Raw genomic sequence first — 261,544 nt, forward strand, 5'->3', positions numbered from 1 at the left:
TAGTTCTTTTTTGGACCCTGTTATAGTCTTGGCCTTCACAACATCCTGTGGCAAAGAGTTCCACAGGTTGACTGTGAGTTGTGTGAAAAAATACTTCCTTTTGTTTGTTTTAAACCTGCTGCCTATTAATTCCATTGGGTGATCCCTAGTTCTTGTGTTATGGATCCCTAGTTCTTGTGTTATTTCACATTTGCAAAACTCAAGCCAAAACCACAGGGCATTTTCCACTGAACAGGAGGAGTCTGCTCCTTGAACAATACTGGATGTAAACACCTTGGTTGTTTACATGGACCTCTTGTCTTGTTTTGCATGAGCAGGGCTACATATGATATAAAACATCTAAATATATAAGCTGCATGTCTCAAATGGATTATTCCCAGGCTATGCTGATTTATAGCAGCTAGGAATCTGGCCCCAAGTCTCTGTTGTTAATGAACATTGGAAAAAAACAGCCCTCTATATATAGGAGACAAATTGTCTATAAATTGTACGAGGCACAGAGGTTGTTACAGTTACTAAATGATTAAAGCATCTAATCTCTAGAGCGGCACGGAAGAACATGGTAAAAGGGATTTTTGATGTGGGGGTGGGGGAAGGGCATTTCTCTGGGGACTGTGCCATAGAAAGCCCTATAAAAGAGGCACAGATAAGTAAGACATCATTAATAAATCAATGACAGGAAAATGAAAATGGAAGTAGACGAATCAGCTAGCTGATCGGGTCACAGATAAAAAATAGCACATCTGCTGCTGCTTTCAGTGTATTAACAAATAGGCCTCTGGATCAGGCACTCTAATGCTTGGAATAATGAAGCTTCGAGACCGATTAAAGCATAAAATAATTTTTAAAATGCATCTGGTCCCACCCAAAACATGAGGAGACATATTTGCTTTATTCCGCATCCTCGCCAGCAGCTGCAGTGGGTAAAACCGTCTTTTTTTTTTTGCTCTAACGAAAAGTACACAAACACAGCTAATTTAGTGTTTAGCCCAGTGCTTTGATTCCTACCAGCTAAATGCACTGAACTGTACTTAATCGATATGTTAATCCAAGCCAATGAATGTCTGCCTGAGCTGTACCAACCAGCTCCCCTGCTGGAGAGAATCCAAGTCTTTCCCCATTTCCCTCTAATATTCAAATTGCTGTTGCCGTTTTGTTTTGATTGAAGAGTGCCGCAGAGTTAACAGTTGCAAAAATGCTCTGTTTCCCCAGAGTCCTGTTTGTTTGTTTGGCTACAAAAGATTAGATGTTGGCTAGTGTTAGAGGTTTAGCTGCCTGTCAGGCAAACGGAAGAGTAGCCTCCAAAAAGCTTGCTCCCTGTGGGTCTCCCAAGCTCTCTGCAATACGAGACAGAAGCCCAGATAACCTCTGGCCCTGGAAAGCGGGCATCTGCTCATATTCTGTAGCTACAGATGCTGTTCTCCACTCCCATCCAAAAACCAAAATGAAGCATGAGTTTATTATAGCAAGCCCCATATAAGTTCCTTGTCTGGCAGGCTTTTCTGCATGAGCCTATCTTCTTAGGGACTTATGTTGTTATTATTTGAATGACAGGAAAATTTAGAGGCCCCAAATGAGAACAGCCTGATTTCACTGGGTGCTGTACATATATATAGTGAGAGACAGTCCTGGGCCTGGAGATCTTACAGGGAAAACAGTCAAGACAGAAAAAGGGTGCGAGAGAAAACAGAGGCACCGAAAGGGGAAGCAACTTACCTGAGGGCACACACACAGAACCTAGGTTTCTTGCCTCCCTGGCTGAAATCCCAGCACTGACAAAGTCAGCCAGTGAGAGTTCTGCCCTGGGTTTCAATGAGGCTGAAATCCTCGTCCCAGTCCAGTAATCCAGGCTGCCTCCCAGGGCTTTGCAAGAAGCTTGCGGAGTGGCAGGTTTCAGAGTAGCAGCCGGGTTAGTCTGTATTCGCAAAAAGAAACTGAGTACTTGTGGCACCTTAGAGACTAACAAATTTATTTGAGCATAAGCTTTCATGAGCTACATTGGAATGCATCCGATGAAGTGAGCTGTTGCTCACGAAAGCTTATGCTCAAATAAATTTGTTAGTCTCTAAGGTGCCACAAGTACTCCTTTTCTTTTTTAGGAAGAGGGAAGTGCTTCTAAAGACTTGCCTTCTTCTCAACATTCCCTTTCTGAGGGCACGTGCCATCCGAGGGCTAGGCTGGTCTGCAGCCATCAGAGACTGGGGGATAGGTGGTCATGTCCAATGGTTGGAGCAGGAGTCAGACCCGAGGGTCAGAACCAGAGTCAGCGGCCAGATGCCAGAGCAAAGGTCAGAGCTAAAGTCAGGAATTAGAGCCAAGATTCAGAGCTGGATTGCCTGGAGTGAAGCAAGGCAGAACCAGGGCAGGAGCAAGTCTGGGAACAAGCAGGCACAGGAGCTATCACAGCCAGGGGTAAATGCTTTGAGCAGCCCCCTGGCCTGCTGCTGGGCTGAAGGGCTGGCCTGCTGACCCTTCCCACCAACCAGGCAGCTGCTCCAGGCCAGCTATGCTCGTTAGGTTGCTAGAGCATTGTCTCTGCTGCAGACCCTGCTTCCTGACAGCCATCTCGGGGCACCATTCGAGTGCTATTGGATGCCCAAATACCCATTGATGAACTCCAGGCTGATTGGACAGATGGTGGCCTCCTCTCCCCAGGCCACGGTGAGTCACACACATCAATGATCTTGGCTCGATGAGCGACACTCAGAACATATCGCAATGGAGCCGCACGCCCTGCTAAAACACCGGTCGGTACAAAGCACAGCTGCCCCTCTGCTTAGCTCCCCAGGCCACTGTGAACACATCCCGCTGGCGATTCTGTGCTCTGCACTGGCTTCCCATTGGGCAAAGCATCCAATTCAAGGTCTCTGCCCTGATACGCAAAGCCCTCCATTGAACTGGTCCTTGCCACTTCTCCCTTCCTGAGCAGGACAGCTATCTTCCACTGGGAAAAGGAAGCTGTCAGCCAGCAGGGGATGCTTGTGAGCATGGAAAGAACTTTCACATGAGCCGGATCTATGGAATCCCCTGCCACAAGAAAGAAGGATGGCCTCAGGCCTCTTTTGCTTCAGCTTGGCTTTTCCTCAGTAACTTCTTCATAGATGCAACACAGCCTCCCACCCCTCCACATACTACACAGCCACTCACACACAAACAAGATCCATAAACTAATCAAACTATTTCCCTTCCAGGCTAGGGAGAGAGAGAGAGACACACACACACACACACACTGTTATTATTTCTATTTTTAAATACTTGGGAAGCATTCAGACAGCATGGTGATGGGGCCCTGCATGTACCTCGCTCGATAGAACACCATGCAATGACAAGATCATTTCTGTGGTGAGTAAAAAATGTGCAATATATGGTATAAAAATTCAGCCTACTAAAGATATTCATACGAAGAGACTGATTTTTGGTAAATGCATGTGCATGATTAAGTCATCAAATATGTATGCACAAGGGTGCACCTGATTTGTATATGCAATCACCATGATTGCACATGTAAGTTGGGTATTTGTATATAGATAATTATAAGTCTGCTTGCCCTTATAAATATCTGATTTGCAAACACACTTGTGGTAAGTGCACAGGCAAGTTAGGTACTCAACTGCTCTGCACTGGTGTTTTTCACTTTGAAAAACAGGTCCTACTTGTCCCATGTTTAGAAATACCCAAGAGTCAGAGTTCTGTCAACCTCTGGAACTCCTTGCCAGAAGGTGTTATGAAGACCAGTACTATAACGGGGTTCAAAAGCGAGCTAGATAGATTCATGGAAGATAGGTCCATCAATGGCTATTAGCCAGGATGGGCAGGAATGGTATCCCTAGCCTCTGTTTGCCAGAAGCTGGGATTGGGTGACAGGGCACGGATCACTTGATGATTACCTGTCTGTTCATTCCCTTTGGGGCACCTGCCTTTGGCCACTGTCAGAGGACAAGGCTTGATGGACCTTTGGTCTGACCCGGTATGGCCGTTCTTATGTTCTTGTAGGGCAAAGAAATGATACTTCATCAAATGAGATCCTTTTCCTCTGATCTCATTGTAACCAACTCCACAGGAACAGAAACAAATTGGATCATCCAGTCTGTGACGGACCAGTCCCCCTCCCCACAGTGTTATCTTTGGGAAGCTGAGGGCCGTGGGGGGGGGGGTTCATAGAGAAAGTATGTCCAGCTCAGGGACTGCAACTGTCCAGGGCCTACACAGAAGGGAAGGCCGATTGCACCCTCTGCTGCATCTGTGCAACAGAGACAATGGGCACTGACTGATGTAAACAGTGGTTCCCAAACTTGGGACACCCCTTGTTCCGGGAAAGCCCCTGGCGGGCCGGGCCGAGCCGGGCCGGTTTGTTTACCTGCCGCGTCCACAGGTTCGGGCGATGGTGGCTCCCACTGGCCGCGGTTCGCTGTGCCCGGCCAACGGGGGCTGCGGGAAGTGGCGGCCGGTACGTCCCTCAGCCCGCGTCGCTTCCCGCAACCCCCATTGGCCGGGCACAGCGAACCGCGGCCAGTGGAAGCCGCCATCGTCCGAACCTGCGGACGCGGCAGGTAAACAAACCGGCCCAGCCCGCCAGGGGCTTTCCCGGAGCAAGGGGTGTCCCAAGTTTGGGAAACAATGCCATAGGAGACAATGAAGGCCTGAACTACATCTCCCATAAGACAATGCTTCACAAAAGGGAAATGAGTATAATGGTGAACTGACTTGAAACAAAGCGTTTTGGGTTAGTTCAACAAACTAAAGTAATTTTTATTTGACCTGAAATGAAATATTTTGTTTCAATTTTCTGTAGACAAAACCCACAGAAAATTTTGATTTTGCAGAAATTGCGTTTTCCCTCAGAAGATCATTCCAAAGGAAAAATTCCTGATCAGCTCTACTCTTTACAACTTGAGCAACAGGAACAACTCCATCAGTTGGTAGGAGTAGTAGGTTATCATCATCTATTGCAGACTAGCCAGACAAGGGAACACGGATGGCAAATGTGTTACGGTGACAACAGGGCCAAAAGGATTCAGGGGGAAAAATGGTCCCTCATTGTTTGTTTAGACTTCAATAATGGACTGTTGTATCACAGTGAGTTGGAAAAGCTTTTCCCTGCTTGTTAGAGCCTGGAGCATCATTAGAGCTGTAGGAATAAGGCTCGGGCCCTCCAAAGATGAGAAGGCTCATTCAGCATCTCTCTTTTGATTAGACTCACCAGGCTCAAAATGCTTCTGGGCTAAGCAGGTTTTTCCAGGTTATCACAGCTCTGTATAAAATACTACGTAATTAGGCTACACGCAACCATGTTGAACATAATGAGCAAAGAGCAGCACGCAGGGCTGTATACACGCTGGAGATGCACAAGGCACAGCGTGTCCACCCATTGAAGCCAAACTATTAGTCTGCGCACTCAGTGCTTCATGAATATAGAAGCGCTAGATCTATTGATGTGTGTATGTATTGTGGCAGAGCTCAGACCTTGTCCCCGTAGGTCCCGCACTTCCAGGCGGTTTATGCTAGAGGCTCACTGCAACCCTCCACGTAGCCCTTCTCTCTCTCTAGGGCCAGGGATACAGTCAACTGAGCCCTTTTCATCATAAGCCAGCAAGGAGGTTGGTGAGAGATTTCCCACAGTCTCCTTTGCTCCTACGGCCTTATACCAAAACAGTTTAGCCTCCTGTCCTGACAGGAGCCTGTTTTTCCCTCCCAGGAGGCGTTTCTGTAGTGGCAGGTTGGTGGGGGGAACCCGGGCCCGCCCTCTACTTTGGGTTCCGGCCCAGGGACTCTAATGGTAGTAGCTGTTGGCAGCCAATCTTTCACCGCCAGAGTTGCTACATTTCCCTGGGCCACTTCCCCACAGCTCTCCTGCTTCTCCCTTACCAATGACTTGAGGGTGTCTTCATTAACCAGCTCTTCAGCTGTACTTCCTCTCCTCTAGCTCCCCTCTGCCTGGAGTGAGCCCTTTTATAGTATCAGAGGGGCCTCAATTAGAGTCAGGTGGTCACATTAGCTTAATGACCTCACCTGATTCTTTGCAGGTTAATTGGAGTCAGGTGTTCTTATTAGCCTGGAGCAGCCCCTGCTCTGGTCAGTAAGGGAACAGAAAACTGTTAATCCAGTGGCTAGTATATCTGCCTTCTGCTACTCTGCTGTACCCAACTGTCCTGGGTCCATCACAGTATGTATCTGTAATAATTAGGCATTCATAGCTACTGTAGCCTGAGCTGTAGATTAAGTATTTATTATATTGATTACCTAAGAATTCCCAGTTATCACTGTGAGGGTTGACAGGTTCTTGTCCCAAGATCAGGCCCCATATTATTACAATTACTATATAGTTGGGAACCCTGATGTGCACAATTGCAACACTCACACTATAAGAACTTTTCTATATTTCCAAATATAGTTTATTAATACATTTAGCACACTCACAAATACCTGAACTCAGTAAACTAGAGAGACTACAGCATGGACATCTGTACATCCGTATACTCACACCAGCCCTTGCAGGACAACCTGAAATGCTAACCATCATCTTCCTCATCACCACCACCTTCCCCCTCATCACCAATGGCCATCACTCTTGCCCCTTTCAAGGGCTACATCTCTCTGTCTTCTACTGCCCACAGGTTGGGATGTAACTTTTATATGATATTCTGGCACCACTATATCTAATGCATATTCAGTAGGTGATTTTCCCCTTTCCCGCTTTGTATTTTCTCATCTTACTAATGTTGAGGTGCCCTTCTCCTATTGGTTAGTATGTGGATACGTGTAACAACCAGTTCAGCTCACGATCATATCTGCCTGTCACCCCTTGCTTAAGCGGATTTGCGGTTATTACTTCCATGTTCCTTGCTGTTGCACTGCCTAGAACATTCTAACTCCTACCATTGAGCAAGCTCTCCTTCGTTCCTAAAATCGAAAGGTAACTGTTGATCTATGCCAAGACTTTTGGCCTACTTAACCACACGTATGCTAGCTTATGCTCCAGCTAATGTCTTACAGGATACTGTAGGTTTCTTGCATTACAACTGAATGTAATGAAAGCAGCTAAAGGTAATGAAGGCAAGGCAGTGAATATAGGAAAGGCAAGCCTATGGGCTGCACTACTTGAGTTAATAATTGCTCCCATTGCTAGGAAGTGCTGGTATCCCATTGTACAGATGGGGAATTGAGGCATCAAGGTCACACAGGGTGTCGGTCTTGAACTCAGATCACCTCGTGCACTTGCCCCGGGACCATACTTCCTCTTTAACAAGTGTTGCTCCTTCACTGTCACTACATGTCCTCTGTTCTGTCCTCCATCGTGACACTCTTTCCCCTTCTCTTCCCTCCTATTGTCTTTCCTCTCCTATCCAGCAATGACTACGCTCCCCTCCCCCACATCATCATCCCACCCGTCTCTAGCTACAGATCATTTATAAACCAAACAAATCATTTATGTATTTTAAAAGTGTGGCACTGACCTGACATTTGCCCCTCACCACTGTGACATACCAGGATCCAGTCCAGACTAAGGAGTAGCTGCATCACACCTGCCCTGCAATCCCAGGTGCCTTACAATGCCTTGCTGTGGTAGCTCCCACCTGGGTTGCTCCCAGACAGCCTTCCAGCCTGTAAGCCACACCGTGAGTGTCTGTGTGTAACTGCAGCCTGCCAGCCACATCTGGGTTACACGCTGGCTCTCACCAGCCTTGGTTATACTGCAGGGTGAAATGTGTGTCCTGCACTGCCACGCCCTCTCCTAGACAGTACAAACATTTTAAGTCCATTATTCCTTAAAGGAAATAACATGCCAGCTGATTACCTCAAATGGTTATTTCAGACATTTCAATTTACACACACTGGAGTAGATAAAACAGTAAAACAAGTTTATTAACTACAAAGAGAGAGATTTGGAGTGAGTACAAGTAATGAGGCATCAAAGTCAGAAATGGTTACAAGGTAATAAAGATAAAACATTTACTGATGCCTTATTTAACAAACTGTTAGATTCAAGCAAAGTGTCTCACCACATGCTCAAGCAGATTACGGACCAAACTCTCAGGTGTCTCCCCTCCTCCAGAGTCCAACACTTGCTCCCTTCTTCTCTTCAGGTGCAGTGAATGCAATAGGCAGAGGAGCAGGGGGAATCCATTTGGGGCGTTTGTCCCTCCTTTTTATAGTTTCAATTCCCCTCTTGAAAAACATTTCCAGATGGGTACTAGGGGACAAAGAGTCTATATGGAAGGATGTTCTCTGCTGGTTTTCTCACATGTTTGAACTTCCTTTGTCTTCTCTTCCTGATTGATGACTGTTTACTGCTTAAATGCTAATTAAGCAGAGCACCCATTCATTTGTCAGATCTGTTTGCCAACTTCTGTTTGGGCAGGGTTATGGAACTTGTGTTAACATCATGAAGAGAAATCTTAGAACTTCACATACATTGTTGCCACACATATTTTATCAGTACAATATCGATCAGCAAATTGAGTTTTCAAATGATACCTTACCAGGCATACTTCGTACAAAGATTATTACCATAGTGTGTAGGTGTGAATACAGGGGTGTATTCTGTCACAATCACCCTGATGGCTGCTTGAATGTTATATCTGTTTTCTCCAAACCGTTGGTCCACCTTGTCTATTTAGATTGTAAGACCTTTGGAGCAGGGATGGTTTTGTGTGGCTGTTCAGCACATGGTATAAGGGCTCCAATCTTGACTGGGTTCTTTAGGCATTACTAGACATTACACATAGCTCAATAATAATATTGAGGTTTAATGAAGTGAACAGAATTGTATCTCATTCACATACTGATATAAAAAATTTCCTAACTGTCAGGGTGGTTACGCACTGGAATAAATTGCCCAGGGAGGCTGTGAACTCTCCATCATTGGAGATTTTTAAGAACAGGTCAAACACCTGTTAGGGATGGTCTAGATAATATGTGGTTCTGCCATGAGTGCAGGGGACTGGTCTAGATGATCTCTCGAGGTCCCTTCCAGTCCTACGATTCTGTGAATCTATAACACAGTCCAACACACCTAATTCTCTCCTCCAGTGGTCTCACAGCTGTAGATCAAGAAGAATGACCAGATAGACCTCTGCAGGAGACAGATGTTGGAGAAGATCAGCAATCAGACAAACTGCTTCTTTGGGATCCTTCTGAGAGGAAGGACCAGACCCACTTAAATGCAATTTACACTATCCCTACTAGGGTCTGCAGTAAATCAACAAGGCCTTGTGCAGGCAGCATTAATGGCATTAAAAGCCAATTTAGAAAAGAAAAAAATATTTCATTATATGCAGCCTAGGTAGCACCACGTATAGGTTAAAGTTGCCCAGCACTTTCCATTATAAGACCTTGTTTTCAGTTGCTGATTATTTTGCCAAACTTTAATAGTTGGGGGTGAAGTTTTCCATGCCTGGTGTCTGCCAAAGGCTCAATTTTGGGGGGAATGGAAAGGGTGGGCATGAACTTTCATCTAAAATGGCTCATTCATTTCCAAGAATGAGATAAGGGGAAATACAAACTGTGGGAAAAATAATATGTGCTCATGTAATTAAATACAGCACCACCGTGTATATGTACAAGGGACTGAATTAAGGGGGCATGGGCAGCCTTAATTCTGGCATCGCCCAGCTTTTGAGCACTTAACTTTGGAACAGCAACGTTCTTTTAACATATTTCCTTTTGGGTAACAGCATATAAAATATGACTGCGTGACACTGCTCAGAATTGTCTGGTCATTACCTTCTGTTTCCCTCCCACACTGTGCGCTGCATCCCCCTGTTGTTCAATCTTGTCCTCAAATTGTAACCACTCCAGGGCAGGTACTGTCTTTGTGTCATGTATGTATGTACATCACCTTGCACAGTGACGCCCCTCTAGGCACTATCTCAATACAAATGAATAATCACCCGTTCTAAGGAAGCAAGGACATCATTTTCTCTTAAAAATGATACATGTGAGATGATGGCAAGGTTCTGTCTGGAATACAGGAACAGCAGCCGATCTCAAGCATGCCAAGGATTATTGTATGTCAAGATTATAGACCCATTAAGATTTCATATTCGAATGCGATCCGATTACTTAACTACAAACGTCTCTCTCGCTTGCCCTAGTGGATAGAAAGCCAATAAAATTCCTCAAGCTTATTGCCGAGTGCTGAAAGCAAATTGGACTGATCCGCTGGTGAAGAAAGCAAGAAGGGCAGGTATTGCCCCTGCGTGTCAGAGGGCTGACAGAGTTGGGCTGTATCTTTGTAAACATACTGGAATTACCAGGAGGAGGTTTAAGATCATGTAACATCCAACAGCTCCCAGCAGTAAAACAGCGTTTCAGCTTCCCAAACTGAGAGGCGTTCTTTCCACAGAAGGGGCCTCATTTATCCCAGAGGCAGCGGTGTACATTTATATTAATATTAAAAGGGAACGAGCAGCCTGCCACATTCATTCCTTAGACGTGCTGCAAAGAAGCCTGTTCTGTTTGTGAGTTACAGTAATCACTGAACCAAAAACTAATTATGTGGTTGACTTGCTGTGTCTTTCCCAGAGACAATTACACCCTGAAATCCAAGGAACCAATGTACGCAGAGAGAGAGAGGCTTGTTCCACTGCAGTGATAGTGTTAAATGCTTCTGAAGGGCCTACTGTTCTTTATAGCCAGCAGAGTAAAGGAGAACCTGAAGCCGCAAAAGCAGTGGCATGATATTGCTGCTGCAAATCCATTGTATTTGATGCAATAATGGAAGAGAGAAACTTGTGTGATAAATAATGGCAAGCCCTGAGTCCAATAAAGAAACATCGCTGTGCACAGTACGGGGGCGTAGGAGAACTGGAACAAGTTTTCATAAGCAGATGAAGAAAATTAGGCTCCTACATCCATATTCAGACACTGAGAGGAAGGATGATCCAGTGGTTAGGGCAATTGCCAATAACTTGAGAAAGCTGGGATCAAGTCCCTGCTCGACCACAGGCTTTCTGGGGTACTTTGGGCAAGTCATTTTGCCTCCTCTGATAATAGAACTGGAGGGGCGTTGTGAGGATAAATACATTGAAGCTTGTAAGGAGTTCAAGTACTACGGGAATGGGAACCAGAGAAGTATTGTAGAGAGATAAACGAGTGACCTGATTTTCAAAAGCTTTTTGCACCCCCTGGGGTGCTCTCAGCTTGTGTAAACCAACCAGCCTTACTTAGGATGAAATCCCAGAGTGAAAATGACAGTGGAAGTTACAAAGAGAGAGGTTTGTATGTGGTGCCTTCTGTGATCCCAGGGATGGAAGGCAAGCCATGTGAGCAAAGGCTGAAGGAACTGGGTATGTTTAGTTTGGAAAAGAGGAGATTAAGGGGGGGGGATATGATAGCGGTCTTCAAATACTTGAAAGGCTGCCATAAAAAGATTGAGAAAAGTTGTTCTCTTTTGCCACAGACAGCAGGACAAAAGGCAATGGGTTCAAACTACACCATAGCAGATTTAGATTAAATCTCAGGAAAAACTTCCTAGATGTAAGAACAATAGGACAATGGCACAGATGCCTCGGGAAGTTGTGGAATCTCCTTCACTGGAGGTTGTCAGAAGGAGGCTGGAGCCATCTGCCTTGGATGGTTTAGACACAACAAATTCTGCATTGTGGCAGGGGGTTAGACTAGATAACCCTTGCGGTCCCTTCTAGCCCTGCAGTTCTGTGATTCTAGAGAAGAATGTGGTGCAAATATGCCAGGCCCTCAGAACGAGAAACTAGTTGATCTGAACCAGCAGATTATTTGTCAAAGAAAATCAGAGGAAGAACAGGACATCTGAGCACGGTATCTCTGATATTATTACCGAGGCCGGAGAATACCGGCCAGGTTAGAGGCAGTATGAACCAGGGGCTAGGATAGTGGACTGAGATCCAGGAGACTTGGGCTCTGTTCCTGGCTCTGCCAATGACCTGTCTGACCTTGGAGTTCTGTTCTCTGCATCAGTTCATCCTCCCATCCTTAGTCTGTCTTGTGTATTTGGACTGCAAGCAGGAGCTTTGTTTGGTACAAGGGAGAGTTTTTTCATATGTCTAGATACTCCATTATGTCTTCCACTGTTGGCCCCCTCCAGGTTATGCAGGATATTATACAATCACATAAAATGGGTCTATCTGCCAACACAACTTTGCTCTCCCTTGCTCCCCAACTTTTCTGAATTCATGACCTTGATCATAAGCTCTTCAGTGCAAGAGGAGACTCTCACTTGGTGCCCAGGACAATGGGGTTCTAATGTCAGCTGGGTCCTCAGGGGGATAATAGAAAAAAATTTAAAAAAAAAAGTGGTTTCATAAAGAAAAAGTGGGGAAAAGGGGAAACGGACAGATGGAAGAGAAAAAAATAATCACAGCCAGCCGTCGGCTTGGCTCGAATGGATGCAACTGTACTGAGCTGGCAGAGCCAATCAAAACAAAAGCATCATTAGAGCAGCCAATAGCTGCAAAAACGTCTGCGAGGGGAAATTTCCCTGAGGCCGAAGAGCCTGGGAGGCCTGCCAGCGAGCTGGAGAAGGTGCTGCCAGTTTGGGAGCTGGAGTTTAAAAACCTCCGAGAGAGTTAAAGGCCCTGGGAGTCAGTAGGATGCTACGCAGCAAAGAGTCTCCACCAACAATTGGGGAAACTCACTTTTGGAGCAACGACCCCCATGGCAGTCAGTCAGTCAGTCCAGGCCATTGATTCTCATCATCATCCCATGTGTAAGATAAACACGGCTGACATTTGCAAGGGTTGTTAAAGAGGCATCAGTGCTCAAATGGGCGAGAAACATGGCGGAGAGTCCCGATGCTGCAATGCAGGGCTGTTTTGTGAAACAAAGTGCTCAGGGCAGTGGTGCAAAGTAAGTGTACATATTGTAAATTAGGGCTGCCCAGAACCATGAACTCCTCTTTGCTTCCTGCTCCTTGTTCACAAGCTCCTCTTCACTCAAGTTTCATTTTGTTTTTTAAATCAAGGTTTCAGTTTCCTGCTCTGGCATTTACATTGCCAGAATAAATGCTGCTGATGTTGTACGGTTATCGAGTTGACAGATCAAAAGGCTGAGGGACATTTTTCTACCCCAGCTTCACCCAGTAAGGGTCACATTAAACCAAGCCTGGTGATCACTTCTGGGATTACCAACCTAATAAAAGGGGAACAAGAGGTAAAGTCTATCAATCATAACTTGTGTTTGGCGTTGACCTTTGAACACCCTGCATCTGAACTAATGTGTCTGCCCCGACCCTCTGTTCTGAAAGGCAATTGCTTTTTTGAAATATGAACTGCCACTAATAAATGAATTCAGGTGATAAGATAAAATGAAACGAAAGGACCAGAATGAAAATAAAAGCAAGGAGACTGGCTGCCGATTTCTGGGCTGGTCAGTGAGGATAGCGTGTGCTGCTTTCAGGAAAGTTTGCTAGAATGTTAATGCTGGAATACGTCTACTGGATAAACAGACTTCCAGTTCTCCTGTGCTCACTTATTAGGCATTTTTCAGATCTAGCTATCATGGTATGATAGTTATTCGGTTTTAAACCTGCCTAGAAGTACCATTAACTATTGAACTGCTAATTTACTGTGGTGCACAACAAGACTTTGATGGACGCTTGCCCAGAAAGTCAATAATTTATCAGATAATGTGATCAATGAGACTAAAGTCTCATCATTTGCAAGTTCACATCCATTGCCTTTCAAATTCATGTCTGACTATACCCTCTGTGCACCTTTTATTAAGGGCAGTCAATTTCCGCTTCCAAATTATTTAGTTGATTATTTTCCCTCTTACTGTTGACTGCTTAGTTTTCAATGTTATCGAGATGTGCCAATAAAATGAAGAGGTGAATCATTGCCCAGTCGCCTGTTTCTGGGGTTAATTCAGAGGCTGCTTGCTTTGTTCAAACCCAGCATCAATGCCTCCTTCCTACTACCAGCTGTTAAATTGCACATTGCTTTGTTAAGGGAAAGCATGGAAACGTTCAGGCAAGCTGGAAAAGTCACAAGGTTTAAAACCCCTGACTCATCTGGACAGAGCCATGGAACAGAAGATAAAGTTTCCTCCAAGCTATTTTTGTAGTGCAGTTGTTAAAAGAAGAAAAGTGTTTTTCTGGGGGGGGGGGAGAGAACTATCCCCTTCCCCACCCTACCGCGTCCCAGATGATCAAGACATTTGAAGACACTCCCACAAAGATATTATCTTCTTAAGCTAGATTCCTAGGGGAAATGGCTGATATTCCTCCCTCTCAAAAGATATAGTATTATTCATCTGTATTACAGGGGCACAGTACGAGTGCAATGGGGTGCAAGGATTGCATTGATCCAACTGCAACACTTGGACCTATATTTGTTTGATGTAGCTGTTTTGGACAATCTACTTTATTTTTCCATGTCAGAGTAAAATTAGAGATGGTTGAATAGATTTGGCAAAGTTCAAGTAGCCAAAATCATGGCATCACTTGCCTGGCTATATGCTGGCATCTAGCCCGAGGGTTACTAAATACACATCAGCTAAGATATTGATCCTCCAAGTCTTACTTACATGCTTACCTCCCATTGGTTTCCAATGGGACTACTCACATAATCAAAGTTAAGCACATGCTTAAGTCTTTGCAGGATCAGGGCCTAAATCTATTTAAAGATTGCCAAAAGTGTCATTCTAGAGGACCATTTTGCGGAGAGGCAATCGTGCTTCTAAATACTTTTCACTTCCCCAGCTGAATTTCTTTTTACTTCCCCCTGATAAAGAGTTCATTATGGATATTTTGAATGTAAAAAGGGGCAGCGGTCAGATCTCTCAACTGCACTGTGTTCTCAAGGATGTCACTCATTCTAGTCCCAAAGTTACGTACAGTCCACACACATCTCTCCCTTCTCCCACTTTCAGTGGTGAAGACTATTTACAGCAGCAACCAACGTTTATAAAGGTACAGAAAGTTGTTGGCGCTGCAGGAATGAAGCCCACTGCTTTGGAGTTTCCTGCATGAATTATTTTTGGGTCTTTGTCACAGATACCATCATCATCATCATCATCATCATACTTAGCTCTTATATAACGCTTTTCATCTGAGGATCTCAAGGCACTGCACAAATTTTAATGTATGCATCTGCCTGAAAGGCACTAGGAAAGAGACCACAAAATCAAACAGCAGGAGAAATGGGTTTGGGAAATTTTATTTCTGAAATTTGAGTGAAAAGCCGTCTTTAACCTAAACATTTTCCTTGCACAGCTGGAAACAAGCCACGGCACGGCACAGCACTAGGGCATGCTGAACAAGGCACAGGAGTGAATGTGATCGAACTAGTCACTGTCTGAGCTGAGCGAAATGCAAGAAGCAAAAGGAGAGCATCAGTCATGAAGTGAATTCTGCTGGTTACAGTCACATTTGGAGGCCCCAGTCAAAGATCAGAATCCTATTCCACTAGGTAGTGGACGAACCCTGTAGTCCAGAAGCAGGCCCTCCCCTAGAGAATGTACACTCTAGGTTGAATTCAATTGTTCAATATTTAGTACTCTAAGGTGCTATTAGTGACACACTTAAGGTTTTCTTTTTGCTCCAGTCCATTATTTTGACATTGACGGCGATGTTTAAAAATAAGAAAGATATCCAGTGTTGCTGGGTTCTCAAACTCAGAACAACAATCTATCCTGTTAATATAGGAAATATGTTTCAAGAAAAAAGAAAAGGAGTACTTGTGGCACCTTAGAGACTAACAAATTTATTTGAGCATAAGCTTTCGTGAGCTACAGCTCACTTCATCGGAAAATGAAAGCTTATGCTCAAATAAATTTGTTAGTCTCTAAGGTGCCACAAGTACTCCTTTTCTTTTTGCGAATACAGACTAACACGGCTGCTACTCTGAAACCTACGTTTCAAGAGGCGCTGTTCAGCATTGTGCCACACAGCTGTGTTTTTACGGCTGCTCAGGACAAAACCCCAGAGTTTTCTTCATGCCTCAACTGCTTATTTGGAGTGTGGATTGATTTTTTTTCCCCCCAGATGCCAATAAGGAAATCCTGCTGAAGGTTTAATTGATATAACATAGGCCAACTTTACTTTGTTTCTTTTAACAGTTATGCTGATACATTACAAAGCAATTGGCAATAAGCTGTATTGTCCCATCCATTTTTAAGCAGAAGTTCCCATTAAATCCAAGGGGGCCGTCTGCTTTAAACCTAAAAATCAATGGCATGATAGGGCCTAATATTAGATGCCTTATTACTTACAGCATCATGGGAGCAGACTGATTGTCTGTGTGTGTTGCTACAGAATTGAGCCAGGGTCGGGGATTGAAATCGATAGTGGAGTCCTGCTGAGACACCATCTCTATTAGGATGTGTGTGTTACTGTTTAACTATTGGGATAACAAAAAGAAAAGGAGTACTTGTGGCACCTTAGAGACTAACAAATTTATTAGAGCATAAGCTTTCGTGAGCTACAGCTCACTTCATCGGATGCCGATTGACGATCCTGTGATCGTTGCCCAGTAATGAACAGAGGTCAGGACCCAGCAGCTGAAGTTCTGCTGGAGATGGTTATGATCTGTTGCCATGGCCGGGAAAACAAATGGGCCTTATTGACCCCCAGGGCTGTAAATTAGGGCTATTTCAGATCAGGACGGGGAGGGGAAGCACGATCCAAAGCCGAGGATCGCCTGTGGAGAAGGCCCTGCCAGCTGCTCTCTCCAGTCTCCGGTGGGGACCACACAGGTTTTATTGCAGCCCCCAAAGCAAAGTCATTACTCACCCTACACATCCTTGCAGGGGCGTGATGGGCTGCACCCTTACTCCCGACCTGCATCGCTGGCCTGGCAGCAGACTCCTTTCCCAGGGCAGGAATGGGAAATTAGCAGAGTCTTGTCTCCACCCCCGCAACACCCCACCCTGGGCAACTGAACCAGCGCCAGGGGGCCATCATCTGTTACTGGGGCAGGCCTACAGCAGGCTGGTTCTGCCCTTGCTCGGGGAGGGGAAGGCAGTGGCTTGAAATCTCTTCCCCTTGCTAGAAGGCCCGGTTCAGCTCCGGTGGAGGGAGATCCGTGACTAGCCCAGAGCGACTAATGCACCTCAGCAGGCTAGCAAGTTCCTGACAGACAGGCTGAAAGTGTTACTTTTTGGGGGTGGGGGATGGAGGACAACAATCTTGTGTGCTGGGCCTCCGGGAGCCAGGAAAATGGCACAGCCAAAGAGACCTGTTTTCCCTACCATGGCCCAACCCAGCGCCTGCTGAAGTCAGTGGCAGCTTAGCCGTCAACGTCGGTGGAAGAGGGGTCAGAGTCTTGGCTTCATTCTGGGGCGGGGGGGGGGGGGCTAAAAATTCTTATGCTTCGTCTCATCCCCAAAATGAGTTAATTTTGGAAAGTCCCGATGCAATCGGTTATGAGTTATTCTTAGTTTCACAGACGTGACAAACAGGCTGGCTGTGGGTCTGCTTTTCACCATGGCTTGCCTTTTTTTTTTTTTTTTTTTTTTTTACCACTTTTGCACTTAAATCACTCAAACCCAATTTGCTTGCTTTCAGACCAGGCACAGACTTTGAAGGAAGGCAAGTGCCTTTGCAACATCTAAAACAGTTTTTGCTTAGACATGAGAATTTGTTTGAATTAAAATCCCTTCATCTTTTTCCCAGCATCAGCACAGTGGAGTTCTCCCAAACTCCACGCTTGAGATAAGGAACGATTCCTGTGTGTTCAAATGCAGTGGCTTTGTTAAAACTCCCAATGTTAACGTTACTTCAACACAGGGTTTTGCAGGGGTGGAGATTAGTTATACTGTGGGAGAGCTGGAAACTCAGTATTTGCAGTTACCATAGTACTGCAGTCGAGCAAATATTGTACAAATGGTACATACAGCCAGCACAAGGCATCAGCATCAATTAAGTCCTCAAAAATCAGCTCTAAGTGGAACTGAGGCAGTGTGCAGGTATGATCAGGTGCCTGGATGGGTCATACAAAGAATGCAATACTCAGGGCAGACTTCAAGGAATTGGGCACATGACCCCCAAAACTGGTGGGTTATTTTATAATTAGATTCACCAAGCTGTAACAAACCAGCTTCTATAATACCACACTGGTTACCAAGGAGGCAAATACAGTCCCCTTTAAGCATTTCAGCTCTTGACTTCCATCTAGCCAGCCAAGTCTAATATAGTGAGGGATTACTGAAAACCAGATTCATCATATGTGAGGTTCGCCAAACACAAAGGGCCAGACACTGATCCCCAGTGTCTCGAATCTTACCAATAATCATGCAGATGCCAATCCTTTAGTAACTAAGAGACTAAAAGGATTCACAGTAAAAGGAAAAAGACAAAGACAGGTGCAATAGTTAAAAGATCAATATACATACCAAAATGTGTAAAGTCCTTAGGTCAGTTTCATAGCAGCCATGGTGAGGCTGCTGATTTGTAAGAGTCTGTCTGGAATCAGTTTAAAAGGTTATAGTCCAATAGGCAGTCCAGGTGTAGAGTGTGTTCAAGTTCTTCCCTGGGAATTCCACGGCACTCCAGGGCACACTTGGAGACCTCAGTATTATGGCTTAGACCTTCCTAGTCAAAGTTTAAGCAGATCTGAGATGAAAAGGATCAGGCCCGAAGCTTCCTTTATAGTTCTCTAGCAAGTCCTCACAGCAATCGTCACAGCAGGACCTTTCCCTGATGAAGAACTGGCACGGCAGATTTTTGCTTTGAAGCTAATCCTAGAATCTCAGGGTTGGAAGGGACCTCAGGAGGTGATCTTGTCCAACCCCCTGCTCAAAGCAGGACCAATCTCCAACTAAATCATCCCAGCCAGGGCTAATCTTCTCAAAGAGCTTGACTTGTTTAGCCTAACCAAAAGAAGGCTGAGGGGAGATAGGATTGCTCTCTATAAATACATCAGAGGGATAAATACCAGAGGGAGAAGAATTATTTAAGCTCAGTACCAATGTGGACACAAGAACAAAGGGATATAAACTGGCCATCATGAAGTTTAGACTTGGAATTAGATGAAGGTCTCTAACCATCAGAGGAGTGAAGTTCTGGAACAGCCTTCCAGAACTGGAACACAAGGGAAGCAGTGGGGGCAAAAGACATATCTGGCTTCAAGACTAAGCTTGATAAGTTTATGGAAGGGATGATATGATGGGATAGCCTAATTTTGGCAATTAATTGATTTTCAACTATTAGCAGTAGATCATAGAATCATAGAATATCAGGGTTGGAAGGGACCCCAGAAGGTCATCTAGTCCAACCCCCTGCTCAAAGCAGGACCAAGTCCCAGTTAAATCATCCCAGCCAGGGCTTTGTCAAGCCTGACCTTAAAAACCTCTAAGGAAGGAGATTCTACCACCTCCCTAGGTAACGCATTCCAGTGTTTCACCACCCTCTTAGTGAAAAAGTTTTTCCTAATATCCAATCTAAACCTCCCCCATTGCAACTTGAGACCATTACTCCTCGTTCTGTCATCTGCTACCATTGAGAACAGTCTAGAGCCATCCTCTTTGAAACCCCCTTTCAGGTAGTTGAAAGCAGCTATCAAATCCCCCCTCATTCTTCTCTTCTGCAGACTAAACAATCCCAGCTCCCTCAGCCTCTCCTCATAAGTCATGTGCTCTAGACCCCTAATCATTTTCGTTGCCCTTCGTTGTACTCTTTCCAATTTATCCACATCCTTCCTGTAGTGTGGGGCCCAAAACTGGACACAGTACTCCAGATGAGGCCTCACCAGTGTCGAATAGAGGGGAACGATCACGTCCCTCGATCTGCTCGCTATGCCCCTACTTATACATCCCAAAATGCCATTGGCCTTCTTGGCAACAAGGGCACACTGCTGACTCATATCCAGCTTCTCGTCCACTGTCACCCCTAGGTCCTTTTCCGCAGAACTGCTGCCGAGCCATTCGGTCCCTAGTCTGTAGCGGTGCATTGGATTCTTCCATCCTAAGTGCAGGACCCTGCACTTATCCTTATTGAACCTCATTAGATTTCTTTTGGCCCAATCCTCCAATTTGTCTAGGTCCTTCTGTATCCTATCCCTCCCCTCCAGCGTATCTACCACTCCTCCCAGTTTAGTATCATCCGCAAATTTGCTGAGAGTGCAATCCACACCATCCTCCAGATCATTTATGAAGATATTGAACAAAACGGGCCCCAGGACCGACCCCTGGGGCACTCCACTTGACACCGGCTGCCAACTAGACATGGAGCCATTGATCACTACCCGTTGAGCCCGACAATCTAGCCAGCTTTCTACCCACCTCATAGTGCATTCATCCAGCCCATACTTCCTTAACTTGCTGACAAGAATGCTGTGGGAGACCGTGTCAAAAGCTTTGCTAAAGTCAAGAAACAATACATCCACTGCTTTCCCTTCATCCACAGAACCAGTAATCTCATCATAAAAGGCGATTAGATTAGTCAGGCATGACCTTCCCTTGGTGAATCCATGCTGACTGTTCCTGATCACTTTCCTCTCCACTAAGTGCTTCAGGATTGATTCTTTGAGGACCTGCTCCATGATTTTTCCAGGGACTGAGGTGAGGCTGACCGGCCTGTAGTTCCCAGGATCCTCCTTCTTCCCTTTTTTAAAGATGGGCACTACATTAGCCTTTTTCCAGTCATCCGGGACTTCCCCCGTTCGCCACGAGTTTTCAAAGATAATGGCCAAGGGCTCTGCAATCACAGCCGCCAATTCCTTCAGCACTCTCGGATGCAATTCGTCCGGCCCCATGGACTTGTGCACGTCCAGCTTTTCTAAATAGTCCCTAACCACCTCTATCTCTACAGAGGGCTGGCCATCTCTTCCCCATTTTGTGTTGCCCAGCACAGCAGTCTGGGAGCTGACCTTGTTAGTGAAAACAGAAGCAAAAAAAGCATTGAGTACATTAGCTTTTTCCACATCCTCTGTCACTAGCTTGCCTCCCTCATTCAGTAAGGGGCCCACACTTTCCTTGGCTTTCTTCTTGTTGCCAACATACCTGAAGAAACCCTTCTTGTTACTCTTGACATCTCTTGCTAGCTGCAGCTCCAGGTGCGATTTGGCCCTCCTGATATCTTTCCTACATGCCCGAGCAATATTTTTATACTCTTCCCTGGTCATATGTCCAAGCTTCCACTTCTTGTAAGCTTCTTTTTTATGTTTAAGATCCGCTAGGATTTCACCATTAAGCCAAGCTGGTCGCCTGCCATATTTACTATTCTTTCGACTCATCGGGATGGTTTGTCCCTGTAACCTCAACAGGGATTCCTTGAAATACAGCCAGCACTCCTGGACTCCCTTCCCTTTCATGTTAGTCCCCCAGGGGATCCTGGCCATCTGTTCCCTGAGGGAGTCAAAGTCTGCTTTCCTGAAGTCCAGGGTCCGTATCCTGCTGCTTACCTTTCTTCCCTGCGTCAGGATCCTGAACTCAACCAACTCATGGTCACTGCCTCCCAGATTCCCATCCACTTTTGCTTCCCCCACTAATTCTACCCGGTTTGTGAGCAGCAGGTCAAGAAAAGCGCTCCCCCTAGTTGGCTCCCCTAGCACTTGCACCAGGAAATTGTCCCCTACGCTTTCCAAAAACTTCCTGGATTGTCTATGCACCGCTGTATTGCTCTCCCAGCAGATATCAGGAAAATTAAAGTCACCCATGAGAATCAGGGCATGCGATCTAGTAGCTTCCGTGAGTTGCCGGAAGAAAGCCTCATCCACCTCATCCCCCTGGTCCGGTGGTCTATAGCAGACTCCCACCATGACATCACTCTTGTTGCACACACTTCTAAACTTAATCCAGAGACACTCAGGTTTTTCCACAGTTTCGTACCGGAGCTCTGAGCAGTCATACTGCTCCCTTACATACAGTGCTACTCCCCCACCTTTTCTGCCCTGCCTGTCCTTCCTGAACAGTTTATAACCATCCATGACTGTACTCCAGTCATGTGAGTTATCCCACCAAGTCTCTGTTATTCCAATCACGTCATAATTCCTTGACATCACCAGGACCTCCAGTTCTCCCTGCTTGTTTCCAAGGCTTTGTGCATTTGTATATAAGCACTTGAGATAACCTGTTGATCGCCCCTCATTCCCAGTATGAGGCAGGAGCCCTCCCCTCTCAGACATTCCTGCCTGTGCTTCCTCCCGGTATCCCGCTTTCCCACTTACCTCAGGGCTTTGGTCTCCTTCCCCCGGTGAACCTAGTTTAAAGCCCTCCTCACTAGGTTAGCCAGCCTGCTGGCAAAGATGTTCTTCCCTCTCTTCGTAAGATGGAGCCCGTCTCTGCCCAGCACTCCTCCTTCATGGAACACCATCCCATGGTCAAAGAATCCAAAGCCTTCTCTCCGACACCACCTGCGTAGCCATTCGTTGACCTCCACGATTCGACGGTCCCTACCCAGGCCTTTTCCTTCCACGGGGAGGATGGACGAGAACACCACTTGCGCCTCCAACTCCTTTATCCTTCTTCCCAGAGCCACGTAGTCCGCAGTGATCCGCTCAAGGTCATTCTTGGCAGTATCATTGGTGCCCACGTGGAGAAGCAGGAAGGGGTAGCGATCCGAGGGCTTGATGAGTCTCGGCAGTCTCTCCGTCACATCACGAATCTTAGCCCCTGGCAAGCAGCAGACTTCTCGGTTTTCCCGGTCAGGGCGGCAGATAGATGACTCAGTCCCCCGGAGGAGAGAGTCCCCGACCACCACCACCCGCCTTCTCCTCTTGGGAGTGGTGGTCGTGGAACCCCCAACCTCAGGACATCGCATCTCATGCCTCCCAACCAGCGGGGTCTCCTTCTGCTTTCTCCCCCCAGACATATCATCTGGTCCACTCTCCGCAATGGTACCTGTGGAGAGAACATGAAAGCGGTTAGTTACCTGTGTCTGTGTTACTGGAACCCGGACATTCCGCTTACCTCTTCTGGAGGTCACATGTTGCCAAGCTTCTTCACTGGCCTCTTGGCTCCTCTGTGCAACCTGCTCTATATCTTTAGAGCTTTGTGCCCCTAGAAGGCTATCCTGAGTTTGGTCCAGAAAATCCTCAGTCTCTCGTATACAACGCAGGGTCGTTACCTGTTGCTCCAGACCTTCAATCTTCTCTTCCAATATGGAGACCAGCTTGCACTTTGTACAGACAAAGTCGCTTCTGTCCTGTGGAAGAAAGACAAACATGGCACATCCAGTGCAGGTCACAATAGCTGAACCCCCCCCTTCCATATCACCTACCTACTATGAGCTTCCTCAGAGACGTTGGCAAGATGTAAGCCTCACTGGGCTCACTCCAGGCGAACTCCCAGGCAAACTCCTGCTGTGAGCTGCTCTGCTGTCCCCGCTGCTCCGCTGCCGCTCAGCTGGTTCGCGAGGCTCTGGCTATTTTCAAACAGCCAGGCTTCCCTGACGCAAACACACAGACACCCTAATGCCCGCCCCCTGCAGGCTAGCAGCCAATCAGACACTCACTCAGGCTCTCTCCCTGCCCTCCCAGCAAACACACGCTCGGATACTTCCTCAGCAAGCAAACACACACACTCGGATACTTACCAGTCCCAGGCAAACTCCTGCTGTGAGCTGCTCTGCTGTCCCCGCTGCTCCGCTGGTTATGCCCAATATGATATGCCCAATGGCCCATGATGGGATGTTAGATGGGGTGGGATCTGAGTTACTACAGAGAATTATTTCCGGGTGGCTGGCTGGTGAGTCTTGCCCACGTGCTCAGGGTTTAGCTGATCGCCATATTTGGGGTCGGGAAGGAATTTTCCTCCAGGGCAGATTGGCAGAGGCCTTGGGGTTTTTTTGCCTTCCTCTGCATCGTGGGCTATGGGTCACTTGCTGGAGGATTCTCTGCACCTCGAAGTCTTTAAACCACGATTTGAGGACTTCAATAGCTCAGACATAGGTTAGAGGTTTGTTACAGGAAAGTGTGGGTAAGATTCTATGGCCTGCGTTGTGCAGGAGTTCAGACTAGACGATCATAATGGTCCCTTCTGACCTTAAAGTCTATGATTCAATAATTTCTGAAGCATACATAGGTAAACTAGCTGCTTTCATTCACATGAGGCAATTAGCCAGTAGTTTCACTCTAGCACAGATAGTTTAGCTGAAGATAACAGATAATATTCGCAAAAAGAAAAAAAAAGTACTTGTGGCACCTTAGAGACTAACAAATTTATTTGAGCATAAGCTTTCGTGAGCTACAGCTACAGCTAAATGCATCCGATGAAGTGAGCTGTAGCTCACGAAAGCTTATGCTCAAATAAATTTGTTAGTCTCTAAGGTGCCACAAGTACTCTTTTTCTTTTTGCGAGTACAGACTAACACGGCTGCTACTCTGAAACCTGTCATAGATAATTATTAATTTCCTGCATAACCTTAAGATCAAAGATGTAAGATAAACTGAACCATTCACCTGCATAATATAATTCAATCAAGACATGAAACGGGACTTAGTTTCTACAAGCTAACTAGAGCACATTGTTAAATTTCTAGCAAGATACAGGTAAACACAAACAAATACACTTAGCATCTACTCTTGATTTCTATTACTAGAAATAAGTGGGTTAATGATTGCTGGTCTAGTACATCTCTTGGAAATTCCCATACAAGTAGACTGTCTTGATTATATTTAAGTTGTTATGGGTCCCACACAAACTGGCCCATACGTCAGTGTCACTGCAGGCATGGCATGAATATCACCCAAGTAGCCTAGTTCAGACACTGGACTTCAGGCATCCAAATCCACCACCTAAACGAAGGTGTCTGAGCCATTTTGCATCCTTTGTCCCAATCTAGACTAAGCTGCCATCTCTTAGAACTAGTAGAAGATCCACCTTTGCAGTTGGACGGAACTGTGAGTCCCTGCACTGGGCTATTCCAGCAACGGTTCTGAGTAAAGCCAGAGGCAGCAGCTATCTACGAGCGAAGCCATTTGTCTTATTTGCCTTCCCGAGGGCTTCTTGTGAAATTTCTAGGGCCAGAGTCTCTCCTTTGTGCAGCGGGGAGGCAGTGTGCTGCCCCACTGCCCTCGAAGGAGCTCAGGGAGCTGCCTCCATAGACACTATCCCTCCCTTCCCAGCATGCATCCTTTTAGGTGGGGCAGCCTGCCCCCCACACACAGCTTAGCTCCTGCTCCCAGTGGGGCAAGTCCTACCTCAGGGAGCATGAAGGAGGAGCAGCCCCAGGCCTGCAAAGGAGCGCTCGCTGCCGTGCTCTTCACTATGGAAGTGACCACAAGAAGTGCTGTAGAACAAGAGGCCCGCTCCCAGGGAGGGAGGGGAAGGAAACTTTCCCCTCCAAGAAGATATACACAAGAGGGAAATGCACCCCCTTTGGTTGTAAGCTGCCATGGCACGCAGATCAGAAAAGTGGTGTAGACCTCCACCAGCCACAGCCTGAGCTAACCGGGTACGTACACCGGTGGCCTATCAGCTGACTGAGCACCTCACACTCATTAATAGATGGAGTATTATACCCATTCTGTGGAGGAGGAACTAAGGTGCCAGAGAGTTTAAGTGACGTGCCTGTGGTCTGTGGTCAGACCAGGAATTGAAGCCAGGACTCTCAAAATCCAGTGCAGTGTCCTCTCCCCTTGACCATCTTCACTATCCCGCACTGGGGCTTAACCATGTTTGCGGCCAGCCCAGCAGCCGCCCTGGTACCCAACAAGGGCCCATGTGTTTTATCACGGTTGCAAAAGCCCAGATATCCAGGCTTTTCATAGCAAATCAACCCCAGGTTGATCGAGTGCATGTTAGGTGCTACCTGCCCAGAAGAATGTACGTCTTGTTTTCATCCTTTTGATTTATAGAGATGATAGGCTAGGTCTCCTCTCTGGATTGAGGAAATACTGACAGCTCCACCGATCACACAGGCCGTCAGGAATCCAGTGCTTTAAATGAGCCATTCAACCAAGATCTAGCTGGTTAACAGTCAGAACAATTGAGAAACTCCTGCTGTACTGCTCTTGCGCGCCTTCTTAAAGGCCTCCAGCTGTATTGCGCCCGGTATGGTAGGTGGCACAGCGGTACTGGCCATTGACTGGGTTGATGCGCAGCACACTCCACTGCCTGATGCAGGGCAGTGTTTGTTTGTGAGGCCATTAGACTTTAACAGCAGCGACAAAGATGGATTCAGGCTGCAGCATGACTGCACATGGGTGATTATTTATAAAGGAACTTAGAACAGCTCCAGGATCAGAGTGATCTTTCATTTTGCTAGACAGTACTGATCTTTCCATCTACTTCCAACCCACTGAAGGGAAATTCATTTCACAGGGCTCCGAGGTTAGGAAATTCTGATTTTACCTAATTGGGATAGTGACGCAGTGGATGATTGTCCAGAAATTCATTTAAGGATTGGAAGGGACACCCACAAGGTCTGGCTGGACTGACATGCTCACAGATGGGATTTTTAGAGTGGTCAGATTTTATTCCTTGCTCCCACTAAGCCAGTATGTTCAGTCACTTTGCTTATAGTTTTCTGATGCTAACGCTGCACGTGCATCCCATCCTCCCTTCATCAGCTGGTTATGCACGTACCTCATTGTTGGGGCATACAATCCATCAATCACCTTCCAACTCTCCCCCTAGTCCAATACACTGGGCTCTTCTGCCTTCAATAGGTTTGCAATGAAGACGTTTCACTTTGTAAGTGATGTTATTTATTAAGGGCTTTACGCAGAGTTCAGTTACGTGAGACGCTCCAGCAATTAATCGTGTGATATTGGTGGCTGCATTTGCACAGTTGGTATAATTGACTTGTGTGCGGAGGATCAGCACAAATCCTACGGACCACTTATGTCTCATTTCATTGAAGACCTCAGAATGGGGTGCCGGCCTTGTCCCAGTGGGAAATTTCATCCAGTCAGAGCAGTCAATGAAAGAAACACACGCGTGGGCATTGTTCTCAATCCATAAGGCAATTTCAGCTCGTCAAGTATCCTGCATCGCTGCACTGCATCCTCACCCCATCCCGAGAAACCTCCATCATGTTTAAATGGTGACTGACACCGATGACAGCGAGGCGTGTTCTTCCACATTTAGTCCTGCTCTGAACTCCCCTGAGGAAGCCACAGCAGCATGTAACACGTCATGTCATTTACTCAGTTCGGTGTCCTTGTCATCTTTTCCCTTTCGATTTTCACTGCCCCGTTTTGCCCGTCCCAAGTGGGTCATCCATCTCGTCCACCCTTTTCTTTAATCCAATTTCACTTCTCAGGTCACATTTCATCTAGTCTGGTGTTGATTTCTTTCGAACAGCAGACATTGCGCGGTGGGCAGGTGAAATATATCTAGTTGCTTTTCCTACCTATCAAACATTAAGGATACCAAGAAATTGCTCAGAATTGATCTTGCAGCATGTCAATGGCACAATTTGTTTTTGTGGAGGGCCCCGATCTGTTCAGCTGAAATAGCCCCCTTTACCCTGTCATGGAATTCAATAAACTTGGGTGGGACTAAGAGCTTTGGTACTAATATATGGCATCAGGGCTCGTACAGAATCGTTTGCCTTATGGAGGTTGTTGAATGATATTTCACTGGGGCTCTGGACTAGTCTCATGAAACAAACCAGGCTCAGTGAAGAGGATAAAAATGGGTCAACAAATGGAGCTAGTGATCATAATTTAGACCAGGTCCTGTACTATGGGTATTACTAATTTGGAGGGTTGCCAACCCTCCTTATTTCACCAGGAGTCTCCTGGAATCGGGCTCTATCTCCCAGAGGCTACTGAAGCCAAACTGGGAGATTTTAGCCTGTTAAAAGGCACCTGCAGGCACCAACCCTGCAGTTCCCAGCAGAGTCGGTGCTCAGGGCGGGGCAGTATGTAGACACCCTCTGACCCTCCCGCCCAGGGACATGCCAGCCACTTCCAGGAGCAGTGCAAGGCAAGGGCAGGCAGAGAGCTTGCCTTAGCCCTGTTGCACCACAGACTGGGAGCCACCCAACGTAAGTGCTGCCTGGCCAGAGCCTGCACGCCTCACCCCAACCCCCTGCCCAAGCCCTAAGCCCCCTCCCGGAGCCAGCACCCCAAACCTTCTCCTGCACCTCAACCCCCCGCCCCAGTCCTGAGCCTTCTCCATCACGCAAACTCCCTCCCAGAGCTTGCACCCTGCACCCCCTCCTGTAGCCCAACCCCCTGCCCCAGGATCAGCCTGGAGCCCCCTCCCACACTCTGAACCCCTCGGCCCCAGCCCAGAACTCACACCCCCTCCTGCACCCCAACCCCAGCCTGATGAAAGTAAGTGAGGGTGGGGTGGAGCGAGTGATGGATGGGGGGATGGAGTGAGTGGGGATGGGTGCTCAGAGAAGGGGCGGGGCAAAGGTATTTGGGTTTGTATGATTAGACAGTTGGCAACCCTACTAATTTGTGCCTCTAGAGCACCTCTATCTCAGAATTATGACCACCTTGTGTAGAAAATACCAGAGGGGCTGCCAAGTGTCTGGAAAACAATTCTGTTTGGCAAGGTTTCAAACTCTGTTTGTGTTCTGATGTGTAATGGCAACAAGACATTTCAAAATCTGTCATGGAAAAGCACGCAAGAGAGACACCCTTGAATAGCCAGGTGGTCTAGGATAGGAGACCCCCATTCAGGTCCCTTCTCCACCTGATTCAGAGTAGGAACTTGAACCTGAATCTCCCAGGAGAGTGCCCTAATCCCCAGGCTACTGGGAGGGAGAGTCTCATTCTCCCATCACAAACCTTCCCAATGAAACGTTCATCAGAGCTGATGCATCTCTGAACAGCTTGTCCCATAGTAAGCACTATGCCAGTGAAGCAGACGGCTCCGATTCGCCACCTCCTTGCACCTTGTGTTGTCCATTCCAAGCTGGTACTAGTTTGCATGGGTGTAAGTGATTCATCAAGGTAGCGATGACTCAGACCCTGCATCACAAGTCATTGCAGTAGCACTTGTGAGTAGGGTCAACGGGAGGCTTTCTGGGGGCATGGATTAGCCAGGATAGAAGTGTTTGTAGGATCTATTGAGTTATTGGTACAGCCCCTGTGGCCAGAGTATCTGAGCATCTCACAGTCCAAAGTATCAGGGGGTAGCTGTGTTAGTCTGTATCCACAAAAACAACAAGGAGTCCGGTGGCATCTTAAAGATTGTCCATGCATCTGAAGAAGTGGGTTTTTTACCCACGAAAGCTTATGCCCAAATAAATCCGTTGGTCTTTAAGGTGCCACAGTCTGAAGTGTTGTCCATCCCCACAACAGGGAAGTACTATGACTGTTACTTTGGAGACAGGAAAGCAAGGCACAGAGCCGCTTGCTCCAAGTGGCAGAGGGAAGGCCGTGTGGTGGAGCAAGAATTCAAAACTGGATCTCCCACATCCCAGCACAGCCTCCTAACCATTGGACCATCCTTCCTCCCTTATAAAGACATGTCTGGGCTCTGAGAACATCACAAATATCTGGCTCATGATCCTCCAAACCCATAGCCCGCACCTTCTGGTAGGTATCCTGCATGGAAAGAAATGCTCTGCTCGCTTGCCCTTGGGGCTACATTTGAGGGAGGTAACCCTTCTCCTGATAGACCTCCCAAGCTGATTTAGTAGCTTCTGCACATCCCATGACTGTGGAAGCAGGGCACAGAACACAATTTATTATGCTCCAAAGAGGTTATTTTAGGAAACCTATTCCAAAGCTGCATTATCTCCCGGTCCCCACATTTGCATTGTCATTATGATGCATCCGCCCGCCTGCGGTTTTTCAATTTGCATACTCTGCTTAACGGGCTGGAACAACAAAGGGGCCATAACTGTGACACATCAGAACAGTGACAGGAAAAGCCAGGGCGTTTGAAACAATTCATAGAAGGCTGTGGTGACAGGGCTCTCTGCCTGCAGTGTTTGCCACTGCACTGTTTGAGGCAAGAAGGGCCAAATGGAATAAAATGATTAAAAACATGTGAAGCTTTTATAAACCCCACCTGTGAACTCCCTGTAATTCATAGCTCCAGTCTGGGGTGGGATTTCCAAATGTTGGCCTAACTCTGATAATAGTACCTAGCTCTTAGCACTTTTCATCAGTAGATCTCAAAGCACTTTACAAAGGGGATCATTTTACTCCCCCATCTGCTTGTATCTATCTTCTGTCTCTTGTCTCATACATGGATTGTAAGCTCCTTGGGATAGGGGCTGTCTGTTGGTTCTGTGTTTGTACAGCACCAAACGCAACAGGGTCCTGGTCCATGACTAGGGCTACGGTAATACAAATAATGATTTTATAGAACTGAGGCACAGAGAGATGAAGTAACTTTGTCCAAGGTCACCCATGAGGCCAGAGGCAGAACTAGGAACAGACACCAGCTCTCTTGAGTCTCACTCCCATGCTCTATCCATTAGTCCATACTGCCTTCCCTTTGGAAGTTTTACCATTGACTTCAGGGGGAGCACAATTAGTCCAGCTCTGAGCACTTTTAAAATTCCCATGCATAATGACATTCGCTATCTGACAGAGTAGTAGTTTACATTTTTAAGAAAAGAGTGATAAAATATAATCCCTTCTTGATGGTTTATGCAGCACGTAGCCAGGATCAGCCTAGGAGTTAGGGCCTCAGAAATCCCTGTCATATATACAAGGTGAAGTATGATAATCCACACAAAAAATACATTTTTAAAAAAGAAAGAGAAAGCCAGATTAAAGAGAACACTAAAGCTGTGCAGTGAAGAACATACATTAGGAAATGGCCACGCCAAGGTTGGCTGGATAACCTTAACTGTGCCCCTTTAACATGCATTCTGATACAAATCATATTGACACCAATGGAAAGATTGCCTCTGACTAAAATGTGCTTTGGATCAAGCTGTTAGTGTTTTATTAATCAGTCATGTTTCTCAAAATAAGACAAAGTAATATCATGCTTTAAAAAAACCAATCCCTTATATAACATATTTGGACATCTTGTAGTGATGGATAGCTTTGGATCCAAAAGCAAGCTAGTAAGTATGAGACCACATGCTACTCAAACTAGACAATTTAGTATCAGACTCTTTCATTTGCAAAGCCAGGCAGCCATTGTGTGTTAATTACAATGCAGGCTATTATGCGCTCCTCTGAGACTTTATTTTTGTTCCTTCTTGCTTTGCCATTTTCCAAAGCTAAAATAAAGGTGACAGAGCATATGGAAAAGCACTATCAGAAGTAGACAGAATGGCTAGCTACTGTAGCCAACCAGAGGAGAAGCTGGATTTGAAGATGATTAATGGGCAGTGCAAGAACAAGATAGTAATATATATTATCCTCAATCATTTATGACAGGAGAACATTAATAATACGAATCAATACTAATAATCAATATTTATTCATTGGAGATTTCATCCATTTTTAGCAATTTGCCAGAGCACAGTAGATTGGCTTCCTATGGGGTGTTTCTTGCCACTGTAGGCAAGATCTGATCAGATCTGAGCTGAGCTAAGCTCCTCTGTCTACCCTGCAATAGACTGGCACACCTTTATTGGACTTTCAGAAATCCAATTTTATGGTGTCCAATATGGTGAGCTGATTAAACCCGATTTGAATCAACAAGTGGTCAGGAAAAAAGTCTACTGCGGGGGAAAAAGAGCGAGGGTTTAATAAACAGACCTGAGAGATAAATATCTCCTCTCATTCCAATAAAATTCACATGTCAAAAAGCGGACAGTAGCGCTAAGGGTAAAAGAGAGAGAAATATCTCCAATGTAGTAACAGTCTCAAATAAAAAGGCCAAGCCACTAATTACAATAGAAAAGGAACCCTGAAGCCAGTGTCTGAGCACTGCTCATCTAAGCAATATTTTATTAAGTCTACGTGGAGAGCAGGACATTAATATTAAAGGAAAAGTGTGACCCTGTTAAAAAACCACAGCACACCATTGTGATGCTGCACAGCCAGGCGAGAGGAGCTCCTCCTGACCCCTGTTGCAATCACTGAACACCGGGCAAGTTTAACCCTTTGTTCTCTTTGAAAATCACATTTGACCATCTCCTTTTAGGGAACTTGTGATTTTCAGCTGTGCTGTAAAACCAGATGCATTGCGGTTTCACTTCCTGGGTCGCTGCACTCAGTACGCTGAGGCCAAAATGCAGGAGAGACAGACCACGGGATGAAATGCAAGTACCAGGAACCTGCATGGGACTCATTCCTTTTGGATCCATAGAGCCTAAGTGCTGCTATGAAGCCAGCAGCCGTCAGGAGCCAGTGGGAGGCACCCTGCCTGGTGAAGGCACTGACCGGGAGGCAAGTACCATGCTTCTGGCAGTGCAGCCGATGTTGTATCCTTTCAAAGGCTGCCCCACCCGGTGCCAGGTCTGCCAGCTGGTGCCAGGAGAAGGGGCCATGGTCCATCCATTCCCTGAGCAATGGACTCATGAGACCTATTGCCCTGAGGATGGGGGCTCTCTGGCCAATGGCATTTTCAATGGCCCTGTTCAGGTTTGTGGGAAATACCTGGGTGCATGTCGGGCGGATGCACAGCAAGGGCTGGGAGAGGTCTGCCCTCATTCCTGGACCATCATCCCCTGCACTCATGTGATGCTCCAGTCCTGCTTCTCCACTGCCCCACCCAGAGAACTACAGCTCAGCACCATTCTGCTCCTCTATGCAGACATCCCTCCTGGCTCCCTAGACAGTATCCCTGTCTCTATTCGCTCTCCCAGACGTCAATTCCCTGCCAGGCCCCTGGCTCAAACTCCCACCCTGCTGCTGCCCTTCTGGCCCCAGAGAACCATGATCTCCTCCACCCTGCTGTCGCGACCCTGCATAATCCCCTGGAGGATCAGATCCTGGCCTGGAAAAGCTTCCTCCCACCAATGCAGTTTCAGAGGAGCCAAGAAATCCTTCAGCTCTTGACAGGTTTCAGAGTAGCAGCCATGTTAGTCTGTATTCGCAAAAAGAAAAGGAGGACTTGTGGCACCTTAGAGACTAACAAATTTATTTGAGCATAAGCTTTCGTGAGCTACAGCTCACTTCATCGGATGCATTCCAATGTAGCTCACGAAAGCTTATGCTCAAATAAATTTGTTAGTCTCTAAGGTGCCACAAGTCCTCCTTTTCTTTCAGCTCTTGGTGTCTCTCTTGCATATTCATTGAGAACAGCATGAGAGCAGGCATGCACTATAAATTCCCTCCATCTTTCTCCTGCACAGCAGTTCTGCATTGTCAGAGCCATACATAAAACATTTCCCTATCTCCCATATTACCAGCCGCGAAGATTTATCCCCAGGCACCATGTTAAATACAAACAGAAGCACTCGGGAATATAGCCCACTTCAATCCCTGTCTGAAAGCTGGAGGGTCCACATACAAACCTTGGTCATTCATCAGGCACTTCTCGAACACTCCGCGCCTATCACGCACTATGATAAAACAAATACATAAAATAATAATAACAATAATAAAAGAATAACCTACCCAGAGAGGAATTTTCTTCCTATCCCCTGTCAGTTAGCAGTTGCTTAATAGCCTGAAGCATGAGGGTTTTATATCCCTTTAAAAATATCTCATCTAATGTACGAATGGATATCCTTATTATCCGATGTTACATCTGTGTTGATGACAATTCTTCCAAGTCAGATAAAGGTCATGACAGTCACAGGACAATTTCAGACAGAGGCTGGCTCCGCTTCTCCAGCTGGCCACATACGTGAGTTAGTATTTGGGTTGGAACTGGTGGTGGGGCACTTAGATATTTTACTCGTGTGTAATATTATTCTGTGTAAGTTGAGAAATGGTATGTGACTAAGTCTCGCCTATGTGCAGTAGTAGCCTTTGGTACAGGATGCCACAAATATCTGTCTAAGGCTCTATTGTTCGAAATGTCTGACTAACAGAGAGTATGTGACCATGTTATAATATTCAGCACTTCCCTGTGTCTGGGCTCTTCACTTTGCAATTTTAGCTTTCTTTTCATGTAAAGTGAATGGTGGCTGCTGAATGCCTTTGGACTCTACTTTAATTTATCTTATCCTGCTGATAAACGGAACTCTTATGTAATTGTTGTAATAGACAAACTGACTTTCAGGGCCCTAAGAGGTGCAAAGGGCCATAATGTCAAGGAGCTGATCTGTGTATGCACAAGTGCATGCTTACTTTGCATTTGCACAAACATGCATGCATGCAACTGTCCAGTTTGCATTTGCCCGTGAGTAAATAGACATGTATGCATGCCAGTTCAGGACGTGTGCACATGCTTACATTTTGCATACACAAAATAGATGTGGCCTTAGTAGGGCACTGAAAATTGGATCCTGGAAATGCTTAAGATGTACTGTATAGAACCACACACTAAACTCCTCAGGCTCGGCAATCCTGTGACATACACAGAACTCCCATGAATGATGCCAGGAGTTCTGTGGCAAGGGACCAGAAGCCAGCAGTGCTGACTAGAATTCATTAGAAGATGTCATCCTCAAAAATCATGCAGTCAGTACAAAGCAGTATATACAGGGCAGCTTAGACACATGCTGGTGCTGCGTAAGATATGGTGGCTAAGGATCACTGGCGAATGCAGTGTTTGACTGTAAGAAGCTGGGTACCTTCTGGAAAAAAGGGTTGTAATACGTCAGGCTGTCCTGTGCAACAATGGGGATTGTTTACACAAACAGAGCGGGGTAAGTCTCTCTTAACAATAGATGGAGTTTCATTGAAAATATTTGTATTTTCATTGAAAAACTGAAAACCCCCAAACAGAACATTTTTCAATTTAAAATCCAAAAGTTTTCAGTTGCCAAAAACAGGAAGTTTCTTGCAGAAAATTTTTGACGAAAACTTTTTGGTTCATTGGGAATTGGGGGGGAGAACCTGGAGGGGAGGGAAACAGGGCAATATAAAATGTCTTAGCTAGCTTTAATCCCAAGGTTTTTGTTATTCATTTTATTTTTTATGGCCACACATGGCCTTAGTTTTACATCTCATCTGAAAGACAGCACATCCCCAGACATGCAGATTTCTCCTGGGAAAAAACTGTATGTTGTTAAACATTGGAAAGTCAATCTCACAAGTTACAAACCCAAATCCCCAATGTCCCGTTTCACCCACACTCTCTCTTTAAATTAATCTACAATGCTACTAAAACCGACCATTTCTATTTATAATGTTCACTGCTGCATTATCACAGGACTGATAAGAAACGGTCTATACCCAAAAGAAAAAAAAAAAAAAAGGGAAACCACACAACTAATAAGTCATCAAGATATCCCAGACACCATAAACACAAATATTTAAGAAATGAAAACAGGGACTACGAAGCATCAACAGCTCAACAAATAAGCCAACCATGGCCCATAATAAATATTTAGTCTCTAAGGTGCCACAAGTACTCCTTTTCTTTTTGCATAATAAATATGTTCATATTTACGTAATATTGAATCAGCTATTTAGTCTCAGTCTGAACCATTCGAGATTTCACAGATCAGATTATCCAGTTCAGCTAGTGTGTAATTCCTTTGTCCCATTTTCCTATCCAAAAACCCCTTAGCATCTTCATATCCATTTTTTTAAAAAAAAAATCAGCATTAGCTACTCAAATCTCATCAGGGAAACCCACAGAAACAGTTATTCTCTCACAGACAGGAATTTCAGCTACGAATTTCCTCTTAGAATCATAGAATATCAGGGTTGGAAGGGACCTCAGGAGATCAAACTAGTCCAACCCCCTGCTCAAAGCAGGACCAATCCCCAACTAAATCATCCCAGCCAGGCTTTGTCAAGCCTGACCTTAAAAACTTCTAAGGAAGGAGATTCCACCACCTCCCTAGCTAACGCATTCCAGTGTTTCACCACCATCCGAGTGAAAAAGTTTTTCCTAATATCCAACCTAAACCTCCCCCACTGCAACTTGAGACCATTACTCCTTGTTCTGTCATCTGCTACCACTAAGAACAGTCTAGATCCATCCTCTTTGGAACCCCCTTTCAGGTAGTTGAAAGCAGCTATCAAATCCCCCCTCATTCTTCTCTTCTGCAGACTAAACAATCCCAGTTCCCTCAACCTCTCCTCAGAAGTCATGTGTTCCAGTCCCCTAATCATTTTTGTTCCCCTCTGCTGGACATTTTCCAATTTTTCCACATCCTTCTTGTAGTGTGGGGCCCAAAACTGGACACAGTACTCCAGATGAGGCCTCACCAATGTCGAATAGAGGGGAATGATCACATCCCTCGATCTGCTGGCAATGCCCCTACTTATACGTCCCAAAATGCCATTGGCCTTCTTGGCAACAACGGCACACGGTTGACTCATATCCAGCTTCTCGTCCACTGTAACCCCTAGGTCCTTTTCTGCAGAACTGCTGCCTAGACATTCGGTCCCTAGTCTGTAGCGGTGCATGGGATTCTTTCGTCCTAAGTGCAGGACTCTGCACTTGTCCTTGTTGAACCTCATCAGATTTCTTTTGGCCCAATCCTCTAATTTGTCTAGGGCCCTCTGTATCCTATCCCTACCTTCCAGTTAGACGAAGGTTTCTAACCATCAGAGGAGTGAAGTTTTCGAATAGCCTTCCAAGGGAAGCAGTGGGGGCAAAAGATCTATCTGGCTTTAAGATTCTACTCGATAAGTTTATGGAGGAGATGGTATGATGGGATAATGTGATTTTGGTAATTAATTGATCTTTAAATATTCAGGGTAAATAGGCCTTATCCCCTGAGATGGGATATTAGCTGGATGGGATCCGAGTTACCCAGGAAAGAATTTTCTGTAGTATCTGGCTGGTGAATCTTGCCCATATGCTCAGGATTTAGCAGATTGCCATATTTGGGGTCGGGAAGGAATTTTCCTCCAGGGCAGATTGGAAGAGGCCCTGGAGGTTTTTCACCTTTCTCTGTAGCATGGAGCAAGGGTCACTTGAGGGAGGATTCTCTGCTCCTTGAAGTCTTTAAACCACGATTTGAGGACTTCAATAGCTCAGACATGGGTGAGGTTTTTCGTAGGAGTGGGTGGGTGAGATCCTGTGGCCTGCATTGTGCAGGAGGTCGGACTAGATGATCAGAATGGTCCCTTCTGACCTTAGTATCTATGAATCTACCTGTCATCCCAGTTTAGTGTCATCTGCAAACTTGTTGAGGGTGCAATCCACACCATCCTCCAGATCAATTATGAAGATATTGAACAAAACCGGCCCGAGGACCGACCCTTGGGGCACTCCACTTGATACCGGCTGCCAACTAGACATGGAGCCATTGATCAATACCCGTTGAGCCCGACAATCTAGCCAACTTTCCATCCACCTTATAGTCCATTCATCCAGCCCATACTACTTTAACTTGCTGGCAAGAATACTGTGGGGACAGTGTCAAAAGCTTTGCTAAAGTCAAGGAACAACACGTCCACTGCTTTCCCCTCATCCACAGAGCCAGTTATCTCATCATAGAAGGCAATTAGATTAGTCAAGCATGTCTTGCCCTTGGTGAATCCATGCTGACTGTTCCTGATCACTTGCCTCTCCTGTAAGTGCTTCAGAATTGATTCCTTGAGGACCTGCTCCATGATTTTTCCAGGGACTGAGGTAAGGCTGACTGGCCTGTAGTTCCCCGGATCCTCCTTCTTCCCTTTTTTAAAGATGGGCACTACATTAGCCTTTTTCCAGTCGTCCGGGACCTCCTTCAATCGCCATGAGTTTTCAAAGATAATGGCCAATGGCTCTGCAATCACATCCGCCAACTCCTTTAGCGCTCTCAGATCATAGAATCATAGAATCATAGAATATCAGGGTTGGAAGGGACCCCAGAAGGTCATCTAGTCCAACCCCCTGCTCAAAGCAGGACCAAGTCCCAGTTAAATCATCCCAGCTAGGGCTTTGTCAAGCCTGACCTTAAAAACCTCTAAGGAAGGAGATTCTACCACCTCCCTAGGTAACGCATTCCAGTGTTTCACCACCCTCTTAGTGAAAAAGTTTTTCCTAATATCCAATCTAAACCTCCCCCATTGCAACTTGAGACCATTACTCCTCGTTCTGTCATCTGCTACCATTGAGAACAGTCTAGAGCCATCCTCTTTGAAACCCCCTTTCAGGTAGTTGAAAGCAGCTATCAAATCCCCCCTCATTCTTCTCTTCTGCAGACTAAACAATCCCAGCTCCCTCAGCCTCTCCTCATAAGTCATGTGCTCTAGACCCCTAATCATTTTCGTTGCCCTTCGTTGTACTCTTTCCAATTTATCCACATCCTTCCTGTAGTGTGGGGCCCAAAACTGGACACAGTACTCCAGATGAGGCCTCACCAGTGTCGAATAGAGGGGAACGATCACGTCCCTCGATCTGCTCGCTATGCCCCTACTTATACAACCCAAAATGCCATTGGCCTTCTTGGCAACAAGGGCACACTGCTGACTCATATCCAGCTTCTCGTCCACTGTCACCCCTAGGTCCTTTTCCGCAGAACTGCTGCCGAGCCATTCGGTCCCTAGTCTGTAGCGGTGCATTGGATTCTTCCATCCTAAGTGCAGGACCCTGCATTTATCCTTATTGAACCTCATTAGATTTCTTTTGGCCCAATCCTCCAATTTGTCTAGGTCCTTCTGTATCCTATCCCTCCCCTCCAGCGTATCTACCACTCCTCCCAGTTTAGTATCATCCGCAAATTTGCTGAGAGTGCAATCCACACCATCCTCCAGATCATTTATGAAGATATTGAACAAAACGGGCCCCAGGACCGACCCCTGGGGCACTCCACTTGACACCGGCTGCCAACTAGACATGGAGCCATTGATCACTACCCGTTGAGCCCGACAATCTAGCCAGCTTTCTACCCACCTTATAGTGCATTCATCCAGCCCATACTTCCTTAACTTGCTGACAAGAATGCTGTGGGAGACCGTGTCAAAAGCTTTGCTAAAGTCAAGAAACAATACATCCACTGCTTTCCCTTCATCCACAGAACCAGTAATCTCATCATAAAAGGCGATTAGATTAGTCAGGCATGACCTTCCCTTGGTGAATCCATGCTGACTGTTCCTGATCACTTTCCTCTCCTCTAAGTGCTTCAGGATTGCAGTGCATCCGGCCCCACAGACTTCTGCTCATCCAGCTTTTCTGAATAGTCCCAAACCACTTCTTTCTCCACAGAGGGCTGGTCACCTCCTCCCCATGCTGTACTGCCCAGTGCAGTAGTTTGGGAGCTGACCTTGTTTGTGAAGACAGGGGCAAAAAAAGCATTGAGTACATTAGCTTTTTCCACATCTTCTGTCACTAGGTTGCCTCCCTCATTCAGTAAGGGGCCCAAACTTTCCTTGACTTTCTTCTTGTTGCTAACATACCTGAAGAAACCCTTCTTGTTACTCTTAACATCTCTTGCTAGCTGCACCTCCAGGTGTGATTTGGCCTTCCTGATTTCACTCCTGCATGCCTGATCAATATTTTTATACTCTTCCCTGGTTATTTGTCCAATCTTCCACTTCTTGTAAGCTTCTTTTTTGTGTTTAAGATCAGCAAGGATTTCACTGTTAAGCCAAGCCGGTCGCCTGCCATAATTTACTATTCTTTCTACACATCGGGATGGTTTGTCCCTGTAACCTCAATAAGGCTTCTTTAAAATACAGCCAGCTCTCCTGGACTCCTTTCCCCCTCATGTTATTCTCCCAGGGGATCTTGCCCATCAGTTCCCTGAGGGAGTCAAAGTCTACTTTTCTGAAGTCCAGGGTGTCTATTCTGCTGCTCTCCTTTCTTCCCTGTGTCAGGATCCTGAACTCGACCACCTCATGGTCAGTGCCTCCCAGGTTCCCATACATTTTTGCTTCCCCTACTAATTCTTCCCAGTTTGTGAGCAGCAGGTCAAGAAGAGCTGTGCCCCTAGTTGGTTCCTCCACAAGTTGCACCAGGAAATTGTCCCCTACACATTCCAAAAACTTCCTGGATTGTCTGTGCACAGCTGTATTGCTCTCCCAGCAGATATCAGGGTGATTGAAGTCTCCTATGAGAACCAGGGCCTGCGATCTAGTAACTTCCGTGAGTTGCCGGAAGAAAGCCTCGTCCACCTCATCCCCCTGGTCCGGTGGTCTATAGCAGACTCCCACTACGACATCACCCTTGTTGCTTACACTTCTAACCTTAATCCAGAGACTCTCAGGTTTTTCTGCAGTTTCATACTTGAGAGCGGTATGACTGCTCAGAGCTCACATACAATGCAACTCCCCCACCTTTTCTGCCCTGCCTGTCCTTCCTGAACAGTTTATATCCATCCATGACAGTACTCCAGTCATGTGAGTTATCCCACCAAGCCTCTGTTATTCCAATCATATCATAATTCCTTGACTGTGCCAGGACTTCCAGTTCTTCCTGCTTGTTTCCCAGGCTTCTTGCATTTGTGTATAGGCTCTTGAGATAACTCGCAGATCATCCCTCTTTCTCAGCATGAGGCAGGAGCCCTTCCCTCTTGCGCGCTCCTGATCGTGTTTCCTCCCAGTATCCCACGTACCCACTTACCTCAGGGCTTTGGTCTCCTTCCCCCGGTAAACCTAGTTTAAAGTCCTCCTCCTAGGTTAGCCAGCCTGCTTGAGAAGATGCTCTTCCCTCTCTTCGTTAGATGGAGCCCATCTCTGCCTAGCACTCCTCCTCCTTGGAACACCATCCCATGGTCAAAGAATCCAAAGCCTTCTCTCCGACACCACCTGTGAGGCCATTCGTTGACTTCCACGATTCGACGGTCTCTACCCAGGCCTTTTCCTTCTACAGGGAGGATAGACAAGAACACCACTTGTCTCAAACTCCTTTATCCTTCTTCCCAGAGCCACGTAGTCTGCAGCGATCCGTTCAAGGTCATTCTTGGTAGTATCATTAGTGCCCACGTCGAGAAGTAGGAAGGGGTAGCAATCCAAGGACTTGATGAGTCTTGGCAGTCTCTCCGTCACATCGTGAATCCTAGCTCCTGGCAAGCAGCAGACTTCTTGGTTTTCCCGCTCAGGGCAGCAGATAGATAATTCAGTCCTCCTGAGGAGAGAGTCCCCGACCACCACCATCCGCCTCCTCCTCTTGGGAGCGGTGGTCATGGATCCCCCATCCCTAGGACAGTGCATCTCATGCCTTCCAAATCGGCAGAGTCTCCTTCTGTTCCCTTCCCTCAGATCTATCATCTAGTCCACTCTCTGCATTAGTACCTGTGGAGAGAACATGAAAACAGTTACTTACTTGTATCTGCGTTGCTGGTACATGGAAGCTCCCCTTTCTTCTTCTGGGGGTCACATGCTGCCAAATTTCTTCACTGTCCTCCTGTCCCCGCAGTGGAGTCTGCTCTGAATCTTCAGAATGTTGTGTCCGTAGAAGCATATCCTGACATCTGACAAGGAAATCTTCAGTTTCTCTATGCAATTCAGGGTCGATACCTGTTGCTCCAGACCTTGAACCTTCTCTTCCAATATGGAGACCAGCTTGCACTTTGTACAGACAAAGTCGCTTCTGTCCTGTGGAAGAAAGACAAACATGGCACATCCAGTGCAGGTCACAACAGCTGAACGCTCCCCATCCATATTACCTTCCTTTTATGAGCTTCCTCAGGAGTTGTAGTAAATATAACTCCCTCTGTTAGCCTCTCTGCTGTTGGTCGCTCAGCTGGTTCGCAGCTGACTAGCTTTTTATAACAGTCAGGCCCACTCAAGGCTCACCTGGAACAAAGCACTCCCGATTCACACTTTTCAAACAACCAATCAAGCACACAGTCAAACTGTCCCCACAGCAGACACTCAGATACTCACCAACACAGCCTCCTTAATGCAGACCTTAGCGTATCTCCTCTCAGGCAGATCCCTCTTGGCCCTCGAGTCCCAAATATGTCAGAAAAAATGTGCAAACACACACTTCCCTGAGAATTCCAAACGGACATAACCTTCTGTCAAGGTTCCTTCCCCACTCTGAACTCTCGGGTACAGATGTGGGGACCTGCATGAAAACCCCCTAAGCTTATTCTTACCAGCTTAGGTTAAAACTTCCAAGGTACAAACTATTTTCCTTTTTCCCTTGGACTTTATTGCTGCCACTACCAAGTGTCTAACCGGGAAAGAGCCTGCTTGGAAACGTCTTTTCCCCCAAAATCCTCCCCAAACCCTACACCCCCTTTCCTGGGGAAGGCTTGATAAAAATCCTCACCAATTTGCATAGGTGAACACAGACCCAAACCCTTGGATCTTAAGAACAATGAAAAAGCAATCAGGTTCTTAAAAGAAGAATTTTAATAGAAGAAAAAGTAAAAGAATTACCTCTGTAAAATCAGGATGGTAAATACCTTACAAGGTAATTAGATTAAAAACAGAGAATCCCTCTAGGCAAAACCTTAAGTTACAAAAAGACACAAAAACAGGAATATCCATTCCATTCAGCACAGATATTTTATCAGCCATTTAAACAAAACAGAATCTAACGCATATCTAACTAGATTACTTACTAAATTCTAAGACTCCATTCTTTGTCTGTTCCCGGCAAAAGCAACACACAGACAAAGAGCCTTTGTTTCTCCCCCGCTCCAGCTTTTGAAAGTATCTTGTCTCCTCATTGGTCATTTTGATCAGGTGCCAGCGAGGTTATCTTAGCTTCTTAACCCTTTACAGGTGAAAGGGTTTTTCCTCTGGCCAGGAGGGACTTTAACGGTGTTTACCCTTCCCTTTATATTTATGACACCCTCTCACAAACCCATGGAAACTCAAACACAATAAGACGTCTAGAACTCTTCAAGCTGTGCTGCGCTGTTTTAATTTCCAGGCTTCATCCACTGTCATGAAACTCGTGGAGATCAAACCTTCATTCTTCCCAAAAAGTCACAGGAAAAAAAACCCCTTCCCTCCAACTTGTTTTTACTGTATTGATTTGTAGGGGACAGCAGCAGCTTCCCCAGTACCAGCACTGGAATGTACTTCGTACCAGCAGAATAGCAGTTGAAAGCTCACCCATTCTGGCTTTGGTTCCCTCTTTCCAATTGCCTCTTGGCAGGAGCTTCGCACACAGAGAGCGGTAATCTTTGGGAGAGCAAAGCGGGTTTGGTTATAGAAGGAAAGCAGGACATATACAATGAAAATGCCTGACCCAGACTTGACACTTCTCAGCTGTCAGAGCTGACACTCATATCGTGATTCAAGCTGGCTTTATTGGGATCGCTGAGGTTTTTGCTTTTTGCCTTTCATCCTTTCAGGTGACTTCAGCACTTGTGAGACACCCCTGCCTGCCTGTGGGAACATCTATACTGAGATAAAAGGCCCACGGCACAGCCGTGGCTGGCCCGGGTCAGCTGACTCAGGCTCACAGAATACAGACTGTCTGGCTAAAAATTGCAGCATAGATGTTTCTGCTCATGCTGGAATCCAAGCTCTGAAACCTTGCAAGGGGGGAGGATCTCAGAGCTCCAGAGCCCAAACATCGACATTGCCAGTTTTAGCCCTGTGAGCCCAAGTCAGCTAGCCATAATTGCAGTGTAGATATACCCTTAGAGACTGGTCTTGCCTGTGCACAGAAATGCTGCCAGGACAGCAGCTATGCAAGCTTCCCATGGTGGTCCAGCGTGGCCAATGCTTCCCTGGGAGCACCACCTCCAGAGGCAAGGAGGTCGCTCACACTTGGTGGCAGATTACCACACAAGCCAACAGGGCCCATGCCAGGGGCCCCGGGCAATTTGGGGCCCCCGGAAAAATCTCTCCCAGCCGCAGTCACAGGGCTGGAGGAGCTTTCAATCCCTGCTTCAGCCCCAGGCCATGGCTGGGGCACAGAGCATCTCCAGTCTTGGTGCTGCAGTGGGCGGGGAGCCTAGAAAGGAGTGAGGGGCAGCGGGGCCACAGGGGAAGGGGCAGAACAGGGCAGGGCTGCAGGGGAAGGGGCAGAACAGGATGGGGCCTGGGTGGGGCCAGCGGCAGAAGGGGTGAGGCAGGGCCCACTCACTTGCACAAAGAGCAGTGCTCTATTCTGGCCTTGTCTACACATACAACCCGTTTAGTTAAAGCAGTACAATCTCCCCACCGCACAGCATGGACGCAACTGTATTGGAATAAATATGCTTTTGGCAATATAGTATACTCCTGTACAAGAAAGGGAATAAACTATACCAATATAAGGCACCTCCAGCCAAGTATAACTGCATCTACACTGGGTGAGTGGGGGGGTGGGGGAGGGGTTGTACTGCTCTAACTATTTCAGTTAAAAGTCGCACTCCAGACTGACCTGCTGCTATTGGGTACAAATCAGTAACGTCTTGGGGAAAGTCACCATTAATACAGAGCGGCGGTGCGGGCTAAGAGTGAGTGTATAGAATTGGATCCCAATAGGATTGGCGGCGTGTGACTCCTGCATTTGGGGAGGCTGGGCCCGAGCGCCAAAAGCTCCCTAGAAGTGGGGGTGCCACCAGCGCTGAGACCATGGTCCCACCCTCGGCTCGGCCTCCTCCCCCACTCGAGGGGCTTTACCAACGATCACAAGATTTGTGATACGATTGCAAGAGTTGGCAACACCTGCTCGTAGTGGTAGGTACCGTATCTCTGCCTGTGCCTGCCCCTAGGTGTAGGGGGTAACATCACTCCCTCAAACACACAAAGCCACTACGTACACACTTGCTTTCTGCTCGCTTTGCGTTGGTTTTCTTCTATGGTTTATGGCGTCACATCCTCTTTTCCCCGCTTCGCTTGTGACAAGCATTCCTTCGCCTTCTCATGCTGGGACTTGGCCAGCCACGCCATTTCCCCCTTATCTGAGATAAAGAATTGAATTTGTGTGCACACAACTGAAGAGGAGCTGGATCTGCACCAGACACCTGGCATAGCCAGCTTTTGTGCAACTGTGGCCCACTAGTGAGAGATGGAAACAGCAGAGCAGGAGGGGAATGAATTACCCCATCTAAACCTGTCTGAGCTCACCAGAGTTCACCAGTCAATAAGGGATTTAATCAGCTGAGGGCATCATGGATTCCTCTCTCTTAGCGATGGGCTGGCACTCAGCTCTTATTTCTTAGGAGCTGGCTCTTCTTATAGACAAATGGCCAGTGAGGCTATGTCTACACTGCAATTAAAAACCCACGGCTGCCCCATGCCAGCTGACTCAAGCTCACAGCATAGACATTCAGGCTGCAGCCTGAGTTCTGGGACTCTGACACTTGACAGGGTCCTAGAGTCTGGGCTCCAGCCCAAGCCCACCCCAAACGGCTAGACTGCAATTAAAGGGACCCTTAGGTCAAGCCCCATACAGGCCAGCTATGGGTTTTTAATCACAGTGTAGACATACACTGAATACTCCTCAGTGCTGTCCTACCCCTACTCCTATTGAAGTCAACAGTGAGCCCTCTTGCAAACCTTACCCCGGATATCTAAACCACTGTTTGTATAGTCAGGGAGGGAAGCTGAGCAACTAATCAGTGGCAAACCATCGTTCTGATGGATTTCATCTCTGTTCCGATTTGGTTTTAACTGAATTCATTCACCGGGTAATTTCTCCACGCAGTCCCTGCACTATAGATGGTTCTATCACAATTTCTTGTGAACCTTTCACACCCAAAACACTGAGTGAGGTGGGTGGGTTTGGGCTGTACACCCAGCTCATGCAGCATTGTCTCCATCCCAGGAATAGAAAACAATAACTTTTTGAATCAGGTTTCTGGTGACACTAAATTATCTGCTGGTCCCTTCTGGCCTTAAACTCTGAGTCTAGGAGAAACCTCAAGTTCAGACTTCACATTCCGTCACCATCTCTAATAACTCACAGGGTGTGGTGCATCCTCTGTAGCAACTGAGTCACACAAAGGTTCAGTCTGCTGCAGCCTTTGAGCTAACAGAGCAGGGTATTTTAGCTCAGGCAGTACAGTTTCAGAGATGTAGCTGCAGAGGTCCCATGTTTCCTCTCAGCTCCTGAAGGCCCAGTCGGGGCACGGCCTTACAGGGGCTTAAAAATGGGCTTCCATGACTATGGAAGTGAACTGGAATCAGTCAAGTATAGTGAAAGAATTCAGGCTTTTATTCAAATGAGTATTTATGGAATTATTGCTGAGGTATTTTCCCCAACTACAGTAGTTTCAACATATAGATTAGAGCTGGGCAGAAAATAAGGGGTTTTTCCCCCGAGTAAAATTTTGCTGATGAAAAAAATCAAAAAGTTTTCCATGAAAAATTTTGATGTTTCATCAAAAACAAAAAACCCGCCTCCCCCAAAAACACTACAATTTTATGGCCAAAATTTTTCGGTATCCAGGCAAAAAGTTTTCAGCTGAAACTTTTTTTTTTCCTGCAGAAAGCAAAACACTTTGTGAAAAATTTAGTTTTTGTTAAAAACAACTTTTTATCTGAAGATAGTTTGGATGGCAAATGTTTGAGCAGGTCAATTCTCAAATATGCTGTAGCTCAACCAGCAGTTGTTGGGCCTAAGGCATTTCTGAAAATGGGATTTAGGCACGGAAGTCTCTTAGGCACATCAGAAAAGTTTACCTGGTATGATCACAATGCAGTCTTCATGCCTTGAGGTCCTATACAGCCAGAACGTGTTCCCTGACTGACAAAGTTGTGTTAACCCTGAAACCTCCTTTTTAGCAGCTCTAAAAAGCAGTCCCCCCCATTTAGTTTGTTTCTTAAACTCATTTTGTAACATCTTGAAAAATACTGAGAAAGATTCCATCCAACTGCTGCTGCTTCAATCGCTCTTTGATGGGGCTTCTGAAATTAAAATGACTATGAAAATAATTATAGCATCGCTGGTCGATTTCTGTTTGACCTCTTTGTAGCATATTAAATGCCTTGCGTAATCTGATTAATAAAATTGATATGGAACTTGAAACAGCAAGAGGTCACTAGCATCAAAAAATCTAGGACTGGTATTTAAATCTCAACCCTCCATTGAGATTCATGGGGGCAATTCATACCTTTCAGAGCTGCAGCCATCTGAAGACTTGAGAACACCCCATTGTCACATTGTGTTTGGAAGAATATCTTTGCAAACACAAGGGCTGGGAACTGTTGTTTAAACCACTGTACAGTCTGCAGGAACTGGGGACTACCAGAGAAGTGTGGTAGTAGAAACACTGACCAGTACTGCCTCACTTGACCCAGGACTATGGCATCAATCCACTCTCTTCGTTTTCAACTCAATCTGTTTGCTTTAGAGTCGTGGTTCTAAAACGTATTTAGTTGCACGCCCGCACCCTGCTGTGTGTCTGTAGTAGGTTACGCCCCTCCCACCTGCCACACAAGTACAAATATGATATATGCGGTGGCAGTCCTTCACGTGAACCAGTTTTGGCTTCTTTGCTTTTCATTTGAGTTGGGTTTTTTTCCTGTTGCATGAATGAACCAATGATCCACTGTCCTAAAAGCAAAACCAAAACTGCAATTGTGGTCCATGCTTAAACCGTGTTGTAGCAAATGGATTAACATATAGATGGCAAGGACTTTGTATGGAAGATTACCAGAAATCCACCAAAATTCACAGCACTACTTAGAGTCAAATGTACAGCGCCATCATAGGACCTGACATGCCAGGAGGAATCTGCTTTGCTAGTTATTCATTGCTGTGGGTAAAATGTGCACAGTGTTTTTCCCCCCTAAAGCTTCTCATGCCCCGAAAAGACATTCGCACCCCCCCAGGAGGGCCCACCTCCCGTTTGCGAACCACTGCTTAGACACACATGCCTTTCAATAAAATTGTCATCGGGCAGGTACATAGTCTGAAATATAGAAGGGAAAGGGCCTATTTGTTGTGTGTATGAACAGTACCCAGGGCTGTCCATAGGGAGGTGCGGGGCCTTGGACATAGGTGCCAAGTTTCTATTTGCTGGGGGTGTTCCCCCTGGCCCCACCCCACCCCACCCCCATCTCTTCCCGGCGCAGTTCCACCCCCTCCCCAGAGCATGGTGCGCCCTCGCTCTTCCCCCTGCCCCCCAGACGAAACAGCTGATTGGTGGTAGGCACTGGGAGGGAGGGGGAGGCGCTGATCAGTGGGACCCATCGGCGTGCAGGAGGAGCTGAGGGGAAGGGCTTGGTAGGGGGGCTCAGCCTTGCCCCCCACACCTCGCCTCCCACCTCACCTCCCTGCCCGCCTCCTTCGGAAGCGTGGGGCCCGGGGCGGTTGCCCTGATTGGCCATACCCTAGGGACGGCTCTGACAACACCTAGCACAATAGGGTCCTAGTCCAGGACTGCCGCTCTTGGAGGTGCTACTGCAGTACAAATAATAACTAAACCACTAATTTCTCATTCTCTTCAGTCAGACTTCTAGGAGTTGTTTCTTAAAGCTAAACAGAGCTGGTGTAATAGCCCTGAATTCAATGAAGCTGCACTGATGTGCACCAGCTGAAAATCTGTCCCTTGAACTATTTCATGACGTGTATTCTTCATTTAATAATTGAAATGTTATATATTCTAGGTTTACAAAGGCATTCAAATGCACACACATCATCTATATTTAGTTCCTAGCTGGTTTCCATTTGGCATCATTAAGCTTTTGTCAATAACACGAGACCTTAGTAGAAATTCCCAGCGTGATTTGCTGGTGACAAATGCAGTATCTCCATAGCGTCATCAGTTTCAAAGAGCTTGAACTGACCTATCATGGAATCACGTTACCTGAACCTTTGACAATTCTACAGTTGGTTGGAAAACAGAAATTCTGATATCTTTCTCCCAGCTTGGGACAAAAATGTTGAAATATCCAAAGCGTTCATTGAATGGAAAATTCCAAACATTTTGGCTTTGGAAATGTCAAAACAAAAATGTCACTAAGTTGAAATGTTGATTCAAAAGAAAAACCGTTTTGAATTTTCCCATAGGAATTTATCAGATTTGGACATTTCCCACAAAAATGTTGAATTCCATGAAACTGTATTTTGTCAGGGGGGAAAAAAAAAAGGTGGCTCGAAAATTTCAACCAGCTCTACACTGTACGACAAGTGTGTAAGCAGCACAAATACAGCCTGTCTGCAGAGCTTGGATGTTTTACCCCTGCGACCTGCCTAAGCGCAATGACAAGTGTCCTCCTTAAGATTTCATCTTTTCGTCAATTCATGAATCTGTAAAGCTAGTGGCAAGACACCAAAATAAACAGGAAACAAATACAATGGAGGACTAAGTAGTTATGACAGTCTCAGGCCTGTATGCATCAAAGCACTGAAACACATGCTGAAGTTCCACTGAAGTCAACTAAGCTGCATTGGGAAATTGCCTAACTGCCATTGATTTTTTTTTTTTTTACAGTGCCAATATTTGTAATAAAAAATAAATATAAAGTTGAAGCACACAAGAAGATAAAAGCCATGCCTCTCACTCAGATATCATGGTGAGGGGCACAACATAAAATTCCAGGTAGAGAGAGATCCATCCATCCATGGTATTTCTAGAGCTCCAAACCCTGTAATATCGAGGTGCTGTCTCTTGGTAGCTAGAGGTGGACACACCAGAGACCTTCAGATAATGAAGGTCTCCAGGAGGGGTAGAGCCATTGCAAACAGGGATTTGTTAAATGAAGAGACCCTTCACTGGACATTTCTTTCCATAGGGTTTGTCTACACTGATGCTTCGTCGGCAAAACTTTTGTCATGCAAGGGTGTTAAAACACACACACACACACACACACACACACACACACACACACACACACACACACACACACACACCCTGAATAACAAAAACATTGCTGACGAAAAGCGCCATTGTGAACAGCGCTTTGTCGGCAGGAGCACTCACCTGCTGACAAAGCTGCTGCCGCTCGTGGAGGGTGGAAGTTTTTTTGTTGGCAGGGGAGCTCTCTCCTGCCGACAGACAGCAGCTACATGGTGTGCCTTTAGCGGCACATATGTAGTGGCACAGGTGTGTCGCTAAAAGCCTCATAGTATAGCCATTACCTTCCTGAATCCTGAAGTCCAACAGCAGCGACTGTTTTATCTCAGCTAATCCTTGGTCACACACTGCTCCACCTGCATGGTTGATGGAGAAGTGTGCAGGCAAGCTGTTGAGCAAGTAAAGTTTATTTCTCCCCTAGGTCTAATCATGCATCCAACATTTTTGATGTGGGTTTTGCCATTGGCTTCCCTGGACGCAGGATTTAATCCTGGAGATTAAAGGAAGAAGGTCTGCCAATTTGTCTGGCAAATGTGGTGTTTCCAACCTTGCTCCGAGATTGCTTCCCCCCATCCCAACTGGATCATGCAGAGAGGCACAGTCAGAATGAAGGCAGAGTTAGAACATCTGGATTACACTTGTCTGGGGGTGGAAGTACAGAAGGCAATTCCTGTAAATTTTGCAATCCTTGCCCTCCGGAGGCTCCTGGCTGTCTGGATCCCTTCAGATCCATGTACTCAAAACCCCAGCTGCTACTAATCCAACACCTAATACTCTTCCTCCCACTTCCCTCTCAATGGACAGCACAACCCCTATCCACTCCACAATGAGCTTCCTCAACCAAGGAACACTAGACCAGGAGTGATGCTCCTAACCTGGCCAAAGGACAGCACAAAGCATTGCCTCCTTCCACAGTGCTCTCAGTCTCTGCTGGCCTGACGAGTGAGAAATCAAACCCAAGTCACCACACAGAGTGTTAGCCTGCAGCCCGGCCTGTTAGCCATTGGTGAAAATTGGCAAAGCAAAGCAGCAATCAGAGCCAGATTACCGTGCATATGGAATAAACAAAACTACCAAACAATGAGGGGGCACTGGAGTTTAACCCTTCGTACTGCATATGATCCAAGCACCATGTTGTACAGTCATTGATTAATAAACCTCAAAACAATCCAGGGAGATACAGGTGTTAATATAGAGCTAGCTGGAAAATGGGAAACCCCTCGGAACATTGCAATGAAAATAGAAAAAAATAAGTTTTTTGTCCAAACATGGAAAGCTCACACTTGGTGTGAAAGTGTTAGTTGAAAAGCCAATTTTCCATCAAACAACAGTTTCAACAGAAAGTTTCTGCCAGCCATAGGGGAATATTATCCCCATTACACAGATGGGGAAACAGACAGAAAGGGGAAGTACTTGTCTATGTCTACGTCAGCAGCATTTGAACTCACATCCTCTTTTCTCTCATGCTTGTGGCACTTTCCTTCAGACTTCTCTCTCGTTTAGCTTTATGGCTTATATTGCACTTACATCATAGGGCAGCTGTATCATTTCAATACAAAGCCACCAGCTACATCACGTTCTTACTGTTACTCTTTTACGTACTGGGCTGCAAGTGCCAACGGAGATCAAGGTCCTATTGTGCTAGGCACCATAAGAGACAGTCCCTGCTCTGAAGAGTTTACAACCCAAATAGACAAGACAGACAAATGGTAAGAGGGGACAGAGGAGCGAGTTGCGCACGATCACACAGCAGGTCAGTGGGGGAGCAAGGAGCAGAACATGAGTCTGTATTTGTCAAGAGAGATGAGTTTCAGAAGCAGGTTGGGATCCTGGCAGGTTTAATTAAATAGTCGTCACTCACAAAGCACCAGCAGATTTCAGTTTGCCTTCGATTAACTCAGCCCAGCACCCCACCTTCTAGAATCTCTCATAAGAAAATGAATCCGATGAAGTGAGCTGTAGCTCACGAAAGCTTATGCTCAAATAAATTTGTTAGTCTCTAAGGTGCCACAAGTACTCCTTTTCTTTTTGCGAATACAGACTAACACGGCTGCTACTCTGAAACCTGTCATACGAAAAAAATGTAACCATTTAATCCTTTCCCTTTTTGCTTAGTGGAGGGGTGTGGCTGGAGGGGGGCATAAGGGAGAGGAGGGGCGGAAAATGAGCTACAGAGCTAGCTCAGAGGCGGCAGATGTTATTTGTAGCTTTGACCATCCAGCTGAGCTGGATCTGTAACTTTAGTTTTGTAATTTGGCCCAAATCCTTCTCCAGACTCAGAGCCTGAACCCTTCCCACTGCCCCACCAAGCACACACCTGGCTGGGCTGCTGCTCGGCAGCCCTTAAACCTCAGGAGCTAAGTAATCTCTCTGCTGCTCATGTCACACCGGGGCGGGATGATGATCATAAGAGGGAGCAGCATGAGGGCATCCCAGGGCCTGCAATTCCTCCTGCAATCCCGCTTGTGAGTCGCTATACAAGGAGCCTTGTTAGCAGAGCTGCACTCCTTGCCCAAACTCTGCAACAGGCTCTTCACATCCCCTCGCACAGACTTTCTTATTGGCACGAGGGACCTTCACAGCTCTGGAGCAGAGGGCTGGGTTTAGCCTTCAGTACCAAGTGCTCTGGTGAAAGGACAGCCATGGCCAGCCCACGTGCTCAGGTTTCCAGCTGCCTGCTCCTGTTGACCCGCTGCACCCCACGAGAAGAATAGAGACTAATACAAGGGGCACTTTAAACAACTTGCCTTCAGAACAAAGTTGGGTGCTGCCCCCCTCATTGCAAGAATAACTATTAGCCCTGGTGCCCTAGTGAAATTCCCATTGGATAATTGCATCTTACCTATCTCCCCCCGGACTTGCAATCCGACACAGCGTTTACTCTTAGCTCTTACACAGCTGCCAAGATATACCCGAGCGGCAGCTGCATGTCTCTAGAGGGCAATTTTTGCCTGGAGATTGCATATTCTCTCTCATTTGCTTCAGAGGAAAGGGGGATGGCCGGGGGGGGGGGGGGAAGAGGAAGATGCATGTGCTTTCAGAGGTATGAGGACATAATCTGGGTTGGTCTGTGGGCACTTTTCCCACAGTGAGGGATCCCAGTGCTATACCCATAACATGGAACACAGTGGTAAAAACAGATGGCAACATACTGTAGAGGTGACTTCCCCACCCCACTCTGAGTTCCAACCAGCACAGGGCTGCTGTCTAGATCACACTTTGGATGTGGCTGCACCCAGTGCTTTCCCCAGAGGAAGGTGCCGCTCCTGCCCCAAACATTTGTTCACCCCACCTCCACTTTTGAAGTTTCCTCCCTTCCCTTTAAAGGGCTGTAGATTCACAGCCACTGGGGGATTTCATACTGTGAAGCAAAGACAACTAGAAAAGTACCACTATCATAAGGGCAATTTCACACCAAATGAAGTGATCGTTGGTCAGCCAGAGGGCAGGGCTGGGGAACACCAACTGTTTGATGCACCATCATTGAACAGCTGCATTCCTGCTACTCTAAGAAAGAGTTGCTGTTAGTTTCACCCCATGAACTAAGGGCAATGTGCTTCTATAGATTAGCTTCCCTCAATGTTGAGCAGTACACAGTAGCAACCCCACCTAGCACTGGTGTCCAAGCCACCCATTAGTCAAACAGCACCCTGGGGAAGCCAGAATTTGCACTGTCCCAAAGTAAGGAGGTGGGAACACACACCTATGGCACACCGATAGCATGACTCACCTTCTTTGGAAGCTTGAAGAGTTGTCCAGGTTGCCCGCCTGTGTGCAAAATGCGTATTCTCAGCTTGACCAATGACACACATCACACATGGGTACCATAATGCTGTCACACCAGCACAGCCAGTGTCATCACTGCAGGTCTGTTTACTAGGCTTACTTCTGCTGTCTGCTTCCCCATCTTGGACCTGACCTTGCCATCGGGATATCTGGGGCGGGTGAGGAATGCAGCCTCATGTCACACTTATCTACCGTGGAAACCTCTTCATAATATCACTCTAAAATACTTAGCATGCAGAGGATAGTCTCTCCTCCTAAAGAACTTCAGCACTCTTCAAGATTACGATGCCACAAAAACATGACACAAAGTGCATATAAATAAGAGAGAACCGGATCTGTGGAGATTGAGAACAACAAAAGCAATGCGATTATACCTGCCAAATCAGCTTTCCTTCCACCAGAGCACCAGGGAGAGTTGTCGTTTAGTGCCACTCAACTCTGGAGAGAGGGGTTCAATGGTGGGACTTCAGTTTGAGAGGAAACAACATCTTATATTAGCATAGTGATACCCTTAGGGGATTTCAAGTAATTGTTGTTCTCAACACACTGTAGAAACTATGTGCAGAGAGAAATAATTTCATCACTGCTGAAATGCAGCCACATACCAGGTGAAATACTACAGCTGTATAACTCGATGACAGGAACGAGCGTTTACGACTGGAAGTGAAGAATACTATTTGCAAATCAAGATGGGGGATGTAAGGAACAGGAAGACTAACTGCCCACATTGAGATTTGGGCAGGACAATACTAAGCACTGAGCATAACAGTCTCTGTCCCTCTAAATGAGTTAGGTAGCAAGATGGAGGAGGCAATATCTTTTATTGGACCAACTTCTGTTGGTGCAATGAGCTTCTGAGCTCTACAGAGCTGTTCTTCAGATCAGTATTGTTAATCACATTCCATTATACAGCCAAGAGTGAATTCACATTGCATTTGCACACAAGCTCCTTTCCATCTGAAATTTCTCATGTACGATCTCTAGCCAGAAAGGAACTTTGCATAAGTGTGAGATTAATTGGAGGGGTTTTTTTTAAATATTCAATTTTGGAAAAAAGTGTGTTCTCTTAAGAAGTGTGACTTTTTGTAAAGTCCCTCTCAAAATGTTAAGTCTTGACTGGAAGACTTTTCAATACAGTAAGCAACACAGTGTATGCATCTTCCTGCACCTAAGTACATCAGTCTCCTCTATACTGCAAACAACAGCTGTGGTGCTTTTGTTTTATACCAAATGAAACTTGAACATAAAGCATTCACCTCTGCACCAGTACCTCTTCGATTTTAGAAAAAAATAAGATCAAACAACCCTACGATGCCTAAGAATTTGAATTAAGATCCATATAATTTGCACCCCCCCCCCCCAAAGTTACCCACATGGTGAAGTATGCTTTCATCAGAGGCCATCAGTGTGGTCCTAAAAATGCACAGCAGGATCTGCAAGACAACTAAGTATCCAATTCACATACAACTCTTCAGAGGCCTGCAGTAGCAGATGTTTTCCGTTCGTTTTATTTTGCTCTAGAGCTTTCCTTTTCTTCTTCCCCACCTCAGTCCTGGCTCCGAGCATCACCTCTCCCTGCTTTCTCCTCCACAGCACAGAACAAAAAAATTCCTCCTCACCCAGTACCAGGATTGAAACAGACTGACAACACCACTATTCCTTAATCAATCAGGCCCAGCACAGCTATTTTTCACTTCTAGTGGATTCCTTCCTCCTGCAGTTTTAAGGCAAGCAGTGCTACTATTGGTTTGAGCCACTGCCTGATCAGGCTTGGGTTGCTAATGTTTAATGTATGTTGCACAGTTATATTTTTCAAGACACTTTATAATTAGAGGTCCCAATTCAGGAAAGTATCATTATTTGGACCAGCAATTAAGCATGTACTTAACTTTAGGCCTGTGCTTAAATTCCACTCAAGTCAATCAGACTTACACACGTGTAACTTTAAACATATACCTACGTGTTATCCTGGAAACTACTAGAGCTAAGCATGTGCCTAAGTGCTTTCCTGAATCCTGGCCTAAGAAGCCCCAAACTTTTTGAAGGCCACAATCCTTTCTATTCTTATACACGTAAGAAACTTTAAGCACACAAGTATGTGACTATGCATGTACTTAAGGTCACTCACATGCAGAAATATCTGCAAGATCAGGGCTTAAGAAGAAAAGTCACAGGGCAGATCAGGCCTGGCTGTGGAGGAGAAAGATGCCTAGAAATGGTTTTTTAAGGAAGCATTTGAAAGAGGAAAGTACAAATGAAGCAGCTACCTCACATAACTAGTTTAAAGGCAGAAAACTGAGAAAGCTATTTTCCCACAGGTACTGGTGTTAGCCGTAATTTACAGATGGAGCCATTTATATACAGATAATCTAAATTTCTTGTTTTCCTAGAGGATCAGACTCCCTGGAAAATTATTTAAAATAATTCTCCATTAAAAAAGCCTAGTAGAAAACATCATACTGCCATGCTGAGAAAAAGCTGCAGGTTTTCTTACTTCCCCTTTCCATGCTTGTGCCAATATTGTCTTTAACACCCTCACTGCCCCTCAAACAAAAACAAAAAACAAACACACACAGACAACTATTCTTAGGACATTTTTTTTTTAAAATGAAGCTTATGTATTCTGTTTGTGCATACAAAAAAAAAGGGGACAAATACAGAGATGCTAACAAAACATCAAAGTTGCCATTAAGGGAATTAATTTTAAAAGTCACAAAGCATGTTATTACTGGAAATTCCTTTTATTTAGCAATGATGTTAACACCACAAGAAGGAAGCTGGCATTGAAAGCACAAGAAAAGTTCAATTTAAATAAGGGGGAAAAAGAAGATTAACAAATTTTAGAGCATTCACATGGAATACACCCCATTAACTTGTCTGCACAGAAGTTCTCAGCCAAGGTGTTTTGGTTTCTTACGTTGACTTTAGTAACTTTTTTTGCAACTAAAAGTTACAATCCACTGACAACTTGAGGAAAAAATAATTAAAGGACTCAAAGTCAATATTGAGATAACATTTTAATAGTTTTGAAGTTTTTCCTGTAAAATGGCTTGTACTTCCACAGGTACAACAGTGAAGAAATAATTTTTGAATCCATTTCACATGGCATATAAAAGATTGGTTTTACAAACATATTGTGAAAATTTAACAACTGGTAACACTGTATAAGGTAAACATAGCCACTACCCCTTGATACTGGGCTTGCTGTTCAAATGAGAGACACTTCTTCCTACAGCTGTGTTACAAGACAAGAGCCTGTGTAAGGATACCTATTTAGTAACGTGTCTGATGAAAGTGGAACACAATGAACATCTTTATCCATCAGTTACCCATGATGCAAAGGAACACAAGGTACTTGGTGAAGGTTAACTGCCCATCTGGAAAGTATAAATATGCCCCATTAAAAATAAAGTGATTTGAGAGCTATTGCTTTCTTTAAAGTAACTTCTGTTTGATGTCCCAGCAATTTATACTTTTGCTCTGCTGCTAGCAAAAACAAAGATGGCATGTCTTTCTCTAACTAGTGCTGAAAGTATACACCCCAGCCCGCATCTATAGGAACAAAAGGCCAGATACCGTGGTCTTTTCAAGAACAAAACTAATGCTGAAGTCAATGCGAATATGCTTGCATAAGGACTACAGAATCTGGGTAGGAGTTTTGTTTGTGTAAAGAAGACAGAAATTGATCCTGAATGAATAGGGTTACCCTTCACTTTTCCTAGCACCACCTTTGGGGACTACTTACAATGCAAACCATTATAAATTGGAATTAAAGATAATCACCAAAAGAGAGAAGTCCACGCCCCTCTTTGCTTCTTTGAGATCAAGCAATCCTGAAAGGGTTTGTTTTTTTAAAAACCACCACTCCACAAAACACACTTATTTTCTTGCACTGTCTACCCTATAACTATATAAATGGAGAACAAGAGCAATTAAAATACCACAAGCTGTAAACTGAGCATCAGAGAGAGGAAGAGATTTTTAGCCAGAATATTTCAAACTATTTGGCTTTTTTAACGTCTCTAACTCAAGTGGCTATCAACGACTTTCTTTCCCTTAAGTGTTTTAAGTTCAACACCTCTGTACTTCAATTAATGGGTGAGAGCTCCCACCTGGCATCTGAGTCAATCACAAAACTGGGGAAGACTTGACATTGCTCATATGGAGTAAATCCTCTCAATCTTTTGTAACTATCAGAGAGAATCAAAAAGGGGCACAAATCTTGTTTTAAAATGCCATTTGCAGCTCTCGCCTTTAATACAAGTCGGAGACACAGCAAAGCAGTTCTGAACCAGAGACAGCTTTGTTACCAAGCCGGAATGCATTTCAGTGTCTTTTGGCAATGATGATGGCCAGATGAAGAATTCTTTTTGGCTGCTCTTCTGCACTAGAATTTAATGTCAAGGCTTATCAACATCGGAGATAAAAATGGATTTCTCTTTTAGGGCTCTATTTTGAAGAAGTTTCATTTCCCATAGTACGCTTAAGGCTTTAAAAAATAGTGGGTAAGGAATTAACTTAGCCGCTGTGGCAGCCCCAAAGAGAGAGCTATCAAAAGCTCAAACCAGTAGTCATGTTTTGGCTGTGTCTGTAAATATATAAAATAATTCTATAAAGACACTATGTAGTCTCTCAAAAATAGTGAGTTATTTAAGTATGAAGATTAGGCAGCATCCCACTCCCATTCCCACCCCCTCTTGCTTTCTGGCCGTATTCTAAAACAGGATTCTCAAATTTCAGAGTCAGGAATAAAGAGTACAAAAAATCCCTCCCCCAACCCATAAAGAAGCAAAAAAAGTGGCAACGTTTTTTTCTTAATGAAGTGAAGTTAAACCTTTGTTGAACTTGTTTATAAAAAAGATTCTCTTCAGTTTTTGACTATGTAATAAGGTAAACAAGTTTGGAAAATCAACCAAGAGATGCATGAAAATCAAAATGGCTACGAACATGTTTATGTCCTGTTTTGCATCAGAATTGGTTTGTTGCTCTTAATAGAGCCAGTCTTTTCTTAATGGCTTTCTCCTTCTTTCCACCCATGTCCCAAAGCATTTCTTCTCTAACCATCTATGCCAGGCTACTCTGAGGCACAAAGGTACCATACTTCATAATTAAATACTGAGTCATGATTAATATGAATTACTGTACCAAAAGATTTTGCTTAATTTGGACCACAATTCAAGAACAGACAACTTAATACTGAGTCTTCAGTGTAGACTTTAAACCCTCCTTCCAAAAAACTGCCTGAAAAAAGGAGAATGTGAGAGCTGCAGCATACAAGAACTGACAAGCAGAGACTAAAAAAAAGACTAGAAAAATACTCTGAGTAGAGTTGTCCTTCAAACACAATTCATTTGAATGAGTCAAAAAGCTTTGACTCATTCAAATGAAACCGATGGAGTAACTGGTAAAAATATTACTTATGGAATACATTATTGCTGATTTTTGTTGAGGGATATGCAAAAGCACTGACAGGTCTGATGGGATGGTCATTTAAATCATGAAATAAAAGAATGTTTGTTTTCTGTCTAATGATGAACTTTTGGCAAATTCCTTTGTATGTATGTATGTATGTATGTATAAGAGACAGAACAAATTTCATTAATTCACAAAACCTGATTTTCCCCCAATTTCATTCCAGAGCAATGAAAGGGGAGAAAGACTCCCTCTGATTCTAACTACTGATCAGTGGGAGAGTACCTGGATTCATACAAATGAACTTCTAGAAGTTGGTTTCACTGGTAAGACATTATTTCCCTTCTTGCAGCATTTCTTGTGCTAATCCAAGTCTGATGGGAATAAAAGAGTTTGGACATAGTCTTTCAAGTGATACCTCTGCAACTGAAAAAAAATCACAGGCCTGAAACTCCACAGTCTTGCATTCTAAGTAGTCATTTACACCATGGCAAGGTGAGTGTGCAAAACTGTAGCATTTTACACTCACTTTGTACAGCTGTACGTGATTGGGCAAGATGGGGGGACATCAGCTCCCACATCTAGATTATAATGGCGAAGGAGGAACGTAAAGAGGCTTGGTATGGAGGTGCCTTGGAACTTTTATGACTACAGGCCATTAACTCTCATGGGGAGACTATACTTGCAGTTTGCCAAAATAGTTACTATATCAGGGATGTGAAGCATATTATAGTCCTGTGAGTGCAAAAGGTCTCAAAATCTAGGGCTCTGACTACCACTTTTAATGCCTACTGCCAAGCGTTAAATCTTGTGACCTTGAGACAACGTACATTTCCCGAAAGTTCGATTTCGTGGCCTCTCTCATGACAAAAGCTCTCTAGCTAACAGACACAGTTCAACAGAACAGGGTGGAGTCTGCCTCTCACAGATGAGGTATATGCTAAATAGAACAAATGCTGCAGAATGCATGTGGAACCTGAGGAATTTATACTGAAGACAGATAGAGAAGAGACAGGGACACCCTTATGTTTATGCCACAAACTCTGGCAGAGAAATGAAGGCTAACAGAATCTTTTTCTGTCTGGTTGGGTTGTCCTTCTTGGTGGAACAGTAACCACAAGGCTGCCTTGTGGAAGGACTTGGAATATGGAACCACAAAAGGATCTCACTGAAAAGGCACTAGGAAGAAGTGTATAGTTCTAGACTAACAAGATTTGTCCCCTTTCCAACCAGTGAGTGGGACAAGCAAACTGTACAATTTGGGATCTGTACAGGGAATGCTGCAGAATGAACGCTACCTTTTATGGCAAAACGAAAATAAAGTTTAAAAACAGAAGTAAAGCTATTTTCAAATTATTAAAATGCCAAACTTTTTTACACAGCAAAATTATATTAAACAGCAGCAGATGAAATACTATGTCCCGCCACCATAGGCAAGGGACATTTTAAATGTTTATAAGGTTAACTATAAAACAATTTGACAACCAAAATATGAACAGGCCAATTCAAGTATATACACAATATATTAAAATCATATAAATTATATATTTAAACAAAGGGCACAAATATAGCAAATTTCAAGTGATATAGTAATCACTTTAACAGAACTGAGTTTTGAATAATCAGTTTCACCTTTTGATGATTTTCTCCCAAAGTCTTTCAACCTGGATAGAATGATACTTCAGATACCTAGATTACAGAAAGCAAGGATCAAGAATTATTATTATTCTCAACCAAATGAAGCTGGCACAGCGCGATGGTAGATCTCTCATGAAATTCTGATTTATTTCCCTAGTAAACATCTATTTGTTCTCTTAAAACTCAGGAATTTCATTTTATCTACTGCAGATGAACAATATACTCTGTTGTGTGTATTTAATGATTACATTTGAATTCTGTTTGATTTGCAAACATTTTAAAGAAAAATAGATTCCAGCACTTCTCAAAAATGCAAGAAAAGATGGCAGTAAGCCTAACAAAAACTACAGTTAAATTATGGAAGGATGCTCTCCTCACAGCATTTTGGCTAGTATCAAATAAGTGATCTTAAAAAAACCCCAGTAGCTTATTTTTAATCATTTTTTGATTTTAAAAGAAGACAGCATGGCCCCAATCCAGTCAAGCACTTAAGCCCCACTGAAGTCAAAAGAGCTAATGATGTGCTTAAAAAGTTAAGCATGTGCTTAGAATGCCTTGCTGGATTTAGGTTTATGTGCATAAATTCTGCATAACAGCACCTAACCCTATTTTCTATTGCTGCAGTGCTATCCATTCATTAATGCAGTTCCTAAAAGGGTTGCTACATCTTAATTAACCCAGTAGTTCCAGGCATGCAAGGTGAGCAGCAAGGGAAAGCCACATTAAGCAGAAAGAAAGCAAAGGCAGGAGTACAAATATACAGAAATTCTCTCTTTAAAAAGGTATAAACAACTTTACATGTGTAAAAGTAATTCAATTTCACAAAATGCAGGTTAAAAAAAAAAATCAACCATATACTGTATTTCATGAACACTGGATATCCACTACACTGAAAGGAAATCAAAGCAAACAGGAACTCTCCAGTTTCAAGTAATCCTTGATGCCTTTTTGGCCAACTACATTATACCATGACAAGTGATTTAATAGCATTCATATGCTACAATTTATGCAGCTAACCTTTCACGTACGATCCAAATTGATAGTTGTGTCTAGTTAACATTCACCTATGTTTGCCCACACATTCCATATTAGCTCTTTGAGAAACTATTCAAGTTAATTATATTGCAAATTAAAGACAAATTACATTCTGTATGTTCCTTCTAGATTTGAAAAAAATAGGTTTTTAAAGGCTTGTCAAAGTTTAGAAGAAAAAAAATTTCCATTAAAAAATCCAAGATTAAAAAAAAAAATCATTGACTTTTTTCTGATCAAGGGTGCTAATAGAAAGATTATTACAAACATACTACAATTTGATCAAGAAGACTTCATGAATATGTTGCTGATGAGCATGCACCACCACTGGTACAAGTTCCAGGTATCACTGTATCCCCATTTCATCCCCCATCAGGCCCCTGCCCCCTCCTCCCCCCACCTCCCAGTAATAACAGTATTATAAAAAGGTAAAATCTAGAGTTAGTGGCAAAATCTTCACAGTAAATTGTTAAAGAAAATGTTATTGTGGTCATTTGCAAAATGGCATCAGTCAATTGGACCCTGAAAAATTAATTTGACGCAGTTGTGTTCCCCAGTCAGCTGTGCTGCACAAAAAGGGCAGGAAGCATGAAATGCATGAGTACCATGAGGCAGTGGAATTTGAGACCAGTATTTTGCAGATTTCTCAGAGCACACATGTCCACAAGGGGTGAAAGCATAAGTTGGAGGACCAGCATCCACATAAAACCCTGCCTCGCAACCAAGCCAAAGAGGCACATAGGGACCAACGGTTCTGCACATAGGACACTCGCGCTCATTGGCTTCTGTGTCACTGCGATGTCCCCAATTGTGATAGCCATGAACGTGACCACAGCTAAGGTAAGCCCAAGGTTGTTTCTCTTCTACCACATCTTTACGGTTAATGCTGGGAAACGCTAAAGTATTCAGCCCAACAGGACACTGTGGCCTAGCGGCATTTATCTCCTGTCGCAAAGCTTCAATGTGTTTCTGAGTCGGTGTGTGAAACAGACCATCTGCTGTTCTCCACAGAAGAGTGGCTCCACACAGGTCAATGAGAGAGCCATCTTGTAGGATGTTGGTCTCATTTTCTACCTAGAGGTAGAACACAAACAAATTTGAGATGGATCTTTTACAGACATTTTAGCTAATTCTGTGAATGACTCCTCTTCCTCAACACATACCACTCACTCCCATAATTCTCTGGTAAAATTCTCAGAATATTTACGAATAACCTCTCTGGAATTTATTCTCCCCTTCCTCCTCACCCCTTTGATGTGGGGGTCTCTCTCCTACCTACCATGTCTCTTTCTCTCTGATCTTCTAGTTTGGATCTTCCCTGGGTCTCTCTCGCCTTCCTAACATGGATTTTCTCTATGGTTGTCTGTTTTACTTACAGACAGTTCTGACAGGATTTAGAGAGTTCCCACTCCTTCATTCTGAGATGTGTACCAGATAGTGAGCTGTATCGCTCCTTTAGAGCTTTCTGTTGCATTTTGCTTCCTTTGTTTGGGCGGGTAAGTGACATGTTATATTGCAGATACCAATGCTAGCTAAATTCACAAATACTTTTGTAAGTTTAATACTAGAGCATAAAAGTAACTGACAGCTAAATCTTAGTCCCCAATTTTCAGAAGTGATGAGCACCTATTACTCATATTGACAGGTTTCAGAGGAGCAGCCGTGTTAGTCTGTAGTCGCAAAAAGAAAAGGAGGACTTGTGGCACCTTAGAGACTAACAAATTTATTTAAGCATAAGCTTTCGTGAGCTACAGCTCACTTCATCGGATGGAAGCTGAAGGGACTCAGCTCTTCTGAAAAATCAGGCTCTTAATGTATAAACAGGCATTGTGTACAAACTACAGCATAAGATTTACTATCTAAAAATTCTTTTTCTCTTCTGAATGAAAGCAGGTAATTATGCAACATTTTGAGAGAATATACTAAACAAAACAACAGTCCAGCTTTCTCTAATTTGTTTTAATGTCACAAACATATAGGCAACTTGCGCTGCTGGTACCACCCTTGAAATGATGAATGCACATTAAAATGTGTGTGGGACATTAACTGAAACAGACTTCTCAGGAGTGAGAAGTGTATAATTAACCAGCATCAGCTTTACACGTTGCTAAGGGGTGGAACATCCAGTATTGTCATATCAAATAAATATCCTGGATATTAAACAGAGCACCTCAATAAGTGTGGCTGGCAGGAGGAGCGACCACACTTGATATATTAATTTAGCCCAGATTTGTGGATTAAGAACAGTAAATCATCCCTATAAAAAAAACCTAGATAATGATACAATAATCTATTGATAAAAGGTAATTTACAGCAAGTGCTACAGGTACGAAGTTCAGTGATCAGAACAGAAGCTCATCAAATGAAGAGTCAGAATTCTTTACGAACAGAAAAGGGAAAGGTTTCTTGGTATCATGGACTGAACACATTGCAAACTTTGTGGATTCATTTTTATGAACCCACTCAAAGAACACTGCTCACAGCTGTACTAACCAGTATGCCATGTCATTTTATTTACAATAAGAAGGCAAGTTGTTTTGGCTGTGGGAGAGGAGACTTACTTATTCTAGAGCTGCTTTTCCTCAGCAGCACTAAAGGTGCTTTGCTAACAGTGTACAATTCTAGTCAGTTGTTGTATTTTTGAATATAGCAAAGGCACCTACAACTCAGGATATCGTGCGCTCCCTTTTTATATCAGTTACAAACCAAACTACAATTAAATAAGTCAAGAGGTGGGAATAGCTGGGGGAACAAGTGCCTACTGAGAAGGAAAGGACTCCTGCTTCTAAGAGCTGCAGTCCTAAGCAACCCAGACAGGGAGCATCAGCCCTCTCCCCCAGATATCAACAACAGTCAGGGATGGAAGGAAGGGAGTGAAAGGGTGCAGAAAAGGACTCTCTTGAGCCCCAGAGTTGGGAGGCGCAGGAGGAGTGTGGCCACAGAGTGGGAGGAGGGGAAGAATGGGTTGCCCAGTAAGAAAAAATGCGAGGCTGAAAATGGATGAATGGGGTCTGGAAAATTATTACCTACACTTCCCCCAATCCTCAGAGTCTAACAGCTTGATGGCTGAACAGTTACATCTCACCCCTCCTTAGAAAAAAAAGAAGGAAGAGACGGATGAGGAGCCGGGAAGGAAAGCATTGTAGCAAAAAAACCAGAATATAGAGGCTGAGATGTGCAACGCTCCTCCCCGCATAGGCCTGGTGGTAGTATGGGGACCCTGTTTTCTTTCCCTCTCCCTGCTAGCGGCAGATCAAAGGGCAGCCAGGCCTCTTGGAGGGTCTTTAGGCAGCTGCAGGAGTAGTGGAGCTCACTTCTCAGGACTGACTCAGTAACCTGCTCAGATCTCCCACAGGGGACCCTCCCCAGCTCTTTTATCTTTGAGTGGGGTGTTTGTGTGTGTTCTCTCCATGATCCCCTGCCCCAGTGCTAGGTGTGACTATGCTCAGACACAATACTGTACTTCCTGTACCCCACACCTCTAATATCACAGTTCTCAGTGCCAGGAAAAAGAGGTTTTCCTACGTTAGTAATACATTGGTTCTGAATAACTTGCACTTTCAACTTACTAGCTTCCCCCTTTGTTGAGCAGATCTGGTTTCTCGTAGAGTATATACATCACCACAAACTGAAATTTCCCGCCACACTCCAGGTTTAGACTCCTCGGTAAACCCTCCTTTTGGATGCATGACCAGAACTCCATTGGTTGTTAATCCGTCCATGTGCCCATCGGGATTTTTCCATTTTGCTGCTTTTTCCTAGATGTAACACCACAACAATGGGAAAGAAGGCAGTCTTACTTTCAAAGCCTCAAGCAGGATCAGCACTCAAGAATATTTCACCAGCACAGTTAGTGTTTATAAGGGTAAAGAACCCTGTTGGTGAATGCAAGGCTCGTGGGTGATATTTTCAAAGCAGCAAGAGATTTAGCTGCACATTTTTAACCAGTATTTAAACTTTTGCAGAAAATTGTTACTTCTAACTCAGTAAACCAAATGTCACACGAGATGCTTGTGCAATCCCTGTGTTGGCTTTACAGACATATTTGCTAACGCTTAAATCATGAAGATGCTGCTAACCATTGCAGTTTATATAAATTAGTCTTTACTGTGGGTTGTACTGGGTGGCGTTTCTATCTTTCCTTGGTAGCTAGCACTCGTACAGCTAAAACAATCCCACTGTAAGTTTAAATTAATGGTGAATGCCTAGTCAGAACTCATGTCGCACCCTGAAGAGCTGTTGCCAGTCTTTTCAACAACAACAAAGAGGCCACGTAATTTAGACTCTGATATTAAAGATAGGTAGAAGCCACTGTGAAGAGTTCACAAAATGGCAATAAATTTCACTAATAAATTTGAAGTTCCCATAAAATTTTCAAATAGAATTTCTGAGGTTTTAATAAACCTAGGCACTAAAGTCAATGGCAATATACATAATTTGTAATGAGCAAATTCTTATAACTGATTTTTTTTTAAAAAGCACATGGCATAGAGGCTATTTTTGCTTGTGCATAACATAGCTATCAATAGTACTTACTCCAAGAAATATGTTTTTAGAAGAGTCAAATCCTGCTGCAAAAATCCTTGCTGTATACGGTGCATTCCTATCGCAGACAATCCTGCATGCAAACCTGGATATGGTGCTTTGTGTGATCTGAGTTTCATCATTGTTTTGACTGCCAGAAATTGTATCTGTTACTACAAAGTCTATAGGGCTTTCTGTTGATCTCCCAACCTGCAAAAATTCAAAATGCACTTGATATACAGCTCTCTAAATATACCTCACAGAAACATCAATGCTACCATCTCGACAAAGTTAATTTTGATCACATCAATTATCTACACTCTGCCAACCACCTGTCTGGAAGGTGAAATTCCTGCTCTGGACTGTCATATTTTCACATATTTGCCCTTGGCAAAAATTCACCATTTTCATAGCAAGACAGCTTTTCATTTGATAAAACTGCTGTGGCTGTGTATGTAACGGCAAATCTGGAGCATATTAATTTTATTTAAAGGGGGGGGGATTTTGGCTAGAAGTGTGAAAATGTTGGTTACTGCTGTATTTCATACCCCCTTCTCTGCAAATAAATACTATACTCCTACATTCAGAGAAATAAAAGTTAAAGAACTTTCTACTGTCATTTTAAAATTGCCATGAAATTGAAACATGTTTTAGACCAAAACAGCAGTTTTAAAACCTATCTTAACAGAAAATGAGAGAGTCTAATTCATATTTTAGACATTATTGCATCTTGTAATTCTTATATATAAGATTCTTAGGACAGGATACTCATTTGGCCAGATGTTCTAGAGCCACCCATGCACTTATACAAGACATTTTAAACACTTTTTGTATTAAGCACTTACTCTGAGAAAAATAAAGCAGCTGAGATAAAGAAACACTCTCTCATAAAAAGTCCTAAGCTTTTAAACCTTTCCCCCCACATCTATAAAACAATTCTAAAACAAGGAACAACTGTCCATTTGGAATCACAAATTATAAAATGGACAAATGGATCTGATTATCTAACAAAAGTGCAGACACAACACCGAGCTGGAACTAGTACTTCTCTATGCAAGTAATGTTACATCATGCTGGACAGTAATCAGGCAGTTATAGGTTAGAAACAAAGAAAGTAATTTAAAGTACTTCTGAACAGATGCCTTCTGACCTGCTGCTAATCAAAAGGAAATTATAAATATTTTGTATGCCAATGTAGTTTAATTCCAAGAATCCTCATTTATATGTAAACTAATAACTTCTCAATGAAGAGTCTTAAAAAGTTTAGTGAAGAGGTTACAATCTGTGTAGCTTACTTGCACTTCAAAGGCCAGCAATGGGAACACACCTATGGATCCATCATGTGCAGAAACATCTCTGCAGGTAAACCAGAGCCAATCTCTAAAATATCCCCCCATAAATCCACTCTGTCTATACAAAGAAGAAAAAATCTCCAAGAAATAAGCAAATATATGACACTGTTAATATTCACCCTATCAAATGAATCTGTAGCAAGGATACAAAAAGCAATCCCATTTGTAAAACCCTGCTTACTGTAGAACAGGGGTGGCCAACCTGAGCCTGAGAAGGAGCCAGAATTTACCAATGTACATTGCCAAAGAGCCACGGTAATATGTCAGCAGCCCCCCATCAGCTCCACCCCCCCACTCCCAGCGCCTCCCACATACCAGCAGCCCTGCCGATCAGCAGCCCCCCCCCCCCATCAGCTGTTTTGTGGCGAGGAGCGAGGGCACTGCAGGCTTAGGGGAGGGGGTGGGAAGGGGTGGAGTGGGGGCAGGGCCTGTGGCAGAGCCAGGGTTTGAGCAGTGAGCACACCCCTGTACATTGGAAAGTTGGAGCCTGTAGCTCCAGCCCCAGAGTTGGTGCCTATACAAGCAGCCGCATATTAACTTCTGAAGAGCCGCATGTAGCTCCGAACCCACAGGTTAGCCACCCCTGCTCTAGAACATCAAACTATGCAGCAAACCAACAAATACATGCTGAACCTGACATTTTAACACACTAATATAAAAGCAAGCGAGGATTTTCGCTGCCCCCGTTCCAGATTGCTTTTAGAATTTAGTAAATTTGCTAAAGCAAAAACACATAGAAATAATGAAAGTACTAATCCGTCTAACCAAAACTATTCACTTCAACTTTTCAGAGAATGTAAGATTTTTTAATAGAATGCACAAAACAGATACAGTAAAAATTAGGTACACAAAGTTGGATGCGTCACGGATTTGTGCTGCTTAAAAAAACCCCGTCAAAGTAAAAATATTATAGAATGCTCCATTAACTGTACCTCCTTGAAATCCTATTTCCAATGGACTTGTATTTATCTCCCTATGGAATTCCTGTTAAAAAGGTACCATTGTTGCAGAGTAGCAACAGCTCAGTCAAATTCCTGCCCAACTTTAGAAAGTATTACACACAGCACTGTTTACCTTGTGGTTATTTGATTCTGTGGCAGGCTGATGTGATTTTTTTTATTGACATCAAAGCATTACTTATACACTGGTCAGAATACGCGATTGGCTTCCAGCTGTTGTACAGATTGCCTCTAATAGTAAAGGCGTGTTAGGGAATCCTTAACTGCTCTGTGTTTCAGAATCTGTTCCACCTTAATTCAAACCATAACAATGTGAGGGTCACCTCAGCCATGCTGAAGATAATTAGATTTATTTTGCTTTAATATGAAAAAACTCAGTCTCAGTAATCTGCATATAAAGGTTAAACTTGGTCCTGATTCGATGGTAGCCTTTGACAGATTTCCCAACAAACTTTTAGCACATGTTGAAGGCTCAGAAGTCTTAGATTGTGCCTTTTCTTATCAATGGCATGAGTATTGTAGTCATCACGACACTCTAGTCTATGATTTTGCACAATGATGCAGAGATCAGTCAAATGCTATACAATGTAACACACTTATAGATCTTCTTAAAGGGACATCAGACACTACTATCTAAGTTTCAGAGTAGCAGCCGTGTTAGTCTGTATTCGCAAAAAGAAAAGGAGTACTTGTGGCACCTTAGAGACTAACAAATTTATTTGAGCATAAGCTTTCGTGAGCTACAGCTCACTGCGTCGATGAAGTGAGCTATAGCTCACGAAAGCTTATGCTCAAATAAATTTGTTAGTCTCTAAGGTGCCACAAGTACTCCTTTTCTTTTTACTCTCTAAGTTGTGTGCTTACTACAAGTGTTTCCTACTGTGTTTCTTCTAGCTCTTAAACCTCTAACTCTAGATTGCTATTAGAACTTTTAAGGTAGTTACAACAACAAACAACAACAGAAGAATAGTCCTATTGGCCTTGAAAGCATGACATAAATCCAAGTGTTAACTCTTGGTTTTCTGCATAGCCATATCAAATGACCTGGCAACAGGGAATCTCAACTGTTTTAGACACTAGCATTAAGTTCTATAGGCTTGAAGCTTTTATTTCTTGTGCCTGTCGGGCTTAGACATTTCTCAAATGAGAGGAAATATTTAGGTTTTTTTTTAAAAAAAAAGTGGCACAGGATAAAGATAATCCTGAGATTAATAAATTTGCATTGATAAACATATTTGTACTAAATTTATATTTTGATATTTCATTCTCTTTGTAAAAAGACTTATGTAGAATTACTTCTGTGTAACATAATACCACATATTAAATGCAGTAAAGCCATTTAAAAAAAATCTCTCAACATTTAAAAAAGTAAATTTAGCATTTGCTAGAGACACTAAATTCACACAGGACTATGATAATTTAAAACAGCAGTATACTATCCTTATGGATGTGGCAGCAACTACCTTCACAAGAGAAAGCTATCCGGTCTCCATGCAAATCTTTTACCTTTGAGACTATCAAAAAAAAACCAAAAACGTTAATCAGAATCATTTGTAATGACTTTGGCCACATGGGCACTTATCCATTAGGAGGTAAATTGACCATTAAGTCATTTGACATTAGAGTCAGAGGACAATTACTCTGTACCTACACTAGATTTGAACTACCAATTTAGAGGTGAACGGTTCTGCATTCCATTACCATTTCTCTGAAAGATTTAGTTCCCCCACCCAGTATCTTTCTTTTGGAAGGTCATGCTACTAAGTATCAGTTTGCAGATCGTTGCTTAGATTTTGTTTTAATACTTTATGAGCCCTTATTTAGAGAGCTATAGGATGTAGTTTGGGACACATACATACATGAAATATGCTAGGGGCTACAAACATTGATGTACAGTAATGCTGAAGTACTCCTGAAAGTCAATCATAACTTTTCCAATCATAATCTGTTAGACAGCCTCACTGCCCACGACTTGTTATTAAAAGCTATAAGTAGTCACCCACTCATTGATCACTCATGTCTATTGTCAAAGAACACTACTTAAGATCACTCTTTGAAGATGGAGGGCCAAATTTTCTGATGATGTAAACAAGTGTAGACCTATTGACTTTAATGGAATTTCACTCAATGACAACGGAAGAGAATTTGACCCTACTACTTTAAATGGAACATCAGAAATATTGCTCTACTCTAAAAAATAAAGCCTTCATTGTCAATAAATACATTCAGGGTCATCATTCCTTTATAGTATGTGTGACGTTATTGACATGAACTGTGACCGTATAGATCATTGTTGCAACCACGGTCCTATGGTTGCACCAGGTCTTGTACAGAGGAGGTCAAGTGGGGTGTCTATGGAAAGGTTGTAATTTGCTGGGTTTGATTATGCTATCTGTATGTATGTATCATTTTTGTATTTGAAGTTATGAATATTGGCTACATACTTGTATCTTGATGTGTTTGATTCTAAGTAGCCTCAGTGAAGCATTTGGTCAGCTTCTTGAGAAAGGACTATTCTCAGCAAGTGCCCAATCAAGAAACACTTAACTGACAATGGACTCTGGGAGACGCCAATCCACATCTGAGCTTTCCTGGGGAAGTTCAAACTAACATGTGAACAATGGCGTCAGCCTGCAAAAAGCTTAATCATTCATGGACATGTGACTTGCCCAGGTGCCTACAAACTCCATCACGTTGCATGTTGTGCCACCCATAAGAGAGAATATAAAAGGCCCTGGAAGCCTCTCCATTTTGTCTTCAGCTGGCTCAAGAGATGGCTTCTCCACCCCCAAGAGATGCCTGAAAGAAACTGGAACAAAGGACAGTAACTACAGGGGTGTGAGTGATTGCTGGACCCAGACTAGGAGGGAGTCCAGTCTGTGAAAGAAGCTTATTGGAACATTTCTGGGGGTGAGATTTCATCTGTAAATCAGTTTCTTAATACATTAGGCTTAGACTTGCGTGTTTTGTTTTATTTTGCTTGGTAACTTACTTTGTTCGCAAAAAGAAAAGGAGTACTTGTGGCACCTTAGAGACTAGCAAATTTATTTGAGCATAAGCTTTCGTGAGCTACAGCTCACTTCATCGGATGCATCTTCCTTTTCTTTTTGCGAATACAGACTAACACGGCTGCTACTCTGAAACCTGACATTACTTTGTTCGGTCTGTTATTACTTGGAACCACTTACATCCTACTTTTTATACTTAATAAAATCACTTTTTGGTTATTAATTAACCCAGAGTAAGTAATTAATACCTGGGGGAGCAAACTGCTGTGCATCTCTCTCTATCAGTAAAAAGAAAAGGAGTACTTGTGGCACCTTAGAGACTAACAAATTTATTTGAGCATAAGCTTTCGTGAGCTACAGCTCACTTCATCGGATGCATTCGGTGGAAAAAACACTCTCTATCAGTGTTAGAGGGCAGATAATTTATGAGTTTATCCTGTATAAGCTTTATACAGAGTAAAACAGATTTATTTGGGGTTTGGATCCCATTGGGAGTTGGGTGTCTGGAGACAGAGCAGCACTTCTTAAGCTGTTTTCAGTTAAGTCTGCAGCTTTGGGGAGCATGTTTCAGACCGTGGGGCTGTGTTGGAGCAGACACGTGTCTGGCTCAACAAGGCAGGGTTCTGGAGGCCCAAACTGGCAGAGAAAACAGGCTCAGAGGTAGTCTCAGCACATCAGGTGATAGTCCCAAGGGAATCTCTATGACCAAACCCGTCACAGAGGGGACAGCAGGCTCTGCAAGGTTGCCACTGTGAGGCAAATCCTCAGCCAAAGTAGGGCTGTTCACTCAGCTGCCTCTCCAATGGATCCGGACCTCAACATTGGGTCCCTGACCCACGAGCCTCCCTAGCTGCACCCTCCACACCAGCTGAGTCAGCTGCGTGACCTGCAGCCAGCCTGTCTCTGAATTGTGCCTAGGAAATAGCTGTGCATGCTCATGCTCCATACTCTTCACTTCCTCATCCCCGTGTCCTGTCCCGACACCAAGTAGCAGCACCTTTTACCACCCATGGAGAGGGATAAAAAACACACCTATTCAGTGATGATTCCTCGTTTGGAGATGTTAGGATATAGATATTCAGGCCTGTCTGTAAAGGCCTGTACTCTAAGAATTTAGGTATATTCTTATCACTTGGCTAGTTTGGAGATGTTAGGATATAGATATTCAGGCCTGTCTGTAAAGGCCTGTACTCTAAGAATTTAGGTATATTCTTATCACTTGGCTAGTTATAGAGCTATAAAAGAATCAAAATCACTGTCTGCCAGCGTAGGGTCCTTCTCTTACTGTGACAGTCTGAGGCCCTGTGCTTAGGCTAAGGCCTTTGGCGAAGCAACAGAGGCAGCCCTAAGCTGGGAAGCGACCGGTCACCACCTCACATTCCAAACTAGTCACATTGAAATCGGGTGCTATTGGGCTGTTAGGATACAATCCTGTCCAGATAGTGCCTATCACCTCCAGAGAAAGGGAAGTGCCTAGAAAATGGAAAAGGAAACTTAGTTTGATAGCATCCCGTCTGGCAAGAACTCACTTATCAATAGCTGGGATGTGAAATCCTCATTTCTGTGTTTGTTCTATCACTGTAGTCCCCATTTCCCCATTGTTTGTCTGTATAATCTGTCTGGTTCTGTGATTGTTCCTATCTGCTGTATAATTAATTTTGCTGGGTGTAAACTAATTAAGGTGGTGGGATATAATTGGTTAAATCTCGTTACAATGTTAGGATTGGTTAGTTAAATTTCAGTAAAATGATTGGTTAAGGTATAGCTAAGCAGAGCTCAAGTTTTACTATATAGTCTGCAGTCAATCATGAAATGGGTGGGGGGAATGGGGAAATTGGAATCATGTTTGGCTAAGGGCAGGAATGGGAACAGAGACAGGTGTAAGGTTCTGTGGTTGCTGGGAAGGGGGACACTAACGAAGGAAACTGGAATCATGCTTGCTGGAAGTTTACCCCAATAAATATCGAATTGTTTGCATCTTTGGACTTCGGGTATTGTTGCTCTCTGTTCATGTGAGAAGGACCAGGGAAGTAAGTGGGTGAAGAAATAAGCCCCCTAACAGGAGACTGATCAGTTACCCAGCATTTAATCCATTTAATGAATTCCAGGTTAATTTTTTCTCTCTAGTTTTTTGATCAAAATGTTGTGTGGTACCAAGTCAAATGCTCTACAGAAGACGAAGTATATTATGTCAACACTATTACATTTATTAACCAAACTTGTAATCTCATCAAAAAAAGGTAACAGGTTCGTTTGACAGATTCCCCTGGGAGAACTTTACATGGAGCAAGAAAAGAAAATGATTGGAGCAGAGGGTATTTACATTTGGATAGTTAGGCCATTACCTCTTCTCTTCTGTCAACCGAAAGAAAACCAAGTGCTGAACGCTTTTAAGTGCTACAGACTGAACAAAGGTATTTAATAACTCAAAGTAGGATGATTTAATTACTGTTAAGATGAACGTGTGTGGCCTTGATAAGAAAAGATTGTGCAAGTTTTTTTCCTTAGCCTAGTGACCCTAACTACATACAGAAATTCTGTCAAGCAATTAAAAATAGTAATTAATCACACTGTTAATAATGGAATATTATTTACATAAATATTTTTGGATGTTTTCCACATTTTCAAATATGTTGATTTCAATTACAACAGCATACAAAGTGTACAGTGCTCACTGTACATTTATTTTTTATTATAAATATTTGCAATTATAAAATATTTGTAAAAAACAAAAGAAATAGTATTTTTCAATTCACCTCATACAAATATGGTAGTGCAATCTCTATCATGAAAGTTGAACTTACAAATATAGATGTAAAAAAAAAAAACTATATTCAAAAATAAAACAATGTAAAAGTTTAGAGCCTATAAGTCCACTCATTCCTACTTCTTGTTCAGCCAATCACTCAGATAAACAAGTTTGTTTACATTTGCAGGAGATAATGCTGCCTGCTTCTGGTTTATGTCACTTGAAAGCAACAACAGGCATCCACATGACACTGTTGTAGCTAGCATTGCAAGATATTTACGTGCCAGACGCACTAAAGAGTCATATGTCCCTTCATGCTTCAACCACCATTCTAGAGGATACGAGTCCATGCTGATGATGGGTTCTGATTGATAATGATCCAAAGCAGTGCAGACCAATGCCTGTTCATTTTCAACATTCGAGTCAGATGCCACCAGCAGAAGGCTGATTTTCTTTTTTGGTGGTTCGGGTTCCGTAGTTTCTGCATCTGAGTGTTGCTCTTTTAAGACTTCTGAAAGCATGCTCCACACCCTGTCCCTCTCAGATTTTGGAAGGCACTTCAGATGCTTAAGTCTTGGGTCGAGTGCTGTAGTTATCTTTAGAAATCTCACATTGGTATCTTCTTTGCGTTTTGTCAAATCTGCAGTGAAAGTGTTCTTAAAATGAACAATATGTGCTGGGTCATCATCCGAGACTACTATAACATGAAATACATGGCAAAATGCAGGTAAAACACAGAGCAGGAGATATACAATTCTCCCCCAAGGAGTTCAGTCACAAATTTATATTAACACATTTTTTTTTTAAACGATCATCATCAGCATGGAAACATATCCTCTGGAATGGTGACAAAAGCATGAAAGGGCATAGGAATGTTTAGCAGATCTGGCATGTAAATACCTGGCAATGCCGGTTACTAAAGTGCCGTGCGAACGTCTGTTCTCACTTTCAGGTGACATTGTAAATAAGAAGCGAGCAGCATTATATCCCATAAATGCAAACAAACTTGTTTCTCTTAGTAATTGGTTGAACGAGAAGTAGGACTGAGTGGACTTGTAGGCTCTAAAGTTTTACATTGTTTTGTTTTTGAGTGCAGTTATGTAACAAAAAAAAAAATCTACATTTGTAAATTGCATTTTCATGGAGATTGCACTATGATACTTGTGTGAGGTGAACTGAAAAATACTATTTCTTTTGTTTATCATTTTTACAGTGCAAATATTTGGAATAAAAGTAATACAAAGTGAGCAGTGTAAACTCTGTACTCTGTGTTGTAATTGAAATCAATATATTTGAAAATGTAGAAAAACATCCAAAATATTTAATACATTTCAATTGGAATTCTATTGTTTAACAGTGCGATTAAATCTGCGCTTAATCGTGATTAAAAAAATTAATCACGATTAATTTTTTTGAGTTAATCATGTCAGTTAACTGTTAATCAACAGCCCTTGACATAATGACATTAAAAAAAAAAAAAAAAAGACCTACGTTAAGAGAATGTTACTGTTGCAAAGTCAAGCACTCAAAAGTTAGACAATGCCAGAAATAAGGCTTCCTGTGCATCCGCAATTCAGTGTCCTTGTTTATATGCATTATGATGCAATCTTTAATTACAAGATCACGTATTATTTTTTTCCATAGGACCCCTGCCTCCTTGAAGGCATAGTTCTCATCCCAGGCTCCCATCCATGTTCCTATTCCTTCCCCCACAGTCTTCTGCCCCCTTTTGCTCCTGCCTCTCCCTTCCTTCTCCCATCTCCTGCTCCCAACTACTCCCTTTCTACTCCAACCCCTCTAACTCTAGTTGTATTCTTGGCCTTAGTGTTTCTTAATGCTCCCAAATACATTGCATGGGCCATTTTTACAGCTGCTATGATATCCATATTGAAAATAAACAGTGGTGGAAGGGTAAGGATGTTTAACTGATACTGGCTCTGGTTAAAAAAAAGATAGCCTGTTCAATAGGAAGAGCAACTCTAAATATGGTCATGAGAATTCTATAGCCTAAAGGTAACACTTTGTGCAAGAGTACAAGTGGGACTGGTTGCAGAGGCTGTATAACAAGTATACTATTTTAATAAGCAGAGTCTTACCTGAAACATGTCTGTATCTTTATCATGTGTATACTCCACTACAACTGTCTGGTTTCTGGATAACGTATAAGAGATACTGTGCTGACCTTTACAGCTGATGGCCTGTTGAATAAGAGAACAAAAAGATATTTCCATTTCACATAAGTTTACTGTTAAACATTATAATCAGACTCATTTCACTATATAAACACCTGACAATAATCCAGAAAAAAGAATGTTGTAGTACACTGTTCTATTACAAAGCTGAGTAAATCGACCCATAAACAAAACCCCTTAGTTCTTACAATGGCTTTTCTGATTCAAGAACTGTATCTGTTTGCTCCCTATGTATTTTAGGACTACAAGCGTAACTAATATTTGAGAAATTTAGATCCCCAGTCCACCGATTTGTTTTTGAAATTTCATCATGGGCCTAAAATTACTATCCCTCAGAATCCTGGCATCCATATACCTCATCTCCATCTTCCTTTGCAAAAAAGAACAAAGAAGAAAAGAAAAGACATCACACTTACACTAGACTTATTTTTTATTAAAACATTGATTTTATTCAATTTTCAGCAAGAGTTATCTAAAGCTTAAATAGCATCAGTGATTCACTGTTTTTATATATATATATATATAAAGTTTAAAGTAGTAACTCATTTGAAACAAAATGATTTTTAAGCTTTCTGAATTTACCAGAAATAGCATTCCATTGAATACAACGTAACCATTATAAAAAAAAATATGAAAAAAACAAGTCCGGCAGATAACGGGATAATACATTAACTGCATATAAGTTCATAATCATTTCTAAAGAATATCCAATGCAAATAATACTTGACTTTTTCATAACACTTTTCAGCCTCATATATCAAAGAACAAAGTACTAAGAAATTAATTTCTCCCAAATTTTCAGAAGGGGGTACTAAGGCAAGTGAAATACCAACTAACTTATCAGTGACACAAGACCATTAGAATCTAATAATTACATCTTCCAAAACAAAACAACCAGCCAACATTAACTCATTCCAGATGAATTCTAGTTTTTTAGTTTTTAAAGAATGAACAGTTTGGCTCAAGTTATTGAGATCCGCATAGTCTGCAGAATTAATTGTTATTCAGCACACAGATGCATCTATATAAATAGAATTTCTGCAGCATAGAGTACATGTAACAATAGAATGGAAATTTAAGTCTGTTAAAATGCCCAAGTTCAACACGGTCACAACTCTACAAGATGATGCCATAATTAATTAGATCAACTGATGTTTAAAGAGATAGACTATCACACTGGTGATTTATTCATATTTCTCTTGATCTACAAAATGACAAGTATCCAATACGGAAAGGGATAGTTAAATTGAGCAGCTTGGTATACTTTACTTTATTGCTTCAGACAGTGAAATAAAGTCCCTGAAAATTGTTTTGAGACTTTCTAACTGATCCCAAAGCAATAGAGTTCATTTCTTAAATGAACCACAAAAAGCTTTTTGGAGTACCATTAAAGGCCTGAGAAATCCACAGAAAACACGGAAACAGCGAAGTCTAACATTCCAGACTGACAAAAAAAAATTTTTTTTTTTTTAAATCACACTATTGTAAGAAAGAAGAAATATTTCCCATTGTTCCAGGTTAAGATGTTTAGCCATATTTCGGTTTCATGGAATACAATTTACAACATTAAAAGAGGTTACAAGATTTCACACTATGATGTTTTGTTTTATGAATGGACAAAAACTGGACCATTTTTAATTATGAATTTATACATGCACAGTAATCACTGATAAGCTAATTTCTCCACAGATTTATGCAATCTATCCCACATAATTATAACTGCTATAATGTATAAATAAATTACAGAAGTTCCATGCATTTATAACTTTACATTGATCATAACTGTCCCACCATTTGGTGTAGTCACCTGTTATCTATTTAGGTCCCATCTTGCCACTGAATGGGGCTCTATACAAGTCAGCACTCTGCCAGCATATCAAAAACTGCAGGATTTGGCCTTAGACTGTAAACTGTTTAGGCAGGGACAATCTTTTACATTTTGTACATACAACACTTAGCACAATAGGGTCTTGGGCCCTGACTATGGTCTGTGGATGCTATTGCAGTATAAATAATATAGTGAAAACATATGCAACAAAAATCATACAATTTTTACACACAGAAAGCAGCAAAGTTTAATATACATAATCACATTTACAAACGTTAAGACAAATGTAGTATATAAAAACACATGACAAACATTAATAGGGGTTGGAAAGATTAATGATCAACTCTGGAAACATAAGTCCTATCTGTCTCAGAGCTAATGGGCACTTTATATAGTGCTGTCTCTGACTGAAAGAGCAAATCAAGTGAACTTTTAGCCTAGACCGTTAAACTAGTCTGATTTTTTTTTTTTTTTTGCAGCATACCATTCTACTGCTATCAATGTAAAGAATGTTTTTTTTACTTCTGTAACATACTATGGACCTTCTCGGGTACTAATTATGTGGCATAGATTGCATAAATCTAATCAGAATTTTGGCTCCCTTAGCAGGTCTAATCATTATTAGACTGATCCTGACCAATACTTTCGCCGAAGAAAACTAGGCCAGGGCATGCCTACAAATTATTTTTATCTCCATTCCTCCAGCCATTAGATTAGAATCCAGCCCTCACTAGTCACAAAGCAGTCTATCGCAATCTGAAAAACAAATCCTTTTGATGTACGAGCTGTAATATTAGGCCCTTCATAAATGTCACCGTATTCCAATGAATCCTATACCATACACTCACTAATGCATTATGGCTTTAATTCCAGAACTCTCATTTGGTTCCCATTAACAATTTACTAGGTAACCTAAGCTGTAGATGCCTTATTTTAGACCCATATACTAGCTACTTTAGAAGCTGGTTTACCTGAAATAACTTTTAGACTAACTCATAACCTGGGCTTTAGAAAAATTCATTAATATTGCCAAAGGCTGGTCATTTTCTTAAGATTTGAGAAATGAAAATCACATTTGAAGTAATGTATCTAGCAATGGATGCACCTTTTCAATCTGTTATATCAGCAGGGTTTTTCTCCCCCTTCCATTGAAAAACTGGGTTTAAATAATATGGATTTAGCAGCGTATTTCCTGGTATTGTATAACTGCTTTTCAAAATGTTAAGAAATTGTTCGAGAAGACATACTTTCCACAGTGAATACAGCACAGGCAGTTGCTCCAGTTCACAGAAATTTCATATGTATTTTTATTACTTGCCTTAGAAAGCAATTGGCCCCTAAACTAAAACTGTAAAGTCAAAGAATTAAAAAATGTGTTTGTTTCTAGTAGTACCCAGTGCATCGGGCACTGTACAAGCAGAGAAAGGTACAGAACCTACCTAACAACTTGCACTAAGGGCCTTTGTGGTTTGTGCTTTTAAGCTTTCCACCACAACCACGAAGGATAGTTTATTTCATTTTAAAAAAATAAACACAGTTGAGATTGTGACATAATTGTACTGCTCCAGGAGCTGGCGTTTTGAGAAAACCACACTAAATATCACAAGATCTGTGATAGAATTGCGAAAGTTGGCATCTGATTTAATTCATTACCCAAAAACTTCATTAATGCAGTGCCTCAATACTTCCTAAAACATCAACCACACCTATAGCTAAACCTCTGAAAACCAGGAAATAGCAAGACTTAAAGGGGCACATGAGCCCTGCAACTTTAATTCTGCCCCTTGGAGCTGGCAAGAGTTACTTTGCGGGGGGGAGGGGGTGTAGGATAAAAGCTTGTTTCTGCCAGGGCTGCCCTATACTAAACAGACATCAGGAGTAATTAAGTAATGTGCCATTTTATGTTCTGTGGTGTGTCCCACAATTGTATACTCTCATTTGTCTGCATGCACTCCAACTGCCCTACATTGTGTTAAGGACAGCTATATTGATTGGTGGAGGGATTACTTGCAGCAGGTTGCCGTAGTGCATGCTGAAACATGAAGAAAGGTGCATCTGCCCCCCCCCCCCACATATGCCAGAGATCATGGACTGCTCATTTCTGTGGGGAGATGCATTAGTTGTGCAAGAACACAAAAGCCTGTTTGCCATGGAGATTTGCACTGTAGGTCAGAGGCAAGGGCACATGATGTTCTAGAGGGAATCCTTAGGACAAGGGGTGCTAACATTGGGCAACTCTGGTTTGTGAAGTGGTTGAGCACAGGCTCGGTGTAGCCCTTAGGGTATGTCTACACTGCAGTTGGAAGCAAATCTTCCCAACCTGAGCAGACAGACTTGTGTTAGCAGGCCTCACACAGGCGAACTAAAAATAGCTGTGTAGACATTACAGGTTGGGCTCTAAAACCACAACATCTACATATCTATTTTTAGCATGCTAGAGGGAGCCACGCATGCAAAAGTTTATCTATCCAGACTGTGAGACTTGCTCTCAGCTACAGTGTAAACATATCATGCAGTACTTGTGGCACCTTACAGACTAAAATTTATTTGAGCATAAGCTTTCGACGAAGTGAACTGTAGCTCAAGAAAGCTTATGCTCAAATAAACGTTAGTCTCTAAGGTGCCACAAGTCCTCCTTTTCTTTTGCAAATACAGACTAACACGGCTGGCACTCTGATACCCTGCAGCGTTTACAGAGCCTGCTCTAAATACAACCTTTGCTTTAGCGAGGACACAGTTTGACATGGTTTTCCTACACTATACGGTGTGCTGCATCCTGCAGCGCTCCATATCATCTGGAAGGACAGAGTGCTGTGTTGTCTGTCAGGGCAACATGGGACATCACTCAGAAGGAAGAATTCAGGTTGTGCGGTGGGGCTGATGTATACCTTCTGGAGAGGTACAAGGCAGTGCCGGTCAACCTTAACTTTAATACGGAGTTCTGAGGTAGTGAATTTCCTCTTTTTGATGAAATGGTGATAGTGCAGGAGGTACAACTGGCACATACCTTTGGGTACGGAGGCTAAAGGGACACATCACTGGTACTCAACTACCAACTCTGCTCTCTTTCTGGCCCCTCTGTGACTCCCGTACTGCTCGAGGAGGCAAGTGGAGGAAAGAAGGTGGAAACCAACAGGCTCTGAGGATCACATCTACCAAACAGATGCAGCAAGGGGGAGTGGAGTGGAGCCCCAGATGCTGTATTCCACTTTGAGGATTAGAGGGAAGCGGTTCTGCAAAACCATCTGGATCATAGGAGAACTGGAGATATGAACGGATCCAGTCATCCCTATAGGTTCTCTTCTGGAATCTTAGCCCCTATTATGGGATATCCATTTTCAAGACAATCTTGCGATGCATGTTTTTTAAAGCAATTTGACTATGAGCTGCTTGTACTGTATCTGAGAAATTCCTTGACCAAATGACCCCAAGTTTACACCCAAGTAGTATTCCTCTACCCCTACTCCTCCTGTGACATACTAATATTTGAGACTCACTATGCATGCATGTGGATTTTAGAATACTTTATTAAAATCAGCTTCTTATTAAGAGTGCATTAACTGAGTACCCCTTGACTAAATAACCCCACCGACACCATGGACTCTACCCTTGCCCCTCACGTTGGTAGAACAACCACTGGTATGGTTGCATCAGTATTTCCATTTTGAATACAGGTGAAAAAAAGATGTACAAAAATTCTGTTTTGGGTTAGAGTATTATTTTAAAATGTATATTACTCTCTGTATTAGTGCATGGGGGAGCAATATCAATTGAAGTTTGATATGACTTTTAAAGAGGGGCACAAGACTGAAGTTTTATTTCTTTCCAGACCCTTTTTCTATGAACCACACCAACCTGAAGGATGAAATTGGTAAGTGTGAATCCTTCGTTTGCATAGAGTTAAAGAGAAATAGGGAAAGGAGACCATTTTATACCAAAAAGTGTTTTTTTCACGCAACGCACTGTCAACCTCTGGAACTCCTTGCAAGAGGGTGTTGTGAAGGCCAGTACTGTAACAGAGTTCAAAAGGGAGCTAGATAGATTCATGGAGGATAGGTCTATCAATGGCTATTAGCCAGGATGGGCAGGAATGGTGTCCCTAGCCTCTGTTTGCCAGAAGCTGGGATTGGGTGACAGGGCATGGATCACTTGACGATAACTTGTCTGTTCATTCCCTTTGGGGCACCTGCCATTGACCTCTGTCAGAGGACAGAATACTGGGCTTGATGGACATTTGGTCTGGCCCAGTATGGCCATTCTTATGTTCCTACTTAAAACTAAGAATTTCTCAACCAATTATGACATGATTTGAAATAAAATTCCTTTCAATTAATATAATCATACTATTTGAACCTGAAGAGTCATGGTTTGCAGCTTTTTTATTCCATAGTAATGTAAAAACTAAACATCAATTACCCAGAATTATTGCTTCTATAGTACTAGACTACAATAAAGCTGGAAGTGTATACTGACTTATGATAGCTGACATAAAAAAATTATACTTAATAGTTGTAACCTTTGGCAAGAGAACATTGTCATGGAAACTTCATGGGCTTTGTATGCATAGAGAGGGAGGGGAAAAGTGCCCATATCAACCAGAATCTGAGTCATAGCTGTTTAAAAAAAGCCTCTCCATCTGCTTCCTATTCAGCCACATACCAGTTCTTCTTTTCATGTTATTGCTTTCCTTATAAACAGAACAAGTGAGCGTTTACATTAGGTCTTTAAGCTGAAGGAATTTCAGCCTACTGTGCACATGTTATCTGGGTATCCACACTAACACCTCCTGAACCTTTAACCTCTCAGCTGTCAACATTTTCCCACCAACAGCTAAATGAATATCTTGGAACATTCATAAGATTGCCCTCAGTAAAAGAGTTAGCAAATCCACACAGAAAAAAAAAAAAAAGGAAAGGAAAGGAGATGCCACTAACACGAATATGAACAAAAACCAGGTTTTTAAAACAGTTGCATTTATTGAACTTTTTCATCACAAGAAATATTTGCAGAACTAGGCAAATCTGTATTAAAATTAAATGGGCAAAAAACCCTGTGCACAAATTTGTTAACTCCAACATTTATTGAAGAGATTTCAATGTAGCTCATGGTCATTTTCTAAAACCAAATGATAATCAGCCTAATAGTTAAAATGATTCAATAAATCCCTAATTTGAAACACTGTAAAAGGAAGATATTTTTGCAGTTTCTGGGCCATGTACTGTCCAGGTGTAACTTGCACCAGGGCTAAATTTGACTCTGTCATCATGTTACAAACTATACATGGGACAAATGTGGCTAAAAGGGACTTTGAACTAGTTTTGTATGATTGTAATTCTGGCAACGTTGTATTTCCTTAAAGAATAGTATTCATATTGAATTTACAGATACTATTGTTATAGGGTACTACACAAAGCTGCTGAACTAAATATTCCTTTGGAGTCATCATCAGGTGATTTCTCATGTAACAGAATTCACTTAAGAGGAACAGCGATAAACCCCATACGATTCAATGGGGCAAGCTCACCACATCTGGAACCTGGCAATGTATTGCCATGATTAAGTAATGGATTCTCAGTTCCTTTAAATGTCATACGTGACATAGCTACTGTGACTGAGTTTGCAGGCAAATGGATTTATAGCCCTACAAATCACCTAAGTCTGGTGACTGAAAAACAATCCTTCAGTGAAACCTATGGTACGTGGAAGCAGTTGGTATTAGCCAGAATTAGGGTTGCTAGGCACCCAGTTTTCGACCGAACGGCCTGGTCAAAAAGGGACCCTAGCGGCTCTGGTCAGCACTGCTGACCGGGCCTCTAGAAGTCCAGTTGGTGGCACAGCGGGGCTAAGGCAGGCTCCCTGCCTGCCCTTGCTCCGCACGGTTCCCGGAAGAACTCAGACTGACTTTTCTTTAAATACACAGCTCTCTTCAGTGATTGGTGTGACATCACCAGCAGAATGAATGATAAGATATCACACCAAAGAGCATATGATCCACAACAGAACTAGTTGGAATGCCTCAAAGGGAGGAGAGAAATTGTTACAAACTGAAAAGGAGTACTTGTGGCACCTTAGAGACTAACAAATTTATTAGAGCATAGTCTCTAAGGTGCCACAAGTACTCCTTTTCTTTTTGCGAATACAGACTAACACGGCTGCTACTCTGAAACCTGTTACAAACTGAGTGTACAAGAGATCGGAGGAGATGTGGGTTTAAGAACTGCAGGAGTTTACAAAATCGTTTAATAAAAAGGAATGACCACCAGCATAACACACTAGGGTTTAACTGTGTCAGGAGATCTTTCTCTCCTTCCAAGTATATCAAATATAGAGAAAATTTTAAGGGCATTAGTCTTTTCCCCCTTTTCCCACTACCAAAACATTTTTTCCTCTCTTTCCATCTCCTACCAAATGACCGTCTCTCTCCTGTGATGCTGGCAGACCAACTGTCAGCTCATACCAAACCCCCTAGACCTCACTGAACACTGACAAATGCATAGCTGGAAACCAATCTGGTTCGCTGTGTGTTAGCATTGTTGAGAGATATTAGATTTATAAAAATGTGTCTAGTGTTTAAACTTTATGAAATGCTTGTAAGTGGCTGTATGAATTAATATCTGTATCCCATGTTATAAGATAATGTTTAAGTGTTTGCTCAGTATCTAAGGGCTTGGCTACACTTGCGAGTTATAGCGCAATAAAGCAGCCCCGGGCACACTAGCTCACTACCCGTCCGCACTGTCAAGGCACGTAGAGCGCTCTGACTCCGTGGCTACAGCACTGCTGGTACTCCACCTCGGCGAGTGGAATAATGTTTGCTGCGCCCCCGCTGGAGCACTGCGGCGCCAGTGTGAACTAGGTGTTGTATTACTGCGCTCTGAGCAGCCTCTGGAAACTTCCCATAATCCCCTTAAGTCAAGTGGCCACTCTTGTCATTGTTTTTGAATCACTGCAGGAATGCGGATATGCCCTTTGAAATCTCTGACAGCCAGCTGCTTATCTACTCTGAGACAAAGAAAGCCATTAGTGTGGAATGCTGTGTGTGTGTGTGTGTGTGTGTGTGTGTGTGTGTGTGTGTGAGAGAGGTGGGGGGAGAAGGGGGTCTGCTGCTGTCTGAACTTACAAGACAGCATGCTGACATGCTCTCGGCCCCCCAAAAACCCACTCTCTCCCCCCACACATACACACAACACATTCCACCCCACCCCACCTGAAAAGCACATTGCAGTCACTTGCATGCTGGGATAGCTGCCCACAATGCACCGCTCCCAATGCCACAACTGGAGCCTTTGGCCTAGCAGTACCTGTAGAAGTGCCTCATAACTAAGTAATTCATTGTCCTAAAGAGCATCTCCTAAATTAACATTTGTTTTCTCCCTTTTCTCCAAATAAGCAAAACGGCCACAAATAGCCACAGAATTTAAGAGGCAACAAAGCAGTTTTCCATAAAGAAACTTATTTTTTAAAAGTTATTTTTGAGAGTCATATTTTACAGAGTGATTCCCTAACATTACATGGTAAAGGTTTGCTGGACAAACTCTGCCTTATCTGTGGTTTCCTGAAGGGACAGTGTTATCCTTAGAATAATCCTGTTACTCATCCAGGAGGGGCAGGATCTTCTCCTTGAAGGATACACACCTACAAACTCAATACCATAGTATACAAAGCTATACTTTGACAATATGGCCCAAAACTTTGCACCACTACAAGAGTTACTACAATAACTGCAGTATAAGTAGGGTACACTAACCATCAGAAGTTTTTTTTTTTTTCAACTACCTGTAGAGAAGACAGAGAGCTATTAATTCATAGTATATATCAAGAACAAAGCAGTGAATACATCATGAGGGCATGACTGTCCTTGAGAAACATGGATGGTGTCCTCTCAGAGTGTACCAGGCACACACTTACATAAAGTCACCAGTCAGAATCCTCATAAAAAGGGAAGAAAAATGAAGTGACATTATAAGTTCCTCAGATGACTTCGACTGACAAAGTACATTGGAGGTTTCATACAAACTGTGCATGAGCAATGTGTGTTCCAGTGAATCAGCAGCATCTATGAGCACTGATAAACCCACCACTACTGGCACGCAGTCTTAGTATACTAATGAGATGAGAAGTTTCAGATCATTCTGCAATGTCCAGACTCTATATATTGAATCTGACAGAGTGATTTTATATTAAGACAGCCAAAGACTTTCTGGATAGTTACCTTAACACTGAGAAGTGTTAAGCAGCTGCCCAAAAATCTCTCATGAGAAATAAAAATAGATATGAAGCTACCCTTGCCAACAATATTGATTGTTTACCGAAATAGTTTAATAAAACAGAACTGTTATACACCAAGTGTGAAGGAACTTTTCCTCACACTCCCAGCAACTCAACTAGATTGTTAAGGCTTTTATCTTAGGAATAAGGAATTTTATGTTGCTACCTACTACTGAAGAAAATTCTCTTCATAAAACAAAGTCAGCTTCAACAGATTCATTCAATGAAACTTAAATTCTATTAAAAAGAAAAGGAGTACTTGTGGCACCTTAGAGACTAAAATTTATTAGAGCATAAGCTTTCGTGAGCTACAGCTCACTTCATCGGATGCATTTAATGCATCCGATGAAGTGAGCTGTAGCTCACGAAAGCTTATGCTCTAATAAATTTGTTAGTCTCTAAGGTGCCACAAGTACTCCTTTTTTTTTTGCGAATACAGACTAACACGGCTACTACTCTGAAACCTTAAATTCTATTGAAACTGGTCCTGTCATTAAATAACTTTGACAGTATTTCTTAGTTTATATTTAGACTTGCAAGGATTAATTCTTATTCGTAAAAGTCCATAAATGTTGATATCACCATACATACACAAATTGACAACTGAAATCTACAAATAGGCAAGATAAAAAACGCTGCTTGAGAACTTTTGATTTGAGTTTGTTTTAAGGATATTTATGTTGTATATTTTAACATGTGATGTTGACAATTTATATTTTAATCGTTATAAAGCTTTAACTTTTTGAATGTCAATACCTGTCATTAAAGACATTGTCTGCCCCAACAATTGTGAACACTTAAAACAAATCAAAAAGATTTAAAAATGTTTATTAACAAAGATCAATACTATCTGTCAAAATTAGAGAGGAAAAATAAATATCAAATTCTGCCAAGCCTACTCATATTACACACTGGGTTAAAAGAGAACTCTCTAAAGCAGACCAGACTGATACAACAGTTGTTGAATTAAATTGGCAGTGAAAAAGGTCAGAGATAATATAACATGCATCAATATAGCTAAGCAAGACTTGTGTGGGGCTTTTCAGTTTTCTTACAGAAAGAAGCAAAAAGGTTCTCTATTAATTTTAAGGTTTCAGAGTAGCAGCCGTGTTAGTCTGTATTCGCAAAAAGAAAAGGAGTACTTGTGGCACCTTAGAGACTAACAAATTTATTAGAGCATAAGCTTTCGTGAGCTACAGCTCACTTCATCGGATGCATCCGATGAAGTGAGCTGTAGCTCACGAAAGCTTATGCTCTAATAAATTTGTTAGTCTCTAAGGTGCCACAAGTACTCCTTTTCTTTTTATTAATTTTAAGGGGCAGAGATATTGAGACAATCAGAAAAAAACTGCTACTGTGTTATTTTTCTTTGGGGAAGAAGGGCATCCCCATCCATATTTTATCTGCCCTCCTTTAAAAAATCCAGTTTCTTAAAAACTCTAGCTTTAAAAAAAAAAAAAGTAACATTCAAACCACGCAGATTGCTGTAAACTAAAACTCTAGGTTTTCACTTTCTACCACACGACACTAGATGAAGCATATCCAGAAGCCACCATATTGCTTATCTCTACTATACAGTTAAGAGCTCTGAATAGTTTAAAAAAAATCAGTTCATCTTTAGACATCATTTAAAGTGGGATTTCCAAGCACTTTCCACTCAAAGTAACACAGATTAACAAACTACTATCAAAGTTATACATTTCACATAAATATATGAAATAAAATACAAATAGCAATAAGCTAGTCAATTTTTTTTTTTTACTATAAACTAGTCAGTTTAGCCCTTTCTTGGGTCAGCAGAAAGCACAAAGGGGAACCTGCTGCAGGAAAGTATTCTGATATTTTCTTCAAAATCTTCTTTTAACATAGAGCTCAAGTTCTTCTATATTCTAGAACAGTAAAATAAATTCCTGAACTTGGAAGCCCAGTTACAAAAAACCTTACAGCACAAGACAAAAATAATCCAAATGCAAAATGGTTTAGTGACTATTTTTGGATGTCTTCTAGTTTCTCCTAAAACCGTGTATCCATTAGGTTTTAGCTTTAATGTTGCACCAAACATCAGCAGTTAACAAAGAAGAATATTAACACGCCAAGTACAGAGTGTGCTTTTGCAGAACACAAAGAAACTGTTCTAAATAAGATCGTTTACAAGCACAGAGTACCTATTATATATAATTATGAAGTAAAGGCAATCTTGATCTTTGTAGGAGGAAGAATTACTGTTTAAAAAACTACTCAGCAAAATGTAATTTAAACAATAGACAATAAACAATACGTTTATTCAGAACTGTTGCTTCTATATGCAAGTCCCTTAGGCAAGCATTGGCCAGTAGAGTCTACAGAGTTTGTTCCCCAGGTTGAAGCGATTTAAATCACTGAATTAAATATGATTTAAGTCACTTGATATTTCTAAGGAATCAATCTAAATCAGGTTGAGGCTTTGTAATTTAAAAATTTGTGCTACTGCAACTTTACACCTTAATTTGTTATAAATTTTAAACTACTTTTTTAAAATGCCTCTAGTGGGTCTTTTGACTTTTTCAAAATTGCTATAGCTAATTACTCCCCACAAAGTATTGAATATCAAGACCCTGATCCTGCAAATACTCTAACAGGTACTTAACCTTATTCACACAAATAGCCCCACTGAAGTCAAGTACTCATGTGCTTAAAGTTAAACATGTGCATAAGTCTGACATTAAAAAAAAAATGTAAAACTTTGTTGCCAAACAAAATCTTTGCAATTGCAGAACAAAAATTGCTTCACTCACTGTTAACAATAGCTAATGTACTGAAAGTATAAACTTCAGAATTATTGTGAACTTTTTAATGCACAGACTAAAATTTTCAAGAAGAGCTGCCTACAGTAAATGCTCGGAAATCCATATTTAGGCACTAAAGGGTGGAATTCAAGAGCACCAAAGGCCCATCAATGTCAAACTGCAATGGTGGAGTATAGTCTGATGAAAGCATTTCAGCTTTCTTGACTTGTGCAAGTTAAATATTTATTAGATGGTGATGTTGGGCAACTAGAGCACAGGTTATTTGCATATCAATTATGCACTGGATTTATCTTTCAACATTGAAAAATATTTTCAGCAACAAACGTCCCAATAGGAAAAACATCTGTAAAAACAGAAGTTTTACTAACCATTAAAAAACTAGATTGTAAACGTTGGGGGCAGGAACTGTCTTTTGTCCTGTGTTCACACCGTGACTAGCACAGTTGCTCCCGGTCCAAGACTGGTGCTAATGCAATACAAATAACAGAACTACTAACCCATTCACTTTAGTAATTTAAAACTCTAGGATGGGAAGAATAGAAATGTCAGATTTTATTTGCATATTAAAAGGGATTTTAAGTTAAAAAGAAACCAAAACAAAAAAACGGATTGTCTACCCTGATGTCCCCACCTCCTTAATTCAATTTCATGGATTCAAAATGGACGATTCCACTTCATCGGAGCAAATGAAGTACAAATATTTGTACCAGTTTTCCATCACAGGCATGAGCAGCAGTATAGGGACTAATGTATACTGAGTGCAAGTATTTTCAGCACGATGTCATGCAGCCTAAAGTGTAATTAGCACTTACACCATTGCAAGCATCTCTGCTGCTGCACCAACAGATCTTAATGTAAGCAAAAGATGGGAGTTTCCATGTAGCAAAGCTGAGCCACAAGCTTCCCACCCACCCCACCCCAAATTAAAGCCAAGTCTCTAACTCAGGGGATGCACTATTGGTAACTCTGCTACTGATTCACTGACACACACTAGGCAAGTTATTTAGAGCTTGTCTACAGAACGAGTTAGCATGCAGCAAGTCATGGTGCAAGTCTATAGAGCACTATCCTGCCAAGCACTAGCTGGCCATGTGGATCCTGCTACCATGCACTAAAAATCAGGTAGTGAACCTTGAAGTACTTCCACTTCAAACGCTAAGATTCAGACCATGACTTGCCACACGCTAACCCTCCATATAGACAAGCGCTTAGTTGTTTATGCCAGTTTAACTGTACAATGAATTTACTACTTACCTATGTCTCAGGAGTGATACAGGTTATTATTTATATTATAAATAATAGTGCACAGGAGCCCCAAATCAATGCCCTCAGCAGGCAATGCTTAGGGATGACTGATTAAACAGATGGAGCAGCTAAAAAAGAAAGGATGATGCCAAGAATATATACAATTCATTGACCTCAAGTTACTTAGCCTGTTTAACATTGTTTACCTTCTGATTTCATTAAATTTACTCTAAAACTTAATTTAGGGTTGTCACCTTTCTAAATACTGGTAACCGGACCACCGAGGCCCACCCCTTCCGCCTCTTCCCTCGAAAGGCCTACCACTGCTCCACCTCTTCCCCCAGGCCCCACGCCCTTCTCCATCTCTTTCTCCCCAAGGCCCTGTCCCAACCACTTGCTCCTCTTCCTCCGCATCTCAAGGAGCCTGCCTGCAGGCACGGGGCAGCCCCAGTTGAGCAAGGGCTGGCATGGGTTAATGACCCGACACCACCTCCCACCCCACAGTAACTGGACTTTTGGTTCAGGTGCCATATAGAGTTGCCAGGTCCCAAAAAAACCCAAACACCTGACAACACTAAATGGCACGGACACAGAAGCCAAAAACCAAACTGTTTGGGTAAAACTGGATGGGTGGCAATCCTACCCTATTCCCTTCTCTTCCCCCTGCCCCATCCTCCATCCACTTCCATTCCCCACCCCATTCCCTTTCCTCTCCACACTGCCCCCAGCCCCTATCCCACTCCCCTGCCCTATCCTATCCCCCTTCATTCCCTACTGCCTCTTTCCCCCCCCTTACCTCCCCACGTTACAATGCTGGTTCTGGCGGGACCCAACTGAGAGTGCCAATTCAGGACAAATTGCTTAAAGAAGGGCAGTTACAGCCCAAGGCTGGGGTTTTTCCACCTCTAAGGCAAACCAAACCAGCCAAACAGAGCAGACTTTGGTCTCACCCCACTGGCTAGCCACAAATCACACAAGCAATTCCCTTAGACACTCCAGTTTCCCAGTATCTCCACCAGTGCCGTTCGTTATGGGGTCAAATGGTTATGAAAACCAATACCCCAGTTAAAAAAAAAAAAAGGTTCTCTCAATCCCAAAGGGTCAAACCCCAGACCCAGGTCAATATACAAATCAGATCTTACTCACAAATCACGTTGTTGCCAGTCCTTTAGAATCTAAAATCTAAAGGTTTATTCATAAAAGGAAAGAAATATAGATGAGAGCTAGAACTGGTTAAATGGAATCAATTACATATAGTAATGGCAAAGTTCTTGGTTCAGGCTTGCAGCAGTTCAAATCAAGTCTCTGGAGTACATCCACAGCTGGGTTGGGTCATCAGTCCTTCGTTCACAGCTTCAGTGTAGCAAAGCTCCTCCAGAAGCCTGAAGACAAGATCGAGGAGCTGCAGCAGCTTTTTAATATTCTCTTGCCATGTGGTCTCTGCTTTCTTTGTTCCAAAGACAAGCTGTCCATCACATGGCCTGGAAAAACCTCAGAGTTCTGTCCACAGGCCTGTCCCTGCATACCTGGCTGAGTCATAAGGCGTGTCTGCCTTCTCTCAATGGGTCAATTGTATAACTGATGGTCCTTAATGGGCCATCAAGCAGGCTAGGCAGAGCTGACACCAACTTGTCTGGCGTGTTCCCCAGAAGCATAGCACAGGTTTGAAATAAAGACAGTATAGAGCCAAGATTCATAACTTTAACTATAAAAATGATACACACAGACAGCATAATCATAACCAGCAAACCATAACCTTGTCTTAGACACCTCATTTGACCCCCTTTATACAAGATTTGGTGCCACTACAGGACTTTGATTGCAACAATCATCCATATGGTCCCAGCTTATGTCAATAACGTCACACCCCCCATACAGAACGGGACCCAGCACATACAGAAAATGACAGAGATGGGAACTAGGACTCAGGAGGCAGAGTCCTGAAGCTGCCACCCTCAGCTGGAAAGAGGGGCTGAGCGAGCTGGAGCAGCATGGGAAGGACAGAGCCCCCTCCCCCTGGACAGACTGAGCAGAGCAAGCCCTGCTCAGCACTCGCAGAAATCAATGGTGGTGGAGGCAGTGGGATGGCAATGCTCCCCCAAACTATGCTCATGGTTGGCACAGGTTGACAGCCTGATACTCCCCCTCCACCCAGAGTAAACTGACTTTTGGCGTCCGGTCAGCAATGCTGACCAGACACTGCCAGGTTGCCTTTTTGACTGGACTTTCCAGTTGAAAACTGGGCACCTGGCAACCTTAACCTAATCAGATACCTTGAAAATGGTATTTTAAAAGTTCTCTCTACAAGTAGGTAATTTACAACAGCTTTTATAAACAAAGGTTTCATCCTGATTGCTTTGCTTCTGTGTAAGACAATTGTTTTAAACTTTTTTCACTCAAGATGTCTCACAGTAATTGTTAAATTAGGTCTGCTAGTACAGATAACACAGAAATTTAAAGTGACGCCAGCTGGTATAACCACATTTAAATTAGGGTATTAGCCATAATTTTACACAAAATAAAAGATGGAAAGTTACTGTGTCTGCCTATGAAATTTTAAACTGCATCTGTCTTGGTTTTTTGATGGGGAATAGCTCAGGACTCTTAATTTTGCTTTGCTAAGGGGGAGCATTTAAATTAATTTCTCCAACCTCCTCACTGTCAAAAAGATAGACGAGAATTCAAAAGGGCCAGAAAAACGTGGCATCTTGTACTCTTACAGTCCAGTTGCAGTCATTTCAAACCCATAAACAGATAATTTTTTACTTTCTTGCTCTGAACATGATACCTCTATAAATGCAACCCAGAATGGTCAAACTGCATAGCAAATGTCTAACTTACCATCCTGCCTTGCTTAGGTCTGTCTTTTGGTACTACTGCATCCCAGATTTCTCATTTATACTTGGAACATATGCATGTTGGATTACTTTCTCCATCAGTTTCTCTGGTATGTATGGCACACATAACTCACCTTTAATATTCCTCCAAGAATATCCATTTTTCATTCTGTACTAGTGCTCTAGTTTCATTTCTTCCCAATCTCAAGTCTCACATGTACGCGCTAGATACTGTAATGGTGAAAATCAAGGCTTGCTTCAAGACGGTATTGAATTAGCATACTAATAAGGCTCCCCCTGCTGACCCCTCCACTCCAGCAACTTCTCAGCAGTAACAAGTTACCCAACTTTATTTCACCAAAAGTAGAATTAAGACAGGTAAAGATATTTGGTAAGTCTGAGAACTGAATTAGTGTATTAGAGTTTAAGGCCGGAAGGGACTATTGGATCATCTAGTACAGTGGTTTTTCAGAATTTTTCCTGGGGACCCAGTTTAAGAAAATCGTTGATGTCCCGACCCAATGGAGCTGGGGATGAGGGGGTTTGGGGTGTGGGAGGGGCTCAGGGCTGGGGTAGAGGGTTGCGGTGTGGGGGTCAGGGCTGAGGGGTGGGCTGGGAATGAGGGGTTCAGAGTGCAGGAAGAGGCTCTGGGCTGGGGCAGGGGTGCAGGAGGGGGTCAGGGCTCTTGGTTGGGGGTGCAGGTTCCGGGGTAGGGCCGGGACTGAGGTTTGGGGTGCAGGAAGGGGTTCCAGGTTTGGGGGGCTCAGGGCTGGGGCAGGGATTGGGGTGCTGGGTTACCTCCACTGGCTCCTAGTCAGTGGTGCAGCCGAAGTGCAGAGGCAGGCTTCCCGTCTATCCTGGCACTGTGGACCGCACTGTGCCTGAAGTGGCCAGCACCAAGTCCGGCTGCTAGGCAGAGGCATGCAAACGGCTCCATGTGGCTCTTGTCCGCAGGCACCCTCCCCCAGCAGTTCCTATTGGCTGGTAACCGGCCAATCGAAGTGCGGAGCCAGTGCTTGGGCAGTGCACGGAGCCCCATGGCTCCCTTGCCTAGAAGCCAGACCCATTGCTGGCTGCTTCTGGGGCGCAGCGCGGTGTCGGAACAGGTTGGCACTAGCCTGCCTTAGCTGGGCAGCACCGCCGACGGGACTTTTAACGTGCCTTACCTGCCATGACCCAGTACTGGGTCATGACTCGAACTTTGAAAAACACTGATCTAGTCTGACGTGCTGTATATCTCAGGCCATTAAATTACACCCAGTTACCCCTGTATTGAGCTCAATACTTGGGTCTCTGACTAAAGCATACCTTAAAGGCATCCAATCTAGATTTGGAGACAGAGATTGAGAATCCACCCCTTCCCCTTGACAGTTTGTTTCAATGGTTAAATCACCTTCACTGTTAAAAATTTTTGCCTAATTCCCAATTTGAATTTGTCTGGCTTCAGTTTTCAGCGATCAGTTCTTGTTATGTCTTTTGCTGCTGAACTGAAGAGCTCTTTAGTATCTGGTATTTTCTTCCTATGACATAGTTACACACAATAATCAACTTACTTCTCAGTCTTCTTTTTGATAAATTAAACAGATTAAACTTTCAGTCTCTCACTGCAAGGCATTTTCTCTAGCCCTCGAGTCATTTTGTGTCCCTTTTCTGCACCCCCTCCCATTTTTTTAACATCTTTTTCAAAATATTGACACAAGAATGATGTGTCATTTTCCAGTATTTTTTTCACCAATGCCATGCACAAAGGCAAAATAAATAAATAAATAAATCAACCAATCAATCGCCTGTCCGCTCTTATTCTGTGTATATAACCAAGGATTCCATCAGCACTTTTTGCCATAGCATTGCATTGGGAACTCATGGTATGATGTGGGTTCTTGTATGGTAGATACATACATACATACCTTCAATAAAGGTTTTGGGCTAATCACAACACACGTGTAGTACCAACTTGACAACTGGTGATTCAGTCAAACAAAGAAAATTAAATGGCCTTGATATGAAAAACAAAGTTCTAAAGCATTATGTGTGGCCTGAGAAGAATAGAATTCTACACACACAAAAATTATTTGTTAAAATGCTTTGAAGTATGAAAAAAATTCCTAGTTACCTTCAAGAGTAGTTGCAGATTAGGAAGTCTAAAAATGCAAAGAAACCTGCTTAAAAAGAGCACAGAAGAGTAATCCCATGAGCAGAATATACTTTCACTTTGTGTAAAATTGCAACATACTCTACAGTATTATTAATTGCCTTCAATAAAAGTATCAGCTAACTGATTGGGTAACAATAATAATAATAGTAATAAATAATAAATAATAATAATAGCAGCGTGTTGCTCAGTTAGAATATCAGTATGGTTTAGTTCAATGTTCTATATCTTTAAAGACTACAAAATTTAGTTCTGGTAAAAAAAAGACATTTGTCAATTGAATAAAAAGCCAGCTGTTTAAAACATAACGGTCGATTTCATCCAGTCTTAGCGATTCCGCTTGTAAGAATCAACCACTTATATGAATCAAATATCTGAGACGGATGTGATTCTTATAAAAGGAGTGCACTGTATTAAGTAACATGTTTTAAAAGCCCCAAGATGAGGAGTTGGGAACATTTGACCTTAAGAGCTTTTGTAGTACAGCTGATAAGAACTCCTCTTCTCTCCCCTACCCACAACAATAATGGCAGCACTGCAATCCCTTGACAGATCTCTACCTAAATGAGCCTTGTCTCTACATTACAAGCCTGATTTTTTTTTTTTTAATTCTCATAGTTGAAAACAATGGTTGGAACAGTGAAGCATTAGTGCAGCCAGGCAACTATCGTTTTAATCACCTTGCCATCCAGACTGGTTAAGAGCAATGTTAGACTACACTGTGGTTAACATGCCAGCAGACAGCCCACATTAATGCTCCTGTACACTATTCACCCCCATCCCCAAGCCCTCCCTTGCGGCTGGGAGCTTTTATGCCAGGGTTCCCATACCATTTCCCCACTCATGCTCCTAAAGATTCTACGACAGGCTCTCTTATCGCAATATCCCCACTCCTTCCTCCTTGAAGCCAGTTTTACAAAAACATAGTGCAAATAATCTAACAAAAGTTCAAAACATAGTCCATTTATCACACCTAGAGCATACAGTCCTTAAAATCCCACATTTAGTCCATTGACATTGTAGATATCACACTTCACATCTTCCACCACACCCAAGCTCTTCAGTCCTCTCCTGTCTTTTTGCCCAGACAGCCACCCCAGTCCTTCCAGCCAAAGTGCAACCCTGCTCTTCCCAGCAGAACCACCAGCACCCATCTCTGCCAGGGACTTATTTTCACCAGGGGATCATCCATCACTTCCCGTTACATTAATCTTACATCTTGTACAGGTCAGCAACTTCCTGTTCCCCTAGCCTCCAAATCTCCAGCACAGGAAGGTCACCAAGCTAGCTCCTCTGCTGGTCTCTTGCCTTCAACCTTTCCACAAGAGCCTCCTGCCTCTCCCCCCTTCTGTTTGATCTTTTATAGCCCCAAGTGCTGTCCTAATTGGCCGGACTGTGAACATCAGGAAGGTGGCCCCCGCTCATTTAAAAGGGGCCGGCCCCCCCGCTCATTTAAAAGGGGCCGGCCCCCCCGCTCATTTAAAAGGGGCCGGCCCCCCCCTCATTTAAAAGGGGCCGGCCCCCCCCTCATTTAAAAGGGGCCGGCCCCCCCCTCATTTAAAAGGGGCCGGCCCCCCCCTTGACAAATCCCCATTGTTGCTACCACCGATAGAGCAGCACCAGCAGGAACACAAGCGGGAAATTAAGAAATGTCTAGTACAGCTATATAATCACACTGACTATTAATGGTTATACTAGGATAGCACAAAGCTATCCAGAACAGCATTGATATTACTAAAGCACATTACTTGTACTATTTTCTAATTGTCCTATGCAATATCTTATGATGGCAAATTAGTCAGACTACCTGATCCCGTACTTTACTGTGTGGGGAAAGAGATACATCTGGGAGGAGCAACACTGACTTCAGTGGGGCTCTGAGAGTGCAGTGGCGGGCTCACATGCAATGCATTGCAGGACTGGGGCCAGCTATAACTGGTATTGAAGAAAAGTACAATTTTTCAATTCAATGCAACAGATTTCCTTTTATATACTCTATGCTTTCCAGTGAATGGTCACAGAGTGGCTTCTTATTTTTGTCTTCTAAAGACTTAGACTAAGAATAAAAAAAGCTCTAAGGGCATGTCTACACTGCAATTAAAATACAGAGGGCTGTCTCCTGTCAGCTGATTCGGGCTCACAAGGCTCAGGCTCCAGGGCTGTTTAACTGCAAAATATATGTTCAGGCTCAAACTGAAGCCCAAGTTCTGGAACCCTGGGAAGGAGGACGGTTCCAGAGCCCAGGCTCCAACCCAAGCCCAAACATCTACACTACAATTAAACTGCCCTGGAGCCTGAGACCAGCTCAACTGACATGGGCCAACCAATGGTGTTTAACTGACATACCCTCGAGGATCAGTTAGGCTGGAGTAGAGACACTGCAGAGTTCCAGTGCAAACAAAACATGCAACCAACATGAATAATAATTTAAATTCTGTCCAGCTCTATAAACAGATTAATGTTATTGGTGGCAGTGTGGATCAGCAATAGGGTATTCTGCCATTTGACGCACAGATGACTGACTATCTGGCTGGAGGCTAGTATCAGGAGAAATACGACAAATAAAATGATAGTTTTGAGAAATAGTAGCTATAAGGCACAGCATGCATCCTACACTTTTCTCCTTCATGGAAGAAAAGTCAAAGCCCCACAACCTGGAACATATAGAATAGTTCAAAAAATTTAAAGTCAGAAATCACCTCCTATATGTAATTTATATTTTGTTAGGAATGAACATATACACCCAGAGTGTGTAAACTGCCAATTTTCTTCATTTTACTGGTTCACAGATAGGCATTAAAAAAAAGTTTCAAATTTGTGAATTACAATTTGATCAGAAGTGTCTAAAAATGGTTAAAAAGCCAACATGTTCCCCAAAACAATGATGAAGACAGTTTTCTTTTAAAGAGATCTTTAACTCTACAACAACCCACTTGCAACTTGAACTGCACAGCATTTAAAAAAAATTCAAAAGTGAAGCCATCTAGGATTAAAACTAAAAACCAAATGGAGATTGTCATTTGTGCAAATACTGGCAATACTTTAAAGTGGTGATCCTGTCAGATATTTGAAAATGGATTGAGAAGTACCAAAAAAGCAAAATCTGTAGTTTAAAATAGATTTTTGTTTTGTGAAATAAAGTGTCATTGCTGTCCCAAAAATTTTAACTCATCCTTTTCATACCTGAATCATTGCTGTTCTATCCAGAGTGGTCCATACACTCATTGATCCAAATATCCCTAATAAAAAAAGACAACTTTCTGCTGCCAGTCATTCTGCATTAGGTTCTACATTAGCTTCTGCTAATGTAGAAACCAAAGTTAACTGGGCCTATAGCTCTGTCAACTACAGTGCACGGCAAACTTAATCAAACTGCAAGAATTCATAACACAAGTCTGGTCTACACTACACAGTGAGGTTGACATAAGCTGCCTTCTATCGACCTAGCAATGAGAGTGTCTTCACTTAAATTTGGCTCCCGCCAATGTAAGTGTCTCCATACTTTTGAAGTGATGAGGGATGGTCCAGGACTGGACTCTACGGAGCCTGCATATGAGGTGGAGTCAAGGGTCCTGCACTTGGAGCAGAGGCAAAGGAGTGGTCAAAATCAGGTCGTACTCCACCGCGCATCCCATGCTTGGCTCTCTTTAATGTCCTGTCTCAGCCAGCTGCTTCTTATAGGTTTTTTTCCCCAGTACCAGTAAAGGAGAACAGTGCTGAGAGACTCTCACAGTGGAAGGAGCCCTCTGCACCAACACGGAGGTACTGGGTGCTGAGTTAGACCAGCTTGGCTCCAATGAGGGACGGCGTGCCGCCTCTATCAGGAGGGACTTGAACCTGATCTCCCTGTCCTTCACATGGGACTTAAAGTCCCAACAGATTTGGCAGCAGTCCCTGATCCGAGTCTCTCCCAGGCACTTCAGACAACTGGAGTGCGAGTCACTCACAGGCATGGGCTTGCTGCAGGAGGCACAGGGCTTGAAACCCAGGACCGAGGCATGTCCCAGCATTGGAAGCAGATGAAACTTCTATAACAGAGTAAGAAGTGCCAACTAACTACATTCAACTAATCTACAACAGTCCAAGTTAAGAAAAATAAAGTACTGGGTATATAGAAACAAGGGAAAAGAACTAAGATTCCTGAATAGGACTATGCCAAAGCAAGAGGAGCTGTTCCAGTGACAGTCAGTCACAGGCAGCAAGAAGGAACCGAGAGGGTGCAGAGCTGGCTGGGGCCCTTATACTAGTGCATGAGTGCGCATGAGCGCATATGAGTGGACTGAAGGTATGCTGGCATTGCATACTCACAAGACTGGATTTCAGTTAAAAAAAACCCCAAACCCAAAAGGTTATAGCTGCCTGATATATCCTGCATAATATCTGTGAAGCGAACAGGGAAAAGTTGTCACCAGGGTGGAGGTGAAAGAGAAGCATCTGTGTGCCGAGTTTGAGCAGTAAGACACAAGGGCTATTAGAGGAGCTCAGCATGGAGCTATGCAGCTCAGGGAGGCTCTGAAACAGTAGTTTAACAGTGAGCCACAGTAAATGCATTGTGTACTGTACTCTACTCTACCTGATCCTGCTGTCTTGGGGCCTGTTAGGAATTGTGTGGTGCTTGGTGTACATCTATGAATATAGCACTGTCAATGAACCCATTAGTTTTGTGGTGCTTGTTGTAGATTTGATTATTACACTTTTTCCCCACTGATCCTATTAGTTGTGTCACTGTACAACAAGAATTGAGTGGGTACATTCAGCATTACTAGGTATTCTGCAGCAAATGTTGGGAATTAATAAATATGAATTATTTTCCAAAACAATAGAAATTTATTGAGTAACAAAATCTTTGCAGAAAAAATTCCATGCATGTTAAAAGCAAATACATCAACAGCTTAATAATTTTATGGCACAGAGTGTATGAAAGGGAAAGAACATTCATGTCCATTTTAGCTACACATAAAGCAACTGTGGCTCTCGCATATCAGTGTACTTGATGCTATGGCTGTCCTTAATGTCCTCCCGCATGGACTGGTAGGGGTAGGGATGCAGTCCCAGATGCCAGGTGGAATAGTTGGAGGAGAAGGAAAGGGAGGTGGAGGGAGATGTTATAATGGCATTTTCCATTAACTGCACAGGGAGGTGAGCTTTCGACTGTTGAACCTCTGGGTCCACAAGAGTCTGCAACATCTGTGTTTGCTACCAAAAGCCATTATGTTCTGGTGCATCTCCCTCTCCTTTTTCTGCTGGGATACCTGAGCCTGTCTGTGCTTTCATACAATTCAAACTTCTCCATATAGTTTGTAATATTCATCCTCCAGGCCCTCTGCTCATGGTGTGGCACAGCACCTGCTTGCAGGATCTTGCTAAACATGAGGATCTTCCTTATTTGGCTCAAATGTATGAAGGGGTGCAACAGCAGCAATGACAGATAAAATATACAATGGTATCATCAGTATAAAGAAAAGGAGTACTTGTGGCACCTTAGAGACTAACAAATTTGAGCATAAGCTCACGAAAGCTTATGCTCAAATAAATTTGTTAGTCTCTAAGGTGCCACAAAGTACTCCTTTTCTTTTTGCGAATACAGACTAATACGGCTGCTACTCTGAAACCTATCATCAGCATAGTCACATAGAAAGGGAAAGTTAAGATTCAGACACAGGCGATGGGTATTGAAAGCCAAGGCAGGCTAAGCCTCCCCTGAGCCAGGCCGTGGCCTCGCCCACTCTCCCCCGAGGCCCCACTCTCCCTTCCCCCCTACCATTAAGCCAGCAGTGGTGCTCAGCTCCAGCAGGTGGCATGTAGCTCCGGCCTGCCAGCAGCCAAGGGTGGCCTGGGGCAGCAACCTGGCGCTGGGGGGTGGGAGGGCTTATTGACACTTCTGCTTTACAGTGTTGGTCCACAGTTCCACTCACAGCACCAGGGAAATTAACATGAAATTATGAACACAGGGCGATGGCACTGAATACTCGCACCATTTTCCACAGGCAGTGGTGATTTTAGCAGGTATTTCACTCTTGAGGATGACAAAGACACAGAGAGCACAGCAGCTGTTGGCTTCCTAAAGCCATCTAGGTCTGTATGCCACTACCCTTTTATTGCAGTGATGCCTGCTGAAGTCACCACTGACTGGCGTGGGAAAGTATCCTATCACAAAGGAAGGAATAAGGCTCTTGCCATCCCTAGGAACCTTCTGGAGAGGACTGTGGAGCATCTCTGTGAAAGTTTAATCAAGATCGCTCAGAAGGATTCAAGTGACATCCCGCATACATAAACAAATTGCTTCACATGCCTCTCACACACACACACACACACACACACCCCAACTCTACAGGGGTACAATAAATAAATTAATAAATCTACCTCTCTGTTATGCAACTACCTCTTCTACTTCAAGTAAATTAATTAAAAGTCAATAGCTGTGCCCTTTTAAATTGGGGGTGTTATCAGTACACCATTGTAAAGGGAAATACATTTACATACTTACCCATAGTTCCTTCCCCTGCTTCAGGCTCATCCATCGTCGACTGCCAGGACTGACTGGACTATGATGGAGTCTCAAACAGGTCCTAGCTCGTGACATAGCTGGACACCTCAGTTGCATGTCCTCCATCCTCCTTTTCCTTGTTCTCACTGTTCATGGGCCTGTGACTCTGGCTCCTCAGGAGGTATCAACAGTAGCATGGGGGGGGGTTAGTCTCTGCCAAGTATTGAGTGAAGCTCATTTTAAAAGCAGTAGGTCTGCAACTCAGCACCAGATCGACTGTTGACCTCCTTAGCCTTCTGATATACCCAACACTGTTCCTTTGCTTTCATGCCGCACTGCTACAGATCCCAGTCATACGCCTTCTCTTGCATCCTGCATGCAATCGGCTTACAAAGGTCCACATTTCTACAGCTGGTTCATAGCTGTGCCTGCACAGCCTCTTCTCTCCACAGGCCTGGGAGATCCAATATTCTCCTGTCTACTCCAGGCCAGAGCGTGTCTGGAGAGTGGAATCAGCATAGTCAGCTGGGCAGTTGCACACAACAATCAAGAGCTGCTAGGTTTGCTCACCAAGCTGGACCATCAGGAAAAGGCATATAAAAAAATGTGTAGGGTTATAAAGTGTGTGGAGGGCTTTCTGTAAACCCGTGGGCAGTGGAGTTCACAATTGTGACCAGAGCATCAACATCAGGCTTTGTGGGACACATGCTGAAGGACTGTTAGGGTCAACAAAGACAATGCAGTGCCTGTACTCGCACTTCATCAACCTCAATATATCAACCATGGTTCAATGCCGCTTGGAGAGGTAGTGTTAAAGGAAGCACTTACATTGGTGGGAGACAAATTTAAGTGTACACACAGGCACAGCTAAATTGACACAGGCAGCTTACATTGTTTAGACCACGCCTAAGTACAAACACTGAAAACAGAATGGAAAGATCAGGGTAATTTAAATATAGGTGGTGCTACTAGTTTAGCTGTAATTTTAGAGGCACAATACAGTAGGGGGCCAAACTGATTCAGAAGACTTGGGTTCTATTCCCAACCCTGCCACTGACCTACTCTACGACACTGAGAAATTCAGTTCACCCTGTGGTGGTTCTTTCCTCTCCCACCTTTGTCTATTTAGATTGTCAACAGGGCAGAAAGGGTCTCTTACTATGTATTTGTACAGTGCTTGGTTGATGTCTCTAGGCACTCCTATAAGACTTTTTTTTTAAAAAAAGTCAAATCAATTGCTGAATTTGGTTTAGCTAAACAATTAGCAGCGTACAGAATTGTGTTCACGTAAAGTTCCCATTTCTATTTTTAGAAGTATGTTATAGTTAAGCCTGTTCATTTTACGTACACCTTTACATCCCTTCCAAGCAGCCTTTTCTTAAAGACATGCAACATGAAACAAGTCAGATCCCTCTCAATATTGCAAAAACATTCGACAACAATCTGTTTTTCTCATCTGATCTCATTATCTATATTACAAAGAAAGGCTACTGCATAGAAACAATCTGTGAGTAATTCAATCCAAGTGTAAATTATATTAATATTTTGAAGCCAAGGACAGAAGACCAAGAAAATCCATTTGTGATGCTGGCAGCAGATTCTTGTTTTGCTTACCCTATTAATAAAGCCAAACATTCAGAAACATAGTAAGTTAATAGTGTAGCAGTTAGCAACACACCATTCAATTTGACCAAATTTCAAGCAAATAAATTAGCTGTTTGAGGACTTTAAAGCCTTAAGGAAAAAAGCAGAATAATAATGTGTTTATAGAACTATAAAAGTTGTATATAATCATGACTGGGGAATAAGGAAGTGTTATTTATCCCTTCTCATAATACAAAAACTAGGGGTCATCAAATAAAATGAACAGGCAGCAGGTTTAAAACTAACAAAGGGCAGTATTTCTTCACACAATGCACAATCAACATGTGGAACTCTTTGCCAGAGGATGTTGTGAAGACAAAGACCAACGGGGTTAAAAAAAGAACTAGATCAATTCATGGAGGATCGGCCCATCAATGGCTATTAGCCAGAATGGGCAGGGAAGGTGTCCCTCGCCTTTGTTTGCCAGAAGCTGGGAATGGGTGACAAGATGGATCACTTGACGATTACCTATCCTGTTCATTCCCTCTGAAGCACTTGGCATTGGCCACTGTTGGAAGACAGGATACTGGGCTAGATGGACCTTTGGTCTGACCTAGTATGGCCATTCTTATGTTACATTTTATGTTGTTCTCAACTGTGCAAAAAGTGACACTCACTTTGGATACCACTGTTTCACCTCACCTACAAGATTACAGCACCACACTATACATCATTTAAACATACATAAAACAAGCTTTCTAATCATATACTATATGGGTGTGTATAGGGTGGCTATATTAAACTAAAAAAAATATGGCTGTTTTTGGAGAACTGTTGCACACTAACGTGACCCAAGAGCCGTTCAATGACAACTGGTGGAAGCCCATTATACTGCAACTCTTACCAGGCTTGACACATTCATGACCACTAACACATTGTTGTCATTGTATTTATCTGTAAAGCGTGTGATGTGAAGTATCAAATGAAAGCTGGTGACACCAGTCATTATTGTGTAAAGACTTATGTATGTCCGCTGGAAATATGTTTGGGGGGGAAGGTGGAAAATACGATAAACAAGTTTGTCCTAGACAAAGGAATGTCTATTCACCTGAGTCTCTAATGTAAGAAACAATGGGCAGTTCATTTACAACTGAGGTAAACACCAGTTATCAAGAGGATGATGAGAAAGCATAGTGTCAGCACTAGGGACACACCACAGTCTGAACTCCAGGAGGTCATTCTGACTCTTGAGGCAAAGAGAGACTCTTGAGGCAAAGACAATGAACTTTGGGAAATATAAGAACCAAAAGGGCATCTTGTCCTTTAGTAATGGATAACAAAGAGGTCTGTGCTCTTTGCATTCCATTAACAGCGGAGCCTCAACCATGTGGGGTTGGTGACACTAAGTGGCTGTAGGTGAGAAAACTGCTGTAGACAAGGATTGTAACTGTTCAGTTTTACTAGAAAGTATGATTATATTTTTGTTTTATTTGTAATTATTTTCTGTTCCTATTATCTCTGCTTGGTATTACTTTAATCTCAGTTCTTTACTAATAAAATTCTTCTTGTTTTATTATAAATTAATCCCAGTGCTGTTATATTAAAGTGAGGTGTGCATCCTCAACTGAGCCAACAGGTTGGTGTGTATTCGGTCTCTTTAGAGACAACATACTTGGTATTTCTGTGGGCATCCAGTGACATGGGCTGCATGCTGCAAGGAGATGCTACTGGAGAGCTCGGGAACTAAAGTACACCAAGAGTTACCCTGCAAGGCAAAGTTGGGAAGAATTTGTTGGGCTGGCTAACAGACAGGCATGTCATGGAGCTGACACATAATTTAGTAGCAGAAAATCTCTCTCCCCCTGAGGCAAAGGGGTATTATGGCGCGTCTCAGTTCTGGCCACACCAAGAAGGCATCACAGCCTATACTGTGAAGGTTTCAGAAAAAAGACCTGGAGATTAACAGTCTAGCCCAAGTAAAACTCAGACACTGCTCTTAATAGAAAATGTGGATAACAGTGCAGGATAACTTTAACTGCTGATTCTCCTATCACCTCATTCCACAGGAATGAAGTCTGCAACTCACCTTTTCTTGAAGATATAGCAAAGATTATGAATGGTGTTAGCAATAGGTAGAAGGCATTGTGCTCCCCAGAACTTCATTCATTAACTTTGTTAGCACTAAGCAGAGACCCCATGTCAAGACAGTTAGAAAGACACCGTCCAGCCCTTTGAGGAATCTTGTGACATTGGCACAACTGAAGCTTTTGCCCTTATCAGTACAACAGTTGCCTCTAGAGAGGAGCATCTTGACTCATGGACTAGGCAAGAGGCTGAGACACTTTAGATATAATAAAAATAGCCAAAAATATATTAAACGGGGTAGAACAGAGTTTGTCATCTACTGCCTATAGCAAAAAAAACTTTCATATTTCTGGCATTGCAATGTGGAAAGTTTCTTGGACTTCAGCAAAATACTTCACACGCTTGCCAAAAGTCAGACATTAGTGTCATGGGAGATGAGGTAATTAAAAGTTCTGAAGCAGAACAAGTGTGTTCCTGAGACAGGAGAGCTGGAAACACTGGATTACATGGGGGCACCCTTGAGAGATCCAGGAGAGCCATCTGTCCATACTGATTGGCCCCAAGTTGGAGTCATCTCAGGGACCATATCCCATGTGATCTTCCCGATTGCCAGCAGAAATAATGGAATTCCTGGAAATGCAGAGAGATCTCTGCACCAATCCAACAAGAACACATCTGTTACTGCATTTGTGTTCTAGGACAGGGAAGCTCAACTGAGGACATTTTGCATTGCTGCTTAAGGCAGAGACCTAGAGAAGATCAGCACCATCTTCTGAGGAGCAGTCTACTTCTGACTGCTTCAGAGACCATTCATGCTCATCTTATGATCCGCAACTCAAAATTCCTTTGCCATCAACACTGTTTGCCAGATATAGTCTATTAACCAGACACTCATTCAAAGAGGGCCATCGCTTCCTCAAAGTGGCTAGAAGAGAGTGACCTCTGCTTGCAGAGATAAAACATTGTCATGAGGTGTCTCGGAACAGGCACAGTGCAGCTATTTTTGTGGAGATAAAAAGGTGCATGTGTTATATTCTAATACCATGTGTTCTTTAAGAGTGCTTAAAAAGCAGTCCAACCTTTTTGCTGGGGGAAAGGCTTTGTACACTTTTGCTTTTAGGATTAGTCTAAATAGCAAAGGGGGAGGTGCACAATTTGTTACACGTTTTATTCACATGCACCTGGATGCAAAAGTAGAAAATCACGGATCTAAAATGGTAGCCACATTCATGTGGATTTGATACAATTTTTGATATTAATTTATGCCATTTTTATATTTATTTCTACTAGTACTCAACTACCATAGATTCTATGGGCACTTAACACAGAATTCCACAACAAATTCTCAATTCAAGAGCCACACAGTAAGAGAAAACCAGAGACACTAATTTTATAGCTTGTTAAGCACATCTTGATTCAGAACAGGCAAGGTGATTTCAGGAAGGGGAAATCCTTACTTAAAATGATGGAATCCTCGGATGACATCAATGCCAGTTACAGCATCCACTGTTATGCAATCTTAGATCTTACAAAGCATTTTGAAAAGTTCCACATCAAAGGTTAACGTCTAGGGTGCAGAACCATGAAATGAGAGGAAAACTGGAATGAGACTGATAACAGGCAAACAGCAGGAAACAGATATAAATGGAAAATCTTCAAAAAGAGAGAGATAAATTAGGGATTAGCAATGTATTCCATCTCTCTTTTTTATAATAAATTTGAGAGGGTAGCCTTCTCTAAATTTGCAAAGAAACGTGAATCAAGAGCTACAGTGAACAGGAACAAAGGCAATCTGATATAAAACATTTTCTATCAAAGGAACTGTACTACTAGATGGCAATGGGGAAATTCTTGACCGTTTCCTTCAGCAAATTTTCTATGCCAGTTTTGGTATATTTTTGCTCAGGTCAGACTGGCTAGCTGCTGCTAGTGCACTCTTTATACTACAAAGGACTCTGTAGCCAAGCTCTACAAGCGCAATTTTTGATCTGTGCATTAAAATTCTCTCTCAAAGTGCCAACAATAACTGTTTTTAGATCCCATTTTGCCCAAAACTCAAGAGAATTACCAGGGTAAGTACAAAAATATACTTTACTTAACATTTTTGTTTATCTGAAGACATTCATTTTGATCACTTGATATGCAAGTCAAACAAGCACTTGCTGAGATACAGTATGCATCTGGAAGGATGGTATTATAGTTAAAGTACTGGAGTAGGGTTTGGGATATATGGGTTCAATTCTCAGCTCTGCCACAGACTACCTGAGGGCCTGGTCTACACGACAAACTTAGGTCGATATAAGCCACGTTAAGTCAATCTAATAATGTACGTGTCTACACTACCAAGTCCCTTCCACCGACCTAAGTGGCCTGTGAAGTTGACTTCTGTACTCCTCGAGAGGCGTGGTGCTTGATTCGACATCCATGGGTTGACACGGGGACAGTGTAGACACTGCGTTGTGTAATTTGAATGAATTCGCCTGCGTGGAGTACCCAGAATAAGGATCCTACTGCAGTATGGAGAGAAGATTCTGTGCAGGCAGAGCTCCGATCCAGCAGAACAAACCTGACATCTATGACAAGATCGCACGGAGCATGGAGGGAGAAGGGCTAAACCAGGGACACATAGCAGTGCCGCATGAAAATAAAGGAGCTTTGGCAAGCATACCAGAAGTCAGGGGACAGGAACGGTCGTTCTGCTTCTGCCCCACAGACATGTTGCTTTTATGAGGAGCTGCATGACATTCTCGGTGGTGATCCCATCACTACCCCAAAATGCTCCATGGATCGCACCCAGGAGCCCTGGGCAACCTCGAGTAACATTGAAGAGGACATTGTTGAGGAGGAGGAAAATGTGAGGCAGGAAAGCAGAGGATCCGTTCTCCCTGACATCCAAGAACTGTTTTTAACCCTAGAGCCCATTCCGTGACAGAACTAGTTGGCAGCGGAGCATGATGCTGGGGAAGGTTTCTCTGGTGAGTACACATTTCCAATCAAACTGTAAGGATTACATGCTATTTTTTTTGTTTAATCTGAACAAAAAACTAGGTGTAGTGGGTATCAATGGCCATCTCCAGCTACGCAGAAGGTGCTCTCCGAAAAAGAGACTGTTTACGTGCATGGGGATGGCCTGGAAATCCTCCATGAAGATCTCTAGAAAACTTTCATGGAAGTACTCTGCAATCCTTTGCAGAAGGTTTCTGGGAAGGGCTGCCTTATTTCATCCACCACAGGAGGACACTTTACCGTGCCACTCTAGTATTAATGCTGCTGGCATCACTGCAGCACATAGTATTGTAGCATAAGAACCAGATTTGTACCCAGATGCTTGCAGCATCATCTGCTCCCTTGCTGCCTCTGTTACCCTCAGGATAGTGATATTGCATAGGGTCACCTAGGGGAAACAGGGGGAGTTTTCAATGCTAATCCTTAAACTGCAAACAATTCAACAAGTAATGCACCTCCTGTTTGGTGAAATCTGAATCACACAACCATGCTTTCCCAAATGTGCTCTGGTTTTGGTTGGAAGGGATCACTGTGTGTTGCAACCAGCACTGAAAAACAAGGGGGTGGCAGCTTCCTATTTGTCTCCCCTCCCCCCCACAAAAGTGCCACTTTTGTAAAAAACAAACTATTTGGAGGGCTTTACAGTGGTGCCTGTCCTCAAGCACCATCCAGGTTGCTAAGGGAAAAGTGGCTTTTCTCAAGTTCCAACCTATGATCCCAAGAATGTCTTCACAAAAGCATCAGCACAAGATCTCATGCCTCATGGTCTTACTCACCATTTTTGTTTGCTGAAGCAACAAACTGACTCTTGCATTTGCCAACAGTTGTGATTACGTTGTGGTTTGCAGTGAAGTGTATTGAGAGGTAGGGTTTTTTTATTTTAAAAAATTAACCTTTCACCAGAAACAATGTATGCACGGTCAATGTTACCCTAGTGCTTTGCATTCCCTGTAGCTGAAACCTTGTTGGTCAGCGCATCCTCCACACCGGGACAGAGACTTTCCCAGATTAGAAGGCAGAAAAAGACTACTTGGGAGGATAATGTTCAATGAGTTAATGCACGCCTCAGAGAGTGACAAGATGGAACTCGGAGCATGGAGGATTACACTGTCCGAGAACCTGGACATGGACAGGGAGGACAGGAGAGCATGCCATGCAGAAAGAGATGCTGTGGATTATGAAAGAGCAATCTAGCATGTTGAGGTGTCTGAGGTTCAAGAAAAGCAGCTGGATGCTAGAGTCCCTCTGCAGCTTAAACTGAACCTGCTGCCATCATCGCCCAGTTCTACATCCTGCTCCCTATGAGGTGGGGGGGAAGGGGTTCAGTATCCCTTGCACTGAACACCATGGGAAGGTACAAGGAACAGAAGCTGCCCATTCCCACATTTGATTGTTATTGCGGTGCATCTGTAAAAGCAAGCTTTCCTGGTTTTTCCCCCCCACGGTGTTATCTTACTTTTCTTTGCTGTCTCTGTGTGTTTCTGTAAAACTTACAACATAAAACTTAATGGATTGAGGAGAAAAGGCTCTTTATTCATTCAACACGGTGGTTGCTGGGGGTGGAGTTTACAGAGGAGAAAATGCAATAGAGGAGACAGTTTGGTAAGGAACACCACGGATAAGTGTCACATTACTCTGGATCTGGTTTTCAAAGCCTCACAGAGATGCAGACCCCCTCAATGTGCTTTTATTGCCCTGGTGTCTGGCTGCTCAAAATTGGCTGCCAGACAATCTGCCTCAACCTCCCATCCCGGCGGAAACTTTTCTCTCTGTTTTGGAGCACACAGCAGGCAGCAATAACAATGAAGATATTGCTTTAACTGCCATCTACCCTAGTAAGCCAACACCACCAGCAACCTTTTAAACATCCAAAGGCACATTCCACCACCATTCTGCACTTGCTCAGCCTATAGTTGAACCAGTTTTTACTGCTGTCCAGTCTGCCGGTTTATGGCTCCATGACTCATGAGAGCAAGGGGTAGGCTGGGTCTCCCAGAACCATGATTGGCATTTCATCACTAATGGTTATTTTACTGTCTGAAAAGGAAGTCCATGCTCGCAGCTTTCTGAACAGACTTGTGTTCCTAAAGATGCGTGTGTCATGCACCTTTCCCAACCATCCCATGTTGGATGTCGGTGAAACAACTTTGTGATCCACCAGTGCTTGCAAAGCTATTGAGAAGTATCCCTTTCAATTTATGTTCTCTTTGGCAAGGTGGTTTGGTGCTGAGATAGGGATATGCATTCCATCTTTTGCCCCACCACAGTTAGGGAATCCCATCGTGGCAAAACCATCCACTATGCCCTGCACATTGCCCAGAGTCACTACCCTTCTTAGCAGAAGTCTGCTAATGGCCCTGCAAACTTGGATCACAACAGATCCCACAGTAGATTTACCCACTCCAAATTGATGCCCCACTGACTGGTAGCAGTCTGGTGTTGCAAGATTCCACAGAGCTATTGACACTCATTTCTCCACTGTCAGAGCAGCTCTCATTTTAGTATTGCTGCGCTTCAGGGCCAGGGAAAGTTCTTCACACAGTTCCTGGAAAGTGGCTTTATGGATTCAAAAGTTCTGCAGCCATCGCTCATCATCCCATAGCTGCATAAATGATGCAGTCCCACCAGTCAGTGCTTGGTTCCTGGGCCCAGAAACGACACTCAATCGTGTCAAGGTGATGCGTGACTGTCACCAGCATCTGCGGATTTCCCTGCTCTATGTCTTCCAGCAGGGCTGTTTGCGTGGAATCACATTGTTCCGTGCAGCGGCTCCTGGATCGGCTGTGTAAATACTGCAGGATAAGGCGCAAGGTGTTCGTAATGCTCACAACAACAGCGTACAGCTAAGTGGGGTCCATGCTTTTCATGCTATGGCGTCCACGTGGGTAACCCAAGCTTGCAAAAAAGGCTTGGTTTGTTTGCCATTGATTTGAGGGAGGTAAGTGCATCCAGTGGGAGGTTAACGCCATGTTCCCATAACCACCCACGCCAATGTTTTTTGTCCCCAAGGCATTGCAACCCAAAATTCCACTCTGCTACGTGCACTGTGGGATAGCTACCCGCAGTGCAGGGCTCTGTGCACTGATGCAAGCCCTGCTAGTGAGGATGCACTCCACCAACACAATGGGCATAGTGTGGAGACACAAGATTGACTTGCTTAAATCGGAGGCTTGATGTCAATTTACATAAAGTCGACTTAACTTTGTAGTGTAGGTATGGTCTGAATAACCCGAGACAATTCACTGAATCCCTCTGTGCCAATCCAGATATGACTTCCTTTAGCTTACCATTTGGCAGTCTTATCTAGACAGATATTAACCTCTTTTAGGCAAGGACTGTCTATGTATGCATGATACCAAGTACAACAGGGCATTCATCTCAATACAAAGTGATAACGTACTAAAACTTCTGGCACCTTAGAGACTAACAAATTTATTAGAGCATAAGCTTTCGTGAGCTACAGCTCACTTCATCGGATGCATTTACACGAAAGCTTATGCTCTAATAAATTTGTTAGTCTCTAAGGTGCCACAAGTACTCCTTTTCTTTTTGCGAATACAGACTAACACGGCTGCTACTCTGAAACCTGTACTAAAACTTGAGAGCCAAAGAAGTTTTAAACAAGATCACAGTAACCAATTATTATAATTGGACTTCCCTGATAACAGCAGAGCACACAATTGTTAGAATTTCTCTAACTTGCAGTTTTTCATTTATAACTACTCAAGAAACATTATGGTTGTTTTTTATGATAAAGCTCCTGAGAACAAAGTGTTCCTTCAGAATACTTGCAAAAGTTTGTAAAGTACTGAGTGTTCAAAAATCTAGCCTTCCAAGGCCAAAGTTTTTCATTTGGAACAAAATAGGGGAAAATATCCATGCCTGAGGTTGGGTCAGCTTTGTGTCTGTCCATCTCCCATCTGGACCACCAAGATACTTCCTTATTACTCTGACCTCCAGTGCTAGAAGATCTCTAGGTGGGTTCAGGCATGCAAAGGAGAAAAGAGCTTGAAAATGTCTTTTTAAAACAAAACCAAACAATACGGTAGCCAGAGGAATAGGGCAAGGAGGGGCAGAATTTCTATAGTACTGACAAACATACCTTGGACTGTAATAAGCAGACAGTAGCAGAGACTTTAAAAAAAAAAAAAAAGAGTTCTTAATTTATACCACGGGACGCGCGCACGCACACCATGAAATCTAGTCAATTATTAAAAAACTTGCCCCCTCAACCTCTTTGCCAATTTCCATGCCATCATCCTATTTAATGTCTATCTCCTCTTGCTATGTAGAAGACTCACAAACAAAAGGAGGGGGAGGAACTTACCACTTGAGTATTCAGTAAGGGAAAATATAGGGAAAGTGACACGGGCAGCAGATGAAGCTTCCCCTGGGGGAGGCTTTCTACCCATGGTCCTACCCACTCTCCACCCCAACTTGCCTCATTCCTCCTCTCCTCCTCCTCCCCCCCCACACGTGGCCCCCACCACCCATGCTCTCCACGTCCCTCCTCTCCTCCACTCCCCCTTCCCAGCAAGGCCCCTGCTGCTCGCTCTCCACTCCTCTCCTCTGCTCCACTCCCTCTCCCGCAGGGATGCAGCAAGTGCCTCGTGAGGGAGAGAGGGTGGAGGAGAGGACAACATGGAGGGCAGGGGGGCCTTGCAGGGGAGGGGTGGAGAGGAGGGATGCGGCGGGCAGCGGAGACCTCTAGAGCGGGAGGGTGGAGTGGAGAAGAGGAGGGACTCAACCAGGTAGCAGCGGGCACCTCGGGGAAGAGGCAGAGCAGGGACAGGAAGAGACGGAATGCAGGTGGGGCCACCGTGGCCTAGGGGTCTGGTGGCGGGTCAGTGCCAGCTGCGCCGGGGCCTATTATATCCACCGCCTATGGAAACTGACCATACACAGCTATTTTCTCTGATCTTTCTTACAGGTGTTAATTGTAACACGAATTAAAGTCATGGGGGCCATAAGTGTGACGTAAAAGTATCCTTTTAATGAAGTATTCATAAATATTTACTCAGCTACCCATGGTGAACATGATTATCAGACATGAGTTTGCCTAATTGGTCCCCCTCTGCCTTAAAACCTTCATGCTTCATTTTTTTTAGTTGACTCTACAGTTCTAAGGCCTGATCCTGCAACAAGATCCATGCAGGCAGATTGTTAAGCCTGTCCACCTGTACAGATCTCATTGTGCCACTGGAGCTCCAGTACATTTCTGGGGGTTGTAAAGCATCATCCGGGGTCCACCACAGCTCTCATTGCAGGATGGGGGCTCCAAAGCACCATTTTAATATTCCCAACTTAGACAAGATACACATTGTAACTACTGCAGCTGCTGTTCTGTGTCACCACTTTCTAGATTCAAAAGTCTATTTGTATAAACATTAAGGAAAATATTACTTCAATTTGTTTACTTTCTGTTCAAAGTGCTATCAAATGTAGTCATTTTTACTGTTGACCTGTATAGGCAGTTTCTCCCTTGCAGAAAACATCCCTATAGCTATCAACAGGTGAACAGAAAACTCCTTGCCTCTCCATTTCTCCCAGAAAATGTTTCAACAAAATCCAGGCCATAATACTTAAAGAACTCTACTGGACATTCAATTTTTAAAACCGCCAATTAAAAAAATATAAAAACTTCAAGTTAACCATCTCCCTTTAATTCTATTCACCCAATATGGCTTTTACCACCACCGTCACTACGTTTAGGATTCCTTAAAGTTCTTGGGCATTTCCTTCCTACATATAGTTAGTGGATTTTCCTCATCTTCACTCTCACATTCATGGTTTTGTTCCAATTCTTAGAATTTAAATTCATGCATTTCATTCAGTAGACTTTTAATGAAACTAAAACTAGGAACATGTTGAGTCTCTACATGTTTAACAGTGTAGCCATCTCACCCTAATAAATGGCTGTCATGTTGCAACATATGAGCCCTCCAAAGCACAGGATTCTAATTACTGTATTGCCTCTCTGCATTCTATATCAAACTGCAGGTCACGACCCAGTACTGGGTCGCGACAGCTCTGGTCACCACCAGTGACCGGGCCATTAAAAGTCCTGTCGGCGGTGCTACACGGCTAAGGCAGGTTAGTCCCTACCTATTCTGACACCATGCTGTGCCCCGGAAGTGGCCAGCAGGAGATCCATCTCCTAAGCAGGGGTGGGCGCATCATGGGGTTCCACACGCAGCCCCTGCCCCAAGGACCGGCTCCACACTCGTATTGGCCAGGAATGCGGGGGGGCGGGGCGGACGTGCCTGTGGACAAGAGCTGCTTACGCACCTCTGCCTAGGAGCCAGACCTGCTGCTGGCCACTTCCAGGGTGCAGTGTGGTCCGCGGTGCCAGGACAGGCAGGAAGCCTGCCTTAGTACCCCTGCTGCGCCGCTGACTGGGAACCGTCCGATGTAAGCCTGCACCCCAATCCAGCCAAGCCCCCCAAACCCAGAGCCCCTCCCTGCACCCCAAAACCCTCATCCCCAGCCCCACCCCAGAGCCTGCACCTCCAGCCCAGACCCCTGACCCCCTCCAGCACCCCAACCTCTTGTCCCAGCCCTGAGCCCCTCCCACACCGCAAACCCTTCATCCACACCTCCGTTGGGTCGCAGGCATCAACAATTTTCTTCAACTGGGTCACCACAAAACAGTGAAAACCACTGTTCTATCCTTATTAGAATTCCAACCAGATTTTACTACTGGTATCTCAAGAGCTACTATACCTAAAAGTAGCTGGATTTTTAACTTTCAAATGGCATACAGCATTAATATGCAACTCTGGAGGTCTGTGATGTTAACTTATAAAATGATGCTATAATTTGAGGGACGGGGAGAAGCAAGGTGAGGTGATTCTAATCACTTGTACAGTGCAAAGCACGTCAGGACTTTTAGGACTAACTGCAATAAGTTACCTGTTTTACAGAATGATTACTGCCTGATTTGTTGTTACTGAAGGCACAAGAAAACTTCAGCAGACACTGCTACTAAAACGTTCCACTGGTTCAAACTATACCAGTGGTGCATTCCAAGAGTAGAAATACGCAGAGGCCAACCAAAGACTGAATTAATTTTCAAGAAACACAGCATTCTACTTCCTATACAAGGCATATCTTGTAATGCTAACCACAGTGCTGACTACACCTTCATTGCCAAGCTTCAGTGACAGAAAAGAGGGAAGTCAGTTCTCTAAACAGAATTTGCTTCGACTATTCACCTTCCAAAAACCATACTTGACCTGAGTGTAGAGGGAAAGATGCTCTTTCTTCCTGAAATCTGAATACAAGCTTGTCACAAGAGTGTGATTACCAGACCTGATTCTGTCCATACTAAAGGCATAAACAAATGGCTCAATATCTACATGCTTAGGAAGTACTTAAGGGCTCCTATACATAATAGTGGGTTCCCTCACTAGTCATATGGTCTGTTAGAAAAGACTGCAGAATTAAGGTCTTTAAGCGGTGCACTGTTCAGTGGGTCCCAAAGGCTTGTAAAGGAAGGAGTTTCATTCAAACTGGACAACAGTCGTGATCCCCTCTGATCGTCTACCTAGCCATTCCTTTTTAGTTGCAAGGGAAAAGCAGAAACTACCTGTGCCTGCTGATAGTGGGTGAGGGCAGTTGGCTTCAGCAGTGTTACTGAGCATGCTCAGTCCATATGAGCACACACACATTGCCTCTGGGCAAAAAAGAGGCATGTATTGAATCACTGTGCCTGTTAAACACACTATCTTAGTAAGAGGCAATGCCACATGGAGGCAACCCTACTATCTAATGGACCCAACCTGACAAGCCAAAAACTCCTGCCTCAGCATAAAACTTTGAAGATTTGAGATACAAATTTGACTATTAAGGCAAAGGCTTCAGAATAGATGAATACTCAAAGAACCCTGTTCACAGCACCAAGAAGCCCAATGGGAACAAGACAAATGACTGAAGGATACAGCACCATCTGATGGTAAGTGAATTCTATAGCACTAGCCAAAGTCTAGACCAAATACTGAAGCTGGAACATCCAACAGGCGCTTCTTTGGCAACCTTGGGGGAGGCGGGGGGGTGGGGAGGAGAGGGAGGGAAGGAACACTAGCCTCATTATTTTATCTAGCACTGCTCTTGCGTGCATATAAGGGGTGGTTCCATTACACTGGATTATGTGACAGTAGCTCCACTGCATTTCAGACTTCCTGTGCCTATGGGATAGGTCAAGGAGCAGGATATGGCCTCAGGCAGAGATTAGCTAACTAACCACTAGCTGAAGAGGAAACTGATTGTGGCAAATGTTTCTTCACTCTGTTGCTACAGTAGTAAACTTTCCTCAGATTTCAGAAATCCATTTTGATATCATGAAGTCATTGTCACAGCTCTTAAACTGGGGTCACATATTCAATTAAACAATTCTCATGATCATGAGGTGAAGGGAAATTTTTTACTTTGACAGGGTTACTTGTCCAAGTGAAGAGGTGATGTATCTTTTAGTAAGGTTTTTGGAAGTCCCACACAACATTCTGATAAGCAAACTAGGGAAATGTGGTCTCGATTAAATTACTATAAGGTGGGTGCATAACTGAATGAAAAACCATGCTCAAAGACTCATTCAGTCAAACCAGAAGGACATTGTGACCCAAAACCCTCTAAATATTAGTTGGCAATGGGATGTAGAGAGGTTACAGGGATCTCCTGGTCTGGTATGTACATTCTAGTTCATCAAAGAATGTCATGTGAAATCTCAAAAGCCAGTGTCACACTGGTCATCAATATCATCACAAAACACAAGTATGGCTATTGTGTAGGGAGGTATGTGTATTCACTGAAAATATGTTCCTACGGTCTGTATCTAGGGACTGGTCAGCAGCAAAAACGAAAAACCTGCGTATTTGTACTGTAACTATTGTTCTTCAAGATGCAGCCGCAGATATGTATTCCACTCAGTTGTGTGCATGCCCAACGCACAAAAACGAGAGAACTTGCCTAGCAGTAACTGTCAGGGCAGCACTCGAGCTTCCTTCCATGACTATTTAAGGGAAACTATTCCCCAATCCCACTCAGTTCCTTCGCACCAAAAGTCAGAACTGGAGACTCCCAATGCAGAGGGGATGGAGGGTTGCTCATGAAATAAATGTCTACACCCAAATCTTGAAGAACAGTTCCAGTACAAGTAAGTTTCCATTTTTTCTTTGAGTGGTTACAGACAGGTACTCTGCTCTACTCAGGTGACTCAAGGTGGAAATGGAAGGAGGTGAGCTCAGAGAGTCTATTTAAAGAACAACTTCAGGACCGGTTTTCCAAAGTTTGCATCTGACCTGGATGCAACCGCAATAGAATAGCATTTGGAAAAAGTATGCACTGAAGACCAGGTAGCAGCCCAGCAAGTGTCCAATATAGAAACAATCGCCAGGAAATATGACAGAAGTCACTTTTAGGCCCTCATCATGCAAGCCACCCGCCCCTCCGGAGATGCAGTCTGCACTATCCCACACGCTGTCATAATTCCCTCTGGAAAAATGGAACTGCAGAGACCACCTGACCTTTCATCCTATCTGCACAGGAGACAAAGGCAACAAAATAAATAAAATTCTTTCTAGAGAACACCAAGCATCATCTCACACTGAACATAGGAAGATGCTGTTCATATGCACTTGAGCGTGGCTTAGGAAAGAATATAGATGAGTATATTGTTTGATTAAGGTGCAACTACTTTTGCCTTTTGATAAAGGAGGGACAGAGAGCAAGTTACTAGGCGCTCAAACAGAGCCCCCCATGAGGGCAACCTGTACAATGTTAAGGTACCACAATAGAACCATTTCTTTACGGGTGGAAAGAGATGGACTACTCCTTTTAGAAATCCAACTACCACGGAGTTAGTGACTTCCCTTGGATCAGAAGATGGTTGCCAAGATGACCGCTAAATGGACCCTCAAAGAGCTGAGAGAGACACCCGAGGACTTAAATGTCCAGAATGCCTCAAGATGAATTCCCCAACCTACAGACCAAACTGAAAAATGCTTCCACTTGGTCAAATACGAAGCCTAGTAGAGGGTTTTGTACTATGAAGCAGAACTCAAACTGGTTCTGAACATTGTTCTTCCTTCTCATCTAGGTATGCAGCATCCACCAGACTGCTCAATGTTGGATGCCAAATTTGATGGCGATGTTGAATCCATAGGTTGGGAAGAAGGGGAAGAGATTGGGCAAGAAGTAAACTGAGGTGGTCAGAAAAACAACACTGTTTTGGCCAAGTTGGCACAGTAAGTATTAGTTTGGCACGATCCAACTGAATCACAATAATAACCTGACAAACGAGGTATCGGAGGAAGGCATACATCAGCACTGATCCCCAGATTAAAACAGAAGGCATCAGTTAAAGAGCCTGGATGACACCCAACTCAAGAGTCCTTTCTTGCAAACAGGTTGATCAGCAGAATACCCCATTCTCTGGAGATGGAGCTCAGAACACTGCTTTTCATAGGCCACTCATGATTCTGGGAGAAATTCCTGCTGAGGTGATCAGCCAACCGATCCAGAGCACCTAGTAAATGCGCAGTTGTGGGAATGATATCTTCCTTGATGCAAGTTAAACAAAAACAAAAAAACAAAAAACCACCTTTGCTTCCTGGAGCACTTTCCTTCCTGCTTGTTCACAAGATACATTGCTCTGGTATTGTTCGGTAAGCATGAGGCCAACAAGCACAGCATGCATTTTAAATAGCTCAAAGCTCCAGGACACGGATGTCAAGGGAAACTTGTGTTCTATCCACAAATACTGAACTTTCAATGTCCCTAACTCTGCTCTCCAACCTATAGTGGAGGAACTGGTAACTACAGCCCTGGTTGGTGGAGGACCAACAAGAGAACACCTTCACATACATTGATCTGATCTGTCTACCACTCTAGGAACCCTAGAATGGCCGATGGCACTTGTAATAGGCTAACCAATGATTAACAATTCAGAAGACTTACCAACTTCAAAACAGCTTTGAAGAGGATGAAGGTGCAATCTTGCATGCTGGACTACGCAAGTGCACGAAACCATATGACCTGGCACACATGGAACACAGCTGAAGGGAGATACTGGAAGGACAGACATAAGTGATGAATCGTTTGAAATTGCTTGTTTGGCAGAGAAGCCATCAAAACTTGTAGAATCTAGTTGGGCCCCAATGAACTTTAATTTTCTGCTGAGATCAATGTTTATTTTCCATTGTTCAATATCAGATCCAGTCGATCAGAGAGACGGTGTGAACTAGACATTACAGACTGTCTTTGGACTTGCTATTCACTAACCGATCATCCACATAAGGAAAGACATGATTTTCCCTTTTTTCTGAACTATATGCTGCTGCTACAGTCATGGCACTTAGTAAATACGCATGGGGCCAAAGGGGAGCACTGTATTGATGATGTTGAGCTGCCACTACAATCTCAAACTGTGTGTCTTGGGAAGACCACCACTGGAAATAGGCATCCTAAAGATCAAGAGTAGCAAACGAGTTGCCGTGATCCAAAGCAGGAAGAATCACAGGTAGGGTTACCATGCAGAATCTCATGTATTTTATACATTTATTGAGACTGTGGGAATGGAGATTAGGTCTCAACCTCCCTTGGACTTGGGGATCAGGAAGTACCATGAGCAGAATCCCTTTCCCCAATGTTGAGGGGAAAACTCCTCTATGGTTCCAGAAGCATGCAGTCTGGATCTGCTCTAAGAGCAGTGACTCGTGAGGGTGGTCCCTGAGAAGGGTCTGGGGCAGGTGTGGGAAGGGGGAGAATGGACAATATAACCCGATCCTATAGTGCTTAGGACCCATTTGTCCATGGTTATTGACTCCCAAGAACTGCAGAAGTGAGAGAGCCTGTCCCCAATGGAAGGGATTATTGTCGGGAAATTAATTATTGGAATGTTGCTCTCGACAGCAGAGTCAAATTGGCTGCTTGCCCAAAGCTGTTGGAGGATGGGCTGGCTGGATGAAATTGGAACCAGAAGGCCTTCTTCTGTGATTTGTGTCCCTTCCTGTAGAAATCTTTCTGCCTAGCAGGATAAGTTGAATGCTGGAAATAGCAGAGAGTAGTATTGCTGCTGCTGTTGCTGACTTCCATAATGATATCTCTAATCACTGAAGTACAAACCCACAATGAACATAAAATAGCACGAGTCCTTCAAAAAACATAATACTCATTTTTTTCAGAAAACAAAACAAAACAAAACAAAAACACCAACCATCAAAGGTAAGTCCTCTATGCTTTGTTAGACTTCAGGAATTATAATAGAGTTCTGTAACCACAAAGTTGTTAGGTTTCTGAGTAGCAACCGTGTTAGTCTGTATTCGCAAAAAGAAAAGGAGTACTTGTGGCACCTTAGAGACTAAAATTTATTTGAGCATAGGCTTTCGTGAGCTACAGCTCACTTCATCGGATGCATTTGGTGGAAAATACATTTTTCCACCAAATGCATCCGATGAAGTGAGCTGTAGCTCACGAAAGCTTATGCTCAAATAAATTTGTTAGTCTCTAAGGTGCCACAAGTACTCCTTTTCTTTTCACAAAGTTGTTACAGCTGAGGCCATAATCCTGGACGAAGCATCTGCCATGTCCAGTGTTGACTATAGTGAAGTCTTTGCCACAAGATGACCTTCCACAATGACAAGTACTGCTAAGAAAAGTTCTCCAGCTTTGGGGTGCAGACCATAAGCACATCCGAGTAGAACACACCTCTGCAACCACTCAAAGAAAAACAGGTTTTTAGTCAGACAAGAAATGTTTATCTTCTGGCTGTTTACATTTAAATTAAGTGTTGTACAGTTTACAGTGGGTCTCCTCTCACCAGTCTGAGCCAAATGCTAATGAAGAATTGTGAAAAATTCAGAGAGAAAAGTAACAAGCAGCAGCAAACAGCTGGGGAGGAGGGGAACTATCTGAAGGTGCACAAAGGTTTGCTCTACTATATTTGGGGTGACAAAGAGGACACCTTCTCATCCTTCCCTTAAGTAGCAAACCAACAGCCAGTTTTCTTCTTGAAAGCGGGGTCTCTGCCACGCTTGGTTGAAAATGGTGGAGAGAACTTTGGGTGAGAAGTTTCTTTAGGCAGAGGATAACTTGTTAGTTAAGTTTAGGTTCTAGAAAGTGGTTGAGATTTTATTTTGTATCTAACCATTTGTTTTCAATATTCTTATTCACTAATCATTTGAATTTCTGTTCCTTAATAATGAACTTATTCTTTTGTTTCATTATAAATATATCTAAGTGCTGTGGCATTGAGCAAAGTGGCGATGCAAAGTTGAAACTTCCAAGCTGGCATGTGCTGCTCCTTTAGAAACAGCAGGCCGGGCAATTCTGAGTGTGTTCAGTGGATAACGGGCTGGACACTACAGGGCAATGCTCCAAGGACTCGGAGACTGATGTGTGCCTTTTTCTAACCAATACGAGAGAGCAAGGCTTGTGGAGGCCTGGAAGGCAATGCCTGCATGGCAATGCCTGCACTGCTACAGGCTAGTAGTTTTAGGGAGCTGACCCACAACAGGCACTGACAAAGGTTCCTTATGCTAAGGAAGGTAGTGGTGAGGTGACTCATGGCCCCTGGTACCTCTGGGGAGCATCACAAGTATATCTAGCAGGGTCCCAGAGGAGTCTGCCCTCAGTCCAGTACTATTCAATATTTTCATTAGTGACTTAGATAATATGCATATAAAATTGCAGGTGCCACATAGCTGGAAGGGGTTGCAAGCATTTTGGAGAACAGGATTAGAATTCAAAGTGATCTTGACAAACTGGAGAATTGGTCAGAACTGAACAAGATGAAATTCAATAAAGACAAATACAAAGTACTACACTTAGGAAGGAAAAATCAAACTACAAAATGGGGAATAATGGGTAGGCAGTAATACTGCTAAAGGTCTGGGGATTATAGTGGATCACAAACTGAATGAGTCAATCATGTGATACAGTCCTAAAAAGGCTATATTCTGGGGAGTATTAACAGGAATATCATATGTAAGGCAGGAGAGATAACTATCCCACTCTAGTCAGTGCTGGTGAAGCCCAGCTGGAGTACTGTGGCCAGTTCTTGCGTTAAGGCAGATATGATCGAACTGGAGGGAATCCAGACGACAACCATAAAAAATGGTAAAAGATTTGGAAAACCTGACCTATGAGGAAAGAATAAAAACTAAGTATGTTTAATCTTGAGAAAAGATGACTGAGGGGGAACCTGATAACAAGGGCTGTTATAAAGAGGACAGTGATCAATTGTTTTCCACGCCCAGTGATAGAAGGACAAGAAGTAATGGGTTAAATCTGCAGCAAGGAAGATTTAGGTCAGATATTAGGAAAAAATTTCTAACTTTAAGGCTAGTTAAACTCTGAACTAGGCTTCCAAGGGAGGTTATGGAATCCCCCTCACTGGAGATTTTTAATAAGAGGTTAGACAAACACTTTTCAGAGATGATCTAGATATACTTTGCCTTACCTCAGCATGGGGTGGGGGAGGTGGGGATTAGATGACCTCTTAAGGTCCCTTCCAGCCCTACATTTATGTGATTTATTTTTTTTTTGAAAGGGAGGATTAGGTAGTGTTTTGAAATGGTTTCAGAGCCTGACAAGGAAAGGTGCAAAACCTGTTATGATGCCAGTTGAAGTCTAAAGGAGGAACATCATGTGGCACACCAGTGAGTTGTGGTTTTTTTTTTTTGTTGTTGTTTTTTTTTTTTAATAGTTTCTTATCAGCAAAGAAATAACCAAACCAACACATACTTCTCCAGTTAGATGACTGAAGTTTAGAACTTTGGTGGCAAAGTAACATTCTAAAAGTGTAATGAGCTATACAGCAGATCACAATGCGTTTCTGCATAGAGAAGCTTAAGCTTCCCAGCCATCCCCTACCCCACCAACTTGTGTTAGTGGCCACCCCTACACTTCTTAAATACACAAAACTCATTATTCTGTTATTGTTTCTTATATACTACCCTCATCACTGTAATCACCTTCCAGTACACATTAAAATGATGGGAGTAACATTTCTCAAGTGTTTTACTCTCTCTCTCTCTCTCTCTCTCTCTCCCCCCACAGGGAAAATTGGTAATGTAATGGTTTGTTTTGGTAGCATTTTTTAAAAAAAATGTTTCCCCTACTGAAAAGAACTCGTCAGCCTGCTCCTAAATGAGGGAGAGGGGCTAACTGCACAATACCTTCAATTTTAATCCTGTCTATATATGCTGGATGAAAAATGTTGGCAAAAAGTTCAGGCTAAAGATAAAAATACGTATTTTTTCCATATAAGACAGACATCAATACTTGCCCAAGTCACAATTACACCTTACAAAATATCTAATTAACAGACATCAAATGGAGATTTAATATATGTCAGCAGACTAAAGTTAGAGAGTCCTGTAAAAGTGGGGAGAAAACAATACTAAACAGACAGAGCTAGGAGAAAAAGTAAGCTGCAATATAGGTGGGATACATTTTAAAAACAAGAATGTTTTTGTGTGCGACCTGCCAATGATTAAGCCCCACTCCTTTCAATAATTCAACTTTAGCCCTGTGTGCATGCACGGCACAAGTTGCTAATAGAGGCATTCAAAATATCAACTTAAAACTCGATACAACATACAGAGTTTTACAATATGCAGAAGTTGACACAGTTCAGTTTATTTTCCACTGTTAAAGCCACAGACAAAAAACACATCCAGGATAGAACAACAACTTAAGTAATCAAGTAGGAACTAAAACTTTTACCTCTGTCTCAATGATCCAAAAGAGATTTAGTTAAGAGAAACTATCCCCATCTGAAAGAACTGGTTGGAGAGGGGATCCCAAGATATCTCATAATCCTCCAATTGAGCTGTGGTACACTCCCTTCCCTGAAACGCTCTCTACCTTTATGTGTCTCTCAAAATGAGCCAGAGGACTTCTAGCTAATCCCAAAAAGGAGGGTAGCCAAAGAGATTACATGACAGGGAGAGCTTCAAAATTCAACTAGCGTAGATAAATGTTCATACTTTATGAAGGTTCACCCTTTATGGATTCAGCTATATAGAGGGACAAAAGATGATTAGGACTAACCATAGGTATAATGACAAACGTAAGAGATCACAACCTGGCTCCCTATTTGAAAGGTCAGTTATTCCATAAGCTTTACATCCAATTCCCAAAGAGTATGCATGTGACTGTGGGGGATGTCTATCATTAACTCCTGCCTAATTAAAGCCTGCATGGGTACTTCATAAGACTATGAAAGTGCTGATGGGGCACAATTCTGGCCAAACAGCCTGGATCTAAAAAAAAAAAAATCTGAAATGACATTCTTTTTAAAGGCACTTTAGTTTTGCCTTTCTACCCTTATAAACAATATTTTCCATTTTGTTCTCTCACACCACATACGTAAAGGAAACTGCCTGCTAACAATCTTTTCTCTTGATCTACACAGACACAATGGTTTGCACTGTGCAAGTCAACATGGGGAATCCCACATTTGTGCAGTTTCCCTAGTCATTGAACGGAAAGAGTCTCACAAAAGCAACAATTACATCTATGTGTCTGAACTTTGTACTTTTCTGGTAGCAGCATGAAACTTGATTAGCTGCAGGAACCTAGTCAGTAACGGTACATGCTGCTGTTGTGATGGCAAGAGGCAGAGAGACTGACTGCAGGTAACTGAATGAGCTATCAGAAAGACCCTTTGCACACAGCTTGAAAATGTAGTCTGGAGGACAGGGAGAATGTTCTCTTCTCCACCCACCACAAACCAGTAAAAATGAAACTGAAGTGCCTAGAAAACCAGATCACATACCTGTAAGGAGGTATTTACTATTTCTCTTTTCTTCTCCCAAAATTTAAAAAAAAATATTCAGAGTAATTTGTCTTTTCATAGAATATCAGGGTTGGAAGGGACCTCAGGAGGTCATCTAGTCCAACCCCCTGCTCAAAGCAGGGCCAATCCCCAACTAAATCATCCCAGCCAGGGCTTTGTCAAGCCTGACCTTAAAAACTTCTAAGGAAGGAGATTCCACCACCTCCCTAGGTAACGCATTCCAGTGCTTTACCACCCTCCTAGTGAAAAAAGTTTTTCCTAATATCCAACCCAAACCTCCCCCAATGCAACTTGAGACCATTACCCCTTGTTCTACCATCTGGTACCACTGAGAACAGTCTAGATCCATCCTCTCTGGAATCCCCTTTCAGGTAGTTGAAAGCAGCTATCAAATCTCCCTTCATTCTTCTCTTCTGCAGACTAAATAATCCCAGTTCCCTCAGCCTCTCCTCATAAATCGTGCTCCAGCCCCCTAATCATTTTTATTGCCCTCCACTGGACTCTAATTTTTCCACTGCCTTCTTGTAGCATGGAGCCCAAAACTGGACACCGTACTCCAGATGAGGCCTCACCAATGCTGAATAGAGGGGAAATGATCATGCTTTTTACTACAAGGCGAACATTAATGCCCAACTTGTGACAGAACACTCAGCTATTTGCTAGTGCAGTGTCAAAACACAAAATTTGGTCTGTAAAGAATGGTGGGAGCCATACTTGTTGTTAGGAGTAGCTCCTTCCCATTAATTCACAGTACACTTTTGGCTTAAATTAGCCTACTTTGCAAGTGATTTGGTTGTGCAGTAACTGCCCAACTCCAACACAGAATTCACATGCATGCTTCAAGAATGGCCCAGGAGATTAGCACTAATACTGCCAATCCTTTGATTTTATCTCAAGTCTCAGAGAAAAACACTAAATTATAGAAGTCCCAGCTCTTTGAGACAGGCAAATATGTCAGAAGCTCAGCTTGCATTTAAGTTTCTAGCCCTCATGGTTGCAGGAAAAAAAAAAAACTCTTGAAAATGTGATCTGTAAAGTGTTAAAAACCAGAAAGCAAATAAAAATGAACCCCAAATTAATTTAATAAGATCCCATAATTTTGGGGCCTGACTTATGCTTTTTGAGTGTTTGGGAATGGAAATAATATAGCTGCTGGCCACGTGTTTTCATCCCTCATATGCAAAACTTGACAAACTCCCCACTCCTCCTCAGAAGATTCTGTGGAGGGGTAGAGAAGTCCAGCTAGCACAGGAATTAAAATGCTGGCCACTTCTGCAGTAAAGGGCAATCCAGGTCCAAATCCCAATTTACATTCTTTCATTCAGAGTAGGGAATAAAAGTTACAAGCAGCATCAGTAGTAACAGGTGTGAGAACAATCATAATGACTGAAGACTCAAACTGGACATTTGTGACCATGAGAACTTGAGAGCCAAAATGTGTTAGGGTAAGCCTGCCAAAGCAGCATGTGTGGGAGTTTTGTGCTACATGCAGGTAAAACTATTGCTAGACTGTGGTAAACAGTTCATTGTCACATGATGAGCCACGTAGATCCCCAAGATTAAACACTTGAAAATACTTTGCATACACAAAAGATGCCCCTTTACAGTTAGATTTTAAGTATTACTTAAGATGCATTTTTGTTTAAGAAGTTATTTATACAAAATCTATTGAGCAAGATAGATTTGGGGGAGGGTGCAAATAGTGTCACCTAGACCAGTGGTTCTCAAAGCCGGTCTGCCGCTTGTTCAGGGAAAGCCCCTGGTGGGCCAGACCGGTTTGTTTACCTGCTGCGTCCGCAGGTTCGGCCAATCGCAGCTCCCACTGGCCGCAGTTCGCCACTCCAGGTCAATGGGGGCTGCAAGAAGCGATGCGGGCCAAGGGAGGTGCTGGCCACCCTTCCCGCAGTCCCCATTGCCCTGGAGCAGCGAACCGTGGCCTGTGGGAGCCGCGATTGGCTGAACCTGTAGACACGGCAGGTAAACAAACCCATCCGGCCTGCCAGGGGCTTCCCCTGAACAAGCGGCAGACCGGCTTTGAGAACCACTGACTTAGACGACAAATCGCAGAGCTCCACTTCACCGTCCCACCTCTCTCAGGCAATGCTTTTGAATAGCCATTGAATGCCAAAGTACCATTCAAGTAAAATATTTCAATTACAAACACTTCTGGAAAATTTCTGTGTAAGTAATTTTTGACTGTTCCAGACAGAACCAAGTTTTTGATCTACAGTAAAGATGTGTATGCATATAGTCAATACATAGCAAAAACTCACTGTATGTAGGTTTAAAAATTTAGAAACTAATTTTAGTACCGATATTAAAATAAGAGCCTGTAGATCACTAGTTCAAATCCAGCCAAAGACAATAATGGCCTGAATTCAGTGTGGTGGATTCAGTCCCATTTATAGTAGGAAGGTTCCCAGACACCAGAATTGTCACCTTTGCTTTCTCCTGGGCCTCCCTGTAAAGACTGCCAAGATTACCCTCCCTCACCACCTCCCCCTGAAAACAGAAACGTCCCCACAAACCATGCTTGAGTTTCACTATTAGAACAATGTAAAGAAAGCATGCACAGCTTTTTCACAAGCCACACAACAGGCCAGAGAAGTTTGGGCTCAGTAGTTGTTGATCCAACATTTTTAAGGAGCACCAAAAATCACAAGCAGCTGATTTCTATGCTAAAGAGTAGAGTCCTACACGGATACAAAACTTGTATCCATGGATGCGGGTGTCTGTGGCGCTGCAGCGCTCTATCGGGAACCGCAGCAGTGAAAGCAGCAGCCCGACAGGCTGCCAAACCCAGGAGCCAGTGCCCTATGCCGGCGGTGCCTCCAGCATGCCTGAACCACCCCACAACCCCTGGTGGGCAGCGCTGGGGTAGGTACAGCCACACCAGAGGAACTGCTGGCACACAGTGCTGGCTCCTGGGGACAGTGGCCCACTGGGCTGCTGCTTTTGCCGCTGTGGTTTCCAGTAGAGCCCTACAGCGCCGTGGATACCAATTTATATCCGCAGATATAAATTTTGCATCCACGCAGGGCTCTACAGAAGAGCAGGAAACCATCACCAAAGAGTCAGCATAATTTAAAAAACTTTTCTTGCGTATCATGCAATACTGCCTGCTCAATCCACTCAGTTGTACAATAGTGTTTAGAACAGCATTACTTTACATCTGAATAGAAAAGACCTGGAAAAGTGACCCTAGCATAGAAATTTGACTTGTGCTTTATGCACCTGATGGTGTGGGAAGAATAAGTCCCTGTAAGAAAAGCCTCTCTCAAACATGCCCTGAGCTCTGTAAAATGCCAAGGTGTAGTAGCAAATTGCCCGGTGGCTCCTCAGCCTCAGGCACCGATTCAGCAACACATGCTTTTAACTTTGTGTTCAACTTACACACATATTTAAGTGCTTTGCCAAATTGGGGCTTAAGAGACCATGAGTCAACCTATGCAGAGCCCAGGCACTTGGAACCATTAGGCCTAACTGTTACCTTTAGTTCTGATATTAGTGAAATGAACAACCTCTCCTGTAGGTAGAATGGCCAGAAATGAGTGTTTCAGCAAAAAGAGGTTCAATTTAAGTTACTAGCAGAAAGAGCAAGAGTTAAATGGGTCTTCCCCTCAAATGAAAGGAGATGTTCATAACGTCCATATGGGTGGGCAAACAAAGCAAGAATACAAATTTCATATCCAGGAAAAGAAGAAGAAGAAGGCGGCTGCTCATTAATATTCTGTGCAGTGAAAATTTCCATTAGTCTCCCACAAATGAAAAATGCAAATAGCTATGTTGAGGAGCTCGAGCAGAACAAAAATTTTAGTGTCAAATTATAAGTTATCATCAAGAACAAAAAGGGTTTCTCTGCTCTTTATTCATTCTGAGTTTCTGGAACCGCTCACAATGGGACACGCAGAAACTATTGCTAGAGTACCTGATTTAGTCTCAGGTTTCTTAGATGACAGAAAAGCCTGTCATCAAAAGGGATTAAAAAAAATATCTTTTTCACATCAGAAGGATCACCAGCTGCAATCCATTGCATCACTGGTCTCTGGCACACATTCATAGACCCTGCCTCACACAGCAATATAAATACACAAAAGCTCTTTTATAAGGGTTCGAAGAAAGTGCAAAGGAATAGGTTCAACCTGATGTATCTACCTGAATCCAAGTACTCAGAACAGTAAAAGGTTTTAATTACCAACTCACGCTTACCTTTTATTGTCTCTGTAAAAAGCAATAATTGGTATACTGTACACCTATTGTAGTGCATATAAAATGTAATATGGATGAGAGCTGTTCCATTAGCTAACTAGATGCCTTACAGAAGAGGGAGCTTGGCAGGTGGTTAACTATTGTGGTTAATATGAACCCAGATGTTCAAAAGATACTGAATTTGAAGTCTGGGTTTTAAGATTACCATGAAAACTTTGTGGAATTGCTGGAGACACACACAGACATGTTTTCGCTCATCTAAATAGCGTGGACCAGAATTTATCAGTATGTACAAAGAGATACAAGGGCCCTAAATTTTTGAAGAGCGACTTCACTAGCCAGTCTGAACTCAGAAGTGGTTTTGTTAGAAGAAAACACAGTTTAAAGAGTTCTTGCACACTAAAACTCCTGTGTTAACTTAAAATATCCTATTAATAGGATGTGTCACAGTACAATATGCCTCTTCAATTCTGTGCTCTATAGCCACTATAAAGGAAAAATTGTAATCAATCCAAACACAGCAGGAAAATGTGTGATGGTGTATACTTGGATAGTTAGTATGTGAAACACATACTGTAAAATCAGAAATGTTACATTTCACTTTATTAATTTCCGAAACACAACTACTATGAAAGTCAGTAAGTTGCTATAAAATATAGAGTAACAAATATGGATCTGTTACTACAAAAGCTAAACAAAATAAATGCATCATGCTTGCATGGTATCTGACAGACCTACAAGTGGAACAGATTTTAAAACTAGGGGTACTCAAACTTAGAAAACCCTGCTGCCAGACATCAATAGCCTGAAGACATCAGACCCCAAACATTTCAATATTAGTGCATTCTATATAGACTTCCATACAGGTACTATGTATTCACATCAGCCTGTTCCATTGAGGAAGTAACCGGATTGCGAGCTACTTGCAGCGTAACGTGGAGGTGAAGTCATGACTTGTGAGGTCTGCATCTGAAGAACAGCAGCAGTTCTTAGCCTCTGGATTAGGCAAGTCCTGAGGGCATTATTCAGTCTATTCAAGATGAAATCTTCTCCCCTTCAACCCAATCCATAAAGTGGGAGCAAAAGACACAGGTGTGACCTATATTCCTCGAGTCTGTAGCTGCATCTTACCCATTTATCCATTCTCCCCCCTCTACTTTTTCCCCTCTTTTCTACGTACTTCAGAATTGGACACAAATTGCAATCTTATCTCCCTACTGCCTTTCATGGCTCTCTCCTCACTTCCTCTGCCTCTTTACATGCCCCTTTTTTCTCCACTTCTCTTCCCCAGATCCTACACCTCCTTTCTTCCAGATCCCTTTGTCTTTAGAACGGACATGCTGCTGTCCTGCCTGCTCAGTAAGCATCATTGTTCTTTGTGTTGTACGCCCCTGCAGGAGAATAGGTACTCTGGATAGGAAGTTGCTCAAAAAACATGCAAAAAACCCAGGTACAGGGCCTTGGAGGGGGAAGGAGGGAGGAGAAGCCACCTGCTACTCTTCACCGTTAGCCCTCAAGTCAAGGAGCATTAATATAGCACTTTCCTCCACCCCTTTCACCATTCACTGACCCTAAAAAACCAAAACACAATGCTTTGTTAACAGAGTTACGGTTGAGTAGCACTGCCTCATGCCCTTCCAGAGTATGGATGAACTTAAATCTCAGAGCCAAGAAAAAGAATTAAGGTTATGTGTATATACAGTAGAACAGACCGATCAATCACACACCCCTCATTTTGAAGTGGGAAGTACACAATCAGGCAGCAGCAGAGACAACAACAAAAAAAGCAAACAGCACAGAACAGTGTTAAACAAACTACTAAAAAATAAAGGGAAAGTTTAAAAAAAGATTTGACATGGTAAGGAAACCGTTTCTGTGCTTGTTTCATTTAAATTAAGATGGTTAAAAGCAGCGGTTTTCTTCCACAAAGTAAAGTTTCAAAGCTGTATTAAGTCAATGTTCAGCTGCAAGCTTTTGAAAGAACCATAATGTTTTGTTCAGAGTTATGAACAACCTTCCATTCCTGAGGTGTTCAGAACTCAGATTCTCCTGTACATATACACTCCCTCAAATCTGTATCCACTACAGCCCCTTCACAGTTCAGAGGACTATCCAATCTGAGCATGTGTTTTGGTCCCTATGCCTAATTCCCGGGGGCAAAGTTAAAGTTGGGGGGTAAACAGTTATGTAAGTTTAGCCACCCTCTACCTTCTGGAAGGGTATGAGATAGAGCAAGGCAAACTCAGTTTTCATTAATATAGAGTTGACAGAGCATCTCCCCTGCTTAAGGAAATAGTGGTAGAGAGACTGAGGGGTATCTCTCTGAGCTTCAACCTCCTCCTGGAGCTTTTATGTCCTTGTTAAGCTTGGAAGGGCCCTGGGTACTGGGAATGGTGGCATGGCTATGAGGACATGCACCAGCTGGACATGCAAAGGGAGAGGAAACAGTGGTGCTTGAGTCTCCTACCCCAAATCTGGGGTTAGTATATGGGGAAGGCGTTCTGCCCACATTTCTGCAGTATGAGGCTCACAGAGGTATGAAATGGCCCATTCATTGTAATAAAGATTTTTTCAGTTGGATGAAAATGAATGTCTTCCCTTCCACAGTTGCCCCACATCAACATACCAGCTTCATATTCCGGACACAAAACTGCATTGGATACATTGGACTCTCCCAGGGGGGACTTAGACAAATGGCATTAGGGGCAGGATTTGTTCCCTTAAGTCAACACGAGCACGTTTTTCAGTTTGTGTCAAAGGACTTCCTGAGGAAACAGCTTGTAGAGATGTGAACTGTCTGTTAAAAGAAAACTGTACTAAATATTTTATAGTATATTAATTTGAAATATTTCTGAAGTGGTCCTTGGTAAAGCTGAATAGCTGAGCTCAGGGACAGTCCCACTATAAATGTTATAAGGGTCACAGCCTTAGTTTTGTCCTAGTTTTGCGCCAAAAGTTCTAAGAATCTGAAAACATTAAAAAGGAGCATACTTTGTGGGGACTGTATCTTGGAAATCCTCTGACCAAATGACTACAAATTTACAAAACTTTCAAAAGGACCTGCTAGTCAAAGCAGAAAGCAGGCAGAGAGTAGGAGCAGTGTGCACAGCGGACATTCTGAGGACAAAATTTAAACTCGCTCCTTGGGTGGTGATCAGGTTCAATGGCTATATGTTGCACTAATCTACCCCGTGACTAACGTCAAGTATGCCTCTATACACTCCTGCTTGCAACACAGCAAGAATCTTGCAGCACATGCACAAGTCACCCTCACTTTGGTGTGGAACTTCAGTGTCAGCAGCCTACAGAACCAGAGAAAACCCCTAATATTTTAAAACAGGGTTTGCCCAGTATGTCAGTGGGTGCCAGACAAAAGCCAGGATCAAACCCATTTGAGTGATCACTTTTTAGTGGGGATAGTATCCGTGTAGAGAGATACTATAGTGAGAGCCACCTCTGGACTATGAACTTATACAAATGGGAGCATTCTAAGTAAAGGACTGAAGACCTTCCAATGATTTGGAAGCAACCAGACACTTAACAAGCCAGCAGTTTATTCTATCACTGATCCAAGAACTTTGCAATTATTGTATGTATTTGATTCCTTTAGCCAATTTTAACTCTCGCCTTTCTTTCTTTTTATAAATAAACCTTTAAATATTAGATACTAAAGGACTGGCAATAGCGCAATTATTGGGTAAGATCTCTGAGTTGTATATTGACCTGGGTATGAAGCTGGCCTTTTGGGATCAGAAGAACCCTTTTGTTTGATAAAATTGGTGTTAAATAACCACTCATCATTAAGTCTAGCATCTGGCTGTTGAATCCAGGACTGGAATACCTAAGGAGGCTGAATTTCTGACTTCTTGTCAGCCAGTGTGGTGAGACAGAAGTTTACTTTTGTTGCTGGTTTGGTATCTCTCATGGAAGAATAATCATCAGTTTTGGTGTGTGTCTGCCCTTTTTCCCAGCGGCTTGTCCTGAATTTGATATCGTCAGTTGTGACCCACGGAGGCACGGTGACAGTTGGTAACCTGGAGATCCAGTCCAAAAGTGGGTTGAATCATGGGATTTCACTCAGAAGTGCAGGTGTTGGACCTGTACAAGGTGTTACTTGTAAAAAGGCTCCAATAGGTCAGGAGGAGAGAGGCAGGTCAAAGATATAGTCCATCTTGAACCATGATGGAGAATCTTAACTTTCATTTCTCTTTATTTCTAATACTCATAGTTGTGAAACATAGGTTGTGACCCAAGTACATGCTAAAGGCTTAAAAACCAAGAAGGCAGGTAAAAGGCACTCCATTTTTTCCTTCTTAAATCTCAATTCTGTTCATCTACTGACTAAACCAAATATGAATAATTAAGACTTTTTAAACATACTGAATATATTTTAGATAACTGGATAGCTCATCTTCAATCTTTGTGTTCTTCCACATGCTAGAAGCCTTTTCTGCACTGATTGTTTTTCTTAAGGCAAGTCCACTTCAGCCCTGCAAGACTGACTGTTCACTATTCAGGTTTACCTGTCCCCATTAAGTTCCCCCCACTTGTATTAATCATCTCTTCAGGTGTGTTTGTAGTACACATTAAGCACAATGGCAAGTTTTGTCCTGTTCTCTGGAATTTGGTCTACCAATGTTCTCTTCACATTTCCTCATCATACACTGATTCCTGTTCTATCCCTCCAATCTTTAAGTCAGGGGTAGCTTTTATGTCCCCTCTGATGCCTCATTATTTTGATGTTAAGAATTTTATTAACTCCCTTAAACTGAATAACTGCATTTTCCTTACATCTAGCAAAAATAACTATATTTGCATCAGTCATCTTCACCTTTGCCACAAAGTTTATTTTGTGTGGCCACAGAACCTTTGATTAGCAAGAGTTCTGACCATCCTTCATCTCTCTATTTAATTCTGTTGTCTTTTCAAGATAGGCTTCTTATTCACACCTTGGAATTCTATTTATAGCCACCAATACACCTACCCACTTTCTTTTCAGGCTGTTGTATTCTGTGTACGCTCATATATTTCTTCACTGCTTGACTTTATCATCATTTAGCCTCAATTTGTTCAAGAAAGCTGGGGAAACTTCCATATTTTCTTCCAACGTGCTTAAACAGAAATTACACATTCAAAACCCATCACACAATTGCCATAGATGACCTCTGAACAAAGGGTAATAAGCAGCTGAATGTCTACAATATTGAAATTTCCTGAATTAAACATGTCCAAGTTCAAAATTCATGGAGCACAGCTTTGTCTTTGATTCTAGTCTAGACAACAAGATTTGTCACTTAGAATAAAACGTATATAATCTACCATTCGTTACAAAGAACAAAAACTAGTCACAGTTCACTGTGGGATGTATTTGCCCATTTTTTAGGATTTCTCAACCATCATTTGAAATAGTGCAAGGAAAGAGGCTCTTTAAAAAAATAAATCTTACCCATATTATACAAGAAATTATATCTCCCTAACTAGTACAAAAAACTTTCCACCAAGGAGAGTCAATTTTGTTTGACCAGGAAGCTTATGCTACCCGTGCTTCCCTCCCATAACCTATGATGGACTTGAAGAAAAAAAATCCCACATCACTGGATGCACATGCACTCATATGCAGAGCCATTAATACATCAAGAGAGATTAGAGGCCTAGAAAGAACAATAATTTCTGAATAATAAAACGGCAACTCTTTCTGAAGAGGTGTCAAACTGGTTTTTTTACATTCTAGTGTTAATTATATTATTACAGGTTACTAAAATAAGGGAAATATTTGTATGCATCACAGGTTGTTACAGTCTCTCTTATTCTGTGCTTTATATAGCAAAAATGAAGATTTATCAAGGATGATAAAGTACACCTTTTGTATGGAAGCAACAGGGTCAGATATGAATTAATCTGTTGTGAAAACAACTACTCAGCTCAAAATTAGTGTTCACGTTTAAATTACAACCAAGAGTATCACTAGAAGCCATTGTAGGACTTTTAATCAGGCTAGTTCATTTCAAGTCTAAACACTAACAAAACCAAAATGATGGCAGCAAGGCAAAAAAAGAAAACAAGCATACCACCCAAAAAGTAAGTTATCATCAGCCAAGATTATCAAGAAGCAGAGACTCTCTCTCTCCAACTGCCACATACCTTGGATGCTTGGGGAGTTGATATCACATGGACAGTGCTGGGTTTGACTCCATTAGCCTTAGGTCGCTTATAGAGGGCAAACCTGCTTTTCCTACGTCCTCTGTCACCATTAGGCAGGGAGCCATTGTACCTAAGAACAGACAGGAAGTTCATGTTTATTCCAGACTCTTTGGCATGCAGCAGTGAAGGGAAGCAGAGTTGGAAATGAAACCATCAGATCACATGCCATAAAGATTACAAAGCAGGAGGCAGCACACCCTGGAGCAAGAAAGTTTACTTACTAGATAGAACCAATAAGTACAGCTTTCATTTTCTAAAGAGTGTGAACAAGTTGGTGAATCTGAACTTAAACACTTTCACTTATCTTAAGAGATCCTGTTTGCTATGAAAGGCTGACAGTTGAATGCTTGTTTTATAAGGTATGGAAACATTTCTGCACTATATTGGAACACCGGTCTAGCCTTATGACTCCCAAAATTTCTGTACTTTGAATGCAATTCTAACTTTTCTGCACATTTTAGAGTATTGGAAGTTTTTGAAACTTTGTTTCTCCCTTCCTTTCGCCAGAAACCACTGGGGTAAAGGAAAATGGTTTCTAGAAAAAGTTCTTAAGTCCTTAGAGGTACATCCCATTGAAAGAATGGGATTTATGCTCCTAAATCACTTAGGATCTTTTTAAAAATCTACCAGAGGTCTAATGAGGTTTGATTTATTATTTTGGAAATTTAAAACCTGACCTCCTTGTCAGTGAAATGAGACACTTGAATGAAATCATTAATCAGCCTTCCTCAGGAATACGATATGTATTAATATTCTCTACCACTTTCCTTTCTCTCTATAGAGAGCAGCCCCAAAATACTAGTTATCCAGAGGAACATGATCCAGCGTCAGCAAGAATTCAGTTTCCTTCCAGGAACGGATTCTTTGGGGGTGCACAAGCCTCAAAATGCCTAGCTCTCCCAAATCCTTTGGTGAGGAAGATTCTTACTGCAGTCCTTGTGCACAATGCAATGTACTTGTGAGCTCTCTGAACAGACTAGGATCAGCTTTATAAATATGCCCCCCAGGTTTCTCTTTCCTCAGTGCAAAGAGCAGAGATGCCTCTCCATAAATCAGTTCCTGCCCATTAAATGAGAAAAGGGTCCTGGAGAAAAATATAGTATGATCAGGTAAACAAACTATACCATAATGCATATGTACAAAGTGGCCAAATAACAGTTGTACGGGTAACCGTAATTCTGGCGTTTCCTAACTTGAGTGCTCACTTTTGCAGTCTGAATGTTTTTAGCATTTTATATACACACACACACATATACACACACAAAGACAGCAATACCTGTGAAATATGCTGGCGGGTTTTAGCCTGCCTCAAAACAATACTCTTTCTACTCAAGTTTTCAAACAGGAAATATCTACATGTGTAGAAGTAACTCCTTAAGAGATCATACAAAGAATAATTAGCATCATTTTACGTTTTCTTGTATTTTTAAATTAAAGTTTTGCTATGTAAACAACTGAATATTTAGTACCAGATCCTAGTAGGGCTACTTGATAACTGAGAAAGATATGGAACACTGCAGTTTCCATGCAAGAACAGTCTCAGTATTTTAAGTACACTACAGGGTTATGCGGGAAAAGGCTATTTTGTTGAACTTCCTATCTTGCATGACTTTTCTGCATTAGTTAACTAACTCCTATCTCTGAATGACAGAGGTTTTAATGGAGATTTTTAGCTAGTATTTTCCATCCATGAAGCTGCAGAGACACTTCTTTTGCTCTTGTAATTCACTTGGATTCCCCTGATCACAGATGGCATGTTTTCATGAAGATCCAAATCATGTCTTTTTTTTAATATACAAAAATTAAATTAGTGGCAAGATATAAGGTATATCTATAAAGATCGTTCACCGTCATAAGATGGCAACATTTTATAACTATTCCCTTCCCAAAATGCAACAGCAGCTTACAAAGTATGTGTGGTAGAGTCTTATAAATATACGGAGGTATACAAGTAGAAGAATATCTATTATTTAAGCTTTGACATTTATAGTGAAGCCAAAGGGCTAGAAAAATGTTTCCATTTAGCGCCTAAAGGCAGAAAGTTGCACCAGGAATAGGGACAAATATTTATGTTATGCTTCAAATTTTAGTGCAGCTGCTTTTATTTTGCCTCCAGGACTGGCAATCTAGAATATCAAATACAGTTATTAAATGTGCATAAATGTTATATCAATGCTTAATGTCATGGAATCTCCCTCACTCCTCACCACAAGTAACAGTTTACATATAAATGGGTACATCATATCTCTAGACACATTAACACTTAAATGCGAAAGATACAAACATATCATTAAACTCCATGAAAAGCCAACCTATAAAGTCTAAATCCTCTCAACTCCAAAAAAAAGACTGCAGCAGATGTGATTTGCAACAAACCTAGTCTTTAAAACTTAGAAAAAGCAAATTCCAGAGTTAAAGGACCTTTAATGAGAACACCCTCCTCATGTGCATGTCTCAGGGGATGTTGCCTGGAGTATACTAAATCAGTGGTTTTCAAACTTTTTTTCTGGGGACTCAGTTGAAGAAAATTGTTGAGGCCCGCAACCCAACGGAGCTGGAGATGAGGGGTTTGGGGTGTGGGAGAGACTCAGGGCTGGGGCAGAGAGTTAGGGTGAGGGCTGTGGTGGGGCCGGGAATGAGGGGTTCAGGGTGCAGGCTCTGGGCTGGGGAAGGGGGTTGGGGTGCAAGCTCTGGGTGGGGCTGGGGATGAAGGGGTTGGGGCTCAGGAGGGGGCTCAGGGCTCGGGCAGGGGATTGGGGCACAGATTTACCTCCAGCGGCTCCCGGTCAGCAGTGCCGCCTGTCCTGGCGCTGCGCCCAAAGTGGCCAGCAGCAGGTCCAGCTCCTAGGCGGAGGCTCACAAGTGGCTCCGCATGGCTCTCGCCCATAGGCGCTGCACCCCCCCAGCTCCAATTGGCCGGAGCACCATGCCCTACCCCCCTCTTCCCCCAGAAGCCGGACCCGCTGCTGGCCATTTCCGCAGCACAGTGAGGTGTCAGAACAGGTAGGCACTAGCCTGCCTTAGCTGGGCAGCACCGCCGACAGGATCTTTCACATGCCTTGCATGCCATGACCCAGTAGTGGGTCGCGACCCAAACTTTGAAAAAACGCTGTCCTAGATGTCCTAAAGTGTCTGGATACAGCATGCAGAAAAGATGGACTTGGGATGCACCTACACTATTTTTCCCCTTAAAAGTTTCTTGGTAGTAATAATGGTGGGAAAGCTGATTTAGACCTGGCACTGGCTTTTTATACAGGACCATATAACCCTATGGGATAAGAACTCTGCTGGCAGCCTGGCAGCACTCACAGCATTGTAAACACAAGTGGCAACGAGATTCAGAAAGAAAATGTAGACAAGGTCACAGATGTACAGGACCAAATACATAAAGGCTTTAGAGACCTTGTATTGTACCTAGAAACAAACTGAAAGCCTTTGGCGCTCCTAGCTCTAACTGTGTGCACTTGGGTGTATCACTTGTATCTCCTTTCCACTCTATGAAATAGGAAATATACTGCTGTAGTTATCCCTCACAATGGCATTGTGATAGTCAATATTTGTATAAGTTTTTGAAAATGCAGAGTGCCATGGCAGTGTTACATATCATTACTACTACAGTATTACATGATTAGGCAATTTAGGGCCTCAAACAGCATTTTAGAAAGGTAGGCCAGCAGCAATTAGGTTTTCTATTGAGAAACAGCAGCAGTTTTGCTTTCCATCATTTGCATCAATCTAGTGACACAAATGCCATCATGTAAAGAGACATTTCTTAGTACAAGCCTCTGTCACTCAACAAACTTAAATCAAAATGCCTCACCCAGTTTAATTTGGAAAGGACTATAGACAGATTATAGACCAAGAAGTTAGTTTTCTCCCCACCTCAATGAATCATATGAAATCTCTACAGTGAGGAAGTACTTGACATAGGTTTCAAAGTAAAGTCAGAGGCAAAAGACAGACTTTAGTGTCAGTGGTGATCCTCTTCAACATGACAACTTATTCCATTTCAACTTCATATATTACTGTGCTATACAGTCTGGACACAATTAGCATTTAGAGTTAGATACTTGCTTGAGATCTATTATGCAGCATGATGGTAAACTTCATTGCTTTGTACAGGTGTGGTTGAAAGAGGCCCTTCAAGTTCTGGTTGATTGGGAGGCCTTATTAGAGAACCTCCATTTGCTTTTTTGGGAATGTATTAATAAAAGACTCCCACAAGAAGTACCTTATTTGGTGGTTATGTTAATGAATACTGGAACTTCCAGTTTACATTTTAAAATACCGACAAGGAAATATTTTACTTCATTATACAAGACTGAGGATTTTTCCCCCATTTTGGATTATAATCAGTGATATTTACTTTTGTAGATAGGGAAGCCAAGGCTTACTGTTTCAGAAAATTTAACCTCAAGTTGTTTCAGCATTGATTTTTTAACCTATCACTCCCTCTGAAATAGATTTTACTCAATCATACATTTATTGACTGTCTTATTTCATTGATAATTTTGAGGTAAGTAGCAGACAGAATTTTTTTTTTTTAAATGTACGAAAACAAATTAGTCTAATTTGAGAGCGTTGTCAAGTAGTGGAAGGAAGAGTCGTTCAGTACTCCTGTATTCTATTAGCAGGATGGCATCCAAATGAATGTATATTGTCAATAAGGATACTACTCTAACTCCCCAAGAAAGCCCACTTGAACTGACAGATTTGAATCCTGCCTTATCTTCAGCCATTTGTAGCCATGAAAACTACTAAAAATACCAGTTTCAGAAGTCGCCTGGGTCACCAGCAGAAGTATTGCCACAGAACAATTTGGAAATAATCTTAAAAGAAAACAAACAAAAAAACTCAATAATCCTGTCCCAGTAGTGACAGTCAGTCAATCCATTCTAGAAAACTATTTGAATGATCCTCCAACTAAGAGCTCTGCCTGGTGGAATACCATTCAGTGCTTTATGGAAAACTGCAAAGGACTGCACAAAAGCCACTAGCATAGATAGTTTTTAGGGATTGGGGGGGAAAGAGAGGTTTGTTTGTTTTTAAAAGGCTAGTTCTATTAACACCTCAAACAGCTGCCTTGCAAGCCTGAACAGAGCACACAGCTCTCTTTCATCCTAAAGAGCAAGTTTATCCCATGATATTGCATGTATTTTTTGCAATCTACAATACTGGTCACTAATGAAAGAATCCATTTAAGAGATATTACAGCGAGTACAGATATAAATTTTTTTTATTAAAGCTAATGTTAAAAAATTATATAATACATAGGTTGAGAAAAGAGTGTCTGTACATCTGGGTATAGTGTTTAGATTATCCACAAATACAAAGTTAGTTTTTAAAGTCATAAGACACGTAGTGCATAATCAAATAACCCAAATTTAGGTGAATAGATTTAACAATACAGTTTAGATATTAGAATCCGTACTATAGTAAGAAGCAAAAGTACAGCTTAAATCTATTTTTAAAAGGAAATCTGACACCTTAAAATTGTAAAATTCCCAGGACGTACAGAGTAGCCCCTGAACTTAAAGTAAAATCCCATAAGGATTTTTGAGACCCAGAATCTTTCACAGCAACTTGAAGGTTACTTGAGACCAGAGAATGAAATCTTTGCTCCATTTTTCAAGTAGTTATTCTGATGATACAGGCAAATGAAGCAAGCATTTTCTGATCATTCAGAAGTTCAAGCTGTACTTTGAACTGGCAAGAGCAACCAACTGTAATATGGGTAAAGAGGAAAGAGTCCAGTACATATACGCACTGTAGCATCCTTCTTCCTAGAGGAGAGACAGGCCTGTTTTACCTTGACTGAATTCTTTGGGGCAGGGTCAATCTTAGTTCTGTGTTTGTACTGCACTAGCACAATAGGGTCCTGGTCCATGACTAAGGCCTGGTCTACATTACGCGTTTAGGTCGAATTTAGCAGCGTTATCTCAATTTAACCATGCACCCCGTCCACATGACAAAGCCCTTTTTTCCCCCCGACTTAAAGAGCTCTTAAAATTGATTTCTTTACTCCACCCCCGACGAGGGGATTAGCATTGAAATCGGCCTTCCCGGGTCAAATTTGGGGAACTGTGGATGCAATTCGATGGTATTGGCCTCCGGGAGCTAACCCAGAGTGCTCAGTTGTGACCACTCTGGACAGCGCTCTCAATTCGGATGCACTGGCCAGGTATACAGGAAAAGGCCAGTGAACTTTTGAATCTCATTTCCTGTTTGGCCAGCATGGCAAGCTCACCTGCACAGGTCACCATGCAGAGCCTATTATCACAGGAGACCATGCAGTCCCAGAATCACCGAAGAGCTTCAGCATGGGCCAAACATGAGGTACAGGATCTGATCACTGTATGGGGAGATGAATCCATGCTGGCAGAACTCCATTCAAAGAGACAAAATGCTAAAATATTTGAAAAAAATCTCAAATGGCATGAAGAACAGAGGCTATAACAGGGACCGGCAGCAGTGCTGCGTGAAAATTAAGGAGCTCAAGCAAGCCTACCAAAAAAACAGAGGCAAACGGCTGCTCCAGTTCAGAGCCCCAGACATGCCGCTTCTATGATGAGCTGCATGCCATTCTAGGGGGTGCAGCCACCCCATCCCAACCCTGTCCTTTGACTCTGTCCAAGGGGTGGGACGCAACATGGAAATGGGTTTGGGGGGCAAGGAAGATGATGATCCTAGAATATCAGGGTTGGAAGGGATCCCAGGAGGTCATCTAGTCCAACCTCCTGCTCAAAGCAGGACCAATCCCCAACTAAATCATCCCAGCCAGGGCTTTGTCAAGCCTGACCTTAAAAACTTCTAAGGAAGGAGATTCCACCACCTCCCTAGCTAACGCATTCCAGTGTTTCACCACCCTCCTAGTGAAAAAGTTTTTCCTAATATCCAACCTAAACCTTCCCCACTGCAACTTGAGACCATTACTCCTTGTTCCGTCATCTGCTATCACTGAGAACAGTCTAGAGCCATCCTCTTTGGAACCCCCTTTCAGGTGGTGAAACCAGCTATCAAATTCCCCCCTCAGTCTTCTTTTCCGCAGACTAAACAATCCCAGTTCCCCCAGCATCTCCTCATAAGTCATGTGTTCCGGTCCCCTAATCATTTTTGTTGCCCTCCGTTGGGCGCTTTCCCAATTTTTCCACATCCTTCTTGTGGTGTGGGGCCCAAAACTGGACACAGTACTCCAGATGAGGCCTCACCAATGTTGAATAGAGGGGAACGATCACGTCCCTCGATCTGCTGGCAATGCCCATACTTATGCATCCCAAAATGCTACTGGCCTTCTTGGCAACAACAGCACACTGTTGACTCATATCCAGCTTCTCGTCCACTGTAACCCCTAGGTCCTTTTCTGCAGAACTGCTGCCTACACATTCGGTCCCTAGTCTGTAGCGGTGCATGGGATTCCTCCGTCCTAAGTGCAGGACTCTGCACTTGTCCTTGTTGAACCTCAGATTTCTTTTGGCACAATCCTCTAATTTGTCTAGGGCCCTCTGTATCCTATCCCTACCCTCCAGTGTATCTACCTCTCCTCCCACTTTAGTGTCATCTGCAAACTTGCTGAGGGTGCAATCCACAGCATCCTCCAGATCATTAATGAAGATACTGAACAAAACTGACCTGAGGACCAACCCTTGGGGCGCTCCACTTGATACCGGCTGCCAACTAGACATGGAGCCATTGATCACTACCCGTTGAGCCTGACAATCTAGCCAGCTTTCTATCCGCCTTATAGTCCATTCCTTAAGCCCATACTTCTTTAACTTATTGGCAATAATACTGTGGGAGACCATGTCAAAAGCTTTGCTAAAGTCCAGGAACACACATCCACTGCTTTCCCCTCATCCACAGAGCCAGTTGATAAAGAGGAGGTTGTAGATAGCTTACAACAAGGAAGCGGAGAAACCAGTTTCCCCAACAGCCAGGATTTCTTTATCACCCTGGACCTGTACCCAGTACCTCCCGAACCCACCCAAGGTGGGCTCCCGGACCCTGAAGGCGGAGAAGGGACCTCTGGTGAGTGTACCTTTGTAAATATTATAAATATTTTAAAAGCAAGCGTGTTTAATGATTAATTTGCCCTGGCATTCGTGGCCAGTACAGCTACTGGAAAAGTCTGTTAACGTGTCTGGGGATGGAGCAGAAATCCTCCAGGGACATCTCCATAAAGCTCTCCTGGATGTACTCCCAAAGCCTTTGCAAAAGGTTTCTGAGGAGGGCAGCCTTATTCCATCCTCCATGGTAGGACACTTTACCATACCAGGACAGTAGCACGTAGTTGGGAATCATTGCAGAAAAAGAGCATTGCAGCGTATGGTCCCGGTGTTTGCTGACATTCAAACAACATCCGTTCTTTATCTCTCTGTGTTACCCTCAGGAGAGTGATATCATTCATGGTCACCTGGTTCAAATAGGGTGGCTTTAGTAAGCAGACATTCAGAGGTGCCCGTTCCTTCTGGGCTGTTGGCCTGTGGCTGAACAGAAATCTTCCCCGCTGTTAGCCATGCGGTGCGGGGAGGGGTGAAGCAATCATCCCAGAGAATTGGGTGTTTGGGGGAGGGGTCTTAATTGGGTTTCTGCTGCACGTGAACCTGGAAACCGCAGCCCCTCCTTTTAAATTGCCAACCCATTTTTAACGGCCAACCCAATGGCTACTTCGTATGGGAAACGTGGGAATGGTTTCAAACAGCAGCGCCCTCATGTTATGAAGGTTAAAGGCGGCAAAAGACTGTGGCTTACCATGGATTCCTGCAAGCCGAAATCTGTTGCCCAGCTCTGCATGAATCTCTCGCACCAAACTGACATACCCTCAATAAGAGGCAAAACGCAACCTTGTAATGAAAGCACATGTGCTATGTAACGTTAACAGCAAGGTTCACTGTGAAAGAGTGTACCCATTGTTCTATAAAATGTCTTTTTAACTCTCCCTTTCTTTTCCCTTCCATCAGCTGCATGTTTCTTCCCAGAAGCTAGCGAAGATTAGAAGGCAAAAAATAAAAAACGCACTCACGATGAAATGTTCTCTGACCTCATGCTGTCCTCCCACACTGACAGAGCACAGCAAAATACATGGAGGCAGACAATCTCAGAGTGCAGAAAAACACAATACGACCTCGAGGAGAGGTGGCGGGCTGAAGATGGTAGGTGGCGTCAGCTTGCTGAAAGAAGGCAAGAGTCAATGCTCAGGCTGCTGGAGGATCAAACTCATATGCTCCAGCAGATGGTTGAGCTGCAGGAAAGGCAGCAGGAGCACAGACCGCCGCTACAGCCCGTGTAACCAACCACCCTCCTCCCCAAGTTCCACAGCCTCCTCACCCAGATGCCCAAGAACACGGTGGCGGGGCCCTCCGGCCACCAGCCACTCCACCCCAGAGGATTGCCCAAACAGAAGGCTGGCATTCAATAAGCAAGTTTTAAAGTGCTGTGTGGCCTTGTCCTTCCCTCCTCCTCCACCCCTCCCAGGCTACCTTGGCAGTTATCCCCATATTTGTGTGATGAATAAAGAATGCATGAATGTGAAGCAACAATGACTTTATTGTCTCTGCAAGCGGCAATCGAAGGGGGGAGAGGAGGGTGCTTAGCTTACAGGAACGTAGAGTGAACCGGGGGGGTGGGGGGATTTCCACCAAGGAGAAACAAAAACCTGGCCATTCCTGAAACTGGTTTTCAAAGCTTCTCTGATGCTCACCGCGCCCTCCTGTACTCTAACCGCCCTGGCGTCTGGCTGCATGTAATCAGCAGCCAGGCGATTTGCCTCAACCTCCCACCCTGCCATAAACGTCTCCCCCTTACCCTCACAGATATTGTGGAGTGCACAGCAAGCAGTAATAACAAGGGGAATATTGGTTTCGCGGAGGTCTAAACGACTCAGTAAACTGCGCCAGCTCGCTTTTAGACACCCAAATGCACATTCTACCACCATTCTGCACTTGCTCAGCCTATAGTTGAAAAGCTCCTGACTACTGTGTAAGACCAAGTCCTTAAACTTGGCAGGATTGTAATAGAAGCCAACAGAGCAAGTGAAATATGTTTGTTATCCACAGTTATCCATGTTGCAGAGAAGGGACACTGCTGTATTCTTCATAATCCAATCAGGATATAGAGGCCAGGTCATCAGAACGGTGGAAATAGGTGTACAATGATCAAGCACATCTTTGTACAGATGCTGCTTTGACAGTTCAGCATCAGGAGGAGCCCAGAACTCCCAACTGAAGGCTGACTTGTTTAGTGGGTACATGTCCTTGACTGGTGGAGACTGCACCATCGCTGCCTGTTTAATATTCTCTTCAACCTGTAAGCATGACCTCCATCTCACTAAGGTTTAATTTCAACCAGCTCTTCCACATTCAGGTGAGATTCCCCTCGACGATGGGGTAAATAGATGTTTGTGCAATTGGCTGTCCATGTTTCACTGTCTCTGATGTCAAGGTCAATTCAGCCCCAATTACTCAGAAAGCTCTCCTATAAAGTCAACTATATTGTGTATAGCACATATTGTGCCTATGTTTTTAAAAGCAGTTGATAAATATAGATTCTTAAATCCAAAGCAAATTAAAAAAACTCCACAGACAAAGACCCAATGTTTGTAGTGTAAAAACAAGCAGAGAACTTAAAGGCCTGGAAGAATTTTGTTCTCTCAAAACACATACAAAAGAAAAAAAAAGTGCAATCTCTTTTCCATCGTGCTTCCATTGATGTGCACAAGCTGAAATTGTGGAAAAGCAGCATCACTTGCCCCATAACCTCAGCTGTGCAGAACACAACACCATCCACAGCCTCAGAAACAACTCTGACATCATAATAAAAAAGGATGACAAAGGAGGTGCTCTAGTCATCATGAATAGGTCGGAATATGAACAAGAGGCTGCTAGACAACTCTCTGACACCACATTCTACAGGTCATTACCCTCTGACCCTACTGAGGATTACCAAAAAAAACTACACCATCTGCTCAAGAAAATCCCTAAAGTAGCACAGGAACAAATCTACACTGACACACCCCCAGAGCCCCGACCAGGGGGATTCTACCTGCTACCCAAAATCCATAAACCTGGAAATCCTGGACACCACATCATCTCAGGCATTGGCACCCTGACAGCAGCATTATCTGGCTGACTCTCTCCTCAGGCCCTCAGACTCTCTCCTCTGGCTGACTCTCTCCTCAGGCCCTACGCTACCAACATTCCCAGCTATCTTCAAGACACCACTGACTTCCTGAGGAAACTACAATCCTTTGATGATCTTCCAGAAAACACCATCCTAGCCACTATGGATGTAGAAGCCCTCTACACCAACATTCCACACAAAGATGGACTACAAGCCGTCAGGAATAGCATCCCTGATACCATCAAGGCAAACCTGGTGGCTGAACTTTGTGACTTTGTCCTCACACAACTATTTCAGTTTTGGGGACAATTTATACCTTCAAGTCAGTGGGACAAGTCAGGGGCCCACATGGCCCCTCAATATGCCAACGTTTTTATGGCTGACTTAGAACAACGCTTCCTCAGCTCTCGTCCCCTTACGCCCCTACTCTACTTGCGCTACACTGATGACATCATCATCTGGACCCATGGGAAGGAGGCCCTTGAGGAATTCCACCAAGATTTCAACAATTTCCACCCTACCATCAACCACAGCCTGGACCAGTCCACACAAGAGATCCACTTCCTAAACACTACAGTGCTAAAAAGCGAGGGTCGCATAACCACCACCCTATACTGGAAATCTACTGACCGCTATACTTACCTACATGCCTCCAGCTTTCATCTAGACTACATCACATGATCTACTGTCTACAGCCAAGCTCTAAGATGCAACCGCATTTCCTTCGATCCCTCAGACAGAGAAACACCTACAGAATCTCTACCAAGTGTTCTTAAAACTACAATATCCACCAAGTGAAGAGAAGAAACAGATTGACAGACCCAGAAGGGTATCGAGAAGTCACCTACTACAAGATAGGCCCAAAGAAAGTAACAGAACGCCACAGCTGTCACCTACAGCCCCCAATAAAACCTCTCCAGCGCATCATCAAGGATCTACAACCTATCCTGAAGGATGACCTCTCACTCACAGACCTTGGGAGACAGGCCAGTACTCGCTTACAGACAGCCCCTCAACCTGAAGCAAATACTCACCAGGAACTGCACACCACACGACACCAACACCAGAACACCAACCCAGGGACAAAACCCTGCTACAAACCCCGGTGCCAACTCTGTCCACATATCTATTCAAGGGACACCGTCATAGTAAATAACCACATCAGCCACACCATCCAGGGCTCATTCACCTGCACATCTACCAATGTGATATGTGCCAGCAATGCCCCTCTGCCATGTACACTGGCCAAACCAGACAGTCTCTATGCAAAAGAATAAGTGGACACAAATCTGACATCAGGAATCATAAAATTCAAAAACCAGTAGGAGAACACTTCAATCTTTCTGGTCACTCAATAACAGACTTCAAAGTGCCCATTCTTCAACAAAAAAACTTCAAAAACAGACTCCAATGTGAAGCTGCAGAACTGGAATTTAATTTGCAAACTGGACACCATCAGATTAGGCCTGAAGAGAGACTGGGAGTGGTTGGGTCATTACAAAACCTAAACTTAATTTCCCCAATACTAATTTCTCCCTACTGTTACTCACACCTTCTTGTCACCTGTCTGTAATGGGCCACTCTCTTACCACTTCAAAAATTATTTCTCCTCCCTTGGTATCCTGCTGTTAATTGATTTCTCTCGTTAGACTGACCTAACACTTGGTAAAGCAACCCCCATCCTTTCATGTATTTATACCTGCTCCTGTATCTTTTACTTCATAAATCTGATGAAGCGGGTTCAAGCCCACAAAAGCTTATGCCCAAATAAATTTGTGAGTCTCTAAGGTGCCACAAGGACTCCTCTTCCCCCCCTCCCCCACTGTGGCTCATCTTTAATGATGATGGCTATGTATCCAATAGTGGAGGTAGATATTGGCTAATAGAGGATATTGCTCAAATGGGAGGAAGGGGGGGGGTCAGGGTGTGTACATGTAAATATATATTTACGTACGTATAGAGAGAGAGAGATATGTACGCGGGTAGTACGTAGCCTCGTGTTCCAGGCATGGTTATATGAGGCTATGCAGGTCAATGCCCCTTCAGTGATCCTCTTACTGCTGCAAAGTGCTGTCCACAGCAGAGGGGACGGAGGGCGGGTACTGGAATACAAACAGAAACCACACATCTCGAAGAATCTCCAGTTACAGGTAAGTAACCTCTTCAAGTGGTGGCCCCTATATGTATTCCAAAAGCAGGTGAGTAGAAAGCAGTTATCAGCATGGAGGTGGGAGCGAGGATGCAAGAGACAGCACAACCCACAGCAGCATCTTCTGACACCCCCGGGTGATGGCATAATGGGTGGCGAAAGAACGTACAGAACAGCTCCATCACTGGTCGGCAGATTTTATGCCAGGAGATGTCCACCAGAGAAGCAGATGTTGCTGCCTGTGCCCGCGTCAAGTGTGCCATAATCCTGCCAGGCGGCAGGGGCATTAGACAGCACATAGCATTCTCAGATGCATCCAGAGCCCCACTTCAAGGTGCACTGGGAGGAGAGGGAATGGCCTTTGGATCTGTCCATAATGGCAACAGCCAGCCATGGTGAGACATAAAAGGCATAGGTTCTGTTGAGGTAGAATGCAGTGGACAGCGAGTGAGTAAAGGGTCCTGTCCGCAGGAGAGGTGTGCAGCTTAGGATGGAAGATAGGGAGGTGAATCAACTGGTTGAAGTGAAACTCAGAGACCACCTTCAGGAGGAATTTGGGATGCAGGTGTAAGGAAACCTTCTCTTTATGAAAGACTGTGGGGGGGGGTGTTAGTCATGGCCACCAGTTCGCTGACTCTTGGGGGGGCGGCAAGAGAGAGCTCAGTGGTTTGAGCATTGGCCTGCTAAACCCAGGGTTGTGAGTTCAATCCTTGAGGGGGCCATTTAGGGATCTGGGGAGTTGGGGATTGGTCCTGCTTTGAGCTGGGGGTTGGACTAGATGACTTCCTGAGGTCCCTTTCAACCTTGATATTCTATGACTCACTCAGCCGAAGTGATAGCAATAAGGAAGATGACCTTCATGGAGAGATGGGAGAGGGAGCATGTGGTCAGGGGCTTGAAGTGGGGTCTGGTGAGGGCAGAAAGAACAAAATTGAGGTCCTACAAGGGTGTGGGTGGGAGCACTAGTGGGAAGCTATTAAGAAGGCCCTTCAAGAAGCAGACAATAGCTGGGTGAGTAAATACTGAGCACCTGTCCACAGGGGGAAGGAAGGCACTAAGCACCACCAGGTGGACCGGATGAAGCTGAAGGTAAGACCTGTCGTTTTAAAGTTCCTAGAGGTAGTCCAGTACAATAGGCACAGCGATGGCATTGAAGGGTGGCGATGGTGCTGAGCCCAAGTGGTGAAATGGAAACATGGAATGGAAAATGGAGCACCACATAGCGTGCTCTTGTGGAGGAGCTGCTGTGCATAAGGATTTGCCACACCAGTATCCAACAAGTGTTGTCTACACATGAGCTCCATCCAAAATCCTGGCCTTGAAGTGAAGAAGGCTTGGACTGGGATGGCGGCCTGCCTCAGTCCTGGGTGAAGAGACCCGAAAGCATGCGAAGGAGGTCTGGACGGCAGATGGAGAGTCCGATGGCGTCCGCAAACCAAAACTGATGATTCCAGAATGGGGCTCCCAGAAGATCTTCCAGAGGTTTTGGGGAACGAGGGGGAAGGCATAGCAGAAGTCACCCCGCCAGGGCAGAAGGAGAGCACTGCCTTAGAAGTTGTGTCCCATGGCTCCCTGGCAACAGTAGAAAGGTAACTTGCAGTTGTCCTGTGCAGTGAAAAGGTTGCAGCAAGGGGTGCCCCACATTTGGAAGATGGAGCAGAGAATAGGATCGTTGAGCTCCCATTAGTGATTGAGGTACCTGGTCCTGCTGAGTGCTCCAGTTAGGGAGTTGTGTGTCCCTGGGAGATATGCTGCTTGGAGTGTAACATGACAGATGCACCAGTTCCAGAAGTGGATGGACTCTAAACAGAATGACAGGGACTTGGTGCCTCCCTGCCTGTTGATAAACATCACTCCCTGCTATATTGTTGCAGAGCAGCTGAACATGACGTGTGCACATGAGCGGCAGGAACACGTGGCAGGCAAAGCGAACCACTTGAAGCTCTAAAACATTGATGTGTGTGTGGGCCTCGTACGGTGCTCAAAGTCCTTGGGCAGTGTGCTAGTTAAGGTGAGCACCTCAACCAGCGAGGGAGGTTTCTGTAGGTCAGAGTGGTGGTCAGGATAGGGGCAGCGAAGGGGGTGTCAATCCACACCTTGCAAGAGTCAGTCCACCAGATGAGGGATGAGCAATTTGGCATCTAGGTGATCACTGTGGGGTCTGAAGACTGACAGGAGCCACAGCTGGAAGTAGCACATGTGTAAGTGGGCATGCAGCCACACAAGTGCAGGCCACCATGTGCCCAAGGAGGAATAGCCAATGATGCTCAGCGGTGCATCGAGTGCAGTGGATGTCCATCACTAGAGCTGTCAAGGTTGCAAAGCAGTCCACCGGGAGGAAGGTATTTTCCACCACAAAATTGAGGCGCACTCCTATGCAGTTGATCTGCATCTTTATGAGCACCGATTTCTCATCACTGAAAGACACTGAAAAGGGAGGAGAGTGTGAATGGCAAACATAAGCTCAGCGTGTGAGGGAGTGACCAGAAGCCAGTTATCCAGGTAAGGTACACAGAGTAACCTAGACACCACATTTATGCTGCCACAACCGCAAAGACTTTTTTGAAGACCCTTGGGGCCACTGCGATGCCGAAGAGGAGAACTCTGAATTAGCACTGGCTGCTGACCACACAAAAGCAGAGAAATTTGCAGTGGGCCGGGTGAACGTAAATGTGAAAGTACAAATATCTTCCATGTCGACAGCTGAAAACCGGGTTCCCTAGAGGAGGGAGGGAATGATAGATGAACGCATCACCATACGGAATCTGGATTTTCTGATGAAGGTGTTGAGGAGGTGGAGACCGAGTATAGGGTGGTGCCCCTCACCCTTTTTGGGTATGAGAAAGTATGGAATAAAACCCCATTGATGAAATGGCAGGGCACTGGTTCTATGACACCCTTTGAGAGAAGCACATACGTCTCTCATCACAGGAGGGCATGATGGAAAAAATCCCCAGTGAGTGCCCAAAGAGGCCCCCAATGCGTGTGGGGGGGGGGTGGGAGAGAATGAGAAATTCTATATAGAGTAACCATGCGTACGATATCCAATACGCAATGATCAATGGTAATCTTGTGAGCGAATAGGGCAAGATGGCCCAAAGGTGACCGGGGGAGACTCACAGTTCTCGACTTGCATGTCAAAACTGGGTCTTGGGTTGTTGATGGATCAAGGTGGAGGAGGTGGCCATGGTGGGGCTACAAGTCGGTAGCTCTGGGAACAGTGACATTTTCTCTAAGAGTTCTGGTTAGCGTTGATAGGGAGCCTGATATGGTGCATACGACCAGGAATGGAAGGATTGCCGCTGCTGTTTACAATTGGGCATCAGGGCATATACCCCAAGAGATCAAAGTGTTGCCCTTGTGTCCTTCAGGGACTCATCCATCTGTGCCAAGAGGAGCTGGTCTTTATGGAAGAGGAGGTCATGGATAGTGGTCTGAACCCCTTGTGGGAAGCCAGAGGACTGCAGCCACAATTCTCAGCATATGACTATACCCATGGCAAGGATCAGAAGGACGTATCCACGGCATCAGTGGTCGCTTGGAGGCTCATCTTGGCTGCCAGGTGGCCTTCCTCCACATGGGCTTGGAAACATTGCTTTTTGTCCTGCGGCAGGTCATCCAGGAACGCTGTAAGGTTGGCATAGTTATTGAAGTCATACTTTGCTAGCAGATCCTGGTAGTTGGCAATACCAAAATGCAATGCTGCCAAGGAGTAGACCCTCCAGCCCAGAAGCTTGAGGAGTTTGGCTGCAAGGTCCAGAGGGACAGATCTGTGTGTGTGTGCACCATTGTGCCTGTTCAGTCGTCAGTTGCACCACCGAAGAAGTTGGGGGAAGGTGAGAAAAGAGGAAATTCCCCCCCCCCCGAGGGACAAAGTACCTGTATTACGCTGGTTTGGGCGTTGGGGCCAGTGTGGGTCAGACTGCCTGCACAGACTGCAGGATACCATCGTTAATAGGCAGCATGACACGTGATGGCCTTCGCGGTTTGAGAATATCCAACAGTTAGTGTTGGTCCTGTACCTCCTCCATGCCCAGGTCAAGAGCAACTCTCTGCAGCAGATCCTGGTATTACTTGTGATCATCAGGAGGCAAGAGGATGGGGGAGAAATCATGGTTTCATCTGGAGAGGAGGAAGTGGCCATAGGGACCTGCGGTACAGTCTCCAGTTCTGCTTCTGCCTCTGAGCCCAACAGTTCTGCTGCAGGAGCCTGGGCAGAGGGGTATGAGGCCTGAGAAGGCAGGTAGGGTTGGTGGTAAGGGTCCCTACTTCTCTATTGTTTATCTGTATGGTTTCTGTCTGATTCTTTCATTGTTTCTCTCTGTTGCATGCCTAATTTTGCAAGATTTAAATTAACTAAGGTGGTGGGGTATAATTGATTAAAGAATCATTTTGAAATGGGCGAGGATTCGTGAAAAATAATGTTTTGTAGTATTTTAGTTTAAAATGATTGGTTAAGGTAGAGCTAAGCAGGACTCAAATTTGACTATATGAACTGGGGTCCAAAAGGAAGTTCTTTGGAACCTAACTCCAGGACACAGGCCAAGATCAGAGCTGCCAGACCTCAACATCCTGCCAACCGCACCATGCAGGAAGCTGGAGCTCTGGACGATCTGATCCTGACTGGCCAACAAGAAAAGTTTGTCTGCCTAACTGGGATGGTGAGTGTTCTATGCATAGTGTATGGATTCTGTTTTGGTGACTGTTAATAGAGGTTAAGAATAATACTGTGTAAGGCTCTTTCACTGGTAAAAGGCCCCCCAAACCTGCAGAAAATTATGCCCTGAGCCCTAGGAACTGGGCTAGGCTGCCTAAATTAACCAGGTTATGCCTTGAGCCCATGGAAGGGTAAAGGTGGGGTGCCTTAGAGTGCACGGGTAACACTGTGACTTAGGGCTGGGTAGAGCCCATGAAGGAGAAGCGGTTCATCTGCTGGAGTGGGGGGTTCCCATCACTGCGAGCAGCAGAGAAGGCGGGCAAGGGAAATCCAGGTGTGTTGTCGGAAGAAAGGATTAAAAATGTTCAGGAGCCTGATGGAAAATTGTAGGATTGCTGGAGGACCACAGTGGTGTCCACGGTGCCAATAGGATTGGTGGGCACAGAGACACTGGTTGCATTGGTGGCACGTGCCCTGGAGACTGGTCTGTTGGGGCAGCCAGTGCATCTCTCTTCTTTGCCTTGTCCTCAGAATGGGGAAGCTTAGGCAGTGGTGCAGCATGGTCCACACAACTTCTCACGCAACCTGGCACGGCTCAAGGAGGGAATGCTGTGCTTTGAGGCCGTCCATGAGGGGGACTTGCTCCGATGCTCATGAGCATAGAAATCATAGAATATCAGAGTTGGAAGGGACCTCAGGAGATCATCTAGTCCAACCTCCTGCTCAAAGCAGGCACAATCCCCAATTTTTTTTGCCCCAGATCTCTAAATGGCCCCCTCAAGGATTGAACTCACAACCCTGGGTTTAAGCAGGCCAATGCTCAAACCACTGAGCTATCCCTCCCTCGAGAGGTACTCAAGCTGAGATCTCCTCTGTTATAGCAGTTAGGGAGGCTGGCAGGGCATTCTCTGTGAGGGCTCCAGGACTCTGGAACTTGCTCCTCACCTTGGTCCAAACAAGCCCAAATTTGATGACTTTTTGGTCATATAGCAAGAGACATCTGTTTGGGGTTTTTGAGAGGGCTGAATATATGCTTCCTAGACAATGAAGGGATAGAAGATGTTTGCAGCTCTAATGTTTGGGCTTGTCCTGCACCAGCTGTACTGCTGCATCCACGGCGCGGGACATGCTTGGTGGAGCACTCACTGCCAGTGAAGGGCACTGCACTGCTCGGTCCACCAGTCTCGGATTGCACCATGCACACGGCTGAAGAGCCACCTCCATGGGGAGCTTACGGAGGCGAAGCAGACAAGCCTTTCAGGTCCGTGGTGGGAAGGATCTACAGATCTCGCAGTGAGATGGATTTCCCTAAAGCGGTAAAGGCAGAGTTGGTGTTCATTGCTCATGAAAAATGAGCAAGGGAACGAAGCACAGTTTTTGAACCCCAAAATGCAGGGCATAGTCCCCTGGGCAAGCAGGGAGGAGGGAAATGGGCAGTGAGTGAGGCAACTGAAGACTAACTATGCTACCTAATGCTAACTATACAAGAAAAAACTATATATTTGTTAGTCTCTAAGGTGCCACAAGTCTCCTTTTCTTTTTATAGAACAGACAAGAATTCTCTCCCAGTCCAAACCACAATCACAGAACAACAGGATTTCCAACTCCAACCATGCGTTAGAACTGAAGGGGCATTGACCTGCACGGCCTCATATAATCTTGCCTGGAAAACGAAGCTATGTACAACACACGTGCGGATCAACGGACACTGCTACAAAAATCATATGGCCCTCGTGCATGTCACGCATGCATTCCCACATTTGGAACACATATAGGGACCATCACTCAAAGAAGAATTCATGTTTAAGAACTTATTTAGGTGCTTCACAGAAGACTATTTTACATTTACAGGATTGTTGAGATGGGACTCAGGTAATTGAGTATCCCTGTTTTATATATGGGGATACCTAGAGACCAAGAGGTCAAGTCAATTGTCCAAGGTCACACAGATTAAGACATTCATTGTTTTGGCATAAAAGAAACCCAGGTACAGAAGACATCCTGTCCCCCAACTCCATTTCTCCTTTTTGAGCACAAAAGCAAACCCAGGAAGAAGATAAGCATGTGATAAAAATGAAAGCCATTATACATTGCTCTGCCAATCCTAAAAGTTAATTATTGATCCTTTAAGCAAAGAACCTTTACAAAAATGTTAAAACCCCAGTACTTTTAACCCTGAAAGTCTGCTATTCACCAACTACTGCACAAGCTTTTGAGGCTGAACCTTACTGTGCAGCCAACTTTAGTAATTGGAGATTATTATGCAGTGTTAGCACAAAGTAGGCACCTTGCTTGAAAACTCACAACTCTTCTCTTTCCTTGAAAGTCAGTTCTCTACAGTTTATGAACCTGTCTTCCCCTAATCTTTTCCTTCCTCCTCCTGTAGCTGAAGTAGTCTTGGAGATTTAAAGGTGGCTGTCTACAGCATAGTCCAATAAGAGGCTATTGTGTGCCAATACCTCAACATACTAATCCTGAGTTATCTGAGGTTTATCTTTTAAACGGTGAATTTATATAGAAACACAGAATGAGTTACTAGAGAATTGGAGCAGGAGTTTTTGATATTAAAGAGTAGCACATTTGTTCATTCCCATATACAACTACTTTTAATCATAACGTTGATGACCGAATGTAGAATTAACCCAACTGTGACACTGCCCATTTCAAATAGTTATGCCAATATAAATCCAGAGAAACTCAAGTAGTAGATTTGGCCTTAAATAACAACATTAGCAATGCCTAGAAAAAGACGCAGACTAGACTTACTTCTCCTTTTGAGCTCATTTCATCCTCTTCGGAGAGATCCAGAATTTGAGATCCGATATCTACAAGGCCTGGTCTACAATGGGGGGAGGGGCGGTGTCAATCTAAGTTACGCAACTTCAGCTACGTACTTAGATCTACTCACCGTGATGTCTTCATTGCGGCGAGTCAACAGCTGATGCTCCCCTGTCGACTCCGCTTGCTCCTCTCACTCCGGTGGAGTAATGGAGTTGACAGAATAGCGCTCAGCGGTCGATTTATCGCATCTAGACTAGACGCGATAAATCCACCCCCACTGGATCGATCACTGCCTGTCGATACTGCAGATAATGTAGACAAGCCCCAAGTGAGTCAGCAGAGGGGGAATAACACCCCAGCTTGCTCTTGAATTGTGGATGGGAAACACTCATGCTTTTCCTTAGACCTCTTCAGGTCTCTGAGATAATAGATAGAGGCGGACTGTGCCCCTCACCCCACTTCTTGAAATCAAGAGAGGAGAAGAGGAACTATTAGAGATCAAGAACCAAGGCTCATCAGCCTCTTCAGCAAAGGTGAACCCATCATGTTAGATGACTTATGCTGGCAAGAGAAGAGGACTAGGTGGATAAGACCCAAAAGAATATGCTGCAAGGGGAAGAACGCTCAGAGAAAAGGTTCACTCTAGCACATCTTTAGATCAGTTTCTTAAAGTATGTGTGTGTGGTTGTGGGATCCCCGTGTTCTCTAAAAAACTTGTAATAGCTAATCTTTGTTCCATTGCTGTTTCAGCAGATCCAAGGTCCTCACTTAAGAATCACATTTAACAATTTTGAGAGATTATGACAAAACGTTGATTACACTAAGCTAATTCTCAGTTTCTAGGCTACATTTATGAAAATACTGTTATGAGCACAGGCCAATAAAATCTGAATGGCCCCTTCAGTAGTATTCCCCCTCTCATAACAATGGAAGATCAGGTATGTAAATGCCTTACCATTTAGGGTTTCTGAGATACAGAACAAATATAGAGTTAGATAATTAAGGACTCTACTGCTTATCCAATAAATCCATATCCACCCAGCTGTCTCTGCAACCGTGCTTCTCTTACTCTGGAAATCTGAACAGCTCACTATATACCAGACCAGCTTGAACCGTATGTAATCCCCTTTCTTTCCCACTCCCTCTCCACATGATCAACTTTACTGTCAGCAGAATTGAGCTGAAAGACAGACTAGGAAAAAGACACCAGAGAAAACAAAAACCAGCAAGGGAAGAATGACCAAGTCAGTCCCCAAGTGTATTCTCCCAACTATATGCAGTTATTTATGCTGTTTATTGGACAAAACACTGAACCTATGTTTTCTGAACAGAGTTATGCCAAAAAAATTAGGGATAATACAGCTGACAATCCCTACTGCAAGACTACACACTGCCATTGGATAACACTGACTCAAGTCATTTATGAATTCTCTTAAATACACGTTTATGAAGACCAACTTTGAAAAGAATTAAAGGAGGCAGTCAACTTGTAATCTAAAAGATTGAAGAATCAGTTTTAAGTTTAAAAATATTTTCAGATCCTACACTGGCCCCACCGAGTCACCCTACCACTTTTTATTTTCCCTCCACCCCAATGTTAGTTTTGTGGGTGTTTTTTCTCCTTCATTGCTGGAAGTCTATATACGCAGGGAAACTGTTACCATTTCAGAGTAGCAGCCGTGTTAGTCTGTATTCGCAGAAAGAAAAGGAGTACTTGTGGCACCTTAGAGACTAACAAATTTATTTGAGCATAAGCTTTCGTGAGCTACATTGGAATGCATCCGATGAAGTGAACTGTTGCTCACGAAAGCTTATGCTCAAATAAATTTGTTAGTCTCTAAGGTGCCACAAGTACTCCTTTTCTTTTTATAGGAGAAAGGCTATTCATCTGAGAATTAGACACCAAGTACCTATTTAAATACAACTAAAATTGTTTGATCCAGCATTTGGACAACTAAGTACTGATATAGTTTAGGGGAAAAAAAATGAGGATATGTAACTTTTGCCATTACTGATCATAGCAGATAAACAAAATCCCTCTAAAAATGAAAGTACAATAAATACATGCATAGGGAGGACAAGAGAAGATTAGTTTGCTCAAGGCAATAGATTTTGAACCTGCATGCTTTTAATTAACGAGTGTATGCAGCGTAGTTGTAGCCCGGTTGGTCTCACGATATTAGAAAGACAAGGTGGGTGCAGTAGTTTTATTGAACCAACTTCTGTTGGTGAGAGAGACCAGCTTTTGAGTCACAGAGAGCCTTTTTGTGGCTCGAAAGCTGGACTCCCTCACCAACAGAAGTTGGTCCAATAAAAGATACTACCCCACCCACCTTGTCTCTTTAGTTAATGATTGACTTTCAAAACAAAAGAAATGTATGCAATACACTACCACACTAAAAAAGGGGGTTCCAAAATCTTGTAATATTTTAATTATGCTTCTAACTTAAAAAAAAAAAAAACTTAGATTAGAAGCATTAACATCTACTTATGTAAATCTGACTATATAGAGTACCCAACATAGCTATGATTCCACTTTGCCTAAATGGGAAATGGAAAAGCTGAGTGCTTTGGGACATAAGATTAAGCAACATCCGAGTCCTAGCCTGATGGGTAAAGGAGGAAGGACTACAGATGGAAAGTGTGGAGAAGGGCAAGAAGTGGATAGGACTGATATGTAGTTGTGTTATGACCTAACTTCACAATATATTTAACTCAAAGTTCAGTTCAGGTTACTGAATTTAAGTACTCGCCTATTCACCAGCAAACAAGATGCTTTCTCTGACAAACACTGTTTAAGCAGTCAACTTTGACCATTTAAAACTTTCAATGAAGAGTGTTATTTTTCTAGTCCTTATGGTTGCAGTTATCTTCTAAATGCAAAACAGCTATAATCCATCTTTGTGATTCTGCACACAAATAGCTCCAGCACTTCTACTCCTGGCTCACAGCTTTTCCAAGCAACAGACCAGCAAAGTCAGACTCTGGACACTTTCACTCTGATGTTATTTGGGAAAACAGAGCAGGAGAAGAGGCAGAGACCTGGAGCTACTTTGTGGAGGTAGCTGATATAGTGGCTACTAGGGCACTGGACAGTGAATCAGCAAAACTGAATTCTAATCCTGACTGGGCCACTGATCCACATAACCTTAGGCAACTCACTTCAATTCTCTGTATCTGGTTTCCCTTTCCACTCTTTGTAGTCTATGTAGACTGCAATCTCTTCAGAGCAGGGACAATCTCTTACTACCTGTGTTGGTATCTAGTACACGGTTCCAATCACAGTTTGGACTTGTGCTCTACTGAGATACAAAATTTACAAGGGAGGCAGAGTAGATGGATTTAAATAGAAGTTATTTATATAAGTTTTAAATCAGCAACCAGGAAACTTTGATTTAAATAAATTTTAATCTAATTTTGCTTTTGTTTTCATTTTCCTAAAGAGAAATTGACCCTCATTGGTTGGTAACCATTAAAACATGTGGATCTGTAACTAAGTATGGTCTTTACACTAATTTTGTTACTTTTTGCTAAATAGGAAGTACAGTCTATGCACAATTATTTAAGAAATTGTATAATTTTACATATCTTTATTCAGATTTTTAATTTTTTTACTTTAAAAAGTGGTGATTCATTTGTTTGAGGTTTTTTTTTAACTCATGATTGTATTAAGCTGCATTTGCATGGAAATTGGAATTCAACTAAAATGCTCAAAAAACGGCATTTTAAAATTGTTATTAGTTAAATAAATAGTTTAGTGTGTAGGATACAGGAGTATGAAAACAGGTTCTGCATTTAAAAACAACCAATATATTAATCAAGAAAGTAGCATCCCTAAGGAGATCCTGGCAGACCAAGGAACCCCCTTCATGTCAAAATTAATGAAAGACTTATGTACCCTACTCGGCATCCAGGCCATAGGGACCTCAGTCTACCATCCATAAACAGATGAACTGGTTGAGCGGTTTAACCGTACCCTTAAAAGTAAGATCCGGAAGGTGGTAGCTCAGGACGGAAGAGACTTGGATACCCTTCTACCATATCTAATGTTTGCTATACAGGAAGTCCCCCAGGCGTCCACTGGTTTCTCTCCCTTTGAGCTACTATACGGACACCACCCACACGGAATATTAGATATTGCCAAGGAAGATTGGGAAGAACAATCCAACCCAGGAAAGAGTGTCACTGAGCACGTGACACAGATGAGAGAGAACAAATAACTTGAAAAGAAAAGGAGTACTTGTGGCACCTTGTCTATAAGGTGCCACAAGTACTCCTTTTCTTTTTGCGAATACAGACTAACACGGCTGCTACTCTGAAACAAATAACTTGAGTAATCCCTATAGTATGAGAACATTTGGAAAAAGCACAAGAGGCCCAGCGGACATATTACAACCGTGAGGCAAAAGTACGGAGATTTCAGGCAGCGGGAAAACGGGTGATGGTGCTAGTGCTGACAGCAGAAAGCTGGCACGGACCATATGAGATAGTGGAAGCCATTGGGGAGGTGGATTATAAGGTCAGACAACCAGACTGCCGAAAGCCAGAGAAAATCTACCACATCAACTTACTGACGCTCTGGCGTGACCGACAGACGTGCCTGGTCATTCGGGGAGCTCCACTCCAGACAGACGACCCACAGGGGCAGGTGAAGATATCTCCTGAGTTAACTCCAGAACAGCAACAGAGGTCATTGATATGATCCAATGGAACCAAGACATGTTCAGTACTCAGCCGGGCCGTACAACACTGGTCCAACATCTTGTCACCAGGCCCAGAGTAAGGGTGACAATAAGACCATACCAGATACCAGAAGCTAAAAAGGGAAGAAATTAGGACAGAAGTGAAGAAGATGCTGGAACTCTAGGTTATTGAAGAAAGAATCCCAAAGCCAGTGGTCCAGCCCTATCGTCCTAGTTCCCAAGCCTGACGGTATCCTGAGGTTTTGCAATGACTTCCAGAAGTTGAATGAAGTATCCCATTCGATGCCTATCCGATAACACACATTGACGAGCTAGTTGATCATTAGGCAAGGCCTGATACCCAACCACCCTGGACCTGACCAAAGGATATTGGCAAATTCCCCTGGCCGAGAATGCCAAGGAAAACACTGCCTTCTCTACACCCAATGGCCTGTTCCAATACACTGTCCTCCCTTTTGGACTCCATCAGACCCCTGCAACATTCCAACGACTTATGGACAAATTGCTGTGACCCCATGCCAAGTATGCCACCCCCTATCTAGGCAACAGTCATCCATAGCCCTGATTGGGAAACGCACCTAGGAAAAATAGAAGCGGTGCTAGACTCCCTGTGGAAGCCGGCCTCACTGCCAACCCTCCCAAGTGCATGATAGGACTAGCTGAGGCCAGATACCTTGGGTATGTAGTTGGGAGAGGTTTGGTGAAACCCCAATGGAATAAAGCGGAGGCAATACAAGGTTGGCCTCAACCAGTCCGCAAAAAGCAGAGCATTTCTAGGGATAGTAGGATACTATCGGAGATTCTTCCCTCATTTCGCCACAAGAGCTGGGCCATTGACGGATTTGATAAAGGCTCGGGGCCCTGAGATAGTAAAGTGGACTGATGCGGCAGAAAGAGCATTTGCAGATTTAAGGACAGCCCTTTGCTGCCATCCAGTACTCATAGCCCCAGACTTCAAAAAGGAATTCATCCTACAAACAGATGTCTCGGAGGTAGGGCTAGGAGCCGTCCTTTCACAGATGGTAGGGGATGAGGAACACCCGATCTTGTACCTCAGCCGGAAACTCCTCCCCAGGGAACAAAAGTACACTGTCATTGAAAAGGAATGTCTGGCGGTAAAATGGGCTATGGAGACTCTCCGCTTCTACCTACTGGGGCAGCGGTTTACCCTTGTGACAGACCACACCCACTCCAGTAGATGCACAGATACAAGGAGAAGAACGCAAGAGGGACTAGGTGGTTCCTATCCCTGCAGCCCTTCCATTTCGGGGTATAGCATAGGGCTGGAAGCCAACACGGCAACGCTGATGGCCTATCACGACAGCACTGCCTCTCGTACCAAGTAGCCCAACCCTATGGCGTTGAGCAAGGGGGTGGAGGGAGGGGAAATATGTGATACAGAATGGCTAGAGGGCAGCAGGAGAGTGTTAGAAGGGAGCCTTATTTCTTGTAGAGGGAAGGAAGTTTTCTATAAATTTAATTAAAGCACCTGAAGCCCATTAAAGCACCTGAAGCCAGTCACATGATAAAAACCCCTTGCTTCAATCAGACAAGGGGAGGAGTTGAAGCAGAGTGGATTGGTGTTGGAGTAGAGAGCAGTTTAGAGGGAAGCAGAGGAGAGTTTGGAGAAGTGCTGCAGTGGGCTAAGAAGACCAAGACCCTAGGTAAAGGGACACCTGGTTTGTGCAGAGGGAGGGCAGGAAGCCCCACAAGCTGAAGAGCAGAAAAGGGAAGTAGCCCAGGGGAAGGAACCGCTAGTTCTAATGGTTTACCGCTATCCCTAGGGCCCCTGGGCTGGGACCCGGAGTAGAGGGTGGGCCCAGGTCCCTCCCTCTCCACTCCCCTCCTCTAGAACACTAGTGGGGCAGTTAATACCCCCGTTCAGGGGCAAAAAATGGTGCCCTGAACCCCCACCCAAGAAGAAAAAGCGCGAGACCCATCATAATAGTGCCGGCAATTTGCCACACCAGATGATGTCAAGAGGACCTTGAAGCATTAAGACCATACAGCCTAACTTCCCCAAGGAAACCGGAGGTGGAGAAGAGAGAAAAGGAGATTATATTGTTTTCTTTGGGTGGAAGTCTGACACCACTTTGATCAAGAACAAAATAGGAGACACAGCACAACCTTATCTTTACAAAGCAAAGCACAGAGGGGATTTGCCCCATGCTTGCCACTCTCTTGGCAAAGATTACTCAAAGCTAGTTTGAGAGAATGAAGAACAGTAGAAGTTCTCAATCTGAGAGGCTCAATAAGCCTAGTTAGATCATCACAGGGGAACAGACTGATTAAATATTCTGTGTAGGATACATAGCCCCTTCAAGTAGCAATTCATACCTGGGGGATAACGAAAGCAGAATCCACAGGAAGACAGTAGGTCCAAAATGGCAGCCAAATTTGAATAGGGACCAAATCTTTTTATTCTAAGAAATAGAAACATGACCTGTTTATGGATTTGATGCTACACCTCGATTTGTTCCTGAACCTCCATACTTTTAGAAGGATTAACAGAAGAGCCATATTCAAACGGCAGAACTGAAGTCTACCTGCATTGTTCACCCCCAACATCTGCTCTCTCATATAGCCAGAATAGAAAAGTCAAATTCTTAATCAACACACACTCCTCCCAATACATACTCTTCAAATGGTTCTACAACCCCCAAGCAGGTTATATGAATTTTAAAGTAGAGACCTCCAGAGGCAATTTCACTGAGACCTCCACAAGCCTTTTCCAGACCTAAAACATTATATTTCAAGAAAAATAAATCAGAAAGGCTATATAAATTTCTACAAAAGAGATGTGTTGGCTTAATAACAGCTTCGTCTTAAGTGCCCCACCACAAGAGATAGCAAAATGGTAGAATTTACTAATTGCCTCTTTTGTATTAATTGGCTAGGGTATGGAGAGGGGTCCAGGGTGGGGAAATAAGCTAGTCCTGCAGTTATACTGATTCAAACTGAACTTTTACCATACTTAGTATCTAGACAGATCTCTGGAACAAATTAAAGGAGGAAACCGAAGATAAAGGACAATTTCAGTTTTACACTATTCAAGCAAAGCATGTTCTGCCACGCAGTATACTTATGTCCAACAGCTGTGACCAGGGAGACAGTTGCTCCTTCCTTTATTTGCAGGCTCTACCACCATATTTTAGTAAGGTTCCATGAAAAAAGGGCTGCAAGAACAGAACACTGCATAAAAACTCATAGGCCAAGAGGGGAAATGATGAACAGAGAGGGCATTAAATCTAGTATGACACTGAAGTGGTGCAGCAACAAACATTTGGGGTGTGGGGGGGAGACTGCATTTAAAAAAAAATCTACATAAAACATGCTTATAATCATTTAGATGGGTTTTTGTTTAGCACAGTGTGTTAGGAGTTATGGCAGGCGTAGAGGGAAGCAGAAAGGGCTGTCAGACAGCTATCACTTCATTAATACATAGAACTGAAAATCGTATGGAAAGGAAGACATGAGAAAGGCAAAACAAGGACACTGGACTTCAGAAACTTGGATTTCAACAAACTCAGAAAAATAGTAGGCAAGGTCTCATGGAAAGACCAAGTAGGAAGAAAAGGAGTTGAAGGGGGCTGGTATTTCTTAAAAGATGTAATACTAGAGGCTCAACATCAAGTTATGCCGATGCAGAGGAAAGATAAGAGCCACAAGAGGCCAATGTAGGAGGGGCATGTCGCCAAGGAGTATACATGGGAATAGCACAAGTCTGTAGGGACAAAAATCACAAAATCCAAGGCAAAGAATGACTTAATATGTCAGACAAACAAAAAAGATCAAAGACAGTGTGGATCCACTGCTCAATGGAAAAGATGAGCTAATAATGGAAGATAATAGGAAGGGAGAGTTGTTCAATGCCTATTTTGCGTGTCTTCTCACAAAAAAAAAACATGTGACCTGACGACTAGCAAAGTTAGCATAGACAATAAAGGGGAGGGTGTACAAATCAGGATAAGTAAAGAACATGTTAGAGATCTTCTGACCGATTTGAATACATTCAAATCAGTGGGGCTGGATGCTATTCACCCGAGGGTACTGCAGGAATTACCTGAAAAAAATCTCGATGCCACTGGCAAGAATATTTACAAACTCATGAATCACAGAAGGGCTAATGTAGTGACATCTTTAAAAAGGGGGGAAAAGAGGGGCCATGAAATTATAGACCAGTCAGCCTAACTTCAATTCCTGGAAAGCTACTAGAGCAATGTATAAAACATTCAATTTGTGAATACCTGGAGGATTAGGGGTACTCACTAGCAGCCAGCATGGATTTACCATGAACAAATCATACCAAGCCAGCTTAATTTCCTTCTTGGACAGGATAACTGACTTGGTGGATGGGGGAATGCAGTGGACATAATATACCTGGACCTCAGCAAGGCTTTTGACACAATCCCACATGACATTCTGATAAGCCAGCTGTAGAAATGCAGGCTTGACAGAAGTACCATTAAGTGGATACATAATTGGTTAAACAATTGCAAACAAAGAATAACTATTAATGGAATGATGTCAGATTGGAGGGAGGACTCAAGTGGGGTTCCACAGGGATCTGTTCTGGGTCAGGTGTGGTTTAATATCTTTATTAGTAACCAAGATATAGGTATAGAGAGCATACTGATCAAGTATGCAGATGAGACAAAGCTGGGGGGGTTGCCAATACTTTTGAGGATAGAGCTAAAATTTGGAGGGATCTTGATACACTGGAGAACTAGGCTACAGACAACAAAATGAAATTCAACAAAGACAAATGAAAGGTGCTACACTTCAGGAAGAAAACCCAAATGCACAAATACAGAATGAGGGGGAAAACTGGATTGGCAGCAGCAATGCTGAAAAAGATCTGAGAGTTGTGGTGGATCACAACCTCAAGATGAGTCAGCAATGTGAGGCTGTTGCCAAAAAAAAAAAAGCAAATGTAATTTCAGGTTGCATTAACAAAGGCATAGCATGCAAGTCATGGAAGGTAAGAGTACTGCTCTACTCGGCACTGGTTAGCTGCAGCTGGAGTACTGTGTCCAATTTTGGTTACCAATGTATAAAAAGGATGTAGAGAAACTGGAAAAGATCCAGAGGGGAGCGTCAAGGATGATCAAAGGGATGGAATGCAAGACATGAGCAAAGGCTTAAGGGCCTGGGTATGTTTTATATGGAAAAGAGATTAAGGGGGAGGATATGATAGCGGTCTATGAAAGGCTGTCAAAAAAAAAAGATGGAAAAAAGTTGTTCTTTTTTGCCACAGAAGACAAGAGGCAATGGGTTCAAACTACACTACAGCATAGCAGATTTAAATTAAAAATCTCAAAAAACCTTCCTAATTGTAAGAACAGTAGGTCAATGTAACAGACTGCCTCAGGAGGTTTTGGAAGCTTCTTCACTGGAGATTTTCCAAAAGGAGGCTGAATAGCCATGTGTCTTGGATGGTTTAGACAACAAATCCAGAATGTTGGTGGGGGGTAGACTAAATGATCCTTGTGGTCCCTTCTAACCCTATGATTGAGCTCAGGCTTTCCAATGGATGAATGGCTATTACCATCAATACATTATATTTAATGTCTAAGAGTTAAACACAACACAGGATTATATGCAAGTATCCTCCAAATGATTATTAGTTAGTAACAACTACATTATTTTTTTTTTTACTACTAACTGAACCCAAATTGAGTTTCATAAAATACAGTTCTGCGCATGTATTATTCCATCACTGGGTGCCATGTTCACTGTCTCAGCTACTTTCATATCAGACATGCTCAGTTTACAAGTGCGCAAAAAAAAAAAAAGGCAAATCTCAGTTACAACTGCCAACCCTGAAAACTCTGCTTGAAACTTGGAAGCTGGACTATGTTCTTTCTGGCCTGGGGCTGAATAAAGATTCTGCAAATGGAATTTGGCTAACACTAGAATCCAGCTTCCTTCTCCCTGTCTGTGTTCACTCTGCAATGCCAACAGGAGTAGTGAAAGCTTATTTTTGCCAGGACTCCCTGAATACATACAGGGACCTCACTGTAAAAATAACACTCTGTTAAAGCAAACCAATCACTTCTGACCATGATAGCTTTAAATAATTTCTAGTACAGTAAGGCCATGAATAATTGTCCTCCTGCCCTAAAAGAAGTTTTATATTCTAAATAGCAATACACTGACGGAGACCCATTACACAATTTTAATTCTATGGAGGAGAGTTCTGATGCATATAAGTTACTCAAGCTTTGCCCTCCTACTTTATGGAGTCAGAAACCCGATTACGTTACACCCCTGAAATGGTTTTCAGGCTGTGTTTTCTTATGGAGGAGTGGTGCTTGACCTTTTGTGATTTTCCTGGTATGTGCCTTGAGATCCTTGCATGAAAAGGCATTTAAAACATTACACTGGGTCCTATGTGCAGCCAGTTCACAAAACTGGTAGGTGAGTAGATACATGCTTGAGTGCCTAAGCAGCTGGAGGTTTGATTATGCAACTGTAGAGGGAGATAAGGAAGGGCTGGGTCAGCAGTCTAATTGCAGAATTTTGTGCTAGCATATTAGAGGTGATGCCGGAAGCAGAATCAGAAGTCCCTTTTTCTCCCATAACCAATAAGAGATGAAAATGCTGCAAAGATAGCATATTCAGCCCCTGAGATTAAGGGAAAGAAGTACCACATCTTTCAAGTGCTTCTAAGAAAGGAGTGTTTAGTCCTCCTTAGATCATAGGAGCATTAACTACTATGTAGGCCAAGTGAGGAAGATTTCAGAATTTCAGTGGCAGTTAGTGCTGGCTGACATCAATGGGAGTTTTATGTCTTAGGTCCCCTAAAAAAGCAAATCAGGCCAAGGACATAGAACTTTTAAGTTATCCAATAAGACTGTGAAAACAGACTGTAGATTTGCCTGTGAGAAGAGGATATTGCATCCATAGCCAGTATCAGAGGACGCTGAAGATCAAAAACCTGTAATTTTTTTCCTTACATTTTAAGTATTCTCTAAATGCAAGGTCCCAGTTCCAAAATAACTGGCTTGTTAGTGATGGTTAAGAACCCCTTTCAAGATTTAGATCTACTGTTCTTATTAACCCAGACAGGATTAAGGATAAAATCTGTACATTCTTCTTAAAAGCAGCATGGAAAAAACAAAGCAAAGACTAACCTGGAATATTCCCATAAACTGAAAACCAACTGCCTTATACTACCCACACACACGTTAAGAGAAAGGAGGACAGAAGTTAGAGATATAGCTCTCACTGCATAGTGACCAGAGAAACCATTCTACCTTTCTATTCAGAACAGCAAATTTTAGATGTGAGAACTAGCAGGGGAATGAAGACTTAACTGCCACAAGGATTCCCAAATCCTGTCTGAAAGATTCCCTCACATTCAGTCTTCTCAAGAAGAGTAGGAGTGCACCTTTCTTATAGTATCCTGAAACACTGAACGTTGCAGCTACTTTCTGTTGGAGGTAGAACAAACTGGAAAGGAGGACAATGTGGTTTAAGGCACAACAGCACTTTATTGGCCAATCTGCCCATGAGGTTTAAACATAAAAATATCCATCTATTCCAAAGTGATGGATTCATGGTATAAGACATGCAAAGAGGAAAGAGTTTTTCAGTAGCTAACATCCTTTTCAATAATACAATCTCATCTATGAAAGGAGAATTCCCATTGAGACAGGAGATTAATTACTGTATATTTATGATTTCAATGAGTCAATGCTTAAGTTACTGAGTCAAAATAAAGTCAAGCTGCTCCATGTGAAAGAATGCAGCTGTGCTTAAATGAAAGTTTCAGCCCATTAACTTCTGTGCCCAAACTAAACAAAGCATATAGAAAAGAATCTGCATATTTGGTCTCTAGTTTATTTATAGGTTTCAGAGTAGCAGCCGTGTTAGTCTGTATTCGCAAAAAGAAAAGGAGTACTTGTGGCACCTTAGAGACTAACAAATTTATTAGAGCATAAGCTTTCGTGAAGTGAGCTGTAGCTCACGAAAGCTTATGCTCTAATAAATTTGTTAGTCTCTAAGGTGCCACAAGTACTCCTTTTCTTTTAGTTTATTTATAATATGCAACAAGAGATTTCAACCTTTATTAATGCACTTCAGTTTGTTTAGTTTCTTACAGTAACTAATGGTCTTCACAGTCAGTACCACTTTGTCATCTGTGGTGACATTTATATGCCCTAACGGGAAGCAATTCATCTGTTAAAAATCTACCTGCTCATTAGCCAGCACTGAAAGTATGCCCAGTTGAAAGAATAAGTTATTTCATGACAGAATGTACCAACTTACTAGATTTTTGAAATAAACTAGAGTATAAGCCTATCAGGCTGGAAGTTAAATTTCAAGCCTTCTAATCACACATCATTGCAATTTTAATATGAACAATCGTCTTGTGAAATTGTCATGAAGTTTATCAACTAAGGGACAGGGTTCTGCTTGATTCTTTGTTTCATTGGGGATTGGGGAAAGAGGATGTATACGATGGCAAAAAACTTCCTGCCTTTAGCAACTAGAATTTTGCAAGAGAGGTTTAAATACAACAGTGATTAAACAGTTGAAATCACAGCACCGAGGACCAGACCACACTATTTCTTGGCCTTTTTCCCTCTAACACATATTGTACATCAGTCACTACTTAACTTCTCACTTGCCTGTTCATTTGCCTCTCCCACATTATCTTTGAGGAGGCGGTGTACCATATTTGAGCTTCATACTTGTCTCATGGTAATAGGAGACACCAAAGCAGCCAGTTGTATAGATAGATGACTGCTACAGCTGAGGTATAGCTCTTGTATAGAATGCTGCACATAACAGAAGACCATTCCTACTGCAATGCCAAGTACTTATAGGAGCACATGTTGCCCTCAGGCCATGCATTAGCCATCACCAGTATAATGTATCAGAACCTTTCCCATGCCAAATGAATACATGTGACCAGTTCACCCTTCATAAAGCATATTAATCATTATCTAGAGTCAGTCAAGACATGTGATGTGCCCAAGTGCCACAAGTCAGGACTGACAACAGAAGTCAGCAATAAACCACTTCTATCAGTACAAATAAAAAGGAGGGATTTCCTCATTGCTTTCCCCCAGGAAAAAAAAAAAAAATGTAGCCATTGCTACCAAGAAACAGTCACATTTACAAAAGTTTCAGAGTAGCAGCCGTATTAGTGTGTATTTGCAAAAAGAAAAGGAGTACTTGTGGCACCTTAGAGGCTAACAAATTTGAGCATAAGCTTTCGTGAGCAGTTAGTCTCTAAGGTGCCACAAGTACACCTTTTCTATTTACAAAAAAGTGTGACATGATTAGCTCATGCCTAACAAGAGCCAACTTACCTCAAACAGCCATTTCATTAACATAAATCCCTCAGTGTGCTGAGGTACTTCAACATCCATTTTGACCGTGAAATGTATTTCAAAAAAGTTAATATTGAGTCTGCACTGGGCAATTTTTAAAAACTTCTTTTAGCTGAATGATGCACATCTCCCATCATAGTCTAACAATTATGGATCATTTAGTAAAAGTTGCAAGTGTGCCTCCATGACAGAAATAGCAGAGCCCCAGATTCCCCCACCCCATTCAGATTATCAAGAAACAACCTAAAAACATGGTCTGGGTCAACAGACTTAGGTTAGCTGGGCTCACACTAGTGACCTAATATAGCTGTGTAGCCAGTCCTTTGAAGTTACAGCTAAGGCTCAGGCTCGGGCTCTGAAGCCAGGAGGAGGGCTTCAGAGCCCAAGCCTTAACTTCAAAGTGCTGTCTACACAGTTTCGTATGCATTAGCTGATGTGTTAACTAACAAAGTGTTAAAACCCTAATGTAGACAAGGTAAACTATAGGTTTAACTCGTTAGCTGGTAAAGGTAAATCCTAAGGGTTGTTAGGTCTATCAGCTAATGTTTTAAACCTCCAACTTGCCTTGTCTACACCAGGAAAAAAAAATTAGTTTAAAACCTGTTAAAATCCTAGCGGAGATATAGCTAGAGAGAATGTGTCATTGTGTCAAGACATATTTAAATAAGTCTTTTTAGAATCTCAGACATCACAGCCAAAAACTGGTCCTCAACTGCCATTAAGGCTCCAGGGGAAGGGTATTTATTCTGAAGAGGTCAGCACAGATGAGAGATGGATATGCTTGCCTCTCACCCATCTGACAAATATCAGTCATTGTATACTAGTCTACTATTGGGGAGGTTTGCTACTAATTAAGGGCACAATGCTTTTGATCTAGTTTTGTTTGAGGGTTGAGAGAGGGAGCAAGTGTTTGACCACATGTACATATCGTAAGACCACTCTGATCCCCACATTAAGGCTTTCCGAATCCCTGCTGCAGCCTTCTTCTAACAGGCCACTGTAGGGATGACCAGGTCAACAAACTTGAGCTTTCTCTACAACACAAGAGACATTTGCCTCCCTTCTCCCAACCAATCAAGATTTTCTACAAGACAAGACCTCCAAGAGAAGCCTCTGCCTCTCTCCACTAGGCCTACCACATGGCAGTCTCCAGACAAGAAATGGGAAGCTGGGCCTTTCCAGAGTAATGAACTCTGCACAAGCCTGCTAGTAGGAAGATATCAAAATGCACCTTCCCCACCATCTTAGCTAAGTATCATTTCCATAACACTCCCTATGCTCATAGGAATTGGGAGCAAAGGATCACTGGGACGTGAAAAGTTTTGTGCTTTGTTTCAAGATTTAATGGACGCTAGGATTCTGACAGTATGCGTGTTGTCATCACTTTTCAGTGGAGCCCAGTGGATTCCTACAGTATCCATATATTTATGAAGTCCAGTTGAATGCAGAAGGCTGTGCACCACTGATCTTACTGACAAAAAGATAAGCACTTTGGCTCTTTACCTAGAGTGCAGTAAATAGGAAGGCAAGGAACCCAGAAAATAAGTTTGTCAGACTTGTTTTCTTCTGAGTGAATGCAGACTATGTCTTCCTTTTTCTTTCCAAATACGGAATTTATTCCGCTTCCCTATGTGTGATGGGCTTGCTGGCTGTACATTCCCCTGGAAAAGGGGGTGGGGGGGGGGGAAGAGCACAGAATTACAGTTTACTTTTGGACTGCATCCAACTTCATTTTGTAGCAAGTATTAAACATGCAAGGTGTTTGACATTTTGCTGGAAGTTAAAATCCACATATATTCTTGTAACAAGTAAATCAGTCTGAAGTGATTGATGTTATTTTATGTCACTAGCTGGGATTTAATACTGATGTGGCAATGCAATAAATAAGGTTAGCTGTTAGGCACAGACCAAGGTTCTAAGAGCCAAAAAACAAGGCATACAGCAAAATTCTGTCCTATTCCTATGATACCTACAAGAACCAAGTTAAAACTATATTTTGTTTATACTAAGTTTAAAAAAATAAACTTTTGCTCTATCATGCTACATGCTAGCTTTTGCTAAGTAACTATGTAGTCTTATTGCTGCAACTGTCATCCTTCCTTTAACCACTCCCTACTGTTTTACAACACACTTTGTTGCATCATGTCTAGAGTTCTATTTAGGTATCATGCCCACCACTATGGTATCTGAGTGTAATTCCACTGAAAGCTTTTGAGAGGACAAGGACCATGTCTTCTTAACCTGTATAGTTTATGGAACATGCCTCCACATAATAAACTATTTCCATGAAGTGCCCACCCACAAAGATCTCAATGACCCTACTGCTAGTAACAAATAAAAGAAAATCTGCAGAACTGAGTCCTTCCAGCTATGACTTTTGAACAAACCAACTATGTACGCTCTTCTCTTCACCAATACAGTAAGCAATAAGTAAAACACGTTGAAGCCATTGACCACCATGACATTTGCCAGAGAATGGTTATGTGAAACCTAGGGTGATCTATTAAATGAGACCTGATAGCAGAACCTGAGCTGCTCGAATACTAAGTTTCAGGAAAGGCATCTATGCCATATATTCTGTTCTACAGAGGTGAAAAGTGGATATAAAGAGTCAAGCGATGAAGCAAAAAAGCATCACACAACACCCGATGAGGCTGAAGTTTTAACTAATAACAAGGTCCCACGCAGCCCGTGGTCACAACATTTGCTGCAGAATCCACCACTTGCCAAACATTTATGCTCAAAACCATTTTTTATTAAGTACCCAGCCCTCCTGGTTGTAAAGAGGAGTTTGGAGGCTATGTAGTCTAGTGGATAGCATGTTGACTGGGACTCAGGAGACCTGGGTTCTATTCCTGAAAATGACACAAGAACATAAGGACAGCCATACTTGGTCAAACCAATGGTCCATCTAACCCAGTATCCTGTCTTCCGACAGTAGCCAATGCCAGGTGCTTTGGAGGGAATGAACAGAACAGGCAATCGAGTGATCCATACCTGGTCATCCATTCCTAGCTTCTGGCAATCAGAGATTAGGGACACCTAGAGCAGTGTTTCTCAATCTTTCCAAACTACGGTACCCCTTTCAGAAGTCGGATTTGTCTTGTATTCCCCAAGTTTCACCTTACTTAAATACTTGCTTACAAAATCAGACAAACACACAAAAGTGTCACAGCACACTATTACTGAAAAATTGCTTTCTTTCTCATTTTTGCCATATAATTATAAAATAAATCGATTGGAATATTGTACTTACGTTCCATTGTGATACTTGTCTGAAGCCCAAGCCCTGCCACCCAGGGCTGAAACATGTAACTTAGCTTCGCAAGGCCCTCTGTGGCATGGGGCCCTGGACAATTGCCCTGCTTCCTACTCCCTAGCACTGCCCTGCACTTGCGGCTCCTCTAAACCCATTCCACAATCCCCAGGTTGATAAACACTGATCTAAATGAGTTGAGTAGTCCCCAGAAGACCTGTGTAGCCTCACGTACATGGTTGAGAGCCACTGACCTAGAGATAGGTATGTAAAAGGTTAACCAGTAAGCATTAGGCTTACTGGTTAACCCTCCTTAACCACTAACCCCCATGCCACCCAGAATGGCCCCAGCCGGCCCCACACCACCCGGAGAGGCCACCGAAGCAGCACCACCCCAGCCACACCGCCGTGGGACCGGCCCTTTAATCGATTTACCATTTAAATGAAATATTTTTAATCATTTAAACAGTAAACTTTTTAAACAATCTTTACATGCCTACCAAGGACATGGGGCTGCAGACCTGACTATCCTGGCTAATAGCCATTCATGGACCTATTCTCCATGAACTTACCTAGCTCTTTTTTGAAACCTGCTATAGTTTTGGCCTTCACAAAAGCCCCTGGTAGCGAGTTCCACAGGCTGACTGTGCATTGTGTGAAGAAGTACTTCCTTTTGTTTGTTTTAAACCTGCTGCCTATTCCTGGTTTTACCAGTCACCTACGGGGTAACCTTGAACAAGTCACGTCTTCTCTCTGCCTCATTTTCCACAACTATAAAATGGGGATAATAATACTTAGCTTCTCTATAAAGTTCTTTGAGAACTACTGATGGAAAGCACTATTAAGACACGAAAGAAGTGTAGGCCAATGCCTGAAACAACAGCTGTAACAAGTTTTATATATAATCTGCAAAGAGTTAACTTAGGTCTATGAACAAAAAACACGGGCCTTACTTACAGGATGAGGGGCTCTGTCCTGAAAAACGTGATTGAAAAAAAGACATGGGGATCATGGTGAATAACCAGTTGAACATGAGCTCCCAGTGCAATGCTGTGGACAAAGGGGCTAATTTGACAGGTTTCAGAGTAGCAGCCGTGTTAGTCTGTATTCGCAAAAAGAAAAGGAGTACTTGTGGCACCTTAGAGACTAACAAATTTATTAGAGCATAAGCTTTCGTGAGCTACAGCTCACTGTAGCTCACGAAAGCTTATGCTCTAATAAATTTGTTAGTCTCTAAGGTGCCACAAGTACTCCTTTTCTTAAAGGGGCTAATGTGAACCTTGGATATATAAACAGGAGAATATCAAGTAGAAGTTAGGAGATTATATTACTTGTATCTGGCACTGGCTCTGGCATCCACAATTCAACAAGGATGTTAATAAATTGGAGAGGGTTCAGAGAAGAGCGATGAGAATGATTAAAGGATTACAATACATGCCTTATAGTGAGAGACTCTAGGAGCTCAATCTATTTAGTTTACCAAAGAGACGGTTAAGGGGTGACTTGATCCAAGTGACTTAGAATCATAGAATATCAGGGTTGGAAGGGACCTCAGGTGATCTAGTCCAACCCTCTGCTCAAAGCAGGACCAATCTGCAATTTTTGGCCCAGATCCCTAAATGGCCCCCTCAAGGATTGAACTCACAACCCTGAGTTTAGCATGCCAATGCTCAAACCACTCAGCTATCCCTCCCCCGCAAAGGCTTACCCCATGATCACATTAACATGCTGACAAGGAATCACAGATATCACTAGGTACAGTCTCTGATAACGTTCAACTTTTGGCATTACGTATAGTTTTCCCAGTGGAATATTTGTCTTTGATTGTTAGTTTTAATTCATATGTAGAACACTAGTTCATAACACTATTAAATGTAAGGTGAGCAGAGGTGGGGGTGGGGAAATTTATTTTCTTAATATAAGGATTATTTGCAATTGTTTGCAGAGCAAGTTAGCTTCACTACACAACATCAATTTATGGTCACCTAATTTAAACCAGTCTTAGAGCATTCATGAATGAAGAAAGTTAACCAGCCTGAGGAACTCATTGCCAGGTGATGCTGTGAAGGCCAAAAATATAACTGAGTTCAAAAAAGCATTAGATAAGTTAATGGAAGATAGGTCCATCAATGGCTACTAGCCAAGATGGTCAGGGACGTGCAACTCCATGTTCTGGATGTCCCTAAACCTCTGAAAACACAACTGGCTAACAACTGATGGATCACATGAAATTGCCCTGTTTTTTTTTTTATTCCCTCTGAAGCATCTGGCACCGACCACTGTCAGATACATGATACTGGACTAGATGGCCCATAGGTCTGACCCAATATTCATAACATCAATTTTTTCTATTTAAGCTATTTAAATAGCATTGTAACCATTAAAACCAAAAGAATATTTAAGATTCTACCTGTTAAACAGGTCATTTTATTACTCTTAATTAAGCAATTGCCACAAGGAGAGTTACACTTCTGATACTTGACTTTTGTCATTTGGAGGTGTTAATATAAATCTCATTTTTGGAGGATTAGGTTATCTCATTCAAAACCTTGTTACCAAGAATTCTTCCGTTTCATACAAAGGGAATAGGAAAATTCAAAGGTTATTCTGCCTACTTTTTCAGAATGCTGAACAGATGTTCAAACTGTTCTGAGAGTTCCCAGCAGTGATTCAGCACTGTGATGGGGAAAAAAAAGAAAATACAGCTTTATACTATTTATGGCACTACTTATAGCGAGCAAGTGTTCTCAATTTGAGGGGGGGTGAGATGGGTATGCAGCATATTATATATTCATAATTTAGTGCCTTAAACTCTAATTCTGACAAAATGGAAGATGTACACAATGGAGTAATTTTGTTTCCTAGCTTTGTCCCATCCCCACACCATTAGTCTACTAAATAACATTAATGTGTTTTAACATGGTTTGATGTAGTCAACAAAGGCAAATCTAAACATGCCAAGACACAACTGAGGCACTACCACATTAGAAGAGTTACCCACCTGAGTAAATTCTGTTGTGTGGACAGGCCCTTGTTACATTCGAATCAATGTATTGCACAGACATTAGAATCTTGTAAAAAGGGCATAAGAATGTTCAGTTTGTACAGAAACACCTCAGAACATTTGGAAAGCAGAAAACAGGATGTGTCCTAACCTATTCAACCCAATTTTATGTTTACTGAAAATCTCATTACTACAAGTTTCATATTAAATATAAATGCATGGCACTAAAGAAGGAGACATTTGCTTATATCAATCAATAAGATCATCCCATTCTATTATTTAAAAAGCAGAACAGAATCTACCGAATTAAGTTCAGAGCCAAATGTTTTACACTTATGCACTCCTCAAATACTGCTAAATATAGAAAAGCAGCAGAAAGGGGAATGTGTTTCCAGCTGAACACAAAAGCATCTGTAGCACATCATCAATTCATACAATATAATTAAATTAAAGATTTAACATTGCACTATGGTTCTACAGTGAGAGACACAAACTGTTTCACAGCTAAAGTTATCCTCCATTCTCACCACACCACCACTACCAGTATACCTTTTCCTGCTCTTAACAGCTAGACAAGAATTTTTCCAACTGAAGCTGCTGAAATAAACAGCTTTTCTACAATTTACACTTTTCAGAGATTAGTAATTGCATTTACAGCAGTAGTTGAACTCCACTCCATAGTAACTATGTCTTGCTATATTATTCTTGTTGCCATACACACATTTCGTGTCACTTTAAAAACCACCCCATAGGACATACAGACGCTTACAAGAGCGAGATTAAAAGGCTTTTCCTTTCTGTTGGATTTTAAAATCCAATTAATTGCTTTGCAAAACAGAACATCTTTTCATAAGCGATAGTTAGTGTAAAAATGATTAAGGCTTTCTACTTCATTCTAGTAAGCATTTAACATATTTGTAGTGGGGGAGGCAAGTTATTAATACAGTAATTCTTTAATTGTTCAGGAACTCTGCCTCATGGTCAGTTTTAAAGCTTTATGTATTTATTTGCTAAAAATGTTCCCCCTTTGCTGAACATGCATTTAATTTTGATAACTGTAAACTTATGCATCTTACAGGGTTCTCTGGGGCGCTCAGCGAGCAAGGCTTACATGCCTTATGTTCATCAGCAGCTTCTATGATGTTCAACAGAAAAGCTTCAAGCTCTAACAGCAGGGCAGGAACATTAATACCAAGCGGATTATTTAAGATCCATATCAAGCTGAAAAAATAAACATTTCCTCTATGAATCTGAATGTAAGTAAATGCCTCTTCCTCCTCCCCTAATTTCATCATCTCCCCTGCAATCTGGAAGGGAGGGACAATGTCTATCATATGAACAAAGATGCCACTAGAAAATCTAAGCAGATGAAGTGTTAATTGTTGAAATGTAATGATTACAGGCAATCTCCACTTACAAACTGCAGATTGCACAGAGAAAGGTAAACAGGATCTCTTCACACACTCCATAATCAATAAAAAGAAAAGGAGTACTTGTGGCACCTTAGAGACTAATAAATTTATTAGAGCATAAGCTTTCGTGAGCTACAGCTCACTTCATCACGGCTGCTACTCTGAAACCTGTCCACAATCAATGTTTAGGAACTTTGGTGTGGGAGTGTGTATCTTTGCACTCGTCATGCTGCATGCTTCAGAACTTTGCATGTTTGCTGAGGGAGATCTAGCTTTGCTCGGGTGCCATCTACAGCAGCTCCAGTACCATGGGGACACAAACATGCTGCTACCTGCCCAGCAGTGCAGGCCCCAAAGCTCAGCACAGCGCGGCCAGCTCCCCTGAGAAACAGGGTCCATGGAACCAGCTCAATCATGATCCCTAACCATCCATAGCAGGCCCTTGCCTGAGCCAAGCTGGAAGGGTAAATCCGTCCCACAAATCCGCATTAGGCTAATGGGAGACAGACCGACAGACTGAGAGGCTGCCAGCTCCTGGGGAACTGCATGCGCTTTAGTTACGCGGGGGCACGGATCACTTACTTACACACACACACACACACACCCCCAATGGCATGCGCTTTAGTTACGCGGGGGCACGGATCACTTACTTACACACACACACACACACACCCCCAATGGCATGCGCTTTAGTTACGCGGGGGCACGGATCTTTAGAATCATAGAATCATAGAATATCAGGGTTGGAAGGGACCTCAGGAGATCATCTAGGATCACTTACTTACACACACACACACACACACACACACGCAATGGCATGCGCTTTAGTTACACGGGGGCACGGATCACTTACTTACACACACACACACACACACACACACACCCAATGGCATGCGCTTTAGTTACGCGGGGGCACGGATCACTTACTTACACACACACACGCAATGGAAGTTTTCAGAGTAGCAGCCGTGTTAGCCTGTATTCGCAAAAAGAAAAGGAGTACTTGTGGCACCTTAGAGACTAACAAATTTATTGGAGATGAAGTGAGCTGTAGCTCACGAAAGCTTATGCTCTAATAAATTTGTTAGTCTCTAAGGTGCCACAAGTCCTCCTTTTCTTTTTGCAATGGAAGTTGTGCCTCAGATCCGCAGCAGGAAGAGGCAATGCACCAGCCCAGCAGCAACACCAGGGCAACACAAGAGCCAGCCCGGCCCGGCCCTGCCCGTAGAGATCATCCCCCGGCGAGCCGGGAAGCGTCCCCCTCACCCGCACATCCAACTCCCCCCACTGCCAGGGGACGCGGGATGCTCCCCCCGCCCCAGACCCTCCACGAGCAGCCCAGAGCTGGGGCACGGGGACGGGGGAAGCTTCCTGCCCCCTAGACTTTCACCTTCACAGCCCAACAGGAGACAAAGATCCCTGCGCCATCCCACGGAGGGCGGGGGTGGGGGGGGCGAAGGGGGAATTCCCCCCCCCCTCAGGATCGCGAGCCTCCTCAGCGTCCTCACAGGGACCTGACCCTCATTCCCCCCCCCCCACTCACAGATTCCCTCCCTGGGGAGTTTGACCCCCCCCCCACTGCACTAGATCACTCCCCCCCCAGCCCCGCGCGCGCGCCCGCTCCCCCACTCCGCGATTCCCCCCCCCCCTCAGCTCGCCCACCCAGCTGCCCCTCAGCATCCGACCCCCGCCTCAGCCACTTCCTCGCCTTTCTCCCCTCAGGATCCCTCCCCGCTCACTGCGCCGCCCCCCCTCGGGAGGCGACCCCCCCCCCACTCACTCACTCACTCACTCACCCCAGCACCACCAGCTCCCCGTACTTGACGGGCTCCTTGTTGGGGGCGCAGTGCTCCTCCTGGCTGGGGGAAAACATGGGGCCGCCGCTCGCCCTCCCGCCCGCCCGCTACAGTCCCATCGGCAGGGGATGAGGGGAGTCCGGAGCGGGCCCCGCACTGCGCCCGCGAGCGCCCGACAGCAGCCACTAAAGCCGAAGGGGAGCGGGAAGATACCAACTCGCATCAGGCGGCGGGGGGAGGTGCCGCTTTGTGGCCGGCCCAGCTCCCCGTCGCCTCCCCCCACCCATGCGCTGCCCGTGGGCGGGGGGATGCTTCCCCCCTCCCCTCCCGCCGGGGACCGCAGTGGTACAGCCCGCTCTGTTATGTAAACATAGAGTAAGGAGACGGGGCAGCTCTTAAAGGGGCCGCCGGCTTCAGCCGACCCTCCCCTGCCTGCCCGCCCGCCCGGTCCCACTGCCGCTCGCAGCGGGGACGAACGGGGCTCGAGCTCCGGCCTCCGGAGCGCGGGGTTCTAGATCGGCCGCGCGTACCGGCGAGGTTCTAGAGCCCCGCCAGCCAGGTTGGCGGGGCTCTAGCTCGGCGGCGCATAGGCGGCGGGTTCGCGGGCGGCAGTCGGGTCCGCCTGACGCTGGAGTTGAGTTCTAGATCAACCCCCGCCCCCCTCAGCACCCCACCTACCCGGGGCGTGGGTTTGAGACTGGCAGGCGCTGTGCTCCACGCCAGGGTGACCTGGATCGCTATGCCCTCCGCCCGTGCCAGAGCAAGGGCTCTAGACTGGCGCCTCTCCCAAGCCCCAACCCGTCAGAGCGGGGGCTCCAGCTCGGCATCCTAGGCACAACGCACCCCAGCCGGTGTTCTAGATCAGTGTCCTCTTCCCCCACACCAGAACGGGGGTCCCCGGTCCGCCTTCCCTTTCCACCGCACGCCACAGCAGCAGTTCGAGGTCAGTGTCCCCCCCAGCCCACGCCAGAGCTGAGGTTCTAGGCCCCCAGCAACTACATCACACCTAGCAATGGGCTATAGATCACTGACACCTGCCTGTCCAGTCAGAGTGGTGGCTTCTAGAGCAGCCAGAGCACGGCTCCCAGATCGCCAGCCCAACCAATCTGGGCAGGAGTCCATATGAGCAACAGCCCATCCATGTGACTTGTAGATTGATGGTGCAAATATCCGCAGTGGGGGGTCTATATTGCTAGGGCAACTACACAGAACAGGGAATGCTACATTTCAGGTGCAAAAGTGATCTGGAGCAGGAATTCTGATTGCTGGCATAGCTAACCAGAGCAAGAGGTTTTAGATTATTCTTTCAAAGCAGGGATTCCAGTTTACCATCATCACAACCCAGAGTGGGGAATTCAGGTGACCAGCACAGCCACCCAGCTAGATCACTAGCTGCATGCCTGTTTTTTGCAAGTGCTGGAGAACAGAAGAGCTCCCCTCTTCTGAAACTTAGACAGCCAGCATTAGCACTAGGGGGTATAACTAGTTCTGTCCATTTTTTATTTATTCCTGTTTTCTAACAGAGAGGGGTCTGAGCCACTACATTCAGATTCTGAATCTCAGTCCCTCGCACCCCTGCAAGCACGGCCTGGAGCTGTTTAAAGGTGGGAGCTCTCAGCTAGAAGCATTCAAGACCAACAACGGAATCCTCCAAAACTGTCAAGAACAAATCCATTACATTAGGGGGCCATCCATGAACAGAAGCACATTCAACATTTTCATTCTGTTTCATGAGTAGTAACAACTTTCTTTTAAAACTTCCCTCTTTACTACCCCCTCCCCCTGCTTCCCAAGAAGTGTGCACATTAAGGACAGCAGTAATGATGATATTACAGCAGGAAAACAGGTCACACTGACCATATTCACTGCACCATATTCACTGCACTGCACAGGACATTACTCAGTAGCATGCATTTGGCTGGACACTCACTGGGTGGATAAATTAATGAATAAGCCAATGTTCCTTGCCTTTAATTTTCTAAATGTTATCACTGGCACCTATGAGATTTTCCCCAAAGAGTCTTTTTATTGTTGTGTTTTGTGGTGGGATGAAGGAAACACTATTCAGGATTTTATTTATCAGCAACTTTAAAGTCCACATTTCTAGCCACTTATGCTTGGTTTCATCTTCTAAAAGCTTAAAAAGCATCCCATGCTTTTGTTCTTCAAGCAGCTCTTGTTTTATGCTTAAAAAAAATTAAAGGGCAGTTTAAAGAAAAACTGTTTAAAAGTCCATGTTTCCACTTTGCAGACATTTTGTGCGGACGTTACAATGATCCTGAGCTTCTGAGTTTTTTCTCTTTAGGGAGTTGGGTTTTGGGGTGTTTTTTTAATACCTTCAAACTTTCTTTTTTTTAAAAAATGTCTTGCATAAAAGCCAGTGATCAGATTACAAATGAGTCCCACTGCAGGCAATAGGAATGGATGCTGTCCATTTCTTCTGCCTTTCCGGGAAAGGAGCATTGCAACTATTCTGTAGTCTGCAGGAGGCCTCTCCAAAGACAATGGTGAAATCCTGGGGAGGGAATTTACGGTTGGATGGTGGGGAATTTTGAAAATCATGGTTAAAGAGGAGCCACATTACTAAAAGCTAGAGGGGTTATAGCACAGTAGGTCATTAGTATAAATAAGTGAACCTTACTACACCAGATCATGGCTCCTGCTATGACTCTTTTGCATATCTCCAGTGATGCAAAAGGAATGCCAAGCTGCCTTAAACAACCCACTGAGGTTCCCACCATGTAGAGAGTGCCAGGGCAGAAGAGGGCATAGCTAAAACACTGCAGCACTCCAGAAATCCCTGGCTGCTGTAATAAGCCCTTAAGGAGCCACCACCAGCCAGTGGACATTAGACCAACTCTGACGCTGCTCTGACAAGTGTTGGGTGGCCCAGTCAGCTGCAGGATCTGGGGAGCATAAAGGTGGTATAAGGTCATATTTGTCCCATCCCCACCTTGGGTCCTGCACCAATCAGAGCTTGGCCATACTTGAGAATTAAGCCCAGTGAGTCAGATTTTTCAGCCAGTCTCATGATGGCTTCCATTTTATTTTATTTTACTCACTCCTTTTTCAGCTACGAAGACCATACACCTATAGTTTTGGGTGAGCAGCTATATGATGTGCATGAACAAACACAGGTTGTTTGTGCGCAAAATGAGTTCAGAGCTAATATCATAGGCAATTAGCTGCACTCACACAAGAATGGAAACCGAAGAAGAAAAATAAGCCAATACTTTTTACAATTATTTCTAAAGACTTTTATTTCCTGCTGCATAAGTACATGGTACCTTAGTCTCAGAGTAGCAGCCGTGTTAGTCTGTATTCGCAAAAAGAAAAGGAGTATTTGTGGCACCCTAGAAACTAACAAATTTATTTGAGCATAAGCTTTCGTGAGCTACAGCTCACTTCATCGGATGTATTTGGTGGAAAATACAGAGGGGAGATTTATATACACACACAAAGAACATGAAACAATGGGTTTTATCATACACACTGTAAGGAGAGTGATCACTTAAGATGAGCCATCACCAGCAGTGGGGGGGGGGGAAGGAGGAAAACCTTTCATGGTGACAAGCAAGGTGAGCCATTTCCAGCAGTTAACAAGAACATCTGAGGAACAGTAGGGGGTGGGGTGGGGGGGAGAAATAACATGGGGAAATAGTTTTACTTTGTGTAATGACTCATCCATTCCCAGTCTCTATTCAAGCCTAAATTAATTGTATCCAGTTTGCAAATTAATTCCAATTCAGCAGTCTCTCGTTGGAGTCTGTTTTTGAAGTTTTTTTGTTGAAGGATAGCCACCCTCAGTTCTGTAATCGAGAGACCGGAGAGATTGAAGTGTTCTCCGACTGGTTTTTGAATGTTACAATTCTTGACATTTGATTTGTGTCCATTTATTCTTTTACGTAGAGACTGTCCAGTTTGACCAATGTACATGGCAGAGGGGGCATTGCTGGCACATGATGGCATATATGACATTGGTAGATATTCAGGTGAACGAGCCTCTGATAGTGTGGCTGATGTGATTAGGCCCTATGATGGTGTCCCCTGAATAGATATGTGGACAGAGTTGGCAACGGGCTTTGTTGCAAGGATAGGTTCCTGGGTTAGTGGTTCTGTTGTGTGGTGTGTGGTTGCTGGTGAGTATTTGCTTCAGGATGGGGGGCTGTCTGTAAGCAAGGACTGGCCTGTCTCCCAAGATCTGTGAGAGCGATGGGTCGTCTTTCAGGATGGGTTGTAGATCCTTGACGATGCATTGGAGAGGTTTTAGTTGGGGGCTGAAGGTGATGGCTAGTGGCGTTCTGTTATTTTCTTTGTTGGGCCTGTCCTGTAGTAGGTGACTTCTGGGTACTCTTCTGGCTCTGTCAATCTGTTTCTTCACTTCAGCAGGTGGGTATTGTAGTCCTTTTCTTTTTGCGAATACAGACTAACACAGCTGCTACTCTGAAACCTGTCATTATGCAAGGCACTGAATTTAGCCGTATAGAGTGGAAATCTGTCAACTTCATGAAAAAACTCGCACAGATTGGAATTAATTTGCGAATTGCGGAATTGGAATTAATTTGCAAACTGGATACAATTAATTTAGGCTTGAATAGAGACTGGGAATGATGAGTCATTACACAAAGTAAAACTATTTCCCCATGTTATTTCTCCCCCCCCCCACCCCACCCCACCCCGCACTGTTCCTCAGATTTTCTTGTTAACTGCTGGAAATAGCCTACCTTGCTTGTCACCATGAAAGGTTTTCCTCCCTCTTCCCCCCCCCCCCGTGCTGGTGATGGCTCATCTTAAGTGATCACTCTCCTTACAGCTTCAGAGTAGCAGCCGTGTTAGTCTGTATTCGCAAAAAGAAAAGGAGTACTTGTGGCACCTTAGAGACTAACAAATTTATTAGAGCATAAGCTTTCGTGAGCTACAGCTCACTTCATCGGATGCATTTGGTGGAAAATACAGAGGGGAGATTGATATACACACACAGAGAACATGAAACAATGGGTTTATCATCACTCTCCTTACAGTGTGTATGATAAACCCATTGTTTCATGTTCTCTGTGTGTGTATATCAATCTCCCCTCTGTATTTTCCACCAAATGCATCCTATGAAGTGAGCTGTAGCTCACGAAACGTTATGCTCAAATAAATTTGTTAGTCTCTAAGGTGCCACAAGTACTCCTTTTCTTTTTGCGAGTACCTTAGTCTGTTACAGTATAGTGTTTGCCTGACAAATCCAATTAGATTTCAGCTTAATTTTATTTTCTCTTTGTTTGATACCTAACAAAAGCACAAAATCAACCAAGGCTAGATTGAAATCAATGCAATGGAGTTGGAAAGTCTCATGTACACAATATTTGGTTCCTACACCACTGTGAACATACTAAGAATATGAAGAAAAGTCACCGTAACTGTTCACTGATTGTTATGGCCTTGATTCCACAACAAGCTTCACCTGGGCCTGCAAATAGCTCATTCCAGCATCAAGCCTCAGAATGGCTTAAACTCCATTGAAATAGTTGTTAATTAAATTCTGGTTCTCTTAGTGAAAGATCTGGTTTTCCTTCACTGAAATTGTACCTGGCTATTAATTTCCCTGGCAATGATATTCTTCTGTTGCTTCTAATGATAAGGTAAAATGGAAATTCAGCCAATTTTGAAATGCTACAGAATTTCTTATAGGCTTTGAGGAAACGCCAAGATTTTATTAAAGACAGAGAGCTGGATTATTACAGATATATTTATCTTCTTTATCGCTTGACACAAACAGCAAGGAAGGCTGGGCACTAAGTCACTGTCAGAGAAAACAAAATACAAATCAAAAACCAATGTGAAAAATTCCAACATACTAGCTGCATCCTCTTCAAGCCTTCCTACATTTCCCCTCTTTACCTCCAGTGTGAACAGGAGTTTGCATTAACTCTTCCTCTTTTATATAATCTAAATAAAATTAGCTTAACTCTCAAGAACTGCTCCAAAACAATTCAACCCAGTCCTACTCCCACTAAGACAATAACAAAATTCCCCTGCACTTCACTGGGAACAGGTCTGTCTTTCCAACTACGAAAAGGAGTACTTGTGGCACCTTAGAGACTAACAATTTTATTTGAGCATAAGCTTTCGTGAGCTACAGCTCACTTCGAAGTGAGCTGTAGCTCACAAAAGCTTATGCTCAAATAAATTTGTTAGTCTCAAGGTGCCACAAGTACTCCTTTTCTTTTTGCGGATACAGACTAACACGGCTGCTACTCTGAAACTTTCCAACTAAGAGTTCTTTTAGCACCCAAATGTGTACGAGCATTTTGCATTCTCCCCCTACAGCCCCTTTTAAAATATGTAATCATACAGGAGCACTGATCTAGGGATGAGAGGATGGATAGAAGAGCAAGCAGAAATACACTTCCCTTATGATATTTCTGATAAAAATTCAGAGAGTTTAGGTACCTGTGAGGTATCTACAGTTGTGGCCCCTAGAGAGCTGGTTAGTGGAAAGAAGGAAGCCTCTTGACATCTTGTATCTGCTGGGGTCAAATATGGGTGCTGTAAGTCAGGCAAGTGGCCCTCCTGCCTCTCACAGCTTCATCTTATGGGCTAGATGCCACCATGGGAAGAGTACTCAGGCACATTGGGAGTTAGGGGTGCAGGGAGCTGATCAGACAACAACAATTCCATTTCATGGCCACTTTCAAGGTGTTGCAATTTTGTTTTCGTTCTGCAGTGCAACAAATATTCAAATGTTTTTGCAAAACATAATTGTGTTGAAATGGCCGGTTTCACATAGAAAACCCAAAGCTTTCAATTCATGTTTCCAGCATCTCAGAAGTGACCAGAAAGCTTCGGGATCAAAAAATTCTTCCTGATGAAAACTTCGTGGCACCCTCTACATCTCCACAAAATGCTTTGGCTCCCACAAAACCGCAGATCTTGTCAAAATTGTTCCTAAGAGTGCAGAGGGGTTGTGGAGCAGCCAGAGATCCAAGGAGGAATTCTGGTGGATTTGAGCTAGAATCCCCCCATGCGCCCGCAGGCAGCACACACTGGTGTGCTCACTACATCATAGGTGCTGGAACTAGGGTGCTGGGAGTGCAGCAGCACCCCTTGGTTTGATATGGTTTCCATCATATACGCAGTTTACAGTTTGATTCAGTGGCACCTGCACTATGCAAATTGTTCCAGCACCCCTGCACTGCTTGGCTGTTGAAGAGAATACAGTATACTCTGTCCATGCCCTGCCAGATCTGCTGGCTGACAGAGAGCCCTGCCCCTTCCCACCCCATTTCAGGCACCTTCATCCCAGAACCTGTAGCTTTTCTTCCCCATGGTTTGGAAGCTTTGTTTGAGGATGCCAGTAAAACAGTTTGGAAAGACAGACTCTTCCAAGTGTACTGGAGCAGCATGCCTACCTGTGGGGGGCCTGTGGTGTAAGGGGATAGTACTGACAGACTTTTCAAGCATTCTCCAGCCAAGCACTCTTATCAACAGCCAAGACCACTGCTTTGTTGACTCTGATTGCATGTGTTTGCACGGGGTATTGGACTGAGAGTCAGGAGACCTGGCTTGGCTGATGAACTATTGTGTGACCTTGGAGAAATCACTCCATTACTTATGCCTCTGTTTACCCTCCCTCCCTTTGTCTGTCTTATCTGCTAGGATTGGAAACTGTTTGGGAAGGTCTCTGTGGGTTTGTATAGTGCCTAGCACCCAGAGATTTTGGTCGGGGCTTCTAGATGCTATTGTAATACAATTAATAAATAATATATAGCAGCCTACATAGCCGTGTTAAATTACAGCCCTGGAAAGAGTCCAAAGGGAAACATGGGGCTGTCTTTGGTTTGAAGCATTAGCAGCAGAAGAGGGACATATTGGCAGGGTTCTGAGCTAGATTAGCTGAGAAGAGAACATAAAGGCATCCACTTTCATACCTGTGGTAGAAGACTATGAGCTAACCTGAGGGGCATGTGTGCTCACAATTGGACTGATGCATTTTTTTTTCTTTTTAAATGCGTTTGTTGTTTTGACAATGACTTATGTGATGCTGTCTCTCCTGCTGAGCTGGAGCTGTGAAAAGGGTGAGCTGGAATAATAGTCTCTTAATCTTGAAATTCCATTTCCTCTCTCTCAGATTAGGAAGCAGAGAGAGAGGGAGAGGTGAGGTGTGTGTGAGAGCCACAAGTCGTTTCTGGGGCTGATGGGCCTTTTCTCTAAAAGTGCCGATTTCCCCATGGAAATTTCTAAGGAAATTCTGCTTCCGACATTTTTAATCTTCTTTTCTGTGGCGAAGCTGTGTTGTTATGTACTCCATGTCTAAATGGCCTACACGGTTTCCAGCATCAAATCACAGTACAATTATTTTCTACAGCTATAGAAATTCCTCCTTGTAACTGGAGCAAGCAACACGTCTCTGGTGTTTCTATACAACTCCCCCGTTGAAATAATGTAGTAATGGTCTCACAGCTGCATTCAATTATTGTTAAGAACTTTAAATATCTCGTGGTCTCAACTTCAGGATTGTGAGTGACTTTTCAAAGTAGGGAAAGGAATCTGTTGAAGAGTGTTCCTTGTTACTGAAAATTACATATCATCTTGGCAGTGGTCCTTTGCTGTCGGTATTGCTGGGACGATGGAGAGTTTGCTTCTAGGTTTATAACAAGCAGCTGTTTATGCCAACATTGCAGATTGGAAGGAAGGGATGGAGATACCAGACATATTCAGAAAAGTGTTAAAAATCAATGTTCCCAAATAAAAACTCCCACACCCTAAGATGAAGTGCATTTAATTTTAAATCGCGATAAGAAGTTATTTTAAATTGAGGAAGATCAACAGGGCTATGTTTCAGGAAAGGACTTAAGCATGTGCTTATCTTTAATCACATACTTAGGTGGTTGCATGAATCGGGCCCTCAAACTGATTTAAAATGGAAAGACTATTGAGTAATTCAAATGCCATCCATGGTCTAACACCCTAAGAAGAAAGAGAAATGGTCAATTGATTCATTATATATCTTTATGTGTGTATATATATTGTGCAGTATAATATAAAAGAGCTGCCACCATTTTATTTGCTTCAACCAGTAACTTCCTTGAAGGATGAATAGAAATAACTTAGGAGTTTGCATTCATCAGCTATAAAAGCTAGCAGTTGATCACTTTGTCCTCACCTACTCATTAGGGAAGAGAGGACAAAGCAGCACTGGGTCTTATTTGATACTTTGCAATCTGCATTCGGCCTTCAAAAGACACTTTTAACAGTCAGGTTTTGTGTCAGTTTGTGTCAAGTTACATTCGTATTAGTTATTTGTATTACCATAGTACCTAGGAGCCCCGATCAGGGACCAGAACCCCTTGTGCTATGCACTGCACAAACACAGAATAAAAAAGACTGTCAGCTCTTTGGGACAGTGACTTTGTATATGACAAGAGATGTCAGATGGGTACAGACAAATGGGCAGGGAAGTACCAGAAACAAAACATTTACTCCACTGGGTGAATGGATGCCTGCAATTCCCATAACAGTGACCCCGTTGTCTTGTCACTACTTATCTTAGTTTCCTTCAGGGCTGGGAGCTTTTGGAATTATTTATGGTCAATTTCCCTATACATAGTCTGTTTGGTCAATTATTAAATCATTAGTCTGATAAACAGAAAGGAACACTCATATAAAATCTTGACTGCTGCTGAGTTTTCATTATTTCACTGTCTAGCAGATATATGGCCAAAACTGTATTTCATAGCAATAAGATAATGATTTAAGGCCCCAATTCTGGTTGACTCTATGACATGCAGCATGCTCTCAACTTCCACTGAAATAATTAGGAGGTGCAGGTGCTCAGTATCTTATTGGATCACACCCCTAATTAGCAAAACAATGGAGTTCTATTGCAAGAATAAGGGAAACCCTTATCTTTCGGATAGAAAAAAAAGTTGCATAAAATTCATTTTTGAGAATTACTAGTTACATTAACTTAATGAGGGTTCTATATGAAAATAGTAGAAGCTGTGAAAAGATTATGAGGCAAACTTTTATATAGGAGAATGTGCACATCTCTGTTACTACCATGAGGAGAGATGAGATGGATGAAAAGCCTTCCATACTTAAAGGAAATCATGGGTTCATTGCAAAGGGAAGGTTTAATGACCACATATAGCATACATCTAACTGAAAAATAGAAAGCCCGTTTCTCGGGTTATGGAAAGGAAGGAAAATCATTTGTTAATGAAAATAGCCAGCTGCTTTTTAGCATTAAGAACAACCCCAGCTCAGATCCTGATGTCAAACCAGAGCTTCTGGTAATTTTCCATGAAAGCTAAACAATCTTATAAATCCACATTTGGACCATAAGGAACTGAGTCTGTGCCAATTAAAGTCAGAGACAAAACTCCCATAGACTTCCATGGTGCAGGCTAGGGTCCTAAGTAATGATTAATAGTGAAGACTCCTCAAAAGCAGAACAGATGAGAGAAAGCCCATGCATCTAGCTGAAGTTACATTCACCTGCAAATTTTATTATAGGCTAAAATTATTTTCAGTTAATTGTGTGTTACGTCCTACGTACAAAAAATGTTCAGAGTCAGAATGACACGCAATAGTTAGCCTTAGTCTCTAATATTCCCTGCTTACAATTGTTACCAAGAGAAAAATAGAGAAGGACCACTGGTTTTTCATGTATGCTTTTAAACACTTATTCCGAGGCACACAATATAGGTAGTGATAAGGATGTGCTGAAACCTTTACTAGGAAGTACAGGATGTGATGGTCCTGTGTAAGAAATGAGTTATTTTATATCTGGTTAGCATTATTTTTGAAACGGATGGGGACAAAGCCTCTGCAAGCTTCCTCATTCAAACCGACCAAACTTGCTACTAATTAGCAATGCACTGCAGTTCAACTGCTTTCTTATTTCATCTGCAGCCAGCCAAAACCTTGATGACCTGCTCCACCACCACCACCTGGGACCTCCGCCAAGCAATTGCTGCTTATAAATCTTCAAATTTGAAATATGCATCCAATCAGTAATTGGCGGGGGGGAAGGGGGAGTAAGCATATGGAGACTATAACAAACAAAATCAAGACATCAGCCAGGGGTAATTTTCACCATACAGAAACAGTCTCCAATTATGCAAAAGGCATTGACTAAAAATGGAGCTGTATTTAAATATTTGTGTGTGTTTTTGTCTTGCTCCTCCCCACCAGAAATATATCTGTATAACATTCTTTCCTGAGTATCTGCAGTGCTTCTGGTAAGATAAGGAAACTGGGAACAGGTTCTTATATCTTTGTTTCACACTGCATAAAAACTTTAAAGCAGATTCAAGTGTTGTTGTTGTTTTTTTGGTTATTTATTCATATTTTAACTCCAGATTTCTCTGCACAGTTTGCAGCAGAGGACTTCAGATAAATCCTTCCCCCCGGCAAAATTCAAGTCCACTCTTTGCAGCAGCTGTCAGTGCATTCCCCCTGTGTCTCCTGCTGATGAATGGATCAATAGGAACGTGGTGCTTAAAGGTTTCATCTCAGCCACAGTTTCCCCCCCCCCTTTTTTGCCCACAGGACATGACTGGCACTGTCAAGGCCACTCAGACAAAGCTTTTTCTTTTCCCCTCCTGTTTTCAAATGCTCTACTGTTCGAAGGAACATTGTCAGCAAGTGGGTGGGAAGTACAATGCGACAGCTGTACTGGACTCCAAATGACAAGTCCACTCCATTCACATTTTTTCAGATGATTTTGGTGTTTGCACACTTTTCTCTTTGTTACCCCCAAAACACTGGCTGCTGTGAATTTAACCAATCAGATAATAGTCTATCCTGAGAGAATTGTGAAGTGAGCACAGCAAGCCACACACAAGCCATATTCAAGATAGGCCTGGGGTATGTGTCCATCCAGCCTTTCACATAGTGTCCCCCTTTTCCTTCCCACTTCTGATTTTTTTCCTTCTATTCTTTTACTTTAAAAATCAAGGGTGGGATTTTCAAAATCATTCAGTGTTGGCCTCTCTACTCCCATTGAAATCAGTGGGGGGTTTTGACTTAACAAGAACAGAATTAGACCATCACTGAGAGTTTAGGAAAATTCCACTCCAAATTTTCAGAAATGGTGAATGTCCAGAACTTCCATGGAACTCAGTTTGAGCTGCATAGCTGAAAATCAAGCCCTTTCAGACTTTAAACTGTTTTTTTCATTTATATGAAGATGGTAAATGGTGGAATTCTGGCTATTCAAGAATCTTATTGTAGCTTTGTAATTTGGGGACTGTCATTAGATCAATTCCACCCAACCACTGAGATCCTTGGTTGGAATCTGCTATGTATTGTTAGAATTGGCCAAGAGTTTCAAAAGTGTTTAATGATTTTGGTTGCCTGACTGCAGAGGCCTTTAAAAGGGCCTGATTTTCAGAGGCTGGGTGCTCAGCACTTTGTGAAAACTAGGCCCCTTAGAGTAACTCAAGCAGGGCACAAAAATAAGGTATGTAAAACTCACTAGTCACTTCTGAAAATCTTGGGCTTTATGCTAATTTAGGCATTTCGTATAACTGATGTAGATAAAAAGAGTTTCTAAAAGTGAGGGAATTACATATTAGATTCACTGTGAATGGCCTATTTTGGCATAGGAATGGAAATAAAATGGACAGTTAAAAAACAGACAAATTAACCTTCAGGCACAAGTGTGTTTGGGACTAGGGTAGTGAAGTGAGAACGTATTTTCTATCTCAACTCTCTCCTTTGTCAAGACACTTTTGGGCTAGTCAGTCATCTTTAGCATCAGTTGCAGTCAACTATGAGAGCAGTAAAGAGGAAGATGACTAGATGCAACCTTTCCCTGCAGTCAGAACCCTCCCTGACCTATTCCCCAGTGCTATTAGCAGTGGGGAAACCCATAACTTGACTAAGGCTAGCTGAGTTGTTTAAACAGATGTGATTTTTCTACAAGAAACATGAGGGTGAAATTTTCCTATTGCATCTCTTCTACAAATTCTCTTTGATTATTTTTCTGACCCACAATCCCTGCCTGCTACCCAGTGTGGGGGAAATCTTTCCTAACTTTAGCACTTCAAATCCCTTCTCTTTTGCTTTGCTATTTTCAGCCTTTTCACTCAGGCATTTAAATGCCAGGCTCAGTACAGGTATAAACAAATTTTAAGGAACCATCCATTTAAAAACCTGACAGCTTAAACAAATCTCCTCAAAGCAAAGCTTCCATTATGAGAATCAGTGCCCATCAGTCTCACAAGGGAATTCATATTCATGGGAGAGCATAATCTCATGTGAAAAACCTGTCAGGTTGGCTGTTCATCCTCCACAGTTAAACTGTTTAAAGGGAAAGGAGTGGGTCCCCGCCCAAATGAGTAGTTCTAAATTACCATATTTATGCAACATCAACCCAGCCTATTCATCTCAGAAAATCTAGGGTTTTAACGATATGCAGGAGCAATCGCTTATGCAAATTCTACTAGTAAATATGGACCATTCAGTGGCTATGTTTTTAATTTGACACAAGCAGAATTAAGGCCAGAGAACTCCTGCCTGCCAAAAAACTGGAGAGTAATCCTGTCATGAACTATGAATACAGAGCGCAGTCTTGGCACTTGGCAGCAAACCACCAAATCCACAAAGTTGTGTTTAATTTGCTATTAGAGGATAGACTGAGTCTTCTTCCCTCAATTGTTCTGAGGTGATATTTCAGCACTGAGCCCTGGAGAACAGCCACTGCTAAGATTGCAACAAGTATCGAGTTTTCCCACAGAGTTCACCAGCTTTCCTAATCCTCTGGAGATGGGGGAGCGCCAGCCAGAGCAATATGAATCTTCCTTTTGGACGGACTGCAAGTTGTCCTGCAGATTTCATTCTATTCTGTGGAATTTAAGTTGTTGTTCCAAAGGAAGTTTCAAGAGATTCTCTTTGCAGAGTCAGCCCCTGTGCTGTAAATCAGTGCATTTCTGCCTTGTTTGCTATGCAATCAGACACATGCACTAGGGCCAAATCCGGCTCCAATTGAAACCAGTAGGCATTTCACCGGTGACTTCGGCAGGCTTTGGATCAGTACCGCACACAGCAGTGGCAAAAGGGCCAGTGGATCCTGGCCTTTTTTAATCGTGTATTAACTTTGAATCTTTATAGCTTTTTAAGCATCCTGTAAAAGAATCCCCATCAGTTTTCTCCCAGTGGTGGGAGTCCCTGGCCACACCCAGTTATTTCCACTGGGTGGCATATACACACACCTAAATTTCTTATTTCTTTCAAGGGGGACTCTGCCTTTTCCAGGCTTTCTTAAGTCTCTTCTGACAGAGGATCAAAAGGAAAGTTAAATGTCCCAATGCACCCAAGAATAACTTCTTCCTGGAGTCAGCTCAGAGGGAAAATGGCCAACAGGAACTTCTTACTTAAGGGCCATCTGTATAGCAGTTTTCAAGGAAACCTGGCTGAGCTGCTGAATTGGGCTCACTCTGTCTGTATTACCCTGAGGGTTCCCGGCACTCCCCGTAGGGTGTGGGTCGAGATCTCCTGGATGGGAGTTCCCCGTGTGGCTTCAGGAGTCACTCCAGCAGTTCCCTGCTCAGGGGGATCCTCTCTACCATACATGATTGAAAGGGCTGGAGGAGCAGAGCCGAGCTCGCCTTGCACACAGGATATCTCTGGCACCTTCCTCATCAGTGCGGGGTGTATACACCCTGTCCTACACCCTATTGGCATACTCTCTAGAGCAGCGTTTGAAAACTGTTTCCAAAAGCTGTTCTAGCACAGTTTGACCCATGGCCAGTCAAATCATGTTAGAAAATGGTTGAGGACTAGCCAGCCCTCCCCCAAGCAGTAACCACCAGCACGTACTGTGAGAGCGAAAGGAAAAGAACTGCAGAGAAGTCACTGTATGGGCAAAGGGAAGTTTTCACAATACTGCCTCTTGTCCCTCTCTCCCCAAACAGAGGCAGACCTGAGCATTCTCTCATCTCTTTGTGCTTGCCACCATGCTCATTGAGTCCAGGTTTCCTCTACCCCTTCGTGTTTGTGCCAAGCCCTGTCTTCTGCAGCACCTGCTGCTACCAGAGCCTTCCTTTGTCTCTCTGCCTCATTGACTTCCCATCTTTCCCCAGATTTCAGCGGACAGCAAATCCTTCCTCCTGTCCCTGGACACAAGTCCGCTCTCTGCCACTGTTACTTAACTCTCTTTAACTCCTTTAAGTTTTCAGGGCTGCAGCTTGTATGAAATATATTGTACTAAAGATTGTTTCATGCTGCATTATTCTATAGAAGAAAAATTCCAGTTAGGGCTGTCGATTAATCGCAGTTAATTCATGCAATTAGCTCAAACAAATTAATCACGATTAATCGCAGTTTTAATCACACTGTTAAACAATAGAATACCAATTGAAATGTATTAAATATTTTGGATGTTTTTCTACATTTTCATATATATTGTATTCTGTGAGGTAAATTAAATCAAAGTGCATATTATTTTTAATTACAAATATTTGCACTGTAAAAATGTTAAACAAAAAATAGTATTTTTCAATTCACCTCATACAAATACTGTAGTGCAATCTCTTTATTGTGAAACTGCAACTTATAAATGTAGATTTTTTTTGTTACATAACTTAATTCAAAAACTAAACAATGTAAAACTTCAGAGCCTACAAGTCCACTCAGTCCTACTTCTTGGTCAGCCAATTGCTCAAACAAGTTTGTTTACATTTACAAGAGATAATGCTGCCTTCATCTTATTTACAATGTCATCAGAAAGTGGAAACAGGCATTTGCATGGCACTTTTGTAGCTGGCACTTCAAGGTATTTCCATGCCAGATGTGCTAAACATTCATATGCCCCTTCATGATTCAGCCACCATTCCAGAGGACATGCTTCAATACTGATGACGCTTGTTAAAAAAATAATGCATTAATTAAATTTGTGACTGAAGTCCTTGGGGGAGAATTGTATGTCCCCTGCTCTGTTTTACCTGCATTCTGCCATATATTTCATGTTATAGCAGTCTCGGATGATGACCCAGCACATGTTGTTCATTTTAAGAAAACTTTCACTGCAGATTTGACAAAACGCAACGAAGGTACCAATTTGAGATTTCTAAAGATAGCTACAGCACCTGACCCAAGGTTTAAGAATCTGAAGTGCCTTCCAAGGTACAGGGTGTGGAGCATGCTTTCAGAAGTCTTAAAAGAGCAACACTCAGATGCAGAAACTACAGAACCCAAACCACCAAAAAAAAAAATCAACCTTCTGCTGGTGGCATCTGACTCGGATGTTGAAAATGAACATGCATCGGTCTGCACTGCTTTGGACCGTTATTCAGCAGAACCAGTTATCAGCATGGATGCATGTCCTCTGGAATGGTGGTTGAAGCATGAAGGGACATATGAATCTTTAGTGTATCTGGCACATAAATATCTTGCAATGCCAGCTAAAACAGTGCCATGAGAACACCTGTTCTCACTTTCAGGTGGCACTGTAAACAAGAAGAGGGCAGCATTATCTCCTGCAAATGTAAACAAACTTGTTTGTCTGAGTGATTGGCTGACCAAGAAATAGGACTGAGTGGATTTGCAGGCTCTAAAATTTTACATTGTTTTATTTTTGAATGCAGTTATTTATTTATTTTTTACACAATTCTACATTTTTAAGTTCAACTTTCATGATAAAGAGATTGCACTGCAGTACTTTTATTAGGTGAATTGAAAAAAATTATTTCTTTTGTTTTTTTACAGTGCAAATACTTGTAAACAAAAATAAATATAGAGTGAACACCATAGACTTTGTATTCTGTGTTGTAATTGAAATCAATATATTTGAAAATGTAGAAAAACATCCAAAAATATTTAAATAAATTGTATTCTATTATTGTTTTAACAGTGCGATTAATCACGATTAATTTTTTTAATCGTGAGATGAATCACAATTAATTTTGACAGCCCTAATTAAAATACAATATACTTTTTCAGGTCTCAGAAAACCCCAGCCATTCTATTGGATTTTATGAAATTAATGGAGAAAGGAGAAAATATTTTCCACAGCCTTCCGTTAAGTAAAACTTCGCTTAATCATCTCCCTGAGGGATTAAGGAGTAAAGTAGATAACATGACCCCTCGTGGGCTAACATATTGCATAAGGTTTAATATAGAGGAGCTTGGCCAGACGTGTCCTTTTCTCTGATTTTATTGGAAACACCTTTGCTTGCTTCAATCACATTAGAGCTAGGAAACAGGTTACATATTCCAACAAATGGGCTGCACTACAAAGCAGCTATAAAAGCGAGACATGTGAATGCACAGACTTGTGTACAAACTGCGGTGCATGGAATAGGCTATGCTGCTGGCATTAATTTTGTGCTCCGCCAGCTATGAAGACTATAGGTTTGATATTTCCTGCTATTTGTTCTTCCACTTACAGGGCCAAATCCTGAGTTCCATGTTCCACCAAAAAAAAAGTCTCCTATTGATTTCAGGATCAGGCTTTCCCTTTGTTTCAAACACACGGGTAGGCACAGAACTATCATCATTTGGGGAGTTTTTTAAATGCAGCATTAAGAAAGACTCCAAAACTAACTCATGGGAGAATGCTTCCACGTTCTTGAGATTCCTCTGGGAATGCTCCATGGACAGATTTAGAATTTTTATTTCCCCCAAACTGGGAAAGCTTCCAAATTCAAGCTTGTAAAAACTTTCCGTGTAAAAAAAATGTTTTTTTTTTTCACAAGAGAGCCTCCTAATAAACAGAACCTCTGCAGACACATTCCTGTATAACACAACACAATGCTAGTGTTCCCTGCTAAAACACCACTTCCCACTAAGAGTAAGAGTTCAGTTTATAATCATGGGTATGGCCTGTCTCTCTAATGGAAATGTGCTCTTCCTATGCAGGGGGATTGAAGAGGGTCACAAATTGCAGGTGGCTCTAAAGAAGCAGAGATCCTAGGCCAGGGGTGGCCAACTTGTGGCTCTGGAGCCACATGTGATTCTTCAGAAGTTAATATGCGGCTCCTTGTATAGGCACTGACTCTGGGGCTGGAGCTACAGGTGCCAACTTTCCAATGTGCCAGGGGGTGCTCACAGCTCAACCCCTGGCTCTGCCACAGGCCCTGCCCCCACTCCACCCCTTCCTGCCTCTTCCTTCAACCTGCTGTGTCCTCATTCCTCCCCCCCCCCCGCCCCTCGAGTCTCCTGCATGCCACGAAACAGCTGATCGGGAGGTGCGGGAAGGGAGGGGGAGGTGCTGATCGGTGGGGCTGCTGGTGGGTGTGAGGCATTGGGAGCGGGGTCAGGGAGCTGATGGGGGGGCTGCTGACGTATTACTGTGGGTCTTTGGCAATGTACATTGGTAAATTCTGGCTCCTTCTCAGGCTCAGGTTGGCCACCCCTGTCCTAGGCCATAAATTGGCACCCCTTCCGCCTGCTCCATGCTGTTCCTGCCCTCTGGAATGGGTGAATACCCAGGTGGGAGTGGCTCCTAGTATGGCAGAATGTCTGGAGCCCCACTGCAGCCACTGGCATGCACCTTGAGACTGCTCTAAATTGTGCTGGAGGAGGGAAGCCGCCCCTGGCTTTTCCCCATGTTGCAGGATGTCCTACAGCCCCCTTTGATTCTCTTCCCTCAGGTCCTGTGCTGGGTCAGGCCCAGAGCCAAGGATAGATTCACCCAGGTCTCCCACATTCCAACCCAGTGGCCTATCTGCTGGACCGTGCTGCTTCCCTGTATTAGTGCAGAGAGGTCTAGACGAGCATGTTTTGCTGGTGCTGCATAACTGATGCACCAGCCCATTTTGTGGCAGAGGTGTGGCTTCCACTACTGAAAGAAGAAAAACTATCCCACTCAATTTGCTGGTGCCGTGGAAGGGGCAGAGATGACCTATTGCTATGCTTGTAAAAGGTTTCAAACAGCCGCTCTGTGCAGGGCACCAAAGCCCATGCTGTTAGCTAGAGTGACACCAAACATTTCAATCCATTTATCAATGTGCCTCTGGTCCTGTTTTGAAGCAAATGAGAAAACAGTGAATGTCAGCAGTGGACTGCGGAGGCAGGGGTCAGCCCTGGTTTAGGATGATGGTTAGCCTTGATTTTAGCGTCAAATTCGCAACCGCACCAGACTCTTAAGAGGTGTTTCTGAGACATTCCAGCCCCAGATGGTGAAAACTTGAGAAGATCACTTGATTAATGATTTTCTGCTAACTCACATACTGGAGACGAATTAAGTGCAAATTTTGCAACGGGCTAAGTCAATTTCTAGGATCCAAATAACCTCTCCCCGCTCTGCAGACCCCAAACTCTTGCATCTAAGGCTCTTCTCTACTAAGAACTGAAATGCTACACTCGCCTGTTGGCTGTAACCATTGTTTGTTCTAAGTGTATAGTATGGAGAAGATCTTTAAAGACCCTGGGCAGATGGGTACCCAAATCCCACCAAAAGTTCTTTGTGCCTTTGAAAATCTGTTCCTATACGTGCATCTTACATTTCATTTGACTTGGGCTGGATGAAGAATAACTCACTGTGCTTCCTCCCATACCTGCAGTGTGAAATCTTTGCTGGTTTGCTTGCACGTTGCATTGAAATCCGACTGTCGACGTTACCAGGGAAAGAGAATTACCTGTTACTGGAGAATGTATTCCTGCCTTGTAGCTACTGTATTGCACAAATATGTAAAAAGTTGTTGATAACTCACCAGGGGAAGTTTAGTAAAAAAGATTCTGCAGAGAGATATTTTTGCATATAGAGCATGTGTTTTTATGTATTTCTGCTCCCTTCTTTACCCCCTGCTCATTCCATTTGCAAAAAACTGAAACTTTGTTTTTCTGCAGTCAACATTTGTTATGACGTGTTCCTCAATTCAAGCTTCCCACCCTGTTTGTGACAACAGAACAATTTCTAAAGCTATTAGATACAGGCCTGAGCAAAACTCCAGACCTAGGTGTGCACTGGGGCTTAATCCCCATCAGTGGAGCAAGAGAGGAAACCTAAATAGGGATGCTCTGCACCTGGGAGTTGATTAACTGATTGCCTCCTGGCCAGGGGAGGCAGGGCTAGGTGGTATATGGTTCTGAGAGAGAGTGAGAGTACGAGCTCAGTTGAGGAGGAAACAGGAGCTAGGGAGAGTTCACCCCTCCTGGGAAAGAGCCTGGTGGAAGGTTTGACAGTTTGGGACTGGCTGGGGCTAGGGTAGAGTGATCCTAGAGTGGGGTAGAGCCTTGAGCTAGGGGTTGTGAAACCCAGGGAATGAGGTAGGAGTCTATAGTGGGGGGATGCGGTGGAAAGTTGGGGTAGAGAGTTCTTAGACTCCCTGCAGGGAAAAGCCTGACTGGCCAGCACCCTGATAAAGGGGGAAGAATTGGAGTCAAGCTGAAGAGGGGTAAAGGACTTATTGTTTGGAGGTGAGCCCAGGAGGGAAAAAGGACTTTGTTCATGTGAAGCTGAGCCCAGGAGGGGCAAAGGACTTTTGGGTTTAAGTCTCAATCCCAGAAGGGGACTGAATTGTGTGTGACTTGGCCAGAGGGCTGAGCCACAGACAGTCTAGAGAAAGCCCAGAGAACGGATCAGCTGAGGTGTATCTTCGAGGCCAAGGAAGCAGCTGCCAGAGGGAGTGTGAAAGGCAAAGTCCTCTGCAATGCTGTGTCCGGGAACGAGAGGTGCCCCAAAGGTAAGGGTGAGCATTTGCAAGGTGCATTTGGCCTTTGCAGCTATTTAAATTCCAAAGCGGGAGCTGAATTTTGCAGGCTCCTATCTTTATAAGGAGTGAAGCCAAAATGCCATATCTAAAGCATCCAGCACTAGCACTCTACGTTTAAACGTGCAGGATAATTAGGGGTGTGGACTGAATTTTGAAAACTTAGCCCATGTCTAATAGTAACCTGTGAGGAAAAAACTGAACTCTCAGGGCTTGTCTACACTTACAGCACTGTAGCACTTAGTGAAGATGTTACCTACATTGACAGGAGCACTTCTTCTATCAGCGTAGGTACTCCACCTCCCCAAGAAATGGTAGCTATGTTGATGGGAGAAGCCCTCCCATTGACAGAACTGGAGAGTAGGTTGGTATTACCACGTCGTTTGGGGTGCAGATTTTTCACATCCCGGAGCGATGTAGTTATCCCAACATGAGTGTAGTGTCGACCAAGCCTCAGGAAGAAAGACATACAAATAAGAGTTCTTATGAACTAGAGATCCTGTTTTCAATTAATGTTTTCACAGAGTGTGTTATCCTGTACAGAACAGGAAGAGATGTTAATTAACAGACTGATTTCCACTGAGGTATCAGCAACTCTTTAGCCAACTGCTGGATGTGGAGGAGGCTTAGTTTCTGCAACTTTGCTTTACAGTAATTCTATCTAAGGTCTATATCCCAAGCAAGGGGAAAAGGAATGGTTGCAGACCAAGCTCAATGAGCAAGCATCTCAAACAGGTGATTAAGAGAAAGAAGAGAGCCTACAAGGAATGGAAGATGGGATGGATCAGTGAGGAAAGCTACTTCTTGGAGGTCAAAAAGTGAAGGGATAAAGTGAGAACTGACAAAAACCAAGCAGAGTTGGACCTTGCAAAAGGAATTAAAACCAATACTAAAAGTTTCTATAACCACATAAATAAAAAGAAGTGGGACAGCTAGCCACTGAGGATGGGATGGAGATTAAAGATAATCTGGGCATGGCCCAACACCTAAACAAATACTTTGCCTACATTTTTAATAAGGTTAATGAAGAGCTTAGAGGTAGTGGCAGAATGGCTAATGGGAATGAGGATATGGAGGTAGAATTTACCACATTTGAAGTGGAAGTCAAACTAAAACAGTTTAATGGGACTAAATCAGGGGGCCTGGAAAAATCTCTATTCAAGAATAATAAAGGAACTGGCACATGGAATTGCAAACCCAATAGCAAGGATTTTTAATGAATCTGTAAACTCAGGCGGTTGTACCCTATGACTGGAGAATTGTTAATATAGTTCCTATTTTTAAGAAAGGGAAAAGGTGATCCAAGAAACTACAGACCTATTAGTTTGTCCTCAATTGTATAAAGTCTTGGAATAATTTTCAAAAGAGAAAATATTTAAGGACATAGAGGTGAACGGTAATTGGGACAAAATACAACATGGTTTTACAAAAGTCAGATTATGCTAGACCAACCTGATCTCCTTCTTTGAGATAACTGACTTTTTTTAGACAAAGGAAATGCAGTAGATCTAATCTATCTGGTTTTTAGTAAGACATTTGATATAGTTCCACATGGCAAAGTATTAGTTAAATTGGAGAGGATAGGGCTTAATATGAGAATTGAAAGGTGGATAAGGAATTGGTTAAAGGGGAGACTACAGTGGATCATAGTGAAATGTGAACTGCAGGCCGGTAGGTTACTAATGGAGTTACTCAGGGATCAGTTTTGGGACCAATCTTCTTTAACATTTTTATTACTGACCTTGGCACAAAAAGTGGGAGTGTGCTAATAAAATTTGAGGATGACACAAAGTTGGGAGGTGTGGAGGAGGAGTACCAGAATATGGAGGAGGACCGGAATATCATACAAGAAGATCTGGACAACCTCGTAAACTGAAGAAATAGAAATGCAATAAAATTTAACAGTGCAAGGTCATGCATTTAGGGACTAAGAACAAGAATTTCTGCTATAAGCTGGGGACATATCATTTGAAGTGACAGAGGAGGAGAAACACCTGGGTGTATTGGTTGATCACAGGATGACTGAGTCGCCATTGTGATGTGGTTGTGAAAAAGGCTAATACAGTCTTAGGATACATCAAGCAAGGTATTTCCAGTAGAGATAAGGAGGTGTTAGTGCCGTTATACAAGGCACTGATGAGACCTCATCTGGAATCCTGTGTGAAATGCTGGTCTCCCATGTTTAAAAAAGATGAATTCAAACTGGAACATGTGCAGAGAAGGGCTACTAGGATGATCCAAGGAATGGAAAACCTACCTTATAAGAGAAGACTCAAAGAGCTTGGCTTGTTTAGCCTAACCAAAAGAAGGCTGAGGGGAAACATGATTGCTCTCTATAAATACATCAGAGGGATCAATACCATGGAGGGAGAGGAGTTATTTAAGTTAAGCAGAGACAATATGAACATAAGAACAAATGGACATAAACTAGCCATCAACAAATTTAGTCTTGAAATTAGGTGAAGGTTTCTAACCATCAGCGGAGTGAAGTTCTGGAACAGCCTCCCAAGGAGAGCAGGGGGGACAAAAAACCTACCTGGCTTCAGGACTGAGCTTGATAAGTTTATGAAGGGGGTGGTATGATGAGACTGCCTACAATGGCATGTAGCTGATCTGTGACTGCTAGCAGCAAATATCTCCAATGGCTGGTAATGGGACACTAGATGAGGAGGGCTCTGACCTACTTTAGATGAGGAGGGCTCTGACCTACTTCAGAGAATTCTTTCCCAGGTGTCTGGCTGGTGGGTCTTGCCCGCACGCTCTGGGTCTAACTGATCACCATATTTGGGGTTGAGAAGGAATTTTCCCTGCATCAGATTGGCAGAGACCCTGGGGTTTTTTGTCTTTTGCAGCATGGGGCATGGGTCACTTGCAGGTTTAAACTGTTGTAAAGGGTGGGTTCTCTGTAACTTGAAGTCTTTAGATCATGATTTGAGGATTTCAGTAACTCAGCCAGAGGTTATGGACCTATGACAGGAGTGGGTGGGTGAGGTTCTGTGGCCTGCAATGTGCAGCTCAGACTAGATGATCGTGGTAGTCCCTTTTGACCTTAAAGTCTAGGTGTTGACGTTGACGTTAGACCAACAAAAGACACTTATTTGCAAGACTGCCACTCTAAAGATCATTACTTTTCTGTGGCTCTGCAGTAAAGCTGTAGTTACAGATGTGTGCTGCAGGGCTAGTCTACCTGATAAAGTTGCGCTGGTTTACATTAGGGCTGGCCTGCATACTGAAGTTGATATAACTATATATTGGTTGCAAGTATCAGAGGAGTAACCATGTTATTCTGGATCTGTAAAAGCGCAAAGAGTCCTGTGGCACCAATGCTTCACCAAGCATCCTCAAAACTACGATACCCACACAAGGAAATAAGGAAACAGTTCAACAGAGCCAGACGTGTACCCAGAAGCCTCCTGTTGCAAGACAAGCCCAAGAAAGAAACCAACAGAACTCCACTGGCCATCACACACAGTCCTCAGCTAAAACCTCTCCAATGCATCATCAGTGATCTACAACCTATCCTGGACAATGATCCCTCACTTTCACAGGTCTTGGGATGCAGGCCAGTCCTCACCCACAGACAACCCACCAGTCTGATGCATATTCTCACCAGCAACTACACACTGCACCATAGTAACTTTAACTCAGGAACCAATCCATGCAACAAACCTCAATGCCAACTCTGTCCACCCCAACGACACCATCACAGGACCTAACCAGATTAGCCACACCATCCACCAGTTCATTCACCTGCACGTCCACCAATGTAATCTACGCCATTATGTGCCAGCAATGTCTCTCTGCTATGTACATTGGCCAAACTGGACAGTCCCTAAGTAAAAGGATAAATGGACACAGATCAGATATTAGGAACGGCAATATACAAAAACCTGTAGGAGAACACTTCAACCTCCCTGGACACACAATAGCAGATTTTAAAGGTAGCCATCCTGCAGCAAAAAAACATCAGGACCAGACTTCAAAGAGAAACTTCAGTTCATTTGCAAATTTGACACCATCAGCTCAAGATTAAACAAAGACTGTGAGGGGCTCGCCAACTCCAAAAGCAGTTTCTCCTCCCTTGGTGTTCACACTTCAACTGCTAGAAGAGGGCCTCATTCTCCCTGATTGAACTAACCTTGTTATCCCTAGCCTGATTCTTGCTTGCATATTTATACCTGCCTCTGGAAATTTCCACTACATTTATCCGACGAAGTGGGTATTCACCCACGAAATCTCATGCTCCAATACGTCTGTTAGTCTATAAGGTGCCACAGGACTCTTTGCCGCTTTATATTGGTTGTAATTAACAGAGTGCAGATCTATGAATGGACACTCTTATTGCAGATTAAGAGTGTCTGATTTGGATTTAATTTGAGTATTTACCCCTTTAAATTAAATCCAAATTAGACACTCTTAATCTGCCATAAGAGGGTCCACACACAGACTTGCACTGAAATAATCACAAGTGTGAATTACATCTGATATATAGTTAGTTCAGTTTCAGTTTGTGTGAGGACAAGCCCTTTGTGTGACTTTTTTAAAAAACAGTTTAATTAAACTGGTGCTCAAGACTGTGAGATTCTTATTTCTGTTTAAATCAGGTTTGTTGTAGTTTAGCTTCTCTCAATTGGGGAAGAGATAGCTCAGTGGTTTGAACATTGGCCTGCTAAACACAGGGTTGTGAGTTTAATCCTTGAGGGGGCCATTTAGGGATCTGGGGGCAAAAATTGGGGATTGGTCCTGTTTTGAGCAGGGGGTTGGACTAGATCACCTGAGTTCCCTTCCAACCCTGAGAGTCTATGAATCCAGGAACAGGTTTAAGATCAAATGAAAATGAGCTACCCTTACACCACAATAACAGTGACTTTTGTACGTGTTTAAAAATTTTTATTAAAATCTGTGCAACTTCTGCATAGAAATAAGGGCTAAGTCAGTGGCACTGGCTCAGTGGTATGTGTCCCCAGTATTGGTACCGCTGGGCTGGGGAAATGGTACCCTATGCTTCCCCTGCTTAACTTAATGATAAGGCTTCATGCAGAGTCTCCATGCACTACCTGAGTTTACCTCCCATTCAGATGTGCTCACTTTAACCAGCAGCAAAGCTGGTCTGAAGCCTCATCTGGGATCACAGAATCAGCCCCAAAGCTGGCTCTTTATTAGAGCAGGCACAGTTGAAAAGGATGCACTAGGTCACCTACTACAGGACAGGCCCAACAAAGAAAGTAACAGAAGGCCACTAGCCGTCACCCACAGCCCCCAACTAAAACCTCTCCAACACATCATCAAGGACTTACAACCTATCCTGAAGGACGACCCATTACTCTCACAGACCTTGGGAGACAGACCAGTCCTCGCTTACAGACAGCCCCCCAACCTGAAGCAAATAATCACCAGCAACTGCACACCACACAACAAAAACACCAACCCAGGAACCAAACCCTGCTACAAACCCCGTACCAACTCTGTCCACATATCTATTCAAGGGACATCATCATAGGACCATGTCTAAATCATGATTTAGACCATCAAGGCCTCATTCAGCTGCACATTTACCAATGTGATATGTGCCAGCAATGCCCCTCTGCCATATACATGGGCCAAACCAGACAGTCTCTATGCAAAAGAATAAGTGGACACAAATCTGACATCAGGAATCATAACATTCAAAAACCAGTAGGAGAACACTTCAATCTTTCTGGTCACTCAATAACAGACTTCAAAGTGCCCATTCTTCAACAAAAAAAACTTCAAAAACAGACTCCAATGTGAAGCTGCAGAACTGGAATTTAATTTGCAAACTGGACACCATCAGATTAGGCCTGAAGAGAGACTGGGAGTGGTTGGGTCATTAAAAAACCTAAAACTAATTTCTCCCTACTGTTACTCACCTCTTGTCAACTGTCTGTAATGGGCCACTCTCTTACTACTTCAAAAGTTATTTCTCATTGCTTGGTATCCTGCTGTTAATTGATTTATATCATTAGACTGACCTCATACTTTGTAAAGCAATCCCCATCCTTTCAAGTATTTATACCTGTTCCTGTATTTTCACTCCATGCATCTGATGAAGTGGGTTCTAACCCACAAAAGCTTATGCCCAAATAAATTTGAGTCTCTAAGGTGCCGCAAGCACTCCTCATTATTTTTAGGTGGTTACTGGCTCTTCTAGCCGACATCTTAGAGATTGTGTTACTGTAGCACCTAGGAGCCCAGTCATGGACCAGAACCCCGTAGTGCCAGACACTGTACAAAACAGAGCAAACAGACGGACCCTGCCCCCCAAAGAGCTTACAATCTAAGAACAGGACAAGAGACAACAGACCTATATTGGGGATGGGGGAGGTTACAAGGAAACAATATGGGTCTGCTGATGGGCGGTGGTCTCAGCACACGAGTGGCCGAACTAGGGTCATGGTCTTGTGAAGGCAACACAGAAGAGTTTTGAGGAGGGATTTGATGGAGGAGTTAATCTTGCAGCGGAGTGAGGGGCAGCATGGGACAAAGCACGAAGGGGTTTGTTTGAAACTGTAATAAGCACATGGAGGAGGTTCGCATCCTGGGCCAGTCAAAAGCATTTGTCTCGTGAGAGAGAGGTAAGCAGGGCAGGGACAGGCCTTGAAAAGGATGTCAAGTAGCTTATGCTTGCGTTAGAGAGGGGGGAGCTAGTGGAGGGATTCAAAGAGAAGGGTAATGTGGTCAAAGTGATGGCCTAGGGAAACAATCGCAGAAGCAGCACTCTGAATGGAGATGGCTTTTTTCAAGGCCAGACCAAAGGAGGTGGCAGCCTGGATCGGAGTTTTAACAGTTGGATGGATAGGAAAGGCCGTATCTGAGAGATGCTCTGCCATAGGAATTGGCATGATTTAGACATTGCATGGATGTGAGGACAGAGTGGTCTGAGTCAAAGATAATGCCCAGGTTAGGGGCCCAAGTGAGCAGCAGGATGATGGTGGCATTCCTTTCTCAATCTTTGGGAGCGGCAGGAGGGAGAGGTGTAGGGAAGATCTTGGAGGGAGAGATTAGGAGCTCTGTTTTAGCCATGTTTAACTTGAACTGACAGCTAGACAGGAGATGTCAGAGAGACAGGCTGAGATATTTAGCTTGGACGGAAAGAGACAGGTCAGGAGGAGAGATAGAGATCTGTGAGTCATCCACATGGAGATGGTAGTTTAATTTGTGTTTTGCTGATGAGATTACCCAGATATAACATGGGGCTAGGGGGGCGAGAGAAAGAGAAGGGAATCAAGGACAGAGCCCTGTGTAACTCACACAAATTTGGAGGGAAGACGAAGAAGATCCTCTGAAGGACACGCTGAAGGGAGTACTTAGAGAGGTGGGAGGAGAAACAGGAAAGGAAAGTCACGGAAGCTAGAGGAGGACAAGATTGCAAGAAAAGCAGTCGATTGTGTTGAAGGAAGCTGACCATTTCCTGCAGAGGTCAGAAACCTTTGATTTAGAGTTTTGTTTTGTTTTTTCCTCCTGCATCTGAATTCAGTCATCTTCCCTAGGCAAGAGTTCCACTCTGCCTATGGAGTCCGTTTCAGGGTTAGATTTTCTTGTGTTCAGCACCTGCAACCAGACCCAGACTGTCAGAAGAGCTCCATTCCCATTTGGGCACCTACCAAAAGAGCCAGATTTTCAAATGTGCTCAACACCCAACATGCCAAGCACCCGGTTGTGGATACCACACCCTTCTGAACATTCAGGCTGAGGTCTGATTAGGGGGTTGGGGGGAGGAGACAGTCACACTGCCCTAGCAATGTCCCAGGAGACAGTGTACAATATGCCAGCTGCTACACCCCTTAATGCTCCACCGTGGCTGGCCAGGTTTTCCACATACCATCTGGGGTTGTTACCATCACTAGAGACACTACCCAGGAGCAGTCCTTGCACAGAGTATAGGACAAGGAACGACTCCTTCAAAATGAGATGTGCCTTCATTTGGTGGCCTTGCCTGTAACTAATGGAGGATAGATCTATCAATAGCTACTGGCCACGATGGGCAGGGAGACAACTCCATGCTCTGAGTGTTCCTAGCCTCTGACTGCCAGAAGCTGGGAGTGGACGACAGGGGATGGATCACTTGATTGCCTGGTCTGTTCATTCCCTCTGAAGTGCCTGACATTGGCCACTGTTGGAAGACAGGATACTGGGCTAGATGGACCATTGGTCTGACCCAGTATGGCCGTCCTTATGTTCTTTTGAACAAACAATCAGTCAAAAGCGAGGAAGAGAGGATTGAGGTCTGACGACACTGAGGACCCACCTATATCTACTAAACTGGAATCCGTAGTTGATGCAGATCCATTGACTTCCATAGAGCCGTGCTGAGGATTTGGAGATAGATATTTTTTTTTTAAATTCTGGCTAGGATAACTTGAATCTAATTAAACACAATCTAAAAACATTAGGTAGGTGCTTAGCTCTGAAGCCCTTCAATCTCCCAAACCTTCTAGCACAGAGGGGTCGATCTTGCAGCAGGCTTCAATGTCAGACTTCGGCCTGCTGTTTCGAAAAACATCCAGAGATTGAATTATATAACAATATTGTTTAAGCACTACCAAATGCACAATTTGATTAATCCCAGCAATGCACGGACGTGAGATCTAAAAAGACAGCCAGGCGCATTTTAACAAAGTTAAAACCCAAAGCTTTTCATTCCACCCTAATGGATAGCAAAGGTCACTCTTGCTTTAGTTGACAAATGACAACAACCACACGGCTACATTTGTCTTCTAGCTGGCAGGGCTGGGTTCCTCTCAAGTTAGTGTTAATGAGATTCCTCCTACCACATAAACAAAATATTCCAGTGAGACAGTAGAAGGATCTCTGCCTGAAAGATCTATTTCACATGTGTGCACCAGAAGTGTAACAGAACTTCATGTCTCACTAGGTGCCCCAGCAGAGTACTGATGTAATGATGTTCTCAGTGACCTCAATCCCAGAGTGATGGTAACAAACATGCAACTTGCAATATTTCTTTTCCCTGACTCAACTGAGCAACACTTTTCACAAGGACCACAGATTAGCAAAGAATTAAATGCATGTTCAACAGTTTTTTCCCCTGGGCAGAGAAAAATGCTTCAAATTCAGCTCTGTTAAGAATCCAGGTGATGTGATGTTTGTCTTGCTTGCAAAGCCACTTAGCAGCATCCAGAGACCATGGAGCTCCCAAGCTGGTATGTTCATAGAACATCAGGATTGGAAGGGACCTCAGGAGGTCATCTGGTCCAACCCCCTGCTCAAAGCAGGACCAATCCCCAATTTTTGCCCCAGATCCCAAATGGCCCCCTCAAGGATTGAACTCACAACCCTGGGTTTGGTAGGCCAATGCTCAAACCACTGAGCTATCCCTCCCACCTAAGCACAGACCCATGCACTTGGTTAACAGTGCTTTGGTGCCATTGACAGAGAGGGCTGTATAAACTAATACCCCCAGGGTTGTAGAACACTTTTTTTGCAAGAGCAAGATGAGAGACACAGAGGAAGAGAGAGAACCAGGTGAGAGAATGGAGGAAGAGTTTATGGCAGGAAACTCCAGGAGAATACATGCAACTATAGGCTCTGTAACCCAGCCTCAAGGTAAAAGTAGCCAAGTAACCATTGTGCAGGAAATAGATGGTGCATATAGATTAAGAACAAAGTGGATGTGGAGCATGTACTGTGAAAGTTGTATGTTAGCAATGAAAGAATAATACTTTGCATTTGTGAATGTCTTCCATGAATTTCAAATGCTTTAAATACGTTAATTCATTACACAGAACAAAGAATGACCACACTGGGGCAGCCAATGGTCCATCTAACCTAGTATCCTGCCTTGTAGCCAGTGCCAGATGTTTCAGAGGGAATGAACAGAACATGGCAGTTTAGAGTGATCCATTCCCTGTCATTCAGTCCCAGATTCTGGCAGTCAGAGGTTTAGGACACCCAGAGCATGGGTTTGCATCCCTGAACATCTTGGCTAATAGCCACTGATGGACATATCCTCTGTGAACTTACCTAATTCTTTTTTGAACCCACAAGCCACAAAGCATGCACCAGAGGTTACATTCAGTGATCTCCTTTTTAACTGCTGTGTAAAATGAGGCAGAAAGATGTTAAGACAAAATCATTAATAGCCAGCCTGGAGGGGAAATAGGCAGATTTTTATTCTTTCTTTCTTTCATACAATGACATTTGGATTTCAGGATCCTAACTTGCAGATAAGTCCTCTGTATCCAGTACTGCCAGATCAAAGTGTTCCAAAAGTACAAGTCAGGCTCTCCAAAAGCATGAAATTTTAAATGGTAAAGTCCTTTTATTTACCTTCTGGTTCATGTTTTCACACTGCCCAGCAGCCATGGGTAAAAACGTACTTTAAAAAAAATAGAAAAGGAAAGAGACACTCCTGTAATCAAGTGAGACTCAGGAAGGCGAGTAGCATTCTCCATCTGAATTCTATCCCAGTCCAAGAACCAGCTGCTTTCCTCTGACTCTTAGTCCTCTCCTGAAAAGGGTTAGGCCAGCCCAGGCCCTTCTCCATCACCTTAAGATTTTTTTTCTGGTTGTGGTGACTCAGTGTTTTAACCCCTTGCCCCACATTCCTAACCTGCTCCCTAGTTCTTCTGTACCAACCAGAGAGCTGCTTGGAGCAGAACTAATGTGTTCTTAGCTCAGCGCTGCTGCTGTTAGATGCAGCTGAGACAAATGAGTACTGCCAGGCATTCAGGCAATGTTTGGCTGGCCAAATACCACTGGGCTGCTCTGCAAAGGCACTAGTCATAGTATGCGAGACAAAAGCACCACCAGAGTTAGTGGCTGGATGCTGAAGTTAGACAGATTGAGACGAGAAATAAGGCTCCTGTTTTTTACAGCGAGGACAATTAGCTATTGGAACAACTTTCTCGGAGATGTAGTGAATTCACCATTGCTTGACATCTTCAGACCAAGATTCCTAATGTCTAGCTTAACCAGAAATTACAGTCTGGATGCAGGAACCACGTGGGGATATTCTCTGGCCTGTGTTACACAGGCGACCGGACTAAATGATCTAATGGTCCCTTCGGCCTTGAAATCTATAAGTCTAGTATCTAGGGTCTGGCAAAGGCAGAAGAAATAAGAACTGGCCCCAAACCTCTGAGCCAGCTGGAACTAAACCCAATCTCTTTGTTGGGGTACAAGTGACTAAGTGTCTCCTCCCGCTCCCCAAGCCACACTGGCAGTCCTGCTATCCCTGTTTGGCCAGCACACAGAGGGATTTCATACCACAGTGAGCTCTATGCTGTAGGCTCCAGAGAGCTTGTTACATCTTAAAGCAGCAGCTGTCTGCCACTTTAAGATCTCTGGGAGGGGCAGTGAGAAGACTTCTTGCTCAGCGTAAGCCCAAATGACTCATGACTTGTTTTGAGGGCCGTATCCTGCCACCAGGGTGAGTGGTCCCATTGAAACCAACAGAGTTAATAGAGAAGTTTGGCATTATTCAATATGAGGAAGTCAAGCAGAATTTGGCCCAAAAGAAAGGCAGGTGCTTGGTGCTGCACAGACAATCCCTGCCCCTGAAGAGCTTACAATCTAAATAGATGAGAGACAAAGGGTGGAAAGGGAAACAGAGGTCTAGAGATGTCAAGTGACTTGCCCACAGTCACACAACAGATCATTGGCCAAGCCAGGAAGAGAATCCAGCTCTCCTGATTCCCAGTCCAGTGCCCTATACACCAGTACATATAGTCCCTTTAGCACATGTCTTTTACTGCAATGAGCAGTTCCATTGATTTGTAATGGGATTACTCACATGAGTAAAGCTGCCCACATGCTTATGTTTCTGTAGGAGCAGGGCTTGTGTCAGAATTCCCTCCTTGGGCAGCTGCCACTCTACCGCTCTCGTCACACACCCTATTCAATCAGTTTATAACACCACCCTTTTTAAAGCCATCCTCGGGGGTCTCTTTCACACTTCAGTCCTAGGTACTCCATCCCAACCTGGGCTGGACAGCAGACCACAGTGGACAGTTTGCACTGATCTTAGGAGCACCGCGACTGTTGGGAACATAGATGAATAAAAAAATAAGGATATAAAACAGCACTTTGTGTCTAAATAATTGTCAATGGAAAGAAGAGCATTAACCTAGAGAGTCAAAGTACAGTGTCATTTCAGCCCCAAGGATCAGATCGTGTGATTAAAGTGGACATTTCATGGTGTTAAACTCTGCTAACCACTGAGTCTAGAATAGCACTACACGCTTCTCTCCAATGACTGTGCTGCACAACTCCTCCCTTCATCCTGAGCTACAAGGACAAGAATGCGCGGTGGTTTGACCATACATCCAGCCCTCAATCTAACCCTGCCACATGACTTAGCATATTGCTGTGGTCTTTGGATGGCAAAGAGAAACATCGAATTGCCCAGAATTGAGTCACCACAATAAGTTTAAAGAGCTAACTACATCTAAGATTCGTATTTATTTGACACTCATAATTCTATAAGGACAATTTAGCACATTGTAATTTGAAGGAGGCGGGGGGGAAATATCATTAGCCCATTCGTTATTTTTCTTCACGATTCATCTGCCTCCCCAGCCTGCATGCAATTATGGAACATCAGTTATAGAGAGATTTTACATGCACGTCCAAGAAGAGCAATGCCTGGTATAAATTTACTCTGTCTATTCTGGAGGATGGAATTTGTGGGTTTCCTGAGAGAATTCTAATATCCATCTACTGATTCAGCATTGTCTTGTTTTGTCTTACCATAGCACCAAAGAACCCCAGGGATAGACCAAGACCCCATTGTGCTAGGTGCTGTACCAACACATAACAAAAAGATGGTACCTGCTCCAAAAAGCTTATGATCTAAATAGATCTAGAGACATATCCTGTATGTGCGAGAGTGCATTTTAGTGCAGACTACATGAATGGAATCTCCTGGGCAATAACCAGATGTCCAGTTTGCATAGGGGGGAAAAATTGCTGCTGCAGCCAAAGTTCCAGTTCAAGGGAATACTCTTAAGGCATCTTGAGACACCTGAAGACAAGATAGTGAATTAGATAGACCACCAGTATGGTCCAGTCTGGCAATTCCTATCTGCCGGTACGCAAATGCATGAAAACAGCTAATGATTGTGCTTATGCAGATGTGCCACTATATAAAGGGCCTGCACGGGTGCTAGAATTTTAGCAGGTGTTTGAAAAGTGCAGTCATGTGTTCATGCCCAAGTGTAGGTTGAGAGCTGAAAATTCACCCCTGAAGGTTCATTTATAAGCTAGAACTTGTTGGGGAGGGAAGCCAGTCTTCTCTGTGGGATCATTTGTGGCAATGCGGAGGGTGATGTGGGTGCAGCTGGACTGTGACGAGAGAGACAAGCATGAAAAGTGATTGGAATAAGGTCAGTGTCCGAGACCTGCCGTGGGAGGCTTTTTCAGTAGGATGACCAAATCGGGTCAGACCCAGAATTTCTCCCAGAGACTAATCCAAAGCCAATGGTTTCTAAGGTTGAGTAAACATTTCCTCCCTCAGCCCACTCCCTTGTTCCAGGGGAAATAATTTAGTCTAGGCCATTACAACATGCCACTTATGTCTTCTCTCCCATCTCTGCTGGATGGAGAGTAAAGGGGTTGGAACCAACACTGTGCCCAATTGCAAGATGGGAGAAGGGAGTGGCTGCCAAAAGCTGCCTCTCGGTAGTCAGGCCTAGTGGCTGGAGCAGAGGTCCAAGCCAGACATAGTGTTGGGACTGGGCCAAGAGTGGTGCTGGACTCGAGGTCTGGGGATAGCCGGGGTCAGCACTGAGCCCAGAGTCCGTTAACAAGCCAGAATCAGCACCGTAGCCGCAGTCCAGGTGGAAGCCAGGGATCGAAGCCGGGTTGTCAGAAACCAGGGACAAGCCACATCAGTACCATTGGAAGAGTCTGGATAGAGGCCAAAGATCAAAGCTGGATAGTCAGAGTCCGAGGGTCCAGGGAGGGTCAGGAAGCAGAGGCCAGGCTGGAGCGGGCCAGTAACAGGGCCAGAGCAAGATAGAGCAGGGCAAGGACAAAACTGGAACATGGCTCGGGCAAGTCTGTGGCAGACGTGGGAACAGGATTGAGAGCAGGCTGGGAGTCTCGAGAGTATGATGCGCTGCGAGGCAGTAGGAGGGTTCTCAGCTAGGTAGGGCTGTTGCACAGACTGAGCTGCAGCTGTGGTGGGGTTAGGGAAATATCCGAGTCCAGGGTTCTGACCCAGACTCAGCTCAGGTATAGGATGCTGCTGCATGCCCCAGGGTTGAGTCACTGCAGGCCGGCTGGAAGGGTGAGTCAGTGCAGCTGAGTTGACTTGCCACCGCTCCATGGGAGGGGCACCTACTGAGTCTCTGGGGGATGGGCAGGCACAAGCCCACCCACATCTAAAGGCCCCTCTCCTCCAGACTAAGGGGCAGAACTATTGGATCCAGGTCTCAAGAAAATTTCAGGAGACAGCAAATGAGAAAACAGGGACAAGAGCGAGGGTCAACAGCAGGGAGGGACACCAAGCAGAGAACCCCAGACAGGGCCCACTGCTCCTCGAAGGCATCCAGGGAATCAGTGGACATGGTCCAGACTTCAAGGAGGAGCAGAAATAGGCCACACAGTTACAGAGCACCTCCCCGTCCTGCATCCTCCTCCTGGTATAGAGGATGGCTACCTTGGCCAGTGCCAGGAGGAGGTTGATGAGGAGGTCTCGCGACTTCGTAGGGCCATGGATGGGGTGTGTGTAGATCAGGTGGTTGTGGGGAGAAGTGCTGCCAGAACCTGAGGAGAAAGTTCTGGAGGAGCCAGAAGAAAGGTTTCAACCTGGCGCACTTGAGGTAGATGTGTGCCTTGGTCTCCCTCATGCCACAGAAGGGGCGAGTGTTGGGGAAGGGGATGAACTGTGCCAGGTACATGGCCATGCTCACGGCTCCATGAATGAGCAGCTAACTAATATCCCCAGGGGACCAGGGTGGAATACAGGCTGGCCCATTGGGACTTATCACCCTGCACGAGTGGTAAGAGGTCCTGCTACTTGGTGTTTGGGCAGGACTCGGGGGTGAGGAAGTGAAGGGTATGGAGCATGCACGGCTATTTCCTAGGCACAGTTCGGAGGCAGGCCGGCTGCAGGTCACGCAGCTGACTCAGCTGGTGTGGAGGAGGCAGCTGGGGAGGCTCGTGGAGCAGGGGCCCGATGTTGAGATCCGGATCCATTGGAGAGGCAGCTGAGCGAGCAGCCCTGCTTTGGCTAAGGATTTGCCTCACAGTGGCAACCTTCAGAGTAGCAGCCGTGTTAGTCTGTATTCACAAAAAGAAAAGGAGGACTTGTGGCACCTTAGAGACTAAACAAATTTATTTGAGCATAAGCTTTCGTGAGCTACAGCTCACTTCATCGGATGCATTTGGTGGAAAATACAGTGGGGAGATTTATATACACAGAGAACATGAAACAATGGGTTTTATCATACACACTGTCAGGAGAGTGATCACTTAAGATGAGCTATTACCAGCAGGAAGGGGAGGGTGGGAAGGAGGAAAACCTTTTATGGTGATAATCAAGATGGGCCATTTCCAGCAGTTAACAAGAACAGCTGAGGAACAGTGGGGAGTGTGGGGGAGAAATAACATGGGGAAATAGTTCTACTTTGTGTAATGACCCATCCACTCCCAGTCTCCATTCAAGCCTAAGTTAATTGTATCCAGTTTGCAAATTAATTCCAATTCAGCAGTCTTTCGTTATAATATAGAATGTTATAATTCTTGACGTCTGATTTGTGTCCATTTATTCTTTTACATAGAGACTGTCCAGTTTGTCCCCTCTGTGCCCAGACTTGCCATCCAGGGAGGCTACAGAGTGGAGGCTTACTCCCTTGCCCAGTCATGTAGGGCTGACCTACAACCCCACTCTACAGGAGGGATAGAGCAGAATCAGCGGGGGGGGGGGATTCCTGGCAGGATGTGGGATTTCCATCTTTCCAAGCCAGAGAATTTCAGCCTGGATTTCTACATAGAGTGCTTCCGCCGACGTGCACGAGCTGAAATTGTGGAAAAGCAGCATCGCTTACCCCATAACCTCAGCCGTGCAGAACACAGTGCCATCCACAGCCTCAGAAACAACTCTGACATCATAATCAAAAAGGCTGACAAAGGAGGTGCTGTCGTCATCATGAATAGGTCGGAGTATGAAGAGGCTACTAGGCAGCTCTCCAACATCACTTTCTACAAGCCATTACCCTCTGATCCCACTGAGAGTTACCAAAAGAAACTACAGCATTTGCTCAAGAAACTCCCTGAAAAAGCACAAGAACAAATCCACACAGACACACCCCTAGAAACCCGACCTGGGGTATTCTATCTGCTACCCAAGATCCATAAACCTGGAAATCCTGGACGCCCCATCATCTCAGGCATTGGCACCCTGACAGCAGGATTGTCTGGCTATGTAGACTCCCTCCTCAGGCCCTTCGTTACCAGCACTCCCAGCTATCTTCGAGACACCACTGACTTCCTGAGGAAACTACAGTCCATTGGTGATCTTCCTAAAAACACCATCCTAGCCACTATGGATGTAGAAGCCTCTACACCAACATTCCACACAAAGATGGACTACAAGCCGTCAGGAACAGTATCCCCGATACTGTCATGGCTAACCTGGTGGCTGAACTTTGTGACTTTGTCCTCACCCATAACTATTTCACATTTGGGGACAATGTATACCTTCAAATCAGTGGCACTGCGATGGGTACCCGCATGGCCCCACAGTATGCCAACATTTTTATGGCTGACTTAGAACAACGCTTCCTCAGCTCTCGTCCCCTAATGCCCCTACTCTACTTGCGCTACATTGATGACATCTTCATCATCTGGACCCATGGAAAAGAAGCCCTTGAGGAATTCCACCATGATTTCAACAATTTCCATCCCACCATCAACCTCAGCCTGGACCAGTCCACACAAGAGATCCACTTCCTGGACACTACGGTGCTAATAAGCGATGGTCACATAAACACCACCCTATATCGGAAACCTACTGACCGCTATTCCTACCTACATGCCTTTAGCTTTCATCCAGATCATACCACTCGATCCATTGTCTACAGCCAAGCTCTATGATATAACCGCATTTGCTCCAACCCCTCAGACAGAGACAAACACCTACAAGATCTCTATCATGCATTCCTACAACTACATTACCCACCTGCTGAAGTGAAGAAACAGATTGACAGAGCCAGAAGAGTACCCAGAAGTCACCTACTACAGGACAGGTCCAACAAAGAAAATAACAGAACGCCACTAGCCATCACTGTCAGCCCCCAACTAAAACCTCTCCAACTCATTATCAAAGATCTACAACCTATCCTACCCATCACTCTCACAGATCTTGGGAGACAGGCCAGTCCTTGCTTACAGACAGCCCCCCAACCTGAAGCAAATACTCACCAGCAACACACACCACACAACAGAACCACTAACCCAGGAACCTATCCTTGCAACAAAGCCCGTTGCCAACTCTGTCCACATATCTATTCAGGGGATACCATCATAGGGCCTAATCACATCAGCCACACTATCAGAGGCTCATTCACCTGCGCATCTACCAATGTGATATATGCCATCATGTGCCAGCAATGCCCCTCTGCCATGTACATTGGCCAAACTGGACAGTCTCTACGTAAAAGAATGAATGGACACAAATCAGACGTCAAGAATTATAACATTCAAAAACCAGTTGGAGAACACTTCAATCTCTCTGGTCACTCGATTACAGACCTAAGAGTGGCTATCCTTCAACAAAAAAGCTTCAAAAACAGACTCCAACGAGAGACTGCTGAATTGGAATTAATTTGCAAACTGGATACAATTAACTTAGGCTTGAATAGAGACTGGGAATGGATGAGTCATTACACAAAGTAAAACTATTTCCCCATGGTATTTCTCCCCCCCACCCCACCCCCCACTGTTCCTCTGATATTCTTGTTAACTGCTGGAATTAGCCTACCTTGCTTGTCACCATGAAAGGTTTTCCTCCTTTCCCCCCACGCTGCTGGTGATGACTTATCTTAAGTGATCACTCTCCTTACAGTGTGTATGATAAACCCATTGTTTCATGTTCTCTGTGTGTGTGTATAAATCTCTCCTCTGTTTTTTCCACCAAATGCATCCGATGAAGTGAGCTGTAGCTCACGAAAGCTTATGCTCTAATAAATTTGTTAGTCTCTCAGGTGCCACAAGTACTCCTTTTCTTTTTGCGAATACAGACTAACACGGCTGCTATCTGATACCTCTTACCTCAGCTTCATGACTCAGCACCTCTCGTGCCCCTAAATGATGTTAACAAGCAGTGAAACAGCAGCAGGCTTACATGGATCAGAGCTGAGCCAGCGCCTAAAATGAGGCAGGCACCTCGTAGTCAGACTCAGGTGAGAGGCAGGCAGCTATTCTGTAAAAATTCTATGCAGCTAATCAGCATTCATTTCAAACTCGTTAAAATACAAACAGGGAACTCATTCTAAGCTCAGCGAGGCGGAATGAATAAACACCTTACAGGGATTTGCATAACACAGGCCACCTTCTATAGGAATGCAGATGTTAAATGGATTTTTTGGGTTTCATTCCATTTCCCACCTGAACCCTCAAAATCTCCTATATTAATAATTTATTTCCTCTTAGTATCTGGTAATAAAACTGGGTGTTTAAATGTGAAGTTGTGACACAAGCTGACAAACTTATTAAAGGTTGTTTTGGCTGAATCACTAGCCTCGGAGGGGAAAAACTGCAATGGTAGTGTGGTGTAGTAGATAGGGCATGAGGCTAGGAATCAGGAGACCTGGGTTCTGTTTCGTTTCTTGGACATTGATGTACTGTGTGACAAATCACTTCACCTCTGTATCTCTTTTTAGCCTCACACCATTTGTCTGTCTTGTCTATTTAGACTGTAAGGTCTTGCGGGCAAGGACTGTCTCTCACTGTGTGTTTGTACAGAGCCTGGCAAAATGGTGCCCTGTTCTTAGATGGGACTTATAGGTAGTGCTATAGTACAAATAATAAATGAAGGGGGGAGAGGGGGTTACTAAGAGCCAGATTCTGCCACTCGTCTTCACACTGAGTAACACTTCACTCTGGAAGTAGTCCCATTGAAGAAATGGGGCCTACTCGAAGGGTAACATATTTAACATGAATAAGGGATGCTGGATCTGGCCCAGCTGATATCACAACCACAGCTTCAGTGGGAATTTTTTGTAGTAATCCACCTTTCACAGACATATGCAAGATGCACACAATTTGCTTGTTGGAGACTAGATGCCCTTACAAAGACATTTGGGTAAAGAGAGGAGAGCATCCATTTGCATCAGTGTTTTTGTTAAAAATATCCATTGCCTGCAGTAACTGAGCTATTTCAGACATCTTTGTTTTTAAATAGGGTATGTTGACATCAGCCAAGGATATCATGGCAGAATTCTTCATTAACATTACTAATGCAAAATATATGGATTAAAGGCCTGTTCCAAAGTCCATAGAAGCCAGTGGAAAGACTCCAACTTAAATGGGTTTTCAATCAGGAACAAAGTAACCAATTAGATAGGGTAAACTATATATATGTATCGGTGGCACCTTAGAGACTAACAAATTTATTAGAGCATAAGCTTTCGTGAGCTACAGCTCACTTCATCGGATGCATTTGGTGGAAAAAAAAATTTTTTTCCATATTTTTTTTTCCACCAAATGCATCCGATGAAGTGAGCTGTAGCTCACGAAAGCTTATGCTCTAATAAATTTGTTAGTCTCTAAGGTGCCACCGGTACTCCTTTTCTTTTTGCGAATACAGACTAACACGGCTGCTACTCTGAAACCTATATATATGTATGTATCCTTATGAATGCAGAGGATGTCAGATTGAACAAAAATGATTTTACCGACTGCAAGAGATTTCACAATTAAATGGTATTTAGCTAAAAGGCCCCTTCTACATCTGTACAGGCCAGTCCCCATGCTAGAACAAATGACGTTCATCACAAAAGACTATAAATAGATCCAAAGCAAAATATTTGTAACAGGAGCTGAACTCCAAGTTTAGATATGGAACTTTGGTTCCTAAGCAGGGATTATCATTTTGGTCTCTGTTTGTACAGTGCCTACGTAATACTGACAGACCCTGGTCATCAGCTGGCAGGATTGAACCGGGAACCTTAGTGCATGAGTCTCTACCCCCAAGTCTGTAGAGTAGACTCATTTTATCTCTCTCTTTAAGTCGTCTTGGTGCCACTAGATGGGACAGAACACCATACCCAGAAGGTGTGTGGGTTACACCTAGCACAAAATGGGGCCTGGCTGGGGACTCTAGGCACTATGGCAACACAAATGAATAAGAATAAATAATCCCCTAATAAAGATGGATCTAGCCATGAAACTCAGCTCTAAAACCAGATGTGAACTTCTCCAAAGCTCAGAGGTCCTTGGATCTGAGGTTAGGGGCTGGGTTCATTGCTACAAGAAAAAGAGGAACTACCATACTGGTTCAGACTAGAAGAACCAGTCTCAACAATGGCACCTTTAAAAGAAGAAACCCTGCAGCTGGCAATTGGAGGAAACTGAGTGGATGAGTTATTCCTAAAGCCCCACTAGTTAGAGATTGGTTTATACCCCAAAGATGGAGGGAAGAAGCAACATGGAGGAAGAATCAACAAATTCTCTTAAGAGCCTTCTGTAAAGGCAAAAGTATGATGCACATGATTCAGGAAAGTACTGAAGCAAAGTTTGTTTATTAGATCAAGGCCACAATTAGATCAACATTATTTTCATACAGCTGTAACTGCATAGATTATATGGCTGGCTGCTCAGATGGAAGGTGAAGTAAAACAAGGATCCAATTGCTGCCACATCACCATATTGCTTTAAAGTAAAAAAAGCCATTTATTTTTTTCCCCCTTAAGATAGGGCATAGAACAGAACCTCTTTGTATTGTTATCTAGAAATCCAATCATCTGTTCACAGCCACCCCATTCAGAGAATTTTACGAAAACCACATTTATACAAATTACATCCTGCAAATAGTCTTTTTGGTGCCTCACTACAATATTTCCCCTGCTTAGTGACAACGTTTACTTGTTTGTATTTACTATAGGACATTTTCAAACCTGCAAATAATTTGCAGGAACACTAGCGTCCTGTTGGCAGGGAGGACTTGCCCTCGTTAATGAATCAGGCCTTTCTTTTTGCTTCTGACAGCATCATTTTTTTCCTGCTAACGTAATCACATAGTAAGAGCCTGGAGACTAACCACAAGGAGCGCAAAAATATTTAAACAAGATGGTTTAAATCAGGGCTTTGACTTACTTTTGTAATAGTCTCTTTGGTCAAAACTTTGAAAGTGTTGTTGTCTAAATCAAGTGGGAGGGCTGAGGAGTGATTTCTTGCCTTTGCTTCTTGTGTGATCTGATTGGCTGTGATACAAGCTGCAGTCTCTTTGGTCCCTACAACATACCAGGAACCTGAAGCCTCTTTTCAATCCATTTTTTAAAAAAATCACTGAGGGGAAATAATCCCCAAGAAAGTAGTTTGTTTCTGCTAAATCAACAACACTGCCATGTGCACACAAAAATCAGAGCCTCTTCTTAGTAGGGACACAACATTAATTTCTGCAAAATTCTGCATTGCTCAGTGGCGCAGAATTCCCCGAAGAGTAGCTGGTGTGACTCAGTGCAGTCCCTAGTGGACAGGTGTCCACCTCACAAAACAAGCAATGCATCTATGAGGAACTGATCTCCCTGATGGCAGAAGAGACAAAGCCAGAGTGGACTGTGGAGACTGAACTACCTCTGCCTCAGCAGAGAGTTGTCAAGGGCAGAGTTAAGGCACTTAAGGGTAGAGTGACTCGGGGGAAGTGGCTGGGCTGAGTGACTACTGCAACTCGTGTAGCTATACCGAGTGCTTAAGGGTACGTCTACACACGTCTACACTTGCTGCAGCAAGTCTCAAGAGGGAAGGTCTCGGAGTTCAGGCTCAAGCCTGAGCCCGACTGACTGCTCTGCTGTTTTTTAGCCCCTCAGCGCAAGCCCTGTGAGCCTGAATCAGTTGCCCTGGGCTGTGAGACTCGCTGCTTGCAGGAGTTTTGTTTGTTTTCAGTGAAGACATACCCTAAGTCTCTAACGATGTCCATCGGTACAATTCACTGGCAAAAGCACAAGCCCCACCTTCATCCATTGGCACCAGCACAAAGCTGACCATCAATAAGAGAAATAATGCAATTCAACTGACATCACACTAGGGTGGTGACTAAAGCAAACACCAAGCAAGGAATTCAGAGTCTCTCTGTGCCTCAGTCACCCACCCCAAAATGTCACAGCTGGCGTCATCTCATTGACTGCTTGGGGAATCTGTGCATCAGCTAAGCAGAATGCTGCAGATTACAGACAAAGCCTCAGCATTACCCGTGAAATGCCCCCTGCACAGGGGTCTAGCACAAGGCTTATGCATCACTTAAATCCCTCATGAAGGTAATTATAAACTAATGATAAATACTTCAGGGCTTTCTCAAGGCTTAAGTGGGACTTAAATGATGCATCAGCCTCTTGATTGCCTTCTGTACAGGGGATGTTTTCATGAATGTTAAAACCAGACTGGACCATTATGCTCAATTAGTCTGACTTCCCATATAACACAGGCTATAGAGCCTCAATCAGTAATTCCTGCATCAAGCCCATAGCTTGTGGCTGAGCTAGAGTATCTTTTAGAAAGACATTTTAGAAAGACATCTTTAAATAAAGACGGCAAATGATAGAGAATCCACCACATCCCTAGGTAAGTTGTTCCAATAATTAATTATTCTCATTTAATGTGCACCTTATTTCTAGGCTGATTTGTCTATCTTCAGTTTCCAGCCATTGGATCTTGATATGCCTACTTTATGAGAGGAGACTCAAAGATCTTGGCTTGTTTAGCCTAACCAAAAGAAGGCTTTGGGGGAAGATATGATTGCTCTCTATAAATACATCAGAGGGATAAATACTGGGGAGGGAGAGGAATTATTTCAGTTAAGTGCCAATGTGCACACAAGAACAAATGGATATAAACTAACCATCAACAAATTTAGGCTTGAAATTAGATGAGGGTTTCTAACCATCAGAGGAGTGAAGTTCTGGAACAGCCTTCCAAGGAGAGCAGTGGGGGCAAAAGACCTAACTGGCTTCAGGACTGAGTGTAACCGTGTCTTAGTGGGTCACAACTGAGGATGCCAAATTCAGGACGAACTGCTGAAAAATAGAGAAAACACAACCCAAAACTGGTGATTATTCTTTTACAAGATATACCAAACCAGCCACAAAAGTAAATTCCTGTTTCACCACACTGGCTAACTAGAAAACAAAGGCAGTTTCCTCAGGCATTCCAGTTCTTATATTGTCACTGAAAACACTGGATTCAGAGATAAGTGGTTCTTTACAACCAGTCTCATCAAATAATAGGTTATTCTGATAACAAAGGACCAGCCACACACCCAGGTCAGTATATAACTTAGATCTTACCCAAAATGCCAGCTAATGCCAGTCCCGTAGTATCTGAAATCTAAAGGTTTATTGAAAGAAAGACAGAAAGAAGGTTAAAATTGGTTAAAGGAATCAATTACATACAGCATGGCAAGTTCTTGGTTCAGACTTGTAGCAGTGATGGAGTAAACTGCTGGCTCAAGTCAAGTCCCTGGAGTACATCCACAGTTTGGATGGGTCATTCAGTCCTTTGTTCAGAGCTTCAGTTTGTAGCAAGGTTCTTTCAGAGGTAAGAAGCAGGACTGAAGACAAAATGGAGGCGTTTCCAGGGCCTTTCATAGGCTTTGCCATGTGGAGGGCATCCCATTGTTCTTACTGTGGAAAATCACAGCAACAAGATGGAGTTTGGAGTCACATGGGCAAGTCACATGTTCATGCCCAATTTCCCTCAGTCATTGCAGGAAGCTATTACCTACACTCCAGACAGCACCTTTACATGACAGTCCACTCAAGGTAGATGGGCGTCTCCCATGGTCTATTGTCAACCAAGTGTTTCTTGATGAGCCACATAATTTGAATAGTCTCTCCAAGATGTGCTGGGCATTACCTTGTGGGTGTTACCCCAGGAGCAAATGTTTGAAATCCAGATATAGAGCCAATACTTATAATTTCACATACAAAAATGATACATGCATACAGCTAGCATAATCATAACCTTTTCATAGACACCTCACCCAACAACCTTTGTACAAAATTTGCTGCAAATATACAACAGTGGTTGCAACAATGATCTAAATGGTCATATTTTAACCAGATAAGTCACACTGAGCTTAATAAGTTTATGGAGGGGATTGTATGATGGGACTGCCTACAATGGCATGTAGCTGATCTGTGACGGCTAACAGCAAACATCTCCAATGGCCGGTGATGGGATGTTAACTGGAGAGGACTCCGAGTTACTATAGAGAATTCTTTCCCAGGTGTCTGGCTGGTGGGTCTTGCCCACATGCTCAGGGTCTAACTGCTCACCATATTTGGGATCAGGAAGGAATTTCCTCCCAGTTCAGAATGGCAGAGAGTCTGGGTTGGGTTTTTTTTTGTTTTTGTTTTGCTTTCCTCCGCACCCTGGGGCATGGATCATTTGCAAGTTTAAATAGAGTAAATGGTGGATACTCTGTAACTTGAAGTCTTTAAACTATGATTTGAGGACTTCAGTAACTCAGCCAGAGGTTATGGGTCTATTACAGGAGTGGGTGGGAGAGGTTCTGTGGCCTGCACTATGCAGGAGGTCAGACTAGATGATCATGATGCTCTCTTCTGACCTTAAAGTCTATCAGCTAGATAAAGGAGCCCTCTGCTATCAGAAATCTTATCCTCGTTGTCATGGGGTAAGTGCACCCCATCACAGGGTGTCAGGTCACCTAGGGTCAAAAGAAAGGGAAAGACTGTACCACAGCTGGTTAGGCCCTAAGCTGGTGACCCTGACTATAAAGCGAGGTAATAAGGCCTAGAGGCTGGAGTCAATAAACTCACCCTTCCTCATGGGATTGCGGGGCCCAATGGTCAGAGTCAGTAAAGCTGCCCACCTCCATGGGGTCTATTGGCCCACTGGAATGCAGAACATCATCTAGAGGTGTATGGCACCCAGGGAAGGGGGACCCGGGCCCTCCCTACTCAGAGTCCCAGCCCAGGGCCCTGGCAGCGGCAAGGGTGCTCACCACTGAGTAAGTGGGGATCCTCCCAAAACACTCTGACTTGTTCCCCAATTCTCCAACTAGGGCAATATCTAAGTCCCCTGGGAAGCTTCCTACACTGTTTTCCTCAATGGTGGTCTTGGGTTTCCCAGGGTCCTCGGCTGGTGCAGCTCCTGGCAGCTCAGTCCCCTCTCTGCATTCCACAGGCAGCCTGGAATCCCCGTGGGGCTTGGCACGCCTTGGCTCTGTGGTCAGGGCCCGTAGCAGCTCCTGAGGGAGAGCCTGCAATTTGTGTCCTTCCCCTTCAGCAGCCTGCCCAGGCTGGGCTGGGCTGCTTCCTTTTATACCTTGCTTCCAGGCTCAGCATGCCCAGCAGAGCAGAGTGGCGTGGCTGCCTCAGCCTGCAATGCCCAGTTGGCCCCTGAGGGGCCAGTGCGGGGTAGGTACACCCCTGTTACACTCAGATAGGTCTATGATCATGTTCACCTTCTCGTCAATAAACTAAAAAGATTGAACTTCTTAAATCTCTCGGTGTAAGACAGATTATCCAGAACTCAAATTATTCCTGTACCTCCTCTCTGAACTCTTGGTAATTTGTCAACATCCCTTTTGAAATATGGACAACAGACCTAGGTACAATATTCCAGCATTGGTCTCTCTAATGCCGAATATGCCTCACTCCAACTTGATATTTCTCTGTTTATATATCCAGGGATCACATTAGCCCTCCTTGCCACTGAATTGCACTGGGAGATCATGTTCAGTTGATTATTCACCAGGACCCTTAAGCTGTTATCAGAATCACTTCTTCCCAGGATTCAGTCCTCCATCCTGTAAGTGTGACCTGCATATTCTTTGTTCTTAGCTTTGTGACCTTGCTTGGCTTCACTGAAACACATGCTGTTCCATGTTCCTGAGCCCATCTTACCAAGCAATCCAGATAACTGACCTATTTGTCATTCAATCAATTTTGGTATTATCTGCAAACTCTAACAGTAGCAACTATTTTATATTTTTTCCAGATCATTGATAAAGTTAATGAATGACACTGGACCATGAACAGATCCTCCCAAGAGCCAACTAGAAATACCATCAATGGATGATGATCCCCATTAACAATAACCTTCTGAGATACATCAGTGAGCCCGTTTTTGATCATGGACTATGCTGGTTTTGTATAGTGCTTGGTTTTTAAATCAGAATGTTGTGTAGTATTAAATATTATGTCAATCCAGTTACCTTTATCAACCAATAATTTCACCCTACATTTTGGGGGGAAGTTAAGCTACAGTTTTGACCCAGTTGGAAGACGATGATTTGAAGGGAAGGTTTTCAAGGGCACAGTGGGCTGTTTCAAAGAGACATTCAGTTAAAACTCAATGGGAGTTTGGTGCATAGGTATCCTTTGTGCCTTTGAAAAACTATTCCTAAAAGGCTTGGAATTTTTTTGCTTTGCACTGATACCAAAAAGGAAGAATATATATATATATTCCCAGTGCTAAATTCTACTCTTTATTACACCAGTCTGAACCCAAAGGAACTCAGCTGAACTCAGGGGAGTCGATCAAGATATCTGAGGGCCCAATATGACTCTTTATGCGCTAGTGAATTTGAGGTTTTTCCTGAACCCGAAGCTAAATTGGAATTTCATTCTTGAGAAGAGCACACAGCCTGGGTAAACTGGGCGTGCCCGCAGCCAGATGAGGAACAGATCTGCACTGGCGGGCCCACAGCCACTTTGCCTCCTTTCTTACCAGAATGTATGGGCAAGAATAGGGTCTTTGTGGACCAGGAGATCAATGCAATTTGCAAACCACTATTCACACTCCTGCCCAACAATACATGCTCCCACCTCTGCGGGCTGCTGTAAACCCGCCCCATGGCTTGCAGAAGAAACCCAGCACGTTTCTTTCCTCTCTGGCTTTTTAGAAACTGCCAGTCACCACAGTGCCCAAGTACAGTACCCAGTTAAGGGGCATAAAAACCCAAAATAAAAAGGCTTGTTGAGCAAGCTAAGGCAGCATTCCATCCTCGCTCCCTGTGCAGCAGAACCGTAGTAATGGGTTTTCTGCAGCCTCCAGGGACTTCACCTTTAATGAGTAGATCAGTTTATCCACCTTCTCTTTGAACTCCAGAATATAGTGAAAAGCAGCAGCTAATTGAAGAGTGACTGAAAAGCCATGACTCCCCACTTTCTAAGGTAAATAATTACTTTAATTAGGGAGCTGCAAGCATGTATAATTAACTACATGGAGTTGATGACTTAGCTGATTGTTTAAAAAAAAAAACACCTCCATGCCTTTTGGGTTTGTTATCTAGTTTTTAAACCCTTGCCCAGTTTCTTCCACCTTGCATGTATTAATACAAACATACAGATATGCAGAGATAAAGGTTTTCCAAGGAAGGATTATGCCAAATCCTTAAAGTCTTCCCTCAAGCCATTACATCCTTTTGAGAAAGCTGGGGGGAAATCCTCATATGGTGTAAGAATCCCAGTCTCCCAGAAATTAGCTTAGTGTTGTCCTTGTTTGAATTTTAGAAAGCAAACAATCTCTATTGATTCAGACATTACATTTAAACTCAGTTGTAAATAATGCAGGGTTTGCTCACTTTATTGGCTCACTCAGAAAATCAATTAAAGAATTCTAAAAATGTATCCTCATAATAAACTAATAGATCCACTAATACCCACTGTTTGCTTTTGCTTTTTAATCAAATGCAAAACAAATACATTGAATTGGTGTTTTCTCAGAAAGTATGCAGGAGTGTGAGACAGGCAAGGGCTCCTTCCGCTTTTTTAATTTGCCTGGAACAAAGAGAAAGAGAAAAATAAGCTAGACTGACTGCAGTACCTCACTGAAGAGGACTCTGGCCTTTGGCCCTTTATTATTGTCACCTCAAACTTTCTGATGCATATCCTGTGTCGGAAGGAAGTCTAGTAACAGAATACAGACTAACACGGCTGCTACTCTGAAACCTATCAGAGACTAAGAATTCCATTCATTTCAAAAAGAAAAGGAGGACTTGTGGCACTTTAGAGACTAACAAATTTATTTGAGCATAAGCTTTTGTGAGCTACGGCTCACTTCATCCCTGTAGCTCACGAAAGCTTATGCTCAAATAAATTTATTAGTCTCTAAGGTGCCACAAGTACTCCTCTTCTTTTTGCGAAGCTAAAGAAGGCTGCTACTCTGAAACCATTCATTTCAAAGTGTCTTGTGTGGGAAGGGGAGAGTATAGATTGCAGTCATCTCTGGTGCCTTTCACCTCTAGGTTGCTTGTTTAAGTACACACCAGGTCAAGAACTACGTAGAGCCATTACCAGTAGAGGGATGCTCAGTGGCCTATGTGGTTTATGTCCAATTCACATTATATGATTGGAAATAGGGTAATATCCCTTTAAATAGTTTTTGAACCCTCTAGTGGAATTAACTCACTCTGTTCTATATTTTAGAAGCCACCAGAAACCATGTTTCTGTATATTTTTTATATTTAGCCAACATGGTTATTTGGGACCCAGCTCTGCCCCTGTGGTTTCTTCATATTATTTTTGATTTGTGAAGAGCAAAAGACACAGCACACCATTGTTGAGACCTTCACTCACTTTTGCAAATAGTCACATTGATGTCAAGAAGAATGTTCATGGAGTAAGATACTATGCAACATGAATAAGGCTATCAACCCATCATACCACTATTTAACACTCACTGGCACTCTTGTGGCATTCTCAGAAGAGGGGCCAAGGAAGCAGTGAACATGGAGACTAACTTTCTCATCTGTAGCGGTGATTCCTCCAGCTCAAGGGAGAAGAATGTTACTGGATAAGATAGGGAATCTGGTACTCCCACTCCCTGTGCTTTGGATAAATAGAGGCTTTCCTTCTCTAGGAAAGTTCATCTGGCACCTTTCAGCTGCACAGAATTCATTTATAACTTTAAAAACATTTATTAGAAAAATTGAGCAGCTTTTTGTCTGGTTTCACTACATGATTTGGCATTTGGCACACACATGAGGCTCTTTATCTTACAAAATGCAAGTCTATGCCATGTAGCAGTGGGCTGTGTTCATAAACGGCTTGAAAAAAACAGATTGGAAGAGTGCATGGGCACTGCACTGCACTGCACTCCCATTTTGCCCACTGGAGTGAGGATAACCTACAGTGCCACCAAGCCAGAGCAGCCCTGATCATATGATCAGCAGTGACGTTTATAGAGATCTCCATTCAATCAATCATTAAAAACCACTTCCCCCCCTATATTGTCAGGATCATCAGCTGGTGAAATAAATAAATGAAGCCACTTTTGAAAGCCACTAGACCCCACTGACTCTTTTCATGCACAATACTCTTTGCCCTATAGCTAAGTATTTTTTCCTTTAATGCTATGTAATGCTGAAACTGCCATAAAAGCTGCACACAAAGTTGTCAATGCACTGACTGCAACCAAAATCAGGCCCCATCACACTAGGAGCTGTACAAACACATAATAAGAGAAAGCCCCTGCCCCTGAAAACTTGCAATCTAAATAGATGAGGCAGACAAAGTGAGACAGGAAGGAAGTTCACACGTTCAATGTTTTCTTTGCAACTGTGAGGGTCAGAAACATTTTTTTTAAATGAAAGCTGAGGTTGTGACATTATCACATGAATCTGGGACCTGCTGTCCTAATCATGGGCCTATTTCTACTCCCACCCTGCTCCAGGGTGTATCCGAACCTTACTGAGAAGCCCGGCAAATCTCATGTGATTGTAAATTTGAACACTGACACAATCCGCTGTGAATGGTGCCACGGTTTGGCATCACAGTGGGCAGAGCTTGACCTGTGGGTGGAGCTTAGAGGAGTGCCACCATTTTCTTCTTGTTCAAACTATAGGATAAACTGAAGAAGGGAGGTGTGGGAGGAGGCAGGGACCCTGGAGGTCCAGAGAGCAAAAGGTTGCAGAAGCCCAGATGAAAGATAGCAGTCAAGAAGTGGGATTTTGGAGATCTTGGAGGAGGAGGAATTGGCAGGATTTAGTGACAGCATGGTCCAGAAGGGATAAGGACATAGGCGTCAAAGGAGAAATCAAAGTTGAGATTTTAGAGAACACGGAGGCTGGTAAAATAGGTGATAAAGAAGAAGGAAGAGGGGAGGATTGGGAAGAAAGAAATTGGGGCACATAGCTCATCTATCCAGAAACACATTAATATTGTTGTTTCACCACCCTCTCTCACTTCTGCTTGTTGCACCCACCTGTCATGAGGCCTTAAACTAAGATTATCAATGTATTGAGACAGGAATTTTTTCCTTTATATCTCTGTACAGCATCAAGTGCCATGTTTCAGGGCCTACAGGGTTACTGCAACAGAAATAATAAAACTGTAAAGACGAGGAGCTTTGAGCCGTCTACCGTTGACGGGTTGGGTGAAAATCCCCCAGGTAGAGAACCCCATTCAACGTCAGCTAAGAGGAGTTTGAACAATCACAGTGGAGACATTTAAGGTGCCCCAACCCACAGGATTATGGCATCAGGTGGGGAAGAAAGCTTCAGGTGGGGAAGAAAGTGAGAACAGGTGAACTCTTGAGAAACAAAGATCCTATTGGCAAGCAAATGCCCTTAATACCACAGAAAGGGGAATCCTGAATATGTACTGCAGAGAACCGGGATTGTGTTTATAAAGAATTCCTTTAATAAGACAGAAATAGGTCTTTAGGCAAGTTCCACAATATCTGTCATACTCCCTGTTATCTCCAAGATTGAAGCCATCTGAAAATCCATATGACTAGAGCCCCAAAGCAGCAGAAAGATTCTACAGCATTAGTCCAACATAAAAATACCTTACTCGGTGTGTTGCATTATTTGGGATTCAGGAAGCATTTTACATAGTGCTCTCAGTTTCAGCTGAGCAAGACTCTTAGGGCACATAGTTTCCACCCGCCACTTACTCGGCAGTAGAAGTTATATGTCCCTGATGTCATCTTGGGTCAAAGTCATCCAATTGTGTGACCCAACTGAAATCAACTGGGTTATCCTAGGGATTAATCTGGTCCCTTATGGTCTCTGCCTCAAACTAAGGCTCCATCAGGAGGTGGGGGGGAGGGTGGGAAGAAAAAGAAATCACACAGTGATCCAGAACATTCATCTCTAAATATTTACAAAGCATCATTTATCAGAATGAAAGAGCCTTTTTCCACTCATCAAGCTAGGCATATGGAAGCAGTGTGAAATAGGAGATGAATTGTGTGGAGTAATTCCAAACAGATTTAATGCCAGCAGTAATTATTTTTAATCAGACAGAAAGTTCCCTTGGTGATACCAGAACATCTAGCATTTTAAAGAAATTGCATCAGCTTTCATTGTTTGATACTAGTTGCTCAAATCAGCTTGTTGTGCCTTTTGATATTTAACTCCAACTCTCCTCCTTCCCCACTGTGCTTTCTCTCCACTGGAAACTCCCCCCGCACACCTCAGTCACTTATTTGAAGCGTGTCCTTTAATTATGATGTTGCAATTCTAATAGTGTACAAAACATTCTGGGCTGCATGACTACTTAGCAGATTCCCAGGTTGCTGCTTCAAGCCACTCAGTAGAACATTGTGAATCCTTATAAAATCTCGCACTTCAGTATACACCAAGAGAAATGAGGAACAAAATGTACTGACAGGAAGCATTTAAGATAATGACACAGGGGGAGGGGGTTGGCTTCAGTTTGATAGATGCTACAGATGAGCTCAAGCAGTTCCCCCCTCAACAGTGCAGGGTTGTGCTATTTTGTATAATCTACCTGTCCTGGCAGTGAAAAGGCTAACATTATTTCCCACCAAAAATGCTCTTTAAAAGTCTGAGCTTCCAGGTTTTGCATAACAATGGGAGAACACAATCGATGAACTATTTAAGCCTTTGCCAAACTTTCCTGAGGTTCTGAGAAATGCAGTTAGTTTTTTTAAATAATAATTTTCATGCACCTTTCTCATCACTTCCTGATTTCGCCTACCAGGGGAAAGCAATAAAATACTCCGATTCCATGAGAGAGGTTCTGCAGTTCTGTACAGATGAGATAGAAAATAAACTATTATGTCACCTTGTCATAAACATAAAGGGAAGGGTACCCACTTTTCTGTATACAGTGCTATAAAATCCCTCCTGGCCAGAGGCAAAGTCCTTTCACCTGTAAAGGGTTAAGAAACTCAGGTAACCTGGCTGGCACCTGACCCAAAATGACCAATGAGGGATCAAGATGCTTTCAAATCTGGAGGCGGGGGGGGGGGGGGAAGGCTTTTGTCTGTCTGTGTGATACCTTTGCCGGGAACAAATCAAAGATGCAAGCCCTCCAACTCCTGTAAAGTTAGTAAGTAATCTAGCTAGAAAATGTGTTAGGTTTTCTTTGTTTTGGCTTGTGAAATTCGCTGTGCTGAAGGAAATATGCATTCCTGTTTTTGTGTCTTTTTGTAACTTAAGGTTTTGCCGAGAGGGATTCTCTATGTTTTGAATCTGACTGCCTGTAAGATTATCTTCCATTCTGATCTTACAGAGTTGTTCTCTTATCTTTTTGTTGTTGTTGTTGTTGTTCTTATAATAAAGTTCTGTTTTTTAAGAATCTGATTGGGTTTTGGGGGTCTTAAAAATCCAAGGCTGATTTGTGCTCATCTTGTTTATTCTCAAGTCTCCCCAGGAAAGGGGGTATAAGGGCTTGGGGGGGGGGATATTTTGGGGAAATAGGAACTCCAAGTGGTCCTTTTCCCTGTTCTTTGTCTAAAGCACTTGGTAGTGGCAGCATACTGTTCAAGGACAAGGCAAAGTTTGTGCCTTGGGATAGTTTTAACCTAAGCTAGTAAAAATAGGCTTAGGGGGTCTTTCATGCGGGTCCCCACACCTGTTCCCTAGAGTTCAGAGTGGGGAGGGAACCCTGACATACCTAATCCACCTTTAATAGCAGCCTTCAACTACCTGAAGGAGGGTTCCATAGAGGATGGAGCTAAGCTGTTCCCAGTGGTGGCAGATGACAGAACAAGAAGCAATGGTCTCAAGTTGCAGTGGGGCAGGTCTAGGTTGGATATTAGGAAACACTATTTCACTAGGAGAGTGGTGAAGCACTGGAATGGGTTACCTAGTGAGGTGGTGGAATCTCCATCCTTAGAGGTTTTTAAGGCCCTGCTTGACAAAGCCCTGGCTGGGATGATTTAGTTGGGGTTGATCCTGCTTTGAGCAGGGGGTTGGACTAGATGACCTCCTGAGGTCTCTTCCAACCCTGATATTCTATGATTCTATATCTCCCTGCCAATGCAGAATTCTTTCCTATTCTCTATTTACTAGTACTCTGTCCACTCCAATGTTAAGTCCCAGAGCAATGGGGCTTTCACCACTTCCCTTAGGAGACCTAGCCTGACTTCTAGGTCAGATTGCTTTGGATAGCTTATCCAAACCTATGAACAATTCTAGTAGCATCTGAACAGAACTGTGAACAATCAGATGTTTTGCCCAACCACTGGTGTCACTATGCAGCCCATTGGACCAGCTGCAGTGAAAAATGGAGGATTAATTTGGCTATTGACAGCTCTGTAAAATACAGTCATTTAAAGAAGAGGAAGTATCCCTAGTGGGGTAGGACATGGGAATGGAAGCCAGGACTCCTGAGTTTTACTCCTGGCTTTCCCCAGTGAATCACAGTGTTACTGTGGGAAAGTCACTTAGCCTCTCTGCACCTTGGTTTATTGATCAATAAATGTACAGTGGCTGTAATACTTACCTAGATCTGGAGTAACAGAATGTATTGTTATGCTGTGGTGAGAAAATGCCCTTTTTCTGTAGAGACTCATAGTTATTCCTGCTATAGGCTGGTCATCCCAAAATGGAGAGGTAAGATTTCACGTAACTGCTATCGAATCTCAATTGTAAGGCATGAGAAGAAGGATGATCTTGTGGTTAAGGCACTGGACTGGAACTCAGGACACCTAGGTTCAAATTCCTGGCCCTGCCACAAACTTCCTGTGCGTCACTGGGTAAGTCACTTAGGCCAGCTCCTGCGTCAGTAGAAATCAATGGCAACATTTCTGATGAGCTCAGAGGTGTAAGATCAGGTAATCTCGCTGTGCTTCTGTTCCATAGCAGTAAGATGGGGATAATACTTCCTTTCTCCCATTTTTGACTCATTGATTTCGATTGCAAGCTCTTCAGGATAGGAATTGCCTCTCATTGTGAATGCATACAGCCCCTAACACAACGGGTCTCTGGGGACTACTGTGATGCTAAATAATGTTTGTGAAGCACTTTGAGGTCCTTAGATTAAAATATTGTTTATCGTACATCAGGTATAAATGTCCAGCCTTCCTCTCAATGATCGTGTAGATTCAGCTTTGCATGTGAGCATGCCTCATCCCCATACTTTGGCAATTTATTTCTGTGTGATGAGGTCAGGGGTCATGACAGTGAATTGCAATTGCAAGGGGGAGTTAGGAACATGATAGTCACCTGGAGGGGGCGGGGGACAGGATCTGGGGAGGTAGATGTGGGACACAAATGAGGCTAGTGGAGTATTAATGAAAAATTAGAGCTGCCATGAACACTTCATCCATCTGGTGAATAAGCCCCTTTAACGAGTTTACATTCATAGTGCACGCTGCTCTTCACCTGGGTCAGCTCACACGCACGCAGGGATGAATCCAGGACCCAGATGGCACAGTAGCATCTGGACTTTCACTGCCAGAGATCTGAATTCAATTCTGGGTTCCCAGCCACTTCCAGGAGTTCAAAAACCATGAGTCAGCCTCCCAAACCGTCATGGTTTAAAAACAAAGATTAAATTATGTGCGTGATCTGTCTTGTGATGTTCAAACTACCCCTGCTCACCCTCCAGTGTGCATGTGACAACTGCAGTGTGGCCAACCCTTCCACATGTATTGTGAGGAAAGCAATTTTGGTCCTGCTGCAGAAGATCTTCCTAGAGAGTCTGACTTGGATTGGGGCCTTATTGTGCTAGGCACTGTACAAACACACAGTAAGAGACAGTTTCTGCCCTGACAAGCTTATACACTAACTTGAGAAGAGATACAAAGGGTGGGAGAGAGATGGGGAACAATGGCACAAAGGGATTAGCTAGGGAAAGTTTATCACGTTCCCTTCTAGAAAGGTCATGGGAGATAAAGTTGGGTCTTAAAAGAAGGGCCATGGGATCTTAAATACACAGTACTGGCCAGGACAACAGTGGCAGCTCCAGCAGGACCATGCCCCTTTCCATCATGCTGTGATATTTGTCCAGTGCTGATCCTGGGGACTGAGTGCCACCTACTGAACCACCAGAAACCACCAGTTTCTGCCAAACTCTCCCATCCAACGAGTGCCCTAGCCAAGCTTGCGAGATCTGACAGCAACACAACATAAAGTGGTAATGGATTAACACACATTGTTAGTCTCTCTCATGCACTGTTCCCTCTAAGTTGTGTGCATGTGCGCGCGCACACGGATCCTAAATCCCGTGAACACGGTGAAACACTGTGTGCACAAAAATTTGCACAGAAGCACAATAATTTACACAGAAAAAAATTTTTGTGCACACGGCCTGTCAAAAATTAGAGGGAACATTGTTCTCAGGCTTTGAAACTTAAATCCAACAAATTGGAAGGTATTAACATCAAGAGCAGGGTTTGGGAAGATGAGATACTTTTTGTTTTCATTTCTGAATAGGAATAAGACTGGCCCGGGCCAAATTCATATTAACAAATTCTGTTCTCTGGGTATTAGATTCTATAACCTGCTTCTAAAGGTGACAAATGTGGCAGATCATTTTTAAACACACATTTCTACAATAGGGGGAAAAACGATAGACAGGCTCTGGCTTGCCGCTCATTGCACCATTGCATTCAGCTGGCCTGCAGCACCCTAGACAGCACATATATTGCTAGCTGAAGCACATCATGTTCCAACATGTATGTAATCAAAGGAGAGTTCATTTTGTGTCTATGCAGTGATATCATCAGGATGAGAAGGACATAATTAACATGGTGACAGGTTTCAGAGGGGTAGCCGTAGTAGTTTGTATCAGCAAAAACAATGAGGAGTCCTTGTGGCACCTTAGAGACTAACAAATTTATTTGGGCATAAGCTTTCACCTTAATTGAATTGGCCTCGTTAGCATTGACCCTGCACCTGGTAAGGCAACGCCCATCTTTTCATGTGCTATAATATATATTCTGCTTACTGTATTTTTCACTCCATGCATCTGATGAAGTGGGTTTTAGCCCACAAAAACTTATGTCACGAGGACTCCTCATTGTTTTTAAGTAACATGGTAACTTAGCCAGAGAAAACAGCATTGTTTCATATGTGTGACTTCATGCAGACCCTCAGGCAGGGCAAAGATGGACACTTAGGGTCCTTGAAAACCCTTAGGGGACTTTCTACAATTCATTTCAAGTTTGGACTCTTCCCCAAAGACACCCATGGCTAGATGCACACTGGTCAGCAATGGCTTCAAATCTGGTCTCAATCTCACATGCTGCTGACCCGACTGAACACATCTGAGCGTGCTGAGGGCCCACAGCTTGGTGTTGGCTCCACATTGGCAGGCAGGACCCAGGGTGCTGTCTATCACCTGCGTAGAGGACTTTGTGAGTCATCCCCTGGAGACTCCTTATTCGTAGGAAACACTCAAACATTTGAAAATAATAAAATAATACCCAGCCCAACTCCATGTTGCCAAACATCATATAGACATTAAGGTCAGAAGGGACCATTATGATCGTCTAGTCTGACCTCCTGCACAATGCAGGCCATAGAATCTTACCCACCCACTCCTGCAATAAACCTCTCACCTATGTCTGAGCTATTGAAGTCCTCAAATCATGGTTTAAAGACTTCAAGGTGCAGAGAATCCTCCAGCATATGTTCAGAGGATCCCGCTTCTTTCTTTATACCAGCAGTAACAGCAACATCCACCACACAAGGGATACTGACTAGCTCCTAGGTATGCCCATCTCTTCTACCAAAGGTGGGGGGTGTCAGTTCAGCCATCCCTTTTGTCTCATTATCTGGATGCTGATTATGACAAAGGTTCACACTTTACACATCCTATGCAAGATTCAATATTTCGCTCTCACAACCATACTGAGACCTCCAAAGGCTTTAGGATAGGTTTCGGGGTCACAGCTGGGCAAGTCGGGGCCTATGATGATCCCGCCTACCTTGGTGTCCCAGTTGACAACTCGTTTGGAAAGCCCTATATGCCATCCCAGCTGGCTGTGCTCCTGAGATCCAATCAAGCTGCATGAGGTGACAGCATCACCGTTATTTTTAATCTATTATCACTGCTGTACCCAGAGCCCGCCCAGCCAGAATGAGTGGTCCATTGCGACAGGCACTGTACAAATCCAAATAGCCATGATCCCTGCTCTGTTTAGCAGAGTCCCATGTGGATAATCACCCCTGAAAATGCCAGCAGCACCATATCTGTATTCCCACTTCTCACACCTCACAAAACTTCAAATGAGATTTGAATGGCTCCAGCTGGATGGGGCTTTTACAGGGAGTTTTCAGCGAAGGGCTTTCTGCTCTGGAACTCAATTCCCTCCACCCCTGGTCTGACAAATCCTAAATTTGTTAGGAGCATATTTCAAAACTCACGTGCTTTCCCTTGAAGGGCAGGGATTTAGGTGGATGAAAGGAAAAGATGTGGCGTTATCATGCACTGGGAGGGTTTTAGTTCAGGGGCTGATCCTATTTGATTTTTGCAAATGGCATCAGACAGGCATGGAAAAAACCCAAAGGTCATGTGAACACACTAATAGGAAGTTTCAGAGTAGCAGCCATGTTAGTCTGTATTCGCAAAAAAGAAAAGGAGTACTTGTGGCACCTTAGAGACTAACAAATTTATTTGAGCATAAGCTTTCATGAGCTACAGCTCACTTCATCGGATGCATTCGGTGGAAAATAGAGTGGGGAGATTTATATACACACACAGAGAACATGAAACAATGGGTTTTATCATACACACTGTAAGGAGAGTGATCACTTAAGATGAACTATTACCAGCAAGGGTGGGGGGGAAGGAGGAAAACCTTGACTCATCCACTCTCAGTCTCTATTCAAGCCTAAGTTAATTGTATCCAGTTTGCAAATTAATTCCAATTCAGCAGTCTCTCACTGGAGTCTGTTTCTGAAGTTTTTTTGGTGAAGAATACCCACTCTTAGGTCTGTAATCGAGTGACCAGAGTGATTGACGTATTCTCCGACTGGTTTTTGAATGTTATAATTCTTGACGTCTGATTTGTGTCCATTTATTCTTTTACGTAGAGACTGTCCAGTTTGACCAATGTACATGGCAGAGGGGCATTGCTGGCACATGATGGCATATATAACATTGGTAGATGCGCAGGTCTACAGCCAAGCTCTACGATACAACTGCATTTGCTTCAACCCCTCAGACAGAGACAAACACCTACAAGATCTCTATCATGCATTCTTACAACTACAATACCCACCTGCTGAAGTGAAGAAACAGATTGACAGAGCCAGAAGAGTACCCAGAAGTCACCTACTACAGGACAGGTCCAACAAAGAAAATAACAGAACGCCACTAGCCATCACTGTCAGCCCCCAACTAAAACCTCTCCAACTCATTATCAAAGATCTACAACCTATCCTACCCATCACTCTCACAGATCTTGGGAGACAGGCCAGTCCTTGCTTACAGACAGCCCCCCAGTCTGAAGCAAATACTCACCAGCAACCACACACCACACAACATAATCACTAAGCCAGGAACCTATCCTTGCAACAAAGCCCATTGCCAACTGCGTCCATATATCTATTCAGGGGACACCATCATAGGGCCTAATCACATCAGCCACACAATCAGAGGCTTGTTCACCTGCGCAACTACCAATGGATGCTATCAAACTAAGTTTCCTTTTACATCTTCTAGGCATTTCCCTTTCTCTGGAGGCGATAGGCATTATCAGGACAGGACTGTATTCCTAACAGCCCAATAGCACCTGATTTCAGTGTGACTAGTTTGGAATGTGAGCGGTCGCTTCCCAGCTTATGGCTGCCTCTACTGCTTAGCCAAAGGCCTTAGCCTAAGAACAGGGCATCAGACTGTCACAGTGAGAGAAGGCCCTTACACCGGCAGACAGTGATTTTGATTACACGAAGTGATAAGAATACACCTAAATTCTTAGAGTATAGGCATTTACAGAAAGGCCTGAATATCTATATCCTAACACTTCCCTTGGTAGCTTGTTCCAGGGTTTAGTCAGTTAAACATCTGTGCCTCATTTCTGATTTGAGTTTGTCTGGCTCCAGCTTCCAGCCACTGGTTGTTTTTATGCCTTTCTCCACTCGGTTGAAGAGCCCTTTAGTACACAATATTTGCTCCCAGTGTAGATAAACACTGTAATCTAGTCACTGCTCAGTCGTCTTTCTGATAAACTTAACACAATGCGCTCTGGAAGTCTCTCACTGTCAAGGCATTTTCCCCAGCCCTTCAGTCACTTCTGTGGCTCTTTTCTTCACCTTCTCCAATTTTCAGACATTCTTTTAAAAATGCCGACATCGGAACTGTGCAGAGCATTCCAGTATTAATCTCACCTATACAGAGATAAAATCGCCTCCCACTCATTCCTCCCTGTTTACACGTCAAGGATTGTATTAGCCCTTTTTGGCACTGCACTTCTCTGGGACCTCATGTTGAGCAGCTTGTTCACCATGACCCCTAAATCCTTTTCTGTCACCACTTGCCAGGATCCCCATTCTGTACCTATAGAACATTCCTTGTACCTAGATGTCTAACTTTGCACTTAGCTGTATTAAAAACAAGTTTTGCTTCAATGGGCCCAGTTTATGAAGTGACCCAGATCATTCCATATGACTGCCCTGTCCTCATCATTATTTACCACAATGCCAATCTGTGCGTCCTTCACAAGTTTTATCAGCCAGGATTTTATATTTACTTCCATCATTGATGGAAAAGTTGATAGCATCAGGCTGCTGTAGGGACCGGGGCATGGGTGGTCAGGCCTAATGGTTAGGGAACCAGGGTCAGAGCTGGCGTCAGAGCCAGGAGCCAAGCCAAAGGTCAGAGTCAAAGCTGGAGTCAGTGTGAAGAGTAGTGCATAGGAGTAGGGACTTGGATCAAGCCAGAAAAGCAGGAACCGGGAGCAGACAGGGGTCTGAGGTGACAAAGGCAGGAACAGACTGGAAGGCAGGAATCAGGCAAGTAGGCAGAGTCCATCGTCGCAACCAGCCAGGGATTCACCTTGTTGGTCAGACAACTTTCCTGGTTTACATAGCACATCCCAGCCAATCCGTGGGGCTGGACATCTTCCCCCAAACAGGGGCTTTATGGCGAGGCTCTTTGTGAGCTATTGCTTCGCTAGCCCCCTTCTCCAGGGGTTGGCGTGAGCTGCCGGGTGGGTGCCATGGTCTGCACACTGCCTGGGGACCATCGTCCCAGGCTGGAGGCCTGTGATCTCTTACAGCCATGTGTCAATCCCTTGACTGAGCTCAGCACACTCCTTTATAACCTCAGCAGCCAGTCACATGATTCAAGCACCTGGACTCCATTCCCAGCATGGTCTAGTGAGCTTTCCCAGAACTATTCCCTGTTCTTAAAGGGACCACGCCTTGGAGCAAGGCCCCAGCCATCTTAAAGGGGACAATAATAGGCAGCCAATCCCCAATCAAAGGAACCTGTTTCATTTTTGTTTCCCCCCAGCCCTTTATTAGGTTCTTACATACATCAAAAAATAAATGGCTTCCAGGGGGGAAAAAAAGCTGAGGAAACAATCCTTCTCCAGGCACACAGTGCAAGGCAATCAGAAAAGAAACAATGCCTAGCCCAGCGTGAGCAAAGTACAAAGCACTGATAAAGGGTACAAAGCATGTCCTCCACTTTTATGGGGGAGGAAAGACAATTAGGTCAGTTTATTATCGCTGCTGCGTTCCTTCTTCCAATGCAAAAGTTAGTTTCCTGCTAATTACGACAATGACAAATAAGCAACAAAAAATAAACCCCAACCACATGAAACTCCCCCTAGACAATATAGTGGCTATTAACAAGCAAAGGAGCTGTGTGGGCTGAGAGAAGGACCTGGGATCCAGAGGAAAAGGAAACAAAGCAGTCCCTGCTTTGTCTTTCTAGCTGCAGAAAAATATGCAGGAAAGACTGATAATAGAAAATGTTTCCTCTGAAGGAAGAAAAGCCTTGTTAGTCCTTGGGTGTTAGGGATCTATAGTGGAATAAACAAACACCATTAATGCAGACAACCAAAACGGTATAATAGTCACCTACATACAGTGAAGTGAAGAATGGAACAAGTTTTATACTGTGGGTGCTAAAAGCCAATGAACCAAACTGTAAATGCAGCATATACTGGAATCCACTTCAAGCCAGGGGATACGTCTGGACCCCCAGCATCCCTAGATCCAGCACCTATGGAGTGAAAGGAAAAGCAAAACTACTGTAAAGAAAATGGCAGAATGCGGTAAAAAGAGGCTTTGTAATAGTTACTTTCAAACTGATTATTAAAATGCCTCTAGTCCATGAACTGGGAACACTTCAGCCACCCCATGTCAAAGGTGACGTTTTCTTTCATCAGATCTGCCGGCCATCATAATTTTAAGGCAGTTCATCCACTGCCATGTGCTCCCAGTGAAATGTGCTCTCCCCTTGGTGTTTACTGGGAGTTTCACGGGGTGGCGTGACCGGGGCTCTGTACCTTGTCTATTCTACAAAGCCTCATCAAACTCCCATCTCTGATGGGCCATGCTGCTGCTGCTGATTTATATGGATAATAATATCATCCAGAGTTTGAATAGTTCATGGTAACAAAAATCCTGGGATGGGATATTAAACCTCATGCTCCACGGCTTGAGCCAACCTCTAACCAGCAAGAAGAAGGATGAGACCGAGGCAAATTATCTCACATCTGCCTATGCCGTGGGTTCTTGCAACTTCCTCTTAAGCAGATCTGACCCTGTCTCTCAACTGCTATGTTACTAGGCAGATGGCCAGGGACACAGACACTCTTATGTCATTAATTAAAGGACATTGCTTGCTGTTTTCTGTTTGTCCTTGTCTCAAATGTCAGGTAATGGAAAGAATAAAGTTCTACAGTTTGTTTGTTAGTTAAGTTGCTCTTTTCTGTGAGAACGGAAATCACCTTTCAACATAACCTAGGCCACCCACTGCCACAGTTAGAATTATTTCCATAGAGCTCCTTTTTTCATTATTATTAATTGTTTCAAGGACAAAGCTTCATCTCCTTGGAAGCACCATTAATTCCAGAGGAGCAGGGGAGAAAAGCAGGGTGATGGGACAGGAGTAAAGGGGAGAGATAAAGGGGAAGAAATGATGGATCAAGGGAGGGGGAAGCAGGAATGACAGCCAAACAGGGCTGTGAAAGGGGAGAAAAGACTGAGGAAGGGAGAGAGGGGCAGACAAAAGTGAATGGGTGGAGGGATGGGGGGAATAGTGAAGGGACAAAGGAAGGGGAAAGATGTTGCCTCTGGGAAGAAAGAAAGAAAGAAAGAAAGAAAGAAAGAAAGAAAGAAAGAAAGAAAGAAAGAAAGAAAGAAAGAAAGAAAGAAAGAAAGAAAGAAAGAGAAAACAAACAGGAGAAAAGGAACTGAAAATGGGAGAGTATGAAGGTGGTGGAAGATGCCTGAAATATTTCTATGAATGTGAATGTTATATGTCAGAGCTCCAGTATGAAACTGGAGAAAAGCCTGTTGAGAGTCTTTGGGTTAAGTTTGGAGGCAAGAGCAACATGGGTGATGTCGTGGTGGGTGTCTGCTATAGACCTCCAGACCAGGAGGATGAGGTAGACGAGGCTTTCTTCAGACAACTAACAGAAGTTTCCAGATCACAGGCCCTGGTTCTCATGGGGGACTTCAATCACCCTGACATCAGATGGGAGAGCAATACAGCAGTGCATGGACAATCCAGGACATTTTTGGAGAGTGTTGGGGACAACTTCCTGGTGCAAGTACTGGAGGAACCAACTAAGGGCCGTGCTCCTCTTGACCTGCTGCTCACAAACAGGGAAGAATTGTTAGAGGAAGTAGAAGTGGGTAACAACCTGGGCAGCAGTGACTATGAGATGGTTGAGTTCAGGATCCTGACAAAAGGAAGAAAGGAGAACAGAATACGGACCCTGGACTTCAGAAAAGCAGACTTTGGGCAGGATTCCCTGATAGGCTAATATGAGGGGGCAAGGAGTCCAGGAGAGCTGGCTGTATTTTAAAGAAGCCTTATTGAGGGTGCAGGAACAAACCATCCTGATGTGCAGAAAGAATAGCAAATATGGCAGGCAACCACCTTGGCTTAACATTGAAATCATCATCGAGCTTAAACACAAAAAGGAAGCTTACAAGAAGTGGAAACTTGAACAAATGACTAGGGAGGAGTATAAAAATAATGCTACAGCGTGCAGGGGTGTAATCAGGAAGGCCAAAGCACAATTAGAGTTGCAGCTAGCAAGGGAATTGAAGGATAACAAGAAGGGTTTCTACAAGTATGTTAGCAACAAGAAGAATGTCAAGGAAACTGGGGGACCCTTAGTGTATGGGGGAGGCAACCTAGTGACAGATGATGTGGAAAAAGCTGAAGTACTCAATGCTTTTTTTGCCTCGGCTTCACAGACAAGGTCAGGTCCCAGACCGCTGCACTGGACAGCACAGTATGGGGAGGAGGTGAGCATCTGTCGATGGTGAAAGAACAGGTTAAGAACTATGTAGAAAAGCTGGACATGCACAAGTCCATGGGTCCAGATCTAATGCATCCAAGGGTGCTGAGGGAGTTGGCTGATGTGATTGCAGAGCCATTGGCCATTATCTTTGAAAACTCATGGTGATTGGGGGAGGTCCTGGACAATTGGAAAAAGGCAAATATAGTGCCCATCTTTAAAAAAAGGAAGAAGGAGAATCTGGGGAACTACAGTCCCTGGAAAAATCATAGAGCAGGTCCTCAAAGAATCCATTTTGAAGCACTTGGAGGAGAGGAAGGTGATTAGGAGCAGTCAACATGGATTCACCAAGGGCAAGGCATGCCTAACCAACCTGATTGCCTTCTATAATGAGATAACTGGCTCTGTGGGTATGAGGAAAGTGGTGGACATGATATATCTTGACTTTAGCAAAGCTTTTGATATGGTCCCCCACAGTATTCTTGCCAGCAAGTTAAAGAAGTATGGATTGGATGAATGGACTATAAGGTGGATAGAAAGCTGGCTAGATCATCGGACTCAAAGGGTGGTGATCAATGGCTCAATGTCTAGTTGGCAGCTGGTATCAAGCAGAGTGCCCCAGGGGTCGATCCTGGGACTGCTTTTATTCAGCATCTTCATTAATGATCTGGATGATGGGATGGATTGCACCCTCAGCAAGTTTGCGGATGACACTAAGCTGGGGGGAGAGGTAGATATGCTGGAGGGTAGGAATAGGGTCCAGAGTGACCTAGACAAATTGGAGGATTGGGCCAAAAGAAATCTGATGAGGTTCAACAAGGACAAGTGCAGAGTCCTGCACTTAGGATGGAAGAATTCCATGCACAGCTACAGACTAGGTACCGAATGTCTAGGCAGCAGTTCTGCAGAAAAGGACCTAGGGGTTACAGTGGACGAGAAGCTGGATATGAGTCAACAGTGTGCCTTTGTTGCCAAGAAGGCTAATGGCATATTGGGCTGCATTAGTAGAAGCATTGCCAGCAGATTGAGGGAAGTGATTATTCCCCTTTATTCAGCACTGGTGAGGCCACATATGGAGTATTGCATCCAGTTTTGGGGCCCCCACTACAGAAAGGATGTGGACAAACTGGAGGGAGTCCATTGGAAGGAAATAAAAATGATTAGGGGGCTGGGGCACATGACTTATGAGGAGAGGCTGAGGGAACTGGGCTTATTTAGTCTGCAGAAGAGAAGAGTGAGGGGGGATTTGATAGCAGCTTTCAACTACCTGAAGGGGGGTTCCAAAGACAATGGAGCTCGGCTGTTCTCAGTGGTAGCAGATGACAGAACAAGAAGCAATGGTCTCAAGTTGCAGTGTGGGAGGTTTAGATTGGATATTAGGAAAAACTATTTCACTAGGAGGGTGGCGAAGCACTGGAATGCGTTACTTAGGGAGGTGGTGGAATCTTCATCCTTACAGGTTTTTAAGGTCAGGCTTGACAAAGCCCTGGTTGGGATGATTTAGTTGGGGTTGGACTAGATGACCTCCTGAGGTCTCTTCCAACCCTAATCTTCTATGATTCTATGTTCATCTGTTTGCTACTGTATTACTTACTATATGATTTCAAGGGCTTAATTCAATAGTGAGAAAACTGCCAAGGAAGATGGACAATAGCCGATACAGAGATCTGAAGAAGAGCTCTGTGCATTTTGAAAGCTGGTTTCTCTCACAAACATAAGTTGGTCCAATAAAAGATACTACCTCACCCACCTTCTCTCTCTAATATCCTGGGACCAACATGGTTCCAACAACACTGCATAATAGCCCATGTAAGCGTTCATTAGCAAACATCCCCAGACTATTAACTGTGATATGCTTCAAAGGGGTAGCCGTGTTAGTCTGGATCTGTAAAAGAGGCAAAGAGTCCTGTGGCACCTTATAAACTAACAGACGTATTGGAGCATGAGCTTTCGTGGGTGAATACCCACTTCATCGGATGCATGTAGTGGAAATTTCCAGAGGCAGGTATAAATATGCAAGCAAGAATCAGGCTAGGGATAACAAGGTTAGTTCAATCAGGGAGGATGAGGCCCTCTTCTAGCAGTTGAGGTTTGAACACCAAGGGAGAAGAAATTGCTCTTCTAGTTGGCGAGCCATTCAGTCTTTGTTTAATCCTGAACTGACGGTGTCAAATTTGCAAATGAACGGAAGTTTTTTTCCACCAAATGCATCCGATGAAGTGAGCTGTAGCTCACGAAAGCTTATGCTCTAATCAATTTGTTAGTCTCTAAGGTGCCACAAGTACTCCTTTTCTTGAAGCTCTGCAGTTTCTCTTTGAAGTTTGGTCCTGATGTTTTTTTGCTGCAGGATGGCTACCTTTAAAATCTGCTATTGTGTGTCCAGGGAGGTTGAAGTGTTTTCCTACAGGTTTTTGTATATTGCCGTTCCTAATATCTGATTTGTGTCCATTTATCCTTTTACTTAGGGACTGTCCAGTTTGGCCCATGAACATAGCAGAGGGGCATTGCTGACACATGATGGCGTATATTACATTGGTGGACATGCAGGTGAATGAACCGGTGATGGTGTGGCTGATCTGGTTAGGTCCTGTGATGGTGTCGCTGGTGTAGATATGTGGGCAGAGTTGGCATTGAGGTTTGTTGCATGGATGGTTCCTGAGTTAGAGTTACTATGGTGCGGTGTGTAGTTGCTGGTGAGAATATGCTTCAGGTTGGCAGGTTGTCTGTGGGCGAGGACTGGCCTGCCTCCCAAAACCTGTGAAAGTGAGGGATCATTGCCCAGGATGGGTTGTAGATCACTGATGATGCATTGGAGAGGTTTTAGCTGAGGACTGTATGAGATGGCCAGTGGAGTTCTGTTGGTTTCTTTCTTGGGCTTATTTTACAGCAGGAGGCTTCTGGGTACATGTCTGGCTCTGTTGATCTGTTTCCTTATTTTTTCATGTGGGTATCGTAGTTTTGAGAATGCTTGGTGAAGATCTTGTAGGTGTTGTTCTCTGTCTGAGGGGTTGGAGCAAATGTGATTGTACCTCAGCACTTGGCTGTAGACAATGGATCGTGTGATATGTTACCTCTGCCCTCCTCACCCCCACATGGCCTGAATAAATCAGTTTGACCAGGTTCAAGTGATACACAGAAATGAAGAACTTAGGAGTGGATAAAAGCTGAGCCCTGAAGCACAGGAAGGACAGCCAGGGACAGGAACTGTGGGGAAGTAGACTGAAACCCCATGGGGGTGAATAGGATAAAAGAGACGTACCTATGTTTTAGGTAAGAGACCTTCTATTGAGTTAAAACTCCATTTCTCTGGTGATTCTTTGCATCTATTGTTGAGATTAAGCAATACTTTGTTTTGGAGAGGCTGTTTTCACTAGCTGTATTCATTCATTGATCACAGTTCCTGAAGGTAAGAAGAACAGGTACCAAGTGCAGTCGGACCTGCTGACAATCACAGTTGGTACACACGGGGCTGTATCCCAGCACCGGATCTGAGAGTGGAAGAATCACAAAATTCCACCCAAGACAGGTAAAGACTCAGGGCCTAAACCCAGAAGGGGGCTGCACTCAGAAGCAGCCAAGAGAAGGGGTCAGAGGTACAGGTAGCCCTAAATCATGATAGAGAGCATTTAAGATGGAGGTGGGAGGAGAGAATGGAAACAGCATCATAGGAGTCGCCAGATTGGATCAGATCTGAGGTCCATCTACTCCAGTCTCTTGTTGCTGACAGTGACCAGCACCAGCTCCTTCAGAAGAAGGTGAAGGAACCCCACAGTAGCAGATGTAGTATAATCTGCCCCCGCATAGGTCTCTAAATAATAAGAGAATAATTAGGCTTAAGCCTTGAAGCATGAGTGTAATGTCCCTTCCAGAATTTTTATCATCACTATTATAACTTTGGATATTGCAGTATATATTAATGTCCAATGCTGTTTTGAATCTTACTGAGGTTGTGGCCTCAATGACTTCCAGTGACAATGAGTTCCACTGTCTAATTACCACACAATTATATATAGCATGAAACAGCAGTTTCTTTTGTCTACCTCTATTATCTGTTTATCCTCAAACGTACCTTAAAAAGCAAGCAACCCCCTCTCCCCCCCATGCAACATGCCTGGACAAGATTAAATTTGAAAAATAGCTTGCTCCCCATTAGGACCTTCTCATAAGGTACAGAAGTTTTAGAGGCTAAACAGGCCATGAGTGTCCCTTTCTATTAATAATACTGGCTTTATAATCTGAACACAGTGATTAAATTATTCTAGATTCTGTTCTGAAATAATTAGTGCTGCCTTGGTTGTGAGCTATTTCTTTTGATAATAAAGGCCTCTGTTTCAGTCCAATCAAAATGATATTCTAATGAGGGAGAGAATGGGGCCATTATGCCCTGAAAATAAGGCATAGTAGTTACCAGATTGGGGAAAAAAAACAGTCACACATACAGCATAACCTTATGGCAAGCCTCACACTCACACACTTATATGCCAGAAATACACTGTTTCAGCCAACAGTTAAACTGCACCAAGGAATAGAAGAGGTTATCAAGGATAATGCAGCTTGGTCAAGACCCCCTCGTTGATGCCAAATGTTATAGAAAAAGTCCATTTGCATAATATGAAAAAATCTGGTGCCACTATAAAAATACATAGCTAGCATATCTTTCTTCTTATCAGTAAATGGGGGGTTGCATTTCTCTAAACTCTGTTGTTTAGAACTATCACCATAGGGAAGGTGACTTAATTGAAGTGATGTCATGGTGGGAGTCTGCTATAGACCACCGGACCAGGGGGATGAGGTGGATGAGGCTTTCTTCCGGCAACTCACGGAAGCTACTAGATCGCATGCCCTGATTCTCATGGGTGACTTTAATTTTCCTGATATCTGCTGGGAGAGCAATACAGCGGTGCATAGACAATCCAGGAAGTTTTTGGAAAGCGTAGGGGACAATTTCCTGGTGCAAGTGCTAGGGGAGCCAACTAGGGGGAGCGCTTTTCTTGACCTGCTGCTCACAAACCGGGTAGAATTAGTGGGGGAAGCAAAAGTGGATGGGAATCTGGGAGGCAGTGACCATGAGTTGGTTGAGTTCAGGATCCTGACGCAGGGAAGAAAGGTAAGCAGCAGGATACGGACCCTGGACTTCAGGAAAGCAGACTTTGACTCCCTCAGGGAACAGATGGCCAGGATCCCCTGGGGGACTAACATGAAAGGGAAGGGAGTCCAGGAGAGCTGGCTGTATTTCAAGGAATCCCTGTTGAGGTTACAGGGACAAACCATCCCGATGAGTCGAAAGAATAGTAAATATGGCAGGCGACCAGCTTGGCTTAATGGTGAAATCCTAGCGGATCTTAAACATAAAAAAGAAGCTTACAAGAAGTGGAAGGTTGGACATATGACCAGGGAAGAGTATAAAAATATTGCTCGGGCATGTAGGAAAGATATCAGGAGGGCCAAATCGCACCTGGAGCTGCAGCTAGCAAGAGATGTCAAGAGTAACAAGAAGGGTTTCTTCAGGTATGTTGGCAACAAGAAGAAAGCCAAGGAAAGTGTGGGCCCCTTACTGAATGAGGGAGGCAAGCTAGTGACAGAGGATGTGGAAAAAGCTAATGTACTCAATGCTTTTTTGCCTCTGTTTTCACTAACAAGGTCAGCTCCCAGACTGCTGTGCTGGGCAACACAAAATGGGGAAAGAGATGGCCAGCCCTCTGTAGAGATAGAGGTGGTTAGGGACTATTTAGAAAAGCTGGACGTGCACAAGTCCATGGGGGCCGGACGAATTGCATCCGAGAGTGCTGAGGGAATTGGCGGCTGTGATTGCAGAGCCCTTGGCCATTATCTTTGAAAACTCGTGGCTAACGGGGGAAGTCCCGGATGACTGGAAAAAGGCTAATGTAGTGCCCATCTTTAAAAAAGGGAAGAAGGAGGATCCTGGGAACTACAGGCCGGTCAGCCTCACCTCAGTCCCTGGAAAAATCATGGAGCAGGTCCTCAAAGAATCAATCCTGAAGCACTTAGAGGAGAGGAAAGTGATCAGGAACAGTCAGCATGGATTCACCAAGGGAAGGTCATGCCTGACTAATCTAATCGCCTTTATGATGAGATTACTGGTTCTGTGGATGAAGGGAAAGCAGTGGATGTATTGTTTCTTGACTTTAGCAAAGCTTTTGACACGGTCTCCCACAGCATTCTTGTCAGCAAGTTAAGGAAGTATGGGCTGGATGAATGCACTATAAGGTGGGTAGAAAGCTGGCTAGATTGTCGGGCTCAACGGGTAGTGATCAATGGCTCCATGTCTAGTTGGCAGCAGGTGTCAAGTGGAGTGCCCCAGGGGTCGGTCCTGGGGCCCGTTTTGTTCAATATCTTCATAAATGATCTGGAGGATGGTGTGGATTGCACTCTCAGCAAATTTGCGGATGATACTAAACTGGGAGGAGTGGTAGATACGCTGGAGGGGAGGGATAGGATACAGAAGGACCTAGACAAATTGGAGGATTGGGCCAAAAGAAATCTAATGAGGTTCAATAAGGATAAATGCAGGGTCCTGCACTTAGGATGGAAGAATCCAATGCACCGCTACAGACTAGGGACCGAATGGCTCGGCAGCAGTTCTGCGGAAAAGGACCTAGGGGTGACAGTGGACGAGAAGCTGGATATGAGTCAGCAGTGTGCCCTTGTTTCCAAGAAGGCCAATGGCATTTTGGGTTGTATAAGTAGGGGCATAGCGAGCAGATCGAGGGACGTGATCGTTCCCCTCTATTCGACACTGGTGAGGCCTCATCTGGAGTACTGTGTCCAGTTTTGGGCCCCACACTACAGGAAGGATGTGGATAAATTGGAAAGAGTACAACGAAGGGCAACGAAAATGATTAGGGGTCTAGAGCACATGACTTATGAGGAGAGGCTGAGGGAGCTGGGATTGTTTAGTCTGCAGAAGAGAAGAATGAGGGGGGGATTTGATAGCTGCTTTCAACTACCTGAAAGGGGGTTTCAAAGAGGATGGCTCTAGACTGTTCTCAATGGTAGCAGATGACAGAACGAGGAGTAATGGTCTCAAGTTGCAATGGGGGAGGTTTAGATTGGATATTAGGAAAAACTTTTTCACTAAGAGGGTGGTGAAACACTGGAATGCGTTACCTAGGGAGGTGGTAGAATCTCCTTCCTTAGAGGTTTTTAAGGTCAGGCTTGACAAAGCCCTGGCTGGGATGATTTAACTGGGACTGGTCCTGCTTTGAGCAGGGGGTTGGACTAGATGACCTTCTGGGGTCCCTTCCAACCCTGATATTCTATGATTCTATTCTATGATTCTAAGTGACCACAAGGACCTGTAATTTTTATTCAGTCAAAACACCTACCGAAGTCACTAGGGGCAAATTTACAAAGGAGACCATGCGGGTCCCTAGTGGTGCTTTCCGACACTTTCCTACAGGTGCAGCAGGGGGGTCTTGTATGCATGCCTAGTGAGGCTGAGAACTGGGCCAGAACACAGCACAGTTACTCTCACGGATTTTCTCTGCATACACAGCACTGGGATTTGATAAACAGGCTAACGAGGGCCGCACATCTGTACTCCACCCTCCCCATCCACTCCACCAACAGCTCCAGCGCAGAGAGGCGCCTCATTGCCTCCTGTTTACACCTGCTGTAAGAAATGGAGGCTGGACAACTCACAAGTGGCACGAATGGAGGAAGCCAGGTGGCAATTAAAGACAGCCTGCACCACCAGGCATGCCAAAGGCTGCATGAAACATGCAGGAGAGAAGCAGCCTGGTTGGTCTGATTCCTTACAATGAACTGGTTTTCTCCAAGGTCTTTCAGTTTCCCAGTCCAATTCCTGGACTTGACGCCAGCCATGCAGCATAGCAGGAAAGGGAGTGCCACGAAATATGGTGAATGTGTTGGTATCAGGCTTTTTAAAAAAAACCCAACTAGGACATGGCGTATTCAAGGTGAGGGTAAGGGAGGATAAGTAGAGAGCAAGGCTTTAGACAGGCTGTCCGGTCAACACAGGCAAACCATGGGAGCAGTTCTATGAATAGACCAGACATCACTAGGTTGAGAACTTCCCCCCCAAACCCACAAACTCTGGTACAAGTGGTCAGTGGAGGCAGAAGTCAATGGGAATCTTTCCATTGACTGTCATGCAAGTTGGATTGGGCCCACCTGTGGCAAAGTCAGGTCCCCTGGACCCGTTATGTCTATCTTTAAGGAGCTGATTGTTTTGCACTTCTCTGTCCCCAGGACAGGCAATTGGAAGGAGATGAGAGAGAAGATATGCTTTTGGACGAGATGGCACGATCATGGCCCTTATTGTCATGGCAACTGGTAGGCCTCACTGAGCAGCAATAGACACTGAGTGCCCCTGGTGTTAGACGCCTGCTTCTTAGGAATAAAGATTCAGCATTATGCACTGGTCCAAAATCTTATTTTAAAAACTTTTCCTTCCTTTAGGTAGAAGAGACCTGTGGGGGTCAGCATCTTCTATCATTCAGAGAGCTTTTCTTGCGTGCATGAATGCATGTGTTTTTCTGAGCACAGCACCATTAGTAATTGTTATTCTCAAATCATTTCAGCAGCCTGGAGTACCCCAGGATGAAGGAGTGTTAACAGGACCGCCTTCCCCCCCAACAGCAGGGAAACTGAAGCAGTGATCACATGTGTGACGTCAGAGAGGTAAGTTCCTCTTAACCTGCCCCTGGGGATGTTTCTTCCACAGACCAGAATGTTTGTGCTATGGCAAAAATCCCATTTATCCAGGATCGAATGACTCACATCCATGGCCCCTCTAAAGCACCCTGGGAACATGATGTGGAAATCTTCTCACCCCATAAACCTGCTGGCTATCTACAGTGCCAAGAAGATTTTCATAGAATCATAGAATCATAGAATCACAGAATATCAGGGTTGGAAGGGACCTCAGGAGGTCATCTAGTCCAACCCCCTGCTCAAAGCAGGACCAATCCCCAACTAAATCATCCCAGCCAGGGCTTTGTCAAGCCTGACCTTAAAAACTTCTAAGGAAGGAGATTCTACCACCTCCCTAGGTAACACATTCCAGTGTTTCACCACCCTCCTAGTGAAAAAGTTTTTCCTAATATCCAACCTAAACCTCCCCCACTGCAACTTGAGACCATTACTCCTTGTTCTGTCATTTGCTACCACTAAGAACAGTCTAGATCCACCCTCTTTGGAACCCCCTTTTAGGTAGTTGAAAGCAGCTATCAAATCCCCCCTCATTCTTCTTTTCCGCAGTCTAAACAATCCCAGTTCCCTCAGCCTGTCCTTATAAGTCATGTGTTCCAGTTCCCTAATCATTTTTGTTGCCCTCCGTTGGGCGCTTTCCCAATTTTTCCACATCCTTCTTGTAGTGTGGGGCCCAAAACTGGACACAGTACTCCAGATGAGGCCTCACCGATGTCAAATAGAGGGGAACGATCACATCCCTCAATCTGCTGGCAATGCCCCTACTTATATAGCCCAAAATGCCATTGGCCTTCTTGGCAACAAAGGCACACTGTTGACTCATATCCAGCTTCTCGTCCACTGTAACCCCTAGGTCCTTTTCTGCAGAACTGCTGCCTAGACATTCGGTACCTAGTCTGTAGCTGTGCATGGAATTCTTCCATCCTAAGTGCAGGACTCTGCACTTGTCCTTGTTGAACCTCATCAGATTTCTTTTGGCCCAGTCCTCTAATTTGTCTAGGGCCCTCTGTATCCTATCCTTACCCTCCAGCGTATGTATCTACCTCTCCTCCCAGTTTAGTGTCATCTGCAAACTTGCTGAGGGTGCAATCCACACCATCCTCCAGATCATTAATGAAGATATTGAACAAAACCATCCCGAGGACTGACCCTTGGGGGCACTCCACTTGATACCGGCTGCCAACTAGACATGGAGCCATTGATCACTACCCATTGAGCCCAATGATCTAGCCAGCTTTCTATCCACCTTATAGTCCATTCATCCAGCCCATACTTCTTTAACTTACTGGCAAGAATACTGTGGGAGACCGTGTCAAAAGCTTTGCTAAAGTCAAGGAACAACACGTCCACTGCATTCCTCTCATCCACAGAGCCAGTTATCTCATCATAGAAGGCAGTTAGATTAGTCAGGCATGACTTGCCCTTGGTGAATCCATACTGACTGCTCCTGATCACTTTCCTCTCCTCTATGTGCTTCAGAATTGATTCCTTGAGGACCTGCTCCATGATTTTTCCAGGGACTGAGGTGAGGCTGACTGGCCTGTAGTTCCCAGGATCTTCCTTCTTCCTTTTTTTAAAGATGGGCACTACATTAGCCTTTTTCCAGACGTCCAGGACCTCCCCCGATCGCCATGAGTTTTCAAAGATAATGGCCAATGGCTCTGCAATCACATCCGCCAACTCTTTTAGCACTCCCAGATGCAGCGCATCGGGCCCCATGGATTGTGCTTGTCCAGCTTTTCTAAATAGTCCCGAACCACTTCTTTCTTCACAGAGGGCTGGTCACCTTCTCCCCATGTTGTGCTGCCCAGTGCAGCAGTCTGGGAGCTGACCTTGTTTGTGAAGACAGGGGCAAAAAAAACATTGATTACATTAGCTTTTTCCACATCCTCTGTCACTAGGTTGCCTCCCTCATTCAGTAAGGGGCCCACACTTTCCTTGACTTTCTTCTTGTTGCTAACAAACCTGAAGAAACCCTTCTTGTTACTCTTAACATCTCTTGCTAGCTGCACCTCCAGGTGTGATTTGGCCTTCCTGATTTCACTCCTGCGTTCTCAGGTAGCTTGGCCCACTGGCTAAACCATCCTTTTCTGGGATAAGTGAAAAACCAGCCTTCACCGCTTCCTGCGAGGCATCCACGAATTGCCCTTTGCCTTCCCCCAGGCACACCTCTCTCACTGGATCTTTGTGGCCTCCACCTCCTCCCCTTTGTCACCAGGGCTCACAATAGTCCATTTTGGCACAGCTGAGGTGTCGTGCTCCCCTCATTCTACCACAGGCTTCAGGCTTGGGGCCCTACATAGCAAAGGAACCATCCACTCCAGCCTCAAGTGCTCCTGCACCCTCCCATCTGGACGACTATCTATCCTGGTTCATTTGCCTGTCTCCTAGGTCTTCTGAGACACCTTTTGTATCGCCTCCTCCTGGGTTCCTTCCCCAGCTCTTTCTCAGCAAGGAAACCTATTATAGCTCTTGCCCAGACCCTGGACACTAGAGAATCCTCTCAGAAAGGGGTTGGGGGGGACGCGGGGGGAGATCTTCTCCCACTAGACTCAGTGGGAACACACCAATGGGAACAAGATCAGACCCTGAGTAAAAGCTGCAGAACTGAGCCCCCAAAGAGGAAGGATCACAGACACTTAAGACTTTATTATTTACAATTCTTATTTTGATATTGCTATGACAATATAATAGCCGTAGGCGAAACTCCACCCATAAGTTGAAATGGAAAGCTAAAAACCCCAGGATCTGATTTTTCAAAGAGTTATATGCCCAAGTAGTTGCCCTGCAATCCACGTGGGACAGCTTGTGTGAGGAAGAGTCTGCAGGAGTTAATGGGTGGGAAGCAGCAACTTTTAAATAATTATATCTCTCTCCTCGGGAGATAGTGAGTAATTCTGCCTCTGTGGGTGTTTAGCCATGCAGACTCTGGAGCTTTGAAAGATAAAAATGTGCATGACAACTAGCTATAATAAAATGCTTCTTTACATTAGTAACTAGCACTCAAGGGCTGCTAAAGCCTGTTTCGGCTTTGTGAAGCTTTCTTGCGTACAAGGAGTTTATCGTACCCTAATCCACAATGCATTGGGTAGTAGGCTGCATTCCATTAGCATCCATACAATACTAATACATTGTGACTGAGAGCCCAATATGGACATGTTACATTATTTTCCTCAATAAAAAAAATTGTACATTTCTGGGAAGTCTTTTCTGAATTAGGAATTTGAATGTTCAGGGACCTGCTTTAATAAAATAGGTCTGGCTTTGTTGATTACAACAAGTAAATAGTATCATATAGCAATTATTGTATATATATCTATTTGGAATATAGATGCACTGGACAATGTATATGACATTCCTGTGGCTACAAAAATGGAATCTTGCAAGGAAGTAGTATGAAAGCAGGGTGGTTGGAGCAGAACTGATCACTAGACAAATCTTGATCTGGATCATACAAGGAATACAAGACAGAGATAAATTAAAGAAGCCAAGAGCAGTCCATGTTATTAGGAAATTCCACAAGGAAATAAAACTGACTAGACAATATTTATAATATTCCAAATGACTGGTGCATATGTATTTTCATCAGATTTGCAGCCAGGTTAGAAACAGAGTGAGAGAGAGAATTTGTGACAAGAAGGAAGACTCAGAAACATTGTAACATTACAATCTTATTTGTAAACCTTCAAATCTGTCAATGTACGACATAAACCATCAAAGTGGGTTACAAACAGCCAAAATGTGAAATGTCACTGTTTTCTTGTGCATTACACGCAACAGAATATAATTATATTTAAGCATCACATCTGTTTTAAAAGATATTTTCCCTCTGTGATTAAGGCCAGAAGGGATCATTAATCTTCTAGTCTGACCTCCTGGAAAACACAGGCCATAACATTTCACCTCTTTGACCCTGTGTTGAGCCCATTCACTTGTGTTTGACTAAAGCATATTGATGTGAATTGGGCAATCTCTAACAGCTACATCTGGTTGCCATTTTTCTACCATTTTTTTTCACCCAAAAATGCAGTTTCATCAACATTTAAATGTACCATAAAGACAATGATATCTTGATGAAATCCTCCATGTTTATTTCATGTCCTTTTGATTTGAAATTTTGGTTTTGGTTTGGAAACCGAAACAAAAATTTCAGAATGAAAGGAAAATTTCCCAGTTTAGAATGTTTTCCATCGACATTTTCAGCAAAATTTTTTGAATGAGATAATTTCATTTGACATTTTGTCCACAGAAATCAAACTGTATTTTTTCATCAGCTGTATTAACAGAGTATGTGGGGAGAGGTGGCAGCTTGGTTTTTTATCTATTATGATCTTTTAGCTCCTGTCAAAAGCACTTTACTACAATAGGTTCATAATACAGTAAAAGAAGTAAAGTAGTAGAGATCTTTGTTGGATAAGAGAGATCTACAATGTAGATCTGAGATCAGTCTAGTGTCCTCATTCTGCATCACACTGAACAGCTGACAGGATTTTGCATACATGTGTCTCTGTTACCCCTTCCTTTTGTTCTGTCATGATGAATAATAAACTGTAATACTGCATACAAGGGAACGATGCTGGCTAACCTAGAAAGAAAGTAGAATTAACTTTGCAAGAAAACCCACAGGGGTTTACTTATTCCTTGATCAGAACCACAACGTTTCTGACATTAAAGTCTGCTGTCCAACTCTCAGATCTATACATCAGGACATATGACAGCTGTCTACACCTGGAGTTATTACTGAATACTTGTGTTCAATCTTATATTGGAATACAGTGCCTTTGTTCCTGTTTAGCTTAATCCACTTAATCCACAAAGAGGATTAAACTAAAGAGGAACAAGGCCTCTTATTTAAGAATAAGTGTATCTATACATGGAGTTACTCAGGAATTCACACCCTACCTTAATCCGAATTAACTTTCAATTGCAGACAAGCCCTAAAGCCACCTACCAGCTTTCTGGCCTCCCCTTCACTCACATCTTTCAGAGCTGCTATGCCACCATGAGAGACAGCCTGGTGCAGTGGAGAGGACATCCAGCTGGGTTCTGTTGCCAGCTCTAACTAGCTGTGTGACCTTGGACTAGCCACTTCACCTTTCTATGCCTTTGTTTGTCCTTCACTAAAATGGGGATAATAGTGCTAGCCCATCTTTGGACAATACTTTGAGTGCTGGGGAAGAAATGTGCTATTTTATTATTATTACTATTAAAATGTCCTAGATCTGTCCATGGACTTCCCACTGATACCAATGGGAATGGAAGCTTTTGGGTATAGGAAACCATGTCAGTGATTTAGATAATGGCATAGAGAGTACACTTATAAAGTTTGCAGACAATATCAAGCTAGGAGGAGTTGCAAAAGCTTTGGAGGATAGGATTAAAATTCAAAATGATCTGGACAAACTGGAAAAATGGTCTGAAGTAAATAGGATGAAATTCAAGAAGCACAAATGCAAAGTACTCCACGTAGGAAGGAACGATCAGTTGCACACATACACAATGGGAAATGACTGCCTAGGAAGGAGTACTGCGGAAAGGGGCCTGGGGGGTCATAGTGGATCACAAGCTAAATAGGAGTCAACAGTTCAACGCTGTTGCAAAAAAAGCAAGCATCATTCTGGGATGTATTAGCAGGAGTGTTGTAAGCAAGACACAAGAAGTAATTCTTCCGCTCTATTCCATGCTGATTAGGCCTCACCTGGATTATTGTGTCCAGGTGCCACATTTCAGGAACGATGTGGACAAATTGGAGAAAGTCCAGAGAAGAGCAACAAAAATGATTAAAGGTCTAGAAAATCTGACCTGTGAGGGAAGATTGAAAAAGCTGGGTTTGTTTAGTCTGAAGAAGAGAAGACTGAGGGGAGACATGATAACACTTTTCAAGTACATAAAACATTGTTACAAGTAGGAGGGAGAAAAATTGTTCTTGTTAACATCTGAGGATAGGACAAGAAGCAATGGGCTTAAATTGCAGCAAGGGTGGTTTAGGTTGGACATTAGGAAAAACTTCTTAACTGTCAGAGTGGTTAAGCACTGGAATAAATTGCCTAGGGAGGTTGTGGAATCTCCATCATTGGGGATTTTTAAGAGCAGGTTGGACAAACACCTGTCAGGGATGGCCTAGATAATACTCAGTCCTGCCATGAATGCAGGGGACTGGACTAGATGGCCTCTGGAGGTCCTTTCCAGTTCTATGATTCTATGTTTATAGTAATATTGCCTGTATTGGCAATGAATGAAATGTATCAAATAAATAGTTTGAAGGATCTGGCCGAGGGGAAATGGACAAACTAGGGTCCCAATTCAACAAAGCGTTTAAAAGCATCCCTAACCTTAAGCATATGCTTATGTCTATCTCTATTCGGCACAGCACTTAAGCACTGAAGCCAATGGGACTTAAGGTTCTGCTTAAAATTAAACACAGGATCTAGTGCCTTCCTGATCTGGGGCCTACACTATTATGTTGCATGAAGAGAAGACTATCAGCTCACTACAAAGGCCAACACTTTTCTTCCCCTTGTGCTGTGAAGCCTGAATGTTTCAAAATGCTGGAAAATGAACAGCAACAGCTTATCGGTATTGCAGGAAAACATATGTAAAAAAGCGGGAGGATAATATCTTTTGCCAAAGTAGGGAGACCTCTTCTTTGCATTTCCCTTCTCCCACCTGCTCCCTTCCCAATTCCAAGGGGCCAGGAGATGCCAATAACACAGGAGAACTTTGTTGCTCCAAAACTCTATCTTTTCAATAGGCCTCTGCTGTTTACTGAAAGATAATTTGGTTTGAAACTGAGGGCCAGATCCTCAGGTGAAATAGCTCCAACAGCGCTCTGCCCATTTACACCAGCTGAGGGTATGGCCCAGTATGCTCTCTTTGAACAGATCTGTTCAGGGCCTCTTGCATTTTGCATCATGTGAAGTTTATTTTTAATAAGTTTCATATATTTAAAGGGGCTTTACTGGGCTGCTGTGTATCTTTTGGTTTGAGGCACCAAAATGTTACTCTGTCAACAGCTCAATCCCTTTAACATTAATTTAAACAGATTCATATTTCAAAAGCCCTGAAATCGTTTGTTCTGTTTCCTACAAGTTCAACTCTCTGTAAACAGGACAGTGTTCACCAGCTTTGTATCATTAGGACACATCATCAAACTCTGCTTGTAGCCAAAAACTTATAGAGAAAGGCTTTGAACAGATTCCTACCCTACTGCATTGAAGCATGCCAAGATCAGAACTCAAGCATAGGGCACCTATCCAAATGGCAGGTGATGAATAACTAGCTGCTTCTTGAAGATAACATAACCTGATAACGACATCCAACTATTTAGCTTCTTCTCTCCCAGCCCCCCAGGTTCAAACAGAAGATCAGGCTAGAAATTTTTTTTAAAAAAAAGCAATTTATAAAATTATCTTTTTAAAAATAAGGGCTTGCTTAAAATTCCTGAGGATTTTGCATCATGTCAGTCAACATAGGGTATGTCTACACTGCAATGTAAGCCCAGGGTTCAATCTCAGGCTCAAGCCTTCTATCTACATACAAATTACGCTAACCCAGGGCTCAGACCCAGGGTCCCTGGATCTCATAGGGATGCAGGGTCTGAGACTGAGTCAAGACCTATGGTTTTGCAGTGTAGACACAGCCTCAGTGGCCTCGTGCTCTGGGAGTCTGCTAAAAGTATCCCTCAATCCCATGGGCCAATTTTCTTTGTCCTCTGGTCAGTCGAGTTTGATGGACAGTCAAGTTTTCCCACACTGCACCATGAACAAAGGGCTAGAGAGGCCACATGTTGGGAGGGTGGTAGGAAGTCTGGGATGTGGGAGGCTGGATTCAGGCCCCTGTAATGCAGTGTAGACGCTAGAGACCCAGAGTGGAACCCAGGGTTCAATAATTCCTAACCTGGGGTTACAAATGAGTATAGATGCTCATGCCCTTGGTAACAAACTCAGGGTCTGCTAACTTGAGTTCTACAAACCCTGGGCTTACATTGCAGTGTAGACATATCCATCATATCCTACCTTCTCACATTCCACCCTGCAGTTGTTTTCTAACATGACATAACTAAATAGGAGATGAAGAACCCCAACATACACCCAGAGACTATATGACCAAAGCCGTAAGTATTTTATTTTATTTGTTTAAAGTCTTTTCCTAGTCCATTGGTCTCACACACACACACACACACACACACACACACACACACACACACATAAATCAGACATATTTCTTGAGACTGTTTAGCCGCACAGTCAGTAAATAATCTACCCTTAGCTAGCAGTGACTGTTCTTTCTGCCCACATTTATTCCAAGCTGGCATCACAAACCACAATTACCTGAGTTGTTTAGCTTCTGTTGCTCAAAATACAGGGAATTCTTTTGAACATAAAAGTACTGTGCAAAATGTAACTTTATTAGCGGGGCAGTTTTCTGCTGTATTTTATCTTTTGCTGCAACCAGCTGTTCAGTTTAACTCTTGAATTACCTCATCAGACACTAAGGGTCACTGAAGTCAATGGTAATGTAGCCAGCGACTTCAGTGGGGCCAAGATTTCATCTCATATTCCTTTATGTTTCATTTTGTTTCTGAAATCTGTGTAGTTTGGTTTGGTTCATGGACATGGGATTCTTTTAACCGTCCTAACACCTCTAAGTTATATATTTTTGGTGCCTGTTGATCCTAT

At 43.6% G+C, this 261,544-nt stretch overlaps 2 protein-coding genes and 3 long non-coding RNA genes across 8 annotated transcripts in view; 3 read left to right on the plus strand and 2 right to left on the minus strand.

The window, feature by feature from the left end:
* TMEM260 (transmembrane protein 260) overlaps window positions 1–7,476 on the minus strand; it is a 144,332-nt gene extending 136,856 nt beyond the window's left edge. The window contains exon 1 of the mRNA XM_038405786.2: window positions 7,455–7,476. Coding sequence (XP_038261714.2) covers window positions 7,455–7,461 — 7 coding nt within the window. The 5' untranslated portion in view covers window positions 7,462–7,476. The remainder of the gene's footprint in view (window positions 1–7,454) is intronic.
* Window positions 7,477–55,878: 48,402 nt separating this feature from the next.
* Window positions 55,879–194,749, minus strand: PELI2 (pellino E3 ubiquitin protein ligase family member 2). 4 transcript variants are annotated; one of them, XM_043517648.1, is made up of 7 exons: window positions 194,745–194,749; window positions 179,728–179,814; window positions 135,451–135,580; window positions 75,929–76,030; window positions 65,777–65,974; window positions 64,810–64,998; window positions 55,879–62,314 (listed from the first exon to the last, which is right to left on the minus strand). In XM_043517648.1, exons 2-7 carry the CDS (start codon window positions 179,802–179,804, stop codon window positions 61,748–61,750), a joined length of 1,263 nt encoding a protein of 420 aa, XP_043373583.1. In that variant the 5' UTR covers window positions 179,805–179,814; window positions 194,745–194,749; the 3' UTR covers window positions 55,879–61,747. The 4 variants fall into 4 exon arrangements, with proteins under 4 accessions (XP_043373583.1, XP_038262441.1, XP_043373584.1 ...); XM_038406513.2 differs by lacking the exon at window positions 194,745–194,749 and having other exon boundaries at window positions 179,728–179,920; XM_043517649.1 differs by lacking the exons at window positions 179,728–179,814; window positions 194,745–194,749 and adding an exon at window positions 176,072–176,106.
* Window positions 70,546–90,218, plus strand: LOC122460834. The gene is made up of 3 exons (XR_006282380.1): window positions 70,546–70,775; window positions 83,783–83,788; window positions 90,209–90,218. It is a non-coding gene; the product is annotated as an uncharacterized LOC122460834 (long non-coding RNA).
* LOC122460835 lies at window positions 145,339–170,642 on the plus strand. The gene is made up of 4 exons (XR_006282381.1): window positions 145,339–145,485; window positions 150,402–150,407; window positions 166,062–166,072; window positions 170,631–170,642. It is a non-coding gene; the product is annotated as an uncharacterized LOC122460835 (long non-coding RNA).
* Window positions 194,750–200,310: 5,561 nt separating the features above from the next.
* LOC122460836 lies at window positions 200,311–212,352 on the plus strand. Its single transcript, XR_006282382.1, has 3 exons — window positions 200,311–200,348; window positions 210,566–210,664; window positions 212,316–212,352. It is a non-coding gene; the product is annotated as an uncharacterized LOC122460836 (long non-coding RNA).
* The last annotated feature ends 49,192 nt before the right edge of the window (window positions 212,353–261,544 follow it).

This window comes from Dermochelys coriacea, chromosome 6 (assembly GCF_009764565.3).
Source record: "Dermochelys coriacea isolate rDerCor1 chromosome 6, rDerCor1.pri.v4, whole genome shotgun sequence".
Lineage (NCBI taxonomy): Eukaryota > Metazoa > Chordata > Testudines > Dermochelyidae > Dermochelys > Dermochelys coriacea.

Bases quoted from the DNA above. Each gene is read 5' to 3' on its own strand.
- PELI2 (XM_043517648.1), bottom strand. From the start codon at position 179,804: ATGTTTTCCCCCAGCCAGGAGGAGCACTGCGCCCCCAACAAGGAGCCC. The intron at 65,975-75,928 runs GTAAGACTCTGC...GAATTTTTGCAG, and splicing joins AAGATACAGACATGTTTCAG to GTTGGGAGATCAACAGAAAG. The intron at 62,315-64,809 runs GTAAGTTGAAAG...TTCTACCTCTAG, and splicing joins CTCAACAAAGGGGGAAGCTA to GTAGAAAATGAGACCAACAT.